This window comes from Phoxinus phoxinus, assembly GCF_949152265.1.
Source record: "Phoxinus phoxinus genome assembly, chromosome: 14".
Lineage (NCBI taxonomy): Eukaryota > Metazoa > Chordata > Actinopteri > Cypriniformes > Leuciscidae > Phoxinus > Phoxinus phoxinus.
In genome coordinates this window covers 4790648-5079005 of record NC_136889.1, presented here as the reverse complement: position 1 = coordinate 5079005, position 288358 = coordinate 4790648, and the positions used below count along the sequence as shown (strand labels likewise).

General features: G+C 37.3%; 11 protein-coding genes across 32 annotated transcripts in view; 1 reads left to right on the top strand and 10 right to left on the bottom strand.

The window, feature by feature from the left end:
* Positions 1-31869, bottom strand: part of mdga1 (MAM domain containing glycosylphosphatidylinositol anchor 1) — a 204476-nt gene extending 172607 nt beyond the window's left edge. Inside the window, exons 1-2 of the mRNA XM_079635194.1 lie at positions 31318-31869; positions 27629-27718 (exon numbers count right to left, since the gene is read on the bottom strand). Of these exons, the coding sequence (XP_079491320.1) occupies positions 27629-27695 (67 nt within the window). The 5' untranslated portion in view covers positions 27696-27718; positions 31318-31869. The remainder of the gene's footprint in view (positions 1-27628; positions 27719-31317) is intronic.
* A 29019-nt stretch (positions 31870-60888) lies between these two features.
* zfand3 (zinc finger, AN1-type domain 3) lies at positions 60889-78736 on the bottom strand. 3 transcript variants are annotated; one of them, XR_013800301.1, is made up of 7 exons: positions 78091-78433; positions 69235-69275; positions 68968-69147; positions 68486-68551; positions 65583-65750; positions 64666-64783; positions 60889-62309 (listed from the first exon to the last, which is right to left on the bottom strand). XR_013800301.1 is itself a non-coding variant. In XM_079635969.1 (6 exons), the coding sequence occupies exons 1-6, from the start codon at positions 78159-78161 to the stop codon at positions 62155-62157; spliced, it is 681 nt and encodes a 226-aa protein (XP_079492095.1). In that variant the 5' UTR covers positions 78162-78736; the 3' UTR covers positions 60889-62154. The 3 variants fall into 3 exon arrangements, 2 of the variants coding, with proteins under 2 accessions (XP_079492095.1, XP_079492096.1); XM_079635969.1 differs by lacking the exon at positions 64666-64783 and having other exon boundaries at positions 78091-78736; XM_079635970.1 differs by lacking the exon at positions 64666-64783 and having other exon boundaries at positions 78070-78456.
* A 13015-nt stretch (positions 78737-91751) lies between these two features.
* On the bottom strand, positions 91752-104449 carry btbd9 (BTB (POZ) domain containing 9). 3 transcript variants are annotated; one of them, XM_079634362.1, is made up of 12 exons: positions 104335-104422; positions 104202-104232; positions 102860-103071; positions 101382-101745; positions 101036-101303; positions 99462-99684; positions 96432-96551; positions 94583-94692; positions 94311-94500; positions 92967-93074; positions 92779-92857; positions 91752-92552 (listed from the first exon to the last, which is right to left on the bottom strand). In XM_079634362.1, exons 3-12 carry the CDS (start codon positions 103042-103044, stop codon positions 92394-92396), a joined length of 1806 nt encoding a protein of 601 aa, XP_079490488.1. In that variant the 5' UTR covers positions 103045-103071; positions 104202-104232; positions 104335-104422; the 3' UTR covers positions 91752-92393. The 3 variants fall into 3 exon arrangements, with proteins under 3 accessions (XP_079490488.1, XP_079490487.1, XP_079490486.1); XM_079634361.1 differs by having other exon boundaries at positions 104313-104407; XM_079634360.1 differs by having other exon boundaries at positions 91753-92552; positions 104202-104449.
* Positions 104450-105324: 875 nt separating this feature from the next.
* On the bottom strand, positions 105325-132502 carry LOC307010031 (lactoylglutathione lyase-like). Of its 7 annotated transcripts, none has more exons than XM_079634367.1 (7): positions 130560-130632; positions 110112-110349; positions 108739-108821; positions 108121-108261; positions 106812-106879; positions 106073-106162; positions 105325-105706 (listed from the first exon to the last, which is right to left on the bottom strand). In XM_079634367.1, exons 1-7 carry the CDS (start codon positions 130628-130630, stop codon positions 105615-105617), a joined length of 783 nt encoding a protein of 260 aa, XP_079490493.1. In that variant the 5' UTR covers positions 130631-130632; the 3' UTR covers positions 105325-105614. The 7 variants fall into 7 exon arrangements, with proteins under 7 accessions (XP_079490493.1, XP_079490490.1, XP_079490496.1 ...); XM_079634364.1 differs by lacking the exon at positions 130560-130632 and adding an exon at positions 111398-111529; XM_079634370.1 differs by lacking the exon at positions 130560-130632 and adding an exon at positions 110573-110741.
* LOC307010033 (uncharacterized protein) lies at positions 111511-130639 on the bottom strand. Of its 4 annotated transcripts, XR_013800143.1 has the most exons (4): positions 121133-121741; positions 119168-119951; positions 118365-118542; positions 111511-111824 (listed from the first exon to the last, which is right to left on the bottom strand). XR_013800143.1 is itself a non-coding variant. In XM_079634372.1 (3 exons), the coding sequence occupies exons 1-2, from the start codon at positions 120841-120843 to the stop codon at positions 119169-119171; spliced, it is 786 nt and encodes a 261-aa protein (XP_079490498.1). In that variant the 5' UTR covers positions 120844-120858; the 3' UTR covers positions 118406-118542; position 119168. The 4 variants fall into 4 exon arrangements, 3 of the variants coding, with proteins under 3 accessions (XP_079490498.1, XP_079490500.1, XP_079490499.1); XM_079634372.1 differs by lacking the exons at positions 111511-111824; positions 121133-121741 and adding an exon at positions 120841-120858 and having other exon boundaries at positions 118406-118542; XM_079634374.1 differs by lacking the exons at positions 111511-111824; positions 121133-121741 and adding an exon at positions 120502-120577 and having other exon boundaries at positions 118406-118542.
* Positions 123297-127089, bottom strand: LOC307010030 (uncharacterized protein). Its single transcript, XM_079634363.1, has 2 exons — positions 125206-127089; positions 123297-124529 (listed from the first exon to the last, which is right to left on the bottom strand). Exons 1-2 carry the CDS (start codon positions 125338-125340, stop codon positions 123750-123752), a joined length of 915 nt encoding a protein of 304 aa, XP_079490489.1. The 5' UTR covers positions 125341-127089; the 3' UTR covers positions 123297-123749.
* A 2526-nt stretch (positions 132503-135028) lies between the features above and the next one.
* Positions 135029-144689, top strand: zbtb8os (zinc finger and BTB domain containing 8 opposite strand). Its single transcript, XM_079634470.1, has 7 exons — positions 135029-135225; positions 137437-137461; positions 137723-137844; positions 140724-140806; positions 140897-140949; positions 142585-142621; positions 144551-144689. Exons 1-7 carry the CDS (start codon positions 135144-135146, stop codon positions 144635-144637), a joined length of 489 nt encoding a protein of 162 aa, XP_079490596.1. The 5' UTR covers positions 135029-135143; the 3' UTR covers positions 144638-144689.
* Positions 144690-144905: 216 nt separating this feature from the next.
* LOC307010086 (V-set domain-containing T-cell activation inhibitor 1) lies at positions 144906-178335 on the bottom strand. The gene is made up of 4 exons (XM_079634469.1): positions 178096-178335; positions 160391-160738; positions 158993-159268; positions 144906-147107 (listed from the first exon to the last, which is right to left on the bottom strand). The coding sequence occupies exons 1-4, from the start codon at positions 178139-178141 to the stop codon at positions 146992-146994; spliced, it is 786 nt and encodes a 261-aa protein (XP_079490595.1). The 5' UTR covers positions 178142-178335; the 3' UTR covers positions 144906-146991.
* A 4012-nt stretch (positions 178336-182347) lies between these two features.
* khdrbs1a (KH domain containing, RNA binding, signal transduction associated 1a) lies at positions 182348-194670 on the bottom strand. 8 transcript variants are annotated; one of them, XR_013800139.1, is made up of 11 exons: positions 193434-193697; positions 191369-191490; positions 191167-191283; positions 190939-191085; positions 187804-187937; positions 187458-187695; positions 187035-187108; positions 186754-186812; positions 186407-186576; positions 184211-184264; positions 182348-182487 (listed from the first exon to the last, which is right to left on the bottom strand). XR_013800139.1 is itself a non-coding variant. In XM_079634357.1 (9 exons), the coding sequence occupies exons 1-9, from the start codon at positions 193675-193677 to the stop codon at positions 186473-186475; spliced, it is 1209 nt and encodes a 402-aa protein (XP_079490483.1). In that variant the 5' UTR covers positions 193678-194670; the 3' UTR covers positions 185678-186472. The 8 variants fall into 8 exon arrangements, 4 of the variants coding, with proteins under 4 accessions (XP_079490483.1, XP_079490484.1, XP_079490482.1 ...); XR_013800140.1 differs by having other exon boundaries at positions 186407-186573; positions 193434-193680; XR_013800141.1 differs by having other exon boundaries at positions 186784-186812; positions 193434-193680.
* Positions 194671-196847: 2177 nt separating this feature from the next.
* Positions 196848-211667, bottom strand: chp1 (calcineurin-like EF-hand protein 1). The gene is made up of 7 exons (XM_079636321.1): positions 211322-211667; positions 208944-209016; positions 206000-206080; positions 204855-204982; positions 202016-202077; positions 200049-200171; positions 196848-199859 (listed from the first exon to the last, which is right to left on the bottom strand). Exons 1-7 carry the CDS (start codon positions 211386-211388, stop codon positions 199806-199808), a joined length of 588 nt encoding a protein of 195 aa, XP_079492447.1. The 5' UTR covers positions 211389-211667; the 3' UTR covers positions 196848-199805.
* A 16552-nt stretch (positions 211668-228219) lies between these two features.
* runx3 (RUNX family transcription factor 3) lies at positions 228220-284672 on the bottom strand. Of its 2 annotated transcripts, XM_079634251.1 has the most exons (8): positions 284475-284672; positions 284097-284211; positions 256915-257159; positions 255770-255926; positions 254283-254387; positions 242441-242599; positions 237199-237270; positions 228220-231566 (listed from the first exon to the last, which is right to left on the bottom strand). In XM_079634251.1, exons 2-8 carry the CDS (start codon positions 284152-284154, stop codon positions 231043-231045), a joined length of 1320 nt encoding a protein of 439 aa, XP_079490377.1. In that variant the 5' UTR covers positions 284155-284211; positions 284475-284672; the 3' UTR covers positions 228220-231042. The 2 variants fall into 2 exon arrangements, with proteins under 2 accessions (XP_079490377.1, XP_079490378.1); XM_079634252.1 differs by lacking the exon at positions 284475-284672 and having other exon boundaries at positions 284097-284340.
* Positions 284673-288358: the final 3686 nt, after the last annotated feature.

The window sequence follows — 288358 nt, the reverse complement described above, 5'->3', positions numbered from 1 at the left end:
ATCCTCAGCTCTATACCATGTCATCTCCTGTCTTATCTAGTAACACTCTGAGGAGAACAACTGGTCCTGTGTTTGAAGTGTTCTGTTATTTTTCCAAGGCTTTTCCATTTTTTTGCCCACTCTTCTTTCATTTCTTTTTGATCTGAAGCCCTTGGCTCGTTCAGAGAGGTTTTAGTAATTGAATGTTGAACACTTCATGAAAAAAGACTTGACTTCTCACCAAGTTCAGATACCGTGGACGAAGATGTCAGTCTCTATAATGCATCACTTCTTGTTAACAAACATTTAGAAAGAGAGAGTAAACATATCTAGATATTAACATTTTGTTATTATTGTGTTGTTATTATTAATAACAGCCGTTCTAAAGCTACGGTCATGATGCTGGAGTCAGATTGTTGCTGGTGGTTGCCAGGACGTTGCTATTTGGTTGCAAAGTAAATAACAATGAATGAATAATAAATAATAATGTTTTTAGATCACTGCTATGCAGTTGCTAGGCTTTAAAGATCAAAACATCACAATATACAAACACAATATAAACACCAACATTCAATCATATTGAAGAACTTCTCTCAAAATGTCAAACTGTAGTTTAAAATGCTTAAGCGATAAAAATTTGATTGAATATACAATCAACAATATTTTTTTAAATTTAAATATCTTAAAATATTTGAGTGTAAAATATAGCGCATAATTCATAATAAAATACAAAAACATTCAGTATATATTTTTTAAATACAGCATGACTCTTATGCTCACAGAGCCTGCATTTATTTGATAAAAAACATAGTTAAAAGTGTAATATTGTGAAATATTATAATACTCCATCACTTAATATAATCTTACATTTCTGTGATGCAAAACTGAATTTTCAGTATAAATTACTCCAGTCTTCAGTGTCACATGATCCTTCTGATTTGTTGCTCAAGAAATGTTTTATTATTCTCAATGTTGAAAACAGTTGTGCTGCTTATATATTTGTGGAAGCCGATTCTTTGATGAAAATTATAAACGTATATCTGCACACATTCTTCCTCAAGACCACCAAAGACCCAAACTACACACTCCATCAATGTCAGCATACAAAACTTTTTATACAACCCGCAGGTTGAAAGAAAGAAAGAAAGAAAGAAAGAAAGAAAGAAAGAAAGAAAGAAAGAAAGAAAGAAAGAAAGAAAGAAAGAAAGAAAGAAAGAAAGAAAGAAAGAAAGAAAGAAAGAAAGAGTCGGTCTGTCACACAACTCTACAATATTAATTACATCAGAGCAGCTTGTGAATAATTAAGAATGCCTATTTAACAGCTCTGAATAATTTATCTCCAGTCAGGGTATGTGTGTATAATGTGATCGATAAGCAAGAGTTTAACCAATGAATCAGCAAAGGTCTCTATAAGAACTCGGTGGGCTTGTGTATCTATCCACTGCTGAGGCAGTCAATCATAAAGTGTGTGTGGGTGATTTATATATTTGCTGCAACAATGTCAAAATTCTCATTTGAAAAACTGTCAATTTATTAAGAAAATTAGCTTTTGAAATGTTTCAGACAAACCATTTTTCACAAGAACATTGACAGAAAGTGTGCCAACAATAATTCTAGTCCTAACTAACTGAAGCCAGTTCCTTAATGACATCATCATCATCATCATCATCCAGGAAGTGACATCATTTCAAGAAATACAACAAATGGATTTGATGAATTCTGTGATGTGGTTTCCTTAAAACACTGAACTGTAATGATATTGCCAACATTTTGATCTCATCTAACCGTGTTTATTGTGCCATACATAAACATAATCATGTCATAATTAATATAGTTTAAGTGCCTGAACCCGACTACAGCTTATTTCAAGTCAAGTCACCTTTATTTATATGGCGCTTTAACAGTCATTATTCGGTTGAAATCAGTTTGATAGAAAAACCTTTGATAGAAATACTTCCTTAAATTACAACACAAGCACAAACAGAAAGACACACAGAACCCATCAGACAGATCTTGTCTTGTAAAAGCCTGTGAATCATACAGCAATTTCCAGTGTGGACACAAAAGCCATATTAGTATTCTATGGAAGTTGTTCTCCGTCACTGAAACATGTTATTGAAGCTACAGCAAAACCCCGCGGCACTTTGTGCTAATGTGCGCTCAGACTTGGTTTGCGTGTCCTCTGCAGAAACGGCGTGCTAACGCGCGCGACCGCTGACAGCTTCCTAAATGGTTTGTGGCTGTGGAATGAGGAGAAAGCTAGCTTTTTCATGATATCTATTACGGTTTATTTAGGAAAGTGTCAAGAGGGATATTGCCGTGTCAAAACAGAACACACACACAGGACGAATGCTTATAGACAGGCTACAAACCAGATTTACTGGAAAACTGTCACGAATGCAACCGTCTCCATTTTAGACGTCCCTCATCGGAGAGACTGACTGTGGGACAGATGTGTTTAAAGAAATCGCGGGGAATGTCAGTGGCGTGTTATATTGCGTTTGAAAATGAGTGATGCTGATAAAATATTAAGGTATGGTGCGTTAATTTATGTCCAACAGTAAGACGGATGTGTCCTGAAACGCTCTTAACGGGTGGTATTGAAATTTCATCTGATATAGCCTAGTGTTAGTCGAGCTCGCATCAGTGACTCTCAGCTGATCCACGTCTACCTACAGGAATATGACGCCTATCACTGTATACATATATAAGTTTCTTCAATATTATCAGCAGCTTTATCGCATTTCTCAGGAGTGAATTACCCTCCTCCCTCCCCAGCTCCTCCTCTCGCCAGTCAGGATTTGGCATTCCCCTTGTATCAGAATAAATTCTCGAATTATGTTGTACTTTAAAATCTTGAATTACAGTTTTTTCCAACTGCTTACACACAAAATCTTTTCATGTCACACGATTTTTGAAACCTCTCACTCAAAGTGCAAAACTACTGCTATTTGACTCCGTTTTCAGTTGCACTAAACACTTTTTTCAAAACACTACACACAATTCTCGACCTAAAACACACAAATCTAACAGGAAGTGACTTGCTTTCCTTTTCTAAACACAACCAATCAAAATGCTACACTTATTCACCAGGTCACACACACACACTCCTCACATGTGAAAACACTAATTGCTTTACTGATCATTAACTAATCACTGCTTTACTGTAGTATAGGCCTATAAACAGGTATAAACATATATTTTTTGTATTTACTACCCTGAAAATTTAATTAAAAATTAATTTCTACAAAACGTTTAAAGTGCATAAACACGTAAAGTCTTAATATGCTGATATAAGTTATGACAAAACTACAACTTGTTTACAGTTTTTTTTCAGTCGCTAACAAGCGTTTGTCCAGCCAGTTGTCACATTTTCAAAACTCTAAACACAATTAGCACAGCATCGGTCTTTTGTGGCCATACCATTCACACATTTCATGTCGTTTTCAAACAATATGCAGTCAGTGAACACATTTCCACAATGCTTACATTTTCTTAACAGACAAACTATGCTTCCCAACAAAACTACGGATTGTTTTTGTAGTATTTACGAATGTTAACACACAACATCCCACAATAGCAAAAACAATATTCCAAACCTTAGATACAGTATAAAAACCTCTGCATCTGCAATGATCAGTTCAAAAACAATATATCTCAGCTGGTAATAAACAAACAATTGAATAATTGACACAGAGCTGATTTATGTTGGGTAAATTGTGCCAACCACAGCTGATTCCAGTCTGGCTTAGACTGGCTTAGAGTGGCAGGGGTTGTTTTTTTCTATTACATTGACACTTATACAGTAAAAGGAGGAGAAGGGAGAAGAGCAGGCCAAGTGAGAGATGCACTGAGCCAGTGGACCCTATAATACCGAGCGCATCCTTGCCTTTCTCAATGATCTCCACCAGCGCCTGGTTCCAGAGCAGCGCCTGGTTCTCATGAAAACATGAGGACCTTTGTAATTACCTGGGACAATGTGGCTTTCCATCATTCGCAAGCAATAACAACATGGTTTGAAGTCCACCCAAGACTGGTAAGTCTCTTCCTTCCACCCTATTCACCTTTCCTCAACCCCATAGAGGAGTTAGTTTCTGCATGGAGGTGGAAGGTTTATGACCATCAGCCACATGACCAGATGTCCCTCCTTGAAGCCATGGATGCTGGTGCAGGGACATCACAGTTCATGATTGCATCGCCTTGGATAATATCAGATGTGATGTTGATGAAAACATGTGGCCTAACCCTGAAGATCGCAGAGATTAGATACAGTAATTTTGTGCTTTTTTAGTACAAAAAAAAAGTACAAAAAAAAGTTGTTGTTTTTTTTTGTTCAGAATGCTCTTGTGTGTTTCATGGATATTTTGTTCACTGTAAGCAATACTGTAAAACTTTTTCTGTTCTATCATACCGTGTATCTACTGTACCTCCTGTAGTAAACAGTAAAGGATTTGCTTTTACTGGAATGCTTTTGAATGTGAACATTACTACATGTGGACATACAGTTCCCAACCAAGAAACATAAAAGTCTATGCAGTTTTTGTAATGTCAAGAATAGCCAGTATTTTGAAACCTAGTGTACTTTGATTGACTGCATGTACCTTGTGAAGTGAAAACAAGTGTTATTCTTTGACAGAATAATTTCATTTTGAGTCAGATTTCCAGTGTTTTGGTAAAGTTAGTGAGTGCAGAGAAAGATGTGTTCTATTTTGAAATGAAGAGTTAGTATATATTTAACAAAATGTGTTTTTGAGAAGAAAATTATCCATTTGGCCAATTGTGTTTTGTAGGTGTGAGTCTGTGTTAAGAGTTTAGAAAAAGTATCTGAAGTATGGTTAAGCGCTTGTTAGCGATTGAAAAAAACTGTAATATATGTAACAAATATTTTTTGTCTAATTTCTGTCATATCAATCACATGAGAGTCTTAACCAGTGCAGCTCTCAGAAGAAGTGAGTAGGTTCATGTGTGTGTGTGTGTGTGTGTGTGTGTGTGTGTGTGTGTGTGTGTATGTTTGTGCATGCTTGTGTGCGTGTGTGCATGCGTGTGTGTGTGTGTGTGTGTGTGTGTGTGTGTGTGTGTGTGTGTGTGTGTGTGTGTGTGTGTGTGTGTTAGCAGGAAAAGGACAATATGATTAATCAGACTGGAGTGTGGCTCTAGTCCCAGAGAAACTGATGTATACACACGGTAAAGGACTTAATTCACGAATAAACAGGGTTATAATTCAGAGAGCGGACTAGAGTGAAAGCAAGCCATAAATATGTATTGCATTTGGAGCAATATCATACATGCCAGTGAAAGAATAAAGAAAAAGATAGAGAACGAGAGAGAGAAGAAGGGGGAGGAAACTTCAGAGGAACAGACACTGCATATATCATCATAGAATGATCAATCATAAAATGTGCCCTTTCAAACACACACACACACACACACATATTCCACGTCCGGTCCTGAAGCTAGAACAGGTAGTTGTGTGCTCACAGGAAAGAAAAATCACGAATTAAATCTCATTTGTTTCTCTTAGAGAGAAAAGAGATTAAATGGAGACACTTGTGGAAGATTGCTCAGATTTTTCTCCTGAGACAAAGCTTCAATAATCTCCATTGTGTGAGTTTCGATCAAAAGTCAGAGATCTCAATGTGAAGAGCAGCACGATTAATCGTTAAAAGATCACGATCTCGATTCAAACACTCACACGATCATATTCCTAAAGAAATATACCCAACGATTTTCCTGTGACTATTAAACCTATAACACAAAATCAAACCGGAACATTCAGATCTACGTTTGCTCTGCCACTGACCAAACTATAGGTTTAAAACAGCTTCACAAACAGTCTTTTCAACCACACAGCATCATTATTTCTGTGTTACAAATAAAGAAATGATCACAGAAGTACTGAGATAAAAGTAGTTCGGATCATGGACTGTAAAAAAAGATGGACGATACACCTACCACTCTCTTCCATTGAAGAAAAGTGAAGCTGCCGATGTCTAGTACAATAGTACAGTTTACTGCAGAACAACTCATTATGTCGGTGTGAAATAAACAGTTATGGAAATATAGAAATTATAGTTAAAGCTCCAATCTCCTCCCGAATATCCAGAAAAAGGACCGTTGGTGCCTCAGGGACTACTTCACTCAGAGAAGCTGTCAATCACACCTGTCAATCATGATGTCACACCCCCGTTTTTATAGCATCAAATAACTAACTAAAACCAAACTTATTTTAAATAAAACGAACACTTGAACTTATATAAGCGTGATAAAAAAAACGACCTAAAATGACAGAAACCATCTTTGGAAAAAAAAAAAATATTGATTGTTTAGGTTGGTTGTTATTAACTGTAATTTGATTGTTTAGTTTGTCTCTAGATCACATGGAGAGGGCGGAGTTTATGACCTAAACTGCATCCAGACACCTGGGCGATAACATTTTTTTTTGGTTTCAATTTTCAGGACTTGTGCCGCAAACTTGCTTTGGATATACAAACACTGATGTCTACGATAGCGAAATAAACCAAATCACCTTTTGAAAGTAGCTTCACATCAAATAACGATGGTATCAATTGCATCGTTATGCCAGTAGGTGGCGACAAGTGACTCACTCATTGACTCAAGCGACTCACTAATTGACTCAAACAACTCACTAATTGACTCAAGTGACTCACTAATTGACTCAAGCGACTCACTCATTGACTCAAGCGACTCATTCATTCAAGAGATTTGTTCAGAAACGCTGATTCATCTTTTTGAAGTTGTGTAAGGTAGACAGGTTTTTTGTGTTCATTTTTATTCCCTGTCACTGTGCCGGCTCTTTTATTGTATATGACAGTGTAAAAGGCTCAATAACCCTTTTATTTAAAGGCTTAATTTATGTCCCGTAGACCGGTCCGTTGCATTACACTTGCAAGCAGTATTAATTATGTCAAAAATGTGATGTGCAGTCAAATGATACGCTGTGCTTCGTGGAGTTTTGACGTGTTTTATAGACTCAATATTGTTTCTTATTCAAATGTGGTGAACCAAACACACACACACACACACACACCAACCAAAAACATCTTCCCATGCCCCAGGATTCTCAATTTATCCAGAATCGTGCAGCTCTAATGTGAACTCATTTTTTTTACCAAATTCTTACAAGGCCAAATGATCTGAGCTACTATTCACATTATATTTAGCTCTATATCAGCAGCTTTTTTCCTGAAGTATTTTAGGAGAAACATCTCAGATAAATTTGATACTGTATTTAAATAAATCATAACTGAGAACTCTGGACCAAAAGCCTCAGGCAACATCTGAGCAATATCACTTTCATCTGGGTACCATACTGCAAAAGGTAAGCGAGAGACTTTTCTTTTGGTTATATGAAGTTTAACAGCTGTCATGGATTTATTTATTGTTTTACTCTAAAGATCACGCCTTACAATCTTAAATATATAAAATCCAGCATTACATTTGAAAAATATCAAAGATAATCCTAAACCATCTCGATATTTCTTGTGTGAAAATTATTTATTAAAATTTTTACACAAATCAAATCTGTCATTTAAGGGTTTTAATTTAATTGTATATATATATATATATATATATATATAAAAAACGTGCTTTTTAATTCGCCACATCAAGACAAATAATTCTGCCATACTCCATTTTATTAAATGGCACTGCGATGGAAATAACTTTCAGAAAAATGACAAAATAAATGTATGTAGCCTATGTACACTACCATCTAACAGTTTTTGAATTAGGCAAACTTCAAAATGGACCTTTCCGTTCTTAAAACACATTCCTGGTTTTGTTATGAACGAAAAATAGGTTGCGAATGGCATTTCCTGTTCACTGACTGGATGAACAGAAAAGGGACTGTGGAGGAAGAGTTAGGTTTGCTATAGCGCCCCTTGTGGCAACGCTGAGAATGCAATACACACTATGAATTATGTTCTGACACATACTTATAGTAGGCTATGCTTCAGGCCTTCCTCCAGCTCTCACACACACGTACACTACAGTGAGATGTGGTAATACAGAAGACTATATGCTTTTCATAAGCAAATTCAATAACCTCCTCTCTTTACAGCTACAGAGAGTCTGATGAAAGCAATAACAGCTTTTAGCGGCTCATAAGACTAAATGCACAGAGAGATCATCTGGCTATTCATTATGTGTGTGTGTGTGTGTGTGTGTGTGTGTGTGTGTGTGTGTGTGTGTGTGTGTGTGTGTGTGTGTGTGTGTGTGTGTGTGTGTGTGTGTGTGTGTGTGTGTGTGTGTGTGTGTGTGTGTGTGTGTGTGTGTGTGTGTGTGTGTGTGTGTGTGTGTGTGTTGCAATCTCATTACAGACATCTAATCTAACTATTACATTCAGCTTCCTACTCTGAGAGATTTTAAATTACATTATACTCACGTACACAGAGAGATGCATCTCGCTGAACACTTGTAAATTCATAAAACACAAACACACACAGACACAGACACAGACATGTAGATGTGGTGGCTTGCTCTGAACGCACTACTGAGATCTGCTCTCTCTCTCCAGCTGTTTTCTTTTTGTTATACGAAGGTCACATTACTATGGAAGCTTGTTTCCGCCACAGAATAAAATATGAAAAAGGTAACTAGGACTTTTTATCTCAAAAAATTTTCTCACAACTGTGTGATATAAAGTCTTAATTGCGAGCAATAAAGTCGGAATTATGAGATATAAACTGGCAATTGTGTGTTGTAAGTCAGAATTGTGAGATATAAATTAGCAATTGCGAGAAATAAACTCACAATTCTGACTTTATAACAAGCAATTGTGTGAGAGATTTTTTTTATTATATTTTATTAATTATTAATAAAAAATATTACATTTTTTAATTATTTATATTCATTTTTAAACAAAAAAGATAATCAATTCAACCACAATATAATTTTGATTTAGATTATATAGATTTTTTTAATTCTATTATTATTTAATTTTGTACATTTAGGATATATACAAATCTAGCTTTCAAATTAAGACGAAAAGTCTTTCATTTTATTATTATTATTCTTTTTAAGTAATTTCCACCACAGAATGATATCAAATATATCAAACATAATGCATAACAAATTGAGATATGCTGGATAAAGCACTGTGATGGAAAAGACGAACACGCGTTGTGGAAACGCGTTGAGGTAGCCTAGTGCTTTTTGTCCCTCACTGCTATTAGAATTTTTCAAGATGGCGGAACGACATGCAAGCCTCCGTGGAGTTGCCTGTCCCATGTAAATAAAGATAAGAAATTCTTCGCGTACGAGGATAAGTCGGATCATTGGGAGCGGTAATTGTACACCATTGAGGACACATTTATGAATAAAGACATTGATTTTAGTTAATAAAATACTTTTAAAAAACTACACACTGTCCCTTTAAGCAGAGCAAAGAAAATCATTAATTATATCATAATATCATAATTGAAAGCTAAATCAAACATAGCCCAAACACTTCTTTACAACAAATGCATCTTTGTGAATGACCGGCTCTACAATTTTGAAGAAAACCTGTGAAGTTCTGCGAGCACAGATTCCGTTTGGTCGAGGTAATGAGACTCACTCCTGTTCATCTCAGCACACGCACACACACACACACACACACACACACACGTTCATATAGAGAAAGACAGACTCTCTGCCATTCAATTCCTCTGTCACTGAAGCACAAGACATTCAACCCTTTCACTGATTGAATCCATCTCTCTTCGGCTACTCTGCCTCTCATTTTAGGGATGTAACAGCTAAGAAACAATGAAACTCTTTTCCATCATCGCTCATTTCATTTGTACTGTCCCATCATACGCTCCTTCATTTCTCTATCCTTCAAGTCTATCTTACTCCATTTCTCAAGTAGTGTGCTCATGTTTCCACTCCAACCATCCGGCAGTGAAACCCACATTTTAGTTACAATACATTTTATATGGTTTTGCAGGAAGTTTTGAGTTCAGAAAGTTTCATAACTTTTTCATAGTACAATGATCATCTCTTATCTCCAAAGATCAAGGGAAATATGATCCATTCAATGGATGAGTTGTATTACATCTAGAGCGGCCTGTTCTTACAGTTTTTTTCAAGTGCTTACACACATTTACAAAATGTTGCCTCTTTTTTTTTAAACTTTACACACAAATCCAAGAATTGCAGACACAAAATGCAAAATGTCTCACATCTCTTGCTAAATGAAGCAGTGCATTCAAAATATCACAAACACATCAAAAGCAAACATTTGTCTTACGTTGCAAACACCTTTGCCATAATATTATATTCTTCTATTTATCATAAACAGTTTTTCAAAACCTAAAGCTCTTCTTTCATGAGCTCATATACATTTCTGTACAGGATTGGAAGTAATTATCAGAGAAATGTTGAAAAATTCATGATAAACACAAAAGCAAGATTAAAACCAAACTTTTTTTTTTTTTTTTGTAAGCATTTGTGATTGTGAATACAATATTACACAGTCCAAAAAAACAATAACCTGACCTTTGGTCTATTCTAAAGCCGTGATTGGTTGGTGTTAAGTAAAGAAATGAGTGTTGTTAGTGTGAGGCACTGATGAATTAGTGTGGCATTTTGATAGGTTGTGTTTGTAAAAGGAAATCAAGATACTTCCTGTTAGATTTTTGTGCATTACATAGATAATTGACCGTTCGCAAAGACCCGCCCCCCTTAGTTACTGTCGCTATGCCCGACAAGCTACGCCTCTCTCACACACACACCATGTTCTCACGCAGTGAAAAATACATCGTGGAGCAGAGAGGAGACTGACAACACGCCGCCAGACAGGACAGACCAGGTTACTTTTGATATTAAACATAATTAACAAAGTCTCACCTTTCAAATTTGGTCATTTTTTGAAAAATTTTAACAATAAATACCGTTTTGTGGCTCTTTAATGTGTCTGACAGATCGCTGTAGAGCCTCAGTTAAAGCTGCTCGTGAAACGATCATCTCTTCCTTCTAATTAATTTATAGCATCAAATAAACATGAATGAACATCAGAAGGAATGTTGTTTTAACCGCGGAAAGGCGTCAGTACACTCCGCTTCTCACGTTCAAATCCTCCCATGTTAATCTACTAACTCTCCTGACTGCTTTGACGGACAAAATGGCGGATGGCGAAGAATGATTGGTCAGATCACCTGTCAATCAAGCTCCCTGCGAAGGGTCAATTGTGTGTTGTGGTTTGCAAAAAGTGTTTTGTGAAATTGAAATTGAGTCGAAGGCCGGGAATTACTGTATGGTTTTGCAGATTTGGTGTGTGGTTCTGGTGTTTGAGTGTCAGTTTTCAGAAATTGTGTGACAAGTAAGTATTTTGTGTGTAAGCAGTTAAAAAAAAACAGTATAATCTGCATCTATTCACTGCCAATTCAAAAGAGGAAGAAAAAAACATGCACACATTTGTACACACCTGGAGAAACAGCGCTGTGTTTGCTCATTTTTGCAGTTAAAGGAACACTCCGACTTTTTGGGACTTTAGCCTATTCCCCTTATCCCCCAGAGTTAGATAAGTCCATACATACTTTTTTTCATCTCCGTGCGTGCTATAAGTCTGTTTGACGCACCCCCCGCTAGCCTAGCTTAGCACAAAGACTGGATGTGAATGGTTGCAGCTAGCATACTAATCCAAATAAGTGACAAAATAACGCAAACATTTTCCTATTTACATGTTGTGATTTGTATAGTCACAGAGTGTACAAAAAACAAAGTCACATGAGACACAGACATATTTTAACCGTATAAATACTGGGAACTATATTCTCTGAAGGCGAAGCACTGCTACTTGGGCGGAGTGATAACCGCAGCACCTGAGACGCGCCGAGGTGAGGAGCAGAGAGTTCGTTCAGAGTTTGGGTTACAGAGTCAGCAATTTATAAATAGTAAAAGCGTAGTTTACAATCATGGATTTTCGCTGTATTGTAAAGAGCTGTGACAATAAACAGGGAGACCAGGTAATACCATGATGTTTCATAGAATTCCAACTAAAAACGCTGACCGGATGAAGAAATGGCTACTTGCTCTGGATATTGATCAAAACACACCTAATGAGATTATCAAGGGACATTATGTTTGCTCGGTACATTTCACTGAGGACGACTATTTTCAAAAAAGGGAATTTGCCACAAGGAACGTGTGCTGAAGGATACGGCCATCCCATCGATATCACATACAGGACAAAGTGAGCGGCTGCGGTAAGTGTTCCGTTATATTTTTTAATGTTTAGCCTAACGTTACTGTAACAGTGCCATTAGCTAACTTAGATCTAATGTAACGTTAGTGACACTATTATATGAATAGGGTGGTAACTACTATTGCAGTTGTTTACGGGCTCCATGTATCCCCTGTAATGTTAGTATTGTTGCCTCGAACGCGCTCTGTCGTCTCAGTAACACTTGAGCGGAGCTAGAGCTCACGTATAGTCACGTTGGTTTTGTTGACAGAAGAAAAAACGGCGCGTCTCAGGTGCTGCGGTTATCACTCCGCCCAAGTAGCAGTGCTTCGCCTTCAGAGAATATAGTTCCCAGTATTTATACGGTTAAAATATGTCTGTGTCTCATGTGACTTTGTTTTTTGTACACTCTGTGACTATACAAATCACAACATGTAAATAGGAAAATATTTGCGTTATTTTGTCACTTATTTGGATTAGTATGCTAGCTGCAACCATTCACCTCCAGTCTTTGTGCTAAGCTAGGCTAGCGGGGGGTGCGTCAAACAGACTTATAGCACGCACGGAGATGAAAAAGGTATGTATGGACTTATCTAACTCTGGGGGATAAGTTGAATAGGATAAAGTCCCAAAAAGTCGGAGTGTTCCTTTAACACAGAATACAGATAGAGCCGTTGCTCTGATCTCACGTTCATTATTTTTACAGCATGCTGCACAAAGTCTTCTCTATCTTTACCAAAGAGAAAATGCATTAAGCAGAAAATCCAGTGTATGTCTTACAAACTTGCAGCTTTTCAGCTAATTCTCACTAAAGAGTGGATTTGAGCGCTGCTCTCGAGTGCAAACCTGCGTGCCGATGCCCTGCAGTCAGAATGCGCTTTAAAGCCTTTTTAGAGCAGCCTCACTTAAACTAAAGATTAGGCTTAAATGCAATTGGGTGTCTCATAAGGGTTTAGAGGAAGTGTTATGAGAAGTAATGCTGAGAGCACTCGCTGTGTGCGCGTGGATGGGCTTGTGTATATTGGAGGAAATGAGAGAGATAGATGAGAAGCATATTGTCTCGTTCAGGCGGCAGTTAGTGGGAATTTATTGTTGGCAGATTGTGTGCGTGTGTGGATATGAATGTAGTGTTGATGTTTGTGTTCACACATCCAGAGTGTGTACGCTATATTGGCCGATTAATCTGGCCATTTTGAGACGGTAACTGCGCCTGACTGACCAATTTCTAGAAGCGGTTATTCGTTTCCGAAACCTCTGACACACTTGTCAATGGATAATTGATAATATAAGTCATAAAGGATTGTGAATATATCATATTCTATACTTCTCTCAGCTCTACTTCGCCAGCACTCGATGCTTCTGTACTTTTGTTTGACTTTGTCTTTTTTGGCAAAGCAATCTAAATGACCTGATGAAAGTCAAACCACTCCAAATATACCTCTATTTTCCTCCCTCACTTCAAGGTAGAGCAAGACAGGAGAATAATTAAGAAGTCAAGTGGATAGAAAAGAGAGCAAGGGGAGAGTTATGGTGTCATTCTTTAGAAAGACAGGTTCAGAGTGCTAGTTTTTCTATTTCTGCAGATTACAGTATTTATACAATGCTGTGTGCGCAACCCAACCTTACAGTGTAACAAATGAATCACATGCTACTGCATTTTTAACATCTCTTTCTTGACTTATGTTCAGAATCGCATACCATAATACTCACAGTATGTATACATTATGTTTTGCATGCAATTTAAACCCAGATGACCAATATCCCACAATGCAATGCACTGTTTGATCTACCTTATCCAGTTTGGCATACTAAGCAAATGTGGAAATATGCTTGACAGAAATATTTGGGGTTCAGTACAAGTCAAGCTCAATCAACAGCATTTGTGGAATTTAGCGATTACCACAAAAAAAATACTTAAAAAAACGAACAAATCTGGGTTACGGTGAGGCACTTACAGTGAGACAATAATACTCACTGTTTCTATAGTTCAGCAAAAAGACAGTATGTGTGTTACTTTACAATAACAATTTTACAACGTTGTTGCCATGACGACAGAACAGTTTAAACTGATAAATTAATGCAAATGCTTTTATTAAATTCTTCACATTCCCGCTTTTCAATCCTGTACCAATTAATTGTCAATGCAAGTGCCTCACATTCTAACCTTAATTTGTTTGCCATTACTCTTTTTTTATATTACACATATGCTGTTGACTGTGTTAAACTTGCGGAATGTTCCTTTTAACTGTCATGAAAATATCACAATGCCAAAAAAACTGACAAAGTCCTCATTATTAAAGTTAGATGAAAGAATGAATAAATTTGACATTCTTTGTCTTCTGGAAAAACTGACCAAAATAGCAATGACTTGTTCATTACCACAACGATTTTTGTCCAATCAAATGCTCTCTATAATGAGAATAACCCTCCATAACATCCCAAAGACAAGCAACTAGGAAATAATGTTGGTCATAACTAACCTGCTAAACTTCCTATTCATCAAAACTTATCAGGGTTTCCACTAAACAATTAAGCAGCACGTTTTCAACATTGATGTTTTCAACATTTTCAACGTTTTCAACATTGACAGCACAACAGTTTTGCAACACTGATAATAATACGAAATGTTTCTTGAGCAGCAAATCAGCATATTAGAATGATTTCTGAAGGATCACATGACACTGAAGACTGGAGTAATGATGCTGAAAATGTAACATTGCTATCACAGGAACAAAACAAAAATATATATATATATTAAAATACAAAAATTCACATTAATTACTGTTTTTACTGCATTTATGATAAAAACAAATGCACCCTTGGTAAGCATAAAAGACTTTCAAAAACAGAATTCACACTTTTGAATACTAGTGTAAATGTAAATGTTAACTCTCGTTGATATCTTTTACTTGCCTAAAACAAATCTCAAAGATCTGAGGCCACTAACCTGACAAACTTTGGCAAATCAAGTGACTAAATCTTCCTCAAAGTACTCACTGCATCAACTCTGAACTTTGAAAACACGACTTTGCTCCTGGAAGTTGTGTAAAGCAGTCATTTTTAAATGCAGTCTGCATCAAACGGTCAGTGAAGGGACTCTGTGCGGTTTGAGGCTGAGACTATAGTATTAACTATTGGAAATATACGACAAACAGGGCGGGTGTAAAGAGGCAGAGCGAGACATCCACCGATTCATAATTCTCAGCCAAAATGATTAACGCAGATCCGACTTGTGTGCATCTCCTATCTCTGGTGTAAAGGCATGAGGTTTTTATCTTGTGCAGATCTCTCTGGTTCAGAACGGAGTTAACGCTCAGAGAGTTTACCGGGATTTACACTGCTGAGCGGCTGCTTCATCATGAAGAGTTTCTCAGAAGAGAAGATCTGTGTCGTGTTTCATCTCTTGAGCCCAAAGCAGGTGCAGAAGCGTGTCACACACAAACACACACACACACACACACACGGCCACAAGCTTGGCACGCATGCAGGCGGGCATTCATTTTCTCTCGTTCATCAAGCGCAAATCACAGCAAACAATGCGTAATCAATGAGCAGGCCTTATTGACAAACGTCTGCAAGAAGACACGAGTGAACAAAGAGCTTGAACAGAACAAACAGGACGAGGAAAGAGAGAAACAATCATTCAGCTTGAAAATCAGGCGCACCTGCGGTCTCCTCTGAGGACAAACACACACGTGTGCACGTTTGCAAGGCCGTCGCTAATGGGGTGAGATGGGAATGATTTTAAGGGTCCACTGGGGACCCCACAAATTTTCCAGTAGGATTCAGTGAAGTAATGCAATGTGTTTGTCACCAACAGACGCAGGAAACACGATGAAGATAAAGATTAGATATAGCGTCTTTAATAATCCCTTCAGAGGGTACAAAACAAGACAAACAAATAAAAACCCACCGCTATGCGTAAACGTGACCGGATAATGGGTGAAACAAACACAGCAACTCAAATAGCAAAGCAAACAAGGATAATTAATGACACACAACTGAACTGAAAACTAATCATATCTGTTACCATGACCACGTAAGAGGAAAACAAACTAAAAGTCCATGATAATGAAACTAAGAATGAACGTCTGTGACGGTATTTCTCACACCACAATAAAAAATAACTAATTCACATTCAGTCTACACTGTAAAAAATGATATGATCAATAAGTTATGACAACGTTTGTTTTTACAGTGCTCTACAAGTTCAACTTTTTTTCAGGGAATCCAACACCACTCTCCACCATGGTCCCCCTTCGACTCTGGGCTGGTGAGGGACGGGTCGGAGCCACCGTCTTGCCGTCATAGACGGAGAGGGGGTAGGAGACGCAAGTCTGCCAGTCCGGAGACTGATCTCACCCCAGAGGTCGTCCCCGTGCAGCCTGCAGTCATCCCAGAGGCTGTCCCCGTGCAGCCCGCTGTCGTCCCAGAGGCCGTCCCGGTGCAACACGCTGTCGTCCCGGAGGCCGTCCCCTCCGAGCAGCCCGCTGTCGTCCCGGAGGTCGTCCCCTCCGAGCAGCCCGCTGTCGTCCCGGAGGCCGTCCCCTCCGAGCAGCCCGCTGTCGTCCCTGAGATTGTCTCGGAGCCGCCCACCATCAGTCCTGCCACGGCCAAGAGAGCGGTCTTCCTCTTCTATGCGGTGGCGGTACTGCATGCGTGGAGGAGGCACAGCACGTCTGCCGTTCCAGAGACTGTCCACGTCACGTCGGCCGTTCCAGAGACTGTCCACGTCACGTCTGCCGTTCCAGAGACTGTCCACGTCACGTCTGCCGATGCAGAGACGGTTCCTGTGCCAGACGCTGTTCCCGTAAGTCCTGCCATGGCCAAGAGGGCTGTTTTACCTTTTTATGCATTGGCAGTACTGCATGCATGGAGGGGACACACGTCTGCCGAGCCTGGATTTCACGTCACGTCTGCCGAGCCTGAGCTTTACGTCAAGCCAGTTCCCGAGCCGGTGTCGTCTGTTGCAGTTCCTGAGCCGGTGGTGTCTGTTGCAGTTCCTGAGCCGGTGGTGTCTGTTCCAGTTCCTGAGCCGGTGGGGTCTGTGACTGTTCCTGAGCCAGGGTCTGTCTCTGTTCCGCCTTGGTCTTCACCGCCATGGCCGCCCGAGTGGTCGTCTTCACCCTGGTCGTCTCCGCCATGGCCGCCCGAGTGGTCGTCTTCACCCTGGTCGTCTCCGCCATGGCCGCCCGAGTGGTCGTCTTCACCCTGGTCGTCTCCACCATGGCCGCCCGAGTGGTCGTCTTCACCCTGGTCGTCTCCGCCGTGGCCGCCCGAGGGGTCTTCACCGCCGTGGCCATCCGAGGGGTCGTCTTCGTCCTGGTCGTCGCCCGAGGGGTCTTCACCGCCGTGGCCGCCCGAGGGGTCTTCACCGCCGTGGCCGCCCGAGGGGTCTTCACCGCCGTGGCCGCCCGAGGGGTCTTCACCGCCGTGGCCGCCCGAGGGGTCGTCTCCGCCCTGGCCACCCGATGGACTGTCTGTTTCGCCCTGGCCGCCCGATGGACTGTCTGTTTCGCCCTGGCTGCCGCTTCAGCCATTCCCCTTTGTTCCTGTTCCCCTCCATGGACCTGGCCCTCCATCCCACCCCCTGATCCTCCACCTTTCCACCTCCCGCCTGGACTCTTGTTTTGTTTGTTTCTTGTGGTCTTGGAGCGTCTGGTAGCCGCTCCGTAGAGGGGAGGTTATGTCACAGTGTCTGGTTTATGTTCCTTGGGTCACCACTAGATGTCCTCCTTCCCCACGGTGTCCATCACACTATTGAACTACATTTCCCATGATCCTTGTCTTCTCATTGCACTCGGCTGGTTCCTTATCACTGATCATTGCACTCAGCCATTTCCCCATTATCATTGTCTATTCCCTGTGTATATATACCCTGTCAGTTTCAGTGTTTGTCAAGGAGTCCTTGTTAATGTCCCCACACTTCCGTTCCTGTTGTTGCCTGTACCTTGTTCTTGTCTTGTGTCTTCGGATTGCCTTTATGGATTATGACCCTTGCCTGGACTGTTTTGTGAGTACGGATTACCCCTAATAAATACTGCGCTTGGATCTACCTTTTCCTGTGTGTGTTCGTGACATTATTGACATGAACTAACATGAACAAACTTTGAACAGTTTTATTTTTATTAACTAACGTTAACAAAGATTAATAAATACTGTAACAAATGTATTGCTCGTTGTTATTAGTTAATGCATTAACTAATGTTAACAAATTAAACCGTATTGTAAATTGTTACCAAAAAAAAAAAATGTCAGCAAGAAAAAAGGTGGAATAGGACTTCAATATGAGAAGTGGGCACTACATACAAGAGTTTATCAATTTCAAGAACTCTTCCACTCCTAAAACACTTCTGCCACCTGGAATTGAAGCGGCCTTGGTGACATCTGTCAAAAAGCAAACAAGCTGCGACAGATAATACACTGATGACATATTGCAAACTATGTTTGTGCAATAAATATTATTTTTGAATCAAGCACAATAAGATCAACCATGTGTGAGAAAGGGTCTTTAGGGTCAGTTTTAATTGGAAACTTTGCAGCATGACTCAACAGCTCGCTCTCATGTCCTTTTCTATCAAGAGTTAGCAGAACCTGACCGCCACAGAACCACACTGACTACATATCTCAGATATCTTGAAGAAAATAGACATATGCTGATTGAATTTTTCATTTTTGGTCCTGAGGATATGAGTGAGTCACAATATGGAGACCATCTAATCATACTTTTCTGACAGCGTGTGTGTGTGTGTGTGTGTGTGTGTGTGTGTGTGTGTGTGTGTGTGTGTGTGTGTGTGTGTGTGTGTGTGTGTGTGTGTGTGTGTGTGTGTGTGTGTGTGTGTGTGTGTGTGGGTGTGGGTGTGTTTTTGAAAATGAAAAACAACAACTCATTGTATAATTTACAGTGAAAAACTGTAAATTGAAATTTCCCACAATTCCCTGCGTGACACTTCACATTTGATGTAGGCTATTTTTGTTGAAATAACTATGTTTCTTCATAGTTTTCTTAGTTTTTTTCTATCTAATCAGTTATGTTAAATTAATGTTTGTTGCATTTGTTGCAATGTTTGACTGCTTGTTACCATGATGGTGTTTAATGTTTGTGTGAATGACACTGTGCAGCTTCTATATATTAGTATTAACTTTCTTGTGGAAGAACTGCTTGTGATGATTGTTGGTTGTCAGCGTATCACAATGGTATAAAACAGATATTAATACTTCAATAAATCAGTAAATTAACATTATTAGATAATGAAATACGGTTTATTACTGTAAATATTAAGTTAAGCCTGTAAAACCTAAAATGTTGCTACCGTATTTTATACAGTAAATTTCTGGCAACCACAGCTACCAGTATTTTACCGTAAATTTAACAGATTTTTTTTTTTACAGTATATGTTTTCATGCGATTCACCAATACATTAAACTTAAGTGAAACAGAAAACATGCATTTGAGTGATCTCACACCCCTACATCTGAAATCACGCATGCACGCCCCAGTTCTGCTGTGTAGTGATGCTGAAGCATTAATAATGCAGAGCTGTTTGGAGGAGGTGCTGTTTATTTTGCACAGAGAACGAGAGGCAAACCAAAAACAAGTGAGTGAACCGTACAGGAAAAGTTTAGGTAAAGAATCACTGATCGAGGTGAGGAACATGTGAGCTGAAGGCGAGAGACGTCTGAGGAAGAAGCACTGACAGACAACAGCAAGAACAAACACATTATAGAAGAACGATGCAGCTCTGAAAGACTGAGGGACACACAGACAGAAAGAGAAAAGGAGAAGCTGTGGGCCGACAACTCTTTCTTCCAGCGAGCGGAAAACACGCTCGAAACCAGGCAAATTCCAGAAGATTCCTCTGTCGTGTGAAGCGGTCCCTGCACATGTGTCAGTCATTATGTGGGCCGAGATGAGATTTTCTACTGACAGCCATTCAAAAATTGTTGTGCATTCTGAATAAATAAATAACATAGAAGCAATAAGTAAACTGCAAAAAAACTATTAAGGATTTATATTCACAAAACTGAACTAGCATGGAAAATAAAGCTAAGATGGCAGCAACATCAGGTCACAAACTTCTGTCTTTCTCTTCACCAGCTGAGCAAGTGGTTTGGAGATGAACAGCAATGCTAACAGATCGCTTTCTTCAGGAATATCAGAGCTACCTCAGTCCAGCTGGCCAAACCATTTTATATGTATATCAACAAAGATCTGCAAAGAGAGAAATGTGGATTGAATGCACCTTAAGATGTCAGAACCTGATATGAGCATCTAGGATTGACACTGTGGTAAACATGATAGGGGATTTATGTTACGCTAATGGAGTCGTACAGGTGAAGTTAATCAAGTCAAGCAAAAATTACAGATCAGACAGGCAAATTCGCCACTGCTACTTATTTTACTGGAAATTTTATTTCTCAGTATTTTATCTCGAGTCCCCATGAAGACTCTTAACATTTAATCTTATTATGCATTTATTCTATTAATTAATGTATTTAATCTTCCCTGGCAAAACAGCCATTTCAGAAATATTCTTCAAAATACAATTTAGATACACTGCCGTTCATAAGTTTGGGATCTGTAAGATATTTAAATGTTTTTAAAAGAGGTCTCTTTATACTCACAAACGCATTTATTTGATCAGAAATACAGTAAAAAAAATTATCTGATGATTTCAACATAAGTGAAAAACTAAAACTAAACTAAGCTAACAACAGTTACTGAAAAACTAACTGAAATATTATAATAATTAGCTAAAATAAATAATCGTTTTGGTAATTAATAAGCTTTCATCACTGCTGCGCTACTTAATTTTTCAATGCAAACACGCGCTACACGGACATGTATGACCGCTGTGCTGGCGTATTTTGCAGCGTCTGGCGCATTACACAATGTTTTAAAAACGTGGCAGTCAAGTTGAGTTCAAGTTGTGTGTGGGGGGGCAATGTTCTCTGCATGAAATCTGTCTCTGACATTTCTTCTTAAAGAAACCTTGGATGCCCTGTTGCTGTGTCTGACTCTGTCCTCTTTTCATTCTCAATTTTTCCCCCCTCTAAATTCTGCCTAAAAAAACACAAAAACTAAGTACCTAAATTACACAGAGTTGCATATAGCTATGGTGTTAGTTAACGTTCTCACATTTTAATGTTTGCCACGCCACAGCTTTTTTGGAAAAAGATTATTGTGCTTTTAGTCTTTAAAACAACAAATAAAGTAATATTTACCTATTTTATATTATGGTGTGCGCTGCTGCTGAATAACACTGACAAAACATCTCTATTCAGTAACGTTAGTCTGCCGCAGTTACGTTAGCTAATCTAACGTTACTGGCAATATACAATAGCTTGATCATGTGAAAGTGTGAAAGATCACAAGTGAAAGTAATCAGACTAACATCCGGTGTGATATTTTAAAACATATACTGTATGTGTATAGACCATAAACAGTGACGTGTCGAGGTGTCTCTCTCTCCTGTTTTAAAAAACACGGACCTGTGATTCCGCTTTGCGAATCGCAAATCAAGCAGTGATTGACAGCGCTCTGAACCAATGGCGTTGGGCATTGTCAGGTTGACAGTAAATCTAGCCCAATCATATTCCAGGGGGGGCGATGCCACCCCTCTAGACACGCCCCTGCTTCAAAATCAGAACAGCCATTCACTGCCATTATAAAACTTGGAAGAGCAATTATATTTTTTAATATATCACCGATTGTGTTATAAAAGAAGATATACACCTAGGTGGGTGTGTAAATCATGGGAAGATTTCCATTTTTGGGTGAACTATCCTTTTAAGAAAAGTTTTTTTGTGAATTCAAAATGTTGTTATCTTTTTTCGTAAGTTAGAATATAAGAAATTGGCAGTTAAGAAGAATTGTATTCTCAAGGATGTTTCGTCAACCCGGCCCCTGGAGATAATGGATGACAGACTGAATGGAAAGGCAAGGAATCCTATGAATGACAGACTCCAGTCTCTCTTTCTGGAGTTTTCTGATAAACGGGGATTACAGGACAGTTTCTGACAGACAGACAGCAGCCATATCATCTCAAACCTGTTCCCTGTCCTCACACCAACTACAGGGTAAAGCTATGAGGTGGAGATGCATTCCTGCTCTCTACTAGATTCCCTGAACCAAACTGCCATTTAACATATTTAATTAACTTTGACAGACGTAATGATGCCCATGGCCAGCCGGAGAATGCCATTACACCAGTCTTACAAAGAGCACTCTCCATCTATACTCCTGTCTCCTTTCATGACCTTTTCACCAAATCACTTCCTGAACAAATACCTGCCAGTTTCTCACTGCCTGAAACTGGGGTTTTTTTTTTTTTCTCAACCACAAAAAAGATTTCCACACCTCAAACACATGTACAAGATGAAGGAGAGGAGTTGTGTTGTATTATTGAACACAAGAGCTGGTCTGGGAGAATTCTGGCCTTGCTTTAGAGAATTCAGTTTTTATATTGAATTATGCACTCTCATAACGAAAGAAAGAAAGAAAGAAAGAAAGAAAGAAAGAAAGAAAGAAAGAAAGAAAGAAAGAAAGAAAGAAAGAAAGAAAGAAAGAAAGAAAGAAAAGGCTTTCTTTGTGTGTTATAATACTGTTCAATGCTGTTGTTCTGTGTATATTGATTTTGCTGTTCTTGTTATAGTTGTTTGTGATTTTATTTTATTATTATTATTTTATTTATGCTTGTTGTCATGCAGTAAAATATCTCTCTTGTGTACAAAACCAGATACTGTGTGCCTTATGGGCCATGTTCTGTACATGCTTTATAAGATGTAATAAAAAAATTAATTGAAAAAAAAGTGTAAATTAATGCCACAATGCAATGCAAAAAATAAATAAATGAATAAATAAAATCTTAATAATAGGCTTTATTTACTTAAAAATACGAAATATTACTCAAATAAAAAAATTTAATAAAATAAAAACCCAGGATATAACCCACACTGTCAGAAAAGAAAATATGCAAACAGTAGCTGCGTTTACAAGGTCCCAAATAACCGGACTGTAATCGACTAGTAGACCAGTCGGAATAACTAAGTCAAAAATAAATATAAGCTTCATGTGCTCGACGTCTCCATTAGAACCCGAAATGGATAAATATTAAGTCTGCTTTTTAAAACAAAGAAAAGGAGGATGGTTAGTATGCAACAACACCGGCAAACTCTGTATATCCGTGTAGTGTGCATGTCAAAAGATGAGCAATTAGAAGCTTGTGACATATAAACACACACATCAACCTGATCGTGTTGTGTAAACACTATGTTCAGACTCATTCAATGAAAATCAGGAAATCATTCCGATTGAAACAAACGGTGTCCATGTAACCGTAACTACTGTACTTTTAGCCTGACACTGGTAATAATATGCAAACTTGAAGCTCTAACATGAATACTTAAGGTACTAATTTGCACCCTTAGGAGGAGATAAGGCACAAAGTTGTACCTTTGAGGTACTGCTCCTGTCAAAAGCTGTTACACCCCTAGAGTTGCCATTTGTGCAATTTCTTCTGACAGTGCAGAATATATGAAATGCCCTTAGTCTTTTTGGATAGACTTTGATGGTATTTTTTCCCCTGCACAGATTCTCATGCATTAGTCAACGCGCGCCAACTGTTCACTTGCACAAACTCTTTGTCATGTCCGCCTGTGGACACGCACACATCACCTACTGTCCATTCACACTGCACACATTAACACACACTTATGTGTGTCCAAGTCAGCATTCTCTTTGCTGACCTATATCCAGACATAAAGCAGATGAAAATACGCTCGGAGTCGTTCAGTGTCATAAAGCGTGACTTCAGGGCGGATCTCCATCGATCCCCTTTCCCTGACACACACACGCCATCGGCTGCTAGAGCCGAAATAAAACCGGTCGCCATTGGGAAAACACACTAACCCACAGGTTAATAGAATTTTAACAGAGTGACAAACACATACACATCAAAAAATATATACAGTGAACAAGCAGAATCAGAGATGGTGAACTGTGGAGAAACAGTGCAGATGGAAGAGGAAGATGAAAAGAGTGACAAAGCAGAGAAAAGAGAGACGGTGCATGACAGGCCATGGGGAAAAACAGAGTGAGAGTCGGAGAGATAGTGTGATGAGATAGTAATGAAATCATTCAACTGTGTGGAGAAACAGACTTCATTCAATGAGAAGAATAACTATGAGGAGGGACATAAGCACATTTTACGCACGATAGAGAGAGATACGTGATAAAGGGTGATTCTTCTGAGACTTGTAAAGTAGAAATATTTCAACAGTGTTCAGGTCATTATTTTTCAGACCATTAAAGCCAATTTACAATCATAATCTGTTGTGAATAATCCAAGTCAAACAGAACATTCAATGGGGGATAAGGGTGGGACAGGACTTTATTTACGGCTGAAAAGTAAAGTTGATAAATAATTATTTTGTATATTATAATGTGCACGGGTTATTTGTGCACCATAAAACCCGAAACATTATTTTAGAAATGAAATTGTGTCATTATTCAAGCTATTATTCAAGCTTATTTTTTCAGTATTTTTTTGCTGACAATTAAAAAAAAAGTGCTTGTATTAGGCCTACTGTACATTTTTTTATGGTAATTAGAGTACAAAATTACACTTTTAGATTATTTTAATGCAATGAGAATCGAATCTAGCCTGGCTCTGCCCTCCTACGTACTTCCGCTCAATTTTAATTTTCCTTCAGTACTAGGTCTGGGATTGTGGTGTTTTCTTGGGTTTTCTCCGGTCAACTTTTTACCGGTCCAATCAGCGAACAGAGGGAGTGGCTGAGAACGATTGTGTTGAGGTCGTGCGCTAGTTTGAGTTGAAGTTTCGTCACGACCAAACGCTAGCGATTGGTTATGGCAGATCCAATAGTTTTAAACTTCAACAGAGTACCCGCCTACAAGGAACTTAAGGCTTTTCAATGGAGAGAGGCCAGACTCTCTGTACAAATGAAATGTACGTGAGTCTGGTAGGACCAGGCTAAATCGAATCATCAATTCGAGACATCAAAAATGTCCAAAAAAAATATTTGGACAGGTAATTATGTGCTAAAAACTGTCACAATGAACAAATGGCACAAATTATCTTAATAAAATAAAAAATATTCTTTTTTTTTCGGGGCGTTTTTTTTTGTGCCTTTTATTATGATAGGACAGATGGTTGACAGGAAGTGAAGTTGGAGAGAGAGAGGGGACCCAGAGCCGGTACACGAACTCGGGACGCCCAAAGCGCAACTGTGCTATATGTAAAAGATGACCTGGACATGTTTTGTAGGATTAATCCAGTAAATGTAAAACATCTTACCATGGATTAAAGTCCCGATCAGAGAGAGTTAACAGCCCCCATAGCATAAAGACATAAAGTGGGAAGGAGTGAGAGTGAAGTCTCTCTCACTCTGGGGCTTTGCCGCCCTTAATTAACTGAGCTGGCATTCTCTCTCACACCATAAAGGCGGATCTTACTCCGCTCACAGCTAGCAGGCCTTCACAACAAAATTAAACTACCGCACTCGTATGACTAAAAGTAATAAAGACTAAAAAGGTCAGTCAACATTGTCTTACAATGATTGGGGAAGAAATGTGTGGCATGACATTAATTTTAAAAGTCAGGTGAGACGGTGTGTGCGTGATGAGATAAGAAGATAAGAAGACAGTGTGAGAGAAAGACATCATCAGGACTTTTAGAGGACTTAAAGTATTATTAACTTAAAGTCCTATTCATTATTCTGGGTTAAATACAAGCAAATCATTTCAACTCATCCCAAAATTTACTTAAAAAAGGATTCTGACTTCTCATAGCAGAGAGCAATATGCAAGTAAAGCCAAATATCCCATTTGCATTCTTTATTGTTGAATTATATGCAACTAAAACACTGCCGCTTTTACGCAAAGAAATATCAGTGTAATACAATGAAGATTATGAATTCCAGCAAAACGCGATGTCTTCCTCCATTTTTGGTGTAGTAAAGACATGATGTCACAAATATGATTACTGATCCTATGAGTGAATCCTTACAACTCACCACAACACCAACTTGGTTTTCACATAACCAGATTTAAAGGAGAACTCCGGTCAATTTTAACATTGAGCTCATTTTTTTGTAAATTTGGAGTGCTGTCAATACAGAGAACAACGACAAAAATCGGTGTTGCCTACACTGTGTTATCCTCTTTTTAAAATTTGCACCCTATTGACTTCAATGGGGCACGTTTTAAACCTGCTTTTATTTCTCTTATCATCCTTGATGTGTCATTACAAGTGCCCAGCCATGTTGAGTGATTCCTACAGAGTGAACACGAGTGAATCTGACTGCAGTAGATGTGAAAGATTTTACATCCTGTTTTCGGTCGAAGTCCAAAGTAGTCGATTGTCGAGTTCACGCGCATAGGTTTAGTTACCTATGATCACGCGCGTGAACTCGACAATCGACTACTTTGGACTTCGACCGAAAACAGGATGTAAATACATTGCGCTGGCTGAAATAACATCATTTTTATTCATATCTTTCACATCTACTGCAGTCAGATTCACTCGTGTTCACTCTGAAGGAATCACTCAACATGGCTGGGCACTTGTATGACACATCAAAGATGTTAAGAGGCTAAAAGCAGGTTTAAAACGCGCCCCATTGAAGTCAATAGGGTGCAAATTTTAAAAAGAGGAAAACACGGTGTAGGCAACACCGATTTTTGTCGTTGTTCTCTGTATTGACAGCACTCCAAATTTACAAAAAAATGAGCTCAATGTTAAAATTGACCGGAGTTCTCCTTTAATTCCTCAAACAACAAATAACCTCTTTTTTGCATGGCCTAATGTTCTTGAGGCTCTAAAATGTTCCCTCGATATGACAAACTGAGACAAGTGTTTCTCTCTCGCTGCACACTTAATTGAGCTCGCGCAAAATGACAGTAAGTGCAGTAAATGCGGAGGGTACACCAATATAAAAAGATTCATTATGCAAAGAAGAAATCATTTTTGTCAAGCACCGGGGGTGAAAGAGTGCCATCCCAGAGAGAAATGACTGCAAACGCAACATTGCAGTAAAGTAGAGAAAATCCGTGAACCACGATCGTCTAAAATGATCAAAATCATGTGATGTAACAAGACACTTTGATGAATCTTTCTAAAGATTTCTGCATTCTTATTATAATCATGAGGTGTTTATCCGACTTGATAATGATCTAATTAGACCGTGTCGTTGAGTTTGTGTTCAAATTCCTGCTGGCGATGACCTGCTACCGCTACTTTAGTCCGTCATCTTTAAAATGACAACATCTCACCAGGCAGTGTTGGGTAGCTGGAAACATGGCTAGCGCAATCTTGTCCTGCAGGAAATACACATCAGGATGTCCCGCGACTGCTGGTAACATGTGTTGTGAAGCGAGACTAACCCCAACCGAACACAAATCCTAACCTTAACATTATAAAGTCTCAGTAAAGTCCTTACCGTAAACTCCTTGCGTTTGCACGTACCGGTGGAGAACTGAAAAGAATAAAATCCAGAAAAGCTCCATCTTCAGGTGCGATCCCTCATTACCTGCGGGGAAAACCAGGAAAAAGTGCACAATCACTGCACAGCACGAGCTCAGCATTCAAATGAATCATACCATCATCATCATCATCATCATCATTGGAGATTAAAGTAGCCTAACAAAACATTATTCACCAGTTGAAGTATTTTTATCCCTGCATTGTTCCAGTGCATGCATGCATGGGGGTTAAGAAGAGACAATTCATTTGCCAAACCTTGGATTATCTGCAGATTACAGAATCTGCGCTATTGTTTGATGGGATTGAATGCCGCAATCATGGGCTATTTCTGAAATTGGTGGGCGGTTAAGAACGATCAAATACATGACTTATTAAACCTGGCCGGAATTCAGTATCACGTTGGTCAGACGCAGGAAGACACGCACAAGTATACAAACGCATGCCATTCAACTTTCTCCAGGAAAGCCAGGCTGTGTTTTGGCATGGTCGCTGGTTTATAGTTCTTCAACCATCTTGTACCACTAATAAAACCAGGTACCAGCAGGTCATTGCACTTTCGGCTGATGGTCAAACTGACTTTTTGGAAAATGGTAGCCGGTCAGTCAGCTATTAGCCAGCTAATGGCCTTATTAAAATAGATTTGACAACAGGGGGCTGATAAATGTTGTTAGATGGTTGTTAAGCAAACTTCATGACTGGTTATGAAGGTATTTGTTTAATTTGAACATCGAATGAAGCATTTCATATCTAATAACATATCTACAGCATGCTACTCAGAACTTTCCGGATGGGATCACCGACTAAAATAAATACTTCCATTATTTAGTACTTTTTATAGACGTAGCTATAACACACATATTTCACAAATTACTGAATCTTAACAAAAAATCTTCACAGAGATCCTTTAAAACGGTCATTAATACACTAAAACAGTGCACTATTCACAAGTATGAGCAAGTAGGCTTGAGTACACACTGACATAAACGACATACACTACACAACTTAATCTGTAAAACATCTTAAAGATATCCACGATATCTCAGAAATTTTTTTTTTTTGAATTTAGTATTTTTTTGTTTTTGTTTTGTTTAGAGCGTAAGAAACTAATTAAAAAAACTTGTTTTAAGTTATTTTATTCATATGTTATGTTATGTCCATTGTAGTGGACATCAGTACACTCACCCATCAATTTTTAGGTTTCAGGATTTTTTTAACTAAACTTTGTGTGAAAGATATAATGAAATGAATTGATACAACATTACAATGCAATATGTGGGTAAAATGGCCATAAATGGGTAGTCCCATTCAATACAATGTATCTAATTTGCATAGTAATATGTTCTTGGGGCCACGTGTAATGGAAAATAGAAGTAATAATAGGAGTAATAATTGGCAACATTTTCATAACAATATCTAATAATTATTGATATTTTGATTAGAAACCCCATAACAATTTCCTGAGCTGTTGATATGACAAACACATTGAAAACAAAATCGTATCATATTTCCATAAGAGTGCTAGATTTGATTATTCAGTAATTTTTAAGACTATTGAGAAGTTGTTGTCATTGTGAAACCTCCAAACATTTGGTTTCTCTCTGATGTGCTCTTTACAGGACATCCAGACTTAAAACTGACATGTAGGGTGTCACTCCAGTATAATGGTTACTATAGTGGACAAAAGTCTATTCCTGATATTTGCCAGTTGATTAAAGGGCTACTGCTGTTTTGTCCATCTACAGTCCCATACTCATCCTAAAAGAAAGTCCTCCTCGAGGAGCGTACTGTTGCTATAGTAACCCCCCAACCTCCACCCCACCCCCCACCCGATGGTCGTCACAAGTGTCTATTAACTGCTAACTTGTAAGTCTTACATGTGTGGTTATTAAAGGGCTTCAAAATGATGTTCTTGTATGATTTTAAGACCCCCAAACATTTGTTTAGTTTTCAAGCCAAAGAGGAAAGGTCAAACACCAAGATGTCGCAGCTTTTCCGGTAGGACTAAACCTGAGACGGTGAAATCCCTATGGAATAAAGCGCCAGCTCAATGACAGATTAATACAATAATTAAAGTTGCAGCGCAAGAGTCTGGCGCGAGGCAACTGTGAGATTCATGGCAGAATTTCTCCACAGTCTGAAGTTTAAATTCATGAACACTCGGTCACGGCCCATTTGCAATACATCTGAACAGGTTGCGTTTCATTTATCAGCGTGCAGGATTAAAGGGATAATTCACACAAAAATGTTATCATTTACTCTCAACCTCATGAGTCTGGAACACAAAAGAAGATATTTTGAGGAATGTTGGTAACAGACAGTTGATGGACATTGACTTCCTGAAGGAAATAATACACCAGTTTTATCATCTCTGGTTCCCCATTCAGTTCTGTATCAATTACAAAGTATAGCTGACCTATAAGGCCCTAAATGGTTTACCTCTTGTGTATTTAACTGATCTTCTATCGCCCTATAACCCATCACGCTCTTCAAGATCACAAAACTCAGGGCTTCTATTAGTAGATAGGATATAAGTCCACTAAAGGAGGGAGAGCGTTTTCACATGGCTTCTAAACTCTGGAATAGCCGTCCTGATATTGTCCGGGGCTCAGACTCACTCTCCCAGTAAAAATCTAGATTAAAGATGCTTTTCTTTAGCCAAGCATTCACATAATGCATCTCATAACCTTGTACTCCAGTTATATCAGACCAAATGCACATTTTTATCTTATGAACAGCATGATACGCTAATCATTTTCCATTTGCTTTTCCGTTTTATCTCTGGGTTTTCTCAGTTCGTTTGGATCCACCGTCTTGCGAAGACTTCCGATGACCAACATCTGTGAATAGATGACTCCAACTCCTGTGAGGACTTCAGATGAAGCAAGCTCTGAATGCACATGCACCAATGCTACATTTTCTATATATCCTAAGCATTTGTATGCATTACTTCATTGAGCTCATTCATTCATTTTGCCTTAAATTAATACATTGTTAAAATGGATAAATTGTTAGCTAACTGCGTGTTTTGTATATATACATTTCTTAAAACAGATCACTCTAAATTGTAATGTAGACATGCATTTTCTATAAAGCTGTTTTGAAAGCACTATAGAAATAAATGTGAATTGAATTGAAATTTTAAAAAAATTATATGTAAATCACTGGATTTCATCAACTGGTTACTGACATTCTTCAAAATATCTTCTTTCGTGTTCAACAGAAGAAAGAAACTCATACAGGTTTGGAACAACATGAGGGCGAGCAAATGAACATTTTAATTTTCGGATGAACTATCCCTTTAAAATCACACACACAAACACATTAGTGAAAAAAAAAAAAAAAAAAAAAAAAAAAAGTTATCTCTTGTCTGTAGTACGTACTATAAAAGGTGAGAATGTGCAGCTACTTCCTAATTCCTAAACCGTTAAAATGACTTCATTGGTGTAACTTGTATAGTATGTTTGTTTTTTTATTTGAATAAACTGTTAATTTAGATGTTACCACAAGCGCATTTTAGAATACCTCTCAACACATTTCTACTGTAGCCTATGCATAATTGGGTGTGGACATTGAGCGTTCACGAGCACGCACATTTAGACAGTTTTCAAGCACTCTTTTAAGAATAAGATAGAAAGTATCGCTTACCTTTCTCTGTGCGTGTTCAGCCTGTAGATCAATTCCTTTCGAAATAATTCCGTTAGAAAAGAACGACTTTCTTTCAGCAGAGCACTGGAGTTCCAGGTGTTTAGTTTGTTGCGTGTTCAGCAGGAGCGCAACGATGTCTCTCCGTCCAGAAAATAAAGACAAAATTCCAACACATTCTTTCCAGGCAACTTAAACTGATGTGAAACTCGGGAAGCCAGCGCGCATCCGAGGGCGTCTTCGTGGAAAGCAGCAGTCCGATGCGATGCGATGCGATCTGACTGACTGAAACTCTTGTCCTGTGATGTTCTCCTATCAGATGTGTGCTCCTCGATGGCTCTCTCAAGAGTGAGGCGGATGGAGAGGTTGCGCGTCTTTGCGCGTCAGTGTGGATTGCGCGCACAGATCTCTGAGTGATGCGCGTCTGGTATCTGAACTGGCTTCTGGAGTGTCTCTGACTCTGGGTGAAGCTTGTCCAGCTCTGGTCTCGGTAATGAGTGGGTTTATCAGAAGGGACCGGGATCTAAACTGTATAAACTCTCGGCTTTTTCCAATAGTATTTTGGTGGAATCTCCAGCCAATTAAAGCTGCGCAGCTGCGAACGGAGGACTCGCCCCGGATCCCGGAGGACCAATTAAATAAGAAAGAGGGAGAAAAAAAAATCACAATGTCTCTGCCACCCCTCCTCTTTATTCCCCGCTCTCCTCCTCCCGCTTTCTACTCCATCTCCTCTTCCATCAGTTTCTCCGTGTCTGTCGTCACTGATGGTGTGGGCACTTTTTGAACTGAAGCGCGCTCCCGCCGGTGACCAATAGGTGGCGTGTTTGAGCTAATTATAATTCCTGAGAGCGCTCACCGTCACCCTTGCCCTTATTCATGAAGAAAAAACAAATCATGCGTTAGGTCGTGAATAGAAAGTCTAAGTAACACATCTATATTATTCCAAGACATCGTAATGTGGTCAGTGTTGTCTTTTGGTTTTGTTTAGGGGCTATTCTCACTAATGTCTAGGTCATATATTTGATGGGATATTAGAAGATATATAACTTAAGAAAATAATTATTGTTGACTGCGTCTTGTACGAGGCATTTTTTTTTTTTTAAATGTGTGTGTGTATGTATTTGTGTATGTACATGTATACACATGCAAATGGGTGTTGTTTGTGTACATGTAGGCCACACACACTATATATATATTTTGTGTGTGTGTGTGTGTGTGTGTGTGTGTGTGTGTGTGTGTGTGTGGTGTGTGTGTGTGTGTGTGTGTTTGTTTGTGTGTGTTTGTGTGTGTGTGTGTGTGTGTGTGTGTGTGTGTGTGTGTGTGTGTGTGTGTGTGTGTGCGTGTGTGTGTGTTGTCTGTATGTAATCTAAAAAGCAATAAAAATATATATTTTTAAAAGATGTCTTGGTCGCCTTTCATATAAATTATTACATGGCATTTTGTATTTTTTCTTACTTAACTCCAATTACCGGTATGTTTTATTTAAATCATCATAAATTAAAGACAGTAAAATAACATGGCCATAATTTATAAATGCTTTACAATTAAAATTATTTATTTATTTACTTATTTGCAGAATTTCAGGATCAAACATGCATAATTGTCATGAAAATAGTGTCACAGAGCGACATCATTTACTCTCCCTCATATTGTTACAAACCTGCATGAGTTTCTTTCTTCTGTTGAACACAAAAGAAGATATTTTGAAGAATGTTGGTAATCTCCCATAATTGTAGGGAAAAAAAGACCTGTGGCTAATGACTGGTTATCGAAATTCTTCAAAATACCTTCTTTTGTGTTCAACAGAAGAAAGAAACTCAAGGTTTTTAACAACATGAGGTGACAACATTTTCATTGAACTATGAATCCCTTTAATGCAATCATTTATTGAATTACAAAAAGCTTAAAGATATTGCGTGCATTTTTTAGTATGAATCGTGGGGTCTGGATATTTTAAAACAGAGACGTATAGTAAAAAGAGTGCTTATTTCTAATCAACTCACATTTCTGATCTCATGTAATATCAAATGGTGTGACTGTGAGCAAATAATCAGATCATTAGAATGGAGAGTGTGTACGCAGCATGAACACACATCATCATCAAACACTGACTGAGCAAACATGTTTTGACACGTAACCTAAAAAGGCTTCAGAAACATCTAAATTAACTTTTACTCCAGTCAAAATATATTACTTAATATGATGAAACAACCTGGCAACATAAAAATAACAGCAAAGAAAGAGATTATAGGTTAAAAAAAAAACCTTAAAAGTGCCTGTAACAAGTTCTCAGATATTAGGTGATCTGAGAAATCACACCCATCTCTGTGACAGTATAAAACAGCAAATGATCAATATTGATTGTGCTTTTATTTAGCTTAGAAACAATCTGCCGGTCAACCATTTTGTATGTTGGAGTTTGCTGAGCTGTCTTTAAGGACGGGGTTTAACAGAGAGGGCGTTTCACTGTAAAAAGTGAATCAGTTGACTTAACTTAAAAAAATGAAGGTAATCCGTTGCCTTAAAATTATTACGTAAATAAACTTCATGCTTAATCGAAAAAATCAAGAAATGTGGAATTGTCAAGTTCACATAACTTAATTTTTTCAATTAAGCATTATGTTTATTTATGTAACAATTTTAAGGCAGAGGGTTTACAAAAAAAAAAATGTAAGTAAGTGAACAGTGGGAAAATATACTGCATTTCCACTTTTTACAGTAAGGGATGCATCCGGAACCAATGAGATTCTCAAATCCACAGGGAAGATCTCCTGCCTGAGACAGAGAAAAATTAAACATCAGTTTGATGCACAGACTAATCTAGAGGCAGAAAATATGCTGAAATTAAAAAATCAGTTCCACGGTGCACTGTAGAAGAAAACGGCAGCCTGTCCAAACCCTCATCCCTGTCTCCGTCTCCAGTTTTGGGAAGACAGCCAGGAGCCTTGGCAAGGATTGTGAAGTGAACATCATAGTTTAGTTCATCACAGTAAATGTGTGTGAGAGGCTGGCAGAGTCGGCCTGGCGCGCCCCAGGTGTGTCCTCTCCTGCCCAGGGCTAGCGCATGGCACATGAAAGCAGGACGAGGGCTCTCTGGACCGAGTGGAAACACAGAAATACTCTGGCCAAATGAATGTGTGAGCCAGGGGAATGCTGTCAGCAAGCATGTGTCAATGTGTGGGAGTATGTCAGCTTTCCCAGATTCCCAGTACACTTCTCTTGAAATTGAAAATATCCCAAACAGACATTAATTAATGGGATGCTCTCCATACGCTTTGCTACACCACGAATCCCTCAGCGTTCTTGTTTTATACATATTTAACATTTAAAAAGAAAGTTCAGAGAGAAAAAAGGAAAATTCTGTCATCGTTTACTCACCCTGCGTGACTTTCTTTCTTCTGTGGGACAGAAAATGAGAAAGCTGCTGTTTTCATAATGAAAACGGATTATAATGGATTATACTGCACTGTCCTCCATCTATAAAAGTTGCTGAAATGTTCTTCTGAATAGCCAATACGGACCCACATTTTAAAATAGTTATTTACTTAAATTCTTGCTCTTAAATGCCATTCACACTTCCACTTATATGTGTGAGATTGAGAGGTGAAGCAATAATGAATAATGAATATTGGTAATGAATTCGCTTCAGAAGACTCTGGATAAATATTCTGCAAAAATTATGGATAAAGTTGAAGAAGATAATTGTTTTTGTAATTATTTTAATTTGGAATGATGAAAAAATCTTACAAACGTTTTTTATATTTATTTTTGACATCTGTTGGGGACATTAGACAAGAAGAAATATATCTAGAAATATATATTTTCATATATTGGGGAGACAGAACAGCATAACAGGATCATACAATATTCCAATGAAATATGAGAAATCCCTATAAAACTTAATTATTACATTATTCATTTTTATGTTAATTTAACATATTCATTTTATTTTGTATTATAAGTTGCTCCAAAAATATATAGTATATATCAAAGAAAGAAAGAAATACTTTTTTTATATTTTAATTTCAAATAAATGCTGTTCTTTTGAACTTTCTATTCATCAAAGAATCCTGAAACTTATCACGGTTTCCACAAAAATATTAATCAGCACAACTGTTTTCAACACTGATAATAATAATAAATGTTTTTGAGCAGCAAATCAGCATTAAATGATTTCTGAAGGATCATGTGACACTTTCAGCTTTACCATCACAGGAATACATTAAAATTTAAAATATATATATAAAACAGTTACAACAATAAAATTTCAGAATATGTTTTTCAGTTTTCAAATAAATGCAGCCTTGGTTAGCATAAGACACTTCAGTTCAGTTAGGAATAAAGTTAGGGAAACTGATCAGAGTAATGTTATAGCAGATGCTGCACGTAAGCGCTGGGAGCGTGTGCTGGCATTTCAAGCGATAGATGGGCTGATCAGTTGTGAAATTGAGCCTAAATCACAAACCCTACAGCAAGAGCCACTAATGCTGGACTGATCTAACAGCAGGAGTGTATACAGAGTCTGCCAGATGTTCACACTTACAGAAAAATCAACAGACTTCTGAAAGTCTAGTTAACTCTGCAGCTCACATGGCCTGACCGACATGTAAAACCGACCAGAACAAAAACATTAAAGCCAGAATAAACCCGAAAATATAAATCTGTAATGTCACATCAACAGAAAAGCATACATTTAAAAAAAGTTGCAGCATACTAAAATAAGGCTGCAATCATACTGGGTCTGAGCGTGAGTAAATTACTTTAAAGGTGACATATGCCCCTTTTCACAAGATGTAATATAAAGTGTCCCCAGAATGTGTCTGTGATATTTCAGCTCAAAATACCCCCCGGATCATTTATCATAGCTTGTCAAATTTGCCCCATTTTGGGTGTGAGCAAAAACGTTTTTGTGTGTGTGTGTCCCTTTAAATGCAAATGAGCTCCTGCTCCGCCCCCGTTTAGAAGAGGCCGATCCTTCACACGAACTTCGGAAACAACAACAAAACACACGAATCTCACTCATCCAGAATCTCAGAAATAACCAGTAGCGAGTGAAGCCTTATGGAGAGACTAGAGAGATTACAACTTGTAGACTACACCTGGACGTTTCTGAATGGTTAGCGGATAGATTTACATTGTTGTGGAGTTAAATTGATTCATCTCATCGACTTGCATATACCGTCATATACCGACGTGGGTAGAAACGTGTGCAGATAAATTGGCGGTAATATTATAATAAGATCCCCTTCCTACGTCAGAAGAGGAGCGAAATCTGATCGGCTTATTTTTTGACATGCTTGCAGAGAAAGGCTTACGAAAACAAAGTTACTGGGTTGTCACTTTTCACGTTTTCTGGGTTGGTAGATCCACTGGGGATCCAATTATAGCACTTAAACATGGAAAATTATAAAAAATTCCAATGATGTCTTCATGGTCAGATCTGATTGGGTCACTTTTCCGGTCAGAGTTCTGGTCATCCTCTCTGTATATATGTATCAGACTCCAGCTGAGGCGCGTCAGGCTCCTCCACAGGGGCCATTATTCAGAGGTGTAATTGGCAGAGCGGTGCACGGAGATGCCCTTGGGAGCCAACAATTCATAACCCCCTCAAAGCCAATATCCGATACCAGAAAATACGCTGAGACAAGAGACGGGTGTGTGAGAAGAGAGGGAGAGAGATGGACTGCTTCATCACAGAGAGAAGTAATGGCTGTGTATTGATTGCTCTCAGCCGAGACTCCAATTTCATGTTTAAAACAACACTGATCCTCATTAGGCCGGGGAGGGAGTGCGGAGAGACAAACACTTAGCTATCAGTTCCAAGGACACGCACAAGTGCACAGAGAAGGCGAAACAAGGAGAGGGGAAACACAAGTAGAGGAGCAAGTGAGGACAGGAACGGACAGGAGCTTTGCTTCTAGGACATGATCTGAAGAAACACATTTTCATCTTTTGACGTGAAGAGTTCAATGAAAACACACTAACATTTTCATAAACCCAAACGTCCTTCACATAGAATGAAAAGAGTGAAACTCATTTGAAATTACGCAAAAACTTTCTGACAGATGAATCCTCTGAACATGACCACTCGCATTTACACGGCAACAAAACCTATTGGGAATTCAGACACTTGTGGAAGTAATTTGGAAGAAAAATAGGATTGCTATCATTATTATTATTATTCATAAACAACTGTAATGAATAGATTCATGTTAACAATACAACTCAAACAAATGAATACAGCACCTCTCTGTAAAAAAATATATAATAAAAAAGTTGACAACATGTTTTTACATTGCTTTAACTCCTCAAAATAACTTAAGCAATTTTCCACTTTTTTCTTGTAAGTACAAGATTTTAACTAATTTTTCAAGTCAGTTTAATGTCATTTAAGTTGAAACGACTTAAACATACAAGTTGATCGTACTTAATTTTTTTTTGTTTTTACAGCATGGGGTCTATTTTTTAAATATATATACACACCCACACACATATATACTCTAAAATGTAGCTCTTTGGCTGAACATGATTCGATCAAGGACAGTGGTTCCACACGATTGAAACAAGTAAAACCCAATATAATCAACCATGTACAACTAACTAATCAATGGTGTTCATTTAACTTGAATTAATGGTTTTAGTTTAACTTAAATAAATGGTTTTCATTTAAATTCAATTATCCAAATAATTTAATGCTTCTTGTTTAGTCTTGATTTATTTAACAACAAACTAAACAGAACTTTTCTTTACACATGTGATGTATTGGCAGTCCAGAAGTGATACTTCACCACAATGGTAACCCCCAAAACACTAACAACAGACACTTTTAAATACCAACATAATAGAACATTAAACATTTACAAGTCTCTCCATTTTCTCATCTTGCTAAAAAATGCAAAGATTAACACTTTATTTCAACATTTACTATCCCAATTCGGCCCCATTCAAAGCATTATAGGAAGTGAAATTCCTGTTATATTGGAATACTTGATTGAAACATCAAATTAAGTCAAAGAGTAACCGTTTCAAGTCAATTTAACATGAAGCAATCACATTTGAACCAGAAACCTGATACAATGGTTTTAAACCAAAATTAATTGTTTAAATAAAGTGAACATAAAAAACACCGGACTAACATTATTAGTGGACCTCCTTTGGGGGGGATAAATAATAAACATTATATGCGACTCTCTTAAAAAGATTCAAACCAGCTCATCTAATCTTTTATCAGGCTGAACTAAAAATAGATTTCCATACAGACAGACATCAGGCAGATGAATCATCTGAACACAACCACATTCACAGCAACAACACCTATTTGAACATTCAGAAACTTATGGAATAATTATTATTAAAAATCAGAAAAACTAATGTATTGGCAAAAAATTTTTTATAAAAAAAAACAAAAAAAAAAACATATTACACATGACTCTTTAAAAAAAAAGTAAGCAAAAATCTTCACCTAATTCTTGATCACGCTGTCCTCAAAAAAAAGAAAGAAAAATAGTCACAGAGAGAGTCCGAGTCTGAAAGTCTTCCGCTTTGGAAATCCATAAGTACTGCAGCAGACACAGACTAATTCCTGTTCTTTCCCTCTCATTAAGAAGCATTCATTCGGTAGCGGCATGGGCTCATTGATCCACTAGGCCTTGAAAGAGTCTAAAAACAGAACTCAACAGTGTTCCTCAGATACTTCAATACACTATAAGAATAAACATGCACACACACACTTAAAGGTATACACTATAAGTGTTTCTAGAGGGTCTTAACTTCAACTTCGAAGCCCTGCTCTCCAAAGAAGTTAGCAAATCCAAGCTCAACATAAGCCTTATCACTTTTTGTTTTAACATTATTATGCTTAGTTGGATACTATTATGTACGTCTCGTGTTTTTAAGAGTGAAAACGTGTTGTGATCATTCCCTTTCACTCAGAAGTCAAACATTTGTATCAAAATGAACAGATAAGGTGCGTCCCAGTTTGCGTACTTATGCACTATTCTATGGCGTTTTGCAAATAGTGCGAGTAGTGTGTTAAATCACTTTCACCTCCACGCACACACACACACAATCTTTCTTTGTGCCTGCTCTTGTCTTCCTCTCATGCATTCTGTGTTCTTAAAGGACCATGTCTTTGTGTGTATCTCTGATAAGAGACGGCCACTCTTCACCATCACTGATTATAGATCCGCCTTCAGAGATACTGTCAACTATCCTGAGCCCACACGACAGCACAGCAGACGCCCTCCCACTAGCCTCTATCTCACTGATCTGAGAGCAGCTGGCGCTGAAGAAAAACTAACAAGATGATGGCTGAGGATGAGGTCTTGTGAAGATGCTCAGAGTGGATAGACACACTTGTTTAAAGAGTTGAGTTTTTGAACCTTCAGGCTTCAGATGTCTCGAAAACGGCAGCAAACTTGGATCAGAAATGGCTGTTTGGTGGGATAATCACATCTCACTGTGGCTTTACGATATGGTTCTTCTCACACTGCGGTTTTACCATATCAGAGCGTTTAACCTCACACATCTCAGAGTGAAGTCGGCCGCAAGCTTAACACATACTTTAAAAAAACATGATGCACCTGTAATTTTAGCAATATACACAAACGTTTGGGAGAGCAAACAGTCCTGAATCTCCTCATGGGACAAAATAACTTTTTTAATAAAGATCTTTGGCTAAAGTGTAAATACAGAGCACTCCAAAAGTTTTAATACACCCTAGTCAAAGTGGGGACAATAATTTTGGACAAAAATCCTTCTTTTATGTTGATTTTGCATTTATAAGGGATGGAACGAATTATGAAAAATTGTATTAAATAAAAAAGAAATTAATTTAGAATATCAATGCCATTGAAGAACTTTTACTTTTAAGAATGTACAATGGGCATAAATGTAATTTTTTTTCCTTAATGACGTCCCTAAAAGGAAAGCGGACAAATGTCAAAATCGCTTTTTTTAGCCAATATTTATTAAAGACTCCTCTGACCAATTAATAAGATGTAAATAAACATTTGTGAGAAGTTAAATGTATTTAAACAGAGATCGTATTATAAAAGTTCTCTGGTAAACATACGCAATACAGCACTGTGCATGTGTCCAAGATATTTCTGAATCCGACAGAGAAGAGTTTACATGCTTAGTTTTTTCCTATTGATCAGATTATTTCAGATCTACACCACTCCTTTCAATCCCATGTAAAAAAAAATCGGATCGAGCTCAATTGGATTGTTTTAGGCGTTTACATGAAGGCTTTTCAATCTGATTACTGACGGATTATTTAGGTGTACGTAAATAGCTAACTGCAAGTTACTTTAACGTATTTATGCCAAGAAATGATAAAGATTTATGCTGATATTGTCCAAAACCTCACTTTGTTTCCAAACTGTATTTTACGGTTAAGATTAGGGTTAAACAATCAGACTTACAATTATTACTTTGAGGATAATAAAATGGGTGGGGAAAAAGTACCTATTGAGTTTGTTCACACCTGGTTTTAAAATCCATCTCGCAATCCAATCACAAGTTGACAGAGTTAAATTCAGGTTTTAACGGGGTCGAGAATATCATAGACTTTAACAAAGGGCTCCCAGCTGGATCTAGGAACCAAAACGCCATGAAGACTTAAATCTGGGCTCTTTTGACTTATAAACCATCAACCAACACAACCAGCACAGCATTCAAGAGTGAAAAAAGCACTTGAGCTCATCAACAAAACCCATATCAGAAGCATTCGGGCCGACGTCAAAACCCACGAGGGTAAATTAGGGAGCACAACCTCTGGGAATTGCAATGGTATTGGTTTGGATATGGAGGGTGACACAGTGTGCTGATTAACAAGCCATCAAAGTGTGTAGACAAAGGGATTATTCACATGATCATACGGTCAAACATGGGCCAAACCGTGTTAAGAGCCTGTAAAGAGACTATTAGAGAGAGAGAGAGAGAGAGAGAGAGAGAGAGAGAGAGAAGGCCACTTGAGCTTAGCAGTGCATTGCACCCTTTAAATGTCAGACAATAACCTTTTTTCCTCAATAAACTAGAATTAGTGGTTAATTATTCCAGTTTTCAAACAAGAATAAGTGCATATCAGAGACGTGACCGCATCTCTCTGTGGCAAATAGGAAACAGTTGAGAAGTAAAGTGGAGAGTAAGTGCTGATTTGAGGTCAAGATAACATTAACTAAACATGACTACGACACGGCACACGTCTGCTTTAATACAGGAAAAACACATACGGGGTAGATGGTATGACCGGAAACTTTGGATAAATGGCAAATCAAATTCTGAGCAGATTTATACCACAACAACAGGATTTTTTTTTTTTAAAGGGGTGGTATAATTCCCTTTTCACAAGATGTAAAATAAGTCTTTGATGTCCCCAGAGTGTGTGTGTGAAGTTTTAGCTCAAAAACACCCCACAGATATTTTTATATAGCATGTTATAATTGTCACTTTTTGAGGGTGAGCAAAAACACACCGTTTTGTGTCTGTCCCTTTAAATGCAAATGAGCTGCTGCTCCCGACACAGGGGGCGGAGCTTCAAGGTGTCCTAGTTCCTACCAGCCGTTTGTTGTCCTTAAAAAAACTATTTCTTTAAAAATATCTCCCTTTGCTTTGAACTTTGAGCGTTGTAACTTTGCAGATGTTGTTTATGCTCAAACAGCAACATTACACACTAACTAAAGTTAGAAAAGTGAAATCATAATCAACCACCCCTTTAAAGAAATGAATACTATTATTCACAAAGGATGCATTAAAGCAAAAGCAACAGTAAACAAACACTTTTACAATTTTACAAATATTAGTGTTTTTACTGTATTTTTATCAGTTTTTATGCCTTGGTAAGCATATATGACTTTTGAATGTGAGAAGTGGTTATGCTTAATTTTTGGCAAAAAAAAAACGGAATAAAATACTTGCAGGGGTTATATGTAGAATAATAAACATGCAATAAAATAGTTTGATTATAAAGTATATTTGAGACTATAGATCTGACTATGTGGCACTATAGTTTGAATTAATCCCTTTTCTTTGTATGACACATTGACATTTCAGTACAGAATGGCTCTTTTAGCATCGTCCTGAACATTGTATAAGCATTACTTCACTCGTTCATATTAACCGAGAGCGCATGTAAACATCACATACTTTGATTTTCCTGAGTCCTTCACATAAAAATCAGCCTGTAGCTTTAATAGACAACCTAAGAAGTCGGGAAAATACAATTCTGATTGGATAAGCAGTAAAATAGTTGATCTGGACATAAAGTAGAACATTTGACTTGTTTGGGACACATTCTGCTCTGTATTTTCACATTATTGCTTGTTTCTTTTGTTGTGTACAGCCTGAAAGTTCTGCCCATGCAAATATATATTGGTATACAATAAATGGTGCAGCAAAATACAATGCATATTCTACCGTCCAGCCCTATAATCTGATTTATAGCAATGTTCTGAACTCCAGTTTCACATTTCCACATAATAGGGTGCAAGAAATAGTTCCATCATTCTCTCTGCACAGTGAAGCCAGCCAGATTGCTCGTTATATTTGAATGACGACTATATAATTGACGACTTTTTATTGATGAATTGGCTGTGCAAAGGTTGTGCAGTTAATGGCATTTAACCGCAGACAGTCAATTAGCCTGCAGATGGTCTTAAAGACCAATTAACAGAGCAGAGCACAATGAACAGCACTCAGATTAGATCCTCATGTATTCCTGCACAAAGAATACACTTCTGTGTGTTGTGTAAGGACAATCTCTCTCGAATCTATAAGACAGCATATAAAACCCTTCAGGACCTCATCACATTTGCCAGGTTACCAGGGCAGCGAGGGTTACACCTCAAATCCTGCATTAACCACAAGCTACAAGCATACTGTATGACAGGAATTAATAATTCATGCAAAAAAGGGCTTTATAAGGGCTGAAGGAGCTCGGTTGAGGATTGGACAGTTGTCCTCAAGTCCACTTCTGATGTGAGTCAAACACACACTCAGGCTTATAAGTGTTAACCACACAGTCTTCTATGTTAAAATGGAGTGCATGCAGACGTTAGATAACATCCGAGAACTGTAGGATGCTGCGTTCTGATGTTAGCCATGGATACGGCAGATTGGAGAGCAGATGCATATGCAATGATCCAGATGTTTGTCCACCACAACAAAAAGTCATAAAATAACAGTATACAGTAGTCAACATTTGAAGTGGATCAAAAAAGTTCATCAAAGTTGTCCTAAGAAAAGAACGGGTATTGTTCAAAATTCATGTATAACTTTGATGAAAGGTTTTGATCCACTTCAAATGTCGACTACTGTATATATAGTGCACAATATTTTGAAAATGCACTATAGGTTTATGCATTATAATCTTGCATCAGTGTATAACATGTTGGGTTGCCTCAGATCATGTTAATCCCATATTCCTGCAAATCAGTTCACCCAAATGTTACATAACATACTTAATATTACTATATAATATCTACCATTCAAAAGCTTTGGGATGGATGGATGGATGGATGGATGGATGGATGGATGGATGGATGGATGGATGGATGGATGGATGGAACCTATTCAGTTCTATCATCACTTGAGCACAGATGCCACTTGATTTGATATGTTTGGTCTAATGCATTAAAATGTAGGCATTTATAAGTGTCCTGAATTGTACTGAATTGTATGTATATAGCATTATCTACCTTTTGGTTTGGCTGAAAGTAATAGAAACCACAGTATACAGACTACAGATGTAAGAAAGATGACTCACGCAATTAAAACAAAAATCACTCACAAATAAACGGAAGCAGCATTTCCAGACACACATTGCAAGCTTCCAGCTTCCCGTTTGGCCGAGGCTTTTGACAGGTGTTGTCTGAGCATCAGTGTAACGGTGGGAGGCAGAACTCATATCTGAATCTGGAAACGATACATCACACAGCAGGAGTTTACACATGGTTAGTAGACCGACTCTCCCTGCCACACACTACACACATGCTCACGTCCTCTCTCTATGTGTGTGTCTCTCCATCTGACAGTGGTGTGAGCGGCACTAATGATAAGATCACTCATGTCCCAGTTAAAATAAAAACAGCCACACTCATGGATCTATCTCTCTCTCTCTCTCTCTGTCTCTCTCTCTGTCTGAGGTATTAGGAGCAAAACTTGGATTTATATCCTAAACAAAAGAACACTGTACAACTGCATAATCATCTCATTTGTTGTACATAAAGAGATGTGACAGACAGACAGAACGACAGAAATGAACGAACGAACGACAGACACGAACAACAGAAACGAAAGAACGAACGACAGACACGTTAGACAGACAGACAGACAGACAGACAGACAGACAGACAGATAGACAGATAGACAGATAGATAGATAGATAGATAGATAGATAGATAGATAGATAGATAGATAGATAGATAGATAGATAGATAGATAGATAGATAGATAGATAGATAGATAGATAGATACCGTAGATGGATGGATAGATGGATAGATAGATCTTACTCTCACCATAATGCTCAGATTTATGTCACATCTGATGTCACATCATTTTCAGCTCAGACTGAAAATGCAAGAAAGTTTTCAACACTTTTCTCCTAAAGAGAGGAAGTATCATCTGTTCATTATTCCCACCATTCCCCCCTCCATTACTTCAGACCTGAACTGGGGTCCTGGGTGGCGTTTATTGAGAAGATCTGTTGGCATTTCCCTCAGACTGGAAGAAGAGCTTTGGGAGACAACAACAAACAGTCCTAGAAAATACTGCACTTTCTCGCATTCAATCAAACATAACTTTTCCTCAGAGAGAGAGAGAGGGAGAGAGGGAGAGAGAGAGAGAGGGGGGGGGGGGGGGTTGGTTGATGGTTTTCTCACTGCCATACTCAATCACAACTCCACTTTGCATGCACATACACATACACACACTTACTTGTATTTGTATATATACAACAGGTGCATCGCTTCGTCCCCTAAATATTCCAATAAATCAATGGCCCTGAAGACCCCTGTCTTAAGAATGAAGTTACAAATCTTAGTTATTTCATGACTGTTCATTTACTAAGTTGCTTTCATTACTATAGTTATCTCAGTGTTCACATTTGTGCTAAAGAGAGCTAGCATTCTGCCTTTTTAAACAGGCCTAGTAGGGCTAGGTAAATAAATATTCTCATTTTAATTTTCCTCTGGACATCACTTTTGATCAATAAGGGTTGATTTTACATACAAAATGCAGGTTTTGGTTCCGTCACAGTGGGTAGTAAAATCTAATTATCTGACCCTTGCAGCAAAAGAGTGTTGGGCCCCCCGAGAGAACCTGACACTGATCAAACGTGCATATCTGGCTTTGAAATCTTCTCAGGTACTCGTCAGAGAAGAATTTCACATACAGCCTCGATGTGATCCTTCCACACATAATCTGAAAGCATTTCCTGTGATCTGCCATAATACAGAGCCACGAGTCACGCTCCGGCCGCCCCAGCTGTTCGCTTTCATATCTGCCCCTCACTGTCCCTTTCCCTCCCCGCATCTCTTCATCTGCTGCACGCCGCTGACAAGCCTGAAATGAGAACTAAAATCAATTCACATGAAGGTCCAAATGAAAGCTGGATGTGTTACAACCATATTATCTCAGTGCTGCACCCTAAACACTATAGACGACTTCCCAGACACAGATTGAGCCAGTAATCCAATTACTAACATAATGTCCTTCAATGAAGCCTATTTTATTTCACAATCATTCCTATTTAAGACGGAACAAAATGGTTGTTTACATAAAAACCCAATCAGCACTTGCGGGAAGCAAATCGCTGTCTCCCAGTTCATCTTGTAATTTTATTTTTGGCAGCTAGACAGGAAATGGTGGGGAGAAGAGGAGATATACTCAAACTGATATCACACACATAAGCACCACAGCTCAACGCATCAGTTCAACTCTGAAAGTCATAACCTCCTACATGGAAATGTGCAAAAGAATGGCGCAAATAGAGTTGGTGTCAATATCAACAACTAAAATGGCAACATCCAGGGAGATACACACAGAACTTAAGTTCAGTTGCTGCCTTACATTTTTAAGTATAATCAAATTTGGCTGTACAAGTTATTTCAACTTAAAAAATTGAACTTGATTTGACCTGTTAATTTGAACAAAAAATGTTTGAATCTTGTATAACTTGTTAACAAAAAGTTGAAATTAGTTAAAGGGATACCTCACCGCTGGAAAGATGAATGTGTATTTAAATTGGATCATTTATGTAGTAGAGATGTGAAATTATTTTTGAACTTGGTGCCTTCTAGACTGAGAAAAGCCTCATGTGGATGAAAGACAACAACTCCCAGAATGCACTTGCTTCGCTGCCCTACGAGGCCACGCCTACAGAGGCCAGTATCGAAAGAATTGATAAAAATAGGTTACTAGTTGACTCGAAACTGAAAAGACGCCGTAATTATGATAAATCTCCGTGACGAGTCTGCCCGGGCTCTTCCTCCTGACCGCCGGGCGGGTCTCGCTCCTCTGACCACGGCTGTTCATTATGTTTACATGAACGCTAAACAAGTGATCGGTTGATGTGCGTTTTAGCATTGTGAAGCAGAATGCATGACCTGCAAAGCTGGCACGTATGTAATAATAATGTAATAATGTAGGCGTAGTAAATGGCGACTGTGGAAAGTAGGAGCCAAGTCCCAGACATTTTGCGCCTTTCTTGACACTCAAGGTCACCATACATCATCTACAAGAAAATGACAATATTTAAGTAAAAACATTGAAATACAATACAATTAAAAAAGACAATGCAGCTGTGATCAGAGGGAGTAAGCTATTCTAAACAGATGGGTTTTGAGTTTGGATTTAAAATGAGAGAGGGAATCAATATTACCAAGATCTGGTGGAAGCGAGTTCCAGAGCTGAGGAGCTGAGCAACTGAAAGCTCTGCTCCCCATAGTAACAAGGCGGACACGGGGAACAGTGAAATGGATGGAAGAAGAGGATCTAAGAGTGCGAGCGGGTGTGGGTATATGAAGGAGGTCAAAAAGATAGGAAGGGGCGAGATTATGAATGACTTTAAAAGTGAGGAGAAGTATTTTATAAATGATGGGGAGCCAATGGAGCTGTTGTAAGATAAGAGTGATGTGATGAATAGAGGGCGTATAGTGATAATACGAGCAGCTGAGTTTTGGACCAGTTGAAGTTTATGGAGGGTTTTTTTGTGGAAAGCCAAACAAAAGGGAATTGCAATAATCTAAACGAGAAGTGAATATTATCTATAGTGACTATGCGAAACGGAAATTATCTGTTGATCACTGTAAAGCCGCATTGAAGCAATCTACATGGTTAAAAGCGCTATATAAATGAAGATGACTTAACTTGACTTCTACTGGCTGTAGTTTTTAACCTCTGGCCAGGAAATATTCCGATGACACAAAATGAAATTTTTTGCGTCATATGATGATTTTTTCTAGACAAAAAATACATAAATCTCTCGTCTCAGACATGAGGGGGGGAAGCATGGTAATTCGAAAATACTACAGGTTTTCTACTGATACAAAGCTTAATGCTAATCGGTGAAGTATTCCTTTAAATTATTTTGATAAGTTAAAGTACTGTAAAAACATGTTGCAATGACTTACTGATCCTATGATTTTTCATCACGCTCTTTTAAACAAATAAGATGCATCAATAAAGAACATTCCCAGAAGAAATTAAAGAAAAAGAGAAGGGAGAACAAATACTTTCTTTGACTTATTTTCTTGGTATGTATATAATTTGTAATAGCTATATATATATTTATTACATGGCTTGGTTGAATTCTAATGTAGAATGCGGTCTGTTATTTCTTGATAACACACCGCTGCTAAGTATAACAGACCGTTGCCATGAAAAACAGAGCGTTGTCATGAAAAACAGAGCGTTGCCATGGACGCAGGATTCTAACCGTAGAGACGGAACGGACTATTTTCTTTAGCGGAAGCCATATAAATCGTTTTTAAATCAATAAATTCCTTTTTAAATCAATATTTTGTGTCAAATGATTGATTTATTTGGTAGGTAGCCATGTAATAAGCGCGATAATGTATAGCAAGTTGGTTGTTATAGCGAATACAACTCCCTTCAGGCTGATTCAAGACCCCTCCACTTCACGTCGGGCTCATAATTAGCCTGTCGGGAGTTGTATTCGCTATAACAACCGCCTCGCTATACATTATCCCTTACATATATATTATATATATATATATATATAGCTGTAGGTGCCATTTAGATTAATTTAATTAGAAACATTAAATGATTGTGCAACACCCAATTTTATCAATCCAATCAATTCTCAATGGATACAATTAAGTCCCATCCTAAAAAAAAAATTCTCTGAATATTCTGCTTCACTCAGAAACCTGTCAGATCACAAAAGTAAAATGGATTTTGAATGTTTCAAGTTGACTTTAAATCAGAAATTGAATCATCAAACATCTTAACATGCTCGTATACTTACAAATGGAAAGAAAATTAAGTATTGCAAAAGAAGGTGAAAGTCAGAACTAATCTATAATCTTAGTTTTCAGCAATTATGAATTATGAAAGCTTGTGTGCATGAAAGAGAAGGGAACAATTTATGCATGTGTCAGTGATGCAATGCCACTATATGTTATTTAGCATTTTTATGTGTTTGTTGGTAATGGAATCCAGGGAATGGCAGAGAGATTATTCTGTCACCCCTGACACATGAGTAAAGCTTTACTGTCTCACACAGGTACATGTAGACACCGAGGGGTGAGGTGACTGGTGATGGGGCAATGGCAGGAGGGAAGGGGACGTGTCAGGGGTTTCATTTTGGAGATTTACAAAAGCACTAGGACAGTTGCTCAGAACTAGGACCGCTGCTTTTCACCCTGTACATGCTACCCTCGGGAGATATCATTATGCTGATGATACTCAGCTCTATATTTCTTCGCGCCCAGACAAAACTTTCCAATTCACAAAAATAACAGAATGCATAGCTGATAATAAAAATTGGATGACTATTCATTTCCTACTACTAAATTCTGAAAAAAAGAGTTTCTAATTATTGGACAAAAAACCTCCACACGTAGTAACCTAGAATACTGTCTAACACTTGATGGCTGCTCTGTGAAGTCTTCGTCGTCAATAAGGAACCTGGGTGTGCTCTTTGACACCAATCTTTCATTTAAAAGCCACGTTTCTAGCATCTGTAAAACCGCATTTCTCCATCTTAAAAATATATATAAATTACGACATATGCTTTAAATGACAAATGAGGAACAGTTAGTTCATGCGTCCATGACCTCAAGGCTAGATTATTATTATGCTCTACTGGGTGGTTGCCCTGCACGCTTAATAAACAAACTACAGCTGTTCCAAATTGCAGCTCGAGTTCTTACTATAACCAGGAAGTATGACCATATTAGCCCGGTCAGCACTGCATTGGCTGCCTATTAAACACCGTATACATTTTTAAATATGGCTGATTACTTGCGAAGCACTAAGTGGTTTAGCTTCCCAGTACTTGAGCGAGCTCTTTATAGTCCTTCACGTCTATTGCGATCTCAAAATTCTGGCTAGTTGATAATACCTAGAATATCAAAATGAACTGCTGGCGGTAGATCCTTCTCCTGTTTAGCACCTAAACTTTGGAATAGACTTACTAGCATTGTTCGAGAAGCAGACACACTCTGTCAGTTCAAATCTAGACTAAAAACACATCTCTTTAACCTGGCATACACATAGAACATCATACATTCCTATTATTCAAATCAGTTACATTATTATTAGGCTGCATAAATTAGGATAGCCGGAACCAGGAACACTTTTTTACAACAAAAATGAACCACTGGTGATCTGCTGTACAGGCTAAACAAACTTTGTTGTATTATTTTCCTGTTGTCACTGTAAAGCTGCTTTGAAACATCCTGTATTGTAAAAAGCGCTATATAAACAAATGTGACTTGACTTGATCTTCAGCACGCAGCTTTCCATGGTGCAGCGTCAGAGATCGCATGTGTGAATGTGAACAGACAACCCGATCTCACGGCAATTCGTACAAATTTTACGAGGTGGCTAATTCGTACCAATTCATACGACCTCACTCGTACGAATTTGTACGTTTTTTGCTAAATCGTACATATTTTACGATTTGCCAAAATCGTATGAATTCATACGAATGACCTACCCCTGACCCCGCCCCTAAACCCAACCGTCACGTGGGTTTAGACAAATCGTACAAATTCGTACGAGTGAGGTCGTACAAATTCGTACGAATTAGCCACCTTTTAATCACTCGTACAAATTCGTACGAATTGGTCGTGAGATAGCGTTGGAACAGACCAGATACACACACTTTCACATATAGATCAATAATGATTGGAGTTTTGCTGCAGGGTAATGGATGAGACAGATATGAATCAATTTCAGCCACATTTATGCTGACATTTACACTGTGACATAAAATATTTCATCAAGCCACTAACCTTAAGTATTAAACTTCCCCAAGTAACTCGTCCTGCATTGTTTATGCTATGGACATGTTCAGGAGAGGTGTGCTATTATTGTTATTCCATGCAATAAAACTTGCTATTTGTGGTTGGTGGATGATTAAAAAAATCTGTAAGGCTGAAACATGGGTTTTTTGACTTGGTAAACATCCAGAATGCCCTAGCAACCACAGAGCAACTCCGTAGCAACCATCCACAACACCCAAGCAACCAAAAAGCAACACTAAATATACTACTCCGAACACCATAGAATTTGCATAGCAATATCCTGGCAACCACCCATAAAGAAAAGGGCCAAGGCAATTCTCAGAGAGAGTCTCGAGAGTCCCCCTCGGTTGAAATTGTGTGATTTTTTCCAGGTGGGGCGGTCAGAGTATCGGCAACATGTGAGAAATTAGCATTACAGATTGCTACAGATTACAATATAGAAGTTCCAGTACTGTGTACCCATGCATACCGGCCCACTTCGAGCACAGAGTATGACAATGTTGATATTTGGACTTGGTGCAATAGATCTGCTACGCTGCTGCTGCCGTTCAGGACTTGCCACTGCCAATACATATAACAAGCCGCTGTGAACAAGCATGAATCACCCCATAGCAGATCTATACAGGTGGACCTGGGGAAGGTGGAGGGTTTCTGAAAGCGCGCTGCAACTGCTACAGCAAACAATAAAATTCAAAGAATTTGAATGTTGAGCAACAAGTTCATTGGCTATCAATACAGCTGGAACCAATCAGCTGTGCCCTATAGAGAATAATGTGATTGCAAGCAGATTGGGTTAAGGAGTTATGAGACTGCGCAGCTGCGCCATCTAGAGCTTTGTGACATAACTTTGTTTTTTGTTTATTTATTAAATAAATAGTTTTCATTTGTACTATCATTTTAAGGGTAATTTAAAATTTCAAATATAATCTAAATGTAATTATTAAATTAAATTAAGTTAATTATAATACTTTTACTTGAAATATGTGACCCTGGATCACAAAACCAGTACAAGTCGCACGGGTATATTTGTGGCAATAGCCAACAATACATTGTATAGGTCAAAATTATTGATTTTTCTTTAATGGCAAAAATCATTAGGATATTAAGTAAAGATCATGTTCCATGAAGATATTTTGTAAATTTCCGACCGTAAATATATAAAACATGTATTTTTGTGAGTGAATGCAGCACAATCGTGAACATAAATGGAAAACTTTAAAGGTTATTTTCTCAATGTTCAGATTTTTTGGCACCCTCAGATTCCAGATTTTCAAATAGTTGTATCTCAGCCAAATATTGTCCTATCCTAACAAACCATACATCAATGGAAAGCTTTCAGATGATGATCTCAAAATTGACCCTTGTGACTGGTTTTGTGGTCCAGGGTCACATATGTGAAAATATTACTTGAAAAATGTATAACAAAAAATAAATAAAAACTTTCTTCTTATTAATAATAATACTTTAAATATAATTTAAAACTAAATTTAAACATTTTAATAAATTACAAATGGAATCATAATGATAAAATGAATTAAATTAAGATAAGTAAAAAAAATACTTTTTTAAAAATGAAAATGTAAAATAAAGTGTTATTTCTTAATACTATATTAATCTTAATCATAGATTTAATTTGCACTATATTATTTAATTTAATTAATATTAAAATTAAAAAAATTACAAATGTAATATATATAGGCTGATTACTAAATTAATCCCATTAAAATTAAGATATTTTGCAGATTTTGTTTTCATTGTACAGCCAACCTGCAAACAAATATAAATGTCTAATTTGTCATCATGCCAATAAAACCCACTAAACTGAAAAGTGATATTGAATTGAGAGAGAGGGGGATTAAAGAGAGAAGATGTTAGAGAGTGTTGCTCACAGATATTTAAGCACTGCTGTGTGGTCGTAGGTGGACACCGAACCACCTTTATCTCTCCACCAATCAGACGCGAGCTGTTGCAGGAGTCCCTCAGGGCCGAAGAGCTCTCTCTCTCTCTCTCTCTCTCTCTCTCCATCAGATGACTCTGTTAGTTTTCCTGCTGGTTCACTCACAACGGCTGATTGATATTCCAAAGCCGTCCGCTCCAACGCAACCAAACACTAAAGCTCTCCATGACACCGGTGCCCTCTCAGCTCATGAACAACAGAAAGCAGATAGACACCGGAAAAGACCCCCTGTCAGAGAGAGAGAGAGAGAGAGAGAGAGAGAGAGAGAGAGAGAGAGAGAGAGAGAGAGAGAGAGAGAGAGAGAGAGAGAGAGAGAACCCTTCCAAAGAAAAACAATCTCCTCCACTTGGTTTGTTTTAAGAGTCCAGGGGACAGAAAAATCAATAACAGAAGCCACCGAGACACGGAGAGAGGGAGGAAGATGAGAAAAAAGGAGGAGGAGAGGGAGGGGAAGACAGAGGGGGCGAGACAGGAGAAATTAAAATGTTGAAATTCACTGCAAACCCTATTATCATGGACATCGTGAGAACAGCAGCAACAGAGCCGTCTGCACACCATTACTTTGTCCACGGACGCCCGCTCTCACACGCCACAGAGACACTCCTGCCATTAGTTTCCTCTGATCGCTGAAATAAAATAAGAAAAGTACAATTATCATTTAATACTGTCCAAGGTTTTAACGCAATCAATACTTTTATTTAGCAAGGATGCATTAAAGGGGTGATTTCACTTTTTTAACTTTACTTAGTGTGTAATGTTGCTGTTAAAGGATAAACAACATCTGCAAAGTTACAACGCTCAAAGTTCAAAGGGAGATATTGACTTTTAAAGAAATAGCTTTTTAAGGACTACAACAAACGGCTGGTAGGGACTACAAGAGCTTCCTCCCGGGTTAGTGACATCCCAAACCCTAAAAATGTACATAAACCCCCCTCAATTTATAGATTATCAAGACAGAAAATGCTAATCAATGACTAGAAGATAACTACACATAAGCAACATAAATTCATCAACTAACCATTCAGAAATGTCCTGTTGCTTCTACATGTTGTCACTTCTTCTTGAGACATCATTGTCGACTCTGGTTTGAACATAAAAGGCATCACACTTTTTACATTTCCAGTGCATGTGTGTGTGTGAGGTAAAATGACACGAGCTGTTGTGCCCTCTGTGCCGGGAGCAGAAGCTCATTTGCATTTAAAGGGACAAACACAAAAACATTGCGTTTTTTCTCACCCTCAAAAAGTGACAATTTTAACATGCTATATAAAAATATCTGTGGCATATTTTGAGCTAAAACTTCACACACACACTCTGGGGACATCAGAGACTTATTTTACATCTTGTGATAAGGACATTAAACCACCCCTTTAAATTGTTCAAAAGTGACAGTATAAAAAAAGATTTCCATTTCAAATAATGCTGTTCTTTTCAACTTTCTGTTCATCAAAGAATTATGATGTGTCATGATTTCCGCAAAAAAATATTAAGCAGCACAACAGTTTTGCAACACTAATAATAATGCGAAAAGTTTCTTGAGCAGCAAATCAGGATGATTTCTGAAGGATCATGTGACACTGAAGACTGGTGTAATGATGCTGAAAATTCAGCTTTGATCACAGGAATAAATTACATTTTACAATATGTTCAAATAGAAAACAGTTATTTTAAATTCTAATAATATTTCACAGTATTACTGTTTTTACTGTATTTTTAATCAAATCCATGTAGCCTTGGTGAGCATAAGAGACGTATGTAAAAACATATCAGAAAAATGTAAAGAAACCCCCATGGAGTGTGTGTTTGATTGATTCCTGAGAATATTGTTCAGTAAACTGAAATAAACCTCTGGCTGTAACTTCAAAACTATAGCTGTGAGCTACTACATTAATTTTTAACCGCATGCAAATGTTTGATATACATTGGATTTGCTAAATTCAAGGTTTTGAATCTTTAAAAGACTTTTGGTTGAAGCCACAGTAGAAACAATAAAACATTCTATCAGTCTGTGAAATAATCACTTATCACTTTCAGACAGACAGAAATTCTGATTGCAAATTCTTCACACATTTCCAGCACTTTCAGTTTTCTATGCAAACCTTTAAAAATTGCTGTGGCATATTTTGAAGGAGAGCTTTTCTCTAGCAGTCTGTTATTGTGATCTGATCTATTTCAGACTGACCCAGATGTGGTTGGCCGTTGTGCATTTCGGTCAAGCGTTCTCTTCGTTTCTGTTGAAAAGCTGAAAAGTGGATCAAACCAGACAAAAAGTTAACATTGAGACTATCCAAATATATAAACTGTTCTTCAAACCATTTTCTTGTCAAATATTGCAGTCAATTCAATGCAAAAAAAAATAATGTAAAATGGTTTACAAAAACATTTACAGAATAATTGGGCTCATTACATGAATTTTTTTTATTATTGGGTATTTTTGCCATTACTGATTAACACTGACAGGCAAGAGTAGACAGGAAATGTATGAATTTACATTATTTATGAGGAAAATATTGTATATTTTTAAAATATTTAAAATATGAAGGAAAAACATAACACTAAAATGCACAGAAAAACAAAAGGTTTACAGGAAAAATCATACATTGACTACAACATAATCAGTTATTCATATTTAGTTGGTTCTGTCTTGTTTTCGCGAGTGTTCATAATTTCTTTGCATGACCGCCTGGGTCAAAAATTATGTCCGCACAATTTGGCATGTTTCATTGCGTTATTATCACAAATAAAACACTGTGCAATATGCTGGCAAAATCTTTAACAAATGTTTAATGATATTTGAATAATGAAGATGTCTATTATCTAGACTGGATAATGGCTACTTTTGGCTACTACTGTATATCAGCATCATATTTATATTTTATAACACCCACTTTTTTACATGCAGTGTTCCCTTTTATTGTCCACGTGACATTCATCATCAGCAGGATAGCATGTGCATATGTTGACAAAAGGATCACAAAGTAACTATGATTGAATGAATACACCGATTTAAGGGTGTTGATGTTCCAGAAAAACAGCTAAACACATGTTGAACACATTGACCACGTGTAAGGCGGTTAGCAGAGCTGAAATATGGAGGATCACAGCATTTCACTGCATTCAATAAACAGAAATCTGTGTTAATGAAGAGAAAATGTCACTCTGAATCAACGCCTCTTCTTAACTGAGCAAAATTACCATCACACATAGAGCATATTAGCATTATGTATAGCATTTGACATTTTTTAACCAACATCATCTTTAAATGAACCACTTTAAAGGGATAGTTCACTTTTAAAGTGAAAATTCTGTCATCATATACTCACCCTTAAGTTGTTTCAAACCTGTATGAATTTCTTTCCTCTGCTGAACACAAAGGAAGATATTTAGAAGAATGTCAGTAACCAGACAGTTTTTGGTTCCCATTGACTTCCATAGTAGGAAAAAAATATACTATGGAAGTCAATGGGAACCAAAAACTGTTTGGTTACTGACATTCTTCTAAATATCTTCTTTTGTGTTCAGCAGAGGAAAGAAATTCATACAGGTTTGAAACAACTTAAGGGTGAGTATATGATGACAGAATTTTCATTTTAAAAGTGAACATCCTTTAATGAGCATTTTGTTACAAAATATGCAAATAAAGGACTGTGTTGGGAATTATAAACTGCTATAAACTGCATACTATTTTTTTTTTTGTGGGTAAGACTTTTTACAGTATCCTTGTTACACATGTTACATGTACTTACCATAGTAATAACAGTAAAGTATGCATAATTACATGCAACTAACCCTCAACAAAATCCTACCCTAACCGTAAGTATAGTTGCTTAATATCTCAGTACTTAAATATATAATTACTGTAACAATAACATCTTAAAATAAAGTGTAACCAAAAATTGTATATGAAGCATGCATTAAGCAACACTAAATGTTTAAACCGTTGTATACCATGTTTTCAAATTGCAGCTTATTGCAGTGGCGTCTAGTTATCGTAGTCATTTTGCGATTTATTAAACCAAGTTTAAAATGCCTTTGCAAATCAACCAAATTTCCAAAACTTCCCGAAATTACAGTGGGGTAAAATGGCTTTAAAAAGTTGGCAGCATCATTATTTTATTTTTCCACAGAGATTGGTCTATTAAAATCTGTTAACTTTATCAATTTTTGATACATTTAATGCCAACGGTGATTGTTCGAAAATGGGAATTTTGCCAGAAGTTTGCATGCCTGAAACTCAAGAAGTATTAAACATCTTTTAATATCCTTTTAAATTCTGGTTATTAACTTTTCTTTTGGTGTCTTAATGTTTAAGGCCCAGTATGGTTAGTTTCCAGAGATATGGAGATTTCAATGTGGCTCCATGTAAATTTTCAGTGCTGAAAAACCAAATGTGGTTCACTTTGCATACTTTTTTCTTTTAAAGAGGAATATCTGAAGAACAAATTGACACAGAATGACTATTTGTGGCATATACAATTATATAGCCCACTACTGCATAGGCTACTGCACTATACACTGAATACTATACATAGGCTACTGTTATTTCAAATAAAACAGTAGTTGACCACAAGATGTAAGCATAATGCATTTGCAATGCTAAGCATTTTAAGAGGTAGGGTCACCGTGACTTTGCCAAGACAGACACATTCCTGGAGCAACATGTCTGATCAACTCCAGGAAGATGTCTTAGTCTACATACACTACTGTTAAAATCATAGATCAAGTGTCAGGAATGGAAAGAAATGCATGCAAAGAGCAGAAGATTAAGAGAGATATGAGAGAGGTCACTGTCGACACTAAAAGCTCAAGATTGATTGGTCATTTAAGACTCGGACTGAACAAAGTGTGCATTAACAAGAGATGTAATTTCAACTGGATTCTCAGAGATAATGAACGCAAATCACATTAGACACCCCTGCAGTCTTTCTTCTGTCATCCTCCACCAGATATCTGACTAATATAACAGTAAATAAGAACATCCACTGCTGGCCATCTTAATTAGATTATAAAAAAATCCTCATACACACATGGACCCTTACAAACGCACACACACACTCACTCCATTAATCCAGTGGTAATTTGCTTTCACTTGCTATCAGCCAGAACAAATCGTCCTGTCTCAGAAAAACATTTGCAAGAAGTGCGAGAGAAACATGAGGCTAATTGGGAGAACAGCATTAGGACGCAGCAGGACGCCTGTTACCGGACGCTGTGGATAAATCTGTGGATTACACCCGCATGGCCCGTCAGAGGATCAGGGTTTGAGTGGATTACAACCGCGGCCCTCAAATCCGCCTCAGCACTACAATATCCCATCAAGATAAAGAGACAAGAGGGTCTGAGATGGAGATTTAGGGGCTGTGTGTGTGTGTGTGTGTGTGTGTGTGTGTGTGTGTGTGTGTGTGTGTGTGTGTGTGTGTGTGTGTGTGTGTGTGTGTGTGTGTGTGTGTGTGTGTGTGTGTTAAAAGGATGTATTTCTGGACAATGGCACTACAAACATGTCATAAAACTGCTCTGGTCAAGATCGAATGCTTGAACTTTATTCATTAAAAGTTATAACTTCATTATTTACTTAGAGGCAAGAAAATTAACTGGATGGAAAGCGCTAAAGTCATTGCTCAGTGAGGGATTGACAGCTGTTTTACATGAGGTTGTCCAACTTGAAATTCCTTTATTTTCTTGAAATGATGAATCAAACTGACTTTTGTCATTTTATCCAACAGGATTTGAGACAAACCAACTTATACCACAAAACACCACAGCGATCCGTCAAATCCCAACACTAATACTCACTAATGTTTGTGCTGTTGATTTCATGACGGCCCTCCAAAATGATGTCACTTCCTGGAGGATGATGTCATTAAGGAAGTGGCTGTTGTTAGTGCAAAAAAAAAAAAAAAACAGGATGGAAAGAAAATGTTTTGTTTTGAAAATTTTGATTACGGAAAGTAAAAATGAAGAGATACCTGGAGTTTTACATGTTAAAAGTTAACAATCAGTATGAAAATTATGTATTAAAAAAAAAGTTTTAAAATGTTAATAATCAGTACAAAAATAGCAATAACTGCTCATAGCAAAGAAGTTAAATTATTTAAAATTCACCCCATACAGGCCTACAATTTATTATGATTGAAAAAAAAAACACTAAGATTTCCATTTACACAATTTTTGATGTTCAATATTTATGTTATAATACTGTTTTGTAGAACAACCCAATTACACGGAGTACAAGCCCTTTAATTGTTTATTCGATACATGCTGAGCTGCACAGTATGTATTGTCTTTTTTTTTATGTTTCAGCACAATAAGCCACATATTTATCAAAGATCTGTGTTTATGAGGAATATGTATTGATTGATCTGGCCATCTGCCTTCAGAGCGGCTGCCAGTGCTGCAGTGTTGGATCAGTAACACACCGGCTGGCAGCACTGCATCTGAAGGTGTTATTTCATTAGAGATTCTCTCTTTGCTGACACAGATCTGCGAGACTGATGTCTGAGAAGATTGAACACTCATCATCCACTTACCTTACATTGAAACACACACAACTGACAACTGTTAGCTACTTTCCATGAATAGGGTACATAGGCCTACATACATGTGTGTGTGTATATATATATATATATATATATATATATATACAAAGAAATTGCAACATATTGACTTATTTTTTACAGTGTGTGTGTGTATATACACCCACAATACACAACCCTGATGTTATTTTTATATATAAATGAACATTTTTAATGAGAAAATGTATTTAAATAAACAATGTTGCTTTTAACATATTATATCAACAGTCACATTGCATGTAATTAATTATATTCAGTGCAAACAGACATTAAGCATTTAAAAATAGAAGTGTTTCATACTAGATAGGGGTTTTATTTTATTATTAGATAACCGTTCTTTGAATATCTATTGTCTCACAATAAAAAAACATCAGTGGACACTACTAAAATGCACCATATTCATGAAAAGTACACTTTTTTACATGCCATCATATTTAGCTAATGGCAATGAAATGTTGTCTGTCTGAAATAAATGCAAAAACACCAAGTAATTGTCTGACTTGGCAAAAGTCTTTGGTTTCAGACACGGCCATCATCGGTTGAGTTCACAGCTTGACATGAAGCGTCCAGACCACCGTGGTTATCCAGGTTCAGAGCTTCTCAACCCCAGGTTACACAGCACTGACCTCAAACACCAGCGCTTTATGAACGCCCGCCGTCAGACCCGTATTCGTGCGGCTCGTGATGCAGGTCGTGATGAAACTGGGTCACAGGTGTTCATTCCATCCAGGGGAATTCACGAAGCCATTCCTCTAGCCTGCTCATTTGTGTCGGTCCTGCTTACAGCTTTTACAGCTAACCTATTTGTCTAAGAAATACACATTTGGCTTATGCTGGTTGACAATTTTTCTTTTTAACCACATTTAAAAAATGAGACTTAACGTCGAGTTTGCTCCAATTTAAGCTGTTTACTCTCTGGACCTGCATGACCAAACTCTGTTATTTCATGTTCTAGTATCGCTTGCATATAAAATGTCTTCAGTACTGCACACATACAACTTAACTTATTTAATATGGCTAACATCTTTATTGAAGAAGAAAGTTGGTTTGCCCAGTTGCCATGTTCATAAGTGTGGGGTCAGTATAAGATCTGAAAGAAATTAATACACATTAGACTGCTCAAAAGTGACAGTAACAAAATGTACAATGTTACCACTAAAATATGAAGCAGTTTTCAACATTAATAATAAGAAATGTTTCTTAAGCAGCAAATCAGCATATTAGAACGATTTCTTAAGAATCATGTGACACGATGCTGATATAAATCACATTTTAAAATATATTACAATAGAAAAGGGTTATTTTAAACTAATATTAACATTTTTACTGTATCAAAGAAATGCAAATTTGATGAGAATAAAACACTTAATCTTTGTAAAATCATACAAATCTTTTTGATCCCAAACTTTTGAATGGTATATTACTACATTTATGAATTGTTCTTTGTATATTTCAGTGTTCAGCTGTTTATGTCAACGTGTTTTTTGCACAAACTCTGTATTTAAATGAAAATCACTCTTGACATAGTAAAAAAGAAAAGCATGCCACACATCCTCTAATCCAGTTTTATTCTTTTTCAGCAAAAGAGGAAAGGGAAAAAAAGGAAAACAAGAAAACAAAAGAAAGGCTACAGAATTTTTTCTTATCCATATCTTCGCTTTTTGTATGCTTTTTTAAATGTTAACCTAAAAAGGGCAAAGTAATGCAGCTCTATGCTTAGAGTGAGAGTTAACCAGAAACACAAAGGAGGTTAAATAAGGATTTTTCTTAAGATACACAATATTCATCTCTTATCTTCAGTTGTCCATGTCGACATCAACAGAAAACCAGTCAAAGTAATAATAATAAAAAAAATCAAATAAAACAAAAGCGCCGGTAAATTGAGACTCCGCCTTCCTCGTTCCCACCAGAGTTGAACACATCCCTCCATAATGCCATGTATGGGAGGGAAGGAAAGAAAGCAAAAGAGAGAGAGAATCAAGAGAATATAGAAAGAAAGGTTAGCATGAGCAGGCAGGAGAAAGAACAGGAAACTAGTGAGAATGATGGAGGAAAGAGAGAGAAAGCGAGAAACAAGGGCAAAAAAAAAAAAGCCACCGAGATCTTCAGCTGCTTTTAAAGAGGCAGAGTGTATGATGCAAGGGCTGATGGGAGTTGTACGAGGTTACAGAGTGTGTTTATTCAGACCTGAACGAACTACAGTTCTCAGATGAGCTGTGGGCGGCCCTTTCCCAACTGAACCCAAACCGAAGGGTACCGTTTTGATTGCACCGAACGGTGTAAGTGCATATGTGTGAGTGAGTGTACGCGAGTAAAACGGGCACGGCTCTGACGCGGATCGACCGAGAGAATCGACTCGAGTCGCGGCAGAGCCGGGCTTTTTTCCGGGACGGAGTGACTCGTGTGATCCAGGTCACCCCCCGTTCCCTCGGTCAGCGTCTGTCCGTGTGATGGAGAAGAAGTTCCCAGAGGTCTCGATCGATCGATGCGTTTCCCCTGGAGTCGATCGCAGCCTCTGAGACAAGAGCAGTTCTCCAAAGTACAGGCCGCTTGAAAGCCCAAATTGGTCTGACCTACTGACCTGCATATGCACTGGGTGTGGAAGGGGACTGAAAACAGAACGTTAAGGCTGTGCGGGTCGCCTGTGTGTGATGAGCACAAGGCTACTGAGGGGTCAGAGGTCAGAGGTCAAGCAGGGGTGAGGGGTCCTCTGAGATGTGTTGGAGGAAAAAAGGATGCCACTAACAGGTGAGTGATCGGTGGATGCGTGTGTGTGTGTGTGTGTGCGTGCGTGTGTGTGTGTGCGAGTGTGTGCGTTCAAGAGCACTCTTCTCCGATGCGCTGGCAGGTTCGGCCCACCTTGCGGTCCAGTTTAACCATCTTCAGCACAGCTTCCTCTCGGCCGCGGCCCAGATGGTCAAACATACAGTCGTGTTGCTCCGGCAACCGGTGCAACATGCAGAACACATAGCCTGAGAACGAGAGAGAGAGAGAGAGCACTCACAATGAGATGAAAATGTGTTGTATAACCTGCTCAAGGTTAGTATTAAAAAGCGTTCTAACAGCACGTAACACTAATTTGACGGATTTTAACAGCATGCTTGAGAGTACATCTTGCCACACACATCACAAATGACTCTAAAAAGTCACTATCTACGTCACTGTTAGCCTGCGGAAGTTTCTGCTTTTTAAAATGAATGCCACAGAGATTATACTAATCTCAGATCATTTCTAAGCAAAAGATTTTACTGGTGCTTGCCCATGCAATACATCACTGGCATGAGGAGTGTCGCTGGGGGTTGTTCGGTCCTAGAGAGCCGCTGTCCTGCAGAATTTAGTTCCAACCCTAATCAAACACACCTGAACAAGCTAATCAATGTCTTCAGGATTACTAAGGCTACAGCCAGGTGAGGTTTTTTTCAAACTCTGCAGGACAGCGGCTCTCTAGGACCGAACTTGCCTACCCCTGAACTAGAACAACAAGTAAAAAATAAAAATAAAAAGCCTACTAACAAGTCTCTACGAGATTCTAAAGCTTGATATTGCTGGTCTGTCCTTCAAAGCAATTCTATGGGACTTTTTGTTGTTGTTGGAGTTCTCAATTTACTGTTTAATTGGCATGACACAAATTGTGCATTGAGATTTGATTGAAGGTCAGCTGTGCTAAAAGGTAAATAATATAAAAAAAGCCAAAGTTCACGCTCAATTCAGATTTATTGCTCAGAACCGATTTCTTTTTTATGCTGTTGTTCACATTGTTAAATGTGGCCAATATTAGATTTGAGTATGAACTGGTTGCAGGCCTGAACTGACTGTATGCGCAAAATAACGATAAAAAGACGGCGCGCAACACACTGTCATACGGAAGTAAACACAAGGTTACTGTAGTCAACATTTAAGTGTTCTTTTATAAGGGGATGTGCCACGGAAGACAGCGAATTTGTGCGCGGGCAATGAGGAGGATAAGAAAGAGTGCAACGTTTTCCACGTATAGTTTTCTGCAGTGCCAACTTGCCCTATCCTAAAGCTTGCGCTCAGGTTTCTTATTCAATGCAACTTTATGGGATTGTATTATCAATTTCTCTCCAAATTCAATTGCAGTTTCAATCTGGTTTATTGACATAAATTGTGCATTCAGATTTGTTTGCAGCTAAGCGGTGTTAAAAGCTAAATAATATAGGGTGGGGAAGTAAAAAAAAAAAAAAAAAATGTAATAGTTGCAAACAAACACATAGTAAAATCAATAAAAAGAAAGTATAATAAAACAAAAGAAAATAAAGAAAATGTGTGTACCATGTGGTTACTACTGTTTTATCTAGCACAAAATGAAGTATCATTTATGATTACAGCATAAATGTGCAAAGTTAAAATGCCTAACCCCAAACTGAGAAAAAGCTACACTAGTAAACACTTCTGTTTAAACAAGACGTAGGGAGCGTAAAATTGTGATATCAGGTGATATCAAAGAAACTAGATTTTAGTGGTGCTTGCTTGTGCAAAATTCATCGCCATAATGCTGAGGTAAAAATTACATTTCAGCTTTTAAATCGCTTTTTTGGGGCATAACAAATGGGGTGCATTCATATTTGCTTGCAGCTTAGCCAAAGACTTCAGATATAGAATGACAGTGCACTCATATTACTAAGAATGGGAGAAAGTACAACACGGCGGAATACGTCCCGCCTCCTAAATAAAAGAGCCAATCATGGATTGGTAAAGTCATTGCGTCACTGCAGTCAGCGTTCTGAGATGCGCGTTTCACGACTGCACATGCCATTGGCTGGTCAAGCCTGAAAAATGCAGTTTTATGTCATGATTTGAGCATTTAAAAACAAGATTTTTGAGATCGTAGTTGTCAGATTTCAGTGGTGATTTCAAATATGAAATTAAATCGTAAGCGTGATGAACAGCTTGGTGAAAAATAATACATATAATAATAATAATAAGAAGAAGAAATCTAAAATGAATAGTGCAAAACAATAAGGTAAAATAAAATACTTTTGGTTAGCTAGGTGTTTGCTAAGGTGTTCTGCCGCATAATTTGAGGTATCATTCATGACCGTAGCACACATGCAGAGACCAAGACCAAGCTGAGCGATATCTACGCTAGCAAACACCACTAACTAGACCATGCATAGACCAAACGTAGTTTGACTTCTTAGAGAGTGTGATCTGAGATCATTTCCAAGTAAATAAAAACCAGCTCTGCACACAGAGGATCCATTCCATCTTCAGAGCCTCATTAAGAAGAGAGTCTCGTTAAGGAGTTTAATATATTCATTAATACACATGGTGTTTTTAATGAGTCAGAGATGATTAAAAGCTTACAATGTTTCAATTACGACAGCCACAGAAGAGCTGCACGGGACTACACACACCAGTGCATCATGTAGCGCTATTCAGGGGCGACGCCGCTGAATATTTATTCTAGATGAGTTGTCAGCTTCTGAATTGATTGACGAAAAAGAAAAACAGGGTTGTTCTCACTGACTGCATGCAACCATAAACCCACAGCATAATGTGCTGCCCGATTCATGAAAGATTTGCTCAAATGAAGCGGTTCATTTTAATGAATCATTCGAGTAGATTAGCAAATCAGTCTGAATCGAACACAGGACTTAAACACTTAAATCGACTGGGATTACTCGCTTATACGTTACTGTACATTTAAAAAAGCATCCAGGCAGGTTTCCTAACCCTAGGAAGAAAATGCAGCCGAGTTTTTCAACTGCGGGAGTCCTGCCTGAGACAAATATTATCCCGGCGGGATAATGACTCAGATGCGAGCTGTCACGGGAACAGTCAGATCCATAAGTGTATTAGCAGAGCTGTGGGAATTGTCATTAGACTGATGACTTACAATACCACCTTCAGTTTAACAAAAGACAAAAAAATAACTAGCACAGCCTGATGTTAGCTGTGCAATTATGTTTAAACGCTCACTTTATTTCCTTACCTACAGTTAGCATCTGAAATTTAAATGACCGAGGGGGGTTAAATATACTTTAGTTCTGTAGGGATCTAAAAGTTCTCGCTGAAATTGCAAACAGTCAGGTGAGGAATGAACAGGCCCACACAGAATTGGAAAAGCCATCAGATACGCAGTCAGAACAAGTGACGTGATGTGACAAAACTAGAAAACTTTCGTTATCATCAACAAAGCTGTCGAGACTTGACGCATGCGGGTCAGGAAACGTTCTAGTTTTATCACATCGCCTCGCAGATTACACGGCGGCCATACTAACCACAGCGACAGGACCCCAGCTCCTGTTGTACGAGCTCCAGTTTGGTTTGGCAGCGATGGCACCGCCGACGGTTCTTCTGCTTGGGAACTCGTGGAGAATCTTCAGAACATGAGGCTTCTCCCACACGAACACGCTTCTCCGGGGACGACTCGCTCTCTGAACCTGAGGCTGAACACACAAACAAGAACTCTTAAATTGTAACTGCATCACTATCTAGTGCGAGTTGAACAGCGCTATATAACACACTGGAGAGCACAAAGAGCTTCAGCAAGTGTTCGACTTAACATGCATCTCATTATTAAACGGGGGAAAAGGCAGTTGGCATGGTTTATGATGGATTGAAGGTTAAACCATTCAGAACATCATAGTAACAACCTGGTAAGGGGACATCCTTTAAACCTCAAATCTCTCTTTAAACTGCCCAAATATTTAAACTACATTCAGTGTGCATGTACTTTGTATATTTGGGCAGTCTGAAGAAAGATTTGAGGTTTAAGGAATGTAGGCCTTACTAGGTTGTTACTATAGTATTCTGAAGGCTAGACGGGTGTTGCCACACTATGACCTCTTAGAAGTACATAAGTACATGTATAGTTATTCTTCATAATTAGAATCAAGAATAAGAAACAACAGGACAAATTTTTAAGAAATATATACATACAGTAAGACACCAATGAAATAAACAGTGCATTATTAAACAGTTTTTGAGGTACAGTAAATGGTATGTTGAGTATGTTGTAAATGGTATGAGGTATGTTGAGTCTGACTGTGGGGGATATTGTAATAGAACAGGTTACAGAGGTAAAGCTACTCGGTGTGACTGTTGACAGCTTGTTAAATTGGAATAGTCATATAAATCAAATATTATTGAAAATGGGCAGGAGTCTGGCAGTTGTTAAGCATTGTAGAAAATTTATTCCAAATCGAGTGATGAAAATATTAGTAGAATCATTAGTTTTATCACATTTGGATTATTGTTCAATTATTTGGTCAAGTACAACTGAAATGAATTTAAGAAAATTGCAAGTTGCTCAAAATAAAGCAGCTCGGGTAGTTTTAAGTTGCCCTTTCAGGACTAGTGTTAGAGACTTGAATACTAGGTTAGTTTGGCTACGTGTAAAAAGTAGGATTAATTATTGTATTGTTAACTTTGTTAGAAAAATTATTGTTACAAAAATGCCAGAAATACTATACAGCAGACTGTCTTGTTTTAGTGCTGTGCATCAATATTCCACTCGTTAGTCAACAGAGAGTCGCTTTTTGTTACCTCCGTGTCGAACTAACCTTATACAAAGGACGGTGCTGTATAGAGCAATGGTGGCATGGAATTCTCTTCCGCAGTTTTTGATTTTGGGAATGAATGCAATGAATTTTCGTAAAAGATTAAGACTTTATTTATTTACATTTGAATAGTTGTTGTTATTTATATGTGTTGCTTTTTTGATATGAATGGTTGAAAAGAGGATAAACATTGTGAAAATTATTATTAGTAGTAGTATTGCTGTAACTGTGTATTGTGATAATGAATAATGTAGAGCTGTTGTTTTATTGTTTTTTTATTTATTATTATTATTTAGTACGTTGTTGTATTGTTATGTATGAATGTGTACACTCCATTTTTTTTCTACATAATGTATGGTTTTATGTTATAAGAATATTTTTTTTTGTGTTGAAGTCTATAGACCCCAGGAAGAATAGCTACTGCTTTTGCAGCAGCTAATGGGGATCTTAATAAACTAAACTAAACTAAACTAAATCTATTTAATAGTAGGATTCAAGTAAAAAAAATACAGATATTGAATAATTAGATAAGATAAAATAAAACACTGCACAGTCTGAATTTGTATGAATTTAATATATACTAATTTCTTATTAAAGCTACAGTCAAAGCTATTTAGTCAAGAGCACTGAGTGATTTTCTCTTTTTCTTTTGTTGTGTGATTAGCATTAATGACAGACAGCAGCAGGTTTATTAGGGTGCTGTCACTTTAAGAACTAACGTGTGGATCTAATATACTGACACGTCCGATTTCCAACTGTTTACATTCACTTTATACATAACCAACTGTGTTTATGAGAAGGCAGACATTTTGACAATTTGTTTTATGATCACATGCGGTTTAAAGAAGCAGATTTTTGTGTCAGTCTGTGTGAGTACAGAGTTCTTTGTTTAAGGCATATTGCACTCAATAAATCTTTTTAATATTATACATTTCCCGCACTTTGTTGTCTCATTCATGTATGTTTCTTTATTGCCCTAACGTGTCAATAACTTTAGACAGTCCACATATATTTACATACTGCAATATAAACTATATACCAAAATCTCTATCCACTGGCACTTTAATATTGTCGCTAAAATTTCACCATCCATACCGCCAGCCCTAAGCAGTTATATCATGGCGCCCCTGAGGAGGGACTTCAGAGTCGGCAGAAAGTTTGCAAGTACTCTAGACAGAAGTATGGCTTGACCAAAGCTTGAACTCCATTGATTTAGCTCTCTCTGACCTTGGTTAGTCAGTTTAAACCAGAGCTTCCTGTGCTTTCAGAGCTTTGAAACTCTTCTTTTTGTGGATAGAGAGGTGGAAATGAATGTGTAAGGTAGGTAACGGGTGGGAGAAAATATACATTAATGCACCACATTTCTGCATCGATTCACGAAAAATAATAATTGGATATTTAAATTAAGTTCACTAAAAAGATGTTGCAACAAAACATTAGAGATAAAGATACGTTTTGTGGAATATGTAACACCTGATTACCTTCAAGCAGCTGCTTTGAGACTTTCAAACCACATTTGAACGCTGCTTTACATTAACAGCTCAGTTCCAAAGTGGTGTGATGTGCTAGACTATTAAAAGCTGCCAGACACACACAAGCACAAGAGCAGTGGTGAGGTGTACCTGAGTCGCAGGGTCGTTTTGTAGGAGTGGATAGCGTGCCGCGAGCTGTGTCTGTACTGGAGACTTCTGGGAGAGAGAGAGAAAGAATGATATAAGATTTAGATTTATGCATTTGGCAGATACATTTATCCGAAGTGACTTGCATTGCATTTATCGGTTCATGCATTCCCTGGGGATCAAACACATGACCTTGACGTTGCTATTTAGGAGTGTTCTTCGCAGCAAACCCACCATTTGAGAACCACTAGTATAGATCTCTAACGATTCAGACTTTCTGGTTGTCTTCAACTCAGATTTCACATTACCAAAACAAACATTATAAATGTGTCCGTTAATCTTTTTCATCCCCAATATTCAGCGGTGTATCATTCTCCATGACTGCTGTGGAATATTAAAATGATTAAGGCCCATCCGAGACTAGATGCGATGAAATATCATCTAAGTTATTACAGGTAAAACAGAAAACATTCGTGTGTCCTCACCGTCCTGTGCAGGAAGAGGCGTGGCTTCTGTCGAGGGCTCCTCAGAGCTGGCTGGCTTGGAGGACAGGGTTTGGCTACTGCTGCTGCTCGTCTCATTGCAGAAGACTGCTGATTGGCTATTGCTGGAGCTGGGGGCGGGCTCTGGAGTGCAGTCCTCGTCTGGCTGTTTTTTCTGTATGTCTAATGGAGAGAACAGAGAGAATGTGAGTCTCTCAAACACAGATTAGACATAATGATTATATAGACCACGTACTAGAAGTAACTTACCAGCAAAACATTTGGAGCAAAGGTTCATGGTTTTGCTGGACCTGGAGAGAGAAAAGGACAAAGGAGATAATCTCTTAAATATCTTTATAGAGGAAGAGCACATCTCTATTGTGATGACCATCACAACACCAAGATATAAGTAGTTGAAACCAACACAAGCGAAATTTCACGATTCTTGATACAGATTTCAATACGACAGCAAAATCAAACGCTCTTTATTGAAAACCTAAAAATATCCATTAATAAATTAATTCAATAAAAAAAATTACATGTAAACCTAGTTTTAAAATATCTAATAATTTGTTTAATTAAATAGTTTTTTGCTAAATTATTCAAGTAAATAATAAATAAACAAATATAAATTAAAAAGGTTACCACCAAACTTTTATTCAATGCATTTCCTCCGTGACCTTTCCAGTTGTTTATGAATACTGGGTAAAAATGTTTAGGAATTAATTTAATTCAGAAATATTCGCTAATGAATCACTGAGACTTTGTGAACCAGTTAAATTGACTCAAATAGTATTTTAAATTAACTCAAATAGTATTTTATAATACTGCAGATGCCTACATGTGCAAGACACAAGCTATTATTAGAGCAATCGGCGGTTTACACTTGTACGTGGTCATCATGTGAAGTGTTTTCAGTTGTGTAGTGTGGACAGAGATCTTTTCTAATATGCAATGGACACGCCAGTATGGACGAGGATCGTTTTCATTTTAAAGCGCCGTGTTAAAACAAAAACGCACTAGTGTGGACATAGCCTCAGACACAGCCTCAGACACCTCTTCAGTGGAGAGCTCCTCAATGTTCTTTACCTGCAGGCTGAGGGCGGTGACATATCAAACACTATTTACACAAACACAACAAACATCCATTGCACTCCCTGCGTGCGACTCGAAACTCCCTCTCAGGATGTCAGAGGTTAGCAATAAAAACAACATCAACAGACCTTCTTCGGCACAATCAAGCGCAATCATAATCAGCAGCCAATCAAGGAGGCGGAAGGAAGCATGCGGAGAGAGCAGGGCATTGTAGGTAGGCATAATGCATATTAAGAAGATGAGCACATTTGAGTGTAGAAGAGCACATCACCACATGAACACCTCAATGGGGTGGCTGTGTGTGCATGAGCAATAAAAAGGTCGGAAAGGTGTTACTGACTGAATAACGTATGATATGACGGTTGTCGTTGAGATAAGCTGAAGAAACAGTTAAACCTGTTGATCCAGAGGACACAGTGCCTCCTGAGCACGATAGGCTGATCAATGCTATAGTGCCCGCTTATTATAATCGATCCGCAAATCGGCCTGAAATGGATCACACTGGTGGAAAAAAATAATCTAGTTGCAGACTAAAAAAAAATGTGCAGCACTAGGGATGAAACGAGTTACGAATGAATAACCAGTTTGATAAACCACGATTAAAAGTCCAAACAGTTAGTATTACAGAAGCTGCAGAATAGCAGATATATACCGCTACGAACAAATACCACAGTCATATCGAGATTTGTCATGCCTGAAATGCAATTGTATACAAATCAGTTGTTTTATTTTAACCTTTAATATTATAGTAATGTACCAGCTGACTGGATTCCCTGTTGAGTTTAGTAGTTGAGAGATTTTTTTCCCTGAGAATAATGAACATGTAGGCTACTCAACATGACATATATCCAAATGAATCGAATTGAATCTATATTGGAATCGCAAGCTTATGAGCAGAAATCTAATCGTGAAATTTATGTCAATGCCCAGCCCTAATAAAAACAGTACCAGTCATTGTAAAAGTTGGCCTAATGATAACTTCTGAGGATGACAGAAAACCTGAAGGAGATTGGTCTATTCAGAAGGCTCCATGTTAACTAACAAGACATTTTCAAAAGCGGTTTTCCTAGTTTTATTTATTAGTTAGAAAGGGTTTAACTCAATATTGTAACTTTTTGCAAAAGCTGAATAATCGATCAAATCTGACCGATTATTTGGGGAAATAATCAATTATTAGTCTATTAATCTGTGAAATAATCAAGTATTCGATTAATCGTTCAAATAATCATTAGATCAGGGGTCACCAAACTCGGTCCTGGAGGGCCGCTGTCCTGCAGAGTTTAGCTCCAACCCCAATTAAACACACCTGAACCAGCTAATCAGGGTCTCACTAGGCATACTAGAAACTTTCAGGCAGGTGTGTTGGAACTGGTTTGAGCTAAACTCTGCAAGACAGCGGCCCTCCAGGACCGAGTTTGGTGACCCCTGCGTTAGATGAATCATTTATCAAAATAATCATTTGTTGCAGCCCTAGTTGGAAAATATATATTCAGCATTTCACTGTGCAGCAGGATAAACTTTTACATATTTTCAGAGAGTGCAACGGTGAGTTTGTGTGTGTGCGAATATGAGTGCATGGTCTTTCTCGGTCACATGATTCCAAGCTAATCAAGCCGGCCTCTCTCTGGATTAATCTGACATCTCCTGTTAAATGTCATCTGCAATTACTGCTTATGAAAAGAGGCAACAGCCCAATCAAGACTCCAGCGCGCACACACCTCAGCCCACCTTCTGAAGAGACACTGTGTGTGCGACACATTCAACAACCTGAGGAACACAAATCGCATCACACCATTAATCAAACCATTTTACTAAATAACCACAATAACACTGAATCTAATTTGTAGATGTGATTGATGCAGCGCTTCCTACATAATGAACCCACCTGCCAATAACTGGATCTAACTTAATTAAAATAAAACTTGTTTCAAAAGCAGCAAATGTGTATACATCTTTAAAAGGTTATGTAATTTTCTGCAAACACTCAGCAAAATCTGAGTTTCTTTCAAAAGCAATTCAAACCAATAATTTTGGAGTCATTTTGACTGATTCACTAAAATCACTAGGTTTATTTTGTATTATTTCATCGTACCTAGTCTTTTCTCATCACATTCAACAAATAGTGTTTCGAAGACAAGCATGAATTGGATTGCTCATATTTGGGGTTAGAAACTTAAAACCCCAAATATTAATCTATTAAATTGACTAAACAGAGTGTTTCTGAAAGACCAATTGAAAACAAGAGAGTCTCTTATCTGTCTGACTAACAATTCCATTTGTATTTATGCAAAAAATCTGTTTCACTAAAACAGGACACGTCAGAAACAGAGCTTCTCATCACCAACATGAAGTCCTACCTAAAATAATAATAATTGAACACATACAGAAATAAACAAATCACTATGTGTGTAAAGTCAACATCTACAGCGGATTGGCAGACAACAGGAATGTTGCATGTTTTAAAAGGTAGGTGCTGTTCAAGGTTTCCTACACTACGGTCTGAAATTACTGAACCTACTTTAGAGGAAATAAAAGCAACATTGAAATGGTGAAGGTTTTCATTGGCAATAATGAGAGTATTCTGTGGGAATCACAGGTGATGGTGCATCCAAACACAACAGATGATCTCACCATCCACACTCATTCCGGACCCACACCAGGACCCAAAAGATAATGCATGCTTGAAAATTCGAAGGCTGACATGCTAACAGGTGTTCAAATGTAAGATGCCAGATGGAAGTATGGAAATCGAATGAAAAATGAAATGCTACAGCTGCCCTTCACACTTCAGCCCCTCTGAACTGCGTCACCCTCTATCTACACAAACAGAGAAGTGTCTTCTTTGGAAACAGAGCAAACATCATACAATTAGGACAATCATAAAAATTGTGCCAGCTAGTAGCAATTTTGCTATATCTTTTAAACCACTTATTTATTGTGAATAATCTGATCTTTTGGTTTGCATCCGTAAAGCTCAGAAATCAAGCAATATTCTAAGTTTTTAATTCACTAGATTATCCAAAAATAGGCATAGTTATTTAATATACACTGTTTTTTTAAACTGTTTTTTGTTATAAAAAATAACTATACTATGACAAAATTACATCTTGATAGACTAGAATTTACTAGAGGATACTAATGATACTAGAATTTCTGAAGCAAAAGATGAACTCCATATAAAAGTTAACCACATTTTCAGATAATAATCAACTGCACTACACACACACGCCAAGTTTACTCGCATGACTTTCCATCAGATAGGCTACTTCCTAGCCGTTGGTCTAATCTTGACATGTTAGTGAAGATGTAGGTGTGCACAATTTGTCTTGACTGGTTATCAAAACAGAGCAGCGTTTGCTTGTGTCATTCAACACCAGTTAGGCAGGTTGAGGGAAGAACCACTCACGGTTTGATAGGGCTTTTAAACATGAAACAGGTTAGCCGAAACCTTTTCCTCAAGTATCGGTTTGCTAGGATTTATGTTCTGCCCAATCAAAATATCTACCTTACAAGCATGCATAGTTTAACGCATGCTAGGTATAACAAATATGCTTAATTTCAGATTTTGATCTGTGAGACCTGTTTTTAGTGACATTACAACCCATCATCAGTAACTATAATTTGGTCCACATTAATCCATTCAAACTACAATCAGAGTCAGACAAAAAAAAGTTTCAGTTTAACACTAAATATCACAAGAATTCGGTTTACTTAGTCATTTATATTATGCACCAATACAACAATAAAGAGTCAAGAATATATCAGAATAGAGATGGGCTGTGGCATGTACAGCCTTCGAGAGTCTGTGACATTTTTGAATGAAGTTTATTGCTTATAAAGGCCAGATATGATGTGCTGTTAACACCCAGTTTCATGTCTAATGTGCATTTTCAATGATATCAACTGTGCCACTTGAATAAAGAGTCCAAAATTAACTATCTACAATCTATTTAGGAGTCTTTCAGCTGCACAAATATGACACATTAAAAGCAGAGAGGATTATGTGATTATGATGAAGATGAAAAGACCAATTTGTAGATGATTCACCACATTTATCCACCACAACACACACCTATGTACACTCACAAAGACTTTAAATTACACCCTGACTTCATTCCAGAACAGGGCTCAACAATAAAGACCGCCCGATCGTCCGGAGCCAGCGTAAAAGAAGCTCGGGACAGTTGACAGAACGCTCACTTGCCCGATGCATCGTCACAAAGGTTTATCATTTGCATGCGTTTTTAAGCCTTTGCCATTTAAATATTAAAACGCAAGAAGACGTGAATGAGAACTCAATTCTGTACTTGCTGTGTGAGTCTAAAAGTGGCTTTCTGAGAGCATGCTTCGGATGTGTGCTGCGTCCACAAGACTAAACAGCTATCGGTCACCAGGACAGTGGATTTGCGTTGGAGTCTATGGGCTCCTCCTGTAGGTAGTGTGAGCTGAGCTTATCATCTGCTCAAGCTCTCTTAGTTATGGACGCTAACGCAGATGTTGTCCGTGATTTCAGCAGGTCTCCAACTTTCTATTTCTTTGATTTGCTTGCCCTTCGTCTCCAACCACTGACGTATTGGCAGCGCTCCCTTCGTCCTCTACTCCCAGAATCAATCTCTTTGATGAGTCCGGATTTTGTATCCTTGTCATTGATATGATCCCCCTATATCTAGGATCTAAAAAACAGGTCTTTGCCTAAAGTGTTTATGAGGCAGCCGGTTCAGAGTCAGAGTCCAGTCCAAGCTCAGATAATGAACCGTTAGAATCATATAAGGAGTCATATTGACACATGACCACATATCAGTTGTGGCAGAGAAGTAGTCGACATTCATAAGCTCGCTTTTTTACATTTTTTTGTACATTTTCGGCATAGCAGTCGCTGAAAAATAGGTTTTGCCCGGCAACCCGGTACTGCTTGTCAATTTTTTTAAGCATTGTCTTGAATGCAAGTTTTTCCACCGTGTTGAATGGAACGATCTCAACTAGATACTGCGTAACAGCGGCTGTAAGGCATTTACCTTGTTAACTGTTACTTTCACGGCTGTATGACAGATTTAGCAAAGGCTTCAGCTACTCCTAACTGTCAGCTGGTACCGGCCTCAGCTGTCCTTTCTGAGTTTGCTCCGCGACTTGATGCTTGCGGGGGCAGCTTCGCTTCGATGGCTGGATGACAGTTAGCCTCAAATTCGATGTATTGCCATGTGTTGAAACCCGAAATGTTCCCAAACTGGCGACGTTACATTAGGTTTTGGGACGAGAGCGCATGCTATTGTTTTAGCCTTATTCAAAATCAACAAAACACCGAATAAACAGTTGGCGGGAAAATGACACTAGTAACACACCTGCATTCATTATTAATTTATTTAACATTCAATGCACAGTGATTAATCGTAAAACAAGCAGGCCATACCTTTGTGGGGGAAAAAAAAGTGAACACTGCGGTTGCAGCGGTTGGATTAATGTCAATAGTGCGGTATTACAATATTGCAGTTGTCACGACAGCCCTACTTGATGCAAACATCCACACAATGATTTGGCTGTGTATTAAACCTTTGAGTACGATCGCAGCAGAACATGCACAGTCTCAGACGTTGAGCCAAAGAAAGCCAGTGTCATAGATATGAAACAGCTGCACAAACTTTTTTCTCAACCTCACAGTATCATTATTTATGTTACAATAATTCAAAATACCACATAAGCACTGGGATGTCATAGTTCGATGATAAACAACGATATCTACAGTTGTGACCAAAATCGATTAAATCACCTTTCGAAAGTAACTTGACAATTTAAGTAAAGATTGTATCAATTACATCTTTATACAAGTAGGTGGCGACATAACCGACTGATAAAAAAATGTATGTGTGATTGAATCATTCATTCAAGAGATTTGTTCAAAAATGCAGATTTATCCAGTAATGAAACAAGTAAAGTCTTTATAAGTGAGTCATTGGATCATTTATTCAAATTTGTATTCAAATTGATTGAATTGACTGGATTCTATTTTAAAAACAAAATTGTGATTCTTAATTTATCCAGAATCAGGCATTTTATGAAGTATTAGGAGGCTGCCCACGGTTGAACGGTTTAAAAAAAACGCCAGTCTTGGCTAGTACACTCATTCGGTAATGTCATATCTGAAAGTAAACAGTTGAGAAAGAAAATGAATAATTTTCATCTAATCATTGCATTAGATCTTAAAGTGACAGCAGCCTAATTTACCTGCTGATATAGGCCTACATTTCAGTGTCGTAACTTTTTTATTACAATACACGGTTATATGGAAATAATAACTACTTTAATTTATCACTTTTTTGGGGGTGGGGCCAATGAAAACTTTGGCAAGGCAAGTACAAATTGAAACCACTTAGCATTAAGCCATGGATTTACAGTCTAATTTACACAAAACAGCAGATTGAGCCTATTTTATAACAGCTTAGTCAACGAGTAATGTGAGAGGGGCTCTGTGATTAAATCAACTGGTACACGAGCCATGAAACATGTAATTACTGGTGTATCATCAGCATTTGATCCAAACCATCACTTATTATTTTACTTATTATCCAACTATTTATCCAGCCTATATTTTATTTTAATTTTTGTTTGTTTGTTTGATGGCTAACAAATACAAGATAACAGAAAAATAACCCGTTAGAGGTCACTCTTGGTCTTGCCCAGATCTGGTGCATTTGTTTGGAGAACAGACAACATGGAGTGTCAAATGACTGCACCTGTGAGCCTGACACATGCTTGAAGAGGAGCCCTGATTGATGTGTCACTCAAGCAAAAGTCTATCTATCATTATCCTTTGATTCGGCTATATGAAGACACTAGCTGTGTCTCAATACCTAGGGAGGTGTCTACCTAGACAGAATTTCAAGACATCAGAGGTGTGTACCAAATGATCAACCAGCTGTCTAGGTAGGCTACTCACTAGGTTTTGACTTGGGCCTACCGCACACATTATGTCCCCAATGCTTCCAAAATCTGCTGTAAGCACCCACAATGCCAGCATCTACAAAACAAACTAGGTTTTGAGAAGAAGAAAAAAAGTTAAAAATGTTGTCTATGACAGGGGATTCGATAAAAATAAGATCTAACTAACTAAATGTTCAAATAAATTCATTAAAATACAAAAATCTATTGAAATAAACGGATTTAAATGTACGGTACTACATCCAACAGTACAGTATTGTTTTAGAGAGTTTAACCGTTTAAAATTGGGACCTTTTCCATGAAATATAGAGCTACCTTTTACATTTTAGACCCTCACAAGACGATGATCAAATTTAAGGGGCCATAGCATCTAAAAGATTGCAAACCCCATGTCTAGGAAAGCCAACACACAATGTTTTGAAATACAGCACAAACACAATGTCCCCTGTGGTGCCCTAAAAAGCTGTGTAAGTAGGCTGCTTAATGTGTTCTGAAATACAGTCCAAAAAATTGTGCCACTTATAATGGCCAAAATGTTTTCTAGGTAGGCAGAACATCAGCTTCTGAATACAGCCAAATGAGTAACGTTAATCATAATGTTGGCTATGTAACGTTACGTTTGGAAATAGAACAAAAAATGATGTCCCCCTTTGATGGCCCAAAAATTCTGCAAACGTATTTGTTCACCAGGTTTTTAAATACAACAGCAACATTATACAATATATAATGTCAAAATATGTTGTCCAGATAAGGTTTTCAAACACAGCCAATGATTGTGATAGAGGACAGTAAGATATAAGTGATCTGTCAGTCCAGCTCACACGGCTCGTTAAAAACCACTGGATCACCCAAGTCTGCTTTTTATTAGCCCTACTGTTTACATGTAATACGTGTTTGATGGAAGTGTGTGTTTTATGCGTGTATTTGAGGAGAAACAGCAGCTGTAGATGTGAAAAACAGGAGTGGTTGTTCCCCACCCCCATCCATCGGCCTACAACAATGAACAACAAACACTCCACATTTCATTCACATTTATCGCCTTAATCCACATCAAATTCGACGCACGGGTACACTCACGTGTAAAATGAATCATCTTACCCCCAAAATCCACAAGGGCAGCGGGGAGGAATACTAGGCGGCTTGCTGCGCTCGCTTCCTGTGTCCCCCATGGCGGCGATGTGAAGGCGGCAGGTTTCTGCAGGAAACACCGGGGATCCAATGGCGGCCTAGTGCTTGTGCGGGAATTCCTCGGCTCGACGTTTGATCAAAAACGCTTTACAACGAAATCCCCGAGCTGAAAATGCAGCGTAAGAACTGAAAGATACAGACACGAGCAGCCGCTACTATAAATTCGAAGTAATTTAGACAAAATTCAAGAAATTAACGGCCGCGTACAGTCCGACGGACCGCACCGGGATTCGAGGCCGATCAGCTGGCGAGTGGAAGATACCAACTCCTAAATAGGGTTTTGTTAATCATGAGTAAAACCATTTAAACACTCAGTTTCCGGTTGTACACAAATTTAAACAAAATATTGTTGTTAAAAAGTGAAATACATAATACGATGTTTAAAGGTTGTCGGTATATCACTAATATCATGTGTTAATAACGTTTTATCGAAACAATGTTCCCCAAAAAGGAAGTGGAACGGTCCAAGCTGTATTCCTTGTTTGTAAAGGGGATTTGAGCTTTAAAGCTGTTTAAGTACAAGACCTGCTGTAGACCCCTGTATAAGATGAGCTGCACATGATGGCCTTGACTACAACACATACATAGGCAGGACGCAAAAAAGTAATTAGAAATATGAAATAACACTACAAATACATGACATTGAATATCGCATTGACAACACACTGGCTCGAGGCCATAGAGTATCATTGGAAGGGGGATTCCAGTGATCGAATTTTATACACAAAGTAAATTATATTATATATTAGCCTTTCAGTAGGGTTAACAAAAATTGCTTTGTGTGTTGAAAATATTCAGGGTTCAAAGCTATTATTGTTTACATGATTTTTATCATGACCTAAAACTAGAAAAGGAAAGTGCATCAATATGTTGTTGCATGCCTGAATGTCTAAAGCTTTTGAGTTGTACGTGCTTACTATATAATAGGCCTACTTCAAGATCTAAAGATCCATCATAGATGAATGGATGGATAAATATGGATTCTGTTCACATAAGTAGGCTACTTAAAACCATTATATATGTATTGTTAAAGAAATTAAAGCCAAATACAAATATACATATGATATGAGCTTGCAAACAAGGAACATGACTAAGTATTATAACTAGAAAATGAAATTTCTTCAAGAAAAAACTTTAAATCTTGCCTGAAACTGAGTGTATGTTTGAATGGTCTGACAGTTGGTCATTCAGTCATTGAAAGTCTATGTAATCTCTGGCTGTACATGAAAATCAAAATCCAAACAATTAGAAAAATAAAGCAAATTGTGACAGAACATGCTGAAGGTCTGCTGATGTAATAGTTTGGTGGATTTAATAGAAAGTTGCAGAATGAGTCAGTCAAAATTTTGGTCTTGGGTTTTGGACTTTTTCCTATATTCATGTATATGAATCATAATTTCAGACTTCTGAAATAAAAATACTGAAAATGCACTGCAAAATAGAGATTTCATGTTTACATTTTTATTATTATAATATTCTAGCAAAGTCAGAGTACATTTTAAACGCACACAAATAGGCCTAATCTATAGGAGAAACTGGAGCTACTTCTTAATAAGCATATATTCTTGATGAGCACAATTTCTTAAGCATGTAAAAAATGACATCATTGCACATGTTGACATTTTATGACAAAATGGCAGTAAGAACACAATTCGTGAAATGGCAAAAATATAAAAAGTAGCATAGTTATATCAAAGAATGTGGCTACAAGAAATTGTAATCAATGATTACAATGAACATAGAAACATGTTTGTTTTTTTGTGACAACATGCCCAAAATGTAGTTAAGTCACCTTTACTTATAGTGCTTTAAATTAATTTCCTTTGTAAAGATCATCAATTCCTAAATTAGTTAATTTAATCTATATGAAGTAGTTCTGCAGAAAACACTGGTGTCATCGTTCAGCTCAGTTCGGTTCTCATCCAATAGTGTCAGTGCAGTCAGATCAATAATATTGTTGAATATTAAGTTTCCCCAACTAAGCAAGCCATGGGTGACGGTGGCAAGAAACCCAAACTCCATCAAGTGACAGAATAAAGAAGAAGAAAACCTTGGGAGAAACCAGGCTCAGTCGGGGGGCCAGTAAGAGTATAATTCATGAAACAACAAAAATAAAAAATAACATTAATATCATTGTGGCTAATAGAAATTGTAATTAATAATTACAATAAAAGGTCCCACTTTATATTAGGTGTCTTTAACTTCTATGTACCAACATTTAATTTGACTAATTTAATACAGTGCACTTATTATGTGATTGTGCATACCTTTTTACATTGTACTTATATTACAGGTGAAACTCGAAAAATTTGAACATCGATCAAAAGTTAATTTATTTCAGTAATTCCACTTAAAAGGTGAAACTAATTTATTATATAGACTCATTACATGCAAAGTGAGATATTTCAAGCCTTTATTTGTTATAATTTTGATGATTATGGCTTACAGCTTATGAAAATCCCAAATTCTAAATTAGAAAATTGTGAAAAGGTTTTCATAGCTATAAGCCATAATCATCAAAATTATAAAAAAAAAGCCTTGAAATATCTCACGCTGCATGTAATGACTAATGAGTCTATATAATATATTAGTTTCACCTTTTAAGTTGCACGATATTCAAATTTTTCACCTGACCCTAAACTTAAATGTCAGTACATTACTGTGTTGCAAATATACAGGGTCCGAAAACTCTGTCTACAGAATATGTAAAGCAAATTGTATCACTGTTTCATGACCTGCCAAACATTGGAGTAAGTGATCTTTTCTGTATCAGCATATGCTCTGTGCAACCATGTGCTGAACATGAGCGGAGGGTGGAATGATTCCCTTTCAAAGCAACATCTCCCTCATCACTGGCTAAGTCCAGCCTGAGGCCTCCAGGTCTCCTGAGACGCTCCACACAACTTCAAAGACAAATTTCCCCTCATTTCTACACACAGAACTTTAGGAATTAATGAGAAACTGTTTCAAAGATGACAGAACTATAATGTAGCTTGAGCGCTTCAAGAGTGACACAGATTTGCTTTATTCCACAACGTTTCGCTCACCCGAGTCGCACATAAACACCGAACAGTCACTCAGGAAAATAACCATCTGATTGATACACATATTCATGAGGGTTTACGAGAGTTCATGTCAACTTTTCAACTTTTTACAGAGTTAGAAATCCCCCTGTACCCTCTGTGTTGTTTCCTGCCTGAAGTAAAACTACAAAGACTACACTCTCAAAGGAGGTTTGATTATTTAATGGGGGAAATCAGGAGGTGCGGTGCAGCGGGACCTTGAAGATGCATTGATGTGCAAAAAAAGAGAAAGAAGCTCAAGGTGCCTGGAAGAGCGGGAAAAACAACTGCGATAATTTTTGCAGTGAATTGATGAACACTGGTGAACTTTCATGTTTTTCAATAACACTGCAACGAGGCCTTTGGGTAAAATATACTCTGATGTCACTTATATATCAAGGTAGGTGCATTCAAAAGCTTCCTTTGAGTGCTATTGAAAGATGATGGTTTCAGAGTGATACACAGTGTCCAATGCCATTCAGTGGACCTACTTCAATACACTTGAAGCAAGCAGACATGAAGTGTCTTATGCCTGCTGTGCGATTTCTGCAATCCTGTAAGATCATTATAAATCTCACACTACGACACGGCTCTAATAAACTTGGGTACGAGTCCGACAATCTATGTAGACTGTACGATGATGACACCTATTGAATCGTAGGCTACGACTCAAGTTAGTATAGAAGAATAAAACTTAATCAGCATGCACTAGTGGTAAAAAAAATAGAGCAAGATGAATCGCACTTTGGAAATTGTGTTTTTTTATGTGTGCTGCAAAAAGACGAGGAAGTGAAAGAGGAGAATATGGACGTGGTCATGGCTAGGGAAAAGAGGCCAACTTGGCATGCCAATTTTGTAAATGAAGCTTGAGGTAAATAGTAGTTTTAAAGTTTTAGCGTCATGTCGTGTTGATCAATACACCATTTCATGTTGCATTTTTATTGGTAGTCAGTAGATGTAGGTCGTAGCAGCAAACACTGCTAAATTTCTGACACTTTCAGAAAATTATCGCTGACTATCTTTGGTCGCAGGACCGTGACAACAGCCGTCGAACCTTCATCACTGTATGATGAAGGACCCGTGTAGGTGAATGACCACAGAAATCACCATGATTGATCATCTTTCGTCTGGGACCGCTCAAAGGTTTAGTTCCTGGTTCACAAACACACTCTTAAAAATAAAGGTTCCAAAAGGGGGTTTCACAGCGATGCCATAAAATAACCATATTTGGTTCCCCAAAGAACCTTTCAGTGAACCAGTTTTTCTTAGTGTGAAGAACATTTTAATAATCTAAAGAGCCTTCTTCCACTATAAAGAACCGTTTGTGGAATGGAGAGATTCTGTGGATTTTTAAGGTTCTTCATGGAAACATTAGCCACTTTTCCACCGTCGGGCCGAAAGGTTCCAGTTGTGTTTCCACTTGATCCTGGTACAGAACCGTGCTGGTAGAATCCGTGAAGTGACGTCGCCACTCAGGATTGGTCACTTGTCTGTTGCCTGGCTAGTTTCTCTGAAGCTGGTTAAGCTATTTGAGTGAAGTAAACAAAGCAATAATAAAATTAAAAGCAAAAGCTGATCATTCTCAGTCAAGCGGTCGCTATTTACATCTCATATCATCAGTAAACCGCCACGTTACCAAGACAACGACTGACTCGTTTGAATTGCATTCCAAATAGCGGCCGGCCGGCCGCTATCAGCACCACAGTGGAAAATGAAACTGTAACCGTAACAGCTGGCCCGCATCGGCACGGTTATGCAATGAAAACCATTCGGCCTGACGGTGGAAAAGCGGGTATTGATTCCAATAAAGAGCCTTTACTCGTTTCATGTTTTACTTAGTCGCTTATATACATTTCTTAGATCACAACTGAAATTCTCAAAACTACTTGTTCAACCCCCACATCCACATCATCTAGTCAAATATATTTTCTATACATTTCTATTAGACTTTTTTTTCTGTAAATATGTCCTGAATTGAGGAATTGCGCAGGTGAATCTTGAATTTCACTAATGAACGGAAATGTAAAGGGCTAGATAAACCAATGATCAACCAGTTCTCCTAAATAGCTCAAAGATGCATGTCATGAATCTTCGATTGGAAAGCATAGATAGACAGAGCACATCACAGAGTTACAATTTCTTAATGGAAGAACAACAACAAGGAAACAAACAGCCGGGAAGAAGAGGAGTAAGGATGTGTGGTGGAAGGGGAGGGAGGCAAAACAGAGGAAGAGGTAGAAAAGGCAGAGGAAGTAGACGTTTCCATAGGGGCCACTATTGTGGACCATGTTCTCAATCATGAGTCATGACTTTACAATGGCTGAGGCGGGTCGAAAGGTGCAGCCGCCGAATGTTGTGAGAACAACTGGTTCCTCAGTCATTCAAGCATTTCATAGACAGCACAGCTGTGTATTTCAACAATGTGCACTGTAATACTGCATAATTACTGTAATGCTTCATATTACAGTGGCATTTTACACTTGCATTTTACAGTATATAGTAAATTTACTTTATACAGATACATACTACACCACACAAACACACATACACATGTATAGATAAACACAGTGTTGATTTTTTTTTTTCTTTTATACATCGCAATGACATTGTAAAGTCATTTGTTAACAGACCAACACTAAATCCTGTCCTGTAGTCTCTTGCAAATTGCAATTACTATACCATAAACAGTAATGTGTCAATTTGTGCTGTTTAAATGTATATATGCCATACAGAAAAAGTGCAGTCTTGTAAATTTTCATTGGCATCAAAATCATAGCCATAGTTTACATCTGAAAATACTGAGAGTACACTGTTATATTGACAACGTGGCTAAACATTTAGACTATCTTGTTTGGGAACAATGACACAAGGACTCATCATTTTGGACTGATGTAAATAGTACTTGCTTTTGAGAGATGAACTAAGGATTTTGAGCAATTTACAGGTTTTTGCAGGTAGTCCATAGTGTAGTGCAGTTTGTACGAATTGTTTCGTGAAATGTACTTACTGGTTTGCAAATGCTAAAAACGATTCAAGAAAAGTAACTAGAAAACTATAAGAGTGAAACTTTTTATGTCTTTTTTATGAAACAAACATTAGTTTTAGAACGAGATAGTTTTAGTTTAGAGATAGATAGATAGATAGATAGATAGATAGATAGATAGATAGATAGATAGATAGATAGATAGATAGATAGATAGATCCCATTATAGCGACATGACGAAAATGAAAGAAAAAGTGCTGCTCTAGAAACTAGTTTATCAATACAGCTGCTTGATTCATGAGGGGCAATTTCAGAGGAGGGATGTTTAAGATACAAACAGCCATGGATTTCATGGGAAATCTTTATGTGTGCATGTCTTTCCATAAACGAGTGCTTCTCTTATCCTTTAATTCCTTCCCAAGAAAGAGCGAGGGCTTTATTGACAGTGTGCTAGCAGTGTTTCTGTGTTTATAGGGTTGTGGATAGGATAACAGAAAGCCTCCATCTAAGAACATTAATCTGGTTATAACTGGACTGGACTCTTGTTGCAGTAATATAATGTCTACAGTAATGGGTTATGAAGCTGCGGTGTGTGTGGTTTAGCAATTTGGCCCTTTAGTGTTTATAATAGCTTAACTAGAATAAGTGTGCAAATAAGTACTTTTTCAAATTGTTCACAGGTTTAATACATTAATGACTGAAAAAATAAACATTTAAGAGTGTGAGTCAACTGAAAATATGCTTAAAGCTGCAGTCCGTAATTTTTCCTCTTTGTCGCCATCTCTGTTTGAAATCTGCAATTGCAGTTATCAACTTTATGCAGCTGTCAATCACCGCGCCGGTGTGGATACTGTCATTCGGAATCACAGATTCTACTTTTTGGAGTATAACCAAACGAATTTTCAACGGAAAATGTCCTCTGAACAAGTAAGTAACATTCATTTTTTTTCTGACCAAAAAGGGGGAAAAAGCATTGCAGTAAATCACGCTGATTAAATCTAACGATCCCTTATCATATTGAGTCAAAACGTGCAAAATATACTTTGTTCTCAAATTGTAATGTTAACATCAGCATTGCGTAACTACATTTAATACCCAGATATTTATCCTTGATTTCACATGGGCCCGCTTGCAGTCTCTTTTTTCTGTAGCCACTCTGAAGTCCGAACAAAGTATTTTGCATTTTGCAACGGGTGGATCTCCAGTCGTCACTGGTGATTGTCGTTTGAACCTTTCTGGATCCGCCATCATATTGATAAGTTTAATTATATCAAGTGCGTGCTGTGAGAAAAGGCTATAAAATCTGTACATCCTCACAATATAGCCTACTAGCCGAGACTCCTTCTTTATGTGTGCAGATGTGACGTAATGAAGCAAAGACATGCTCGAATTTCCCGCGGAAATCCACCAGTACCACTGGAATTAAAAACATTATTACAAGCTTACCGTTTTGAATCGGGCTAAGGCAAGCAGATAGCTTTGAACACTGGCTGGTATGTACTTGCTAAAAAAATTATTTTGGATGATTTTTAACCCAAAAAAGTTACAGAATGCAGCTTTAAAGATGAATTAAAGATGCATTATATGTCTACTGTGCAAAAGTTAGGGCCCAATAAGATTTTTGGTTTTGAAAGTCTCTTTGTTTAAAAATCTTACAATTTAAAACAACTGTTTTATATTTTTTTATATATTTTTAAATGTGTCGCAAAGCTACATTTTCAGCATCATTACTCCAGTCTTCAGTGTCACATGATCCTTCAGAAATCATTCTAATATGCTGATTTTAGGGCTGCCCCTTAATAGTCAACGAGAAGAGGCTTAGTCGACTCAATTTTGATTAGTCGGGTAGTCGTAGAAAAAAAAACTTCACGCAGTAACACATTGTGCATGACTGGACCATGCAGGCAATATGTCGGGCAGAAAATCTTAAGTGTTGAAACACTTTGAGAGGGTAAAGAAAGGCCACAAAAAGGTGATCCACGACCTCAAGCATGACTTATCATTAAATGTATCGCTTATCAACAAATTTAATGTCAAAACATCTAAGCATTGGCTAATTTTCCATGTGGCATCCTTGCCATCAAATTCATTACATGAAAATGTGTTCAAACCTTCACTGCTTGTCCCCTAATGATGCCATATAATATATATAATGTTTTGCTGGCACACTGAGTTGCTCTGCTCCATCGGTGCAAATAAACAGGCTTCGGCATGGCACCGTGAACCAGCGGAGCGACCCAGCTACCGTCAGGGCGGCCCGCTTTACCATCCACTGATCAAAGCAGCTCGAAACTGCCAGAAACTACAGAAGGCAAACAAGACTGTTGCAGACCCACAGAGGCTGGTTTTCTCATTCTGCAAACACCAAGAAGAGGAAAAAGCAAATGGAGATGGACAGAACACGTCCACGTCTGGTCACGTGAATTTGACTGGGGCTGATGGGTCATCCAGTCTTAGGAGTCTTACTAGAGCTTCTAAAGGGCATGGGAAGAAAAAGAAGAAAGATCAAAGGGAATAGGGAGAAAAAACCTTTGGCAAATGCAATGGAAAGAAAGAGAGGTTTTAAAACAGGAGGAGTGCAGGGATAATAATGAGCTAGATAGCAGTGAGAGCGAGACAGAGGTTAGGAAGGTCAAGTCCACTATGTATTCAAGAATAACCATTATGTCTTAGAAAGATCAACACGGTGTACGAATCAGGCTGCTGATGAGTGCAGGACTATACAAAATTACTGATTCTATTGCGCCATCTTGTGGAGGATTAACAATCATTTTAAACCCCAAAAAGTCCTTTAAATTAGTCTACAGACCTGTGAAAATCAAAATGTTTTCTTCAAGACTGTAGTATGAATAGATGTGAGAAGACAGAACAATTCAGGGTTGTAAAATAAATTTTTTGTTTCAAAACAATGTTTCCGCCCGGTTTCGAACCGGGGACCTTTCGCGTGTGAGGCGAACGTGATAACCACTACACTACGGAAACTTACATGCTAAACCATCACGAATAGATGCTCAAACTGCTTTAACTTTACACTTTTCTCTTTGAATGAACACTTTAATTTCCTTTTTTTTTTTTTCTATTAGAAAAAAAAAACTAATGTTTGAGGCTATTCATCTGCAGCTAACAACTAATAGGAGTCCTTAGCACTTTTTTGTTCCCATCACTTCTCAAAAGGTTTTCTTCTGTTGAAAAAGATTAAAAACGGTCATGTTATTGTCTCCGATTTGTGAAAACAACATTCAGCAATACTTCTTTCATGAGTCTGAGGCAAGAAATAAAGAACCATTGTCTTTCCGTCTTTGATACATTGATACAAACACAGTATAATAGGCAATTTGATATAATAAAATAAATAAATAAAACATTTTGCATTGTAAAATTAGTAACCAACTTTGTGTAGGCTAAGTCTGTAAAAAAAATCTGATAAATGTAATAAAAACAATAATTGTTTCCGCCCGGTTTCGAACCGGGGACCTTTCGCGTGTTAGGCGAACGTGATAACCACTACACTACGGAAACTTGCATGTCCTCATTTTGCCAACATGATGTCATAATGATGTCATAATGGCTGTCTCATATATCAGTCATTTTGCATGTGGCATAAAACCACATGGTTTGCATGTGGCACAGTGTCTTACTGTTTATATATATACACTCACACGTATATACTATATATTTAAAATATTTGTAATGCTTGGCATGACCAGAAAGATAAAAAAAACAAATACTAAATATTTTGATTGTTTGTTGTTTTAGCTTATTTTAAAGTTAGTTTTGTCTTATTTTAAATCATTTTAAGTGAGTCGTGTCCCTTGGAATTTTTTTGAGCGCCCTCTAGTGGGCTCCGGCCCTCTGGTTGAGAACTACTGCTCCAGAGAGAGCACAAATAAATGCAGAAAAAAATGCTCCAACCAGAGACAGACTCTTTTAAAGTAACTATTTAAAATACCTTGTACATTAAAAAATGCAACGCCGACTGCCGAACTCCAATGTCCCTTTAAGATAAGTAATTTCACTCGCCCATCTTTGACACGCCTCTCTTTTAGGCTTAAAGTGTATGGGAAAACATCTAATTTTCCTAAACTGTGCCAAGCCATATGGCAGTGAAGCAATGTAACTGAGGCTGTAGGTCCCTATGATTGTGACATGTCGAATGTATTCGGATTACACTCATACTGCACACATTCATACTAAATAGTACATACTTGTTAAGCGGTCGTGGCGTAATTACTTATTCAAAATAAGTACGTTACTCAAGAGAGTATGCTATTTTAGGCACAGTCCTCGTATTCCAAAAATAAATAAAATGTTCATAAGAAAATATTTGAGAACTCTTAAGATTTTTTCTAAGAATTAGAAACATTCTTGCGAACTAACTGTTACTTGTAATTTATCTTCAGAAATGTAAACGGCCCCTGATTTTTAGATTTTCGGCCCCAGATTTAAGCATACATTTTAAACAATATGTCCGTGAAATCAAACACCAAATTGAACCAATACTTAAAATGATCAGATGAATGTGTCAAAAAAACGTAACGTCAGGTATTTCGAAACGCTTGAACTTGTCGACTACGGTTCAGATCACAAACAAACTCACAGCACAAACCAACTGAACTCGATCTCAAATTTAAGTTTCTGATTATGGAATGTGGTTTTAAATCTTTCATACGCGAACTTTGTATGATGAACATATCGCATTTAGCACTCAAACCAATGGCGATGCTGTGAACGTATAACGTTAGCCTCTTGGATTTTGACGGTTTAATGTAATTCGACGCACGATCGACAGTTTATTCGACACAAACCATTTTTATCATGCAATTCAATACGTATATTTAGTGTGGGTTACATTATCTTTTACCTTGTGTAATTTTGTGGGGGTGAGGTTAAATACGACACGTCCATCTTGGCATCCGTGTAACTAACGTTACGTCGTTCGTAAATGAGGGATGTGGTGAAGGATTCGTTCTAACTGCGCTGACGCAGATCTTTCGTTTACTTAAGCTATTTTTAAGTAACGGATTTGAAGAATAAAATTACAAATATATAATAATATTGTTATTAAAAAATAAAAATATTAAACATATTAAAATGCCATTCAAATTTCATTTATTTAAAACAGCTTATTTGTCTTTATTGAACCTTTAGACAAAATATTTTATTCATAAAAATATTAATAAAAGTTTGCTTATGTGTTTGTTTTGTCATCATTTGATACTACTACAGGCTCATTTTATGGCTCATGTAGCCTGTATGAGAATATGGAGTTCATACATACAAAAAAAAAACATTACAGGTCTTCTACTTGAGACAAAACCATGCAGAGGTGGACAGTAACAAAGTACATTTACTTAAGTACTGTACTTAAGTACACTTTTTGAGTATCTGTACTTTACTTGAGTAATATTTTTTCTGGAAACTTTTACTTTAACTTCACTACATTTGAAAGACAAATATCGTACTTTTTACTCCACTACATTTCTGTCAAGGTCCTTGAGTAGAAAGTAGTGACGTCAGGGATGATTTGGGTTGCATTTTGGTCGGAAATGAAAGTCTGGTTGTCGTCAGAACTCGACTGATGTTGGTTTCTGACGTCAACCGATTTTCAACCGAATACAACGTCTGTCCAACGTTGGAGATTAACGTCAATCTGACATTGGATTCTGACATCAACCTGATTTTAATTTTCAACGTTGGGTTTGGTCTTCTAAATGTGAATTTTGTCATTGTTTTGGAGCACACTAGCTTATAGATAACAAGGCTAACATATTCACACTAAAAGCCAAAAAACTGGGAACAGCCATTTGTGTGTCCGAAACCATTGTGGACATTATTGAGTGACTTATTCAATCCCACGACTGGAACTGTGTTAGAAATAAATGTGATATTGATATGAGGGTAGACAGGCAGAGATACAGATGTATAAGGTAGGCCTACTGTAAGTAGTCTATTACATGCAACAATAATGAAACAATGCTTTGACATTTACTTTTATACTTAAGTACTTTTAAAAATGAGTACTTCTGTACTTTTACTTAAGTAAAAATCGGTCTTTACAACTTTTACTTGTAACGGAGTAGTATTTGACCAGTAGTATCATACTTTTACTCAAGTAAGGAAGTTGTGTACTTTGTCCACCTCTGAAACCATGGCACTGACATTTTAAGATATGTCAGTGCAAGTTGTTTTCAGTTAAAACAGCTCAAACCTGCATTTTAGCCTGGGACTAGTTTAAGCCTCGTCTGTGAAACTGGGGGAATATATATCTTAGTCAATTATATTTAAATGCTTAGTTTAATCATCAAAGTTCTGTAGTTTTTATTGTGGGGGCAAAATATATAATCTTCTAATGGAATACAATGATGATTGAGAGATGTACAAATATACATTCCTCAAAAGCCTGTTGTATCATATATTTGATACACATTTTAAAATTAATGTATGTGTAATAAAGTAAACCTAAGTTGCTTCATTCCTGTAAATATGTATCTTGAAATATTACTAACAATATTAAAGTTATTCTTACGTTTACTTTATAAAATAATTAAAGATTTCATAGTAAAACAAACATGTACCACAAACTGAATGTGGATGTATTTAGAATTGTACAAAAAAGTAATTTTACTAAAAAGTATAAACTATCTATCAGATGACAGAAGGCATATATAAAATTGCGCGCAAACAACTTTTTTTAGCAAAGTGTTGTTGATAATTTAGATATTGTAGGTTTCATAGGGTTAACCTGGTCTTTTCAACAGGGTACTGGCATCCTAGTTTTCATTTCAACTGTCAGTCTCCATCATCCTCCAGCCCTAGGGAAAGTCTCTTGATTGCAGCGAGGAAGTTTGATAGCGTGCGTCTGTTCCTGGTGGCTTAATGAAGGTGGTATTATGGTGTCACTCACCCTTCCCATGTCTGATCTAAACACAGTATTTATTACTCAGAGAAGGAAGCATGTTAATATGTGATCTGACTGAAGAGTCACTTTCACAATTTGTTTCATTGTCTCGGTTTCTCATCATCACCTGACAATAAATAAGCCCCAATTCTAACCGAAGAGCTTGGGTTACAATAAAATTCAACAATTTTCACTTCTGAGCATCCTTAAAGTGGTTCTTATTTGGTCCAAATCCTAGTCTGTACTGATAGGAATCCCAGATCTTAGCCAGGAATAATAATAAAAAATGCAAATGCAAATAATAGAATGCAACTACATAATATATATATAATATGGTATATATTTTTCTCCCCTTCAAGTTAGGATACGTAAAATAAGACATAACCTAGGGACTTTGAAGGGGGAAGAAAAAATATTTTGTTGTTGACGTCAAAGGCTGTGTATCCAATCAAACTCTAGAAGTTAGTTAGATACAACATAAAAATCATGAACAACATAAAAACTGTTAAAAAAACCCAGACTACATTAAATACAGGATCACTTGCAATTAGAATAAAGCTTGTTTGTGTCAACCACAATGCGTTTAGAGTTAAAATGAGTCAGCATTATAATAAATAATTAAAAATTCAAGAGACTTTTAGGCCTATGCAGTTCATGGTGATTTTATTCTTTTAGCCATCACCATAAAATCAAAATTGACCAATCTTGTTTTTTATGGAATATTGCAGTATTTATTATAAATGTTTTATGCATGCCTTTTTTTTCATGTGCCCTCGTAATCTTTAATCAAAATAACTTCTCTTCTCTGATGATGTGTTTACTGGCGAGAGGGCGGTACATACAACATGTCACTCACATGAAATCGACCAATAGCAAACCACATTTATCCAACCATCCAATCAATTTCCAATGGACAAAATCAAGCGTCACAATAGCGAAGGAAAGACTATCACAACTTCCGTTTCATGGTGATTTTAATTTTTGATTTTAAACAGGATATTGGTTCACTTTTCTACGATAAACAATTTTAAGAGATCGAATAAATGAGACAGTATTGCAAAACCCATTAAGTCTGTAATACTTATTATTATGTTTTTTTGTGAACATAATAGAATAAGTGCATGTGACAGTAATTGTTATACTCACCATCATGTTATAATCAGCTCAAGTATTTTCTCAATATAAATATAAAGAATTCTTTGTTTAGCAGCACGTAACCTTGAGAACACAACCTGAGCATCTCAAGTGTGTCTTATCAGAAACATCCAGTCTATGTGTGTGGAGACGTGAAGGATTTTTGGGGCGTCAGGCCCTGTGAACGGGAGTTCTGGGAGCTGGATTCTGGTTTGAGCTGATCTGGTCCAGAACTTCCTTCTTTAACAACCGTATCCACCTGTGCAGGGCACTCAAAGTGAACGCAGTGAAAAACCTAGTGGAGACAGCATGTGAAAAGAGTGCATTAGGGCGGTAGAATATCATCAGAAATGGGATTATTTTGACAAATAATGCATGTATAATTTGTTTTGCAATATGATGCAGTATTATGAAAAACTGACATCATATTATATCAATGTAAACTTATGAATGCAGCATTAATGTGATGCTGGAAGGAGTCACAGAAACACATCCTGTGAAAGTGTGCAGAGATCGCTCACCTCATTAGCGGTGTTGTGAGTTCCCACAATACGAATAAAGGATGCAGGCTGTGTGTCAAACGTCAGATTCTGCCACGACCTGTAAGAATTACATGCAACTTATGTAAACTCTGAGGTGGTTATAGACAATAATTATAATGCAAGAAAATAATGAGGTAACAATAAAAAGAAAAACAGCATTCACTGACCTGCATGCCACTTTTGTGTGGTCTATGACTCTCACCCAATGTTGCTGGTTTGTGGACAGCTCAACGTAATAGCTATAGCTCCTCTCATCACAGTCCCACAGCAGCAACCTACAGACACACAGATTTCACAGCGTCAGCATGTCTAAACCAAAGACTGAGACAACGACTTCAGTGATTGAAAGGCATATTGAGTTAAATACAACTTTACCCTGTTGTTTTGGGTTCAGAAACACAAGATTATTTCAACTCATCATTTTTTTCATATAGCAAAATATAGTTATAGTAAGGCACTTGCAATGCAAGATCATTTTAAAGTGCTTACAATAATTCCTCTGTACAAAAATCATTACATCTAGAAACTGTGCAAAGTAAAATAAAATACAAGTCAGGCTACATTAAAAACAGGTTGACCCATTATGAGAATAAACCATGATTGTAAACCAAAATTATTGGCATCATTAATCCATGACAATTTAAGAAACATTTAGAAAACAAACATTTTAAAGACACTTCTCCTGACACGCATTTTCTGGCAATTCCTGTCAATTTCCTATTCAGCCTAGCAACCTATACATTTTCGTGACACAGTAAGCAACTATCACTCTAGTCGTGTTAGCATGTATAACATTTAAGTCTTGTGGCAACACATTCGAAACGGTGTGTATCATATAATTTATTACCTTGTCTTGTTTTCTTCTATTTACTTCCACTGTAAGTGCTTTATTGTATCCACTGTTATTAGATTTGAGATCTGTGGCGGAGGAGGTTTTCGGCAAATAACGGATTCATTTCATTTTGTTCCTCGCACAATGCTATTGTACGGCTTCAGAAAACTTGGAACACATTGCACGAGTCATATGGACTACTTTTATGATACTTTAATGTAATTTTTTGAGAGAAGAGAATCTTTGAGTTTAACTTATCATCATCTAAACATCTTTTGTCTATTTTCCACAGAAGAAACCCATCCTAAATCATGGCAGAATTATAACATTTAAAGAGGACCTATTATGCTTTCTTACAGTGTGTAAACTTTCTTTAGTGTGTAAAGTGCTGTTTGAGCATGAAAAAAGTTGCAAAGTCACAAACAAGTTCAAAGCAGTTGACCAATCAGGAAACCAATCAGAGCACATTGCGTTTTTTGCAAAGAGGGGCTTCATAGAAACATGAACTAAACAGAGCATTATAGTAAAATATGTGAAAAGTAAATGCTAATTTTCATTCAATGTTAATTAACATTCATTCAAGCATAAAAACTTATTCTAGTAGACTCCAAAAACAAAATCAAGAATTTGTAAAAGGGCATAATAGGGCCTCTTTAGCCTGTAAGATAAGATCTCGTACCGCATTGAGCCCAGCATGTATGGCTGAGCGAGCTGGATAACAATGGCTCCAGAGCCCAGCTGGTGACAGGTGTATCCCGAGTCCCAGTCGTAGTGGCTGGTGTCCCCGTTCAGCAGTGCGTTTCTGCTGCGACTCACACCCTCTACCACACTAGCACACGCCTGCACGGTCGCCACGTTCTCTGTGGGAACTGCAGGGAGACGTGGGATGAGTTTCAGTAACCGAGCTGATACGTGTGTAACTTCCTGAATAACCACTGAAAACTACATTACCTATTAGGCCTCTCTCCAGGGTGAAAGGTCGCTGTGTGTACATGCACTCTAGAGCCACCAGGTGAAACACTTTGTTGACTGTGTTATGTGTCCCCACAATGCGAATAAACCTGAGTTCACAAAAAAATAAATAAGGTGTCCACAAGAAAACACAGTCAGATAGCAATATAACATTCTACAACCTAACAATTAATTTCACTCCTCTGCAGAAGACATTTGCTTGTATTGGATTTCTTTTAGACCATACATGCCACCCAGGAGGACATCCTAAACTTTTCAGAGATAATAAGCATTGAAACGATCTCTATTTGCTTTTTTTGGTGTCACAATTGAACAAATCTAATGGAAATATCATTTGTATTTGATTGACTTACTAAAAGTTACCCCAAAAACATGTTCATATAATAACTTGTACACCATGTATAAGGTTTGTTTAGCATGTAAGCATTATATAATAAACAGTTAAAAATTCCTATTCTGTAATAATACTCCGTTCATAACATAAACCTTAACCTACTGTTCAAAAGTTTGGGATTAGTACGTTTTTTTTCTTTTGTTAAATACATTTAAGTGCCCCTATTATGCCTTTTGAATATTACCTTTCATGCAGTGTGTAATACAGCAGCTTTGAACTGCCGAAATGAGTCATCAGCGAGTTTTACTTCCTGTTACATACCCATGTTAAAATGTAACAAATTTATATAATGCCCACCAATGGTCTTTTCTGGGTGCCCGAGAACATCAACTTTGACCCGCCTGCAAACACTGTAGTGGTACCTGAGACTGGAAGAGTTTGGTTCATGATGTGAACGTAACTAAACTTTGTTTGTGAATGTAAAAGGTTTTAAAAATGAAAGTGCACAACAAAGTAATTTGTCTCCTAAAAGAAAGAATCGACTCTGAACTGCCGAAATGAGTCATCAGCGAGTTTTACTTCCTGTTACATACCCATGTTAAAATGTAACAAATTTATATAATGCCCACCAATGGTCTTTTCTGGGTGCCCGAGAACATCAACTTTGACCCGCCTGCAAACACTGTAGTGGTACCTGAGACTGGAAGAGTTTGGTTCATGATGTGAACGTGTCGAGAAGACACTCTTTTCTGCGCTGCGAATCCACTTTGCATGCACTTCAAAAGGATGAGTTTTTAAAAAAACAACCTTGATTTATACGGTAAAACCGCCGCCATCATTACTGTCCGTATCACTGTGTATCAAGTGCTGAGGAAAACTCATGCTGTAAGCGGTAGACCAATCACAACAGACTGGGCCATTTGACCAATCAAAGCAGAGTAGGCTCACGTAAAAGGAGAGGTTTAGAGACTGAATCTTCCAACAAACCGGTTTTAGGCTCTTTGAGAAATGAGGTGATGTGCAATGTAAATATTAGAAGAATATTTAAAAAAAATTTTTACCTTGGATGCATGTAAACCTATTGTAGGAAACCTCTAAAACAGCATAATAGGGGCACTTTAATACTTTTATTCAGCAAGAATGCAGTAAATTGTTACAGAAGGCTTCTATTTTAAAGAAGTTGTTCTTTTCAATTTCTATTCATCAAATAATCCTGAAAAAATTTGTTTCCACAAAAATATTAAGCATCACATCTCTGTTTTCTGATTATAGGAAATATATAGGTTTTTATAGGATTATAGGAAATGTTTCTTGAGCACCAACTCAGCACATTAGAATGATTTCTGAAGGATCGTGTGACACTGAATACTGGAGCAATGGCTGCTGAAAATTCAGCTTCGCCATCACATTAATGGATTTTTCTTTCTTTCTTTGTAACGTCACTTTTTTGTCTAAACTTAATTTTCATTTCAGTTGTTGTGTAATGAGTTCTACCTGCAAACTCGTGCTGGGAAATAGAGATGCTGCCAGGAGCGGCACAGGAACTTGGAGTGATCCACCACACGTACCCAGTCCAGCTCATCCATAGACACCTCGACATAGTACGAGTAAGACCTGCAGACATGAGCGAGCCATCAAAATGCTGCAAATGGGCATAATTTAGTAAGTTTAGTGAAGATATTGTACATTCAAAATAAGCCACATGAAAACACGGTGTGCCAAGCTTAACATCAATAATCAATGCCAGAGGTTCTTGTGTCTTGTATCCAAAGATATTGCATGTCATATGGAAATTTTTTGGAGCTAATCGGCATCCATTCTCATTCCTTTCATTATGGCCACGTTCACACAGCAGCAGAATACGGTTATCAGTTATTTATTTGAGTCCTTAAAACAGTTGCGTTCACACACACTTCAGTTATTTACGGGAGAGACAACTGCATTCTATAACTAAACTCACACCTGCATAGTTTCAGGACTCACAACCACATTCTCAAAACCTGCACTGTGTTAAAGGGCACCTATTATGCCCCTTTTTAAAAGATGTAAAATAAGTCTCTGATGTCCCCAGAGTGTGTATGTTAAGTTTTAGCTCAAAATACCAATAGATAATTTTCACAGCATATTTAAGTTGTCACTTTTTGGGGCTGAGTAAGACGTGCCGTTTTAGTGTGTATCCCTTTAAATGCAAATGAGCTGCTGCTGCCGGCACAGAGGGCGGAGCTTCACGAGCTCACGCTCACTGTCAGGACAATCTCATCTGACGGAATGATGATATCAAAACAGAAACTCTCAGTAGTGGTGTTCATTTCGACCCAGAGTCGGACAATAATCTTGCTTTTATCCACTATTAGTACAAGCCTGTTGTAGCGGACCGCGTCCGAATGATGGACAAAAATGTACTGATGAGTTTTATGAAGTTTATTGTACATCACACAAAAGATGAAGCGTCAGTTATACGCCAGAAAATCACTGTAAGAGCTGAATAGACCGTAGAAGTGCGCATTAAAGTATTATCCATAAACTCTCTCTCCCTTTCATTATCATCAACATACACAACGAATTAAACAGAAACACTCGTTACAACTGAACTAACAGTTAACAAATATATACACAGGTTTTCAGGGGGTGCTTAAATAAACTGGTAAACTTTATATCCATAAAACGACTCGGATAAACTGTAATAAAGTGCGCGCTCTCCCTTCTCAGGAGACTGTAAGCTGGATCACAAACAGTTGGTACAGATCCATCCTCGAGTAACAACGAGAGTACATGAAGACTGCAATGTTCATTCTTACATCTTATAACAAAACAGGCCGGGTCTAAGCTTAAGGAGCTTGTGCAAAAGTACGTCACGTTGCCCAGAATCTGAGAACGGGTTGTTTCTGAGACTTATGATGTTGCTTATGATTTTAAAAAAATCACTGGGTGGATTTTTATCATTATAGGGTGGTTGTGTACACACACTGCCAACACACATTTATGTTCAAACACCAAATACGGAATATTTAGAGAATCAAAACTGTAAGTAATGCGGTTGTCAATCCCAAAAAATGACTGTGTGAATGTAGCCTATATGATTAAGAGAACGGCAGACAATCTCCATTGGAGTTTGAAACGACATTATTGGACAAAAAAACAAAAGTAATAACCTAGAATACTGTCTAACAACTGATGGCTGCTCTATGAAGTCTTCGTCGTCGGTTAGGAACCTGGGTGTGCTCTTTGATACCAATCTTTCATTTGAAAGCCAAATTTCTAGCGTCTGTAAAACCGCATTTCTCCATCTTAAAAAAAAATATCTAAATGATGACATATGCTCTCAAATAACAAATGCAAAAAAGTTAGTTCATGCGTTCATGACCTCAAGGCTAGATTATTATAATGCTCTACTGGGTGGTTGCCCTGCATGCTTAATAAACAAACTCTAGCTGTTCCAAATTGCAGCTCGAGTTCTTATTAGAACCAGGAAATATGGCCATATTAGCCCGGTTCTGTCAACAATGCATTGGCTCCCTATTCAAATTTTCCTATTTAGCGCCCAAACTCTGGAACAGCCTTACTAGCCTTGTTCGAGTAGTTTGAGTCTATAATTTAAATCCATTAAAGGATTGTTAGGCTGCATAAATTAGGTCAACCGGAACCGGGAACACTTCCCATAACACCAGACGTACTTGTTACATGGTAAGAAAAATGGCATCTACACTAACATTAGTCTGTCTGTCTCATCCATCCTTATCCCGAGGTTACCGTAGTCAGCCGGATCCGGGTCATATCCGGATCAGATGGTGGACCTGCACATGGACACGACCTCAACGCAGCCCTGAATGTCAGCAGAGACCATGTCAACTAGAACAATCCCCTATGAAGACCTCGTCGACATGACAGCCATCGGCACAGATCCTCAGCAAAGCCCACAAGAACCAGACAAGTCCTCCCCACAGACCTATGACCAGCTTCGTCTCCATACCAGAGTGATGAATCCGATCTTCAAGCAGAAGGAACTGGATGAAATATTTTGAATGCTACCGATTCACAATCTGACTTCTGACGTGTGATGCAGCATGAATCATAATCGCACCGTGTTTGTTCATTGGCCAGAGGAGAATTGGCCCCCGGACTGAGCCTGGTTTCTCAAAAGTTTTTTTTTTTCTCCATTTCTGTCACTTGATGGAGTTCGGGTTCCTTTCCACTGTAGCCTCTGGCTTGCTTAGTTGGGGACACTTAATATTCAGCAGTGTTACTGATTTGACTGCAGTGACACTATTGGATGAAAACTCAACTAAGCTGGAAGATGACAGATCACAGTTTTCTACTTTTTTAGCTGAATTGATTTCATAATTGATGTACTTTACACAGTTACTGAACCTAAATGAATCAACACTGAACTGAATAATGATTGTTTACTATTGTTTTTTCAGAGCTGCTTTACAGCAGAATTGAATTCTGTTTGCATCATTATCTACCTGTTTATCACTGTAAAGCTTTTTTGAAACCATCTGTATTGTATTAATGTTGCATTACCTGCTGTCCTTGTCCCACAGCAGTAGACGTATGTGGTTGATGATGGAGGACTGACCCAATCGGACCTGGATGCCAGCAGCTCGTCCCTCTTCTTCTATGGGGTGTCTCGAGAAGCCATGGTCCAGATCATAGTTCTGCGTGTCTCCATCCAGGAGAGCCGACTTCAGCTCACCCTTCACCACCACAGCGCCATGCTTCATAGTGGCAATGTTCTCCTCTGGGACTACAACACACACAACGAAGCAGAGGACATGTAAAGGACACAATTTAGTCAAACTGAAGCATTATAAACATTTTCCGTACTCTACGAATCTTTACATGTCAGTGTTGTAAAAGGTGAACAAATAACTAAAATTTCCAGATATTTACATTTTTAATTATACTTTGCACTAAGAAAAACACACAAACTGTAAATCTTTACCATCAGAAACTATTAGCTACAGATTAATTAGATCATATCGTACATTTTATAATGTTAGTCAAGGTTTTTTGCACCAAACATGATAGTCATTTAGTTATACATGACCATTTTACACCATTCAAATTAGACAGGCCATGCAGACCATTTTTGTTTCTCTATCATATTTGTCTTAATATGCAATATTTGGGATTATGTTCTGTCACTTTCCATACTGTGTTAGTGTTAGTCTTTTGTGAAATCTCTTTAACTAATAAAAGCCAGCAGGTTCTTAATAACATCATCCTCAAGAAAGTGACAATGTTGGTGGTTATTAGCAATAAATTTGATTGATTCTGTGAGGTTTTGTGGTATTAGTTGTTTTTTTCTTATTTTAAAACTGGTCATGGTAAATAAATACAATTACAGGCAAAAAAAAAGTTAAATAAATATTACAAATTAACTTGTCAGCAAGTTGACATTCTAATGAGCTTCAATAAAACTTCTACAAGATGAAAATCATGTTTGATGCAGGCAGTTGGTCCCCAATAATAATAATAATAATGTATAAATTATAGATTGTTTTAAAATTAGACAGTAATATATATTTTTTTCAAGTCAAGAAAAAAGTAAACTGATTTGTCATGATGTGACCTCTGTTTCCTTTAATAATCTAAAGCAGCTTTTGCACAGTTGGGCCCAACGGTTATAAGAATGGTAAGGAATGGTTCCAGGTATATTTCCACTTGAGTTTGGTTCGGCACGATAACATACTGTTATCGACCCAGAATTCTCAGCACGGTTGGCTAACCAACTCGTCTGTTGCCTGACTACCAGTTTCTCTGTAGCTGGCCAAGCATGCTATTTGAGCAATATAAACACAAGTTAATAATAAAATTAAAAGAAATATCTGATCATCCTCCATAACACGGTCGCTATTTACATCACATACCGTCTGTAAACTCTTGCATTACCAAGACAATGACTGACACACTTATATTATAATCCAAAGAGCCCCGTTATCAGCTCCGTTAATAAAACCATATCTGTACAGGCTGGGCCAGATTGGCATAGAATTGAGCGGTTAAACAAGCGAGAACGGTTTGGCCCAACGCTGGAAAAGCAGCTTAAGTGTTCGTGTATGTAAAGACTGATAAGCAGAGAGAAGTAAACGGACTGAGCATGCCACGGTAGTTGAGGTCCATGTCTCTGCTTTCTGAGCGGGTCTGTATGGCATCTAGCAGGTCATCCGGGCTGAGGAGGCCCGAGGGACGAACCACATTCAGCATTTCAGAAAGGGTCATCAAGGGCAGACGGACTGATGACATGACTTCCTTTGCCTCAGGACCATCACCGTTGTGGTGACACCAGCGGCAGAGGGCCTGAAAGATCTCCCTTTCACTTGCAGCAAAGGAATCTCTCCTCACAACGGTCAACAGTGCAGACTGCAGAGAGCAAACATAAGAAATATTACATACTAAACTTAATTAAGCATTAAAATTGTCATATTTTCTATCACTCACCTTTGAAAGTGTGAGAAAACCGTCTGACTTCAACACTTCGGTGGCGTTGCGGTCCATATAGGCCATGCAGGCCTCAGCCAGCCCATTCAGACAGTACAGACTAGCCACATCAAACACCAGACAGACGTTTCGCGTGCTCAATAAAGTGCGGAGGAACTCACATATAGAGCCCTCTAGTGGTTGGAGGCCATAGCGGTGCGCCAGTCCCAGGAAATCTAACAGAGTCTCTTCCCTGGCTTCACTCAGGGTGGCTCTGCCCGTGTACAGATACCGCAATAACATGGAAAAAGCCTCGGCACGTGTTTCCTCCAGCCGAACCTCTGCCTGGGCCTGGGACTCTCTCAGCCCTCCATACAGCAAAGCCCTGAGGAGTTGTAAAGACAAAGAAATGAAAAAGGATGAAATGAAAGAAGAATTTCACCAAGGTTAGGTTATTTTGAGCCTACTTTGGAAACGAGAAATGCTTTTACAAAATGGGTACTTCTTTGCAACATTGAAACTGTTATTGTACTGAGCTGACTCAACACTGAATCTAAATTGAGCTGGATAATGATACTACGGTCTTCTATAGAGCTATTCAAGGCTGAAATTGTTTCATAATGGTTACATTATGAACTGTTGAACTGTTTGTAAAGTTAAATTAGACAGTGAAACATTACCTGTTACCTTTCTAAATTGATAATTATATCAATGTATAAATCAATACCTATCAATGTTAGTTTAGGTCCATTAAAGGGATAGTTCACCCAAAAATGAAAATTCTGTCACCATTCACTCCATCAACTTGTGTTGTTCCAAACCTGTAAGAATTTTGTTAAAAGCCTAAATAAAATCTGTTCAGCGTATAAAGCGACTGTCTCTTCAGAAAAATTTGGACTAAACCGCTCAATTCATATGGATTAGTTTTACAATCTCTTTATGAACTTTAAGAAGTGTCAAAGTGGTAGTTGCGTAGCTGTCAATGGAGGGACAGAAATATCTTAATTTATAATATATCAAAAATATATTAATTTGTGTTCCGAAGATGAACGAAAGTCTTTGGTGTGAAACGTCATGAGGGTGAAAAATGAATGACAGAATTTTAATTTTTGGGTGAATTAACCCTTTAAATAATATTATCAGATAACTTTTGATTTTAATAATGCACTGGTAAGTGCTGAAATGAGTCAAATGACTTAAGATTAATACATGCATTAGAAGTATTTTCATTTGTTAACTAATGCTAACAAATTAATCTTATTGTAAACCAAAATGTATTAGTTTAACTTGACATAATTCAATTTATTAACAAATTACTGCATCACTTTTGTCACATCATTTGTCTGAATGTTTAAAATCTTACAAAAACTTTCAAAATAAAAAAAGGCATGTGTTTCATAAAATGACACTGATTCACTATAGTACAAAATTGCCAAATCATAAATCATTTAAATCAAGAAATGCCCCCAACAGACAAGCAACATCTCATGAAAAGTAACCTGAAATACTGGCAGCGGGCCGCTAGAATGACTCTGTGCGCAGGAAAGTGCTTCTCCTCCACCACGAAGGTGACATCGCTGTACTCTTCCCCGGGAACTAAAGCGCCGAGCTGCTCTGACAGGAGATGGAGGTGGTCGATCTCAGACGCAGAGCTCACCGGCCGCAGAGGATGACTGTCACTCATGACCACTGCTGGGGAACACCTTCACATCTGAATCATAAACAACAAACATTTGAATTTGTCAACGAAAACAGTACATGGATGTGTGCATTCAATCCTGCTGTGCAGAATATTTTGTTTTTATGACATTAAATATGTCTTAAAGGGATAGTTCACCCAAAAATGAAAATTAGCCCATGATTTACTGCCATTATAAAGCCATTATACTGCCATTATTTTGCTATATAATATGCCATTATAAAGCTTGGAAGAGCCAGGACGTTTTTTAATATAACTCGATTATATTCCTCTGAAAGAAGAATGTCATATAGGCTACACCTAGGATGACTTGAGGCTAATTTTCATTTTTGGGTAAACTATCCCTTTAATACATTCGCTTTCTCCCTGTCCTCTGTCACTTTCCATACTGTTCATCTTTTGTAAATTAAATCTAACGCCCCGGTTTCACAGACAAGGCTAAAGCCTATAGTCCCAGACTAAAATGCATGTTTGACTTGTTTTAATTGAAAGCAACTTGCACTGGCATATCTTAAAATATGTCATTCCATTGTTTTGTCTCAAGATGCACATCAGTAAAAAAAAAAAATACTCTATAATTCTAAGGAACATTTATAAAAGCTACTTAAATGTCCTAACTGAACCGAGGCCTAATCTAAACCCTGTCTGTGAAACCAGGCCAAAATGTATTTAAATTCTCTACCATGATAAATACAATTACACATATAAATGTGAAATATCAAAATGTTAATATATAACTGTTAGCTAGTTAAATAAATAATTAAAAACAAGTTGACAATTTTCTGGGATTGAATAATAAAATGGCAAACGTCTGTGAGAGGAAAATTATGTTTACAAATACATCAATATTGCATAAACGGTTGACCATCATTATATAGTAAAGTTAGTTATGTAGTGAATATCCAATAAAAAAAATATTTTTGTCTCTCAACACCAACAAATTTGAATATGTCAGTAAATTGTGGTTTCTCAGCGGTTATAAACATAAACGAACATTCAGCGTCATTCGCATTAACAGTAAAAACACAAGCATTACTCAAAGACACAATGATACATGCTAGGTTTGTGGTAAAATCAATGAAATATAGCAAGGTTACATTAGAGCAAATGTGACGTTATCGTCCCTATAAGCTTCTACTCACCAACACCAATACAGATTCGATTAGTCTCCGCCTAAAGCAGACCAAGAAGGCAACAAAGGTCTCTTGACGCCAAATATGTTGAATTTATATATAAATTAATAAGTAAAATACAAATTTGTAACGAGCCACAAACCCATTCGTTCTACAGGAAAAACACCTAACCGGATGTTTTTAAGGCGCCCGTACGTTACCGTTTGTGTCACAGCGCCTCTAGTGGTCTGACTGTAAAAAACAAAATAGGGTCTGATGAGGCATTAGCTTCCTGGGGAGAGTGTAGTTAGCTATCCCTAACTTAAAGGGATAGTTCTCCCAAAAATGAAAATGTTGTCATTACTTACTAAACTCTTAAAGTTATTAAAACCCTGTATGAATTTCTTTCTTCTGTTGAACACAAAATAAGTTATTTTAAAGAATGTTGGTAACCAGACAGTTGACGTCACCCATTGACTTCCATAGAGGGAAAAAAAACACCAAGGGTGTATTATACTATATAGGGTGCCATTAACTGTCTGGTTACCAACATTCTTTCAAATATACTCATTTGTTTTCAAGAAGAAAGATACAGGTTTGGAACAATGGGAGGGTGACTAAATGATGACAATTTTAATTTGTAGGTGAACTATCCCTTTAAGCAAATTTTAAGAAGCTATTGTTCACCTCAACTTCCCATTGTCCTTCCGCATTTAATTGTAGAAGGCTTTAGGACTTAAAAACTGAACAGCTTTAGCGGATAGACACCAATCTAAACTAAACAAAACTTTATTATAACAGTTCCTCAAGAGGATGCATTCCGATTATACCAACTGCATTCTTTAACATAACGCAAATCTAGAAACTGGTTGGATCCTTCCCACACAAGATTCTTCACTTTGACCAAACCCATTTCACAACCACACAAGCTTTTGTTGAAAGCCAACTCAGCTTGAAGTCACATTTTAACGCTGATCAACTGTTTGAGCAATTGATCTTCTTAAACCCTGTTCATTCAAACCCTGTCCCGGCACGTTCAAACCTGCAAAGAGTGTTTGAGGCTGTATTACACATATACAAATCCGTATAAGGGTACATACCAATAACATTACTGTACTTTTTTTCAAAGTTAACAAAAGAGTGACAACAAAAATGCTTTCTTTGCTTTATTTTAACAAATAAAAGTAGTGTTTTAGGGCTAGGACTGCATCAATTAAAAAAATATTTGATTTTAATGAAGTAGAACTTAGGACTTCATACTTTCAAAAGGTTTCAAATTGCATTATATTGTTACATTCAGCCTAATTCAGTCTAACACACTGCCGCTGTCATACATAAAGATGGTCTGTCTTCACTGAGCCCATTTTTTTTTTTTTTATCCCAAACTGTCCTTGATTTTCATAACTAGTGTCTTCTGATCAGTTCACAGCATAACAACAGTCTTTAAGAAGTCATGGACACCATGTTGTTGGGGCTGAGAATCTCAATCCAGTAACCGTCAGGATCCTGAATAAAGGCCAGGCCCTTCATTTTACCTGCAAGACAGACAGAATGAAAATAAAATGAAAATTAACAAAGTATTTCTGTATGACAGTTGCGTATTCCAGTGACACCTGGAAATCAAAAAGGGATATTTTGCTTTTTTAATTAAATTTTTAATGCAAATAAAAAAAAGTTATTTGTGTATGCCATGCAAACAGAAAATTTGCATTGTATATATGATACTGCATAGAGTATGCTATTAAGAACACCGTTAACATACAAATATAAACATCCTAAATGTGTACATTCCACGAGACTAACATATTTAGAAATGAAAGTTTAGCTAGTTTGTTATTGGTGGAGAAACACTATGTACCGGTAACTACAATAATTGTATAGGATAAAATGAAAGAACTTACCATCATCTGGCTTTTTTACAAAGGTCACTCCATTCTCTTCAAACAGCTTGCAGGCAGCATAGACATCCGGGACAGCAATTCCAATATGGCCTAAGATAAATATATTTTACATTTTTTGGTAAATAATGTAATTTAAGTATATTACGTTCTTCTTTTTTATCCATGACTACATTTGCACACATTTGCCATAGGGCTGTCCAATCGATTAATCGCATCTAACATAAAAGTATGTTTATATCATTTGTGTGATATATACATATATACACACATATATGTATGCATATATATATTTCTGGCTATATAAAATATTGCAACATCATGAATGTCACACTGATAGCGAAATGCTTTGGGGACAAGTGTAACATTGATTTGAAACAAATCGCCAAAACGGAATTTGAATAGTTGGCATTATTAAAGTAATAAAATGTTTAGTTAAAATATATCTGGGTAAGTATTGCTGTTCAGTAATGTAAACTGTTATATTGGTGAAATGTTTCTTGTGTCCATATAGTGAAATATTTTAACTATATTTATTGTGTCTTTTAGTTCATACATGCAAGATGGCTGTCAAAATGACGGTTCCTATAAATTAATAAAGCACCAATTATATATATAACACAGTGTGTATATATATATATATATATATATATATATATATAAAATATATATAGTCCAGCCCGACTTCAATCACAGTCGATACTATGACAGGGAGAAATTGTGTTCTGCATGTTATATTCACCAAAGCCTATTGGGGTTGTGTTCCCGTTGTGGTAAGACTGGCTGTCATCTGTCTCTGAACCCCAGTTACTGATAAAAAGAGAAAAAAGAAATACAGAATGGCACATGAAAACAGCTTCACACCATGGACTTCTGATGACAGGCTCTACGACAGCGGTCGGCAACCTTATGGCACACAGAGGGATAATCACAGAAGTGCGCACCTCTGCCCTGTCAATGGTTTGTCGGATCTGTGTGCTAGCGCAGGTTAAAATCTCGCACTAGTATTCGTAGCACATTAACTTAATAAAACTGACTGTGACTATAAGGAATAAGTACATCCGTATGCAAGTTTCAGGGACTCCTCTTTAGCTAATGTCCCGTGCCAGTGATTATCCCTCCGCGTGCCAAAGGTTGCATACCCTGCTCTACAATGACATTTTTCAGGTCTTATGCCACATACTGTAAAGGCCAATTCACACTGCACAGACAGGCACAGACTGACGGCAACTGAAACCTGGTTTCGGATCAGTGTGTAAGCGTCCCTGTAAGCTCTCTTTTTCGCAGATTTAAACAATGTTGAATCGCCGTTTGCCGGTCTTGGAATGTCTGAGAAGTGACGTACTGTAATCTGGTGACTGTTGGTCTGTGTCTGTTGGTGCAGTGTGAATTTCCCTTAAAGGAACACGTCGACTTTTTGGGACTTTAGCTTATTCACCATATCCCCCAGAGTTAGATAAGTCCATACATACACTTTTCATCTCTGTGCGTGCCGTAACTCTGTCTGACGCACCCACCGCTAGCTAGCTTAGCACAATGACTGGAGGTATATGCTCGCAGCGCCTGAGAAGCCCCGTGGTGAGGAGACGAGAGTTCGCTCAGAGTGTTGCGCTAATCACTCCGCAGAAGTAGCAGTGCTTCGCCTTCTGAGAATATAGTTCCCAGTATGTATACGGTTAGAAGATGGCTGTGTCTCATGTGACCTTGTTATTTGTACACACTGTGACTACACAAATCACAACATGTAAATAGGAAAATGTGGGCGTTATTTTGTCACTTATTGGGAGCAGTATGCTAGCTGGAGCCATGTACCTCCAGTCTTTGTGCTAAGCTAGCTAGCGGTGGGTGCGTCAGACAGAGTTAAGGCACGCACGGAGATGAAAAGGGTATGTATGGACTTATCTAACTCTGGAAATCCCAAAAAGTCGGCGTGTTCCTTTACCATCCTTACCGTGATATCTGGCAGGTTCTGTTAAAGGGCTTTTCTACTCAATGCAGAAGGTTAACCTGTATGGACTTTTAAATGGCTGAAGGTTTTAATCTGAACTTACTGTGTGAGCTCTATAGTGCCTCGGCGGGAGAACGTCCAGGCTGTCCTCTCCTTCACATCTGCGGGGACCTCTTTCTTATCCTCATAGCCCAGAAAGTAGAGGGAGAATCGTGTGGGGGGAAAATCAAACTTCTGTAACAGCCTATAATAAAACATCTGCATTAAAACATACTTCATTGCAAAGGTCAGCAATTAAAGCCCATTCACATTATTGCAATGCATTTTAATATGCAATTTTGATTAGGAGCCAAAATTAAACTAAAATGTAAAACATTTCTACATGCATAACACATTTGGATATTAGAAAGTAATGGCCTGGTTTCACAGACCAGGTGTAGATTAAGCCAGGATTAACCCCGGACATTTAAACAGCTTTTATAAACGTGTCTTAGATAAAAGACCAAACATGTCTTGAGACAAAACAAAGGCACATATTTTAAGATATATCAGTACAAGTTGCTTTCAGTTAAAACACACATTTTAGTCTGGGACTTGCTTAAGCCTTGTCTGTGGAACCGGACAGATGAAAACTAAAGTAAATCAGGTCAAGACTGAACTTACATTCACAGAGAAAAAATTCAGTGCTGAGAGATGCAATCTTTTACACTAGTAAACTCACGTCATTCCCAGGATGCGTGTGTAGAAATCCAGGGATTTAACTGGATCCTTAACCCTCAGCATTGTCTGCTGCATCATGAAGTCCTACAGTGGCATGAAGAACTTTTGGTCAGAAGAACATCATTTAAATGATGGAAAATGTGATGAAAATGATCAACAACCAAAAGTCTTCACAGACTGTGATGAGGCGTTTTAACAGTCATCACTATCATAAATCCTGCAAAGTTTTTTATATATATATATTTTTCTAATGTATGTACATTTATAACACTATATTTTGTATTATATTTCTTTTGCATCAAATTACAAAAAAAAAACCTAGCTGTGTGAGGCTGTTTCTAATACAGCGGCTGTGGGAGTGACGGTAAATTTGACATCTTTCTCTCCTCCGACTGCCGTTATCAATCTCTCTCTGTATGTTCCCACTTTTTGAAAGTTTAGAAAGCACTCTTGTTGCGTTATTCTTTTGCTATTTGAGCAAACGGGAACACAAATAATATATTTAATGTAGTCTCTCATTCACCACTATAGAAGTTTACCCAACTTTGACGACTTCCGCTTCTGAGAAACCCGTAAATGTGAAAAGGGTCGATTCAAATTATTCAGCAGTGATTTTGGAGTTGATAATAATCAGCTGGTGCAGTTTCAGGCTGTGCATGATGCTTTTAGAAATCCATATCTGCTCATTCTGTAATATCTTGCAGCTCAGCTCCAAAAAAGAAGAGTAGTTTATCGTTTTGCAAATGCATCAAACATCAGTCTAGCAATCTCTGGTAAATGTTTGCACTGTGGATGTGCTGTTATGAATTATTATTAATCTCTCTGATACAGATGTTACTTTATAGCATCTATTTGGTTAAGATTGTTTACGGCATGACTTTTCAAAGAATGGACACAAAGTGTTACAATATAATTCCCTGATATTACCTAAAGTTTGTGTCCTGGCTTATGGTAAAAAATGTGTATGCTTGCACTACTCGTGTGACACTCTAGGAGCCACAGGTCAACACTTAATCTGTGTAAAATGTCAAAGGTCATCATAGTAACTTTAAATGAATTAAAATAGGGTTGAATCTGAATGTAATGCAGATTGATATGTTACTAACATATAAATCTGCATTCCATACAGAATGTTTTTTAATTGCATTTCCACATGACCGAACAATAAAGCAGTTACGCATACAAACTTAATCAAAGTAAGTTGAGTAACAAACAAAGAGGCGGATAAATAACTAATAAACAACGTAAGAGAGATGTAATGAATCGCACTATTTTCCTGCAGTGCTTTGAGTTATAAAGGAGAACAGGGAAATGACCGACGATCTTCGTGTTTGATTGAAAAATCTAGTTCTGGACTCAAAAGCAGCGTCTTACTTTAGTGATTGGGTTTCCGTCTTTACACGCAGCGGCGGCTGCTTCGTTCGTTAGCCCTTGGTCGGTCATTTTTAGGTGTGCTTCGGCTTGATGTTTGGTGACTTGGCTACAGCTGACAGTCCGACAGAAAGATCCCGCACAGGGGGCGTGGCCATTGCGTGCAGCCAACGTCGGCGGCGTGACGTAACTATGGGAGGAGCCATGAACTAACTGAGATGCTGTAGTTTCCCTTTCCTTCCTGCAGAGGGAGACACAATTCTAAGTAAAAGTCTGTTTACATAAATGCATTGAAATCATGGATGTATTGTCAAGATAAATTGAGTCTGTTCTTTTCCCGTCCACTTAATAAATTATAATAAGTGTAGGAATTAATGAACTAAGAGAAACATGGGAGGCTATGAATTAATTAACTGTGGCTCACACATTTACACACATCCTCTAAGTTAAAACAAGTATACCACATCCTGTGTTCTGAGTACACTTATAGGTACTGTGAGCTCTGTGTGTAAACTGAAAAGGTGTAGATTGAATGATATATTCCAGAAATCGGATAAAATGTATTGTCAACTCATTGATAAATATAAGGCTGTGTGTGTGTGTGTGTGTGTGTGTGTGTGTGTGTGTGTGTGTATTTTAGGATGAACATACAGCAACACACCTACTTAACTTTTTTAAGTGCTTAAGTGCTTTCAGCTTAAGTGCATCTGTTTTCCATTTACTCTTGATGAAATTAAACTTCCATTGCAATAAATGGCATTGAGTAGCTTATTGCTTTAATAACAAAGATGACGAGGTAGCAATTAAGTCAATACAAATGCAAATGGTAATTATATTAGAACATTTGGAAACGGATGAGTTTATGCTGCTATTGTATCACACACAGCATGACCGATCTTTTAGATTGTCTTAAACGGAGGCATTGTTGGTCATAACAAGGATTAATACTGTTTAATAACTGATAATAATAATAAAAACTCCAAAGTAGCTATATAATGAAAAGGAGATTGAGCTCAGGTAGATTAGGGGGTAGGGTAGCTTTTTATTTTTAATTTAACAGTTTAAACCTAAAATGTTATTGCTGACTATTTGTAGCCTTCATTTTGCTTTGCATTGCTTAATGCAAATTATTCTCAGCGTGCTAAAAAAAATCGAAGAATAACATTTTTTGATTGACCGCCACAAAATGTGACTACTTGTAGAGATGAACCTTGTCTTGTAGTGTATGATTATACATTTTGAGTGTTTTGTACATGCACGTTTACACAATCTTATGTGAAAACGCACACCTTTGTTTTTCTTGAAATGTGAGATTGAAAGGAGTTTGCAGACCATATCTAAAGAAAAGCAACTTTGTTATTGAGGAAAATAATGTGAGAAAACAGAACAAGATATATGTTTTGAACAGATTCATAGTGCATTATGTATAACTTTATTTTACAAAAATTATTAACGTGATTTACAGTAACTGTCTTTAGTATGCAAGCAATTAAGAAAAACTGTAATAAAAAAAACCATATAAAGCTCTTCATTGGCATCATGCAGGTACAAATCTTCAATTAGAAGGGCATAGCTCAAAACAAATAAGAATAAACAGTAGGCTAAATCATAAATTCATGGGTCTCTGATGAACTCTCCCGTTCAGTATTAGACTCGTCCTGTTTGATCACAGGCTTCATATCGATGCAGTCGGGACACCAAGAGAAACAGCGGCAACTGGAGAAACAGATTGAGAAATAAAACACTCATATTTATCGCTTAGTTTTATATAGGCTAACTCAAAGTTGCAAGAAAGAATATAAATATTGTACAGTGAGGGAATTTCTAAAAAAAAAAAACGTCAGTTAGTTAAAAGGCATTGCAGAGAGCTAGTTCTGAAAACAACTTAACACTTGCTTTGATTTTGCATCTAATCTAATAGCATTTCAAAGAGTAACTTTAAAACAAAAATAGTGTTAAAAAATGCTAACACTGACAGTGTCCTTGTTACACGTAATAACTATAAAGTATGCATAATTACATGCATCTAAACCAACCCTTATTCCTAAACATAGGTACATTCATTATTAGGTAGGTGATTAATTATTATTACTCAGTGCTTAAATGTATAAGTTCACTGTAACACAGACACCTTAAAATAAAGAGTAACCCAAAAACTTTAGGATTTGTGTATTTGCCAGGCCTATAAAATTGGCAATATTTGGCCTTTTAAAAATCCACCTGTACCACAAACCGCAATGACATATATCATGATGAATTAAGGTCAAATGAAGTTGGGTTGGGGGGAAATCAGTTCTGTTACAAATTTCGCAAACTATTTTTTAATGATCATAATGGAAAATCTACTTTTAAAATGGTGATAGAATTATTATAAAATTATTGATAGCTTACAATAAAAAAGTAACCATCACTCTACAACTGTACTGGTATATGTATGACTTAAGAGGTGTAATGTTACACACATGTAAACATACATTTGCATACACGAGACATATGCTCCAATAAGCGAACAAAAATCTAAATGTTTGTTATGCGTCTTGCGCATGACACGACACGGCGTTCTAAAAGAATGACGCCGCGTTTTAGAACGTTCACGCGTTCTCTGTGAAAGAATAAAGACGCAAAGAACCGAAATGAGAATAAAAGAAAATAAAAAAGCGTCAACATTTTTAGAACGCTGCAAAAGACACAAAAGCAATGAAAACCCCCTCAGTCTGTTTACAAAGGAAAAGCAAGGCTTTCTGTGTAACGGTTCGTTGAAGCTTTTATAACATTATATTACCAGGAATTTTCGTCCTTTAATAGGGGAGCGCGGGGCACAACCTAACGCGGGGCTAAATGTAACACGGACCTTTTACGTAGTTACTCAGGGTCACGCGGGTTGTGTTTACGCTCTTTTTCTCTCGCTGCCAGAAGACGGTCTCCCGTGGATTTGTGAAAAGTTTTGGTAATATTTTGTGAAGATACGGGACAAAGAGTGTTTTGACACCATCTAAGTATTTTTTTTCATCATACATATTTTTCTGTTTCTGAGTTGTGTGTGTACGTCACCAAATCTAACTTTATATTGCCTTAATCACTGTCTTGTTGGCTAAAACATGGCACCATTTTGAAACATGTCAGCAACTCCTAGCAACTGTTAGCTAGGTTTAAAATATTTTTTACACAGCGGGGTTAGTTGTAACACAGTGTTACAACTAAGCCGCCAAGTGTTCACAATATTGTAGGCTATGGGATTTGTTTACTATATTGATCACTTGTTTATTTATTAAAAATATTGCCTGTTTTCATGTAATAAACACTTTAAAATGTGATTTTAAGCTTGTTTTTATTATTATTACTGTTACTATTAATAAGAATAATAATTTTGCATGCAAAACTGTTCAGCCCTTTTACTATATCTCTATCCATGATATTGATCCATAATAGAAGGATGATTGGATGACTTAGGTAAAGTTGGTTTTATATTCGCACATTCACACTTTTTTGCTTAAAAAGTGTCTCAATAACATATGCAATAAAGCATATTTTTGCTAAATAAAAGCAGCTACATGATCTTTAGGACAAGGATGGTGAACTACAACATTTTCCACAATCGATCAAAATGGGCAAGTATTGTTTTAATGGCATACAAACTTGCGAATGTTCACTGAATGTCCAATGTAGTGCGGTGAACAAGATAGGGACCGTCTAAAAAGTTGTCTTTTTTTTTCATTGTGTGCAAACAGACAACTACATTTTTGCAAACTACAGATGTACCAGCAAATATCTCTCACATTATGTGTTCTAATGCTATTGATTGTACTTTAGCAACAATAAAAAGTGCATTATAATGATTGTATTTAGGAAACCTGCCTCACTGTACATAATTTACATAAGTACTTTTTAGAATAAAATTACATTAATTCACCAAAGGGATTTTTTACTATCCGAAGGTTGTAGCATGTTCCCAGTGACCAGTCTGACTTACTACAGGTGAGATTTTTTACAAAAACTCCCTTACTGTACGTACAATTGACAAATATGTTTTTTTTTAAATTACAGTAATTCACAGTAAGTTTTTTTTCGTGTTCAAAAGGCTGTAGTGCTTTCCAACGGACCAGACTGACTTACTACAGGTGAAATTTTGACAATACCTCCCTTACTGTACAATTATCAAATATGTTTACCGGTATGTAATAAACATATTATTACATATATTATTACACATTTTTATTGCATATGTTTGTGAAATAAACTGTAATTCACCTATAGTGATTTTATTTGAATATTCCAAAGGTTGTAGTACTTTTCTAGTGAAAGGACTGACTTACTACAGGTGAAATTGTGACAATACCTTGCTTACTGTACGTACAATTATCAAATATGTTTATGAAAGAATTACTGTAATTCACCGTAAGTATTTTTTCATGTTCCAAAGGTTGTAGTACTTTCCTAGTGACCCGACTGAGTTACTACAGGTGACATTGTGACAATACCACCCTTACTGTATGTACAATTGACAAATAAGTTTATGAAAAAATTACTGTAATTCACTGTAAGTATTTTTTAGTGTTTCAAAGGTTGTAGTACTTTCCTAGTGACCCGACTGACTTACTACAGGTGACATTTTGACAATACCTCCCTTACTGTACAATCATCAAATATGTTTATGTGATACACATTATTACATGTTTATTACATATGTTTATGTAATAAACTGTAATTCACCTATAATGTTTTTTTTATATTCCAAAGGTTGTAGTACTTTCCTAGTGATTAGACTGACTTACTACAGTTTAAATATTGCCAATATCGACCTTACTGTAAGTACAGTACATACATAGTATTATTTAAAAAATACTGTAATTTCAGCTTGTTCCATGTTCCAAAGGTTATAGTATGTTCCTACTGATCACTCTACTCAATTCATTTTGATAAATGTTTTAGATAAAAGTAGGCTAAGTATTAGAACTGCTGTTCCTTGTACAACACATTTCTTTCATTGATTAAAATAACGGTAAAGATTTTAGCTTAATCATATTTTCAACATTATAAATAAGCAACACCCTTATTGTAATGATTCAAGTTTAGTTTTTGTTATGAAGTCCCGAAGAAGTGGATTCTGGATTCTAATGAGTGATTTTAATATTTTTCCTTCTAAATATCAAATGAGTTGAATGACTTCTCTAGGCTTATGAGATTTTACTCTGTTATAGAAATTACCAGTGTGATTATCGAAAATGTTATTTAATGTATCCTTTAAATGTCTGTATTTGATATCTGAGGTGTGACTGAAGGGTCTGGCCCATGCCAGGAATGCAGTAACAGTGCTTGCTCATTTTGCCTCATTGGCTTCCAGAGATGAAATATGGACTTCTTTAACAGGTGTTACTACATCCATCTGCTTTTCTAGGGTACCCTGATAGCAATGGTCTCAGCAGGGGTCATTGAAGTCTATAGTTGAGAGACCATTTCTTAGTTAAAGTCTTTACTTTACAGTTGATTTAAAGTGTGAGAGAAAGAACATGTTATCTTGATGTTTTGAGAATACTCTCCTGTTTATTGTTAAAGCCTGGCCAAATCCAATCTTGAAGAAACTGTGTCTGTGTGTGTTAGTATTCTTGGTTACAGGTTAAGGAACAAGTGGAAATATAGCTGCAAGCAGCGATACGGGGCCAAGCCCCTGAAGCAGCAGCAAGAGCAGGAAGAGTAAAAACAGCAGAAATTGAACATACATGAAAAAACAGCTGGTTCAGAAGTACAGGTGAAAATTAACTCAAAATGAACAGAAGTTCAGATGAGAATAAACACATAATGAACAAGACAAACTTATTTCTAACCCAAGAGGAAGAAAGATTAGTACAATGTTAAATAATAAAGGAATCGATATGACACAACATTACACACAATTTTATAAAGTCGTTCCACACGGGCTTGAACCCACTATCTCTGGGTCAGATGCCTGACTCTCATCTCATTGCGCCACTGGGAAGTTGTGTTAATTGTGCATAAGGTCCATACTTCAAGTGCGAAGCAACTCAAAATTATTAATTTTTATATACATTTGCTGCATGTTGGTATTTATTGAGTTCCTTCACATATAGACACCATATCTGGAAAAGAAGCAACTTTTCCACCACTTAAGGCCACAGTACCTCTTGCGGTCTGGGCATGTGCCACACAGGATTCGAACCCACGACCGGAATGATTCGGGGCTCGTGATACGTGGTTTAGCAGCTTGTGCCACTCAGTTGACACTGTCTTACTAAACTGCCGAGGAGAGGCTTCAGTGTAAGAATGAGAACACAAAAGCATGTTAACCAGATTAGCAAGCTAAATTAGCTTAATGCTAATGTAGCTTATGGTTAGCCTGAATGTTTGTGTACTGTATGTACAGTAAGGGAGTTATTGGCAAAATTTCACCTGTAGTAAGTCAGTCAGGTCATTAGGAAAGCACTACGCCCTTAGGAACACGAAAAAATACTTTAGGTGAATTACAGTAATTTTTCATAAACATATTTGACAATTGTAGTACAGTAAGGGTGGTATTGTCAAAATGTCACCTGTAGTAAGTCAGTCTGGTCACTAGGAAAGTACTACAACCTTTGAAACGCGAAAAAATACTTACAGCGAATTACAGTAATTTTTTCATAAACATATTTGTCAATTGTACGTACAGTAAGGGTGGTATTGTCACAATTTGACCTGTAGTAAGTCAGTCTGGTCACTAGCAAAGTACTACAACCTTTGAAACACGAAAAAATACTTACAACGAATTACAGTAATTTTTTCATAAACTTATTTGTCAATTGTACGTACAGTAAGGGAGTTGTGGTCACAATTTGACCTGTAGTAAGTCAATCTGGTCACTAGGAAAGTACTACAACCTTTGGAACATGAAAAAATCCATTTGGTGAATTACTGTAAGTTTTACATAAAAATATTTGCGTACTGTATGTAGAATACACAAAAGTAAACTAAAGCAGTCTAGGTGAATACGCATCAAATATCAAACCTAAAACTATGTTTACCCTGTTTGGCAACTTTTTTTTTGAAAACTTGACTATGTTCGTGGCGCTGTCCACGTATGTGGTACTGAAGGTCATGATCCAGTCTGAACCTTGGGTAAATTTGGTTTTATATTCAGATATTCACCGAGATATTCAATATCTCGTGAGCTGAATATTGTTCCTACACAAATAACATTGTTTCAATATTTTAATCTTCATCAAAACGAGCTTTCCTTCAGGTTTGCACTTTGCAGATGGTCCCTTCTTAGAAGCCTGCGCATAGAGATCAATGTATTTTGTCCACTGCGAAGGAAAGATCGTTTTGAGGAAAAATAGGTTGTAGCTTCTGGTGTTATATGTGTAGTTATATGTGATAGGTGTTTTGTGTAGCAACAACGTTTAGTTCACGAGTTATTGAACGCGGAAGTCCACGAATGTGCGAATATGCGAATATAAAACCAACTTTACCTAAGTGATTGGATGAGGGATGGATGTATGGATATCTATTTATACAGATGTACAAACAATATCAAACTATACAGATAAAATAGTACTGAATTATGTGTGTTACACATAAGTGTTACAACTAACCCCTCTGTCTGTTACAACTAACCCCGCATATGGGGTAAGTTGTAACATTTGCACTTCTGTCACTTCCAGTAAAACTGTACGAAAATGGAAGGTCCTAGAAAAAAACTTTAAGTGTTCATTTGTAGCAGAGATGTGTATGTTTCTTGTGTAAAAGAAAAATTAATCTAACCTAATTATTTTTTAAATAATTGAGCCAAAACCAAAATGCGTTAGGTTGTGCCCCGCTCTCCCCTACATTTGTCAAACCACGTAACTACTCAAATGCGACGTTAAACACCCATCTATAAAGACGATTTAAATATTTCAATATAGCTTCTTTCAGGACAGACGGCTATTGCAATCTGCCACACGTCAAAACTGCATTTATTGCTTGAATTTCGTTATAAAAGTGACAAAATATGAAAGCTGACACTTTGTTTAATATCAAAAGAAGCAATTTCGATTATTGGATGGCAGGATTGCTTATAATGTTTGAAGAAATTTGCTCACGAATCAACGGGAAACATCATTGACAAAATCGATATTGTCCACCCAGCCCAATTTTCCATTGTACACGTATTCAGATTTTAAATTAAATGGCTATATATTTTAACAATTTTTCACTTTAAAGGTTACCAGTTCAATCTGAAAATCACTGGTCAATTATATTAAATCTTAATCATAAAGCACTTACTTGCAATGTTCTTGTTCAAAGGCACATCCTCGGAGTCTGAACCAGAAAGGAGCAACTCCAACTTTTGACACTTCATTCTTCAGTTGTCCAGTAGCAGAACCAAAGACAGTCAGTGCTGCCTCCGTCTGTCGTCAAAACATGCTGAATGTATTGCTCAGTAAATTGCTTTGCAAAAAATCTGGGGGGAGAATAAGACATTTTTAAGGAAAACATATTTTTTATAAATAAAGTGTTTTAACGGATATCAGGTTATGATGGAAATTGATCATATTCATAGAGGAGTGCTTATACAGTAGTAAAAAAGTATTAGGTATTATGCTAATACGTTAGTGTTTTCACCATAAAAAATGGTTTTGAAACCAGTTATTTAAACGTAACATTAATTCATCCAAACATTAATTTTGCCATTAATTGTAATAATCCAGTGAGATTTTTGTATGCACAAGGTGTCAAGACTCCCTGTGAATACAAAAATCTCACTGGATTATTAAAGATATACACTACAGCAAAATATATAAATAACTTAAAACCATTTTTTGGTGAAAATACAAACGTGCCTAAGGCTTTTGCACAGTAATGTATGCATAACTTGCCATGTAGAATATAGCGATGTAGAAAAACTAAAAAAGAAATCAAAACTAAAAAGGAAATCTTGTAAAGTCAAGCTCTTTATTAGCACTGAACAAGAATAATGAGATTCAATAAGAAAAGAAAACAAATCAATAAAAGGGATGTGGCTTAAAACAATAAAACAGATAAATAGAATGAATCATAAACGTATGTGATGCATGAATGTGCATTACGTCAACTTTTGGCTGAGTGACGTTTACGATGCATATTCATGGTATATTCATAACGGAAAGTCTTTCCACAGTCTGGACAGGAGAAAGGCCTCTCTCCCGTGTGAATCCGCGTGTGTTTCTCCAGCGAAAAAAGGCGTGAGAATCCACTTCCACACACAGGGCAACAAAATTGTTTGCTGTCAGAATGAGTATCGACCTGGTGGCGTTTAAGATTGGTTTGACTGAAGAACGTCTTGTCGCAGTGCGCGCAGGCGAACGGCCTCTCGCCTCTGTGTTTGTATAAATGACTTTGGAGTGCGGTGGAGCCACTAAACTTCTTCCCACATTGATCGCAACTGAAGCTCTTCACGCTCTTTCGTTTGTTACCCGTGTGGACGCTGCTGTGCAGTACAAGCCAGTCTTTACGTCGGAAGCCCCTCCCACAGAGTTCACAGGTGTACGGCGCTTCTCCTGTGTGTATTCGCATGTGACGCACCAGGCTTATGCTCTGGCGATACTCCATGCCACACAAATTACAGCTGAATTTTTTACCCCAAGTCTTTTTGCCATTTGAAAAGTGGGATATGGATGGTTCAGCTTCTGTTTTAGTATCTGAAGGTCTTTCATCGGGCACCTGAATACTTCTCACTGTATATTTCAGCCGTTGGCAAAAGAGCACAGCTGATCCCTCCATTTTGCTCAGCACCAAAGTTTCCATTCTCTCCTTAGTCGTCTCGGCCCTCGAAACTCCAAGAATATTCTCAGAAGGCTTCATTTCGATGCAGTCGGGACTCCAAGCCATCAACTAGGGAAACAGATTGAATAGAGATGTAAACATTCAGATTTATTCTTCAAATACATTACACATTGTTAGAAATATCTGTTTTATATTCTTAATATCCCTGCATGCTCTCAGACCTGCATATGCAGCAGCATTTCTTTATGTTGATGTAATGGTCACATCTGTTATACATTAAGAGGGTTCCTATTGCTCAAGTGGAGAGCTTGTTCGAGGGTCTCCTATTCTTTCCATTGGAGGGTCCCGTTCGGGTATACATGCATGTGCGGAGTTTTGACAGGAAACTGACCATATTTAGGATGTGTTATATAACTATGCTATATGATGTAATGTATGGTTTTATTGGTTGAAGGGGTAATACTCCCCTTATACTCCTTCTATATATTGTGCTAAACCATTGTCTGAGTTTAGAGAATCTTCTCTCCGCCAGCGCTGGACGAATTGTTTATTCATTTGCCTGAATAAAGACAGAGACTGGGGGGACACTTTTGTTGGAGTCAATTCATTTCTAACACACATTAAACCCAAATTCCCCATAAATAAATTATACAATAACCTCGTAAGTTTTTTGGACAATTACCCCACACTCAACCTCAAATATGAAGGTTGTTGCATTAGAAGAAACGTAGTCTTCAATGAGGATAAGAGGAATTGAGCATATGTGTGAGTATATAAGGAAGTTATTATGCACTAACAAGTTAATAACAGGAAATTAAAAGTCAACAGATGGAAGTCAGTGAACCAATGACAGAACTTCATTGATGCAAGAATATAAATGTTGTGTCTGTATGTTCAGCAAGGGAGTCTAATATATATATATTAGACTAGATATTATATATAGGGTCTACACACACACACACACACACACACACACACACAATGTTGGGTTACTTACCATATTATATGGGGACTGTCCATAGACAGAACATACCTACCCGTCACAGAAAACTTTCTGCATTTTAACATTTTCAAAAAAACATAATTTCGTATTATTTTAAAGCTTTTTTCCTCATGGGGACCAAAACATTTTAATGGTAAGACTTTCCTTGCGAGGACATTTGGACGTAGAGAGACCCTAAATGTTTGTCAGATTTGTTTGTCGTTATTTGTCATCTCACACAATTTAGACTCAGTCACTGAGAAACCTACCGTTAAACCATTTTAACTCTTAATAACAAAGCACTTACTTGCAACCCGGCAATATTTATTGTAGTTCCAATTAATAGAACATTTTTTGGTCCATTTACAACTTTCTCGTGAATGCTTTCTTCTTCTTTATTGCACGGTTGGACAGCATGACTAAAGTTACACAGTACTGCCCCCTTCTGCTTTGAGGAGGAATATCACATTAATTTGAGGGACCTTGGCTTGGAAGGTCCGTGTTTTTTGTTGCTCTTGCCATTGTAACTCTTTACAGCACCATTGATCACTATATGTTGAAATGAGACAATTAATTATTTGTAGAAGTTAATGTCAGCTCATGTTTGTTCTGTGTGGATGCATTGGTGATGTGCTGTGACTCGACCTTGAAGGGGAAGATATGGCCTATATGTTTTATCTAATGTTGTTTTTGCAGGAGTTGTTAGGAATGTGATAGTCATGTGACCATTCCAAATGAACGGTCTCAGCAGCCGCCCAGATAAGAAGTAATCCCGATAGCTGCTTAATGAGAACTTAATGTGTTGTCTCTAAATAACCACATTAGCAAAAACTTCACATGTTCGGACATTGCTGGAATGACCTGTAGCCATACTGTTAACCAAGCACAACCTTTAGAAAATTATATCAACTGATCTGTCATAAACCTATATTGTTTTTGTTTGTTTCTGAGAGTTTGAGGCTAGATTATCATTTTCTACGGCCTTTGGAAGTGTGAAGGACATGTCTTCAGTAAACTTTGTCAACTTGAATTTAAAATTTGACTCCTGGTCTCCATTGAACATGTTGGTCTCTCTTTATGGGGTCAAACGGTGTTCCCCAACACTAACAGTAGCCGACTCTGTATAAATCCTTTAGTGTTCTTGTTCTGCAATAAAATAAAATAAAAAAAGTGGGAGATTTTTAAGACCATCAGTATAAATTCATTCAAAGTAATTAATGTAGATTAAAGTGAATTAATATATTAAATAAAATGAGGTTGTGGTGGCTTTATAACGGTCACGTACTGTTATTATCACTTGTTAATGACATGTTCATTCGAGTACTTTCCCCACTCATCCTCCTGTATGTGGAGTGGTTGCATTCATTTCATTAAACACGGCCGGGGAATGCACTAACTCCCTTTTCCATCCCGCATCCCACCACGTTTCCTTTTTTCTCTCTGGGCAACTCCCGAACATTCCAATTTACGTTACCTTGAAAGTTACCTTGGCTTCAACCCGTGACTTCCCTGAGTAAATTTACTGCTTCCTCACATTCCCAGATGCCGAGAGTTTATCGTATTGCTCAATAAATTTGGTTTTATAAATGTATTGAAATTATGTAGCCTTTAAGGTCAAGAGAAATGAAGGGTTATCTTTTTGGGACTTTAGGCTATTCAACTTATCCCCCAGAGTTAGATAAGTCCATACATACCTTTTTCATCTCCGTGCGTGCTATAAGTCTGTTTGACGCACCCACCGCTAGCCTAGCTTAGCACAAAGACTGGATGTAAATGGTTGCAGCTAGCATACTAATCCAAATAAGTGACAAAATAACGCAAACATTTTCCTATTTACATGTTGTGATTTGTATAGTCACAGAGTGTACAAAAAACAAAGTCACATGAGACACAGACATATTTTAACCGTATAAATACTGGGAACTATATCCCCTGAATATAGGGCGGAGTGATAACCGCAGCGCACCTGAGACGCGCTCTGAACGAACTCTCTGCTCCTCACCACGGCGCGTCTCAGGTGCTGCGGTTATCACTCCGCCCAAGTAGCAGTGCTTCGCCTTCAGAGAATATAGTTCCCAGTATTTATACGGTTAAAATATGTCTGTGTCTCATATGACTTTGTTTTTTGTACACTGTGTGACTTTACAAATCACAACATGTAAGTAGGAAAATGTTTGCGTTATTTTGTCACTTATTTGGATTAGTATGCTAGCTGCAACCATTTACATCCAGTCTTTGTGCTAAGCTAGGCTAGCGGTGGGTGCGTCAAACAGACTTATAGCACGCACAGAGATGAAAAAGGTATGAATGGATTTATCTAACTCTGGGGGATAAGTTGAATAGGCTAAAGTCCCAAAATGTCAGAGTGTTCCTTTAAGGAAAATTAATAGAAGTGTAGGAGGAAAGTGTATTTAAATGTTACTGAAGGCTAAATTTCAGGATTTAAATAGCAGAAACAAATGCTTAAATTTAAAAAGAGCGTTTACTCTCCATTAACTTGATGAAACCAACCTTAGATGGCCATAAATGATTTGACTTATTGTAGAGATGAACCTTGTCTCGCACACTGATTATACTTCAAGTGGTTTATACATTCATGTTTACACAATCATGTGTGATACCACTTACCTTTATACATTGCTTTTCTTGAAATTTAATGAGATGAGACTGAAAGGAGTTTACAGACCTTATCTAAAAAAAATTTTGGGGGAAATAAGTCCTGGAAATATTTTTTTGATTCATAGTGCTCATGTATAACTTTGTTTTAGAAAAAAATGAGCATGATTTATTATATATAGCCTAAGCAACTGAGAAAAACTGTAATAAAATGTAAATCCTCTTTATTGGCATCATGCAGGAAAATAAATTAGAATAAACAGAGTAAATCATAAATTCATGTGATATGCATGAATGTGTACATCACATCAACTTTTGTCTGAATGCAGTTTGCGATGCATATCAAAGGAGTATTTATAAGGGAAAGTCTTTCCACAGTCTGGACAGGAGAAAGGCCTCTCTCCCGTGTGAATCCGCATGTGTTTCTGCAGCGTCGAGCGGCGTGAGAATTCACTTCCACACAGGGGGCAACAGAACGGTTTTTCAGAATGAGAATCGGAGTGGTGGCGATTAAGATCAGCCTGACTGAAGAACATCTTGTCGCAGTGCGCGCAGGCGAACGGCCTCTCGCCTCTGTGTTTGTATAAATGACTTTGGAGTGCGGTGGAGCCACTAAACTTCTTCCCACACTGATTGCAACTGAAGCTCTTCACGCGCTTCAGTTTGTTACCCGTGTGGACGGCGAGGTGTAATTTAAGCCAGTCTGAACGTCGGAAGCCCCTCCCACAGAGTTCACAGGTGTACGGCGCTTCTCCTGTGTGTATTCGCATGTGACGCACCAGGTTTAAGCTCCGCTGATACTCCATGCCACACAGCTCACAGCTGAATTTTTTACCACAAGTCTTTTTGCGATTCGAGGGGAGGAATTCGGATGGTTCAGCTTCTGTTTTAGTATCTGAAGGACTTTCATCGGGCACCTGAATACTTCTCACTGTATATTTCAGCCGTTGGCAAAAGAGCACCGCTGATCCCTCCATTTTGCTCAGCACCAAAGTTTCCATTCTCTCCTTAGTTGTCTCGGCCCTCGAAACTCCAATAATATTCTCAGAAGGCTTCATTTCGATGCAGTCGGGACTCCAAGCCATCAACTAGGGAAACAGATTGAATAGAGTTTCAATCTTCAATCAAAAACAGTCAGATTTATTGTTCAAATGTATTACTCATTAAACCATCCAAAATTCACATAACAATACAACAACCCTATAAGTTATTTAAATACTTAGGCCTCAGTTAAAGGTACTATGTTACTTTTTGTCCTCTAGAAGTAAAAAAGGAAAAATGCATGCAATTTGCGGAGGAACATTGTTTTGGTTGTGCTTCTGTTCTGCGTGATTGTGCGGATGAATATGATTATCCTACTGCTCATAAAACATTCACTATAGGCTTAAGAGATATAACCAGTTTAGATGGAAAGGATCTCAAGCTGACTAGGAGACGTTACTGTAGCTTTACTCATTAATAGACACGCTGCTACCTTCCAGCTGGGCGCTACAACAACCATAATGAAATTACTCTTCACAATAGATAATGCTTTACAATGAACTCTGTTAGAGAGCGACATATGGCAATTTATTCACAAAGAATTTTATCTTACCACTAGGAGTACTCCTAAATCGCACTAAAAGAATTTAGCTAGGAGTGTTCTCTTAAAAGTTATTCACAACACCTTTCAGACCTACTCTTAGTAAGGAAAAATGACAACTCCTAAACTAAGAGTGAGTCTTCGTTGCTATGGATGACGTCAATTTTGGATTATGAACTCACCAAAACGGAAAAGAAAGCCCAACTGGACGCAGGATCAGTTACTGCTGCTGGCCCAGTTGGTGCTGAAAAATAAATAAATAAATAAAAGGGAAATTCGGCACTGGGATACAACATCGAGAATTGTGAAGTTTGCATCGAACACAATCTGGGTATTGATGGAGTGGGTTTTCTTTCTATTCACAAACACGTCCTCATCCTGACGTGGTGCATTATTTTTATATGTGTCGATCCATCTATAGCACCGACCACTCCGGGCACACCGGCAATATCCATAAAGCTGGCTTTGTTTCTTTGGAGTTGGCGAATGTCCAAAGGAAAACTTATGAACTGTCGAATAATATGGGGTCTACAGAGTGCATTGATGGTTTGGTGGATGGATCTGCTTACCGATGGTTGGGATATCGCTAGATCGTTGGCATTAATTGCATTTTCCCCGTTGCCAGGTAGCAAAGTGTTATCAAACATTTCAATTCGCACTGATTGGGTTGTTGCGATTAGTTGGCGCTGTTATTGCATCCCTCACAAGATCCACAACAATCAGTATTCCCTCACGGTTAAGGTGGTATTTTTGTAATAACTCCGTGTCATTGAGTCTCCAAAACACTGTGTCGCGCGGCGATTTTAAGATCCTTTGTGAATAGGTCTTAGTGAGTTAGGAGTCCTCTCGACTTCTTTTAAGCTGTCCCAGACTTAGGTGCTACTTTTAGGGCTAAAATGCTTCGTAATTTAATCTTAGTGAAAAAAATTAGGAGTCCTAAAGTTAGGAGTGACACGCCCATTATTTTTAGGAGTTGCTCCTAAATTCGCCAGTTAGGAGCTACTTTTAGCCTTAAAATTCTTTGTGAATATGGCCCCTGTTGTATAATTAAAACACCATCTTGCGTCGCTTTTACAACATTTCAAATCCCTCAGTTCTCGCCATCTCAGAGAAGCCAAGCCTATGTTGATTCTTGTTTTATTACAAGCTCTGTCGCTTTCTCTTTTTTTGCCAGCAGACTCTCCTCTGTTCTGCTTTTTAAAGGTTGATTCTCCGGAGGTTTGCGATTTAGCTGCTCCATGTCAACCTTACTCACTCAATTTTTTGTTTGTAATTTCACCAGTTTAACATCATGAAATAACACTGAAGTTGGAAGTACCGCTGCTCCTCCACCAAACGTGCCGAATCTGCCATTCGTAAAACTGTGCTAAGGCGAAAGTATTTAACTTTTTAGAGTGCTGAGGAAAAAAAATAAGTTGCAGAGGAGGCCTAAATTACATGATCTTAGTTTAAACTGCTCCAGCTGATAATGTACCGACTACCTTAATTATGGAGAGCAGAGATATTGAATATTTGACCGCCAACATATTTACAAAGACATGGTGCCATGGTTGATTTTAAACAAAATCCTAATACTAAACAGCCCAAACAAAACTTACTGTAGGCTACAGATGAACATACAAATGAATGAGGGTAGAGTTATATAAGAATCAATGTTAAAAACAACACTGAATATTTCACAGTGAAATATGTGAACATTTTGAGCGACAGCACAAAAATCTCAGTCTTTCCTTAAGATACTCTAATGTAGTTTGGCCTCAGTCAGGAGTTAGGGCCGGTTCACACAGACAGCAAAAACGTTCAAAGCAAAACACAGGCAGTTGAATGGGGAAATAACACAAGGTCTTGAGACACATTTTTTAGAAGTTGAACTTATTTTAACTTAAGCACCGCATTTGTCATAACCAAAAAAAAGACACGAGTGCAATGGTTAAAAACGTCCGTTTAGCGTGTTTAAAAAACAATGGAAAAGTAGCACAGTGGAATGGAAAACCGTGTTCTGTGTGAACAGCTGCTATTGCAGATAAATGCTTTAATCAAGACCTTTACATTTAGTTTTTGAAACAGGAAGAAACAGAAACAGGACATATCTTTTTAAGATTATTTTGTTTATATCACATTCACAGCTCAGCCGTTGAGCTCGATAAAGCCGCAAGTTTACATTTACATTTATTCATTTAGCTGACGCTTTTATCCAAAGCGACTTACAATTGCTATATATGTCAGAGGTCGCACGCCTCTGGAGCAACTAGGGGTTAAGTGTCTTGCTCAGGGACACATTGGTGTCTCACAGTGGATTCGAACCCGGGTCTCTCACACCAAAGGCATGTGTCTTATCCATTGCGCCATCACCACCCCAAAGTTCCTCCTGATGAATGAATGAATGAATGAATGAGGCATTTATATAGCGCTGTACTGTACACGCAAAGCACTTTACAATCATATCAGGGGATCTCTCCTCAACCACCACCAGTGTGCAGCATCCATGTGATGAGATGAGACTGAAAGGAGTTTACAGACCTTATCTAAAGAATAGTTTTTTGGGGGGAAATAACATGACATCAAATGTTGTAAAGCTGCAAGTCCTGGAATTTTTTTTTTGATTCATAGTGCTCATGTATAACTTTGTTTTAGAAAAAAATGAACATGATTTATTATATACTGTATAAGCAACTGAGAAAAACTGTAATAAAATGTAAATGCTCATTATTGGCATCATGCATGAAAATAAATTAGAATAAACAGAGTAAATCATAAATTCATGTGATATGCATGAATGTGCATCACATCAACTTTTGTCTGAATGCAGTTTACGATGCATATCAAAGGAGTATTTATAAGGGAAAGTCTTTCCACAGTCTGGACAGGAGAAAGGCCTCTCTCCCGTGTGAATCCGCATGTGTTTCTGCAGCGTCGAGCGGCGTGAGAATTCACTTCCACACAGGGGGCAACAGAACGGTTTTTCAGAATGAGAATCGGAGTGGTGGCGATTAAGATCAGCCTGACTGAAGAACGTCTTGTCGCAGTGCGCGCAGGCGAACGGCCTCTCGCCTCTGTGTTTGTATAAATGACTTTGTAGTTTGGTGGAGTCACGAAATTTCTTCCCACACTGATTGCAACTGAAGCTCTTCACGCGCTTCAGTTTGTTACCCGTGTGGACGGCGAGGTGTAATTTAAGCCAGTCTGAACGTCGGAAGCCCCTCCCACAGAGTTCACAGGTGTACGGCGCTTCTCCTGTGTGTATTCGCATGTGACGCACCAGGTTTAAGCTCCGCTGATACTCCATGCCACACAGCTCACAGCTGAATTTTTTACCACAAGTCTTTTTGCGATTCGAGGGGAGGAATTCGGATGGTTCAGCTTCTGTTTTAGTATCTGAAGGTCTTTCATCGGGCACCTGAATACTTCTCACTGTATATTTCAGCCGTTGGCAAAAGAGCACCGCTGATCCCTCCATTTTGCTCAGCACCAAAGTTTCCATTCTCTCCTTAGTCGTCTCGGCCCTCGAAACTCCAATAATATTCTCAGAAGGCTTCATTTCGATGCAGTCGGGACTCCAAGCCATCAACTAGGGAAACAGATTGAATAGAGATGTAAACATTCAGATTTATTGTTCAAATGTATTACTCATTAAACCATCCAAAATTCACATACATTAACAATACAACAACCCCATAAGTTATTTAAATACTTAGGCCTCAGTTAAAGGTACTATGTTACTTTTTGTCCTCTAGAAGTAAAAAAGGAAAAATGCATGCAATTTGCGGAGGAACATTGTTTTGGTTGTGCTTCTGTTTTGCGTGATTGTGCGGATGAATATGATTATCCTACTGCTCATAAAACATTCACTATAGGCTTAAGAGATATAACCAGTTTAGATGGAAATGATCTCAAGCTGACTAGGAGACGTTACTGTAGCTTTACTCATTAATAGACACGCTGCTACCTTCCAGCTGGGCGCTACAACAACCATAATGAAATTACTCTTCACAATAGATCATGCTTTACAATGAACTCTGTTAGAGAGCGACATATGACAATTTATATGATCAATAAAATAAATGACTCACCTGTTGTATAATTAAAACGCCATCTTGCATCGCTTTTACAACATTTCAAATCCCTCAGTTCTCGCCATCTCAGAGAAGCCAAGCCTATGTTGATTCTTGTTTTATTACGAGCTCTGTCGCTTTCTCTTTTTTTGCCAGCAGACTCTCCTCTGTTCTGCTTTTTAAAGGTTGATTCTCCGGAGGTTTGCGATTTAGCTGCTCCATGTCAACCTTACTCACTCAATTTTTTGTTTGTAATTTCACCAGTTTAACATCATGAAATAATACTGAAGTTGGAAGTACCGCTGCTCCTCCACCAAACGTGCCGAATCTGCCATTCGTAAAACTGTGCTAAGGCGAAAAATGTGCATATGTGTGAGTGTAGGAAGTTATTATCCTCTAACAAGTTAACAACAGGAAAGAGTCAACAGATGGAAGTCAGTGAACCGATCACAGAACTTGTTTCAAGATGCAAGAATATACATTTTGTGTCTGTATGTTCAGCAAGAGAGTTTTTAGCTAAGAGAACTACAGACTCCTTTAAGTAAACTGAGGGAAAAAATAAGTTGCAGAGGAGGCCTAAATTACATGATCTTAGTTTAAACTGCTCCAGCTGATAATGTACCGACTACCTTAATTATGGAGAGCAGAGATATTGAATATTTGACCGCCCACATAGTTACAAAGACACCATTTGAGCAGCAGCTACAAATTAAAAATGCACGAGCGAGTGACGCATGTACGCAAATACTATCCCGAGGTCTAAAATAACACTTATAATAGGCTTATCATAGTGAATCAGTGAAAGACAAAAGAACATTTAGAGACTGACTAATTAAAAATTTGAACAAAAAAATTGCAGTGTACTTTTTTAAAGTATGAAGGTTGTTGCATTAGAAGAAATGTATACTGTAATGAGAAGTGGAATTGAGCATAGGATGTGTGAGTGTAGGAAGTTATTATTCTCTAACAAGTTAACAACAGGAACGAGTCAACAGATGGAAGTCAGTGAACCGATGACAGAACTTGTTTCAAGATGCAAGAATATACATTTTGTGTCTGTATGTTCAGCAAGAAAGTTTTTAGCTAAGAGAACTACAGACTCCTTTAAGTAAACTGAGGGAAGGAAAACTTTGTTGTGCATGAGCCTTCATTGAGACAAAAGATTCATAAGATGTTAACTTTTTCCATTCATCCACTAATAATCACCACTAATATATATAATAGATATATATATATATATAGAGAGAGAGAGAGAGAGAGAGAGAGAGAGAGAGAGAGAGAGAGAGAGAGAGAGAGAGAGAGAGAGAGAGAGAGAGAGAGAGAGAGAGAGAGAGAGAGAGAGAGAGAGAGAGAGAGAGAGAGAGAGAGAGAGAGAGTGTGTTGTCAGTTTTGTTTATCATTGTTTGTCAACTCACAAAAGTTAGACTCAATCAGAAACCTACTATTAAATCATTTTATCTCTTAACAACAGAGCATTTACTTACAAATCGCCAATATTTATCGTAGTTCCAATGAACAGGACATTCTTTGGTCTATTTACAACTTTCTCGTGCATGCTTTCTTCTTCTTTATTGCACGGTTGGACAGCATGACTGAAGTTACACAGTACTGCCCCCTTCTGCTTTTAGGAGGAATATCACTTTCATTTGCATGGGACCTTGGTTTGGAAGGTCCGTGTATTTTGTTGTTCTGGTGAGAATAACACCCTTTAGCTTTACAGTTAGTTTTGGTCATTTGCTCATCTGTTCCATTAGTACTATGACAGCTTTGGGACAATTTTGTATTGCTTAATTCCCAGTATGTGACCTGAATGGAGTGGAAATGTTTTATAAATGGATAAAAAAAGTCCAAGACTTATTGTCTAACATAAAGTCTAACTGGTCAGAACAATGTCATGTCTGCAAAAGTTTCCTGTTTTTAGCTGATGCTTGAATTCACACTTCTTGCATATCTCTTGCTCAATCAAAAGCTGTGCACATACTTTTCACACTTAAAATACACTTAGTACCCAAAAGGTCACTTGGAGTACACATAGTCCCTTCTATGTGCTTTCTATAACATTTTGTTCCTGCAAGCTTATCTTTACTTATGCATTTCTAATAGCTTGGGTTAAACTCTTTTTATTTCAATATTCAAGTAAAAAAACACTTCTATATAAGTAAAAAACACTTCTAAATAAAATTTCCATTACAGACTGAAATGGGAAAACAACCAGAATGTCTTTATAAACTTTGTGTTCTTACAAGAAGGCCATCTAACCTATAGTATCCAGCTGCAGACCCGCAGCACCACCAGTTTTTCAGAACCCCAGCGCCAGAACCGGAAGAAAGGGGCGGAGCTTACGTTCTAACACCAGCGCCAGAACCGGAAGTGAGGGGCGGAGCTTACGTTCTAAACCGAGTAACGCCACCTAACGTTTTAGAGCGTAATTTGCTTAGACACAAAATGGTATGCTTTTATTACACACGAAACGTCATACTTTATACGTATGTTATAATGATACATTAAGATACAGAAACATTGGACTTCATATTTTTAATATCGTGGTCCGTTGTATGCATTTATATTTACTAGGCTGGTTCTTTTTTTTATAATAAAGTTATAATTATTTAATAATAATTATAACTTTATAAAAAATAATTATTTTATAATAATTTTGACAATGTATTTACCTACATATTGTAAATACAGTTGTTATGATAACACATTTATTTCTATTTGTATATAGGACAGTTAAGCTGTCATTTGTAACTAACGTATACAAGAATATAGAAACTATTTCGCTATTTTAGTAAAATGTTCTTATTGAAGTGGTACTACAAGCAGGAGTATGTTGTTTGTGCACCACAAATTGACACTTACCAATCACGTATTTCAAATAATTGCATGAGAGAAAATGCCACAAACTATTGTAAAGTGACACCATTGTTAAATTAATTATGAAAACTGGCACCAATCATTCAGAAGTGTGCTGGACCTTGACACTGGCTTTTCACAATGCAGAGTATTGTACATCTGTAGATTCTATATCTATTATATAATGTGGATACAGCAAGTCAAATATTTGAACAAAACATTCGGGCATCTCCAGAAGGAATATTAAATTAATTTGTAGTTATTGTAGACTTGTATTGCTTGTCTCATTGTCAATAACTCCGCCCCTCACTTCCGGTTCTGGCGCTGGGGTTCTGAAACTGGTGGTCCTGCGGGTCTGCAGCTGGATATATCTAACATACACTGCAGTGAGAAGACAAAGACAGAAGTCACACTCGAACATTTATAGGCGTCACATACCCTTCAGTTGATGTGTGAAGGCTTCCTGTTATTAAGATGAAACCACTCCACATGACAGTCAGGCATCTGCAGCTGTGGCAACAAAAAGGGCTGCAGCAGAGAGATTGTTTGAGGCTAAGTAAGCACCAAATATGTTTAGCACAGATTACTAGGGAACTTATGGTTTCCCTACAAGCTGGAAAAATGTTGTTCATGTTTAAAATAGATGTTTAAAATAGATGTGTAGAGCATGCTAACACAGCCCTTCTTTCCTTTTAGAGAATACTTCAGTGAACATTTTCCATAGTCTGTCATTGGAGAACATATGCTACATTGCGTGGTATATTCCTAAATCTCCATGTGTCTGACATGTAATCTTCACACACGTTTTAATGCACACTCTGGCTCATGCACTTAAAACTTCACAAAATACATAATACAACTGATTATGAATACTAATAAAGAATAATAATATTTAAAAGTTCAGTTATGAAACATAGGCTAAGTTAAAAGACATTAATGGTCGTTATAACATAGTTCAAACGACTTGGCTTATATAATAAAGTGATTTTGTCTGATTTGTAACAAGGCACTAAAGCGATTACCCATAAAACAAGCTTTGAACCAATCGGATTGCTTGGGTACTAAGGTGAGACTCATATATCTGGTGGGACTCATTTCTTCAAACCTCCACTGATAGGTCATGTGACCTGGCACCATTCATAGCAGGTGTTCTCTCTTTTATTTTTACTTTTGTGACAAAGTAGAATACTCATTTGAGTACTTTTCCCCCAGTCATCCTCCTGTATGTGGAGAGCGTGGTTGCATCTATAAATTTAAAGGGGTCATGACATGAGAAACCAAATTTGCCTTGATCTTTTGGTATATAAGAGGTCTTTGTACCATTAAAACGTCCTGCAAGTTTCATAGCTTAAGACGTCCTCCCCATTATAAACGGATCATTTATTTAATCAAGCTCTAAATACAGCTCGTTCTGGATCCATGGTAAGAAGTGACGTCACGGTACGAAGTGACGTACCAGCGTTTGCATATGACCGCCTCCAGCACAAGACAACTACGCTTTAAGCGCAAGACAACTACGCTCATTTCGTATCGTTGTCACGACCGCGCGCCGCGTCTCACAAGCGTTCAGTCGACGGACAGCGAGTGGGTCTGTGTACAGGGAAATTACGACGCCGCAGATGTGCTGTTCCTGGCTGTGGACAAACAACATCTGTGAATACGCTGCGAAAGATCCAGTCGTCAGGGAAAAATGGATGCACTTTATATTTTGCGGACGACCCAGTCACGGCAGTGTTAATGTAAGTGTTTGTTCTATACATTATAAGGATGACTGTTTTGAGAAAAAATCCCAATATGATGCTGGCTTTGCTAGAAAACTGTTGCTCAAAGATAAGTCTGTGTCGACTATTCTGGGCTCAACAACGACGACGCAAACTTACTTTGTATCACTGGCTAATATAAACACATGTATAAGAGAATCTTGAAAATATGTCGCCTGTCTAGGCCTATGTACATGTGATAGAAAATTAAAAATGTTGCCTTTATCAATGCTGCATCTTCAAAGATGGCCTGTGCATGCATTTTTGTCCGTGGTACACCCTATCATGTCATTGAAATTAGTTAAATAATGTTAAACTGTTAGCAAATTAAGCTATAGGATAATTATGCAACAATAATCCGTTTTCAAGTGTCTCGGGTTACAACTTTTTTATTAATTCAAAATAGTTTCACTTTCCATGTGGACACTGGCTGATCCAGTCTTCGTTGTTGTGGTCATGATTCATTTTCCTCTGATTCCGGCTCAAACATAATAAGGTTTTATCATTGCAAGAGCCATCGCTTCGCATGCATCACCCGCTAATAAACAGTTGCTCCAAATCCTCAAATGTTCTGGCTGGGGGCGTTAATAATTGATGCATAGGCACTGACGTTACCCAATCATAACAGTGGGCGTTAACACTGAACTCTTAAAGGGGAAACACCCCCAAAACAGACTGTTTGAATCAGAGGATGAGAAACAGGGTGGGAAAAGGTCATAAATCACTACATTTTAAAAGTTTTTTGTAAAAAAAACTATAGTAATACTATAATTGCACCTAAGGGAACATAATAATAAAATAAAAAAAAACATGTCATGACCCCTTTAATTAAACCCGGGGAATAGATAAAGCTATAATTGTCAACCTCATGTGTGTTTTTCATCTCATTTCTCATACATTTATCTCTCTGGGCAACTCCCAGAGAAAGTGTCCAACTCAAATTCAACCCCTGTGACTTCACTGAGGAAATATACTGCTTCCTCACATTCCTGCCGTGATTTACACAGTAGATGCCGAGAGTTTACGTGTCTCTGCCAGTTGCTTGTTAGTATTTACTGAATGAGTTCGGAGTAATAAAAAATGATCTAGCTGTCTACTCCCCCATTACCATAAGGTTACTGTGGTTCCAGTAAGTGAATGGGAAAATTCTGGGCGACTCACTGCTGGATTTTCCTACAGCTCAAGTAAATCATTACCAACAATGATCATTACCACAACCTTGCACTGTTACATGAAACATTATACATTTAAAATGTGATGACATTTCTAAAACTGTTGCAAATATGTATTTTGTTGTTGTTGCTTGCTGCAGTAGCTACTAATGGGACTTTTATTTTGACTCTAGTGAGATACGATAACATACATAGTTCACTGTTTCTGTCTTCACACATGTCTAGCATGTTTTCACGGAAATAACCCCAACAGAGGAATAAAATAACTCAGATCAGGACAATGAATGACCGCGAACTTGATCTCACGGAAGCGCAAAAAGCAACAAAGTCAAAATACCCTCCAATCACCAGGAAATATGAATGTAAGTGAAATCAAATGCACTGTCTATTCCGCATGCGTCATGTAGATCCAGTGACAAACGCAAACAAAACGTAGTTTAATCGTGATTTAAACGTCCTTAAAAGTATGTCATTCATACATGATAGTCACATATGAGTAAATGTATGGACGTTACTTGAGTAAACTGCGTTAACAGGCGAATGTATTGTGAAAGTTCATGAAAATGAATTAGGTCACGTGACTTGAGTCGCCAAGAGGTTTACGTCACCACGCACAATTTACGTAACGATAGCAAAATATAATAATATATATTCACTACATACACCTAATTTTAAGATTAGTTATGGTAAAAATGAATGGTAAAATGAAAAAAAAAACTTTTTTTTCTTTTGTTTGTCAAAAAAAATACAAGTAAATCCATTATAAATCTGAAAATTTCTACACATAAACCAAGGTCTGGTCCTAGAGCATAAATAAAAAGTAGAACGAACTTTCTATCTCACACACACACACACACACACACACACACACAAACACAAACACACAACATGACTGCAACAGAGAGCATTTTTACAGAAATAAGCCAATATAATAAACAAACCTGGCATAAATCTAAAAAAAAAATACATTTAAATCAAGATCTGGTCCTAGAGCATAAACCCAAAGTGGAACGAACTTTCTATATCATACACACACACATAATAATAATAACACACACTGATAATTCTGCAAAAGCAGATAATTCAAAATATATCCTTGCCTCCTTTGGGGTAGCCTACGTCAGGGGGGGCTACTCTCGCCAGCTCTATTCAACTTTTACATGGATGAGCTATCCAACCAGTTATCAAAATGTAAAACAGGTTGTATGATTGGTAACACATTGGTTAATCATTTTATGTATGCTGATGATTTGGCAATTTTCTCTCCCAGCAGTGCTGGTTTTCAGCAGTTACTGAATATCTGCTCTGAATATGGGATGAAATATGATGTGTTGTATAATGCCAAAAAGAGTGCTGTATTGATTTGTAGGACAAAAGAGGACAAAGATCTTTGTTTTCCAGATTTTTATTTGTCAGGGCAAGTGATGAGTGTCTGTAATAAAATTAAATATCTGGGTCATTACATTACAGATCAGTTATCTGATGATGAGGATATATACAGGCAGCGTCGCATATTATATGCTCAAGCTAACATGTTGGTAAGAAAATTCCACATGTGTACGGATGACGTCAAAATTAGCCTGTTTAAAGCATATTGCACTTCTGTGTATACTGCTGCGTTATGGATTAAGTTTAAAAAGGCAAGTATGCAGAAGCTCATGGTTGCTTATAATGACTGTATGAGGATACTGCTCAACAAACCCAGGGGCTCCAGTGCTAGTGACTTGTTTTGTAAAGTAGGGGTCAGCACCTTTCAGGCATTATTGAGGAGACTCGTTTACAAATTCATTTGTCGCCTGAATGACTCCCGGAACAGCATGGTTATGTTACTAGTAAATCCTATAGGTTTAGTGCCATACGATACCAATCATCATTATGGAAACACTGGTATAAGTGTCTATATAGAAATGCTGTATTGTAGTTTCTTCTGTTTTTATTTTGTATTTTAAATGTATGTTGTATGTCATGTCTGAGCCATCTGAATGGACCATGAGTCTGGAATAAAAGTTGATGATGATATATCAGAAAACAACAACAAATTCTAACTCTGACAAAACTAAAGATTTTTTATGTATTTAAAAATGTTTAAATAAAATTTCACAAAATATATATAATAAAGTTGTGAGAAGTTTAAGCATCAAGAAAAATAAAGTGAAAATGAATGAGTCTCTATCGCCCTCTCTGGATACATGTGGTCATTCCACTAAATGTGGTAATTCCATAAATAGGTAAAAAAAAACTTAAAAATACCACAAAAACACAGCATAAATGTATAGTTGAGAAGTAAATTTAAAAAATGATATATAGTTTGCCATATAAAATTTGTATATTTCCTTATGCAATCGCTCTTTATCTCTTAATCAGTCTGACCACAAACATCTTAAGTGTTATCCTTTTTTAACAGTGGTTAAGGGTTAAGATTTTGTGGGGACTGTGGGAACCCAAAATGATGCTTGCATGGCGTCACTGTGAAAACCCCCTTTTGGAAGCTTTATTTTTAAGAGTAGGTTTTAGGTTTCGTTGTGAATCAAAATCATGTCATCATAAAATAAATATTTGATTTTCTGTTTCAGATCTTGATCATACTGCAGATGTCCAGTAAGTATTTGCCTTTTTTTTTTTTTTTTTTAGCTGGAAATCTCAAAGCTCCACGAATAAACATGGGAAGGAAACACACAGTGGTTTCACCGGAAAAGTATTCACTATTAATGTGATGGGTTGTTCACATTGGCTCAGTACGGGAATTTTGCAGGAAGAGCAAGAATGTTTGGTTAACCAGCTAAAGTTGAAGCGAAGATTAGGAAGAAATGTTTATAAAAAATTGTATAGTGACGCATTTGCTCTATTGTTTTACTGTAGGATTCACTCGTGGGGAGACTCCCTGGAAGAGGCGTTTGAGCAGTGTGCAATGGGGATGTTCGGCTACATGACGGATACAGAAACTGTGGAGCCCACTGACACTGTAGAAGTAGAATCAGAAGGTGCGAAACAATATTCAACCTTTTCTTTTCAGACCAGCTGGAATTACAGGATTTTACTGTATTAAACCCTAAATCAATAACACCAAAAATGGAAAACTAAACTTAGGCTTTTATCTCTAATCTCATTTGAGCTTCTGTAAATTACATTTATGCTAAATTCCATTGGTTTTTGTGTGTCATGTGACCGATTGTGACATGGTGAGTTTGAAACGTACAAAGGAGATTTGAGAGTTACAACAATGAGAATGTTATTAAAGAAGAAAGGCTCTGTTTATGGTGCTTTTCACTACCGGTCAAAAGTTTGGAATACTTGAAGGGGTGGTAAAATGCCATAAATCTCTGATATCCCCAGAGTGTGTGTGTGTGTGAAATTTTAGCACAAAATACCACACAGATATTTATATATAGCATGTTAAAGTTGTCACTTTGAGGGTTTGCAAAAACGCACCGTTTTGTGCCTGGCCCTTTAAATGCAAATGAGCGGCTGCAGAGGGCGGGGTTTCAAGAGCTCACGTGTGTTAGCAGCTGCGATTATCTCACGCACACACACTAAACTGACAGAAACTGTTTTGCTGCTTAATATTTTTGTGGAAATTGTGATGCTTTCTTTAGGATTCTTTGATGAATCTAAATGTCAAAAGAACAGCATTTATTTGAAACAGAAATCTTTTGTGACATTATAAATGTCTTCACTGACACTTAATAAATTGAATGTGCCTTTGCTGAATAAAAGAATTAGGCTAATTTATTTTCTCTAAAAAATAAAAAAATATAAACTTTCTTACTGCAAACTTTTGAATGATAGTGTATCACTCTTTATATAAAGCATATAAAAATGTTAAGCAGCACAACTGTTTATATACAGCATAACTGTAGGAATAAGTCTAGGAGTGAATTGGCATGGGCATGTGGGAAGGATGGAAGTCCTCTGGACTCATTTGGCTGAGGACATGAAAAAACAAAGTTGTGTGTGTGTGTGTGTGTGTGTGTGTGAATATGTATGCTCCCCATGAGGAAATCAGCATATAAATAATACTGTATGAAAGTTAGTGTGTGTGTGTGTGTGTGTGAATATGTATGCTCCCCATGAGGAAATCGGCATATAAATCATACTGTATGAAAGTTAGTGTGTGTGTGTGTGTGTGTGTGTGTGAGTTTGTTTGTTTGTGTGTGTGAGAACATGTAGTATGCTCCCCATGAGGAAATAAGCATATAAATCATCCAAGTGGGAGACTGACCAACTCTCGAAATGCATATTCCACCTGTGGCAGGAGATGACACGAAGGCTCTTGGTAAATATGATTGTAACTCTGAAATCAGAGCACAATTGAATGATTTAATCAAAATCGAAACTGAATATAGGACTATACTTAACTCCTGTCCAGCATCAGGTCATCTTTTAAACCGTCCAGAATGGACTCTGGTACTCGACTCGTCCTTGACAGCTGCCGGACCTGATTAGTTTTGACTGTGCAAACTTCTGCATTATGTTCTACAATATGTATAAATGACACATTTTTTGGCTGTCATGGTGTGCGCATGAACGTGTGGGAAATGCCTGCTAATGCGCTGCATTCCTATCACTTATATTGGGCACTTTTTTTGCACTTAAATTGGATTATTCTTACTGTTGGCATTAAATATGTTTTCTTTTTGAATATTTTAGTCATATTTGCTAATTCTCTTTGAAGTATTTGTCCTTTTTTGATCCGCTTTCGAATTTCCTTTTTTGATTAGCTTTCCAATTTCCTTTTTTGATACGGATTCCAATTTCCTTTTTTGATCCGGTTTCCTGGGGAATTGCATTATCCTGCTAAGGAGATAAAAACGCCCCTTTTCAACCTTGATTTGCATTGAGCGGGTTTTTCTTAGAATAGCTGGGTTTTGATAAGCTTTTGGCCTGGAGAACGTCCACACAGTCTGGCCACACGGAGCAAGTCTTTATCTTTTTCTTGTTTGGCAGTTTCAGTCGTGATTCACTCATGATTTACTGAATTTGTTATATTTACGATGATGTGTATCGTATCATGAGGTGCATGGTGACACCCAGCCCTACAGTGTGGTGAAGTGTGTACTGGAATCTAGTGAATAACCCAGCCAGAATCAGAGGAGAGTTTGTTCTGCAAGTAAATACTTGAAGCCAGACTAGACCACATTCCAGAAAAAACATAATTCCGGAAATTAAGTTGGATTCTGTCATCATAATTAAACCGTGGTATGTCTACTGCTGAGGAGTAGACTTACGAATTAATTCAATCTTAGTTAGTTGAGTCTAGTGGTTCTCAAAGTTTGCAGAGGCAGAAATGAGAGGCCGTTGCTTGACTTCAGATTACCAAAACATTTTATGAGACAAAGACCTCATTTATAGTGCTTAATTATTCCGTTTGACTTTTATGGAGCAAAACACTGAAAACAAGCTATTTTCGTGATTCAACAGAGAAAAAAAGTACAATATTAAACTGAGATCGTATTTTTGAGTTTATTTACTTCTGGTTCACATCAGCTTAGATGCTTGGAGTCAAAAAGGTTCAAAACAATTCCTTTACGCAAAAGCAATTGATTAATTGTCATTTTGTTTTTCATTGCTCATCAGCCAAAATTGATGTCCTGCCATGAAAATTGTATATTTTCAGCCTTTATTCAAATATTATTTAAAAAATGTTAAAGATTTTGTAAGCTTATTGCGTAGTTGTGCTTGGAGTCCGTTTTATTATTTGTGATTGCGCGAGGAAACATTGTGCAGACATAATTATGGACCAGGCTGTGTACAAAGAAAGTATGAAAACATGCAAAAACAAGAGAGAACCAACAAAATATTAATAACTGATTATGTTGTAGTCAGTGTTTTCTTATTTCTCTTATTTCTTATTTTGTTTCAGGAGACGATATGGAGTCACTCCTTTTCCATTTTTTGGACGACTGGCTCTTTAAATTCAGCGCTGATATGTTCTTCGTCCCAAGGGTAACACGTGCACACACACTGATGTTTGTTTTTCTATAACCTCAGTCTTCCCCGTTTTCCAACAGTCGGCCACCTTTTCCTGTTTTTCAGGAAGTCAAAGTGCTGCACATAGACCGAATGCAGTACAGAATCCGCTCTATAGGGTAAGTTCTGACTCCAGGAATGCTGAGAGCCTTCTTTCCAAAAGTCTTGTTCCTCACGGTCCACAGAGTTATTTTAGCCAAACATTGAGCAGAACACTTACCCTTTCTGTCTTGAACTGAATGGCCTCATTTCATTCGGGTTGGGTCTACATAGCCAGACGGTAAGCTTCAAATAGGGAAATTATGTAATCCTACATTCTTTATTGGTTAATTCGGATTTATTGTGAAAGTGAGATTTTTACTGGAAGTCTTTCATTTGGATGAAATTATTTAATCAAAGGATGAGTTCCTTGGAAAATGAGGAAACACCATCTGACTCAAATTTCCTGGAGGAAAAAAAAAAGAAGAAGAAGAAGAAGAAAAAAGACAGGCAATACACCTGCTATAATACAATTATATATTTGATATTTATATTCGGTTTACAAAATAAATTATTTCGCAAGAGTACACTGATCCTGTGTATTACAAATGAATAAGATGATTTTTGCCTCTTGATTGGTGTCATTATAGGAGCTTCCAAATCATTTGGTGTAGTCAAGTCAAGTTACATTTATTTATACAGCGCTTTTCACAATACACATTGTTTCAAGGCAGCTTTACAGAAAATCATAATGTTATTGTTTATAATATCTCTCATTAAGCAGATAGGATCAAACAGTTGAGATTTGATACAGTAGTGGCTAAAAGTGACGTCTGGCCTAAGAAAATTCACATTTTCATCTATTCAAATATTATTAAAAATTGTGTTAAAGATTTTGTAAACATATTGCTAAAGTCAGTTGTTTTATTTGTGATAATGCAATAAAATTGAGCGGAGATAATTTTATTTTGGGCCAGGCAGTCATACAAAGAAATGATGAACGCATGCAAAAACAAGAGAGAACCAAATAAACAGCAAACTATATTAATAACTGATTATGTTATAGTCCGTGTATGTTTTTCACATTTACACACTTTTCTGCATCGTAAAATAAAACCTGTTAAAAAAAGTAGTAGTTTACGTTTTTTTTTGTCAAATCATTTTGTCAGATGAATACCTTAACCAAGTGTTTTGTTCTTCACTCTTATTTAAAATATTTAAAAAATATATTAAATATTTTCCTCATATTTTGATGGTTTAATTGAACTTCACTGACGAGTTGAACGTCAACTCTAGACATCACCTTTAGCCACTACTGTATATATTGCTTTTTGTGAGTATACTGTATTTATTTGGGTAAAGTTGGACATACTTCTATATTCAACTTTATATAATGGAAAATTGTGTGATAAAATCCTATGCAACCAGTTGTTATTATGCTTTACAAATTCCAGAGAATGCAGAAAAAGAAATATTGGCTCTACCTGAGAAATGGCTAAAATGAAATTCAGCCTTCAGATCCAAGTTTAACTTTCAGTTCTGTGCTAAAAAGCCTGCATGGGCAGTCACGAGCCTTTCGTTGTGACTAGTCAAGCTATTTGACCAAGCATCAAATAAACTTTCACTGCTTGATTTCCCCTCGCCCTGAATATGGCCCCACATTCCTGACTCACTGCCAGTATTTGGAACTGGGGATTTCAGATTTCTGAGACCTACAGGTGCGAATGATGTTTACCTAAAATAACTTTTATTCTTTCTCCCTTTTTAATTTGTAGATGGGGTGAAGAATTCAGCATAAATAAGCACCCACAGGTACTGTCCCCGTCTGTCCGTGGCGTGTTTAAAGACCACCGCTGTGGTGGTCTATAAATAAAAACACATTTGTGTTACGCATTGTTTTATGTAAACCATTTAAACCAATCTAAACAGTAGCTCATGTGGTTGATATTGCTTTTCTTTGCTAATGAAGCCTATAAAGAAAACGCATTAATGGCCATTAACGGTTTGTTGATCATCCATTATGGAAATGCACTGGGATTATGACGCAACGCTTGTTCATTCCGACTTCATTAACAAATGGAGGCTGGAACTATAAATATACATTTCCTTTCAAGTCGTCGCAGTGTCATGTGAATTTCATAATTATCGTGCCTTCTGCAAGCAACAAAACACTATAGAAAAAGTAATTCGTCATAAATTCAAGATGGGCAAAGAAACATTAAAATGACCACAAAATCACTTAAAGGAACCGTATGTAAGATTGTGGCCAAAACTGGTACTGCAATCACTTTCAAATTACTGTAGAGCGCTGTATCCCCTCCCCCTGACTCGAGGTTGCCAGATAGGCTGCAGGATCCAGCAGGAACGTCGGCTGCTACAAGGAGCTTCCAATGGCAAGACTAGAGCAGAGCTGGCAACCCGGAGGCCGAAACACTACTGACTTCGTGATTGGTAGAAAGGTGGAGGGTGGCGCATCAGGCCCAAACACAACATGACAACATCAACATCAGTTGAGCGCTGCAACTTCACTTTTAAATGACAATATCCTGGCCGGACTATTGTTGTCAGTGATATAAGTATTTGAAATGAACATGATTTCTTAATGTCTACTGACATATCAGGGCCATTTTATGATTAATACATGAAATACATTTCTTACATACGGTTCCTTTAATTGATTGTAGGAAATGCATGCATAACATCTAACCAAACTCTTCTAGCTGACCTCAACCACTATGCATTAGGGATTTATCATCCCTATCACATTTATCTTAAATATATACATGCATGTGTGTGTATTTATATATAAAAAAATAATTATACACAGTACACATACATATATTATTTAAACACAAACTTTTATTTTTGGATGCGATTAATCGTTGCCCAGCACTAGATTGGACATTTTTTTGGTTGCTTGCATTTCTACAGCACTGAACCAGAGTACAGAAAATTCCCAAATATAATGGGAAGAGTCAGTCTAATCATATAAAAATAATGGGATAAATCGTAATGCTCAATATGGAATCCATACAGTATTCTTTTTGTAGTACATGTGCATTAGCTGGACCAGTCTGAAAAATACCTTCTTTTTTGTTGTTGTTGTTAGATGATTTAAGCTACATTTATGATGCGGTTATTATCAGATTTAAATCCTGATTTGAAATATACTATTGAAATGTAACTGTCACACAGATATTGGAGTAGATTGGAGCTATACAAACATGACTGTGTTGATACTGACTACTATGTTATAGGCTTAAACTTAAATACTGTTTATTACATTATGCTCATACTTACCAAACTTGTAATCTTGTAAAATCGTGTACGATGTGTCTTGACATTTTTACAGAGCTGTCTATATACCCAAGTCTGATTTATCTCTAAAATATGTTATGAATAGTGGAACATTAGTCAGTGTCAGTCCACTTGTTTCCAAACATAATAAAGTCTTTCTAACTACAGAACACTGTTGTTCCAGGTGTTCTACATTATTTAACTTGTGAAAGTGTTTGTGAACATGTACTACATATATTAATTCGAGCAGATCCTTTTATATTGACTAAACTGAGCCAGTCACTGAAGAATGTCCAAGCAAACCATTGGTTGAGCCGGACACTGTTGTGTCTGGCCCGGGTTACTCAAGCACATTAAAATTCCCTGTGGTGCATAAATTACACTCTCATTTAAACAGGCATCAGACTCCAAAGGTTTTAATGCTTTTATTTTCTTGTTTCGCAGGGTACAGAAGTGAAAGCAATCACATACTCTGCTATGCAGGTACATGATACAGAAAAGCCAGACATCTTCGTCATCATCGATATTTAAATTTACAGCTGATTCAAAACCTCTTTTTAACGGACATGATTTGAAATGTGAGAGGTGTCGTTTCTGTAAACTGGAGTGTTATGTGGATTACACGGCTGAAATACTATATAATTTTTGACTGATTTTCATGATTAATAATGTTATCAAAAATCCTTTCATTTTATGAAACTACAAACATGACCCATAATAAATACTGTCATTGAAAATGACTTAAACATCAAGGCTATGCATGCCTAATCATTTTTGTACTAAAGTATAAAAAAATAAAATACCTCTCATCAACCTCGTTTTATTCTGTTCATTTTAATATGTGTGTGTGTTTGTGTGTGTGTGTGTGTGACCCTTTGACATCAGCATTTACAATGACTTTCAGTGCTTTGCCATCTTTATACAGAAACAAATATTCGTACAGTCAATGTTTTTAAATATATCAGTCTTATAGCTAAGTTTCAGGCATTGCTAGATATTGTAATTGCATCACTTTAGGGACACCTTTTGACATTAACGGACATTTTAAAAGTAGCCGTCAATTCTGCGAAATATCATTTTTTAAAATTTCTTAGGACTATTCTTGATTCTTTTTATAAAGGCTTAAAAGCCTTTTTTTCAGGTTGTACACAGTCACTAGTGAAGGATTTGGGAGTGCAAGCTAAACTAATGGATTGCAATTGACCCTTCGCAGGGAGCTTGATTGACAGGTGATCTGACCAATCATACTTCGCCATCCACCATTTTGTCTGACAAAGCAAATGTTTATTAGATCCAATACCCACTAAACTACTGAAAGAAGTGTTACCTATAGTGGAAGAGCCTCTTCTCAATATTATTAACTCGTCTCTATCTTTAGGTCACGTTCCAAAAACGTTCAAGCTGGCAGTTATAAAACCTCTTATTAAGAAACCACAATTAGATCCAAATAACCTAGCAAATTACAGACCCATTTAAAATCTTCCATTTATGTCTAAAATACTAGAAAAAGTTGTGTCCGCTCAATTGTGTTCTTTCTAGCAAGAAAACGATATCTATGAAAAATTTCAGTCAGGATTCAGGCCACATCATAGCACAGAAACTGCGCTGGTTAAAATCACTAATGATTTACTTTTAGCTTCTGACCAAGGCTGTATCTCAATACTAGTTTTACTCGATCTTAGTGCTGCGTTTGACACTATAGATCATAAAATACTCTTAGATCGACTTCAAAATTACACTGGTGTTCAAGGACAGGCATTAAGCTGGTTTAGATCGTACCTATCAGACCGTTACCATTTTGTCCATTTAAATGGGGAAAAATCAAAGATAACATCAGTAAATTATGGAGTGCCGCAGGGATCTGTATTAGGCCCCCTGCTATTCTCAATTTATATGCTGCCACTTGGTAATATTCAACACTATCTCACGACCAATTCGTACGAATTTGTACGAGTGATTAAAAGGTGGCTAATTCGTACGAATTTGTACGACCTCACTCGTACGAATTTGTACGATTAGTCTAAACCCACGTGATGGTTGGGTTTAGGGGCGGGGTCAGGGGTAGGTCATTCGTATGAATTCATACGATTTTGGCAAATCGTAAAATATGTACGATTTAGCAAAAAACTTACAAATTCGTACGAGTGAGGTCGTATGAATTGGTACGAATTAGCCACCTCGTAAAATTCGTACGAATTGCCGTGAGATCGGAATGTAATATTATAAGAAAACATGGAATAAGTTTCCACTGTTATGCTGATGACACTCAGCTATATATTTCACCACGACCAGATGATAACACTAAATTATCTAAAATGACAGAGTGTGTTAAAGATATAAAATATTGGATGACGTGTAATTTTCTTCTATTAAATTCAGATAAAACGGAGGTATTACTGATTGGTCCAAAAAACCTCTTACAATACAACCTTAATCTAGAAGGACGTCCTGTTACTTTATACTCTACAGTAAAAGATCTGGGTGTTATACTAGACTGCAACTTGTCTTTTGAAAATCATATTTCAAATGTCACAAGAACAGCCTTTTTTCCACCTTGGAAACATTGCTAAGCTACGTAACATGCTCTCTGTTTCTGATGCAGAAAAGTTAGTTCATGACCTCGAGACTAGATTACTGTAATGCTTTATTAGCTGGTTGTCCTGCATCCTCCGTAAACAAGCTACAGTTAGTCCAAAATGCAGCTGCTAGAGTTCTTACTAAGTCAAGAAAATATGATCATATAACACCAATTTTATCATCTCTACACTGGTTACCTATTAAGTTCCGTATCAATTACAAAGTATTGCTACTGACCATTAAAGCCCTAAATGGTCTAGCTGAATTAAAGCTATTCATTGGAATGAGTCCGTAACATGAAGTCATCTCTACTTGTCACGGCGGCAGTATAACCATAACAGAAGGACTGTTGAACACAGCAGGATTACACACAATATAGACAGAACATATGTACTGGAGTTTGTTCTGGAGGTCATGTTCTCATCTGAAATAAAAGACAAACAAGAGGAACACGTCACTGACAAATGAAAAACACCTTACAGTCAACATAAAACAGCAATTTTACTTCTATAATGACGTTTCAAACAGAACATTCAATCATATTTCAGTCAAAGTTTTGCATAATAAAACCCTTTCAATGGAAGAAGTGAAATTATCTACAATACGTCAAAATATGGCAAATCCTCAAGCTTTGTGCTTTGTCTGACATTGCAAAAGTCTTTACAACAATCAGCTCCACTGCCTGATCTCCTGCTGCCCTTCTGCTCAAAACTGACAGACAGCCTTTTGTGTCTCAAATTCAGTCACTTGCAATGTTACCTAGACACTGTGGCTTTTATTCTTACAATGAATGCTGGTTTGGGAACTAGGTTATTTAAATATGGTGATACTTATTCACAATTGTCCCAGGGGGGGAAAGAATGTGCAATGGAGATAAACCTATTCAATCAGACAATGAAGGACCGATTCTCAATCTAACCCTAATCTACTCTTCAGAACTTGTGTTTGTCCCTAACTCTATCCATAAACCTACTAATCACAGAACATTTGAAGCATTTTTACATTTTCAAAACACATCACTTAGTATGATTTATAAGCTGTGTTCCTCACAGGGACCAAAAAATGCCCAAATGTTGACCCCATAATGAAGGGTTTACCAGGACCACACACACAACAAAGGGCGTATTTACACCTGGTGGTCACGTCATGCATTTTCTCTGACTGGATCAGATCATGATCTGACTGTGTAAATAGGTGTAAATGCCCTCTGAAATGCTTTTGGGGTTTAAATACACTCCCTCAAACCACTTCAGGACAGGAGGAGGTTTGAGGCACATTCCAGATGAAATTGGACATGAACACTCAGGAAAAAAAAGGTACAACGCTGTCCCAGGGCCAGCTGTTTCTTACACCCTAAATGGTACATAAAAGTACCTTAAAGGTACATATACTTTAAGTGTAGTACTTTGAGTGTACATACTAGTACTTTAAAAGTACATATTAGTACTTTAAAAGTACATATTAGTACATTAGGTCAAAGTACTTTAAGTGTACATATTAGTGAAGCTACATGTGTAAATTTTTCTCCTCCCAAAATGGTAAAAAAAGATAAACGTGTGAGAGCGTGTTATGCTGGCAGACACTGCTACTACAACACATCGCCACATGATGTGTCACGCCATGATGAACAGTTGAGCATTTTACCTCAGCAAGCAGACACACAAACTGTCAACAAATTCAACCTTTGGTGTCAGATTCTGAAAGCTCAAATTTCATTAAAAGTGGTGAGTGCTATATTCACTCCCCAGTGATGACACAGCTCTCTCTCCCATTGCGGCCTTGATTTTGAAATAAGCTGATGACAAATAAATTGCAGCGCATAGCGGTTGCTTTTGGTGATTAGAACTATAGCCTATAGTGTAAGAACTGAAGATTGGATTTATATTCATTTTGCAGAGACATTTATGTGGCCAGGAGTAAATTAAACAGTATAACACACCGCTATCTGATCAGTGAATAGGCCCAAGGACTGAGATTCAGTGCACTGGTTGTTTGAGGTTTCAAACCAAATATGTAAATGAGTACAGAAAGACTCAAAGGTTTTGTTCATGTCATCGTAATAAAAAAAAGAAAACTATACCAAAATCTATTTAAAAATATATATATATATTTCATATTAAGCTATTAACATTTTTAATGACATATCACTTAAGGATTACTGATATAAAATTATGATTAAACTATCAAATTATGATTATTCCTAAAAAGTGTTTTAATATCACTATTACTAAGGATATTATGATCACTGTATAATATCAGTCTTTAAAAGCAATATATTAAAAGTGTACCTAAAGTATACTTGCAATAGTTTAACTTTTGCCCAATCAAATATACTTAAGTATATATTTAGTTGAACATCAGCACTATTTCTGGATAATTAAAGTGGATTAAGCACAAAAATAGTTGTTCCAATTTAGCAGACTTTAAGGCCCAATCCCAATTCTACCCCTTACCCCTTCCCCTCTGTTTTGCTCGTGCACGTGAAGGAGTATACCAGTTTAGTATACTAAAAGTACAAGTTGCAGGGTATTTATATTAAGCACATCAAATCAAATACATTTTATTTATAAAGCACATTTCAAATCAACCTTGGTTGGCCAAAGTGCTGTAGGCCTACAGTAAAGTAAGAAAAACAAAACAGGGCAAGAAACATAAAAGTTACGGTACATTAAACGCACAGGAGTAAAAAGTTGTTTTTATTAGGTTGGTTGGTTGTTCCACAACTTAGGGCCGACCACTGCGAAAGCTCGACCACTTTAAGCGAGATCGTGGGACAGACAAGAGATGTTGATCTCTTGATCTAGTGATCTGGGTGGATTGTGAGTGACAATTAAGTCAGTAAGGTATTTGGGGGCTTGGTTGCTGAGAGATTTATAAACAAATAATACATTTTTAAAAATCAAATAAATATGTAAATGTATTTGTAGTATACTCAGCAAGATTTTTTTTTTTTTACTATCTCAAGTGTTTATATTTAATTATAAATGATAGTGCCTCCAGGGCAGAGGTGGGTAGTAACGAAGTACATTTACTTCGTTACATTTACTTGAGTATTTTTTGGGGAAAATTGTACTTTTAAGAGTAGATTTAAATGTGGGTACTTTTTACTTTTACTCGAGTACATTTCTAATAAAAAAACGGTACTTTTACTTCGTTACGTTGAGCGACGTTCCTCTCGTTACTTTATTTTAATGCAGTAAGTGTTGTTAAATGCGTAGTTTATTCCAAGCGCGCTGTATCTTTTTTCTGGGCATGAGCGATGCTCAATTCACAAATGAATCACTCTTTTGAGTCGATTCTGTTCAAAGACTTCATCAAACAAGTGGGCAGATCTGTCTAAATCGGTTCGCGAATCAGTTTGTATGATCTGTTCAGTTTCCTACACGCACTGAATCGTCTGAAGCGCTTTCAATTCACACTCGACTCGGAGTCGTAACAGGAAGATTTAAGAACATCAAGAAAGCTGGATGACGTGGCTGTGGACCTACAGTACAGTCAAGTGAAAGCAAATCTGCAAATGCATAATTTTTGCCAGCGATGAAGATCTCTATTATCTTCGTATGCTGAGGACGATATATCCTGTGGAACGAATATCGTTCCACAGGACGATATTCGATTTAATTTCATTCAGGTAATACATTTTACAACCAAACAGATTATTACAATATGATAGCACTACTTCAAAGTATGACATTACCCGTTTTTTTGGACATAGGCCCATTACTTTATACAATAAATAAGCATTGTCCACATATGAAATGAACACCCGCCATCCCGCGGTAATGTGTGTGTATTGCGCAGTGGCGTGCGAACTCAACTTGAAAACGAATGCCTTTGCCTGCCTTAGACACTGTTGACCAGTTTAAACATGCATGCAGAAATATACATTTGATTAGCTACATTTTGGAGAACAGACAGAAGAAGATCCGTCGATGTGCGTTTGATCGTCGTTTGTGTTCAGATGTTCAGTAGCGGTCAGCGCGAGCACATGTGAAGAGTTTTAACTCTTTCTTCTCGGTGTCAATGTTTCCCTTTACATGCCTTTAAATGCAAAACTCTGCAGATTCACTATATTTCGACATTGTCTAATAATCCAACTGTAGTTGTATAAGTTACTATTATACAAACCAAAGGACAGGCAATGATTTTCGGGCTACAGATGGCAGAAATAATGCTTGTCTCTTCTGTTTTTGTGGCAAAGATAGCCTATCTAATTATGATAATAATAGTCATTTAAATAAAAAATATCTAAATAATATCATGTTTTATATATATATATATATATATATATATATATATATATATATATATATATATATATATCATATATAGGCCTATGATCCGAAGTAACTAACTATAGCTACTTGAGTAGTTTTCTCATTGGATACTTTTCTCATTGGATACTAATTATGATAATAATAGTCATTTAAATAAAAAATATCTAAATCATATCATGTTTTATATATATATCATATATATCGGCCTATGATCCGAAGTAACTAGTAACTAACTACTTGAGTAGTTTTCTCATTGGATACTTTTTTACTCTTACTCAAGTAACTATTAAGATTGTTACTTTTACTTTTACTTTGAGTAAATATTTCTAGAAGTACTTGTACTTTTACTTGAGTACAGTTTTTGGATACTCTACCCACCTCTGCTCCAGGGTTTCCCACAGCACTTTGGAACTAAGGCGGCCGCCTAAGCAACACACGCCTGCCGCCTTAAATACGTCGTCAAAAAATGTATATGAGCGATATCCGCCGTGTTACTCTGTCCTGTTTAGAGCTTAGATGAGGCTCGTTTGAGATGAGCAAAATCTGCGCAGAACCGATCACCGGTGATCAGCGCGAGATGCATGCTGGTTAGAAAAGTGTCCGAGTGCGGTCCGCCTGGCTCTGATGTCATGCTGACGTATGTCAAAAAACTCTCGCGGCGGACGTGTCGGATTCTGCAGTTGCGCGCAGTTGCTCTCGACCGACTGCGCTGATCAAAAGCATGATGGGAAACGACTTGCTGACGACACATCTTAATGCTCATTGGTTTAAACAACCATGATGTTTTGTTCTCTTTTAAAATGTTTGATTTTAAAACTCTGATATCATGTTTTATGTGTATAAATTATGTGTGAATATTCCCAAACTCTCTGACAGTGCGATCTCTATATGGATTATGTGATTATGTCATTTTTATAAAAAAAAAAAATAGGCCTATATATAAACACATAAACACAACCGCAATATCCATCTTTGATCTCACAGGTGTCAGATCCACTGGGAGAAGAGAAAACTGTCCGGCTTGCCTGCACTTTTTTTCACTCCACCCATCACTGCAGCCGCCTACTCTCGCATACATTTCAGGTGAGGCAAGGCGCATCTCAAAAAAGTCTATAGTCTGCCCGAGCCCGATATTTCCCGCCGCTGTACTCGGGCCGGGCCCTTGATCTAGAGACGTGCGGCGCGGGACTAGATTTGATGGCCGAGTGCGAGCGCGGGCGGTAATGCACTCCCTCTGTGTGCGGGCTGAGGGAGAATAAAACGATTAAATATAAATGATCTATTTATAAAACATATAAAAACGAATGCATTGTTATTCATCTGTTGAAGAAAAGCAACAAGAACAACTAAAACAAAACGATTTACAGGCCACAGTTTCTATTTGTAACATGTTTGCAGCGTTGAGCGATGTAGCAAAATCACAGACATATGTGTTGATTTCATGAACGCAATGGCCAATCAGAAACATTTAAGAGAGAATCCCCTCACCGCTCAAAACGGACTTTTTGTTCAGTGCTGAATTCTGCATGCTGGCAAATCCTCTGATTACAAAAGATATTATGAAAGATTCACTATGCAGTCAGCTTCATTGATAATAACAGAGATGTATTAGATCGTGATGAACTGATGTCAGCTTTTTAGGAATTATTAAGGGAGCGCACTTTGCGCGCATTCAGTCATGGCAAACCATGCACGCAGTCTGCTTGCTTTTATGTTAAATTTACAGTGGTTTGTGATGTTAATGCTTTAATAAATCTTTTATCAGGAGCATTTATACTGATGTGTATGGTGGCGACATGTAGGCTAACTTGAAGGTATTTCATGGAGGTACAGAATTTTTTTTTTTTTCTGACAAACCCCACCACCTTAAAGGGATAGTTAACTGCAGTGTTGGTCAAGTTACTTAAAAAAAGTAATTAGTTATAGTTACTAGTTACTTCTCACAAAAAGTAACTCAGTTAGTAACTGAGTTATATCATTACAAAAGTAACTAATTACCAGGCAAAGTAACTATTGAAAAAAACCTTAAAGAAAGAAAAATTTAAATATGTGAAATATCTTGGATACCCCCCATATTAAATATGTTAAATGAATGAAATGGACACTAGAACAAATTATTATTATAAAACATTGATGGTTTAGAACTTTTAATATTTATTGCACAGACCACAACTGGCCAACAAATCCAAAAATAAATTACCGGTATGCTTCTTGAGAAATGTACCAAAAATAAGTAATAAAAAATATACATACACATACACTCTTTGTAGTGCAAATTAAAATGATAAAACTTACAACTGGTAGACATTCTAGCCTACTTGAAGTATTTTCTTCCTCACAAATGTAAAGTTTAACTAAAAGTGTTCTCAATATAATATTGAAAAATGTACCAACATAAATAATAATAATAATAATAATAATAATAATAAATCTAATAATTTGGGGGTTTATTTGTATAACCTACAGAGAACGTCATCATCAGAGGTTATTTAAGCCAAATTCTAGTCGTGTTTGCCGCACGTGTTCACAACCGGTCAAACAAAGATGTTTTCTTTGAACGTTCCCTGCAGGTTATTTTGGAGTTTTATTTTATAACCATGTAAACTAATTAAAACGTTGCAGATGATAAACTATATTATGCTCGGACATAGGCCTACTCGGTCTCTCTCGCGAACTGTCGAGCGCGCTCTCAGATGGACACACTCCGGTCTCTCTCGCGAACTGTCCAGCGCGCTCTCGGACGGATCACACTCGGTCTCTCTCGCGCGCTGACGACGTTCGCTTCGCTTTTGTCCAGTCCGGCGCCTCGAAACACACACACACACACCAGAGAAAAGAGTTTGCAGTTCCTATGGCGGAGAAAAGAGCCCGATCGGATGAAAACCGCTTCAGTGAACTCAATTATAGTAACGGCGCATTTTATTGTCAGTAACGGTAACTGCGTTATTACGGAGGAAACAGTAATTAGTTAGATTACTCGTTACTGAAAAAAATAACGCCGTTAGTAACGCCGTTTATTTATAACGCCGTTATTCCCATCACTGGTTAACTGTTTGGTTACTGACATTCTTCAAAATATCTTCCTTTGTGTTAAGCAGAAGAAAGAAATTCATACAGGTTTGAAACAACTTGAGGGTGAGTATGATGACATAATTTTCATTTTAAAGTGAACTATCCCTTTAACTAACACATTTTCTGCGGGAAACACTGAGTGCCTAAAAACACAGCCTGAGGCCAGCTAAATTCCTCCAGAGCTACAGGCCAAAACACTGACCTTTATTTTCCACATTCACACCAACTGTGATACTGTGATCGGTGTAGATAGAGAGAGAGAGATAGAGTTGGAGAGATTAGTTTTCTGCTCCTTATCTTTCCCTTGGGAAAAAGAAGTTTATTTAAGTGTGCTATTAGTATACTTATTTTAAACTAAAAATAAGTACAGTACTTAAAATTGCACTTAAGTATACTTGACTTATACTGACAGAAAGGTGTAAGTATATTTGGCCTATTCTTGTACTCAATCTTTTGATCGAGATATACTTAAAAGTATAAGGAAGTATTCTAAGTATACTAGACTTAGTTGTGTTTACTCTTTTGTAGTTGTGTTTTACTCTTATAAACTTACATTGTTTAAAAATATTGATTTATAAAGAAAACAGACGTGTTCCTAATTCTGAGTATGTGATTTTTTTGTGTAGGCTAGTGCACATAGGAATGTACTTCTAATCAACTGTACCCTTTAATCATCACTTTGAATCAGATCCAGATGTAGTAATTGACAAAAATGAGATTTTATCAGCTTTTTGTTTAAAATGTTGCTTTTGGAGACATGGATATCGGGAAAATTCAGACAAAGAGTAAAGTAGATTTGAAGTAAATTCCTATGTGCACTACCAGTGCAAAAAAATTACAAGATCGAATGTACAACTAACTATGAAAAAAAAGTAGGCTATTTTATAAGCTACTCGGTCAAAAGAGTAAACAACTACTAGCCAAGTATACTTAAAATACTTCATTATACTTGTAAGTATATCTCGATCAAAAGATTGAGTACAAGAATAGGCCAAATATAATTAGAGCTTTCTGTCAGTATATGTCAAGTACACTTAAGTGCAATTTTAAGTATATTTCTGAGACGTACATAAAAAAGGTGTGTATTTGAAGTATTAGCTCAAAATACCCCACAGATATTTGTATATAGCATGTTAAAATTGTCACTGGCTGCATCCCAATTCGCCTACTTATACTACACCCTAAAAGTATGTACTCTTTTTGTGAAGAAAAAATACATACTTTTGAGTGTGTAGCAAAAGAGTAGGCAATCTTTGGGACATACTCCTTATCTTTAACAGACAGAACTGTCGCGTAAATCATGTCAGTAAACTGCCCTGTCAATGATCTTGTCACAGTTAAAATCCTCCATTCAATCTTATTTAATGTTCTACCGTTTCGGAGAGAAATGTAGTAGCACGTTCATCTGCCAGTCGCGGGTCTTTCATGCGGAGACTCTCCTCATGTGTTTGCAATTTGAATGTAATGATGTAATTTGAAGTTAATGGCTAAACGTATATTTACCCTACCAGCCGTTTGTTGTAGGCTAGTCCTTAAAACCAATTAATTCCTTTGCTTTGAACTTTGAGTATTGTAACCTTGCAGCAGATGTTGTTTATCCTCAAACAGCAACATTACACGCTTAACTAAAGTTAGAAAAGTGAAATTATATAGCCGGGACCCGTTACATAATCAACCACCCCTTTAAAAGAAGTAGGCTATACTAATGGCACACTTGAATAAACGTTTGAATAAACAAATGCTGGTGGAAGAAAACGTTTTTTGACTTGCTCCTCCAAAATGGATGTGGAAAAGACTGAGAGAAAAACACGTTTTACATTGTCCGCATCCCCATCTCTGGGTTTGCACCCACCCATGCCTTTCACAAAGATTCCTCTTGTGTCAACAGTTACTCCTGTTAAATGTGGTTCGTCCTCCTACGTGGTGGTTTTCACAACATTGTCGTCTGTCCATGAAAAAAGCGTACTTGTTTACCAAAATAATGCCATTTCTGCCACTGCTTGTCCTTCCATGCTTCACATTTTTTGATAAAATCGAGAAGATCTCACTGTGCCATGAAAATCTCGTCTTATAAGAACCTCATAATTGAAGCAGATGTATGCCGAGCAAGCACTTCACTACATGTTTGTCAAACAAATCTTTCATATGGTTTCATAACACTTGTAATAATATGACACACCCAGACCACATTCAATTGTTTTGTCGGGAGTTTTCCTTTTTTGGGTGAACTATCCCTTTAAAGGATGTCAGTAACCAAACAGTTAACTGGTCCCAGTGTATTTTAATTTTATTTTTCCTACTAAGTCAATGGGACCAGTTAACTGAACTAGGCCTATTGCCATTTAACCAACTGCTTTTCTTAGCAAACCACAGCAATGATGTTTACTCCACTTTAAGTTTTGCTTAAATGTGTTGGATTCAAGTTGCAAAAAATGTTTACACACTATGAAGATAACAGCACCGCAGACCGATTGGCATCTGCCTTGAAGCAGTGCATGGTGATTAGGAAGTTTGTCCAGCTTGAAACTGACATCACATCACTGTGACATATGCCAACAAAATACAAAATAAAGGCCATCTTGAATAGAGCTATTCGAGAGCAGTCGGCTGGCTCATTTATTGGTATTTAAATATTATGTTATCTTGTTCATACAGGTGTTGTTTTAGGGAGTAAATAAAGTATTGAATGGAAAGTGTTTCTTTTGCTTCATGAAAATATCGGAAACGTCTGTATTTGACGAACATTGCATGTAGTCCATTTCATCTGTGATGAAGTGCAAGCATTTTGCGAGCATGACTACAGGAAGCAGACAAAGGCTGCGTTCCAGTCCACTTTTAGACATGCACTTGAGAACTTCACTAAGCACAACTCTCGGGGGAATCCCTGCTGAAATTCACTTTACTGAAGCTAACGTCGGTCGTTTTTTCTATAGTCTTACGTTATAATCGTAATGTTACGCCGGCATGCCTGAGTGATTTGTACCAGACTGCACACACACACGAGCAACGGTGACGTATAGTGCGAGACGAGAGATGTAGTTCATTGAGTGAACTAAATGTTCTGTTTTATGACAAACTGCGACTTTCTTGACTTTCATAATTATCTTTTAAACAGAGGTGGACAAAGTACACAACTTCCTTACTTGAGTAAAAGTATGATACTACTGGTCAAATATTACTCCGTTACAAGTAAAAGTTGTAAAGACCGATTTTTACTTAAGTAAAAGTACAGAAGTACTCATTTTTAAAAGTACTTAAGTATAAAAGTAAATGTCAATGCATTGTTTCATTATTGTTGCATGTAATAGCCTACTTACAGTAGGCCTACCTTATACATCTGAATCTCTGCCTGTCTACCCTCATATCAATATCACATTTATTTCTAACACAGTTCCAGTCGTGGGATTGAATAAGTCACTCAATAATGTCCACAATGGTTTTTGACACACAAATGGCTGTTCCCAGTTTTTTGGGCTTTTAGTATGAATATGTTAGCCTTGTTATCTATAAGCTAGTGTGCTCCAAAACAATGACAAAATTCACATTTAGAAGACCAAACCCAACGTTGAAAATTAAAATCAGGTTGATGTCAGAATCCAATGTCAGATTGACGTTAATCTCCAACGTTGGACAGACGTTGTATTCGGTTGAAAATCGGTTGACGTCAGAAACCAACATCAGTCGAGTTCTGACAACAACCAGACTTTCATTTCCGACCAAAATGCAACCCAAATCATCCCTGACGTCACTACTTTCTACTCAAGGACCTTGACAGAAATGTAGTGGAGTAAAAAGTACGATATTTGTCTTTCAAATGTAGTGAAGTTAAAGTAAAAGTTTCCAGAAAAAATATTACTCAAGTAAAGTACAGATACTCAAAAAGTGTACTTAAGTACAGTACTTAAGTAAATGTACTTTGTTACTGTCCACCTCTGCTTTTAAATTGACAAACATCATATGTGTAATTCAGGGCACAGTTCAGACGGAATAAAAAGATAAGTTGTCTCTCGACTACCATACATATTTTTTCCAAAATAAGGTCCCATGAGCCGGAAGCGGAGGGGAGGGACTTAGGCTCTCTATTCAGCCCATTGCACAGGTTCCGCCAGTAGTGGCCACTCATGCAACGTAAGCAATGACGTACATCCGAGTGAACGAGACGGAGGGAAGTTAGCGAGTGAAGGGCATGACAATTTTGGACTGGAGCGCAGCCAATGTAATTAAGATCAGACTGAGCACCAAACAAACCTGTAGCCAATCAGTAGTAGGCGGCGTGTCCACTCATGATGGGGGAGGAGAGAGAGAGAGCAAGCCAGACATTTGTAGAAAGACTGTAGAAAGAAAGAAGGCTGAGATATTACAAGAGGAAAAGGTCAGAGAAATATAATTGGAAAAAGAAGGGTTACAATCAGGCAAGAGCTATAGGAATTGTGTTAATATTGGAGAAGCTTTCCAGTGCTGGAGAGGGGTTAGAGAGCGGGAACCGGGAAGGCCTGAAAAGGTTGCGTTGTTTCTGCTCCATACCCGAGTAACATTGGCTTTGCTGTGTTTCACAGAACCAATATATGCGGTTGTTGAATCACAGCTAATACGTGTGAATCACCATACTTTGCACGAGCTGTCTGATTTAACATTGATAATAATTCGAGACGTTTCTTGAGCAAATGAGCATATTAGAATGATTTCTGAAGGATCATGTGACACGCTGTTTTCAGCTTTGCATCACAGGAAGAAATTACATTTTAAAATATATTCAAATAGAAAACAGTTGTTTTAAATTGTAATAACATTCCACAATTGTACCGACCCCAAACATTTGTAAAAATATGTCAAATCATCACATTTTTGTAACATCGTTTTGGAACCCAATAAAATGAATCAAATGATTGATCAAATGTAAACTAGTATCCCATAGAGCCATGCAATAAATAAATAAAAAATACCCCCTGAAAATGCTTACCATAGCTGAGGATAACATGCCTCTGTAGGTCCTGATGCGCAGCGGGGTTTTTTAGAGTAAACGTGACATTGACCGCTGAATTCTGGGTAACGTAGCTGCTTTTTAAGTAGTACAGCCCTCCATCTGATGCAGGCGAGACCTCCAAGTGGTCAGTGAGATTCTGACCCAGCGACCCCAGCCACAGGATCTCTGGCCTCGGGTAACCCTCCATCTCATACTGGACCGTCACATCGGAGGATTTTAGATGGATGCTTAACCTCGGCTCGGAACAGAAGGCTTGAAGACACAAAACACACATACAAGGATTTACCAAATCAAATGCATTCATTCAAATATCTCACATCTAACTATGAGAAGCCCAAATCTATTTGACTTGGTATATGCATTCGTACAGAATACAGAGTTTCAACGCAAATTGTAATATTACAAAGTTGGATAGTCATGCAATAGTTCACACTAAAAAATAAATTCCTGTCATTATTTCTCATCAGTTCCAATTCCTTATTTTGTGTAGCACCGAAAACATTGCAACGTACGGGTTTGGAACACCATGAGGATGAGTAAATAATTACAGAACTATTGCTTTAATTTGAATGGTGACTACTAGTGTTTGGCTGAGTTATTATAGAAGGTACACTATGTAACTTTTTTTTGTTCAAAATTAACAATAATTAAATAATGAGTCAATACATCATTCATCCTTCTTCCAAAATGTGTTTTTGTCTTACTCTGATTCACTATGGTAAGCTTATTATAAGTGTTTATCCCCCAGCTTAAGCCTATTCCCAGACTAAAATCCATGTCTGAGATGTTTTAACTGAAACCAACTTGCACTGGCATGAAAAATGTTTTTTCTACTTAAATGTCCTAACTGAACTAAGGCCTAATGCTGGCTTAATCTAAGCGTTAATTTTAGACATGTCGGGATGGTTTTTGTGGTAAATTGCGTACATATGTATGTCACTCGCCTGTGTGTGTTTTGTCATATCCGTAAGAGAGAAAAGTTGCTCCGGCTACTTTGACGCTTGTTTAGTGTGGGAGTGGCAGAGGTTAGTTGTCACAACGAGTGAGAAAGGTTGACATGGAGCAGCTAAATCTCAAACCTCCAGGAAATCACATTTATATATATAAAATAATGATAATAATAATAATTATTTAATTTAACTTGATGTACTAAAGTAATTGAAACTTAGATAGAATATTAAAAAAGCTAATACATTTTACAAAAATATACAACAAAATCACCACACTTATATATATATATATATATATATATATAGAGAGAGAGAGAGAGAGAGAGAGAGGGAGAGAGAGAGAGAGAGAGAGAAAAACAAATTGAAAATAGTAATAAAATCTATAACAGTATATTAAATATACTAAAATAATGCTGGCATTTACCTGCGTAGTCCAGCTGTAGCTCTCCTTTGCCAATTCCCTTGGTGTTGGTCACTGTGCACAGGTATTTCCCTGCATCGTTCAGTCCAAAATTTGCTATACTCAGAGATGCATTTCCTTTAGCAAGTTCATTGTGGTTTAACTTTGTTCGACCGAGATAATCTTTGCTTTGTCGATCGAGCTGGTCCACCTGGTAGTAGAAGCTGTGAACCACTCGTGCATCTTCTTGCCGTTGCCAGTTGATCACCAGATGGGAGATGTTTAAGTCTGGCTCGAATTCACAGGAAAGAAAAGCAGTTGCTCCACGGGCCACGACGACAGGACCGGGTGGTACTCTGACGGAAAAGGAGTCTAGGAATGAGAAAGATTATATTGAGAGATAATGTTTAGAGGAAGCACAACTTAGTATGTTTAATGCAAAGACATTCAATGTCTGTTTACTTACACTTATCATACAGCGCACAAGACACCTATTTCCATTTGACGTTAATATACTGCTAAGCTTTCCAGTAAGATCTAAAAATTCGAGATAAATTTACTTGAGATGCAACACTGCATAAGACTTAAGGACTTTTCATAGATTGCATTTTTAATATAATGGCCGATACTTAATACACTTATAGATAAAATCGATGAAAACATGTCAAAATCTTATGCAACGTTGCTTCTCAAGTAAATGATCTCATATTTAAAAAATGTGTATGCTGTAAGAAAGAAAAAAAACAGTAGGAAAAGTAGAAAAACTAATTTCTGCCTGAACATTATCTGCTAAGTTAACAGACATTTCTTTTAACTCTAAAACACAATGCAAAGCATCCATTAGAATACGGGTAAAACACCGTGAAAAATCGATATGGAAAATTCCTTCATGTTTACTGTAACACAGTTCGTTGTTGTGGGAAGGAGGCGGAACCGGCGAACATTCACAACTTTAATAATAAAATAAACAAATACAAGACGAAAGTACGAACGACTGCTGTCACATATAATACAACAAACAAAACACAACATAAGTCCAGGCCTGGTCCTCTCTCAATCTTCACTGTCGTCGCTCCTCCTTTTATGCTTGCGCTCCTCCGTGAGAGATACGAGACCGGTGCGTCAGCTGAAGTCAGTTCAGTGTGGATTCAGTTTCGTTCAATAACTCTGTGAAGATCATCAAATATGATGACTCATTTCATTTCAACTTCAAATATGAAATGAGTTCAAATCAGTTGAAACTGTCGTAATGCCTTTTGTGAAACCTTTTCCCATCAGGACCATACGTCATGGAATCTGGTTTTGTAACAGAGTCGATTATCAGGCTGACTCAAATATCGGCCTTGAGCCAGACACAAAATGATACTGGATGTCAACACAAAGATTACTGCGTTTTGTGTGAGTCTGAGTATCTGTTGAATCCATTACCATGTCTGGCCTATTGTTTTTGGACCTTATTACATTTGGCAAGACCAAATAAGGTCAACATTAATCCAGATGTTTCCACAAAGGCAAGGCAAGCGATTGATACAACTTCTACATGAATTTCCATGATTTTTGCAGTTGTTTGTGATGAATGCATAAGGATTTAATAAATAATTATTTATAAGCAAATATATTTTAAAGCTAAGAATAACTACTAAATAACTTATCTAAATCCTAGATTTAAAAAAAAAAAAAAATCACAATATAAATAAATTCCTAAGATGTTTTCCATGCCCATGGGAACGCTGGCTCTTTGATAAGAGTGAAGGACAGTTTCTTGAGAGGCGATTACCACTGTACAGACGCCTTACTGTTTTATTCACACAATAAAGCACACATTAAAAAAAGCAAATATATTGCTATAAAAAAAAGCATGCGGCAAACTCAGCCATCACTGAAGCATAAAATTTTTACAATAAACATGCAAAAAAAAAAAAAAAAATCCCTTTCCTGATACAGTATGGTACAAAGACAATGGTGTGCTTTTCTCTAGATAAATGAAATCTACTTCACTGAAAAGGACAGGGCTCTGGTTCATGTTACAGTGAGAAACGAGAGAAATGCCCAATGGCGACAGCACCAAAGTCTCCAAAACAACTATACTGTAAAACACCCTTTAATGGGAAAGTCCCTTTATGTAATACACATGACAAACACTGCAAAGAGTTCAACACAATTACAAAGGTAGAAATTATCTCAAAAAATGGTTTTATAGTACAGTTTTAGAAAAGATGTACTGTAAAGCAATACCAGGGACAGGCAGAAAAAGTACTACTGTTGAAGAAAAGAGGATTTATTATTATCATCAAGATTTTTATAATATTTCAAAAGACAAGTAACAATCAGGAGCTGGTGAAATGGAATTATGTAATATTTTTTTTTCTATGCAATGCTATTAAAATATTTCGATGGCTTAAATATAACCTGCTAAACCCAAACCATAATCCTCTTTTTAAATGTAACTTGACAAGATTTTCCTCAGGGACAAAGAGAATAAACAGACTTTCACAAGTAAAATCATGTTGCAGAAATGCACATCGTCATATTGCGTCATATGAGGATTTTTTGGCCAGAGGCTTAAAACTACAGCCAGTAGAAGGCGCTGTTCCGCATGTTTTCAACCCGCCCATAGAGGGTGGGATCTCACTCACAGAATGTACAAATAGTGTCAGCCATCTTTTATTTGGAAGCTAAGCTAACAGGCTCTTATTCTGTGGAGAAAGCTCAGTAGTAGGGGTTACCATCTTCTTTTTCCCGGACATGTCCAGCCGTCGAGATCGTCCAAAACGTCTGGGATTCGACTTTTGCTTTCTGCAGTCGCCATTCATTGTTTACATGCACACCTTTTGTTTCAATCTAACTGAATTCATTCTGATTGGTGAATCTGAATGTAGTGTTTACATGAACGCTAAACAAGTGATCGGTTGATGTGCGTTTCAGCATTGCTTAGAAAATTCCCGCTCCTCCGTGAGAGATACGCGTCGTTCTCCCGCGGCCGTCAGTCTCGTCCTGCTCGCCACAGGAAACATAATGAATGGCGACTGTAGAACGCAAAACGAATCCTGGACATTTTGGGCGACATCAAAATACCGGGCAGACTCACGAAGACTCACTAGTAGCATAGCCTTGTTGTTTAGCTGCGCTCTTACCGGTAGGCGTGGCCTTCTAGGGCAGCGAAGAAAGTGCATTCTGGGAGTTGTTGTCTTTCATCCCCATAATCCAAAAATAATTTTTCTGGCTTTTCTCAGTCTAGAAGGCTCCAAATTCAAAAATAATTTCACATTTCTTCTACATAAAAGACTCATTTTAAATACACATTCATCTATTCAAAAATGTTGTACTTAAGTATTGCAAGTAGTTTATTTTAATTACTGTACTGAAAGTACTGAAAGTAAAAGTACAAGTATTGTGTTAGTTATTAAAGAAAGCAGTCAAAAGTTTGAACATCATATTGTTTATATTATCTCAAATGTTTAGGACACTTACAATTCATTTGAGTAGAAGTTGAAGTGCTCTTTAAGCACCACACTTAAAGGGATACTTCAGGATTTAGCATTAAGCTTTGTATCAGAAAGGACAGGAATAGAGCACATTAAAACACTGAGCTTAACTCTTTGTAAACAAAAACAGATCAAGTATGTCCCTTCCCCCTTTAAAACATCCCTCCCTTCTCTTCCCTGCTAGTGCCCTTTTTCTCCACAGCTTCATGGGTATTTATCTCCATGTAACATCGATCTCTGGAAACTTTGTTTATGTCAGGGAGTTCCTGGAATGTCACATGCAGTGTTGCCAGATTGGAAATGTCCAAGTATCGTACCAGAAGCTCAAAATTATCGTATTTGGAAGAAAATTATCGTACACGAGGAAAACATGCGCAGACAACCCAACCAGCACATAGTAATTCCTGAATAATTCGATTGGTTGGGTCCTTACATGCGCTTCGTGAGGCACACACGCACACTAGCACACACACGCAAGGTCTCTCGCTCCCTTTCTCTGCTGTGCGCGCGCTACACATGCGCGCTCTTACTCGCTCGATCTAGATTCCGGGAGATTTTAACTAATTTGCGGACAATTCTGAAATTATCGTACATTATGGGATTTTTTTCATTATTGATCATACATCGTACAGAGGTCTAAATTATCGTACAAATACGATAAATATCGTACGTCTGGCAACACTGGTCACATGATATGTCTCTTCTTCATGTGTTCCATATATGGACTAAATGAGCACAGGACGCCCTCAGGCTGCCAGTATTGAACACATAGGCTACGTATCCAGCACTCATAATGATTACATATGCCCATTTTGGGTATAATTTCAATAAATATTATTCCTCTCTATAGAAATCTGACGTAAACCTATGAAATATATCAACATTTGTCAAAATCTGCACATTTTTGAGCTAAAAGCCCTGAGGGACGTTGTTTTGTCAAGCGTTCTCATGACGACATGTAGCACAGGAGTTTTTTTTCTGAATGGAGCGGCTGATGCTCATAATTCATATTAAAGGTATCGACAATTTTTTTTTATTACATAACTCCTGACACAAATTAATACATAAAACGATGTATAGTTTGTCAAAGCAATAACATTTCATATAATAGTGACTTTAAACAATTTAAACAAAGAACGATTCAGTGCGTCGGCGTCCTCATGAAGGCTAACAGTTACGCACTTCATTCTATATTGTCTTTCACTCCGACAAATGAAAACATGGACATTGGGCCAGGAGTGGTCTCCTTCCTCACCGCCACGATCACTCGAAGTTGAAGGTGGTGTTTCTGGTTCTTCCATCTCGAAACAAACGAACAAAGCTCAAGTGTTCTCAATGGAGGCAGCAGAACGAAAGGCAGAACGGGAGCACGCGTGGTCTTCTTGATCACTTGATCTTCATCAAGAGCTTCATCAAACCTGGTGACAGAGCCATCTACCGCTCTGGCAGTGATAATGTGGGTTTGGAATGATTCGTAACATTTTTATAATTGTAACGAGTAATGATGCAGCACATAAAAAATGTATCGGAGTAAAAGTATTAAACTCATCGAAAATATATACTGAAGTAAAAGTGGAAGTATGAGAAAAAAATAATACTCTAGTAGAGTACAGATTTTGCCTTTTAGTACTTAAGTACAGTAGTGAAGTAGTTCTACTTCGTTACTATACATCTATGAGTACTAAGCAGTCGATGCACTTAAACCAGTCTGGGAACTTAAACCAGTCGGTGCACTTAAACCAGTCGGTGCACTTAAACCAGTCGGTGCACTTAAACCAGTCGGTGCACTTAAACCAGTCGGTGCACTTAAAACTGTCGGTGCACTTAAAACTGTCGGTGCACTTAAAACAGTCAGTGCACTTAAAACAGTCGGTGCACTTAAAACAGTCGGTGCACTTAAAACTGTCGGTGCACTTAAAACAGTCGGTGCACTTAAAACTGTCGGTGCACTTAAACCAGTCGGTGCACTTAAACCAGTCGGTGCACTTAAAACTGTCGGTGCACTTAAAACAGTCGGTGCACTTAAAACTGTCGGTGCACTTAAACCAGTCGGTGCACTTAAAACAGTCGGTGCACTTAAAACAGTCGGTGCACTTAAAACAGTCGGTGCACTTAAAACTGTCGGTGCACTTAAACCAGTCGGTGCACTTAAACCAGTCGGTGCACTTAAACCAGTCGGTGCACTTAAAACTGTCGGTGCACTTAAAACTGTCGGTGCACTTAAAACAGTCGGTGCACTTAAAGGAACACTTCACCTCTGGAAAGATGAATGTGTATTTAAAATGGGTCATTTATGTAGAAGAAATGTGAAATTATTTTTGAATTTGGAGCCTTCTAGACTGAGAAAAGCCAGAAAATGTATTTTTGGCTTACGGGGATGAAAGACAACAACTCCCAGAATGCACTTGCTTCGCTGCCCTAGGAGGCCACGCCTACCGGTAAGAGATCGCAGTAAACAATAAGGCTATGCTACTAGTGAGTCTCCGTGAGTCTGCCACGTATTTTGATGTCGCCCAAAATGTCCAGGATTCGGCTTTTGCGTTCTTCAGTCGCCATTCCTCATGTTTACTGTGACGAGCAGGAACGAGACTGACGGCCGCGGAGAACGATGCGAGCCCGGTGGCGTGATTACGGATGAGTGGCGCCGGCGCCTGTGAGACGCACCGGTCTCGTATCTCTCACGGAGGAGCGGGAATTTTCCTAGCAATGTTAAAACGCACATCAAACGATCACGTGTTTAGCGTTCATGTAAACACTACATTCAGATTCACCAATCGGAATGAATTCAGTTAGATTGAAACAAAAGGTGTGCATGTAAACTATGAATGCGACTGCAGAAAGCAAAAGCCGAATCCTGGACATTTTGGACGATCTAGACGGCCGGACATGTCCGGGAAAAAGAGGATGGTCACCGCTACTACTCAGCTTTCTCCACAGAATAAGAAACTTTTAGCTTAGCTTCCAAATAAAGAATGGCTGACACTATATGTACATTCTGTGAGTGAGATCCCTCTATGGGCGGGTTGAAAACATGCGGAACATCGCCTTCTACTGGATAAATGATGAGCTAGTGTTTGTAGTCTTACCCTTATTCAAAGAAATTTGACTTCCTGCTTTTTATGACGCAAATTGACGATTTTTGCGTCATAAAAAGCAGGAAGTGGAACACTTAAATCCTTATTTCTCCCATCTCAGGGGAAAATAAGGGAATAAACCATGACCATTCGAAAATGTGACTGGGTTTCTAAAGATACAAAGTCTAATGCAAATGGGTGAAGTGTTCCTTTAAAACTGTCGGTGCACTTAAACCAGTCGGTGCACTTAAACCAGTCGGTGCACTTTAACCAGTCGGTGAACTTAAAACAGTCGGTGCATTTAAAAAAGTCGGTGCACTTAAAACAGACGGTGCACTTAAACCAGTCGGGGAACTTAAACCAGTCGGTGAACTTAAACCAGTCGGTGCACTTTAACCAGTCGGTGCACTTAAACCAGTCGGTGCACTTAAAACTGTCGGTGCACTTAAAACAGTCGGTGCACTTAAACCAGTCGGTGCACTTAAACCAGTCGGTGCACTTAAACCAGTCGGTGAACTTAAACCAGTCGATGCACTTTAACCAGTCGGTGAACTTAAAACAGTTGGTGCATTTAAAAAAGTCGGTGCACTTAAACCAGTCGGGGAACTTAAACCAGTCGGTGAACTTAAACCAGTCGGTGCACTTTAACCAGTCGGTGCACTTTAACCAGTCGGTGCACTTTAACCAGTCGGTGCACTTAAAACAGTCGGTGCACTTAAAACAGTCGGTGCACTTAAACCAGTCGGTGCACTTAAACCAGTCGGTGAACTTAAACCAGTCGATGCACTTTAACCAGTCGGTGAACTTAAAACAGTCGGGGAACTTAAACCAGTCGGTGAACTTAAACCAGTCGGTGCACTTTAACCAGTCGGTGCACTTTAACCAGTCGGTGCACTTAAAACAGTCGGTGCACTTAAAACAGTCGGTGCACTTAAACCAGTCGGTGCACTTAAACCAGTCGGTGAACTTAAACCAGTCGATGCACTTTAACCAGTCGGTGAACTTAAAACAGTCGGGGAACTTAAACCAGTCGGTGAACTTAAACCAGTCGGTGCACTTTAACCAGTCGGTGCACTTTAACCAGTCGGTGCACTTAAAACAGTCGGTGCACTTAAAACAGTCGGTGCACTTAAACCAGTCGTTGCACTTAAAACAGTCGGTGCACTTAAACCAGTCGTTGCACTTAAAACAGTCGGTGAACTTAAACCAGTCGGTGCACTTTAACCAGTCGGGGAACTTAAACCAGTCGGTGCACTTTAACCAGTCGGTGCACTTTAACCAGTCGGTGCATTTAAAACAGTCGGTGCACTTAAACCAGTCGGTGCACTTAAACCAGTCGGTGCACTTTAACCAGTCGGTGCATTTAAAACAGTCGGTGCACTTAAACCAGTCGGTGCACTTAAACCAGTCGATGCACTTTAACCAGTCGGTGCATTTAAAACAGTCTGTGCACTTAAACCAGTCGTGCACTTAAACCAGTCGGTGCACTTAAACCAGTCGATGCACTTAAACCAGTCGGTGCACCAGTCGGATTTTTAGTCTCAAATCTGGGAAATGTTTTTGTTTTTTACTGTGCAAAGTAAAACTGTTTATAACCATAACTATATTTACTGTCTGGAATGTATCCTCTTGTGTAAGAGGGTCTGTTTTCTCAATGACTTTTTATTGTTTTCCCTGCCCATGATTTCAACATCACAATCTAGTTTAAACACAGACAAAGACAGGTCTGACAAACTTCAGGAAGGATTTCCTACACAACAAAGAATTTATGCTGTTGTCCAGGTAGCATCAGGACATATTCAGCATTCACATTAGCATTTACAAACAGTGGCCATATTATCTTTTGACAGGCACATTCACAAGTTGTAAACCACCAGATGTAGGACCCTGTTTAAAGCGATTCCTGTAAATGCCTCTGAAAAAGTCACAGTCAATAAAACAGCACCTGTGCAAAACTCCCCGCAACGGTAAATGTTGGTCTGGCACAGAGTTTCTGTTAGTTTCCACATATACAGCACTTTTCTAAGGTTTTAACCACTTTTTAGTTTTTTTGCTGATATAATACATTTACTGGAAAAATTACAATTCTGTTCAAGTACAATTCAAGTACTAAGGTGTTTTGAATGGGTATGGAGTTTCTAATTGGGTGCTTCCCGTCTCAAAAGAATCTCACCTATAGGTTGTTTTACACTCTTAAAAATAAAGTATTTTTACAGCTGTGCTTTTGAAGAACCATTTTTCATTCCCCAAAGAATCTTTCAGTGAACAATTCTTAAATAAATACATTTTTCTTAGTGTGAAGAACATTTTAATAATCTAAAGAAATGCAATACAACTAAACAAAAAAATGTATCATGACAATCTATGCAAGTGATTTTAAAAAGATGGGTTTTAACAACTTCTTGAAACTATCTAATGTGGGAGCATCTCTAACAGTACGAGGAAATGCATTCCAGCGACAAAGAAAGCTCTCTCCCTGATAGGTTTTAATTTACAGGGAGGCTGCTGAAGAATAAGAGAATCAGCAGTCCGAAAGGAACGAGAAGGAGAGTACAGGGTGACTATAAGAAGGGGCTATTCCATGCATAGCTATGTATGTTAGTGTGAAAGTTTTAAAAACAATCCGCGACTGAACAGGAAGGCAATGCAAACTATAAAGCATGAATGTGATGGTGTGTAGAACACAAGCTGCTGAATTCTGGATATACTACAGCCGTTTTTATTGATTCAGCAGGTAAACAAACAAATAGTGCGTCACAACAATCAATCCTGGAAGTAACAACTTTGTGAATAAGCCTTTTAGCATCAGGCAGAGTGAGGTAAGGCCTAATTTTAGCAATGTTTCTGAGATGATTGAAGGCAGAGTTTGTGATACTCTTAATATGGGAGTCTAATGTCAGACGAGTTTTAAAAAAATCACACAAGGTTACAAGCTTTAGTAGATGAGAATACGACATTATTCACGACGGGCGGCAGTGGCTCAGTGGTTCATGTAGATTGTCTACAAACCGGAAGGTTGGTGGTTCAATCCCCGGTTCCACTTGACCAAGTGTCGAGGTGTCCATGAGCAAGACACCTAACCCCAGCTGCTCCCGACGAGCTGGATGGCGCCTTGCATGGCTAACACCGCCGTCGGTGTATGAATGGGTGAATGTGAGGCTAAATGTAAAGCGCTTTGGTGGCCATTGGGTCTGTGAAAGCGCTATATAAATGCATTATCATGCATAATAAAATTAAAATGGCTACCTTTGTGAATAGCCGTTGTGCGCCAATAAATAGAACCTCTATCTTGGAATATTTCAATTTAACAAAATGATGGTGCATTCAGGTTTTTATTTCCTGCACACACTCCGAGAGAATTGTAAAGGTGACAGTAAAATACGATTTAGAGCTGATTTAAATCCCAAAGGAAGCATATAAATGCTAAACAACATAGGACCCAAGGCAGATCCCTGAGGAACACCATGGCAGACCTGTCCAATTTCAGATTTGTTGTTTCCCAAAACAACAAATTGGGAACAACCAGTAAGGTGAGTTTTAAACCATTTAAGTACAGTAACAGTGATGATACCAAGCCAACTCTCTAGCCTATTTAGCCGGATGAAATGGCACGCTTGAAGTGAAGTGAAGTATAACCAAGTTTGATGTCCCATACTCAGAATTTGTGCTCTGCATTTTACCCAAACAAGTGCACACACACAGCAGTGAGTTCAGAACACACATCCGGAGCAGTGGGAAGTAATTTTTTGCTGCTGCGCCCAGGGTAGCAATTGGTGGAGTAGTGAGTTTGACATGTAATTAAACTTGAGGTTCTGTGGGGTGCGGACTGATGGGGCAGTTAACCGAAGGTTACCCGTGGGCCGTGAGTCAGTCCTAGATCCCCTCCTGTCTGATTTTACAGTTTTTCTCGATTGCTTAAACACTATAACCAGGCTTTTGAACTAAAATTTCAAAACCATAATGCCATTTATCAAAAAGCACACACATTTCACTAAACTATAAACACAAATCCCTTCATTTCTCATTGCCTACACAATGTGGTCATTTAGAAAGCACTAGTATTCAATATTGTTCACTCAAGTCAGCACAGCTTCAGCTCAGTTAGCACACAATTCCCCAGGTGGAAACACTAAGAGTCTAAATTTAGTACACATCTATCAGATCCTTCAATAGATAGATAAAAGGGTCCGAATCAGTTTATTAAATTTTGGAACAATGGATCCAGAAATTTATTTATTTTCTTGCAAGAAAAGGCCAACAGTCGTACAGTCACACTGACAGTGAGGGGAGGGCATCCTTTCTCCTTTATAGTCTTGACTCACAGTATGTTGTCTTTCTAGGCCAATGATGGTATTTCAACCATATGGAACATTCATAAACTTGTTCATCGCTTATCCTTGAGTGAAGGCTCTCCTGTCACGTACCAACACTCTTCACCATTCCAATACAATGTCATATTAGAATAAGGTTTGTGTGTGATCTTTTACTGTCATATGATGGTTGGTCACACACATCTTACTGTAAGTAAATATAAAAAAAATTACAAAACAAACAAACAAAAAAAAAGAGTAAAACAGGGGGAAAAAAGTGAGTGTGTTGTACTGTGTAGTACATGGATGAATAAAAATGTGCCAATGTATCCATTGGCTGTGTTTTTTTGTGTTCATCATGTGAAAACCACAAGCAACATATCTTACCAGTTTTAAAAATGTTGTTTTGAATTTATTGCACCAGTGTGTAAGAATATGTTGTAGTGTGTGTGTTGTGCGGAAGCGTATTGCATTCACTTGAGGAAAAAAAATCTACTCTGTTTTTCTGAATTAGCAAGTTAATTATCTCAGAATTACGAGATAATTTTTTATGAAAAATTTTTTTTGCTCTGTTTTTCTGAATTAACGAGTTAATTACCTCAGAATTACGAGATACATTTTCATGGGAAAAAAGTTTTTGCTCTTTTTCTGAATTAACGAGTTAATTATCTCTGAATTACGAGATAATTTCTCATGAATAAAAAGTTTTTGCTCTGTTTTTCTGAATTAATGACTTAATAATTTTTTTTATTTTTCTGAATTAATACATTTTATTTCAAGAAAAAAATTCTCATAATTTTGAGATAATTAAGTCATTAATTCAGAAAAACAGAGCAAAAACTTTTTATTCATGAAAAATTATCTTGTAATTCTGAGATAATTAACTCGTTAATTCAGAAAAACAGAGTAGATTTTTTTCCTCAAGTGAATGCAATACGCTTCCGTAGGCTTGTGTGTCCTGTCTGAGGCCAAAGTTTGCTTTTTCAGCAAGAGTGAATGGTTTTGAGTGTGGAGCTTCATTTTGACCTGAAAATAGGATGTTTGGGGAATTGGGTTAGATGTTATGGAGATGTGTGTCCTGTTTTGAGAATACGAGGCATAGTTTCAAGGAATGTGCAATAGAGAAAAACTGTAATCACCATGGGAAATGACTTTAATCAGTGTTATCACCATGGGGAAAATCACCATGGGGAGTATTATCTAATATGTATCATCTTTTTTAAGCTTTTAAATCATTTTATAACTGTATCATATATCTCTTTTAGAACTGTTAATTTTCCTTGCTTTTATTTTGTGATTATTTTAATTATTTTCTGTGTAAAGCACTTTGAATTGCCATAGTGTATGAAATGTGCTATATAAATAAACTTGCCTTGCCTTAAACGTTCCCTAGTTACCGCCTCGTTCTTCCCATAACAATGTACTGCGTAACCTTGGTGCCGAAACACGTGAGGAAGGAGGGTCAGAGCTTCCCAAAAAAACAACATTACACACACAGCCTACATTTCATGGACAGCTGTAATTTCTGAGAAGCCTTGTTTACCTGTCTGCTCTCTTCAAAGCCCTCCTCTGTGTTCTGTTGCCACACCAGCACAGCGAGGCGTTGTTCATTAGCCCTATAATTAGAGATCCAATAAACCCTCCTAAAGGTTATGCAGGATTACAACTTTATCCATCCATCCATCTTCTTCCGCTTATCCGGGGCCGGGTCGCGGGGGCAGCAGTCTAAGCAGAGATGCCCAGACTTCCCTCTCCCTATAGCCACTTCATCCAGCTCTTCCGGGGGGACACCGAGGCGTTCCCAGGCCAGCCGGGAGACATAGTCTCTCCAGCGTGTCCTAGGTCTTCCCCGGGGTCTCCTCCCGGTGGGACGCGCCCGGAACACCTTCCCGGGAAGGCGTCCAGGAGGCATCCGGAACAGATGCCCGAGCCACCTCAGCTGACCCCTCTCGATGTGGAGGAGCAGCGGCTCTACTCTGAGCTCCTCCCGAGTGACCGAGCTCCTCACCCGATCTCTAAGGGATCGCCCAGCCACTCTGCGGAGAAAGCTCATTTCGGCCGCCTGTATCCGGGATCTTGTCCTTTCGGTCATGACCCAAAGCTCATGACCATAGGTACAACTTTATTAAATGTTTAATTTAGTTTTTTCACTGCAATAGTATATAAACTGATCAAGTTTAGTAGACTGATTTCAGATGATTATTGAGTCTCCAGCAAGAGTCTCCTGTCCTGCCAGTCCTGTTTTCTCTATTGTATTTTACAGTTTTTTCCAACTGCTTACACTCAAAATCTTTTCATGTCACACGATTTTTGAAACCTCTCACTCAAAGTGCAAAACTACACATCAAATCTCCAAAACCATAAGCTATTTCTCAGCCTTTGACTCAGTTTTCAATTGCATAAAACACTTTTTTCAAAACACTACACACAATTCTCTAACTAAAACACAAAAATCTAACAGTAAGTGACTTGCTTTCCTTTTCCAAACACAACCAATCAAAATGCTACACTTATTCACCAGGCCACACACACACACTCCTCACATGTGCAAACACTAGTAATTGCTGATCACTAACCAATCTCTGCTTTACTGTAGTATAGGCCTATAAACAGGTAAAAGGTCAGACTATCTGATTTGAACAATAGATTCCTTCTAAATAATATTTTTTTGGTTTACATATGTTTATGGTTTTGTTGTATGCTACTGTAAACAACAGTAATGTTAAATATTTTCTGTTTCTACATTGTATTGGTGTTTCCAGTGTAGATACACAAGGTTTACAGTGTACTTGTTACCCCTATCAGTATGAAGGACTAAAAATGACAGAAGTAAAAATAAATAAATAAATAAATAAAAGTAGAAATAAATAAATATATAAATAAATGTATAAATACATAAATATATAAATAAATGTATAAATACATAAATAAATACATATAGAAATGCATAAATAAATGAAATAATACATGCAAAAATACAGAAATAGCCATTTATATTACCAAAATGTATTTATTTTCACTATTATTTATGCATTTATTTATTTATTTCTACTTTTTCTTTTTCTTTTTTTTTGTGTCATTTTTAGTCCTTCATATATCAGCAGATTACTTTCACTAACATTGAAATGTATATATAAGGCTATGAAAGACCAAAGAGCTTTAGAACAACAGTGTTTGCATGATATATCCAAAAATGTACTATTATGAAAGAAGTGTTTGTCATTTGATGCAAATGCTTCATTCTGACGTGTGTTTATGGCATTTTGAATGCAGTGTTACATTTTGAAGGAGATATGAGGCAATTTGCATTTTGTGTGTGCAGTTTTGGGAATTGTGTGTAGAGTTTTGAAAAAAGGAGACATAGTTTTGAAAACGTGTGTAAGCAGTTGGAAAAAACTGTAAATGAGTCACCTTTCAGCCTAGACGTTGAATCCTTAGGTTGATTAGATTAGCTGTAGGGGAGATTTTCACCTTTTGTCTTTAATGGCTCTGGGATGGCCTTTGGAACCGGAGTTTCCAGGCCAGTTCATGTGAATGTGAATACTTATGCTGATTCAATTGGACAGGTAGTGCTCTCAGAGTAGGGTGTGTTCCCACTTCATTTACATGCTTTATTCAGATATTCCGCCTCTATGTAAACTACAATGTAAACTGTTTAGATTTAGACTGATTTTGGACGAACTTGCAGCCGCGCTCAATAAAGAAGAGCTTCTGAACGCGATCCCAACTGTCTCACTGGTCTCTGCTTCGATCAAAGAAAACTTTACAACAGTTACCAGACGCAACTGAGTTTGCAATTTCATTAGTTTGCTGACGTTTGAGTATAAACGTTCTATAAAATACTGTTTTTAAAAGATCTTAAGAGAAATAATTAAAGGGATAGTTCACCCAAAATAAAAATCATACCATCATTTAATTACACTAATGTTTTTTCTGCAGAACACAAAATTAGAAACGGTATATTAAAGAATGATTTTTTGCGGCCCAAAAAACAACATTAGAATTAGCTAATTTCCATTGTATGGATGAAAACACTGAAACATTATCAAAATATTGTCCAACAAATTTAAATTCACTGATAGTTCCACATTTTCCATGACCATGGTAACCCTTTGATATACAACTGTTTAAGATTGGGGATTTTTAATGTTTTTGAAAGAAGTTTATTATAATCACCAAGGTTGCATTACATTTAATTGATCAAAAATACAGTAAAAACAGTCATATTATTACAATTACAAATATCTGATTTCTATCTGAATATATCTTAAAATGTAATTTCTTCATGAGATGGCAAAGCGGAATAAAAAAATAAAAAAACTCTAATATGCTGATTTGCTGTTCAAGATATATTTCTTCTTCTTCTTATTATTATTATTCATGTTGAAACCAGTGATAGTATATTCAGAATTATTTGATGAATAGAAAGCTCAAAAGAACAGCAATTCTTTTAAATCTTTTGTAACATTCTTAATGTTTTGATCAATTAAATCCGATTCTTGCTGAATAATACTTTCTTTCTTTAAAAGAAAAAAAAGAAGAGAAAACTTACTGACCCCAAACTGAACAGTAGATTCCACTAAGACAGAACAAAGACATTTTTGTTCAACAAAACGTTGGACTAATGACATTGTTTTCTCTCTCTCTCTTTGTGTGAAAAGGTGGTGCTACTTGAATTATTGCATCAAACGGCAAAAAGCCATCAAACCAGCTGCAAATGACTATCATTTGAAAGCATTTTGGACTCAAATTTAAAATAAAAAAAGCTGAACCAGTAGTGGGGTTTCTGGGTCATGTAAGAGGCATGACATCAGCATGAAAGGGCAAAGGCCAAAAACGACACTACATGCAGTCTCTAAAGAAACACAGATGCTGCCATCACGCATTACTCAAACATACAGCATGTGCATACATGCAATGTAGAGATATAAAAATAGTTTAGGTTAAAATATATATTATAATATAAATAAATGTCAAAAGTTTAGCCTTGGTGAGAAGTGCATGTGCAGAGCGACCCTGAGCACATTGTCTGTGGTCGCTTATCAGTCCATTCCACATGCGTTACAAGCCAATTCTTACAACATTTGAGTCCGCATTGAAAATGACAAAAAAAAAAAAAAAAAAAAGTCTCAAGTTTACAGTTGATGTCAAGTTTATGTTTACAACCAGGGTTAGGTGCTTCTACATCAGTGTTATTCACCGATCATTTCCCTCTGATTTAGTTACAGTATGAAACATACATTAAAATGAACAATTACTTTAACTTACAGGCTGTTTAAAAGACCTCACTCAAAAGTTGTGTAATTATTCAAACCCTCATGTCAAAATCCAGAAAGAACTTTCTTTCTTCCCCTAATGCATTTATCATTTCAGCGTCTGCATTCAAACGAAACATTAGCAGGGACAGACTGCTTCTGTGTTTTTGTTCTGCTATGACACATGTTTATTTGTCTAAAGCAGGGTCTGTGCAGCCCACAGCCCACAAAACATGGTTAATGCATTCTGAATGACAAAACTAAGTATTCTGGGTTTAATAACAAGCTGCAGAAACGTCCAATCCCTCTTGAGAACCTGTCTGCCAGCTGTTTTTAAAATAGCGACTTTCCAAAAATACCTACATTTAGTCTACACTTTGAGATATTTATGAACATTTTACTTATATTTAACGCACAGTCTTTCACAGCAAGCTGTAATCCATAATATATATATATATATATATATATATATATATATATATATATATATATATATAAAATTGTGTACATGACAAATAAAATCTTGAATATTAAAAAATGGTTCACAACATTTTCACTGAAAACCACCTGTCCTCATACTTCCAACATATTCAAATATATATTAAACCTAGGAAAATGATAAACATATGTATATGTATCATTAAAAGAAACTTTACTACTATGTCCTTAAAGAATAAAGGGCGACACTTAACAAAGAGGTTTAGTTAATTATATGTTACTCAACATCAACAACATACGTCTTATTAATCTTAGTTAATGTAATCTCAGCATTTACTAATACATTTGTAAAATCAAATGTTGTATCTGTTAATATTAGTTAATGAACTGTGAACTAACATTAACATTTTTATTAGCCATATAACATTAACAAAGGCTCTAATGTTGTAAAAAATATATATTGCTGAGTATTAGTAAATATATTGATTAGTATTAGTTAATGCAGTAACTAATGTTAACAAATGAGACATTATTGTAAAGTGCTAGTGAAAAAAGAATACTAAAAATGAACCTCTTTTCTACGTTTTTACAGTGTTTTTTATGCTTTTTCATCATAGTCTTAATGAAAACATTACAATCCTGAATAAGAACAAGTTTTGAAGGTTTTCTGTCCGTATTCCACCTGCCTATGCGCTCAACATCACACAGGCTGTTTATGAAAACTTCAGTTTGAGATAGGCTATCCCTTTCTTTGCAAGACCCCACCAGAGTTAAAACACGCAGCAGCGAGAGTTTACTCTGTTTTTTGTGTGTGTGTGTGTGCTTTTGCTGTTTTGTCCAAGTATAGCTACTCTACAAAACTTTTTTTAATCCACAGAGTTAACTTCATTAGATAGGTAGACATGCTCATTTGGAATGGATATTAAAAAAACGCATGCAAACATAACATTTCCACTAGGTTTAGTTTGACTCTCATGGAAATTCAAACAAAACTTCTTAGAATAAAAACAAAGTTTTTAACCCGTCTCTGATTGTTACGGCATATTATAAACTATAGCCTAGTTTAAAATATCTCCTAGTTTCAGCGTGCACGGTAAGTTCATGTATGTAAGGTCATGCCAGCAGAAACACGAAGTTACAAAACGCAGATCAAATCCTTGTACCAACCTGCACACCGCAGTAAGATCCACGACAGAAGAAAAGACGGCAGCATTCCTGATGATGAATACTTTAAACCAGTGAATCGTGAAAACAGGTCTGGTTTAATGGTGATGGGACAACTGCAAAAAGACGAGGCTGACTCCAGCTCCTTTTTCGCCAGCTCCTTATTCGTCGAACTATTCGTTCCACCTTTAAAATGTTGGATGGTTGTTAAGCCCTCCCCTCTGTGCTTTTCGTCGTATTTCTGAGTATGAGGAGGCTGCAGACCTGGAGCCGGTAGATATAGCCTACGACCCAAACAGTTTTACCCCCCTGGCAGTTTTATGCGTCCAGTAGGGGGAGGCTATGTTTTAATATTTTTTTTAATTAATGAATTAATTTTGTATTGCAAATGAAAGGATACAGACATTAACAGTGAGAAGAGGAAAACAAAAAACAAGGGGGGTATACGGACATCAAAAGAGATTGAATTACACAAATCAATACTACAATATTACATTTTGTCAATAAAAAATTAAAGGTTCTTTACAACAGACTCAAGGATATTATTTGTTTTAGAAACCTTTGAGTTTAAAGGTTTTGCCATTGGATGGTTCTGTCTTTATGCAGATGAAACTTGCCCAGAATTTACCAAAAAGTTCAGGACGATCTGGCTTAAATTTATCTTACCACGTGGCCTAAAGGACACTGTTTTGTTGCTGTATTAACAGCAATCAGCATATATTAAATCGAGGATCCATATGATTACACGGCACTATATGTCTAATGGTCTAAATTTAATGTCTATAAATGTAACTTTATATAACTTACTCACCACAACATATTTCACTTAGTCTCCATGGCTGCTGAGAGGGGAGGAGTGCAAAAAGCGCAGGCAAGCCGGACAGATCTCTCTTCTCGCAGTGGATCTGACACCTGTGAGATGTTTCAAAAATAATAATGTTCTGCTCGTCCGGCACTTTTTAACAACACAGCATTGTTTCGGCAGCGACTTTCAGCATTTTTCCTATAACAACGTCTGACGTTCACACTTTACGTGGCGTGAGAAAGTCACGCGAAATCCGATCAGAGCGTTAATTCTTTTCAGACTGAAGCTGATGTCCTGATATGTGATTTGAATAGGATTTCAAACCACACATGGCTGTAGCTTGAAACGGATTTCATGTGCTTTTTTGGACTGACAATCTGAACGTAGCGTATAGTAGTATATGTCGGGATAAGAAATAGAAGAAAGAATTGCAGTTTACAGTGTTGAGTGTAATTAATTACCAAGTAATCTAAATATTGTAATTTAATTAAAGGGATTACTCTTAATTCTTCTGTAATTTAAAATAAAATCTGATGTAATTACATTAAATAGGCTACTGCTTTATAACTATATAACTATATAGACTATATAACAATTCTGTATAAAACAATAGTGGATTTAACATACATTTTTTAAAGGTAATATTTTAATGTAACCCTCTCCCTCTACACACTTTGGTCAATTCAAGAATAATTCATGCAATTGTATATTGTTAATTTGAAAGTATTAAAAGTGCAGTTTCTTGTCTCTCCTTGTATTGTTCAAGTGGTTGAGGTTGATATGGGATTTAGTCATTAATAATAAGTAGACCAATACTTTCTAAAGATAGTAATTATTACATTAATCTAATTACACTGTTGAAGATGATTTTTGTATTAGTAATTAATAACTATTTTAAAATAACTGTTATAATATCAGGTGAAACCAGAAGAACATGTTATTCAACCTAATTTTAATTTTCATTGTGGCTAGGTGCAATCCTGCAGGCATTAAAAGAACGTGGCATCAGCTGAAAATGAAATATAAAAACATAATTTAATCAGGTAATGCTTGAGCATATCATAGGTGTAGGCTACCTGACTTTATAAACATTTGACATATTAAATAAGTAAATAGCAGTGCAGGATCATTTTTGGCTGAGGGAATTCCTGGAGGGACTTCATCAGAGCCAGTCACTCCCGAAGATCCAAGGGCCTTCATTAAATGTAAGAGGTCTATGTGTTATTTTTTATATAGGGTATTTTTGATATAAAGTGTAGCCTACTCAACCAAATGGTCATCTTCACAGGATGATGGGGATGAAGAAACAGTTTCTGCTGCCACAGACAGGCCTACAGAGGTAATGTTAATATGTGTCTACACATCAGACTATCTACAGATTCACATTTTTAATGTGAATGTGTAATAACATTCAAATGAATTGTGTCCTAAACATTTGAAATAAACAATGTTCAAACTTTTGACTGCTTTCTTTAATAGCTACATAACACAATATTACTTTCAGTACTTTAGTAGCCTACATTTTAACATAAACTACTTGCAATAGCCTACTTAAAGGTGCATTAAGCAACTTTTCATGTTAAAAATACCCGTTTTCTAACCCATACATGCTTAAACAATTGCCTGATGGGCTGAATGAGCCCTTCTCTCATCACTGAGATTGTCTCTATAATCCTGTAAAGTAAAATAAATAAGAGGGATTCGGGCCGGAATTTTAGACTGGGCGTGACGTCATGCGGGTTCACGGCACGCTCACATATGTCTGGCAGGTTTGTGTATTCGCCGGCATTCTCCGTACAAGATGGATTGTAAAAGACCTGCTTGTAGTTCATTTCAAACACCAACGCAAACTCCACGTAAGATAAAAAAAAGAAAACTTTTGTCTAGTGCAACCAAAAGGGCCAAATTGGACTCAGACAGGCGTCGGAATAAGACGAGAGTAAACATAGGGAAGCTTTCAACAAATGGAGAGATCTCCGGTCTTTTTTGACCGACTGTGTAGCTTTAAACAACTTATATTGTTCATGAACGTGTTTCTTCCATAATAATACAATCATAAGTGGATACAGTAAACACATAACACAGTTCAACATGGAGATAGATGGAAATAAAAAACGAACTTTTCTACTACCCCCGTTTTTCCCTCACATAAGTGTGTAATTTACTCAATTGCCTTTCCTTTCACATATTTAAAATGACTTGCAGATTTATAACTTTATTACCTCTGAAGACATTATGATTGTAAACAAAAGATTTGTGGCTGATGCTCCTTTGGTTATGAACAGCTCAAGCAAGTTTAAGCGTGCGTGTGCGTGTGGTCCATGGGCGTGCACATCTCTGGCTGCAGTTTCGCTTGCCGCCAGAGGTGGCATAGTTCTGCAAAAACTCAGAATCTTGCGCTATGCACCTTTAAGTACAAAAAATGTTGAACACTTCAGTACTTCTACTTAAGTGTGGTGCTTAAAGAGCACTTCAACTTCTACTTAAGTCACTTTTTTGATAGAGCACTTGTACTTTTACTCAAGTCTGGTTCTCTAGTACTTTATACACATACTTTTCCCACTAGTCAAGTGTCCACTTGCAAATATGCAGGCGATCTGTTTTTCCGGGAATCTCCCACTCAATTTTAGCAAAATGCAGGATTTTGCTGCATTAGGTAAGGCAGTTAGTTGTATTGGCCACCATGCAAAAACACGCAGTATGCTTGTTAAAATTAACAGTGATTTAAGATCTAATTACAAATAATTTGTCTGGAGCATTTATGCTGGGACGTGGAAGCTAGGCTGACGTGACAACTTGTCATGAAACTTCAGCAGTCAGGTGGTACAAGTCTGAGCTCTTCAAGTTGTTTGTTCATTATTCTGTGACATGCTTTAATTTAGACCTCAGCTTTAACACCCCTGCTGTGCGTGCTCATGCACTTTTTGGGGCGTGGCTTTGGAGACGCTCTTAAGGGAGGGTGGGATCTTATGCTTTCAAAGCTAGTCTTTCCAAAATTGTCTACCCTACATTTAATAGCCTACTGAATTCCTCAAAGGTATTTTTTTAAATGATTCACCCGAGTCAATTCGCACAGCCTAGAAACACCCTAGTAACGACCAATACTGTGGCAACTACACAGCAACATCTATTGTAATTTTGATGGTCAATACAGCAATAAGTGGTAAAATACTTTAAAATGACCAGGAAAAAGCAGTCAGTTCACCATAACACTGGGTAACCAATTTTCTAATGGCTTATATCCCCCTAAATGAAATCACCGTTAACATTTGTAACCAACTCCTTTTCAACTAATGTAAATTCAAATAGATTAAACTAACAGTTTTAGCTTTCATTTTTTTAACAAACCCCAAAATTTAAACTAGTGACAACTGGGAGACATTCAATTAACTTCAGCAAGACAAACATTGTTTCTCATTCTGAAAACAAGATAAATTACAACTTCAATAAAACCGTATAAAATCATTTATTGGGATCCAAAAATGCATGTATAAAAAGAGTAACAAGACAACTTAATACATTAAGACAAGATTGTATAAAAAAAAAAAAGTACAGTAATTTCCTCTTCTGTACAAAACGGCACCGAAAGCCTGCAACAAACAGAAACAGATTGTACACAAAGTGAGTCTCACTGAAACAAACTTTAAAAGGTCTTGCATACTTGGTCTTTCTCCACTTGAGACCAAGGATCTGTACTGGGATGCATGCCAATTTGCGGTCTAAAAGTGAACTTTGGCAGTACACGTACCATAACAAAAAGACATTCATAATACAATACATTAGTCCCAATACTTTTTGGTCCAACGAATTAACTTTTCCATGATCATTCCAGTAAAGAGAAAACATGAAAGAACTTGCTATGGAATAGGAAACTGGATGTAACATGTCATCAATCTTTAGAGACGCAGCTAAAGTTCAACACTTTACATAAGACAAAAAAAATATTTTAGACAGAAGTATAACTAGAAAGTAGCATACTATAGAAAAGTCCTTGTCAGACTCTTTATAAACTGAAACACTAAAATAGAAGGCCAGAACGTTTATCATGATTTAGATAATTCGCAAAACAAACTTAATCTCAGTACCAATATCAAAGGTGCCAAATCTCAAAGGAACTTATTTAGGGAAATTAAGGTTCAAAACCTCTGAGGAATCAAATTGATTATGCCAATGAATGTCCAATCTTCAAATCAGTCCCACTTTATATTAGGTTTCTTTACCATGTTCTTATGGCAAAATAAATAAATAAAATATGGTTAGGTACAATGTACTTAGTGTTCATGTTGTATTGCAAAACTTTTGCTGCTAGTGAGGTGGGACACGGGTATGGTTAGGGACTGGTTTGGTGGTATGGTTTAAGTGAATGGTAAACTTTAAAATTAAAATCATGGTATCATATATTCACCCTCAAGTTGTTTCAAACCTATATGAAATTCTTCTGCTGAACAAAGGAAGATATTTTGAAGAATGTCAGTTAACAGTTAACTGGTCCCATTGACTGCCATAGTATTTTTTTTTTTCCTACTATGGAAGTCAATGGGACCAGTTAACTGTTTGGTTGCCGACATTCTTTAAAATATCTTTGTGTTCAGCAGAAGAAAGAAATTCATACAGGTTCGAAACAACTTGAGGGTGAGTAAATTACAGAATTTACATTTCAAAGTGAACTATCCCTTTAACGAAAGGCAAGTTTACACAATGTACTAAAAACAGACAAGTTTGGCCTTTGCAGTTCCATGTGACGGGAGAGCAATAACCTTGTCTGTATGTAAACAATGTCTCAAGTAAACACCCCTAAAACTTATAAAAATTTGCTAATTGAAAAAAAAAAAAAAAGATGTATTTCAGTTTATTGCTGAAGTAACTTAATTTCAGTTTGTTTTTCAACTAATATACAAGTTGAAGCACTAAAATAAACTAAAAATAATACTTTAATTTTTAATATTGCCATTTAGTTTAAAATTAAGCACTATATTTAATATAAATGGCATATATATATAAAGTGACAGTACATAAATAACCAAACTTAAAAGAAAAAGAGGGGCAAATCAAAATAATAAAACACTGAATCACAGAAATTAGTTACAGATGTAATTAGATGCAGGCATGTTTAAAATATAGGTGTAAAAACAGGTACAAGTGCACTATGAAATGATTAATAGTACATTGTAGTCAAAGACCGAATATAAAGTGGTGCCACCAGATCCAATCAAAGTTGTTTTATAAATTATTTTTTTGTGCACAATTTAGAAAGGCTTTATCTTGTATTTGCATTTAAACTGCTTGCTGATAACTCATATTTACACACTTCACCTGTAGCAGCTGCCTAGTAGACCCAGTCTGGAGAGAAGCTCTCGCCATCAGTCACTGAGCAACACAAGAGCAGAGTTAGTACGCAAGACCTCACAAAACGACAATTTCACAAAAAGACAAGTCCAGCTCTACACAAAAATCTAATGCTTGTAAAATTTGAGGACTTTTTTTGTCTATTTTGTACAGCTACAAGAAAACTTTTAATAACAGTGTAATTTTGACAAAACTAGATTCTATTTGTTTTTAAAACAAGAGTTGCATATAAAATAACACTAAGCTTGTTTTGAGAAAGTTGAATGTTTTATGATGTGTTATCCAGGTTTAGGAATATGGACTTTTGAATTTGTAAACAACGCAATTTGAATTTGCAATGATTGTGTACAAATGAGTGAATGAACAGTTGTGCTAAGAGAGAAGTTTAGGGTTGATATTACCTTTTTGAAGCTTGCATTACACTTTACGCCATCTTTCCCAATTTTGTCGTTTAAGCCGCCGAGAGTCAGGTAAGAATGAACATTTGAATCATCTTCACGGTCAAAACTTTGACCCTGGGCTACGAAAGCCTTTGTGTTGAGTGATCTGGTTGGACAATACATCTCATGCCGTTTCTTTTGCTTTTTTTGTTGTTTTGCACGCAAAGTTACCATATGAGCACCAAACATCTAAATTGTTTTGTGCATGTATACTTTACCTTTTAAAAAGGGGAATCTATCTGTGCTTTTAGAGGTGACTCTGCAGGTCTTACCTCAAGATCCTTTTCAATAGAAGACAAACATGTAGAGTCTCTGTGACATCAGAGGGATTTAGTGACTGATGCGAGGTTGCAACAGGGTTATCGCTTTTAAAACAGGTATAAACACATTAAAAATTCCAGGATTTCCTTATTGTGTATAAATCATTGTTAATGTTGAATAGATTGACTATTATCTGTTAAAGAGGTCATATCAATCCACTTGTTTTTGCACCAAAAACAGGCAGACACTTCATCGTAGTTTGTCCCAGTCGCCGTACCGAATAGGCGTTGTGGCTCGAGTTTAATTCATTTACTTGAAAGTTTTGAGTTCTGAATGTTTCATAGTACAACGACCATCAAAAGCATAAACTGATTTAAAAGATATGACCCCTTTAAATTATTCAGAAATACAAAATAACTCAGATTAGGTTGGAGGACCAAGGTAACAGATTTTGGAAATATTTGTCTTTAATGTTATTCTGTCGTCAATTGTTCCTGTACAAGACATAAGGTGCAGCTTTTTAACGATCTACTTGATACAAATAACTCCACGCTAATTGCAGGCTATTTATCAACGGTTTATACACAATATATTTTGAACATCAAAACAAGTTCTCTATCTAAATATTGTGATGTTATAAAATGCATGCAGAATTTTGACAGTTTGCAACAGTTGACAGTTTTATATAGGATGAATATTACAACTTTAATAAGTCAAAAACAAACGTTTTGAAGGCTGTAAAAGAAAACTATGCTTTATTGACAAACTGATAGGGACACATTTTGGACATATTTAGTTCCCTAGTTAGGCAATGCACACAAGTTTGCTAATATTTCGGAAACTGCAAAACTAAAAACACCAACAAAAAAAAAACAAGTCTAATATTTGGATATTGTACGTACAAAGGTTTGAGAGAGCTGTACTTTTACCTGTCTAGAAGTAAACTTGAACCTTTGCGATATTTGTTTTGCTCATTTAACAAAAGGAAACAGCAGATGCGAATTTTGAATGTTTTCACGAGACTTTCAAACAATAAATAGCCTCAAACCAAATGGAATTTGTTCTTTGAAAACTAAGTAACATGTTGGTTTGTACAGGAACTAATGTTTTTTTGAGCATCCCTCAATTTTTTTGTTTTGCCTTACAAAAAGCGCGTTTGGAATAAATCTAAGTGATATTAACAGGCAATTTTCTCTTTTTTTTTAGCAAGTCACTTTACAAATGGACATCAGCTAATTATCTAGCATTCAGGTATCAATTTTTCAGAGAACAAACACTTAACCATTAAAAAAAAAGAAAAACAAGTAAAACAAATGCAAAGAGAATATAAGCACAGCATATAATCGCAAATCTAAAACGTGTCATGTTGAACTTATAAATGGTCATCGTCCTACGTAAAGAGTAGATTCATATTAAAAAGGGAGTGTTAACCAAAACAGGATACAAAAACAACTAGAATTACTTTAGGTGGTTACAAGAAGTTACGAGGGGAGGCGGTTGCCCAAACAACTGCAGTGACGGAAAGCTCTCAGTATCTGCCATACGGGTGTTCCCGAAATGACTTGCCCTGGCGGGCAGCAGGTGCTTTTCCACCAGCACCACCCCAAGCGGCGCCTTCCCAGTCATCTTCTGCTAAACACACAAATGCACATTAAACATGGATATTCACTCAAGGATAAGTGCATCAGACGTACTTTTCCTTGCATTAGGCACTTTGCTGTTGTGGTTCAAGCATGCTAAACATCTAACATAAAAGCTGTTGTACAATATAACCAGTCTATACATTGCACAATCGAGAACATGTCTTACTGTAAGACTCGTAAGTCTCCTGTGCCTCACCGTGACCGTAGTCATAATACTCTGTGTCTCTGTGGAAGAGGAAAAAAGAAACAGTTATTAAACAAAAGCCATTTTTAACAGTCTTCATCTTAAATCATGGCAGGACTTGGACTGGCCAGAAAGTTACAGCATTACTTGAGTCAATTCAACTCTGAAACATCTTAACTTGAAACTGAATTAAACTTTTTGGAAATGAATCAAAGGAAGAATTTAACTCTAAAGAAACAGATGGGGAGGAAAATGGCACTCACGGCTGTGGTGCAGGTTGACTGTAGTAGCTCTCGTATCCTTCATAAGCAGCCTCTGGATATGGTTCTTCATAGGCCTGAGAAAGCATTGGAGAAGTCAAACATTTATAAAGACTTGCAAAGCCTTTTAAGTAACAAATTACTGGCTAAATCCAACAGAATGGTTACTTTGAATAAGTAAGTGTCTTCAAGTGAAGGATATGCATTCAACTAGTATTAAAATAACCAAGTTTATTTGAATACGTTTCAAAATGTTATTGATTGTTGGTAAAGCTGAATATCTCAATTTAAAATTGTTTTACCCATAAGACTCGTTTTGTGGTCCAGGGTCACATAAATGATCCAATCACTACACACTGAGCCCAACCTTCTCAATGGCAGCAAATATAAAACAGGAGCAATTGCTGGTGTTGTGGATATACTCACATATTCCCCATAAGCTTCAGGTTTGGCCGAGTGCTGTTGATGGGAGAGAGCAGATGCTGGTGTCATCCTCTGAGCCTGTGCTGGTGGTCTTGATCGAGAGGCACCTCCTCCTCTGGTTGGTGTGGAGGGTGGAGGACCACCGCGTCCCACGGGGGCTCCTCGTGATGCAGCTCCACGCCCTGGACCTCCTCTTGGAGCTCCTCCACGTGGTGCTCCGCGAGGGGGCATACCGCGACCCCTACGAGAAAATGCATTACATATACACTCCAAACACTTATGATTGTTCAGATCTATAAATAATAGATATAGCCTCTGTTTGCTACATATATCTATTAGCGGTTCTCACCTAGGGGGTGGTGGGCCACCACGACCTCTGCCAGGAGGGCCGAGACCTCTGCCGTGGCCAGACATATCCTGGGAGCCATTCAAAAACCCTGGATCCATGAAAGCATCCGGATGCATCTCATCAAGACCATCCACCTGACAAGAGAAAAGGATAAATCAGAATGATCAGTTAACAATTAAATTGTGAGAAAAAAATAAATATCCCTCAAATGGATTTAAACAGCAATGCTTAAAGCCTAAACTTAACATCCAAATCAGCTAGATCAGTGATTTCCGTAAATGCAGTATACTGTTGCTAAACTGCAGGGCGTTCTTTAGTCAGGCATGAAAACAGGTCAGGGGTAAAAAAGGTGAGAAGGATGCGGCATATATCCCCCTACGTATTTCATCGGGTCTCAGAGAAAAAAAACTATTTACTACTACTATTTATCCCAAAAATGCCCCAAACCAGTCGTCTGTATGATAATCTGAAACAAGCACTGGTGAGCCGTTGTCCTGCTTCACTTCACAGATGCTGAGTGAAAGGAGAATTATAGAATGAAAGGATATTCATTTATATGACACTTTATTAATCAGGAGAACAGCTTGTTCAGCGCGTCATACGTCGTCCTTTCAGTTTCGGTTTTCAATCGATCAAGTTTTTTCACGTTCTCTCGATAAACCACCCCTTTCAATCCGATCGAAATAATTTGTAATAGAGCTGACACTTTGAGTTTTTAACGGGTTATGTTAAAGCCCTACTTGTTATGTTTTTATAAAATATCTATAGTGAATGCATTATCATATCACCGTATTATTTACCGCCATGCAACTGCGAGCCACAAATTAAAGCCGCGCAATGAATACTTGTTCCTGCTCGCTCAGCGCTCACGGCGCCCGCGCCCACTCGCGATATTATCTCGCCCACTTCTATGTCAAAATAAAAAATAATGACATTGGCAACATCGCTGTCTGTATCTGACAGGACAGTTAACATTGTAAGCTAACTTACCTCAGGCTTGCTTTCCGACGTGCGGTTCTTTGTTCGGCAGTGTGTCCAGTTCTCAGACTCGCGGTGTAAAAGACTTTGAAAACATTTCTGCCCTAACGTTACTCTGACTCGTATTGGCTGTCATGTTTCGGAATTCGGAATGATGATTGTTTTTTAAAGCTTATAGTTTTGTAAAGTTTATGGTAACTTTATAGGGGATAAATGCTGGCCTCGGCCTCGACCTCGAACACCCCCCCCCCCCCCCCAAAATATTTTCTCATCGGATCTGCACAAATCACGTAGGTGACCCTTTTAGGTTTTAAAACGGCGAATTTCGCCGAAAGGTGAGGAGTTTTCATGCCTGTTTAGTTAAAACCGCATTAAGCCACAAAAAAAGACATTACCAAAGTATACTTTGGGTTCAAAAACACACCAACATGTCAAAATGCCCAGCTTGGTGAGAATTTGCATAATCATTTATGTCTGAAGTGAAACAGTTGGGAAATAAGTTGCATGTGTAACAGAATATTGGATCCATGCAGTAGTTCTTAAGTGACCGCAGACCAATAAACCTTTTAGTGTTGTCAAAAATAGATATTTTGATAAATATCGATACTGAAATATCTGAACGGTACCAATACTAATTTCCCGAAGTATCGATACTAGCCGAGCAGTCACTTTCACTTCTCTCCAAAGGCGCGTTGACAAACACCACACGTGACGCACTCGTCTCATTCGCTCTGGTTAAATAGCAAAAGTGAAGTGAATGGAAAGATGGCGAGGGCGGCGCCCCCGCGACCGGCTTTGGTTGATTGATAAAGAACACCGCGAGCGGACATGTCGGAGAATAGCGCCCTATCCCTCACATCACTCATTTTTTTAAATTACTGTATAGGTGAAAACAGACTTAAGGAACAGGCTCCATATGGGTACCATTTAGCAAGCATAGGCTACGCTCAGCATCAGGGGTGTTTGTTGTTTGGACAGACCTTTCCCCACTGCTAAAAAAATTCTAAAGGAAACACTGTGTAACTCTTCTCATTTTAACTTTTCTAAAACATTAACCAAGATGGCCTAGTATTGTTGTTGATATGAGCCTGTGTTGTCTCGTTTTTTTACCGTAATACTTAAAGTTAACATAATCTGACTGAGGAATCTTAGACAAGTAAATATTTTAACTGTGGTCAAATGTAAATTAACTTGTGCCTATTTAACTTTATTCAGAAAATTATTATTTAATTCTTCAATTTGCCTTCATTAGCAATTATCATCAATTTGATTACACAGATATTAATTAAACTAAACAGCTAGACAATGACATCTCTGAATTCAATAATGAAATGCCTTTAACTGAAAATTGAATGTTTAATCTTATTATTATACATTACTGACACTCTATCCTCCAATTTGATACTGTTAAGTGCTTTTTTGTTACAGTAGGCTATATTTTAATCTTTGATAACAGTAGGTTATACAAATACAACGGGTCATGTTAGCCCTGGTCTAATTAAAAAATATTAACAGAACTCATGACATTTTTGTTCATGTAAAAAACCTCATTGTCATGTTCTAGACTTGTTATATTTAGCTTTAAATAAAAAAAATACCCCCTTAATATTGTGGCAGTTTTTTTCTCTGTGGTATCGAAAATGGTATCGAATATCAATATTTTTCAAGGTATCGTATCGAAGTTAGAAATTCTAGTATCGTGACAACACTAAAACCTTTTACCGTCCGTTTCAATGTTCAGAAATAAAAGACCAAATTACTCACTGCTCTTTAGTAGACTTACTGTATTTAATTTACAGTGAAGACTATGCAGTTGTTTTACTTTACTTTGTTGATACTTATTCCCCCCACAGGAATGCTATATTTAAGCTCCAAGCTGTTCCTAATCACCTTTAAGAGAGGGAATGGAACATGGCACGTACCTTGCCAATAAATTAGTTTTCAATTAATGCTCATCTCTTAATTCTTAAGATGCCTTGTTAGCTAAATAACCCCAGTAGGTCTATTTGAAGCCCTCCAAAAATCATGTATTATTATTATGGTGATTGGTATCGGTCAATACAGCTTCCAGTGACCGGCTCACACAGATTATAATAAATAAAACAAGGGGGAAAAAGTAAGATGTAAAAGCATCATTTGGCTTGCATTCACACTTACAGGCATTAGGAACTTCTTGACCTCATCCATGGCATGTGCCATACGCAGGTAACAATCGGGAATGGGAGCAAAAACCTCGATGTGTACGTGCAGCTCCATGGCCAAGTGTGCATACTTCGGATCTCCACCTTTCCTCAGCTCTTCTTCCTGAAGGTTTCACAATTTAAGCTTTAGTAACCGGGTCATTTAACAGTTAACTCATTAGCAGAGCTAAGACCAGTTCATTACCTTGTTCTTATCCCTCATGGATCCTTTGCCAAGCACTGAGATCTTCGCCCCGGTGTCTTCCTGCAGACGTTTGATGGTGCTTCCCTGCGGGCCCAGAATCTTCCCCACGAAATTAAACTGACAGGAGAAATGAGAAAGCATTAGTTAATTGCTCAACAACAAGTCCTTGCATTGTAGAGAACCCAGACAGCGCATGACTTACCCGAGGATACTGCTTGACGGGAATGAGCACTCGCTCTTTCACCCTCACATTCTTGGCAGTGAACAGATCCAGGTATGTCTCGGACTCTTTTTTAGGCTCACCCTTCTGAACCCTCTCAATCTCTGCAAAAGAAAACAGAATCAGATTTAATCAAATGGTCCAATTTTGCATTGCCACATCAATCCTAGAAGTTGTAAACATTCTAACAAACAACTTTAAATAGAAACAAATTGAGAACTGTTACTTTGATCTAAATGAGTGGTTACTAACTGGTTGCAGGTTTTGTAATAGAAAGTTTTTTAAAAAAACACAACGCGCAGAATTCCCCCCAACAGCAGGACTAATTAGAGCATGGTTTTTCAAAAGTACTAGAACTTTGCTTGTTAAAGAAACCAAATTAAGCAGAAACTCTTCAACTCTGGCCCTCAAGATCCACTTTCCTGCAGAGTTTTGCTCCAAGCCCAATTAAACACCTGAACAAGCTTTAATCATGGTCTTCAGGATTACTAGTAAGTTACAGGCATTGATGATCAGAGCTGAACTGTACAGGAAAGAGGATCTTGAGTTGAGAACCCCAGTTTTATACCATATCAGTCACTGCTGAAGCTGCAGTGTTGTCATGTGGTACAAATCCCAATGGTTTGTAATAATGAGGGAAAAAAAAAATCTCCTTTTAATTGAATATTAAAGAATGTTGATGTTTCCTTTGATCCTTGTGGTAAATAGACTTAAACATCAAATGCAGACCCTCAAATCTGGATTCTGCTTTCTTGAATGAAACCATAACCTGTTTTCTATGTAATGTGTGAGACAAACAAGCCTAAAATTGTATGTGGTAGGCTATCCAAAATGTTGCAAACAAAATTACTAACATTTTTATATGAAAATTCTAGTTTTTACTTTGCAAAATAAATTAAATAGAAAAACAATGAGGGGTTACATGAAAGTTGAATATAAAAAAGGGTCACCTAACATTCTCACAAAGCTTATACTAACTTATATATTACAACAAGAGTCTTGCATGCAATAAAATCTTTAGGAATCCTTAATCTTGAAAATATTTTTTATACACTTAATACTAAATTGAGCAAGTTTATATTTACTGGGGTAGCAATTATCTATAATTTATTAGACTTCAGAAACTGTATTTGATAAATTGCTTAAGCCAGAAATGTTCCCATTCTATATCACTAAACTTATTCCAAAAACTTGATTTATGCTATTGAAAATACTTTTGTTCAAGTTGTCAAAAATAGGAGTTCCAGCCATCTTTCCTAAATCCATAAATTCCCACGAGGGCGGGAAAACCTGTCGATCACAGCAATTACAAACGAGAACGATTAAATCAATTTCCCAATAACAAAAGTCCCGCCCTGCATTTCGAGAAGCAGTTTCACTCAGATATACACAACAATAGAGATGAAACTACGACTTTTAATAGACTAATGTATAAAATAAACAAACAATCCACATTTCTCTTTGTCTGCAATCTTGGGGTTCCTTAGCGGAATTATGGGATAGCCCTTCACAAAGGAAAGCACGTGATGCTGCCTTATATTTATACATTGAAAACTACCTTTTCAACTAAACCATTCTCTGCAATTGGGCTAAATGCACTTTTAACTTGAGTTGCGTTCACATTTAATATTTTTTTCCTGTGTAACCTTTGAAACAGCTCTTTGATTGAACCCCTGGTGGCCGAATCACGAATATATGGATTTAAACGTGGTTCAAATGAGACCTAATTCTCAATGTGAAACCGGATTAAACGAAAAGATTAATTGGTTGCCAGATAAAAACGCAACCATTTGAAACATTAAACGCAACATAACGCAATAAAAGAAACCATCACCACACGGCATTGCGTTGAAAACACGATGCGGCCTACCGGAGCAAATCCCCGCCTCGGGCCTAACGGTACAAACACGCATTTCACCGACGCACGTGAAACTTTCTCCAGTGAGCATATATTAACTAACCACCCTTTAAACATCTCGAGCTCAATATTTAACATTTTAGAGAAGTTCTGCGTGAATGGTTTAATGGTGAATAGAGACGCACTGACCTGCACCCAGGAGTTTCATCGCGTGCGTGAACGAGGAGTCCAGGCTGTCTTTCTCCGCCAGTAACTCCGGCAGATATTTACTGTCCCCACTGCTGCTCTTCCTCTTGTTATTAGCATCCATGTTGATCACGGTTTTCGCGGAGAAATCAGGCGAATTCAGAGCTGGTGGAGCAAGCGCGTGCTGAAGCTTATCTACTCTCTGAACAAAGGAAGCAGCGGCTAATGGCGCGGGTGGAAGTGACATCAGGTGGCGAAATCCGCTTCCGTTTTAGAGCCAGGGGGAGGGGCAACTACTGATAGCATTTACTGTGATTGGACAGTACCGATCAGCGCTGAGAAAAGTATCAGATATCACGGGTAGAAATTAGTTTAGGCCCATCGTGAGCCTAACTTTATTATAATTCAAACGTGATTATGCATTATAAGAGGTGTAAAACATCATATAATTCCCAGATTTTGACTATATTTAATTTGACTTCTTCACTTATGACACGTCTCTCCATAAGGAATATTATTTGATTAATTTGTTACTTCTGTTAACAGAATTTAGTATAAATAAGTACGGTGGTCATCATAAACCACGATTTCTAATTTTGAAATGAGTTCCAATACGTTACCTAAAGACGATGTATAATCTGAAAAACAAGAAAGCTGTTAAATGTATTAATGTATGTAACCCAGGGCCGGATTAACCATTAGGGCAACTGGGCAATTGCCCAGGGGCCCAGGACATCTAAGGGGCCCTGGGCATCGTCAAATATTATGTCAAATATGATGATTAAAATGTCTCCACGATCTGCTTTTGAAGAAATATCGTAGGATCGTGCATTCTATCAGTTTGCAGTTCTGGCGCCTCCGTCTCAACATACTGTACAGCGCGACGTATATTCACATGACATGTAGAGGAACGGGACACTGTAGTTCATAAAAATGAATTATTTGCATGTGCTTTAAAGCCTTGCCGGTTAAACATGTCATTCGCTGCTGATGTGCTGTTCTAACGGGCGCTTTTCTGAGCGCAATAACGTTACACCCGCCGACGCGCACATGCACTAAAGCCTGTCTAACAGCGTCTGTTACTGGACTAAGTTATCTTTCGAGTCTTATTGCTCTAATACTGTCAAATACACACAAGGTTTACATAAACAAAGTTGGTTATGTCTAAAGTGAAAGAACAGTAGAAAAAAATAAGAAAAAAATCTGATTGTCAAATGCGTGTATATTAGACTCGTTGCGCGCAGATCTTAAAGAGACAGTAGCCCTAATAGTAAACATGCAGCCGCTTGTCCTTAAAGGGATAGTTACCCAAAAATAAAAAAGATGTCATTATTTACTCACTCACTCTAATGTTGTTCCATACATGTATTAATTTCTTTCTTGTGCTGAACACAAAAGAAGATATTTTGAGGAGTGTGGCTAACCGGGCGGTTGCTGGTCCCCATTGACTTCCATAGTAGGAAAAAACTATTATGGTCATTTCTGGGGTACATCAACTATTTGGTTACCCACATTCTTCCAAATAACTTTTATTTTCAACAGAAGAGGGAGACTTATTTGGGTTTGAAACGGCTTGAGAGAGTAGGCTAAATGATGACAATTAAAAATGTCCCTGTTAATAAAACAACAAAATACAAAGAGCAAATCCCTCACTCTTGACTGAGAACTTTAATAGTCGCTTTAATAAGAATCAATGTACAATTTATTCAGTGAAGTCTATGTTGTGTTTTATTTTCATATTTCATATCATTTAATGACTTTCTTCAATGCTGTTAAATACACATACTGTAGCTGAAAAAATAAAGCACTGTTTATTTCATTTGTATATTAAGTTAAGGGGGGGTGGGGGGGTCCTACAAGTCATTGTGCCCAGGGGCCTCTGAACTCTTAATCCGGCCCTGATGTAACCATGTCAATGTTTTCACCTAAGTTTTTTATTTATTGATATGTTTGTTGTTAAATGATGAAAGCTCTAAAAGAAAAGGTGTAAAAAACAACAACAACTGGTTGTGAGTTTAACTATGATCAAGCACTTTCAAAGCTTGAATTTTTAAAAAGTTGTAATTACTTTATAGCCTACCTAGAGTTTGTGAAAAGGAAAACATAAAATACAATTATAAAACGTAAGAAAAGGTTAAATAGTTGTATCGTATGATCTCATATTTGTTTAATTTTGTAATTTTTGTAAAGTTGTAATTTTGTTACACTACTGTTTACTATTTTTTAGTAGTATATTTACTAGGGTTACTATTTAACTTTTCATGTGATTTTTGAGGAATTGTATTAAAACCAGTTACATGCAAACATCCTAATAATTACTAATTATAATGATTGTAGGTCATATGGAATGGGCACAAATAAAAACAAACACATTCAAAAACCTATTGTTTCTCTCTCTCTCTCTCTCTCTCTCTCTCTCTCTCTCTCTCTCTCTCTGTGTGTGTGTGTGTGTTGTTGTTGTTGTTGTTTTTTCATAAAATTGAGATTTCAATGATATTTTGACCACTAAATTGGGAAATGTCCCCATTCCCCATTTCAGTAATCTGGTCACCATAACATAACATAAAATAAAAATTAGATAATCTAATCTAATTATGTAAACTAAAAATGAAATGATCTAATTTAAAGATTGATGGTTTATTGAATAGTGGAGAAGGGGTATGTTTTAATAAGCTTATGCTTCATCCTACTCCTTTTCGGACATGTTTGTTTCATATTATTAACATAAATTGTTTTTGTTTGTTTTTTTCTTTGTTTTTTTCAATTTACTTTCTTTTGTTACTTGTTTTATGGTTATGTTCGAAATAAAGCATTAAATAAATAAATAAATAAAATAAATAAAGATGTGCAGAAAATAAAAAATGACTTGGGCTACAATTCAGATTAATAATTGAGTATTTAAGCGACCCATAAGTGACCCATAATAACCACATTAAGTCCTAAATATTTTATAATCAGTTTAATTCTATAAAGACAATTCATAAAAGACTGGGTGAAAAAAAAATGTTTTATACTCTTGGTGATGTTTATAGATTGACATTACAAGTGTGAAGATGAGTAGATGGAGGTTGATGTTGATGGGGCAGATTGTTTTTAACATGTAAATGTGAAGACTGGAGACAAAAGAATATTGATTAGGTCATATTGTTGTGTTTCACACAGGGTAAGAGTGTGAATGCGAGCAGGGTGAAGACAAAGAAACATAAATGGTGCCGTTTGCAGCATGTCTGGCATATAGGACAATGGATGAATGGGTGCTTGGGAATGGGAGGAGAGCAACAGGAGTCTGCTTTATCTCCTGAATATGGTGTTAGGAAATGAGAGAGATTCATACTAGAACATGGTTGGATTGAATCTCATTGTGCTTCAAAACCTATATGTCTTACTGACTTTGAAAAAAAAAAAGCTGCAATTACTGTAGTGTACACAGTATATTTACAGTTTATTAAAATGAAAATATTACATAGAATTAGAAAATGTACAAAAAAAATCTTTGTTAAATTTTTTCAAGACATTTTACATTTGCATCTCAAGTAAATGTGTCTTGATTTAAAAATGTTTAGATATCAGTATTGGAAAAAAACAGGACAAAAATACTGGAGAAGGATATAATTCTTTTTGCAATACATTTAATGTCCTGACTTTATGAATTTAAGACTTTCTGCCTGTTTTAATTGTTTTAAAAACCGATAGATCGATATAATCAAACCTCTGATCGATAGAATTTTGTTTTTAGAATGAAGCCAGTTTTTTAATAAATAGCTATAATTACCAATCTTATACATATCAATCATACAAATAAATTAATTTAATAAAAGCATGTCATATTGCAAGTATTGATCTTGATGGTACTTAGAACTAGATAATTATATTCACGTAATTTGAAAGATATCATCATTGAATGTATTGTGTGCCAAAGCAATGATAAATAATCCATAGTTTAGCCCACACATACTGATGTTGTGCTCACTGTGTTGAGTTTTGAAAAACTACCCAAGTATTGTGTCATAGCAGTTGTGTAAAACTGTACTATGAGCGCACCATCTTTGTAAGTCTGAAGCACTACAGACCGAACCACACCAGTTACATCACTAAACACCAGGGAATCATGGCACTTTTTTATTTATTTAGAGTCCACATCTTAAATGTACATCATAATTATTACACCACATTGATTGATTTCATTTTTTGTTCTCTTGAAAAAAAGCTCTGGAAAACCTTTCCAAGTCAAACTCAAGCTTATTTAAGAATCGTTACATAAAGGAAGAATCTGCAAGAAGCGCAGCAGAACTTCAAGTACCTGTGAGCGATACTATACATGGATTTAATCGTAGCATTGATAATTAAATAATCAGTGTTTGATTTTGTTCACACATTAAGCAAAGACTAGCATTAAAATGCAAAAGACTGTTGTTCCCACCCTGATCAACGCAAGCGCTCGGTCAGCGGATTAAATGATTGGTAGTTAACAGCACAGTGATGTAGTAAGGGAGTGACGCTTTGGCTCAGAGTACACTTTTTATAAATAATGATGCATGACAATTCTGAGAACATATACCATACCACACGCACACGCACACACACACACACGACTGGACCAAGCTTGAAGCTTAAAGGTGAGTCAATTCTGCACGACTAAACAGTATTGCAAAAAATCACTAGATTTGAACACTTTCAGAAGTTTGACTGTGCAAAACTTGATGCTAAGGCTTTGTTGGCGGGCGCCAAGGTGTTTCTATGGGGTTGATAAAGAGTTCTAAGTGTCTTTTTCCATGTTGCTAAGATGTTCTAGAGGTTTACTGGTCTAAATGTAAAGAGCACATGCACATCTCTATTATTGCATGGTCCCTCTATAATTCGAGTCCATTCTTCAAAAGCAAATCTAGCTGATTTTTTTTGTGGCCGTTTAAAATTGTAATTTGATCTCTCTAAATTGATCTAAAATCGAATTGATCACTAAGTAAAGTAAAAATACGTTCCTCAACAACACAAACTTTGGTGCGCATCACATGCTGTTTAACAGACCTTAGTCAGGGTAGCGCCATGTTACATTTTTTGACAGGAATGAAGACGATGCTGTGATGGATAGAAATACAGTGCGCTCAATGGATTGTCCTGTTGTTTAACACACCGATTGTTCAGCTGACGAAAAGTCAGACTAAGAAAAGTTATATTTAATTTAGCTTTAATGGTGAGAGTGTATGGTAAGATGTAAGTAGCTAATCATATAATATTTGACAATTGCTTCACGACAGAAATGTTAAATGACCCACAGTAATATCCAGTGATGCAAACTACTGAAGTTTATCAAGTTTTTCCGTTTCGAAATAAAACAAGGTATCATGTACATTATTCATGCATAACTGAAAGTGACGAGACCAGAAACATTTCACGTTTTCAACATCAGCGATACGAATAAGATTGCATGTGTGCATACTTTAAAACAAAAAATAATTTGCTAATAGGTTTAATTGATTAGTTCACGCCTACAAATATTTCTTTATTCCTTTAAATCTCTTTTAATAATTTATTTAAATAAAAAGATCACATAAAAAAAGGTCCCCGCAAACTACAAGGCATGGTTACGGCCTTGTTTAGGGTAAGCATTGGAAAATGCTATGATGTCAAATTTCGGTGTCTTACACAAAAACATCTCGTTTTCGTTTGGTACCGAAGTGAGACGGAAATTTTCCCTATTTAAAAATGAACTTCGACATCTAACTATGCAGGCATGCGATTTAATACGAACAGCACAGAATCACTCACTGATATAAATACTCAACTGACCTGATTATTTCCTCTGTTCATTAGGTATTTAAAGACAAAAAACACACTGAAAACCTATTTTCTGAGTTATTCAGCTATTTTAACTCCCCATTACGCACTGACTAGCGGTAATCATCCATCACGAGTAAGAAAACATTATCCTCATCCACCCTACTAGAAAAATAAATAAATTGTGAGGTATTTCTCACTGCAAGCGAAAACCATTTAATGGGCGTGAAGGAAAATTTATCACGTAAAACCTCATAAACTCATTTCTTTATTACATAAGTATCAGATTTGGCCTTTTACGATGATGAAAAACACCCATCAATATCAATATTCCCCATCTGGAAAGTCAATTCCACAGCTGGAATAAATTTCATTTGAATACACGAGAGAAAAGCCACAGTGACTTGAGAACGGTGAAGGCACCGGGACACGTCATCCGTCTAGTGCGACAGCAACCCAAGAGTGACAGACGATTGGAACTAAAGTAACGCAATTATGTTTATCAAGCACGAATCGTCCCACAGAAATAAGAATCGGGGGCATGTCTAACTATATTGACGCGTATCATCTCCACTCAAGAGTTCGGAACGCGTTTGGTCTTTAGTGAAGGAAGCGGATGCTCATCTTTTGCTCGACGTCCACTTTTTCCAACACCTGAGGAACAAAAATAGGCATTTTAAGAGAAATAGTTCAAAAATGTACATCATTTAAATCACCTTCATGTCATTCCAATCCTGTAATGCTTTCGATCTCTTGTGAAACACAAAATAAGACTCTAGTGTGAGCTATCCTTTTAGGTGGGGCACAAATACTTTGAATTCTAATCCCTTTTCCAGGAATTACCTTGGTGAACTCATTGAATGAGATACACATGTCTCCATTAGTGTCCGCCTCCTGGATGGTTCTGTCTGCAATGCTTCCAAGCTGCTCATCAGAAATATTCACTCCCACCATCATTCTCAGCACCTGGGGGAAAAAAAGTTTCAGTCTTATTTGTTTTTTACATTGTTATGCAGTGTCCTCTAGAGACTGAAAAGCAGACTGCAATTCTCTGTGCATTCACTTTTCTTTTCAAATGGCTTATTTCATGAGGAATATAATAATTTGATGTGATCTCCTGAGGTTTAAAAAAGACCATATACTGAAACTAAGCTGCAAAAAAGGTTTATAATGAAACCCTTGGATTTCTAAATGTCAGAAACCGCAATAATTAAAATACAATCATGACATTTCCATGCCTGTTCAGTGTTGGCCCACCAGTTACATAAAAATAATACAAGTAGGATGGATACTATTTATATTAAATCGGTCGCTAAGATTCCAGCGGGTTTTTTTTACAATAACTGACAATTTGTAGCTTTGTTACTGATCAGCGGACATAAACAGAAGCTCAACAGAACGTGTGAGAACTCACTGGTTCTTGCTGAAGCTCAAACGTGATGCGTAACACGAGAATGAACCTCATTGGTTCTTGCAGAAGCTCAAACGTGATGCGTAACACGAGAATGAACCTCATTGGTTCTTGCAGAAGCTCAAACGTGATGTGTAACACGAGAATGAACCTCATTGGTTCTTGCTGAAGCTCAAACGTGATGCGTAACACGAGAATGAACCTCATTGGTTCTCACACGTCAAGAGAACATGCTTGAGCTTCCGTTTACCACAACTGATGATGTGTGAGTTTATGAATGTTTAAATGTGAATAAAAGCCTAAATTCAATCTGTTCTTCTCATAAAGTGATCGTGTCTCTTCAGAAATTTTGGAATAAACCTCTCAATTCATATGGATAAGTTTTACGATCTCTTCATGAACGCTTTGAAAAGTCAAAGTTTCAGTTGCGTAGCTGTCAATGGAGGGACAGAAATATCTTAGATTTCATCAAAAACATCTTCATTTGTGTTCTGAAGATGAATGAAAGTCTTACAGGTTTGGAACGATATGGTAATTAATGACAGAATTTTCATTTTTGGGTGAACCATCTCTTAAATATGTAGTGACAGATCGCTTTAGCGGCACGTGAACCGATCACCTCTTCCTACTAGTTATAGCACAAAATACACACAATGAACATAAGAAGGTATGTCGTTTCAATTGCGGAAAAAAGTAAATGCACACCATTTTTCAAGTTCAAGTCCACCAACGTTAATCAACTAACTTTCCTGTCTGGTTTGTTTGTCGGACAAAATGGCGCATTCGGTGTTAAGGAGGTCTGTCAATCAATCAAACTCCCGGCGAAGGGTGAATTCTAATGGTCTGAGACTGTAAAAAGTTATGATAAACTATCCAACCAAATAAATTGACCAAAAATTACTAATAAAATATAGTGAAGGTTTAAAAATAAAATGATTTAAAAAAATGAATGAATAAATAAATATTCCCTGAAACAGAAAGCAATAGAATAGGATGCGCTTGTGGGAATATTACACATGCTAATGATAATTAAGAAGCATTTTGTAGCTAAATTATTATTACATTTTTGCGCAAAATATAACAGTAGATAAAATAACAAACATTTATATCGGTTTTCTTTTTCTCAAAATCTCTTTTTCATCTTTGATAGTCAAATAAATACGTCTTAGAAGTCCCCGGAGTTGCTCCTGAATGACCTTTTGAAATCCAGCTGGAATGACTAAGAGTTTTCCCTGTCTAGCAGAGTGTCTTCCACGAATACGAATAGCTGGTTTCAGGTGGCAAGGGCATGTGAGTCAGAGCTGCATTGTTCAGACGGTACAGAACGGTCTTTTGTGTCCCATGTCAGAGCCGAGTGCAGAGGCTTTCTGTTGTACATCATTAAGCACGATTCTCTCACCTGTAGCAGCTCCTCTCGAGAAATCTTGTCATCTCTGTCGAGGTCGTATAACCGGAAAGCGACTGTGGAGAAATAAGAGAAAATCGAATTATTATGAAAAGCTTTAAATCACAACACTGTATGGGCCATGAACACAGTGCAAGAGATGGTGGCTGAGAACGAGACAAAGAGTAGCTGTGAACTAAAGCAGGTTTTACAGAATCACTAAAAACTGTAATTAAGTTTAAGAGTACGATCAGTTCAAGCCCTTCGTTTTCTTTCGGGAAATGACATTTTGCCTGCTTATAAAAGCTTTGAAGAAACTGAAGAAATGATGAGACTGATTGTTCAGGTCTGAATTTAAAACTAATTTGAATGTGTCTTTTATTCAAGTTTTATATTAAGTATCTAAAGTGCATTTAATGACTTGTGCTAAAAATATTCCTTATGTTGTGACTTTTTAATCCTTACAGCAAAAATAGCATTGGAGATGTTAAGTGCCATTTATTCTTGTGAATCAGTAAAACTGGCCATTTATTCTGCTATTTGTGTACAGTATTTCACTCAAAGCATTAAAAAAAATGTTCATGAGGCCCTGCAAAATTATAAATATGGAGGCAAAATTATATATACACTACCGTTCTAAAGTTTGGAGTCTTTTAAAAATGTTTTTAAAAGAAGTCAGTCAAAATACAGTAAAATTGGTAAATACTGTGAAATATTATAGTTTTAAAGAACGGTTTTCTATTTTAGTATATTTTAAAATTTATTTTTATTTCTGTGATGCAAAGCTGAATTTTCAGCATCATTACTCCAGTCTTCAGTGTCACAAAAGATTTGCTGGTCAAGTAACTTTTCTGATTATTATACATTTTTCTAGTCATTATCACACAGTTGTGCTGCATAATATTTTTGTGGAAACCCTGACACTTTATTTTCAGGAATCATTGATGAATAGACAGGTCAATAGAACATAATTTATTTACAAAAAAAATATTATATATATATATATATATTTATTTTTTGTAATATAATCTTTAAAATTATTTAGAGACCTCCAATTGTGAATTATAGAAATGCTCCGACGATTAAAGACATTACTGTAGTCTTTTCAAGAAATGACTTCCTGCTATGAAACAGACAACTAAATTGGACGGAGAAATACAAGGAATGATTAAGTGTAGACGTTGCAATCACTGTGAGAATGTAATTCAAACCAAATCATTTGTAGATGTTTGCATGAATTTTTTTTTATCCAATTAGATCATTTATTAATTTAAAAGAACATATGTGATTTATAGGCTTCAATGTCCTTGTAATTGTTTCTATGTCCAGACTAAGTGTAGAATGTACTATATATATAGTACATACATATACATATACACATGTATATATATATATATTAACACTCAAAGTCCCCGGATGACCTACTTCTGCTGAGATTCTGAAGTTTACATTCGTGGACACTTTACTATCCCATGAGGCCACAGAAAAGATTTGTCAATGGAAGTGAAGTGACGCAACTGACGCTGGTATGTCACATGACAGTGACAACAGTGGATGTAGTGCGTCTGAATTTCATTCATCATACTACACTCATTCATACTATATAGAAAGTACTTTTTTAATGGTTGCGAAGTTAGTTTCAAACCAAATGTATTACCTACCACTATATACCGTATATACCCGAATATAAGACGAGGTTTTTGTTCTAAAAATAGGCTGAAAAATGGGGGGTCATCTTATATTCGCGATATAGACTAAATCACGGGGGGAAAGGGAGAAAGAACGAATTAATATGAAATAGTGACTGAAACGCGACCCATTAAGACAACCAGCTTTCCCTTCCAAGATGTTAATCTGCACAAAAATCCTGATAATCGAGCCGTCGTCTGATGAAATCAAATACACATAAGATAAAGACAATATATGTGCTGTGATTTCGGCTATACTTGCATGTAAAATTAGAGAAGCAACATAATATCGGTGTTTAACTAAATTAAAACGCTGCTCCTCTCTGCCACGCGAGACGCCGAGAGAGAGAAGTGCGCGCGAGAGACGCAGAGCGAGAGAGAGAGAGAGAGAGAGAGAGGTGCGCGCGAGAGACGCAGAGCGAGAGAGAGAGAGAGAGAGAGAGAGAGGTGCGCGCGAGAGACGCAGAGCGAGCGAGAGAGAGAGAGGTGCGCGAAAGAGGTGCGCGCGAGACGCAGAGCGAGAGAGAGAGAGAGAGGTGCGCGAAAGAGGTGCGCGCGAGACGCAGAGCGAGAGAGAGAGAGAGAAAGGTGTGCGCGCGTGCAGGAAGAGAGAGAATGAATTATCAGTGCAATTTTCAAATAAAATTATTTTCTGTTGAAAACCAGATTATATCCAAAAATAAGTCTGGAAATGGGGGGGGGTCATCTTATATTCAGGGTCGTCTTATATTCGGGTATATACGGTAGTATGCGATTTCAGATGCAGCAAGTAAATGGATTAGAAAGGATGATAGATTACAGAGACTTTTACAAAGGGGAAGCCATTTGGATTTTTCAGTTGAAGAATTATATTTAACTCCATTCTTTTTGTCTTTTCTTAATTGATGCATGTTATTATACTTTGCACTGGTTAACAATACGATAGGTCCCTCTGCAATGATTCTTTTGTTTTTTCACCCCAACTATTTTTAATGTTCTATTGTGATTAGCCATGATGTAAAATAAAGGCTATTTAACTTTTTTGTACCGGAAGAAGTGCCTTGGACTCGTTTCTAGAGTGTATGTTTGAAACCCAACCAAAGAGCAACTTCTGGGATTACTTTACAGGGTCCTTCCGGCAAGTAGCTTTCTCTGATCGATATGAGAGATGTGTGGGTTGAACTTACAGAGGAGTTTGTTGATCCTGCTGTTGAGCGGCTCTCCAGGTGTCAGGACTTTGTTCTTCTCATTGTCCTCCACAGGACGGAAGTGAGCCAGAGTCCTCATGAAGCCTCTAAAGTTCACCTGATCCTCACTGACACACATGAGAGAGAGAAATACACAACTTTAAAACTTATGTTTTGTTTACTAAGATCCACACTAGTTGGCAACTGATATCTGAATCTCTATAGGCCCAGACGTTGCTCCACACAAAATCCCTGATGCTATAAAAACCGTTGTCCTAATTTAGACTGGTGCTTTACAGTGTTTTTTACAGACATGCCCACAAGAAAGTTTATTCATGCTTCAAGAAATTTGAGTCCACAGTAAGAATCAAACACTCGAAACCAAATAAACCATGAAGAAACCAACAACCCATGTGACACAACCCACATGTTGTGTTTTGAGAGAGCAATGAGACGTTACTAAACATGTTGTATCATACAGTAACAAAATTCCAGCCAAAAACTCACACAGACACTGAAAAACTTATATGGAAACTATATCCTCTGAGAAACACAGACGAATGTGATGAAACTGGTCAAGAATTTCCCCCAAAGCCAAACGAGAAAAAAAAGAAGTATATATTAACTTTCATTTCTTTAAAGTATCCTTAAAAACGTTGGTTTCTACAAAAATATTAAGTAGAATACTGAAGACTGGAGTGATAATGCTGAAAATCTAAATATATTCAAATAGAAAACAGTTATTTCAAATTGTAATAATATTTCACAGTATTACAGTCTTTATTTTTGATCAAATAAATGCAGCCTTGCTGAACATAAGAGACTTCTTTTCCCAAATATTTGGACAGAAGTGTATATGTTTATAATTAAATTCAATGTCAAATTTATTGCACAAAAAAAAAACTTATTGGTGCTGAAATAAGATTATTAATTTTTACTTTTTTAAGTGAAATATGGACACCCTTTTCTCACTTTAATATTACCCATTTTATCTTTCTATTTCCAATAACATATGTTTTGTTGTTTTCTTTAACTTGTATACATTGTTGTTCTTTACAGAAAAAAGCAGAGAAAAAAAATACAGTACACTATACTAGTTTAATAACAGATATAATATTTCAAATGTCTTCTGAGATGTTACTCACCCCTCTGGGAAGAAGGCATTAATTATCCGATCACCAAGAGGATTTATGGCCAACTCGGGAATCCTCTGGAAGTCTTCCCGGCTGAGATTGGGAGAGAGGGAGAGAGAGAGAGAGAGAGAGAGGGAGAGAGAGAGAGATGGGGGGGAGAGAGAGAGAGAGAGGGGGGGGCGAGAGGGGGTTGAGAGGGGGGGGAGAGCGAGAGTGTGTTATTCAGTGTCAGAGGTGTAAAGAGAGAGTAAAAGTACAGATGCCTTACAAAACATACAAGTTACAGATTACCAATTTTAGTACAACTTGAGTAAAAGTCGTCTTTTTTTTAGTAAAAGTAACTTATTGCTAGATATGACATTAGAAGTGGAAAACGTTGGTTTAAAAAAAAAAAAAAAAAAAAAAAAAAAAAAGTACATTTACACAAAATCTGACCACCAACTGCAACATTCAGACGCCATCTTTATATTTGAGCTCAACTGTCACAGAATGGAACGCACAGGATTCTGGGATATCAAAAGCAGTGATGGATACATCTATGATGCCTTCAAAAATCAATTTAGATGAAGGCATCTCAGGAGACAGGAAGTGAAGCTATAATTGGATTTGGACGTGCCTTGATGCCAACTGATGCAATTTTTAGCTTTCGGATGTAGCATAGTAATCGCATTACTCAATGCAAATATATTGGAGTAAATGACATGTACTTAAAAAGATACTTAAATACATTAACCAATAACATTTATTCAAATACTTCACACCACTGTTGTGTGTAAATATGTTTCGGATGAGTTTCAGGTTTTACAGATGTGCCTCTATGGAAACGAGTCGGGTGTAACGTTACTGTATTAAGAAAAATTTTTCCAGTAATGAAATGACATGAGAAACCATACTTTTTTTTAATAATTAAAGACTGTTCTTGTAAAAAAACGTCCTTACCTTACATATTTTTTATAACAATAACTGTTTTTTCAAGCATTTTTTTCCTGGTGAAAAGTAAATCTGCTGAAACATTTGATACGGCTTGATCTTTTCAGGCTTGTTTCTTTCAGCCAATGAGAATTATTCGACATGCACACGTTTCTGTGCTCTTGAGTTGACATTGGACAAAGTAATGAGTATAAAGCTGTGCTTCACGGGACAGCCCAACCCTGATTCTGTGAAAATGGGACTTGTTAAAATGATACTTTGATGTCTATCCTTTTATTGCTGATCTAGTAAAGGCTGATACGAGTGATAATAACGCAAATACTGTGCAGACAGCGTAATTGGATCCATAATCCCATTACAATGATGAAAAAAAAAAGAGTTTAGTAACAGATTATTTCTGGGAGTAACCTTCTCAGGCATAAGGAAAGTGACCTCCACACACACACGCACACACACACCTTGCCGCCCGGAGTTCATGAGGCTATTTATTGTTCAAACACAAGAGTTCGGTCTCTAATCTCAGCCTGACGGATGTTTGGGGTGACAACAAATACAGCAGGTCCTCAACACTGTGACGTGCAGCATTCAGGATTTTTTTATACTAACCATATCGCTGAGGATCTTTGATGAAGTAACCACCATTTTAAACCACAGAGGATGTTGTCATTAAAAACAAACAATTATAACAAGAACACAACCTGTGACTTCAGCATATTTGGTCAACAGAACGAGTTTCGTTTTATAAGGCGTCACAAAAATCATTCAAATCTTTCACAAAAGTTTCAAAGTTGAATTTGGCTTATTATACAACACCGTTCAAAAAGGATGGGGCTTTTTGAAAGAAGTCTCTTATGCGCTGCAATACTGATATTTATTTGATCAAAAATACAGTAAAAACAGAAATACTGTGATGTATTATTACAATTTAGAATAACTGTGAAATATGCTGATTTGCTGCTCAAGAAATATTTATCATTATCAATGTTGAAAACAGTTGTGCAGCTTAAAATTTTGTAGAAAGGGGGATACAATTTTTCAGGATTCTTTGATGGATAAAAAACAAAAAAAATTTTTTTTAATATAAAATACATATTTTCCAAAACATGTTTTACTTAAAAACGGTGAGAAAATTAAAGCCATAAATCTAAACAAGTTCCAAATTTGAGGTTGATATCTCAAAAAATTTGCTTTTCAGTAAGATTTTGTTTGATGAAAGATGAAATTACTATAGAATACTAGATGAAATTCGTTTCCCATTCGTTTCCAATGTGGTCTTTTTTGACCGCAAACAGTAAGTGTGACCATTTATTTCAGGACTATTTAAATTATTTTAAATCAGATCCATGATTTTTTTGGTTTACATCCAAACCTTTACCAAGTTTTATACCATTCCGATGAAGTGAATAAAAACCAAAACATAAAATTTTCCAGTCAAAAATGACTCAACAGCACCAGAGGGTTAATTAGAAACAGTTCATTTTTAAGTAGTTTGTTTTTCAAATGCACAACAATAAAACATCCTGCAATACTTGTGGGCAATTTGGGATAGACATACACTATTACTGCTATATTTACCAGAAAACACAACCAGCACCACCGTGCACAGTGTATATTCTTCATACTTTCATTGATAATAATCATGGTGTGTACAGAGGTCACTCCAGTTCTAAGGACACACGTAGGACATTATGGAAACGACTACGGCAATGTCACACAAGGAAATGCGTGCTTCATTACCGTCCTTGAGCTCCCTCTTTAACAAGGAATATTTACAGTAAAAGTCATATTTTTAGCAATGTAATAGGAAAAACACTTTCCTCATAGTCAAAACTCAAACACTGAGCTAGACATTCCTTAACATATTAACTTACAGAGCCTGAGGCTGGAGTGAATGTTAAATGAAAAGCGGTGTGCAGATATAACAGCTGCTTGTGTAATATCTGCTTCCTCGTGGGTCAAAGGTGTTGCAACATCACAGGGTTAAAGTTCATTGTTACTCAACTCATGTAACTCATGTGTCTCGTACCTGAGCGCTCCGTTCTCTCCTTTATCGAGACTGTGAAAGCGGCTGTAGAGGCGAGTGATCTGACTGTGGGAGACTGTAACACACACACACACACACACACAACAAGTCTGGTTAAGGACAGGTCACAGATGTGATCATCAGATTGACAGATTAGAGGGTTTCTGTAGGTTTTATGAAGGTAAATTTAAGACTTAGGATGTTCTGCTCTGATTTAAGACCTTTTTAAGGCCTTTATTTGTATAAAAATAAATCATTTAAGACCCACAGAAACCCTGATATAGCCTACATTAAAATGACAAAATGTCCAATATCAAATTAAAGATTTTGTAATTTGATTATATTTAGTTTTTTGAAGTATATATACACTGAATTGAACTTTGCTTGTTCATTTGGTCAACTAATTTTTTTTTAAAGTCATCAAAACCATTAAATAAATACAAAAAAGGACCATAATTCATAAATCAAAACTGTTTTGATTCCAGCTCTACACACTGTTGTTCATTATATAAAACCAACTTCATGAGGTTTTATGGTTTATACTGGACTCTTATTGACAGTTTCCTTCACTTCAAAATAAATGTAGCAAAAAAATAAATAAAGCAGCTTTGGAACGGAAAATCCCTACACAAATAAACTGTTGTTTATCATTTTTTTAACACAGTAAAGCCAGTTTCCGACCACATCAGTGGAACATCTGCCACAACAATTCAGTCTTTGATCAACACAGCTTAGAGTAAATTAAGTAAATGAATACAGAACAATCCTACGTGATAAAGGAAACCACACAGGATACAGCAGCACATGTTAAACTCAAACTTATGAAGAGAACCAGTGTGAAATCCTGGAATTTTCCCTGTAGGCTTTGACACCAGAGGAAGAGAGCGGGAAAACCCGACAATTACAAAGTAGGAGAGCACTTCATGTGGCTTTACAGGAATGTGGTGAAATCTGGGCTTACAAACACATAAAATAGGCCACACCAATCTGGGCATTAGAAACTATAATATATTAACAGCCATTTAAAACATTTAAAAAGCCTGCAGCCCCTTTGAGTAAGGTTTGTGTGGTCTGCAAAATAAAGACTAACATATAACCCATATAGCTCCAGTAAGGTATAAACCGTATCCTCAGACTATTTCTAGATCTTGTGGGGGTGTACGTCTCTCCCTGTGGTTCATCCGTGCCGGAGACGGCAGAGGTCAGAAAACGCAGCTCTTCTTGGCCCTCACACACCAACAATCACATAACATTTTGTAAACCTCTAATTACAGCTGCACAGGTGTAAACAGTGTCATTAAAATATTAATATTTGCATCAGTGCAATGCAGATTACCAAACCCTGATCCAGATATAACTTCATCCAGATGTCGGAAAAATAGGGCTTGCTGGTTGATCTATTAAACGCCAGTCTGATGATCCGGGCTGTGTTTCCCCAAAGCATCGAAAGCATAAGTTGATTGTAGAACAATTGCCACCAGTAGTCTCAACGATCAACTTAGGCTTACGCTGCTTTCGGAAAACACAGCCCGGATCTGGTCATTCCAGACAGTACCAGTTGATGGATCTTCCATAGTATAAAAAATACTGTGGAAGTCAACACTCCTCAAAATATCTTATTTTGTGTTCAGCACAAGAAAGAAACTCATACAGGTTTGAAACAATTTGAGGATGAGTAGCCTAAATGATGACAAATTAAATTAAGTGAACTATCCCTCTAAGCATTTGCCTATTTAAATTCAAACAGCGACTTTTTTTTGCCAGATGTAATGCAGTATTTGATACAAACACACCAGCAGCTTCTGAAAATTAGAGATATTCATCTGTTGCCCCTCAACACACACACACCCCACTCATATCATGAGAAACACACACACACACACACACACACACACACACACACACACACACACACACACACACACACACACACACACACACACACGATAGTCTGCCCCATAGAGGAGCAGGGGTCACCCAGTCGGTTTATTTCACTGGTTCTCAAACCTGCTCGTGAAACCTGTATTAATAGGCTGAGTTGAATTAGGTTTGTTATACAGGTAGTTGAAGCATAACATGTTGTGAGTTTCTATTTTGTTAAAAAATTATAATATTAGGTACTCCTATAGACTTTCTGGTTGTGTCATAGTATAGTTAGTTAGTATAGCAGTTCTATCATATCATAGTTGTATCTCATTTAGCACACTGCATGTCTAAAAAGTATAGCTAAATGTCACACCACAGGACAAGCATACTTCCCAAAAGTATGTCAAGTCAACTACCCATTTAAGACAGATAGCATGTGTCATCATCACCAAAACTCTCAAACCAAGTCTATATGAACCAAACACACTATTAACCCACACAAAACTAATACTCACATCCAGTTTCTTTCTTGATTTCTTCAATGTCCTCTTCTCTGAGTAGAGATGAAGCTCTGGAGCCCATGACTGCTGTTTCTCCTGAAGATCAGCTCGAGCTAACACGTGAAATTCACTCGTTATCTCTAAACACAGGGTTCTAGAAGGCTGTCAGATGAGCAGTCAGCCTCCGCAACTGTCTATCCGGAGAAATGACCCGCTTGCCTCTGAATTACACCCGGACCAGGCGCGATACAAACCAAATCCAGATGAAAAAAGGAAGAGTTTAAAGAGGCTAAGCTAAAGGCAGGTCGGAGTGGATCTCCGTGACGTCAGCAAATGCCGATTCGGTGTTTGTGTGCGCTGTGGCCACGCCTGTAGGATAACGCGTTTTGATTGGTCTGTGCGGTTGTCTGTCAAGTGGGCGGGATTTAAAGGGCCAGGCGTGTGCAAAATAATTCCTAGAAATAGAATAATAAAGCGGGTAGAGTGACAATGCCATGTCAGAAAATACAACATGAGAACTGAAGAGTTATAAGCAAACCCATTCAAAAGATAAAACCATATACTTATAAAGACTAAAACATTCTAAACCGATTGTTTGCACATATTTTCCATATGAGGCTTAAAATAAATTTGCTTTTGTTGTTAAAAGACATAAAATAAAAGTTTTATTATTATTATTTAAAAAAAAACATCTAGACTATTAAATGGCATCAGAAATGCCCTAGTCAAGCTCAGACATGTAAACTATCAATTATAGCTTGAGAGAAGCTAGAGAATGAAAGAGCCAAGAGTTAAAGTTCATTGCTCTGGATGAACTAAAGCTTGGTAGTTGCCTGACAAGATGGTTTGTTCATTACTGTTTTTATGTTTTATTCTTACAAATATACACATTTTGTAACACTCTATTTTAATGTGTCCCTCTTGCAGTGTAATTATGTTTAAGTACTGAGTTATAGTAATTTATCTATGTACTTATTATAGTTATTATATTATAATTATTATAATTTATAGTTATTACTGTAGTAAATAAATGTAACATGTAACAAGGACACGTTAAAATAAAGTGTTACCACAAATTGTATACCTGCTGTCACATTCGAAATATAAGATCAGAGTTGTATAAAGCTCTCAAAAGAAAAGTCAGTCCATAATTGTTTGCAATTAATAAGAAAGGGCACATTTTGTTGAATAAACCGGAAACACTAAGCTGGAAAAAAATAGATATAAATCAGAAGCAACTTTTTTATTGTTATTATTATTCTTTTACAGTTATTTATTCATTCAGCTCAGTGCTGAACAAAGAGCTTTAACATAACACACTGCGATATCAAACATAAGACAAACTACATTAAAACAAATCACACCAAACCTACAAATAAAAAAAACAATGAAAACATTTAATTGAAAAATCAGTCTAATGATATACAAATACAAAAATCATTTAAACAGCTGTAGGGTACAGAACATTTTGAAGGATATTTACTTCACCTTCCCTTTGTTTGAACAATACTTGTCTTTAACATAGATATTTATTTCCCAGTCAGTGTGATGATCTGTCAGGGCTAATATGGTGTTGTTTTTCCCAACAAAAAATGATGTCACTTCCTCAAGGATGATGTCAGTATAGTTGAGCTTTGGGTGAGAGAGTAACAGAGAGTAACGACATACAGACCACAGGAACTACCAATGGATTGAACACCGATCAAAAGATGTTTTGTGTGAAACATTTCAAAAAGAAAAATCAGGAATATTTCATAATAGCAAGAATAACAAAATCCACTCAAGCTAAAGTTAAATTATACATTCACCCTCATAATCCTCATAAGTAAACTCACATGGACTGAGCATGCAGTCCTCAGCTGTTTTACAGGAGTGCAGTGGGGGAACTGCGTCCTGGTACGGCTGTTGCTCTGGAAAGGACAGTTAACACAGCTCAGAAAATAATCTTCCTGCAGTTGAGGACATCTACATTACACACTGCCTCAAGAAGAGAAAGAGCACCATGATCGATCGCAGGCACTTTTCTCTTTTCTGCCCTCTGGCAAACGGCTCAGGACTGTTCAAACTTGCACTACAAGATTCAGGAATAGTTTCTTTCTACCCCAAGACTGTTCAACACACACTAATGTTTGTGTTGGGTAAGAATAATGGACACTTCATAATGTCAAAAATGTCACTTTATTGTTTTATGTCCCATAGTGTCTTATTTATTTTGACATTTGATTATCTTATTGTTTACCACTTATTTTGTAATTCCTGTTTGTATAATTTTTGTTTGTATATATCAGAGAGGTGTATTGTATTATGTATAGCATTCAAGTAAGTTTTTCATAGTACATAAATTTGGCTTAGAAATAAGAAATTAATCGTAATGCTTTGTTTGTTTGCACTTGATAAATATCAGATAGCTATATAACTGTCTAATAGCCTAAAAAACAGAATATATCAACCAAAAATACTAAGCTGGAATAAATTAGATATATTCAGAAACCACTTTTATTATTCTTATTCTTAATATTTGAAGAATGTATTGATGTATTCATTCAGTGCTTTCCAACACATTATATCATAACACACTTTAAGATATATTATTATTATTATTTTTTTTATAAACTTAACTATTATTTTTATTTTGAAGGTTTGGTGTGATGTGTTTTAATAATTCAACTTAATTCACATTTATTTGTGTAGCGCTTTTCAAAGCAGCTTTACAGAAAATGCATGTCCACATTACAATTTAGAGTGATCTGTTATTAGAGGTGACTGTGTCCAAGAAATGTATTTATGTATTATATTATTATTATATTATATGTATATTTATTATGTATTTCAGAAATGTACTGCCAGCTCTATTAGGCTATATAATTCGAGGACAAAGGTTAAACAACCGAACTTGTAGCACGAGAGTTGTTATTATTATTACTATAACTAAATATTTGAGATTAAATGAGTTTAGAATGATAAATACTTTTATACAGCTGGATAAATATTGATGCTGGGAGAAAACCAGGTGAGACCGAGGTCACGTGGTACTTGTTACCTTACACAGCGATGGTAGGACGGACCAATCACAGCCATGTGTGATTACATTAGGCTACTGGAAAATTATTCTAGAATAAAGTCATTTATAGAGATTTCTGGTTGAAGAGATTTCAATTTTTAAGTAAATAACAATAACATTTAAACGATTATACTTTTTTTTAGAATACAAATCTCCTGGCAAAATAGCGCCTACTGGAGGAATAACAGCGTTGTGCGTTTGCGTGACAATACTGCCATCTACTGCATGAAGACAAGAGTTATGAAGAGTTGTGACATTCATTACTGCGTCCAGCAATACAAATAATGCAAAAATAGATCGATCTTTTCGTTGAGATATCAATATGAATAATATAAATGAAATAATAATACATTTAGCAACATTTAGTTTAATAATGCATAAATATACATTTAGGTAAATAGGCCTACATATAAAAACCTAAATATGACAAATGCTGAACCTCTGGACTCTCAAATGAATATTTGTACTTTTTAGAAATGTTTTAAAGATATTTTTTTGCCTGACATTTATGTATATGATGAAAACTTCTATAACTCCCATACACACCAAATTAGATATAAATCAGAAATAACTTTTATTCATTATTATTATTATTTTACATTTATTTATTCATTCAGCACTTTCAAACTACACATGTAGACCAAAGTGCTGAATAATCAGCTTTAAGATAACATACTGCAACAACATAAAACATTAGACAAATTAAAACACTACCAGAGCCCGTCTACTCTGACACTACAACACACCAAATATATGTTAAATAAACGTTTTTACTATTTTCATTTTTGAGGTTCGTGTGATGTGTATTAATAATCATGGTAGCTCTATTATTATTATTATTATTCTATAATTCGAAGACACAGGTTAAATAATCGAACATTTAGCTATTATTATTATTACTAAATAATTGAGACTAAATGGGCGAGATCATGAGTTCAGGAGTTTGCCAGACACTCATGTCTCATAAAGCTGTGTAAACACTGACGCTGGATACTGGCCCAGATTTAAGAGCTCCTGGTCACTTTTTCTCTGTGACGGATCAATTCTAATGCATGTTCAATATTTCCGTTCATATCAAAATCCTAATATGTAACAGTTTTGAGGACCATAACCATGTGCTGCACAATGTATCTTAAAACACCCTTAAAAATGGTTCTTTATTGGCTTCTAATGTTCCATGAAGAACCTTTAACACCCATGGAATCTTTGCTTTGCGTTGCACAAATGGTTCTTTATTGTGGAAAACTGTAGATTATTAAATTGTTCTTCACACTAAAAAAAGGTTATTTTCATATGCAAACCCTCTTTTGGAATTTTTATTTTTAAAAGTGTATATTTATCTTGGTTTGTGAAAAAACACTTTTCATTAAGTTACATTAGTTGACTACATCAGTTATGAACTAACGATAAACAATACTTCTACAGCATGTAGGCTATTAATCTTAGTTAATGTTAATTTATTGATGCTTTATTTAAATTAAATATTTAAAATAAAATAAAAATTATCTGTTAACATGTGAACTAACATGAACAATGAATACATTTTTATTTACAACGAACATTATGGGATAGTTCAATCAAAAATGAAAATTCTGTCATCATTTAGGCCTACTCACCCTCGAGTTGTTGCAAACACACAAAATAAGATTTTTTTTGAAGAATGTTGGTACCAATCAGTTGAACAGTATTTTTTTGTGTGTTCAGCAGAAATTCATTCAGGTTTGGAGGGATTGGCCTAAATGATGACAACATTTTCATTTTTGGGGAAACTATCCCTTTAACAAAGGCTAATGTAAAAAAATATATAGGCTGATGGCTCATATTAGTTCACGTTAACTAATGCATTAGCCTAAAATGACCTTATTGTAAAGTGTTACCGAGCGGGAATACAAAAAGCACAGGGAGGATTTAGTTTATGATTCCATAGGCCTAATTAACTCGTATTGGGACAGGTGGCTTTCCATTCCTTAAAATAAACAGATTTTAGGCTCAATAAAAGAGCAAATGTCTGCTCCTGCCAAGAAATATCCCGAGTTGAGTGGTTGCATGACTTGTAATACAAAGCTTACCGTATTCAACCCTCGGCTGGAGCCTGAGTTCCCCCGGCAGACACACACTCGCACGCAGCGCACGCGGGACAGGGGAACGCCCGCCAGGACACGCGGGTGTTGTTCTTGGACGTCTGGAGGGCAAGAGCGTTTCTCCAGCCCTGTAAATCCACAGATGCTCTAATGGGTTCCAGCAACTTTATCTGTGCGAGATCTTCCGCTCCGACCCAGAGCCCGAGGCCTGACGTGAAGCCTGCAGTGGGTTCGGGAAAGCGGATATCTGCTGTGTGTGTGAGTCAGTGTGTTATGGTGGCACTTTTACAGAACAGGAGTTGTGTGTGAACAGAGATATTTGCAAAATGATACTTTCTCCTCACAAACAGCCAGTCAATATGGATGGAAACACACTTCTAGGGTTCTGAAGAGCACTGTTGAAGCACAGGTGAAGCGAGAGAGACGCTGTCATTTCCAGTTAAGTCAAATATGCTTCAATATATTGACATTCAGTTCAGGATTTAAAGATATATTCTTTATTTCACGTCATTTCTAACCACACACTGGTATTTTGTTCAGTGAAATACAAGAGAAACATTTAATGTGGAGTGTGGATGGTTACCAGTAGGTTTCTAAAGGCCTCTAAAACACCATCAAATATAATAAAAGTCTTTATTACTCTAGCTCTACATTCCAAATAAAAGTTGATGTTCACATAATATTTCCCCTCTCATAGCTTTTGAATCTCATTTATTGACACATATGTTCAAAGACATTTCATATCAGTGATGGCAAATAAGGCATAAATAAGGTCTACATTTATAAACAAGCATGAATGACTTTTGATATTTTTTATTGTAGCTACTTTTTTGCTCTTTTTCGAGTTTGGCAGCACAACTTTGTACTTTATAGAAAAGGACAGCAAAGGATGTACATGTAGATACTGAAGTATTTTCACACACTTTTCATTTGAAAATGTTGTGTGTGTGTGTATGTGTGCATCACATTTAATTCAATTTAAGTCATAGGCTGTTGGATTTAAAATTGTGTTGAGCCTGTCTATTTACTTTTTAGCCGGGTACCTCTGTTATAATACGTAATAAAAATGCAACTGTTTTATTGCAGTGGCTCATGAAAATAAAACTATTTTTAAAAAAGAGAGACATATCCAAATGCTAAATAACACATTAATGACAATTAAGAGCCCAAACAGTCTTCAAAGATTAAATGTTCAATATTACAGCTTTCAAATCTTACGCCAAATCTTAATCAATAATTAATCAACAGTAAAACACTACTGTAACTCATTAGATTTAAATAAAATATATTTTTCTCTGGTCACTAGGGGGCGCCAATGTCACAGAGATCAATTGCATAAACGCTTTAGAGTTAAAGTCGTGTGTGTGTGGGCTAAAGTAAAGACAGCTGATACATGCACATTTATATATTCAAATATATATATAAAAATACCAGAATGTAACGGCAGCTGATGTCCTGTTAAAATAGAGATTTAATGTAATTTAAAGTGATCATTAATCATTGCAGAAAAGGTGTGTGTGCTCACCAGCAGGTTGTCTGATGGCATCGGCTGAAAGAAATAGTTCTTTCTATGAAGGAAAAGCTGTTTTCTATCCTTCTCTCTGTCTTTAGTTTATATCTTTTATGCCCTTCCAAACACAAAAACTCAATTTAATGAGAATCTCCACTGAGAACTGAGAATAAGAATGCTCAATGTGATTCATATAATAAAAGATATCAAAATGAACAAGGAAATGCAATGGATTTGTTCATCTGGGGTCTCTGAGATGCCAAACATTATTAACATAAAACGTGTGTAACCCTTTTAGCGCTCGAAAAAGAGGTGCTGAAATCAACAGTGGCTTGGAGCAAAAATGCCACCAAAATGATCAAAAATGTTTTCAAAAACAAAGAAATGGTGCAAAAATGTCTCTACATAAGTTCTTGTTTTTAATAAGGAATATACCACACGAGCAATGCTGTTTTCCCAAATATCAGCACGTTCACAAATGTGATATTGATTTTATACAACGGTTCAATAAACAATAAGTTAAGGTAAAACAAAATTGTGAATATGATCTAACCCTGATGCTTTAATGTGTAAGGGACCCTTTTCACTGGCTGGTGATAGTCTACGTTTTACAGCATTGTAAATCCTGAAAAGCTCTTTATATATTCATAAAAAAAAAAAACATTAATAGTCCATCCATATATAAGACTACACTATATTACCTTTGCATCAAATTACAAAAAAAGCCAACGCAGCTGTGAAGGTGTTTCTCAGCAGCTGTGGCAGTGATATGCAGATCTGAGTTCAAGAAACATCAGCCATAAGTAAAGCACACTAGACCCTTGATCTTCCCTCAGCATCTCTCTGTCTGCGCTTCTCTGCGGGGTTTAAGGGCTTTAGTCTAATAGCTCCATTAGCTCAAGCCAGTGGCATTAACAGCGCTGACTGCTTTAACCATCAATAACACACACACACACACACACACACACACACACACACACACACACGCTTTACTCACAGCTCTTTCTTTCTTTCTTTCTTTCTTGTCAGAAAACAGAAAATGGAAATGGAGGGTGAAAATTGGGATAAAAAGTCAGTAAAATTTAAAAGTAGACCACAGAGACATATATCGCCCTCAAAGCTAGATTGACCACTCACTGGTACACACACATGCTGTAAAACATCCATCTGTGGTGAACAACTACTTAACATGCCATTTAACAACCCTGTGTCTGTGACTATTGTGTCTGTCTGGAGCACTAGATATTCACTCAAATGTGATTTCAAGAGTCTGTGAATGCACCTTAAAGTCAGCATGAAATTCTGTTCACATCATTATTTATTTTAAATGTGTCCTCATAATCTTTAATCAAAATAACAGATCTTCTCTAATGACGTGTTTACTGGCGTGAGGGCGGGGCAACCTGTCACTCACATGAGATCCACCAATAGCAAACCACAACCATCCAATCAATCTCTGAAGGACAGAATCAAGTCCCATCCTCTTCATGTGTCACAACAGGGAAGAAAAGAGTATATCGCAACCTTTTGTCTCATACCGGCTATATAATCTGCCACCTAAAGGCACACGGCAAAAATTATGCCTCCAAATCCTTAACAGTGAAAACGATTTTCCTAAAAACAATCTGGTTTATAATGCACATCATCAAAATACACGTTAAACACATGCAAGCACTACAGAGAGCTTTCAAAATTGTGGCGCTTTAATCATGTTTTTATTCGTGACCAATGTCTGTTTTTAGAGTGTTTTATTCATGTCCAGAATTTCACTTAGTTTTCAAAAGCAGTTTGGCTAATGAGGCCTGATATGAAACAACAGACTACGCTATGGCCCATTACAGCACACACACTCACACACTCACGCACACTGCAAATGAGACGGGATGCCAGGAAGGCTGAAGCTAGTCTTGGGTTTTCCTGTAGGAGAGTCTCGGATGAAAGCAAAGTACTGTGGAGGATCTGCAGCAGAGACGATCAAAGAATAGACACACACACACACACACACACGCGGTCAGTTTGGTGAGGTAATCTGGAGCATTAACACATTTGAAACGTTCCCTGTGATCCACCTCCGCTCTGTCATCTCTGAGGAAAACCCCCTCATCAACATGACTCTTTCTTTCCAGGCCTAAAAAAAGAGTGTGAGCTTTGTTTCTCCTCTCATTTCTTGTGTTTTATCTCAGTAATTATGTCTAAATGTGAATTCCTCCTGACGGATGGAGCTATTGAGAAGAGATGGCTCTGTTTCAGCCTCAGGGGAGCAGATGTGAAGGTGTTCGATTTCTGAAAATGTGAACACACTGATGTTTGGTTGTTGGTAAATGTGAAGTCTGATAAAATCACAATCTTTAATATAGCAATTATTTCCCAATATGGTTATTAACTTCACATGCATCCCCTCTAGAGCTGTAGAAGATATCTCAGAAATGCCACGTCTACAATCAAATTAACACATTTCTCAACAAATTCTTGCAAAGAACAAATGAAGAGTTATGCAGCACACAATCATTTTACAGCTCAGTTGTCTCAACTGCATTTATTTTTTATTTCTCCAAATGAAATAGTCCAACCTATAAGTCAGCATCGTCATCCTGGTTCCCCTTGACAAAAACCCGAATATTGGCTTTTGGATTAATGCAGAAAATCAGCTCTGAGATCAAGTTAAAAGTCTTAACACAATCACCAGAAGTATAAAGCTAAACTACATCATCAAGGTCACATGACTTCAATGTCATCATCATTAAACTTCCCACAGCTCGTTCAGCCTTTATTTAGTGTGATTATAAACACCATGAGGCTGTAGAAGCAACTAGTGAGTAAATTAGTTTTCCTGTTTGGTGTGATGGAATTTAATGTCCCCGACAACCTTGGCAGTCCGATTTAGACATTTATTAATAGGTTTTCATCACAAGTAAAGTCTTTAAAGAATCACAAGGGGGTATATAGTGTAAGGAGGTTGGCTATACAACAGTATACGGATGTATTATGTTGTAGAATAAAACGTGCAAATATCTTGAGCTTGTCTTTGCCACAGACCTCAGTTCAAAAACCCATGAATAAACATGCTCTGGTTTTCCTTCCAGTCTCTGAATCACGAGTCCCAGAGCCGAAGTGTGATCGGACCCCCAGCGAGACCAGTGAGTTTGTCTTGATCATCACGAGACTCAGACTGTATGTCATTGCTGACCTATTTTACTGTTATAATTACCATAATTGCTCTCCCTCTCTGACACACTCACACACAGTCTGCTGTTGTGCTCACTGTAACTCTACACCATTTCAAAGACAGCCTGAGGAACATTATCTATCTATCTATCTATCTATCTATCTATCTATCTATCTATCTATCTATCTATCTATCTATCTATCTATCTATCTATCTATCTATCTATCTATCTATCTATCTATATCTATCTATCTATCTATCTATCTATCTATCTATCTATCCTTTTATCCATCTTTCCATCCATCCATCCATCCATCCATCCATCCATCCATCCATCCATCTTTCCATCCATCCATCCATCCATCCATCCATCCATCCATCCATCCATCCATCCATCCATCCATCCATCCATCCATCCATCCATCCATCCATCCATCCATCCATCCATCCATCCATCCATCCATCCATCCATCAACAGAGGTAAGCCTGTATATACCTCTTATTGTTAAAAACTGAATGCTTTCCACTCGTGTTAATTATGTTCATTATCTGAACGTGCTCCTCCCGAACTTCGTTAGATAGAAGATAGATGGAAACATGATTTGACGCTTCAAAAAGTAAAAAAAATTCTAAAGAGACATGATCGCTTTATATGATAAGCATATTGAATTTAAGCTTTTATTCACATTGATCAGCGAACATAAAAAGAAGCTCAACCGAATCTGCTTGAGACGTGAGAACAGACGTCATTGGTTCTTGCAGAAGCTCAAGCGTGATGCGTAACACGAGAATGAACCTCATTGGTTCTCACACGTCAAGAGATCATGCTTGAGCTTCAGTTTATCACAGTTGACGTGTGTGATGATGAATGTTTAAATGTGAATAAAGGCCTAAATTAAATCTGTTCTTCATATGTGACCCTGGATCACAAAACCAGTCACAAGTCGCACGGGTATATCTGTGGCAATAGCCAACCATACAATTATCGATTTTTCTTTTATGCCAAAAATCATTAGGATATTAAGTAAAGATCATGTTCCATGAAGATATTTAGTACATTTCCTACCGTAAATATACAAAACATGTATTTTTGTGAGTGAATGCAGCACAATCGTGAACATAAATGGAAAACTTTAAAGGAGATTTTCTCAATGTTTCGATTTTTTTGCTCCCTCAGATTCCAGATTTTCAAATAGTTGTATCTCGGCCAAATATTGCTCTATCCTAACAAACCATACATCAATGGAAAGCTTATTTATTCAGCTTGTATAAATTATGTATAAATCCTAATTTCAAATAATTGACCCATGTGAATAATTGTGGTCCAGCGTCACATATTAAGCGATCGGGTCTCTTCAGAAAATTTGGACTAAACCGCTCAATTCATGTGGATTAGTTTTACGATCTCTTTATGAACTTTTTAAAGTGTCAAAGTGATATTTGCGTAGCTGTCAATGGAGGGACAGAAAGCTCTCAGATTTCATCCAAAACATGAAAAACATGAGGGTGAGTAATTAATGACAGAATTTTTGGATGAACTACCCTTTAAAATAAAGGTTCAAGAGAAATACCAAAACACAGATTCTTGATTTTATTGCATTTGACAAAATGTCCCAACTTTTGGTAGAACCGGGGTTGTATCTATGCGTTTAATCTGGTTGCTTTTAGTAGGAAACCAATGAAAATGTCATAAGAAGCGGAGATCATTTCCCAGATCTTCAGGAGGAGTGCTGTTCCCGTGGTCTGTGTCTATAGGGAGATGAGGCGGTGTGAGAGGGTTTACCCCCCCCCCCCCCCCCAACCCCCCACATCTCTGTTTCTCCCAAAATCAGCTAATGAGCCAAGATCCCTTATAAGATACAGTCTCAAGCCCTTCGTGCACCTCCTCCTGATTTCCCGGGTTCTGCAGGAAACAATATCTATTCTTGTTGGAGTTTGATCGCATGTCATTTTTATGTGAGAAAACCAGCTTGTTGCAACAGTTCTCATGATGCATTATGGGAACTGGGCCTCTTCTTTGCTTTTAGCCTTGAAGGTGGACATAATGATTGTCATACAATCTGATGACTGTACATTTAAGGTTTGATTTTCCAGGTTGGTTTCTCTTGAGCAACGTTGTATTTCTCAAAGGTTGCTCTTTGATATCTCAGAAAACTTAATGGAGATTTTAGTTACATTTGATTTAAAATATTAGCATTGGCTCAGATTAAATAGGAGAAATAAAAATCTAATAATTACATGAAATGTGCATTAATTAATCACTAATGCAGTATTTTTAAATAGGTAAATCAATTGACAGATTTAATAAAAATAGACACAAATATGTCAATAGTTGATGTACAGTATAATTTAGAGTTGTAAAATGAATGTGGATATCAGCTCGGATAATTCAGTTTTGGAAGCATTTGAGGTTATTGAGATATTGTGAGTTTTGATAAAAGATGTTGGTATCTGGTCAAATCTGAGCATAGTTTGAGACATTAATAATGTGTGAGAGCAGAAGGAGACTAAAGCAACACTTTCTAGAAAGCAACACTTTTCATTGCTGTCTAGAAGCAACAGTTGAGCTTATAAAAACATAAATTTGTGAATTTTCTCTCATATGATGCCGTGCTGCTGTTCACATATTGAAGGCGAGAGTACTTGAATCGATCATTGTCATCATTATTCTCCATTAAATCTTTTAAGAAGAAGTCTTTTTGGTTCCTTGTGAGTGGGAATGTGAAAACGGTCATTATTTTTTGGTCCCTGCGGTCTCTGTTTCACGGTCTCTGTGTGGGAATCGTGATTTTGGACTCAGTTTCTCTTTCCCATCCCGGTCCAGTTAAAAAATAGTCCTGCGCTCACGGGCTCCCGAAGCAAACCGGTTCCAGCCCGCTCGTTCCCTCTTCTCACGGAGGCTGGGAAAAGAGAGGTCAGAACAGTTCTAATGGGTTTCGTATGGACACAGGTACCAAAGGGCTCCCCCATGACCCAGGAAGTGGTTTCCATGAGAAACCAAAGCCGCTTTTGACAGTCCCCTATTTTTCCAAAATATATCAGCTCTTGTTTGTCTTTGTCCCACTTTTCCACTTCTTCTTCTATTTGTTTTAAAACAAGCAAAGCCGCCTTCTCACACCCACAGTTCATAAAGTTGTTTTTCAGAAGATTTTGTTTTTGAAAGTCCCTTATACTCTCCAAGGCTGCATTTATTTGATAAAAATACAGTAAAAACAGCAATATTGCGACATATCATCACAATTTAAAATAACGGTTTTCTATTGTTATATAAATACAATTTATTCCTGTGATCAAAGCTGAATTTTCAGCATCATTACTCCAGTCTTCAGTGTCACATGATCCTTCAGAAATCATTCTAATATGATGATTTGATGCTCAAGAAACATTATTATCAATGTTAAAAACAGATTATTTGAAATAGAAATCTTTTGTAACATTAAAAATGTCTTTACTGATCATCATGCATCATTGCTTAATAAATGGAAGAAAATAAATCTCAATGACCCCAAACAAATGTGACACAGTTTAAACCACAGCAATACTTTCTTAAGCTTTTATTAAAATGTGATGATGAAGCCATGTTGTGTTTCCGTCTTATACTTCAGATATTTATCAGAGAAAGAGGCTTATCCTGTGTATTCTCTGCTGTGTACGCTCTGACCGCGGACCAGGCCTGCAGAAGATGACAGATTCTCAGATAACCACATGTGTTTATAAAGTTTGTGCAATAAAGAGAGAAACTTTCTAGCACATAAGGTTTTCTTATTTTCCCCTTGAGCTTTAGTTCATTAAAAGCTTGACGTTTGTCTCTGCTCTATGGGAGAGTGACTGTGAAATGGGGTTCAATAGGAAAAGAGAATTTGTGGTTCTAATTGTAGTGTTTATTTAAATCCAAAATATAAGACCCCAAAATAATAAACAAATGAAAATGCCAAAAACTCACTGATTTTACATTCACGATGGGCAAGAGCTGACAGAAGACAATGCAAAACATGAGGCCTTTAAAGAGTGATTGACAAACAAGAGCACCTGCGGGTGATGGATAGAGTGATAGATAGATAGATAGATAGATAGATAGATAGATAGATAGATAGATAGATAGATAGATAGATAGATAGATAGGTTGATAGATAGATAGATAGATAGATAGATAGATAGATAGATAGATAGATAGATAGATAGATAGATAGATAGATAGATAGATAGATAGATAGATAGATAGATAGATAGATAGATAGATAGATAGATAGATAGATAGATAGGTTGATAGATAGATAGATAGATAGATAGATAGATAGATAGATAGATAGATAGATAGATAGATAGATAGATAGATAGATAGATAGATAGATAGATAGATAGATAGATAGTTGATAGATAGATAGATAGATAGATAGATAGATAGATAGATAGATAGATAGATAGATAGATAGATAGATAGATAGATAGATTGATAGATAGATAGATAGATAGATAGATAGATAGATAGTTGATTGATTGATAGATAGATAGATAGATAGATAGATAGATAGATAGATAGTTGATTGATAGATAGATAGATAAATAGATAGATAGATAGATAGATAGATAGATAGATAGATAGATAGTTGATTGATAGATAGATAGATAAATAGATAGATAGATAGATAGATAGATAGATAGATAGATAGATAGATAGATAGATAAAAAAAGCCGATTACCACCGAACTCAAGTTTATACATTAACAAAAACCCCGACAGTAGTTTTCTTATGTTGAAATATGCACACACACACATCAACCCCATCATCGCACTGAACACGACTCAGTCTGTGAATTCACTGTCTATATTTACAGTCCTCTGAGTGTGATGCCAGTGACCTCATCTAGCTAAAGGGGTGGTTGAGTATGATTTCACTTTTCTAACTTTAGTTAGTGTGTAATGTTGCTGTTTGAGAATAAACAACATCTGCAAAGTTACAACGCTCAAAGTTCAAAGCAAAGGGAGATACAAACGGCTAAACTACAACAAACGGCTGGTAGGAACTACACGACATTCCTCCCGGTTTAGTGACATTACCAACCCTATAATTTACATAAACCCCGCCCCCGGGAACGCGATTTATAGATTATCCAGACAGAATATGCAAATCAATGACTAGAAGATAACTACACATAAGCAACATAAATTCATATCAGAAATGTCCTGTTGCTTCTACATGTTGTCACTTCTTCTTGAGTCTCTTCATCATTGTCTGAATCCGATTTGAACATAAAAGGCTAAACGTTTTTGAAATTTTCAGTGCATGTGTGTGAGTGCAAGCTGTTGAAGCTCCGCCCCCCTGTGCTCATTTGCATTTAAAAGGACATACACAAAACGGTGCGTTTTTGCTCACCCTCAAAAAGTGACAATTTTAACATGCTATATAAAAATATCTGTGGGGTATTATGAGCTAAAACTTCACATACACACTCTGGGGATATCAAAGACTTATTTTACATCATAAAATAATACCATTATTATTGGTATTATATGATTAATTATAGTGGCATTATACCACCTCTTTAAAGAATGACCTGACCTGGTCTGACAGAAACGCCTGAGGAAGAGCGGCCATGTTCACATTTCAACAGCAGAACTCTGTGCTTGTGTCCTGAGGGGTTTGAGCAGTTACATCTGATGTACAGGGGTTGAACCATCACAGACCATGGGAATCTTCACACTTCTTTCTCATTCTGTGAAGACATAGATCTGCTGCTGGTGGAAGGCGTGAAAAATGAGCTCAGTATGATTGTGTGAAGTGTGAAGTTTCTGACTGCAAGCACATCCTCACATAAACACACTCACATTCAATTAGAAAACGATGGTTTGGCAAGACAAACTTTGAATGTTGGCTTGAAAATAAAACAAGAGAAGCTTGACAGGTAAATATGAGTATTTCCTCAGCTATGTTTATAATAAATGTAGTCGTTTAGCAGATTTAGCAGGTTTCATACATTATGCATGACTTTTAAATCAGATTTTTCTAGGGCACTTACACTGGTCAAATTTTCTTTATTAAGTATCTGTTATTAACTTGACGCATTAGGACACATTAACTTGATCAAAAGTGACAGTAAAGACATTTATAATGTTATAAAATATTTATATGTCAAATAAATACATGCATAAATGACATTCAAATAGAAACAGGTATTTTAAGTTGTAATAATATTTCACAATATTACTGTTTTTACTGTATTTTTTACTAAATAAATGCAGCAATAATGAGGATATGTGACTTCTTGACTAGATAGCATTAAAAACTCTTACCCAACAGTTTTGAATGGTAGTATATAAGTCAAATTATATTTATTTATTTATTATTGGAGTATTATGAACCAGGTTATGTGAGGTTGCAACATTTTAAACAATTGTCAAAGTCAGAAGCAGTTTCTTTTCTTCAAGTTTAAAGCTGTTTTTAAGTGACTAAAATATGTTAAACCTGTGTACCGCTTTAAAGTGGTACCGCTGGCAAAATGGACTCTCAATAAAACTTGTCGGTTTATTCACTAGAAATGCGATTTTTTTATTTTTATTTAAACAATGCTACCCGATTAGAGAAAACAGAGGAAAAGGCTGCTGTCTTCCCTTTTGCCAAAAAATTAGGAAAACTTCCCATAATGCACTGTATGTACGCTTACTAGAGTTATATCGCCTTGCTTTAGTAGGGAATACTTTGTTTGCAAACTTTTAGTCATTATAAGTATTGACTTATAAAGGCTGCAAAGAATTATAAACTGGATTCAACCTGGATGATATCCAACACAGTGTTTAAGGCCAAACGGAGCGGAAAACTAAAAAAAATGTCCGTTTTCACAAAAGCTCTGGATCTGGCAAAAGTTTTGCTGACAAATAAACTTCTCGGTCCAGGCGAGTAGCCTAAACATTGTTCAGTGACGTTGTAACAATACAAAGCGGTTTGAAAATTGGCGAAGTTACACATGAAGTGATCTCAATAATGACACTATTGAAATGTGGAAATATTGAAGAAACTTTGTTTTTACTGCATTGTAAAATCAATGGCTGAATTACAAAAAACATGAATGACAAGTAAATGAAATCACAAGCAAATCCTGATCTTTTTTTTTTTATTAAAATGCATAAAAAACTACATCATTAGCACACAATGAACAAAAGAGCATATTTCAGAACCAAAATTACAAACGCACAACGAGTGAAAAAGACAATTTGTTCTACAGAAGTGTGTTGTGCTTTTCAGCTCTTTCAGCATGATTATAATCTGCGCACATTACAAACATCACAGACTCGTGGCCTTCAGTGATATTCACTTCACTGGCAACATTTGGGACTTGTTCCAAAACATATTGAGCTTGGCATAGACATCTGCTTTTAAATAACTGAATGATTTGAATGAATAAGCTGCGCACGTTTTGTTCCTCCGTGTAGAAAGCTCACTAGGTTTTGGAACAGAGCCTTGGCGTCAACAGATTGTTCAATGCAACACACAATAAAAAATCAGTATTGATAGTGGAAATAAATAGATAGATGCATTTTTGGTCTTATTTTGGGCCGGCAAATATTAATTTAGCCTGGTTTGGATTATCCAGCTCAATCATAATCAACAATCACAACAAACTCGCACACGATGAGACGACAGGATTTGATATCCACAGACATTAATAGATACAGACTGAGGCACTGAGAGAATTATTAAACGCAAATGATTCCCGTAGCACGGGTTTCTATTACCCAGAAGTCCTTGCAGGAGAGAATAGACTCCCGCCTGTAACTAGACCAGCTCACATTTTGAATCCATCTTTCCTGTAGACTGCAGCTTTAGGCGATAATCAAGAGGAGGCACAATGGGAAGGAAAATAACCACCGCCATAAAGGCATCAAAGCGGCCGTGAATCAAGCTGAACACGGGCACTTCTGCTTGGATAACAAGGCCTGGAGGATGACCAATGATTGCGAAAGGAGATATGGCTCTCTTCATCCATCTTTCTACTTGTTTCCTTTGCTCTTTTGGGGCTCTTCGCCCCCAGGTGAAGGCAGCAGGTGTGAGCATGGGAAAAACCTCTGGGTTATGGGCTGAAATATTCACTTACACCTGTTACGCGAATGTGTGTGTGTGTCATGGCCACTTTACCCTCCTTGTATGAGCATGTGCACGGTTTTGTTATTCAAATAATCGAGACTGATCTCCTTTCAAACGTGCCCAATTATTGTCTCCGATTTCAGTCATTCCAAGAACAAGGTAGGAAAAATAGACACATAATGTAAGTGCTTAGAGCAACATATTTTTCACACTTTAGAGACGCAGATGATTGTTGGACTCTTTGGCTTGTGAGGACTGAAGCCTTTCAGGCAGTATGACTAAATATCATGTGGAACTCAATCTGGTAAGAATGTCTCCATTATGTGGTTTACAAGGACATATAACATCTTAAATAAATGTTTTAGTGCATTAAAGCTGCATTGGAAAAACATAAACATTACATTAAAATTTGTTTTGTATAATTTAGAAAGAATATATTACAGTAGCACAACTTCCAATTTTATATTAAAACAAAGATGAAAAATTAAATTGAAAAAAAAAGAAAGAAATACGAAATGCTTGTGACACTTTGGCTCAAATAAATTAAATGTAAAAAAAAAGAAAGAAATACACAAACCATAAAACTGAGCGCAAACAGATCAGAATCGTTTTAAGAAACTGCAGAGTTATATAAAGCGATCAACACTGAGAAAGAAATAATTACTCTTAAAAATATTCCAAAAAAAAAAAAAGACAAGTCTCCACAAGTTCAAAGACAAATGAATTGTTTGTGATTTTGGTGAAAAGCAAGACACCCAAAAAAAAAAAAAAAAAAATATCAAACACCTGTCTGTCCCTGGATTATAGACACTGTTTTAAGTTTCTACAAACCAAGAACCCACAGCTAAAGGGTGAATCGCACAAAAACACATCCAGATCACATTTCAGCCCAAAATCAAAACAAAAATAATTTTTTGCATAAAGAAAATGATGTCTATGTTTTTGTAAATGTCAATGATTTTGCATACATCATTATGTTTTGCATTACAATAAGAATCTGAGGGTCAAATATGCTTTATTTTGATTAAAATAATGTCAGAATGCAAAAAATATGAAAGACAAATTTTCATTTTCAAATATGTTTTCTAATTTCTCAATAAATATGACCTGGATATGTTCCTGACAGATTTTGTGATTCACCCTAAAATCCGTTTTCTTTTTTAATAAAAAACCCATTGTCATAACATCTCACAAAGCTCACATTGACCCACATTTTTGTAATATATGATCACATCTCACCATTTCAAGACTATTTCAGCAATTTTGGAAAGTACCTGAAAGTCGCGGACGACATTTTTGGTATATTTACACATTAAAAGTCCCACGGTCCTGCAGCTCCGTGAAGCTCTTTCATACTGTCTACACGACAAACGCTTTCATCTCGGCAGCGTTTCGTGGTTGCAAAGCACTCTGGGAATTACAGCTTTCAGGCAGATTGGCTTGTAAGGCTGGATAGATTGTCTTTTTTCAGTTACAGGCCCATCAGAATATGTCCATGAAGAACCTGCTTTTCTTTGGTTTGTTCAGCTTTTTCAGTAACAAAAAAGTCGCTGATATATTACTATGGGATGCCTTTTCTTCGTTTTTTTTATGATAATTTCTACTCTATCTATATACACCTAAATTGCCTGTGAGACTTGTGTCCTCCTTCAGTTTTGGTCCGTTTCTGTGCCGTATGGAGCGTCCAGAGCAAAAGGTCACCAGTCTGTCAAACTAACTTCTGGTCATTTGATCCCGATCAGCGATTGACGTCATAGAAGGACAAAGAAACATAAAACGATCAAGCATGCAAGACTTTCACCTTTCCTCTTAATTTCGCGCTCTCCTCTCAGTGTTTCTCAGTACGGCCTCCAGACGGACTCGTCTATGCGTGTCGACGCACTCATCGCTGTGGGCGAGTTGCTGTGGCTTCCGTCGGCGTCCACACCGTCACTCTGGTTCCCGAGGTTGGCGTTCAGCAGGCTGTTGTTTCCTCCAGCGGTGACGCCGGCTCCACCCGCCGCGGTGCAGGACGTCAGCATGCGGGTGGGTGACCTGTCGCCTCCTGATCCGGTGCCGCCGGTCGGGACCATGGAGAACTGGTAGGAGCCGGACCCGGTGCCGTAGTACAGGTGGTACGGCGAGGAGTTGGTCTGGAAGTGTGAGTTCTGGTTCTGGTTGCCAGGATAGGGAGGAGGCAGGTAGGTGTGGTAGCGGCTGGAGGTGGGCATCCCGGCTACACTGAGACCACCGATCCCAGTGCTGGACGGGTTAGCGGAGTAGCTGAAAGGACCCGGATAATGCATGTGTGAATCAGAGAAACGAGGAGCCGTTAATGGAGACAGGGACGGGAAAGATGTCCTCTGCTGGAACAGATCCGAACCTGAAGATAAAGAAAGAGACAGTTTAACATCTAAATATATATACAGATTCAACCATTTTAAATTCAATTAAAAAATACAAAATGTTTGTGACACAGAAATGATCCAAAGTAAGAATGCATCTACTTTTTTTGCTCAAATAAAAGTCAAACCATAAAACTGAGCTCAAATAAACCACTCAAGTCTAAAGAAACTGCAACGTCATAAAAAGGATTGGAACATGTCACCCCGAAATCAAAACAAAAATATTATTTTGCAAAAAGATAATGATGCCTGTATTTTGTAAATTATTAATATATTTTTTGCATTACAGTAATAAGAATTTGAAACAACAATAAGAAAAACAGAATGCAAGTAATGTACACAATATTCCACAATGTTTGGGGAGAAGAATTTCCATGCTTTCCATGATTACAAAATAATGTTTACATTTTTTCTAATTTCACTAATAATAATAATTTTTTAAAAATCAGACACAGGCCATGGGAATCTTCACACATCTTTCTCATTCTGTGAAGTTATAGATCTGCTGCTGTTTACCATTTAAGTGATTATATTATACTATATTCATATTTGAAAATTATAATAAAATGATCTGTCGAATTCATCAGATGAACAATTGCCACAGAACCCTATTGAGAGGCTGATCTAGCGCTAACTAATGTAATTTGTGAACGCCTGATAAATTGTAACAACAGTGCAAGTGTAAGATTATGAGGCTGGGGAGGAGGAAGATGATGAAGACATTGACTTTTTTTTATGCAGTGTTCATGTTCTGTGTGAACAGGTGTAAGAGAAACATCTGTGCACCTGCACCTGCACACAAACTACTGCCCGTTTCTGCCAGTTTGTTCTGTTTTCTGCTTATTGCCCACATATGAGCAAGGGCTGCTGGGATACTGGAGCAGGCTTTGGCATGCAGGCGCCTGAGGGAGGAGAATGCCGTCTGTGCGTGCCACTGACTTGTTTAAAAGTCTCTCCCCCGTTTGTCTGGGGCACTGGGTCCATTTACAAACAGAAACAGAGAAAGAGAGAGAAAAGCATACAGTTCCATTTCAATATCCTCAACTTCGGTACCCCCCCACTCTCTCTCTCTTTCTCTCAGTGGGGTGTTGACTTTCTCTTTTACACTTTTGGGGGGCCAGGATCTGATTCGAACCGAGGAGAATTCAAGATTTCAGCTGCTGTTGATTCAACAGAAATGCACAAATTCCAGCCAGACACACACACACACACACACACACACACACACACACACACACACACACACACACACACACACACACACACACACACACACACACACACACACACACACACACACACACACACACACACACACACGTGCACGCACGCACACACACATTCAGTTTTCACATTTTATGCCAACTTTCCATTGACATAATGATTTTCATACTATTCAAAATGTATATTCTATCCCTTAAACCTACAATCACAGAAAACTTTCTGCATTTTCAAAAAACACCATTTAGTCTGATTTATAAGCTGTTTTCCTTATGGCGACCAAACAATGTCCCTGTATGTGATATTTTGTCCCCATAACATAGGGTTTACTAGGACCAAACACCATACAAGATTAATTACTAAAAGCGGAAATCAGACAAATGAGTTGAGAAACAGCTGCAAACCAGATATAACACCCAAACTGTAGACATTGTTAACCCTCACACACACACACACACACACACACACACACACACACACACACACACACACACACACACACACACGCACACACACACACACAGATTCAGACTCAGCGTCTCCCTCTAGTGCCACACAGGATATTAACAACATGAAAGTTTCCAGAATGTTGCTCTAGTAGAACATCCCCTTGGTGGATAAACATATTGTTATTGTTATTATAAAAATGGAGAGTTTAACTTTATGCCTGGCCAATGAAAACTTGCATATAGTGCCATATTCATGTTTTGACATACTTTATGATGTTTGTACCACAGAAATCATAAAAAAACACATTATTGACCCCCTTTCAAAGACCACTGCTTTAGAGAATTACTAGTGTTTCCATGATCTACATTAATATCAGTGGAAAAACTCTTTAAAAGAGCAAAGAGAAGGAAAGCATGTGGTATAACATATTATTATATGTCATTTTCCCCTTTAATAATATTAATATTAATTATAAAAATAACATTATAAAGATGAAAAAACAATTATGGGGAAAATAACAAACAGAAAAAAAATATTACTAATAATGAACATTAATACATTAATATTAATTTAAACGGTTAAGGAAAAACAGTTAAGGAAATATTTCAGAAACAATATTAATATTGAGTATTAATATAAATAAATCTATATATTCTATTATATTGGTTTGGGTTTTTCCCTTTTTTTGTCGACACGATTCAAACTAAAATTAATATGAATAAAACAGTTAACAGGATTTTTTAGCAGAAGAAATTATATAATATTTTATAATATAATGTAAAGAATATTAACATTAATAAAAACTAAGTCATATTTGTTGATGACTAGTCAGAATAGTAGACGGGGAATTGTTCTTCCATGGCAATTTAGAACTTGTTTAAAATTCAGCAGTCATTTTTACACAAGAAATGTAATGGACAAAACGGTCACAGTTTCCTGAGAATTGGCATTTGAGTTTCAGAATATGGTTCTTCTATCTAGACTGAACGCTGTTATGCTTCCCCCATCACAGTTCGCCGTGTTCCACTAGCCCACAGTCAAGCGTGTAACCCGGCTCACTACAGAGGTTTGCCTCATTTGACTGCCGATTTTGTTTGTTAACAGAAGAGCAAGCAGTAGCTAGTCAGCAGGAATTGTGCATGTTTGTGTGAGGATCGGGGTTCTGGTGAGGATGCAAATCTCGACCCTCACCTGTAAAATGGCAATGCAAAAACAGATGGATTACACCTGGACCAGGCAAATCATGCGGCCAGGAGAGAGAAAGACAGAGAGACATAAAGACTGAAATATATACTTGTTACTCTGTATATAATCTAATCAAATCCTCTATATTTGCGTCAGAATGTAGGATATCAAAAATACCACATATCTAACAATCATACAATAAACGTGGATCCCAGACTTGCTCACTTGTTCATGGTTTGAGTTTCTACTATGTGGTTTTATGCTCAACTGGTGAAACAAACCCACAGGAACCGACCAAACTATTGCTACAACTTGTCAAATATGCAGTGGCCCCAAACTATTACTTTTAACCAACACTATTTGACAACCATAAGATCTTCATTTATATATACAGTATGTAATATATTACAACTTATAAGTGTGTATATCTATTATAAGTGTGACTTTAGTGTCCAGATGCTTTTTGGGGTCACTGTGAATGCTGGTAGAGTAACTTTCAACCGAATACTATTATTATTATAGCCTATAGTTTTCCAAGTAGGTAAAAGACTGAAGTAGCTCAATGTTTGCACTGGATGTTGATTAATGATAACTGAAAGTAATGGCATATCACTCTGACAGGCAGAGAACCTGAGACGCAGGCAAACATGTAGATCTTGTGTGTTTATGTTAGAGCTGTAGTCCATAAGACAACACAGCACGTCGCATGCAAACTAGCTCATCTCCGACATGCGCCGCGCTGCTCATCTCATACATCAGGACGGGTCAGGTTACCATTCACAAACATCTGATACTGTCCTGGAGATTTACAAATCAGGTCATTGATTCAAGACCTGGATCACAATGAGACACATTTCCTTTTCTTTTTTCCTCCAGTGAGGAATTTTGAGCTTGTTGACTCTAAAAATCCATTTGTTGAAATGACTGTATTATTATTGATCCAAAAATCACAATTATTAAGCAGCTTTTGCTTTTCTAGGACATTGAAAGGAATCAATATTCAGCTCTTTCGGAAGCAATTATTATGAAACATAAGAACGGTTGGATCTCATTATTCCTGTAGGCGTTTTTGATCGCCGCAGTTCAGAGCGGTGAGTCAACATTACACTCACGCAAGTCTGCAGAAGGGAACACATGGTATCTGAACCAACAGGACAGAGAAAGCACAAATGAGATCTACTTCATATCTCAATTGGTTCTCATGGACAGCAATGAGATGGAGAGCAGATGGAAACTCCCCCAAAAGATGCCAGTAGTCTCTTCTCAATCTCAAACACGTCTCATGCTGAGCTCAGAAGAGCCTGTGATCAAAGTCACACATCTCAATATGAACTCCAACATTTCTCATCAAGTCCTTCCAAGACCAAATGATCTGAGCTATTTTACTGTATGTCAACAATTAATACATTTTTGCTTATTTGAAAGATTTAGAAGAGAAGAGAAACATCCGATACTTAAATGAGACATATTTACAAACCTCATTAAATCTTCTAAGCGATGTAAGAGCAAACTCTGAGCAATACAATTATTTTCTGGTAAACTTTGCAATAATATGATCCGATCGAATCGGATCGAATCATGATTCCATATTTGGGGGTTCTAGAACAAATATCTAAATTCTAAATAAGAATAAATTCTGCCTAAATAAAGTTTTAAAACTCTATTTGGCCACACACTGCAAAGAATGACAACCACAATTAAATGTAGGAGTGAATATCCTGAATTATCTTGTGATAGTTCACAAGCAAAGTTTTTGTGCTATTTTTGATACATTGAAAAAAATCCCTCCCATAAATAACTACAGACTGTACAGACTGAAATGAAACACTCAGTAGAAGAGTGACAATATATTTGTCTGCAGTGTGCATGTGGCCTTTAATAAACGTCAAATATTTCCTCGCTTTACAGAGCAGGAATTATGATGGAACTGACATCTGGTGTTTTGAAAAATGCCACCTGACAAACTGCAAGTCTATTAGGAATAATAAATCAGTCAAAGTGCAATTAAAGAAAGCTATAACGTAAATGTCACACGGGCCGGTGGGTGTTTGTGTGTGGTGGAGGTAAAAATGACTCAGCTGGTTTGGATGTTTGGGGTTTGTGGGAACAGGAAGGGCAGGAATTCTGCGTCGCCGCGGGGAAAGAAAACCATGCCAGCACCAGGTATGTGGCCGTGTGTCCATGGCAGCGAGCGTTTGTGTGAGAGTGTTTATATGTGTGTATGTGCCAAAGCAGGTGTGTGTGTGTGTGTGTGTGTGTGTGTGTGTGTGTGTGTATTTCACACACAAAGAAGGTTTATTGTTGTTTCTGGGTCCATGCGTGTGTGTGTGCGTGTGAAAGCGAAAGTAGATAATTTTTTATATTCTGTTTGTTTCAGCCCCTCCACAAAAATGCTGCATTTTGATTGGATCATTAATATTATGATTCACCCATTAGGACTGCAACACACCCACACACATCTGCATATCAAAGAAGTCATCTGAGGATAACAGTGTGTGTGTGTGTGTGTGTGTGTGTGTGTGGTTTTTGCTGATCTATATTTACCAGTGATTCTTTCTCTTATTCAACTAACAACATAAAAGAGCACCAGTGATCATTTATGCCAAATAAATCATATTCCTGAAACGGATGTGTGGCTATGGAATAGATCACCACAAAAAGGAAATAAAGAAAGTCAAAAGGGTTTGGAACGACATCTTTGTTTGAATTATTCCTTATAGACACTGTGTACCGTGTGTTTGTAAAGTCTCTTACCTGACCAGCGTAAGTCGTCTTCCACTTTACATGTCTTCAGTGCAGGAGGGTCCATCTGATCTGGCCATAATCCTGCACCGAAAACATATATATACATATTTAATCACCTGTCAACTGGTAATCTATGAGATACATACAACACACACACGCACGAACGCACGCACGCACGAACGCACGCACGCACGAACGCACGCACGCACACATAAATATATTTGCAATTTTTGTAAATGTATCAAACCAGACTATTAATACAAAACTAAATAAATAAAGTGATATGTGATATATACATCCCTTTGACATTATTTAAGATATCTATTAATTTGCTCTTAATTTGTATTTGATTCTAACAATTGCTGTAAATTAACACAAGTAATAATAAAATAAAATGTAATTCATATGCAGTGATATAATAACACATAATGATAAAATATATAAAACCAACATAAATATGAATGCAATAAATAATAAAGCGCTGTTAAAAGACAGTTAAAAGTATATGCAGTTAAAAGAAAATTATATATACTTTTTTGACAATATTTAATATATCTGTATATTGATATTTATTTAAATGTAGTTTTTTAATTGACAAATAATATTTTCGAATCAGTTTTTTTTTATCAATATTTTTGAATCAGTTCACTGATTATTGAAAGTCATCTGAACTTATATACTTATATATATATATATTTTTTTTTTTTCAAGGCTTGCACCTTGGAACATATTTTAAGTTTTGCGTTGAATGCGTTCCCGAGCCACTGTTGTGTGAATGAGCGGCCGGAGCGCGTTAAGGGTTTTCTGTTAGAACGGTGTCGTGTTAGCGGCCCCTAAGTTAATAACTAATGATCTTTGCAACAGAAGTGAATCAATCTAAACTAACTTTAGCTGGACAATAACTTTATTCTAGAGCTGCTGTAAAGCTAAAACAATCTCTGTTACTTTCATTTCCCATTATCACTGTAAAGCTGCTTTGAAACAGTCCATATTGTTATAAGCGCTATATAAATGAAGGTGACTTGACTTGACTTACCAACACTATTTTTGCTAATGAAGTTTAAACCGGAGATGCTGTTGCTTAATTTTAATTTTATTTTGGCAGCAAAATCATCATGAATAAACAGTGAATATTATAACCGCCTAGCCCAATCTGTGTGTGTTGCGACAGAGGGAATTTGTCCACACACGCTCAGTGTGAAAGAGCTGCTAGTGTTTTCATCAAAGGTGCTGAGAAAAACAAACATGAAATCTTATGCTGGTGTCACATTACACACACACACACACACACACACACACACACACACACACACACACACACACACACACACACACACACACACACACACACACACACACACACACACACACACACCACACACACACACACGCACGTTAGAGCTCCATCAAAATGCATGTGTATGAGTAGATAACTTCTTAAGATAAATCTTTCTGTTTTGCTGACAAGCCAAGAAAAGTATCAGCGTGTCACGAGGAATGATATTTTGGGTGTCTGTTAAAGGTGCGTGTGATTATCACATATCTTATCTTTAGCGTGTGATGCCTGTGTGTGTGTGTGTATGATGAGCTTTTAAATCACTCCATCAGCATTAACACGCAGCTGTCTCGCACACACAAACACAACAGTCGCTGCACGAGTCTAAAATAAGATACTTTGAGAAATATAGAGTATGTGTGTGTGACTGTGTGTGTGTGACTGTGTGTGTGTGTGTGTGTGTGTGTGTGTGTGTGTGTCAGCGCACTGAACTGCCAATTTGACATGCAAATTAATCCTGTTTGCTCTCAGTCCGAGATGAGATAGTTGTTACAAGCTAATCGTTGCAACACACACATACACGTATGAGATATGAGACGTATGCAACTACATTTTTACATTTTCGGAGAAAAATATGAGTGGTGCTTGTCCATGCAAAACCTGCCAGCATGATGCTAGTCGTGGTTTCTAGAGCGTTCTGGAGGGATGATTGTCTCTAGATGGCCCGAATCAATCCTTCACTACAAGTCTACTCAATTTGCCCATTTTATTTTTAAAGTCATAAATCAGATCATATCCAAAAATACAATAACTTGTGTCCTCAACGAGCATTATGGGACATGTTACACACCAGAGTTTAATACTTATAGGGTAAGGAGTTTGAATAAATCCCTATATCTGTAAGTATGTGCAATAGTAATAATTGCCTTAGCAAACACCACTAATGGCACACTGTTCCCAGTCTCTTTCTCTGGTTTTCTCTGCACAATGATAAATTCTTCAGTATAAATGCTCTTATTCAGGCCACAGCTGGTGCTTCTGCTGAAAATAAACATCTCACTCAAATATTTTGATTGGCCGTTGCACAACGGCAATAACAGACAGATCTCTACTGCTATTAAAGCAGTGTCACAGAAACTGTCTGTGAACAGTACAATATGTGCGTAACTGAGAGCTTTGTGCATCTCTGAGAGGACTAGTATGACAAATCATCTTTTTTTGGTTATAATATATGCCAACAAACAGCAGAGTAGATTGACTGAACTACTGAATCAGTTTGTTCTAGTGAATCAGTTCAGTCAGGCTTTTCATGTAATTGATTCATTCATTGATCAAATAAACAATTTACTGATTCATTTAAATACCCTGTTGTGAAGTTCTAATGAAATACGAGAGAGAGAGAGAGAGAGAGAGAGAGAGAGAGAGAGAGAGAGAGAGAGAGACAGATGTATAACACTGAGTGAAAATGCAGGCTTTCCTCAGTACCAGCAAAAACAAACACAGCCACCATGAAGTCTTTATCTGTCAGATCTTTCACCACACCTCCTTAAAACTCTCTAACGCTCTCTGAAGTCACACACACACGCGCGCGCGCACACACACACACACACACACACACACACACACACACACACACACACACACACACACACACACACACACACACACACACACACACACAGCTCTGCCCGCATCTCTTCTACTTTTATTCTCCTCAATGAACTCCCTCTCCGTCTTCGTTTGTTTATTCCTTGTTCGATTTATTTTCTGAAGCAAGTTGCTGCATGTTAACTAATGCCAACTTTAATTTGCCTCCCTGCTCCTCTGGCATGACAATAGGTGTGTGTACGTGTGTTTGTGGGACGGCGCTGTGTGCTTTGACAAATCTGTTTAACTATGAACCATGTCTGTGTTTGTGCTGTGAATTTTGTAACTTAATATCTGTTTACAGTCATCAACAATCTGCAAACCTCAAGACTCCGGGATGATGCAATCAACACCAGACACACACACACACAGTTTGCATCACTCAGGTGGAATGAGAGACCATCTAATTACTGTGTGATGAATGTGATAAATCTTATTAAACATGTCTATCTTACACATGTCTGTCTGCAATACCACAGAGCTGTCTGACAGAATGTGTGTGTGTTAAGATTTAGATATAAAGAAGATGTTGGGATGATACGAGAGACAGACAGAGAGACAGTGTTAATATCAGACATAACAGTAAGGTTTTGATGTATCACACACACAGGCCTACAGCAGTGACAGACACGCAGTCTCCCGACAGCTAAAGCTCTGTTAATGTGTTATGTCTGCTAGAAATGTGTGTGTCGGCAGTCTTGGCCTCTGACAGCTCCATGAAGACATAAGTCCTGTCCTAATCCACCTGCAGATATGGATACTAGACGTACTTTACCCGCTCAAGCACACTCCTGACGCGGTAAGTGTAAATCTCCCATTCTTCTCGCGCTGAGCTCTGGATGAGTCACAGCTTTGGTTTTGCAGGAATGCTTGTGTAAGAGAATTCAGGTCAATCTGATGGAGGAATTCACCAAACACCCCAAACAAAAACACCACTGAAACATCCAGCGCCTCTAATTCAACAGCTTATGATGGATAAACTACTCATAAATAATGAAGGTTACGAAAGAAACCACACTTTTATGGGTTCCGGTTGACCATTACATCATGTCCTAACCAAACACAAGTCATGCCTTGAAATAGAACAAAATTAGATATATATCAGATACAATTAGATACTTTTTATATACGGTAAATAAAAAAATAAATAAAAATATTATAGTTTTATATATATATATATATATATATATATATATATATATATATATATATATATATATAATTTATGCATAAATATTTAAATGTTTAACTATTCATATTTTATACTAATATAAAATATATTTTATCATTATATCAGTTATAATATTTTTTTTTCTTAATATAATTATTACATATTTTTATAATAATTCTCATTATTCTCATTATATATTATAAATTTGACTTCAAAAGAATAAAGGAAAGATGAAATAACTGCAGGCCGTGATATGCCCCCCGGGAGCATTTGGTCTTCCTCGCTTTTTGATGGATTGTAGAGAGATGTGAGTCACGACTGCTTAGATAATCGTAAACACACGCCAACTCTGTTTGAGTTTTTACGAAATATGAGCGATTCTGCCTACACTACAGATGCAGTGAGCAAACAAAAACAAATAAAAAAGGCGAAATTGTTTAACGAAATGACAAAATCAAAGCCAATCAAAACACATCTGATGTTTGATTTACAAGAGTTCGCCATATCCAGCTAACAAATCGAGAGTAGTAAGGGATAAATTCATCCGTTTACGACCCTAATGGTTGAAATAACTAAACAAAATGCTCATAAACGCTTGATCTTTCTTAGCTAATGATTGTGCTGAGCAGAGATGAGCGACTATGAGAGTTTGATTGAAAAGCGAGTCACGACTGCTCAGATGGCTGTAAAAACACACCAGTTTGAGTTCTTTAGAAATGTGAGTGATTCAGTCTGCACTGCAGAAACAGTGAGCAAACAAGAATGAATAAAAGAAGCACATTTCAGCAACACACACACATTGCCGCGTATGAGAACAGGTGGGTGAGTGAAGGGTGGGGTGCGAAAAGTGCCTGGGTGTGTATGTTTATCTGAGCGAGAGGGACAGAAAATAGAAAGATAGACTGTAAGCGAAGTGCATACGTGCCTTGGAGAGTGTGAGAGTTTTGCTGTTTTGCTAGCAGACATCATGCTCAAAGGTCTTTACATGCGTCTGAGAACGTATCCTCGCCCACTATCACACACGCTGACGTGGGAGCCGAGCTCGAGAGGGGTTGCTAGATTCCAGACGTCGAGGTGCGAGTTGTTGTGACGAGCTAACGTCTGACTCTAACAAACACATACACAGGATCTGTAGGGCATCCAGGGACAAAACACACCTGGTATCTGTGTGGTGCTGGAGGGACTGTAATGGGATTGGTGGGGGCGGGCGGTCCCGTTGCCAGGGTTCATCCTCAGACTGGCCCTCTGGAAACGCTCGATGTCACTCAGGCGATCGGAAAACTGCTTGTGCGGGTCGTCCGGCTTCACACGGTGTCCTGCAGGGAGAAATGTAATGGGTTATTAGAATGAGAAGGAACCGGAACATACATTTGACTCATCCCCCATAGTAAAGACACTTATTTGAAATAAATCAAGCCAGAAATGTGGAACTTGTTAAAGCACTTCATTGACTAATTTAGTTGTTTTGTTTATGCAAATAAACTATATGGTTATGCGTTACTGTAAACATTCCCTCTCTGGTATCAACACGTCCTTTCTCTTTATAAAAAGGAAATGTTTTCATATAGCAATTAAAAATACACAGCCTTTTAACTAACTTATGGAACCTGATTGGGAACACTTCACATAGGCAGCAATAAACACACTCACAAACGATTCCAATAAAGTTTGACATTAGCATTTCACAAAACTAACAACATCATGTTCTAATAAGCATAAAAATACACAAATATTGTGTAAAATGGTCTGGAAAAGAGCTTATGGCTTTCAGACAGAGCTGTGTACTCAGTCGTGACTCATGTAATGCTTGATGATCCACAGAGGAAATCACCAAGAAAATCCTTGCTTTGAGTGTGTGTGTGTGTGTGTGTGTGTTTATCACTGACAATAATTTGCCATCCCACTTCAATAAGCATTACACAGAAGCACACGCACACACGCACACGCACACACACACACACACACACACACACACACACACACACACACACACACACACACACACACACACACACACACACACACACACACACACACACACACACACACACACACACACAATCATCATCATCATATGTGTAGTCTGGTCAGCTCTAATGGATGAGTTTAATGTGACTATCAGTGGCTTGTGTGAAGAACATGTGAACATTTTGTGGTTTTTAATGTGGAGTAATGGCTGTATTTGAATGTTTTATTCAGATATAGAGAGATAACAGACGCTGTGATATGGATTTTGTGTGTTCTTGCCCTCTCTTTCACCCAAGGGCAATGCATCACTCCACGGTTTTCTTTACCCCTGGGGTAATATTTCTGTTAGTTTATCGCTCCCTCCATTTGTTGACATGCATTGTCTCCCTTTCTCATTCAATCTAAATGATAAATAGTAATTTTTTGTGCTTTTTGGTTTGTTTACAGAGTGCGAGATAAACAAACACATAATCCCAGAGGAAAGAAAAAAATATTTCTCAATTGTTTCTCCTAGACTGCAATGAGATTAAATAGAAAACAACTAAAGACTTTTTTTCTTCTACTTTTCAGATGTTTCACAAGAAAAAGAATAATTCTCACAAGTGTTTGAGAAAAAGATCTCAACAATGTCTCCAAAATCTGCAATCAACATCAATCAAACGTATCATCAAATGATATGAGCTGCTATCCACATTCATTTTCTAGTTCTACTCTTACTGTATGACTCATTTGTGTCTATTTTTATTTCTCTCAATACATTTCAGGAGAAAAATCTGAGACAAAGTTAACACTTAAATGCAAAACAACTGAGATCTCCTTTACAGCTCCTATGGCACAAAAGAGCAGTCAAATGCAACGCATAGTCATAAATATGACTTTTTGTTTTGCCTCAGGTTTTGCCTTAGGCACTAACTTTTAGTAAACATTTGTTTTCAAGCTGTACTCTTAAGTCACTTTATTGTGACATACAGTATATCTTCTTACAGTTTTTTCCAACTGCTTACACGCGTTTTCAAAATTGTCACCTTTTTTCAAAACTCTACACACAATTCCCAAAACGGCACACACAAAATGCAAAATGCCTCACATCTCCTTCAAAATGTAACACTGCATTCAAAATGCCATAAACACATGTCAGAACAAAGCAGTTGCATCAAATGGCAAACTCTTCTTTCATAATAGTAGATTTTTGGATATACCATGTAAACCATAAACATATGTAAACCAAAAGTATAGTCTTTATAATACAGTAAAGAACACAATTGTGTGTGTGGAGTCTCTGTCCATTGTTGGCATCCATTGTTCAAAACAGGTAATCTGACCTTTGACCTGTTTATAGGCCTATACTACAGTAAAGCAGTGATTGGTTAGTGATCAGTTAAGCAATTAGTGTTTGCACATGTGAGGAGTGTGTGTGTGTGTGGCCCGGTGAATAAGTGTAGCATTTTGATTGGTTGTGTTTAGAAAAGGAAAGCAAGTCACTTCCTGTTAGATTTTGTGTTTTAGGTCGAGAATTTTGTGTAGTGTTTTGAAAAAAGTGTTTTATGCAATTGAAAACGGAGTCAAAGGCTGAGAAATAGCTTATGGTTTTGGAGATTTGGTGTGTAGTTTTGCACTTTGAGTGAGAGAGGTTTAAAAAATCGTGTGACATGAAAAGATTGGAATAAACTGTAATGCAGTTGTAAAGTCCTCATACAGTTAAACCCTTTCTGTTCAGGCACTAGTGTGAGCAGTGTCTCTCCTGTATGGTGGTGGGGTCAAACCCTACATCTGCCCTGGCTACATTCACCCTGTCTGAATTATTACGGATGAATGAATATTTCATAGGTAAGGGGGCACTTAGACAGGAATGTTGACTTTTTGTGAGAATGATATCATAACCACAGGACACACACACAGACACACTAATTAGAGTGGATCCCTCTCATACACACATACACGCACATGTCATGGGGAAATGGACTGGGATGAACACAACTGCAACAGACACGGTATGATGGATATATAGATGTACACCACAACCTCTTAATAAAGATGTTCAAATCAAATTGTCACCGTTCACATGCATTTTAATGTTTTACTATGGTTAGATTCATTTGTACTGAAATTTTATTTCACAAAAGAAATTATCAGATTGTCAGGTTATATTATATATCAGATTATATAAACAATATATTTACAATGTAAACATACAATCATAATTGATTATCATATAATTCTCGATTATCAATGATTTAATGACTCAAAGACACTTGAATTGGGTATTGAATGAATCAATGTTTTCGAATGAATCGGTTGAGTAAACGATTAAATTAATTATTCATTAAAATATCACTTAATTTCTTTCTAAATGAAAAATTAGTTCTTGAGTCTTTCATTACCTTGTCATGTGACAGATGCAATGAACTAAATGTTCATAAATGACCCCTGTCTAATTTACACCAATAATGCGCAGATTAACATGCAAACACAGACAATAACTATGTTTCACCAGAAATTCAGTGTAACAAAAAACAACCACAAATGACCAAACTGGTTAATGTTATGCCTTCCTCATCTTGACTAACTGTTTTAGCATTTACTTAATGTTTAATCGTTGCTCTTAGAGTAAAACCATCCTGCCCACTAACAGTGCTGGGATATAAGAAGTATAGCCATCGTCATCATTCATTCGATTTCGTACTTTCTGCACATGGAGTGTGTGTACACAGAGGCCCTCTCTGCACACTTTCAGCTTTCATACTTGCACTGATCAACTGACTGATACGCCCAGCTTCCTTCCTTCTCTCTCTCTCTCTCTCTCTTCATTCTCTCTCTTTAACGATGAAAAGAAAGAAACATATGTTCCCCTTTTGGACAGACAGAACACAGGCTCTTTTAGCGCTGGCGGAGTGTGTGTGCATTTGGGCAGGACTGAAAATGTGGAGGGCCAGACATGTTACGGCGGGCACACTGTCAATATTTGTACGGGTGTCTATAAATGGGGCTGATAGGCACTTGATAACATTGTGAAATTGATCTGCACAGACTGAAGGTAACGCGTGCTTTAGCTCGACCGACTGAAGAAGGTTTGGAGCTGTATAAAAATAAGCAGGCTCAAATGGATTTTGCTGTATTTTCTGAAATGAGGGACGTTTACAAACGTGCTATGTGTTACTTCAAATTATTCATTTTTTAAAGGAATTCTGCAGAAATCGTAGACATACTTTTGACTTTTGGCATACAATTACCAACCAGTTATTATTATTTTATTTTTTTTACGTGCCATTTACAGACACACCAATATAAAAAAGACATGGAAAAATGAAACGTGGTAATTCAATGATTAGTAAAAATGCTCATTGCATATCAACTCGGTATCTTGTAAACAAAACTTTCAGGCAGACTGAAAAAAATCTTGGATCTCCCAAAATGCAAACATGCGATTCCTATTTTTATGCGCAGTATGCTTCGGATGGTGTGTGTCAGACTTTGGACTGCCCGTCTCTGAATTTGTTCAATATGGTTACCATCTCTGAAAATGCATTGTAAAGCAGTTCTGTATGACTTGAAATGTCTTGATATGTTCAATGAATCTAGAGCTCCACCTGTTTTATCCTCCACCGTTGTAGTTGACAGTTGGTGGGAGTAAGTTTGTGCGTACGTCAGGTGTGGTTACGAGGCCTCAGATGAAAGTGTGCTTCCGTAGTAACGAACGCTGGAGACGTTTCTACATCTGCTAAGATCACTGCACCTGTCTTCTTTTTCGAACCACATCACATCACACACTCACTCTCTGTCCATCTGAGAGCTGTCGTGATGTCAGAGCAGTGCGTGACCAATCCCATCAGCCCATGACAGGAAATGGGTTTGTGCCAGTGAAGTGTGTAGGGCAGTAAACTAAAATCCCAAACAGAGCCTCTATTCAACCTCAAACTGCACACGGCACTCTGTTTCTGAGGTTTTTCTGCTCCTCAAATTTGAATATTAATGATATCAAAAGTCCCCTGGGAGTAAGACAATACTTAAATAAAAAAAGTCATTTTATTGTACCTTTTTTTTTGGTTCTTTCGTACCGACACAGCTACATTACCTTCAAATATACACTCTAAAAAATGCTGGGTTGTTTCAACCCAATTTTGGGTCAAATATGGACAAACCTAAACGTTGGGTTAAAAATGTAATTAAAAAAATTAACCCAAATATATGGGTTTGTCCATATTTGACCCAAAATTAGGTTGAAACAACCCAGCATTTAGAGTGTATGCATGAAAATAAAGAAGAAATTATTGTAACTACATAAAAAATTGACGCTGCATTTATTTATATTCATGCGTAGTGGTTAGGCCATAAGCCATCATTATTGTGGCCTTGAGCATGTCCCTGTAATAAGTTGTACAGTGTTTTTCTCAAACACTTCTCGTCATGTGGAAATCCGAGGGAATAAAGAGTCTCTTTTATCATTATCTCTGGTCCTTAATTCATTCTCTAGGGCAAGTTGGAGCAGGTGAGATAAAGACCCTTCAATACTGCCCATATCCACTAGACAATACACGAGCCAGAGGCAGTCACCCTCCGCTTTGTGTTTTCAATGTCAGTGTTTGTTACGCCCTCTTTGCTTTTCCTGTTCAGGTCTTATGCAGAAAAGCATTAAAAACAAAAAGGGCGTAACAGCGCACATGTGTTTGTGAGTTTCTTTCTGTGTGACTTCACTGTGAAATTGTGATTTTTGGATGTGTGCTACAAATACTCCTTGACAAAAATAGTATATATTTTATAATATCATAATAATGAATAATACATATATAAATGTTTTCACAAATAATCTTTTATGAAAGAAAAAATGTTCACTTGTTTCACAATTGTTAGTCAAAAATAATTCACAACATAGTTCTCATACTCTGTTATTTCATAATTTTGATGGCCCTGCTCTTTTTCTTAAACGTGTAAAATAGTCATAATAAACAATGAGTAGTTGAGTCCAAAACTTTGACTGGCTGTGTGCATGTCAGTGCTATTGTGCTCATATGTGCATGCACCTGCATATGAGTGGTTTGGTGTTTGCTTGGCCTAGTTGTAACTCAAACCAAGAAACCCTTCTGACCCAGATGATACGACATGCATTTGACTCTTGCAAGCACACTGTGTTTTCAAGCAAACATGCATCTAACGGAGGTGTTCTGCTCTCTGCTGGCTGTGTGCAGCTGGAATGTTCTGAAATATAATGCCTGGGTTTTATAGGACAAAAGAACGAGCACACTTTGTGTTAAGAGCGTGATTTAGGAGCGCATTCCCTTGCCAAGCTAATGAAATTCAAACGCAACTGAGTTTTAGCGTGAGGAATTTCACTCGGCTCTTTAAACGTGCAGCTCTCAGAGGAGACTGACTGACTATCTGAAGACTTTATTAGAGATTATTCTGGAAGATGGAGTGGAAATTAGGGAGGAGATGACAGAGAAAGGAGGTGATCTGATGAGAACTGCTAGAGGTGTTAAAGAGCAGGAAGAGACCCTTGATTTCAAAACGCAAGCGCCCACGCGCGTGTGTGTGTGTGTGTGAGCCTCTGACAGGATTTGACGCAACTGCAGCTTGCAGCAGGAGTGTGAGAACTGATACAGAGATATATCTGTCACGCACAATAGGTTTCAGTCTTATTGTTCACACACATAATTGTTTACTTAGCTATCTAAATGAGGACATACCATAGAATATATATAATCTTATCTTCAGATCTTCTCATGTTTGTAAATAATATAATTTATTCTACTTACTCTTTGTTATCTTACCATCATTGGGTGGGCCAAGTTTCTAAAACTTCAAACATGCCTGATTAATGTATGGCGGTCATGGTCAAATGTATCTGTCTGATGTCCGAAAGTTGTGGAAGTGCAGAACGAGATGTGTTAGCAGAAAGTTTTGAGCTTGAAAAATGATAGTTTTCATGGCACAATGAAGTCTTTTATCTCAAAAGATCAAGGATAAATTGATTCCTCATGATATGAAACAAAATGTTGAAACACTACGCTTTTACAGAGAGAAATTCTCCTTTTCCCAACAAGCTCAGTGTGTGTGTGTGTGTGTTACTGGAAGTCTGGGCACATCTCGCTTCTTCAATTAGGCTATTTGCAGAATTTTCCTCACTGTTAAAAATGGCAGAAAAATAAACAGATGATTCACTATAATGTTCCCGTAACACTCCTCCCTCCCTCTCCTTTCTGTCTGTGTCTCTCTCTCCTCTACCCAACGCCTCTCAGACGTTTATCATGGACTGTGAGGTGCTTTATTATGCTACTTTATTAAATTAGTCTTTAAAGCGGCTAATGGTGTCTGCTGGGTCAAAGAATAAACACGGAAGTTCACAAACGCAGGTTGAGCTTGGAAGATGAGGGATGGAGATATTGAGTGTGTGTTTGTGACTTGTGTATAGATAATGCCTCTCTTGTCAGCCTTTGTCGAGTTGATCCCTCAAAGAAAAGAAAATATGAATGGGAGGTGAATATAACTAGGACAGAATCATCCTTTATATCCTCAAAGACACTTTTTTTGTCAAACGCTGAGCAGCTCTATGATCTGCAAGGATTCAATGCATGCATGCTAAAGCAGGCATACGCACATTCAGTGGCTAAATCTGCACTGCATGCTTGAGCATTTGTTTTCACTGTAATGAAACGTCTGTTCATTTTTCAAACGCATTCCATTCATTTGCCATCCGATATTGGCTCCATTCATATTTAGCGTCAGTGGTGACGAAAGCTGCCACTCGCCGTTAGCGATGTCCACCAGCGTTGCTTTGAAGAAACATTCTTCTGATGCATAGATAGCAGAACGATTGTTAATAGCATTAGTGTGATGATACCACCATTAGAAATTGCAGAACACTCGCACAAATGCAACAATTTTATCCTCCCAAAGGAAAGAAAAATCTCAAATGAAGAAAACGACAGCAGATATGATCCGTTTAAAGCATGCAATCAGACTTTCCCAAAGAGCCAGTAGGAGTTTTATCTATACTTTTATCTTTATTTTTGAATTATTATATTATCATCTGCAATATGCAAAACTAAGTGTTTATATATATGGGTGTGGCATGCATTATTTAATGGATGACACACCTGGCAGGTGTTTTACGCACACACATACATAGTAATGTATGTATGTACACTCCTTTATTTACAGAAACACAGAATGATATCTGTGGAAAAATAACACAGCAAATGATATTGTTAAAAGATTTACATGCCCTCTGAGAGATGTGTGCCAAAATGCAAATACAGATGAACTCGAAACCCCTGACTATAATCTTCTCGTCTCATCTCGTCTCGTCTCGTCTCGTCTCGTCTCTTCTCTTCTCTTCTCTTCTCTTCTCTTCTCTTCTCTTCTCTTCTCTTCTCTTCTCTTCTCTTCTCTTCTCTTCTCTTACGATATCAATCCACCTAGCATCTGTGCTCAAATGCTGCATAAGCTTTTCATATAACTAACTTTTCTGGAGTATTTTTGCAATGACTTATAACCAGCTGGCGATTTTTTGCTTAACAAGAGGGCATGCATCTTTCTTAAAAACTAATGCTGCTGGTTTGATAGGTTGTTAGGTAATAATAACATTTATACACACTGAACAAATTTGGTGTAGATTTGGTGAACAATTTTCACTCAGAAATGGCTAGTAAATTTCACTAATAATGACAAAGAAATGGCAAGTAACTTGTTGAATGAAATTTTTTTTTTACAGTACATAGTACGTGCGCATAAAGTGTCTAAATATTTCTGGGGCCAATTTATCTATGCTAAGTATGGAGAGCGTTCATCATTTCAAGATGCCTGTGCTTCTGTTGTTTGTGTGTGGGGGGTCCCGTCTATCAGGTTTATCAACTCCGCAGGTAAACATTAATGAGGTATTATTCTATTGGCAGCACTATCAAAGTACACACACAGCCTCAGTCAGCCCGCGCCTGGGGGAGGAGAGGGTGTGGTTTTTCTCATGAAAGATGCCATCAACACAACATATCTGACAAAAGTAGAATACACAAAATACACACACACACACACACACAAATAATTTTGCTCATATGTGACTGTTTTTCTCACGACAGTGTGAACAGCACAAACCACATGGAATCGGATCTTTTCAATTCTGATTTGGGCCACTTCAATAATTGGTCCTAAATCTGATACAGGTCAGAGGTTTTGCAATGCAACATCAGTCTGAACAGTCATATCGGGATCCATGCGACTTTTACGTCCCTCTAGAGCAACATTCGTCTCAATTCTGCGCTCATGGGAGTCACTTCAAACATTTAACATTCCTGAAGTTATCAAGACTATTGCGAAAGGTAGTCAGTGAAGGACAGTCTCAGAACTCATAAGTATGTGACAGCTCTATACACAAGCAAAACATGAGGGCTCGTTTCAAAAATGTTTAAAAACCTTTTTTGCATCCTTGTCTTAGTTTTTTATTCGTCTTAGCATAAATTCGCTGGCTTCCATGGCAGATCACACTATAAATAAATGTGTATTCTCTTACTTTAATGCGCCATGACAGCCCTATGCCGTATGACAGCATGCTTTCTATCATTCTTTTGCGCATGCGGGTCACAACAGGACCATGATATGTTCTCACTGGAATCTGATATTGGCCACATTTAAAACAACAATGTGAACATCTATGCAAAAAAATCTAATCTGAGCAACAAATCAGAATTGAAACATCAGGGTAGGGGATCAAAACATCAAAGATTATAATTATTTATCATTTATTGTTTATAAAAACAGTCCTCATGTCCTGTATCATATTCATTGCGGAGTCTGAAGTAATTTCGCATACTCCAAGTCTAATGTAACCGCACCATAACCACTCACACAATTTCCAAATGCATTGTGTCTGAAGCACCTGTTCATTAGTGATAGTTGAGTGAGAGCAGGCTACAGATCAGGCACGCTATGGCAATGTGACCCGCTCTACAGGAAACGGCTCTAAAGAATCATTACAAGCCAAATGTCAGTGAGCCAACATGATAAATATGACATGCATGAGGAAATCTAGCATTACACACGTAACAAAAAGATAAACAAAGCGCCAGATTGAACCTAAAGGGATTTTTGCATGCACTTTGCATTATTACATGCATTGCATTTTACAAAATATAAAACCAAGTGGCATTTGCTCACTGAGCTTTCCACAGACCTAACTGGGTACCACGATTTGTACCACATTTCGGGGAAAAAAAATGTCTAAAGAAAATGAAGCCAATTTTTAGGGAGCATAAGTATTGTTTGCATCGTTTGCATTATTTGAATGACTATAAAGCACATTTTCTCTCAAAATAAGTTCTCATTGCTGTAATACAGTAATAAAAAATTGTAATACAATTGTACAAATGTATTATATAAATAAATGTATAAATATTAAAAAATAAAATATTAATTTCATATTTTTATTAAGAAATTTATTTATTTTTGATACATTTTTTTTTTAATTGGCAATAATTTTTTTTTATATAAATGCAAACAATTAAATAAAAGAATCATCCTAACACTAGACTTTCTCTTTGAGCAAAATATTATTTTTTATTTAAGAAATAAATAAGTGGGGAGGAATAAGCCAGGGCATGTTCTTGATAGCCTTCATGAGATTCACCCAACATCACTCTTTTGGATGTATGAAGTCAGTTCTTCTCAAATTCACCCAGGTGTCCTAGCAGAGTAACCACAGGTGTAGTTCATCACATTAACTATGGACATGTTCCACTAGTATTTGCCCACCCCAAAGTTTTAAAAAGTTTACAAAAACTGTTTTGCTTAAAACTTGTGCTATAAATGCCACTTGGCTTGATATTTAGTGCAATTAAATAAATTCAGTAAAGTGTCCAAATTATTTTGGGGGGCAATGGTACGAACAAATACGACAAAATGTAAACAGCAGCACTGACTTTCCTTTATCTCTCGCTCTCTCTGGTTGTGGTCGCGGCTGCATTAGTGTTATGGATCTGTACCCCTAGCAGGCGTTCAGTGCTGTGTTAATTCAGCGGCTCTAATGCGGTCAGGCACTGCTGACCCCGTTGGTCAGAGAGAGTGGCCACTTTCATTGAACCCTCTTTGTTTGCGGCTCAGAGACGCACCCTCACTCTCTGTGCCCGAAAGGCTTAATAACACACCACAACTGACATCTGAGGTTGGCAACCATCTAGACCACGAAGGACTGTTCGCTGTTTAATATTAACACATGCTGCTGTGCAGGTATGTATAAACCCAAACACGAGAATACAGGGAGACATCGAAACCAACACTTACTCACAGAAATACACTGCACGGTACATTTTGGGAACACACACACACACATACAGTGGCTCTATTCCCTGGTATCATCTGCGGATGACTCATAGGTCACAAAATATAGTTAAAATACTCGTCGCCCCTTCTGAATACTCCTCCTAACATAGTATAATATCAACACTATTACGTATCTTCACCGATTTAGCTACAAAATGCAACGCAGTGTGCAATAATAAACCTGCCAGCTACAATACAGAAAGAAAGAAAAACTCCGGGCACAAACAGATTATCTAATCTGTTTTACTTGGCACATGTTCTAAAGACTGCTCAGCTTGGTTTTTACTTCTGTAAATAACACGGTATAAAGCAGACACAAAAGAAGAGACTATCTCATCTCATATCACCTCCCTAAATACTTTCCCTCGCTACGAAACTTCACCGCAAAAGAAATGCAATTTCAACAGAGTTGTGATTTGCAGTCTAGCATGAAATTATATGCAGACAATGCATCAATAAAGCAGACAACACATCTTTCTTTGCATACTGCACTGATTTCATGCACAAAGAAACACACAGCATGACCAGATCACATTGGTTCTTTTAACAAATCAGTTTGAATAATTCGAATACTTTACAAAACACGCCGTTCGACTTCAAGCAGAAAATTGTCATGCAAAGAGGTGGTTACCAAACCAAGATAATGTTGTCATTGTTAGCGCTTCTGGAAACAACACCCCTCGGTTAACACTCTTTTTGATAGTCGCTCAGGGGGATTGTACTCACGTCTTGGCTCTCGAGGTCCGTCCACGGTGACTTTAATAGCGCGGTGGTATGTGGCGACCTGGGGTGGGCCAGTGAACACTGTGATGGTCAATGTGAAGCTCTTTCCTGAGGATGACAGGAAGACACAGAGATACAATGTCACTTGATCCAAAAATATGAGACCTACAGAAATAAATTATTTTTAAAAGCTTGTAAACATGATCAAGGTTTGTTCATGTAGCTTGAGTGCTGTTGTCGGAGGGCAAAGCAAATTCGCCATCTTAAATTTTATTAAAAATTTTCAAATCAACTTTTCTTTGAAAATATTATGCATATAATAAAATGTGTTTAACAAAAAAGAGAAAACAGTGCAAATTAGAAGCAAGTGGTCTCAGCTTTTTCAACCCCACTGTTGGTATGTTGAGTCAGATTGAGTGTAGCAGCGAAAAACATGGAAAGTATTTGTGGTCTACAACAATAACAAATATTGCGCAGTCAGTATTTTAGCAATGTGCCGATGACAAAATAATCTTCAAATGACATTTGCATACTTTTTCTTAGTTTAATCTGGCGTACAGGTCTATCTATGTATGAGTTTTTTCGATTGTAAAAAATGACTATGTTATATAAAGTTGCCTATACCGGAAAAGCCCTAAGGTAAAGATAGAAACTCCCATAGGCTGCATGAAATAAAAGATTCATGCACAATCCCAGTGAGGTGGGTCACACACACAGCTGGGAGAAATGAATGAGTTTCCTCTGAAAAGAGACAGCACTACAGCTTTGATGCGCTTTCAAATGCGTTTATGATGTGGATTAGTCAGACAATGTGTTCCAGATTGTTCCCGGGACTCCACTGTGTCTGTGTGCATGTGTGTGTGTGTGTGTGTGTGTGTGTGTGTGTGTGTGTGTGTGCGTGTGTGATCTCTAAATGCAATGAAGCTGCGCTTTGAGGGGGAGAAAGCCGTGGCTTGTATGAGGGCTATGAGGGTGGGGTAATTGACTGCAGAAATGAAAGGTACTTTTAATTCGCACACTGCAGCGCTTTCCACTCATCCGTCTGCAACTATTTAAAGTGAAACATTTACAGGAAAAATGTGAGTGCGAGGAGCGGGGCCAAGAGGAAAAAGACGAGGAGAAGGAAAAGCTTGTGAAAGAATGTGAGCTATGTAAGAGGTAGGGTGTTTTTAGGTGTGTAAACAAGATGGTTTGTAAAGCTCAAATCGTTTAAGAAAATTCTGCAGTGGGGAAATTATTTCTCTGGGACAAGTAACTGAAGGATGCTGTTTTAGCCTTTGCTCCACAACTCCTTGACTAAATCTTCATTACAAGTTTAAATGCATGGCATTTCAGGAGTTCAAGTTGTGTCCTGTCTTTGTATGAATGAAGAAAAATGAACTGCTATGCTTTAAATTAATTTCTTTTTTGATCACAATGTTGTTGGATTTTAACAACACGCATGCATCAGATCACAGACAGACAGATAAACAGATTGGTAGATGTGGCACCTCTCCCGCTCCTTCCCACGAAGCGCAGGTCGTTGAACCGCGCCACCTGGTTCTTCATGACGGCAGACGCGTTTCTCAGCTCCGCGGAATAATTCTCATCATTCCCCGCCATCACCGTAACCAGAGTCCCGTCAGGAACATCACCAAGAGCCACCACCTGATATAAACACAGAGAAACCCAACAAACCTAATCAGCAACACAAACACACCCAATAAACCCCAAACCCCAAACCAAACAAATCCGGGTTGCAACCCTACAAAATAATTATTACAACAACATAATCTTGCGCATATATAGGCCTACACTGAAATGCATTCAATATTTAGATTTATGATTAGCTCTGCGAGAACATCGCTTCCTTCAGATATAATATAAGAAGCAATAAATTACTTTTGACAATTTTACGGTTGTGTTTGTATGGCAAATAAAATTATCACAGTTTAGATATGAATATCAATTGCATATAGCCTAATACAAATATATTATTTTCGCAAATAAAACATTATAACCTTAATGTCGTTGTTGCGATAGTTATAAAAACAATAGGCTATTGCAATATTTCCAATTAAATAAAAATAATAAAAATTCCATGCAGAGAAAAGAGAAAATGTGCCGAATTGTCTCTGACGTGATTTGTTCATATTATCAGACAAACCGAATTATGTCACCACGCTATCAAAATAAATAAATGAAAAAAAAAAAAAAAAGATATAGATCAAATAAATAGCTACAATCTGTTTTAATTATTCAGTGACCGTTAGGTAAATTGACTTTTTAAAGGATTTTTTATCAGTAAGTTAGCCTAACTGATAAACTTGGCTCGCGCAACATAATTGTATTTTGGCGCCCCTATAGTTAAAAATAAACGTCAACTATCTTACAGATATTAAAAAAACGCATTTTGTAACTAGATAATTATATATATATATATATATATGTAAAAATTTATTTAAAAAAAATAGTACATGATTTGTTGATGTTCCTATCTTATGTTACTGATTCTAACGGAAAACGCTCGCGCAGCTGTTGCTATGGTTATCTCTTCAGGAAAGCGCGAGCTCTGCTCTCGAGCAGCTATTTGGCGCGTGTTGACTGACTTTTTAATCCAGCCGTGAAATAAGTTATATTACAGAAAATAATTTACCTTAAAAGCCACAGGCAGAGTTTTGTTGCACCTCCAGTGTGACGGCAGGACCGAGCAGAGAAAGTTTGGGCTGTCCGTGCGCACCAGCTCTCCGGCGTGATCGGCCAGCACGTCCACCACGGAGCGGCTCTCCACGGGCCGCCCGGACCGCAGCGGACCCGGTGCGTTCATACTCGGGTTCTCGGTCACTTTAGGGCACGGGAACGAGGCGGAGGGCGGCGTGAACCGTCTGCTCGTGGTCGGGTCTACGGGAATATGCATCACAACAGATTACAAGTGAGACCCCGCGAAGAGCTCAGGCGCCCAAAGTGAAGTAAGTACAGAAAGTCCGTGGAAGTGAACACGGAAAACTCCTCCGTGACCGTTTACTTTGCGTTTCAGTGCCGCACAAAGGATGCAGAAGCGTTAAAGTGCGCTCGAGTTTCCCACTGACTTCAGCAAAAACCAAAAAACCGCAAGCACGCACACACATACGCGCGCGCACACTCTCGTGCTGCACGATAGACGAGATATTGAACTGTTTTAACTATGCCGCTCAAAGCATATGGAACTATTGTTTTAAATGCACGTATTAAATAGCATTTATTCCAGAGAGTGTGTGTACGGCAGGTCTGTGCCGCTCCTGGATGTCAGTTTTACTTTCAGAGCGACACTTTCCGCGTCCTATCAGTCCCAGAGTCTCCGAAAATAAAGTCCACACAAAATAATCCCAGTTTCAGAAGAGTTTCTGCAATAAAGTCCTCTTTAGTTGTCAAACGCTCTCTTCCCAAATGAATGTTCAAGCGTAAAAAGTGAGTAAAATCGAGAAAAACGTTTCTGGTAGTCAGACGTGCTTGTATGCAAAACGCGGCGCTCTGCGCTATGCAGACAAGAGTTATTTACTCATCTCATTATAGCCTGGAGTGCGCTGAGCGCTCCACCAATCAGCGATCAGGGCTGGGTCTAACCGACCAATCAGCGACCAAGGCTGGGTTTGATGCACTCATCAAACGCGCCGAAGCAAAACTGAAAGCTCCTCTATTAGTATCAGCGATGTACTTAATGAACAATCAATAAATATTTGAATCCTCCCCTCACATGTTATGGCACATAATGGATGAAGGTTTAGTCTACCAGGTGTAACCTTTAAAAACCACAGACAAATGTTTTTAATATTTTCTGTTGAAGCTATTTGTGTGTGCCAGTTTTATCTTTAATCTTTATTGTTTTTGTAAAGGAAAAAAAAATCCAAAAATAAAAATAGTTTGCTTCAACAAATATATATATATTTTTTTTTAAACGAGGTGGCTAAAACAGCAGCAATAACAATAATTAAACACATTCAGTGGCAACATATTTTTTTATAATATTCAAACTAATATTTTTGCCCATAAAAAAACTAATAATGTTGAGAAATGTCTATATCTTCCATGTATCTTGTGCTAAATTAATTTAATTAATTAATGGGTTTGCCACATTATAACAGAACAGCAATAATTATGATAATGTATGTGATAATAAGTCTCATATGGTATTTAATTATAATCTAATGAGTTCTCGTGTGGTTGACACACCCTGCGCTCACGCTGTCGCCACTAGTAGGCGCATTTGTCGTTTAAAAACCTTCAGTGGCTCCTCAAAAAGTGATATAAAGCAACATTAAACTGACACTGAATGGGAGGGGAAAAGACAGAGAGAGAGAGAGAGAGAGAGAGAGAGAGAGAGAGAGAGAGAGAAAGGCAGAATAGGCAAAGTAGACTGACAAAAATAAAGCGATCATCGCAGTTACTGTTGGTCATCTGACATTGCCTAATGCATGCTTTTTTGTAGACGTTTTTTTTGTGTGTCTTTCGAATGCTATTCATGATGATACAGACAATCTTCTCTAAAACTGACGCTAAAATCGCGACAATACAAACAAATGTATTCGCTGGCTGATTAACAGGTCATGAACGCATTGTTTCAGGTGAAAGTGCGGGACTAACCGATGTCTTCTCACTCCACAAATGACCCGACAGCTAGTACAATATATATAGGCTATTGTATACCAAATAATATATATATATATATATATAATATATATATATATATATAATATACCAAATTTTAAAAGAAATATGTTAATTCTGATTGCATTTGAACTCGGTAGCCTATACACACACACACACACACACACACACACACACACAATTATATATAAGGCTATTACCGAGTTCAAATGCAATCAGAATTAACATATTTCTTTTAAAATTTGGTTGTCAATAATTCGCAACACAAATTGAATTATTATTAGGCTATTAAATGTTTCCTATATATATATATATATATATATTTTTTTTTTTTCACAATTTTAAAATGATTATTGACTACACATAAAGCCAACATAAGTGTCTTTACAGTAGTCATTTATAATTTTAACAGTAGATGAATTCGTAATGGTCATTAATATTATTCTGATTATTTATTTGCTCGTTCTGAAACGGACATCGAGTGTGTTTTTTAGCGAGCTTTTATGTGCAGTGGGCTTGAGGTTTGACTCGTGCTGGTGCTGGCAGGATTCGAGCCATCATTCTGCGGGTTTACATGCTAAAGATGAGCTCAGTTTGAAACCAGCGTTTGGTTACACGAGAGAACATCCACTCACTTCAAACACAACGACAACAAACAAACAAAAACAAATACACGTGTGTGTGTTGTGTGTGTGTGTGTGTGTAATAATTAGAATTAAATGCAATAAAAAACAACAGCCGTTTAAATATAATATTAATAATAATAATAACATTATTATTATTATTATCTGACTGTTATTTTGTCTGTTATCATAGCATTAATGCTGTTAAACCACTGATGTTTATCTTGATCTCGACGTAAGGAAATAATGTGTGAATATAGAACAGAAGAGTCAAAGTCTCACCCACACTAATGGTCAAAGTGAGCAATATGTGAGCAACAAATATGCACATTATCCTACATCTCAAGATCATTAGCATGTTTCATCAACATCTGCTCGGAGGATACAGTACATCTTCCTCTTTTCACACATTCACATTTCCACCCGCTTGCATCGCGCTGCACTGAGTAATAGGCTAATGTCGAAATATGCACATGTTGACGGGTTGCACACAGATTAAACACTTTAAATAAAGCAGAATCATTTGATTAATCACAGCAATGACTGAGTCTCACTTTGCATCACAGTGTTTCTGTTAAATTACTAGAAAAATTATAATTTCTAATGAACAATAAGCAAATTGGCCTATACATGAAGGGAATTGCTGCATTATATTGTTGCGCGCTTGTTCTTCTTAATAATTAGTAGTAGTAATATTATAGCAATATAGCCTACAATAATATGTAGTAGCCTAACCTAACATATGCTATAGTTTAGAAATATATTCAGACAAATTTTAAACGTCTGCTAAATTATTAGGTACATGTATATAAATATTTTTTGGGAGCGCAATCTGACAATATGATTAGTCTCGCGCCGCGTAAATGAGCTATGATTTGGCGCCAGTTTTCTATACTTCAGTCATCTTAAAAAAAAAAAAAAAACTGTTGAAACCTATATACTTATATAGCTATAAAAAAAGAACAAGCTATACTTTCACAAGGACACTGCAACATAAATTGTTATTCTGAACACGATAGTGGCAAGAAAGCTCTCCAAACACAAGCTGGTCAGGGGTGGTTGTGGATGCATATATCGGTGATTTTTCAGCATCTGTTTATTATTAATATGTGACCGCACGCGCTCAGACTGACTCCGCGCGCCTGTCATATTCAGACTCCGCGCGCAGTTTCTACGGTTACAGTCGCGCAGCAACGTGCCCTCCCTAATGACGCGCGCCCCTCTGATATGCGATCTGAGTGAGGCGCGTGCAGCTTACAGCCCGCGTCAAATACACATCGAGTAATCAAGCGATGAGGAATGATGTGAGTTCATACAAAGAGGCACGAGCCCTCAAAAACAGCCTCAAGTTCAAACAGTGAAAAATATTCCAGTCACAGACTCAGAGAACACCCCCACATGCCATCATTCTTCACAAGGGTACAATGGGGTTAAATGCCTCCAGGAGGAAAAGATCCTTTTGATTTTATTTTCTCCCCAAAACACTAAACAACATCTAAATCCAACACAGCTCTTTCCTAAACTTGTTTGTCACTATGCATTGCACAAACATCCTGATTCGTGAAGTCACTGCATGTAATGTCATAAGGTTTTCTTTTTTTTTTTTTAAGAAAATAAATTTCCCCTCCCTTTCAGACTTGCAAAAAATGCAGACGATTATAAAATAAACTATTCATTTTAAAAAGTAAATGGTATGAAATATTAAATGATCTGATGATTAAAGTAAAAACCCATATACTTTATTTGAGACAAGTATGATTTAATAAACAAGGAAATTATTCTAAATAGTACATTTTCTAAAATATATTAAAGAAATTGTTTTTTTTTAAAGACTGGTTGGCACAGGATCAATGCAGTATACCTGAACATCAACAAACTGCTTTCCATAATTGGGAGGGAATCGATTTAATTGAAAAAGATGTGCAAATATGGCTCACACTGCATGTCTGCTCCAATCATAGGACATTAATTTGTAATATACGCTTATACTAACACTGCAGCTCCAAGACATACACCCTACTAAAAGAAAAACAATACTCGAATAAAATACTTTAGGCCAAAAGTGGTTAAATAAACAGAACATTGTTGCTAATGTGATTATTTTGGAGTATTTACTTAAATGTTATTCCAAAAATATCATGCATTTGTTGCAAATTTTACCGTATCTACTCAATATACAGCCAAACCAGCGGCCTTCTGCCATCATCAAAACTTACATTGAAACAAACAATTTTGACACAAATTATGTTCCTCAATCAATATAGTATACTGTATATCAATGGTCATATACTCTGAGACCACAAAACAAAACAAATTTTCCAAAGGCTCTTCACCCCATTGAACCCTGTAACAAAGACGTTCACATGCCAACCTATTTACTCTTTATCCAATAGCAAGCACGCACACACACACACACACACACACACACACACACACACACACACACACACACGCACCCACACACGCACGCACGCACACACGCACACACACACACACACACACACACACACACACACACGCACCCACGCACGCACGCACACACACACACACACACACACACACACACACACACACACACACACACACACACACACACACACACACACACACACACACACACACACACACACACACACACACACACACACACACACACACAACAAATGAACCCACTTAGATTTCTTGCTGAAGAATACTGAATCAGAAGAAACCACAGATATTTGCCCAAAAATGCTGTTTAAACATTACTTTATTAGTCATCACCCCCCAAACACACACACACACACACGCACGCACGCACACACACACACACACACACACACACACACACACACACACACACACACACACACACACACACACACACACACACACACACACACACACACACACAGGCATCCATTCCCGCAGATAAAAATCAAATCGGGGCATAAAATGCTGACCTAAGTCTGTGGATTTGCTATCTTCCCCCCTCTGTGGGCGGCAGCACATTTCTGTACATTTACAAATTACAGAGGGAGCAAGTCTGGAAGCCGCAGAGAGCATTCCTTCCGTACAGTGTCTCCTTGTGTTTCAACTGTGGGTTTGTCTGCCTGAGAAAGCAGCACGGATGACCTGCAGTCAACTCTAAATCTCCCGTTTACATGCTTGAATTTCAGCCCCACCTCATATCAGGTGTCCCTATGACATCATCACAGTGTCCTATCAGGAGTGCAATGCATCTTTGTGATGTCATCTTCTCATTTTCATTGCATGCAGCTATTCGTTGCATTTGCGTTGCTCATATTAATAGAATATATAAACGTTCTCGGTGCTGTTGACTGTAATGAAGCTTAGTTTACCGTCTTTTGTCAAATACAGTGAAGCTTGTGGTGAATGATTCACTCTAAGCCATGATTTGTTTTATATTTTAAGTAAAGCATGTCAGATCAAAGCATATCTTGCTGATGGATGAATCTGAATTGTTATTGCACAGAGATATTACAGATGACGGCATTCAAAGCGTATATATGGATCTTTTCAGCGAATGTAAAACAAACAATTATTTTGTATTTCTGTCCAGAAGCGCTCACTCCGTCACAGAGCACAGAATTAAAGCCATATTTCCTCTCAGGAACTGTCTAGGATGAATAAACTTTAAAAGTCTCCCAAAAAAACCTCCTTACTCAATGAAATATCCTGATGGGCTCAGATGACAGTGTCTGTATATGACACCAGCCTTCTCAGTGTCTCATTCATTATTAAAGTGATAAGATACAAATACTGATTTGTGCATTTTTTTTGCACAGGTGAATGCACTAGAAGTATTTATTTTACAATAAATGTTTATGACCTAAGAATGCTCAGAGAAGTGTTATGTGACATAACACTGAAGAAAATGAAGAAACAGTCTGTTTTTCATGGAGCATGCAGGAAGTGTTTTACAAAGAGAGATCCGAGTTAATGTTTGCGGTAGAAGAGCACTAAGATTTATTACGCTGTTAGGAATATTGAGACTCCGCTGCAAGAACTGTCTGAGAAAAATGCCTCCCTTGAGAAATAAATCAAATGTCATTTCCTCTTTCAGTTGGATTTGGACTAACTTCATGGTGGTATAGTCGCCCTCCTGGCCCCTAGAGGAGGCTACGGCCTGTGCATCAGCTGAAGCGAGGCTTCTGAAACATCACTGGCTGGAGACACAGGAAACATCAGAGTAAGTTCTGATTTTGCAAACATCACAGATGCTAGTGTATGCACGCTCTCCCTGGCTCTTTCTGCTTGTTTAAATGTGCATAACAAGTCCTCATAAACATCATCATCATCAATTTATAGTATTTTGATTCATCACTTATATTTGCTCATGATCTGTCAAGACACAAACACCTGCAAACCCATTTGCACTCACATGCCCACGCACACACACACACATTTGTGAGATGACTGTCTCTCACTATGTGTTTGATGCTGTGATACTGAATCTGTGATCTACAGTAATTACGTGTTTCAGAAAAGTGTTTGGCAGTTAAAATCTACAAAAGACAGAAAATTCTCAAAGAAAACCCCATGCAAAAAAAAATAATCTGCAGAAGTTCAGCACAGTGCTTTATCTCATTTAAAATGTGCAGAGGAAGTTTACATACTATAAGGGTCTAAAAGGCACAGCAGGGAAATAATACATTTAATTCTATGAGCCAGAGAAAGGGTGTACAATGTGCATATAAAACTAAATTATGCTTTTTTTTGGTTCAAATTATGCGTTATGGGTTCAAATCCTTTTAAAAATACCACATCAGTCTTAAGGTTCGATACGACTGCATAAAACGACTACTACACATTTCACTGTAACGAACAGCAGGCGGATTTTTCCCATCAAAATATATCTCATTTAAAACATTTGTTTCTCAAGCCAAAAAAGTCACTTTCTCAGACTCATCAAGTCTGCTCTTTCAAAATGTTCTTTCATATGTGGTCAGACAATGTACAGTGTTTCATTAATTATACCGTTGACCAAGCACTTTTTGCGTCTGTGACTGTGGTTGACCAGTGGCATTCATTTATGAGTTCACAAAACATGAGAATCACCATGAGTCTGTCGTACGTTTATTATGTCATTCACACAGAGTCATCACCATTAACTCACACACACACAACCCTGTGCGTGGGAATTTGTGTGTTGAGGGTTTCTTCAAAGACCACTTCTTATGGTTGATTCTAATGCCCATTTTGGGCGGTCCCAGACTAAAGATGATCAATCATGGTGATTTCTGTGGTCGGGGCTCCTACACGGGTCCTTCGTCATACAGTGATGAAGGTTCAAAGACGGTCGTCGTCACGGTCTTGAGACCAAAGATAGCCTGTAATAATTTTCTGCCAGTGTTAGAAATGTAGCATGATCATGCATCTCAGTGTGTTTGCTGCTACGAACTACGTTCTGACTACCAATAAAAATGCAACATGAAATGGCGTATTGATCAACGCAACATCGCGCTAAAACTTACTACCTTCAGCTTCATTTGCAAGATTGGCATGTCAAGTTTGCCTCTTTTCTCTAGTCCATAATCTCCTCTTTTGCTTCCACCTCTTTTTTTTTTCAGCGCGCCTAATAACCACAATTGCCAAAGCGCGATTCATCTTGCTCTATTTGTTTAGAGCGCATACTGATGACGTTTTAATCATCATAATTGAATACTAACTTGAGTCGTAGCTTACGAATCAATAGGTGTCATCATCGTACAGTCTGCGTATATGTTGTACCCACATTTTTTGATTGATCCATGTCGTACACTACAGTGTGATTTTTAATGATCTTATAGGATTGAAATCTGTAGCAGGTAGGGGTGTGCGATATTACGATTTTTGATCGTGGACGATTAAAATGTCTCCACGATCTGCTTTTGAAGAAATATCGTAGGATCGTCCATTTTATCAGTTTGCATTTCTGGCGCCTCCGTCTCAACATACTGTACAGCGCGACGTATATCCACATGAAATGCAGAGGAACGGGACACTGTAGTTCATAAAAATTAATTATTTGCATGTGCTTTAAAGCCTTGCCAGTTAAACATGTCATTCGCTGCTGATACGCTGTTCTAACGGGCGCTTTTCTGAGTGCAAACACCCGACGCGCGCATGCACTAAAAGCATGTCTAACAGCGCCCGTTACTGAACTAAGTTATCTTTCGAGTCTTATTGCGCTAATACTGTCAAATACACACAAGGTTTACATAAACAAAGTTGGTTATGTCTAAAGTGAAAGAACAATAGAAAAAATGAAGAAAAAATCTGCTTGTCAAATGCGTGTAGACTCGTTGCGCGCAGATCTTAAAGAGACAGTAGCCCTAATAGTAAACATGCTGCCGCTTGTCCTTAAAGGGACAGTTACCCAAAAATAAAAATTGTGTCATTATTTACTCACTCTCTAATGTTGTTCCAAACCTGTATTAATTTGTTTCTTGTGCTGAACACAAAAGAAGATATTTTGAGGAGTGTGGCTAACCGGGCGGTTGCTGGTCCCCATTGACTTCCGTAGTAGGAAAAAACTATTATGGAAGTCACTGGGTGGGGTACATCAACTGTTTGTTTACCCACATTCCTCCAAATAACTTTTATTTTCAACAGAAGAGGGAGACTTATTCGGGTTTAAAGCGGCTTGAGGGAATTTAAATTTTTGGGAGAACTATCCCTGTTAATAAAACAACAAAATACAAAGAGCATCTCACTCACTCTTGACTGAGAACTTTAATAGTCGCTTTAATAAGAATCCATTTAAAATGTATACAGTGAAGTCGATGTTGTGTTTTATTTTCATATTTGTTCATTTAATTACTTTCTTCAATGCTGTTAAATACACATGTAGCTGAAAAAAACACTGTTTATTTAATTAAGTTGTGTATGTGTATCTTTGTTCTTAATTTTTAATAACAAAGACAATAACAAATATGTTTTATCTTCGCCACTTTGGCCTAAATGTCTGCCAATCTTTTTTATTTTATATTTTATTACCTAAGGCTTTGTTTTTAAAATAGGGACATTAGTTTGGCTGTGATGCTCAGTCACTTGCAAAATAGTAAAACCAACATGAAAAGGAATCGTGATAAAATCGTGAATCGTGATTTTCCTGAAAAAAATCGTGATATGATATTTTTGCCATATCGCCCACCCCTAGTAGCAGGCATTAAATAAGAAGCTTTCCTTTTATTATAAGGTATTAGGCACTATTACAAAGTTGTATTTATTATAAGATGTATCCTTTATAGGTGAAGTGTGTAATTTCTGTGACTACAGCACCACCAAATAAAAACACAAAATAAGGATTGTTCTCAAACTGGTTTCTTGAGCACCAACTGCAGTTGGTCAGCACATAGATTGTCCTGCCCCCAAACACACATGATTGGTTCATTCAGTGTAGCTGGGTTTGGCTGGTTGTGATGCTTGAACACACAGAACAATGTTTTGAACAAAGCGCCTCAATGTTTGCAAATGGCTATTTATAGTTTCTCCACATTAACCATGGATAAAGAATAAAGTATTTAAACACAACCCACCTTTAAAACTACTTTTGTTCCCCTTAAAATCATCTTTGGGGACTAAAACAATTTCCTTAATTGAAAGATATCCCCTTTCTATATAATACATCTTTATAATCTATCTATATAATAATTCATTTGGCATACATTTCTATTATGCAGCTCTATTTTTACAGCAGAACCGCAGTAATCCACCACCACCGCTGGGAAATCTGACCCTCTAGGAAAACTTCAAAGCCCCTGGAAAAGACCCCCGAGCCACTGCACTGAGATGTATTTTTTGAGACTTGATGGAACCATTTTGATGGAGTAAGTGAGAGATGAGTTTCAGTGGGCACACGGTGGTCCCACCCTGACAATAGATGGATGTACGAGTGTCTTAATGAGGGAGAGAGAGAGAGAGAGAGAGAGAGAGATGGAGTGACCTTGCGGCGGGGCCTAAATTCACACTCCACCCCACTGGCTCCCAAAATAAGCCATGTCCCGCTTTCATAAATGCCCCTCGCCACAGCCGCCATAACTCAGGGCTTTCCCAAAACAAGAGCTCATGTGCCGGCAGCATTAGGAAGTGTGTCTGCCTGCCAGCAACCGCTAGGACTGTCCACCAGCGTCTGCTTACCACATTTTACCCAGAATACAATGTCCCTTTGTTTTTGCGTGCGGTGGGGCCTCTCTCAGCCGGAACACACAGACAGAGACAAGGGCAAAAAAGACAGACAGACAGACAGACAGACAGACAGACAGACAGATAGACAGACAGACAGACAGACAGACAGACAGACAGACAGACAGACAGACAGACAGACGGACGGATGGATGGATGGATGGATGGATGGATGGATGGATGGATGGATGGATGGACGGACGGACGGACGGACGGACGGACGGACGGACGGACGGACGGACGGACGGACGGACGGACGGACGGACGGACGGACGGACAGACAGACAGACAGACAGACAGATAGATACAGTAGATAGATAGATAGATAGATAGATAGATAGATAGATAGATAGATAGATAGATAGATAGATAGATAGATAGATGGATTGATGGATTGATGGATATGAAATGGGAAGTTTAAACCATGAGAGGTAAACAAATGCTGAGCAAAAAAGAAAATTGAAAGCATGATAAAGTTGTAGAAAAGAAAGAGGAGAAATGGTGTGAGATATGGGAGGCCTTTCATGTGGTTTCATGCGGAATGCTGTCGTTCATTTATGCCTGCAACAAAAGCCACATGTTTATCTTTTTTTTTTTGTTCAGACGAAGCGCTCCATCTCGCAAGCGTCTGAGAGGGAGGAGGTATGCTGTATATATGAAAGGAATGATGGAATTTCAAAAGTAGGTCGACATAAAACAGAGGAATTCATCAAAACAGCACGCTTGTCAGAGCATGTGCACATGAACGCACGCATTATTATGTTGATGCAGATTTTCTGACTGCAACGCACAAGGTGCAGATGCACGACAACATAACACGCCAAGATCAGGTTCGATTCACAGGGAATTAATCCATTGCTAAAATGTAGACTAAAATGTAGACCTTCAAATGCAATGTAAGTCGCTTGGGAAAAAAGCATTTGCTAAGTGCATGAAAACGTAATCATTTGAATCATCATAATATGCTGCAAACAAAATGTCTGTCTATACCGGTTTTGACCTATTCTGCCTCTAAACAACTTTCCTTTATGACTGATGTCAACAAGCCCTCTTCTGGTGTGTTTGTAAACTCAGTCACAGTGCTGGACGGTGTTGTTCTGTTACTGTTAATTGAGCTAATCAGTTTGAGAGCAAGTCTTTACCATTGAGTTTTACAGTAAAATGAGCTTGTTAACAGACTTTCTGCATGTTTAATCACTCATAATGGGCTTGCCAAGTTTGACTTCCTATCAGTGGCCGGTAAATTTTTTTATATTTTTTAGCTTGCAAACGTATTTTTCCTAAGAAGTAAATGTAAAAATAATGACGTTTTTAAAACATTACATTCTGAAGTACCAACCCATGAATAATAAAATAAATAAACAATCACTTGCCAGCTGGCCTGTGACTTCAGGAAATTAAATATAATACATTCGGTAAAGTACATATTAAAGGAACCGTATACTAAAGAAAACATCTGCTGTGACCTCTGTTGAGACAAATATAGAATATTCCATGCATTAAGCCACCAAACAATATGAAAAAGAGCTGAATAACTGCCATTAGGAAATAATTCACAAAAGTGTATTTATTAAATTAAATCATATTTATAATATTATTAGTAGTATTATATAATAATATAATTGTTTTATAAAATTATATATAATAATAACAATAAATATTTTATATTATACTGTATTATATATTATAATTTTACGAATTAATTTATAAAAACAAAAGTATTTATCATAAAATATTACTAATTTATATATATATATAATTAAAAATAAACATTGCAAAATTTTAAATAATTCAATTTGAATATCCATTAAGAAACATTTCCTGCTGGTAAATTTTCAGTTGCTCAGTTCATGTGGAAAAAAGCTTATAAAACCTGCATTAGGGAGACTGTTCCTGTAAAACGTTGACTCTAAATTCACTTCCTACATTTGGCTTATGCACTTTCAAAGAGACGACAGATAAATGAAGCATGGAATGTCCAACAGGAAGTGACAGTGTAAGAATTTGTCATGAAGTTTTCTAGATGGAACGAAATCACAAAGTCATCACTGTGACATAACGAGTCAGCAGCACGATGTCTGTCATCTGACCGCAAGAATGAAAGAAAGTGTGAGAGATTTTGCAACCTGTGTGAGAATGCCGTGAGAACGATTCAGACAGCCTGACCAAAGTCCAGACACGGAAGGGCAGATGAATTGTATGAGAAAGCGCGCTCACGTGTGTGTGTGTCTGTGTCTGTGAGAGAGAGAGAGAGAGAGAGAAAGGGGAATCCCTGTCTGTTTGTCTGGGGCTTTTCCTCAAAAAAGGAACTGCAGCAGCTCCATAAACACACAAACACACTTGTTGTGTTACCTCAGGTCAAGCACGTGCACAATTGAAGAATAAATTATGCCAGACATTAAATTAAATCTAAAGCTAGTTCACTCGTGAATTAAAATTACTAACTCATCAGATGGATAAAAAGGCCACCTTCTCAAGTTATAGTTTATGAAATGTTCAAAGATGCTAGATTACTGTAGTTTAAGGGCTGCCCTTCTAAAATGCACACTTCATAAAATTGGATGTTTGTGCTTTTGTCTATTTAGCTTGCGACTTCAAAGTCCAACATGAAATCAAAACAGAGGCTATATATTTCCACAATGTGCATTACTGGTCTTATTATGGATGATTCATCCATGCATGTTATTCCAAATCAAATAGATTGTAATTTATATATTTTATACATGTAATAATTTGCTCCACCAATTTCAAACAAATTTCCTTTGCCGTTGATGTCACCAAGCCCTCTTAATTTTCAACCTCTTCCTTCAAAAGACACTTTTTACAATCCAATCAATAACTTAGATAAAAGAAAGTCCCACACAACAATATTCTTGTTTGATATATACTTTCACTGTAAGAAAAGATCTTCTTATTTTTTTTAAGAAGAATAAAATAATCTTCTATATATGTCATTACCTGGAGTGAACCACAGATGCATTGAAATAATCATCTGAAATATTTATTCACTTAAAGAAAGAAGGAAACAGAAGCTGTATCCTTTCACAAAGATCAACCTGAAAATCTCCCCATCATCCAACACAAGTCAATAAACCGTTTGTAAACAACTTCAGCTTTTTCTGGGAAGGGCGCCTTGGATTTAGCAAGCAAAAAAAAAAGGAACAGAGAGAATCAAGAACTCATAACCTCAGGGCGACCATCATCTTATATCCTATCATTATCCTCATATTTTCAACGCCATAATTAACTTGTTTTATTGCACTCTGGCAAATAAGAGAGAGAGAAAGGCAGAGGTTTTGAAGACGATTAAGGATTTTTGCATGTGTGTGAGAGTTCTCATGGTAGAAGAGTCTCCGTCGCGTATCAGTCTTGCACGCTTTCAGACGGATAATTGAGACAATGATGACGCATCGGTCTGAGGTTTTAACGACAAATAAACCGATTGTGCGCAGACGCTCCTGGGCACGTTTTTAACGAGGCAATTCAATCATTGCGAATTCTAATTTTCCATGTATTCCATTTATTCTTGACCAAACTTAAGAGGGTATGGCATGCTGGGAGATTTAAATTGTAAACATTATATAATATTTCACAAAGTTATTTACTGTTTTATGCCATATTAACTTATAATTAGGGAAAGTAGACATGGCTGAATTGCTTTTAAGTAGCTTTGCGATTTTCTGACAGTGGATCTCTGAGGGTTAAAGTCCTAATGTGGAAATGTTCAAGTTACACTGTGAAAACACAGTGTGAACCGGAGCTAAAAATGCGGCACTAATGTTCTTAGTGGTTTTGCATCTTGGTGGGGCCGTAGCAATAACAGTTATAGGGTGTGTTTGGGAGGTTCTGTGTGTGTTTGCTTGAAATGGCGAATGTTTGTTAGTTTCTACACTTTCAATCAGGTGTTGGGTGAGGTCTGAAAGTGATACTAATGGAAAACAAGCTTATCAGCGTTTAAGAGCAGGTGTCGAGCTGTGTGGTGAAAATACATGATTAGTTTACAACAAAAAAACAACAGGGACTGACTAAAACACATATAAGTTACATATCCATTACATTCAGAATTACACCGGAAAAGCTGAAGACACACAAGTCAGACTGACCAGCTTTTCCTTGGTCCGTCTGATAAAATTCCTGTGGTCTGTGGCTCGCAACTTAGCTTCAGATTTGATATTGCTTGTTCTTATTACAGTCAAAATGACTATAATAGTCCAATCTGTAAACACATTAAAGCATGACTTGATATTCCTCAAATATTCTTGTTCTAAACCTCTAACACTAAAACAATAAACCTCAGTTCATTCAGACTCCATTTTGCAGTTGTATTTGTGCTATCTATTCTGAAAGTCTTTCAATTGGTCTTCTTTCTTACATCTTGAATTTCGATATTGTTAAGTCTTTCTTGTATATACTTTATTTAAAGCCAAAATGTGGTACGTGCCACTAGTGGCACAAAAATAAATAGCAAAGAAATCATAATAAATAACATTTAATTAACATAAAATGTACATTAAACAACTATCCCGAACACTTATCCTGTCTTATATTAAACTTCCCCAAATAATCTTCCCCAAACTCACTTTATTGGATACCAGTCAAAACATTGGACACACTTTTCTGAATTTATGTTTTTCATTATTTTAGAAACATTTTGATCTAAAGGCATCTGCTTACATGCCTAAAATTTGATTGGTAAAGAAATCTAAATGTATTTTCTACTTATGAATTTCTTTGCAACCCCAATATTATATTTTTAATGGATGAATAGTCATTGGACCGAATAGTGAAGAAAAAGCAGCCAACAAGCGTCCGGCTGGAATACAAATATTCTTATAGGATGTACTTCTTGAAGTTGTTTGAGAGAACATCTAGAGAAAGCAAAAAATAAGCTCAAATATAAGATTTTAGAAGTTTTGATCCATTTCCAAACTTAGGTTTATGTTATTTCATAGTTTATATGCCTTTACTTTTATTCTAAAATCTGAAAAAATAATAATAATAAAGAATGAGGTCTGTCCAAACTTTTGCCTGGAAGTGTAGATGCTCCATTACGGTTTATGGAGAGAAAAAAAGGCGGTCAAGTGTTGATGGTCTCACTGAAAGTAGGGTGTAAACTTTCAGTTCCTGTCACTCCAAAATGTTGCCACTTTAAACATAAACATCAGCATTTTATGTCACACCACTGCCTAACAAGATCACTCCCAACACACACCTTATCACTGTATATTTTTACATGTAGATCTGTTGCTGATTTCTCATGCTGATTGTCAACTGCACGTCAAATGCTATATATACTACATATAATACAAGTGCACGTCATATACATACTGTCCGAAAGTTTGGGGTCAGTAGATTTGTTTTAAAGAAATTAATACTCTTTTCAGCAAGGACACATAAAAGTGTCAGTAAAGACATTTATAATGTTACAAATGATTTATATTTCAAATAAATGCTGCTCTTTTGAACTTTCTTGAACTGTTTTCAACATTGATAATAATTAGAAATGCTTCTTGATCAGCAAATCAGCATATCAGAATGATTTCTGAAGGACACACTGAAGACCGAAGTAATGATGCTGGAAATTCAAGGGTATAATCACAATATAACTGTATTTCTGATCAAATCGTAAAATCGTTAAAAAAATCGTAAGACTTTTAAGCTGCAATACGTGCTTTTCTGCAAATAAAATTTAGAGTTACTGTATCTGTGCATTCATTTATTCATTTTGCATACATTCTCTCCAAAATGTAAAAATGAATGAAAAAACACAAATATATATGAATAATAAGGAGCAACAACGAGCAGTACTGCAATACGAATATTACTAGTGGTGGATAGCAAAGTTTCTTAAGCATGAAACAAACTGTTCTGTGGGACTGCAGTCTGTCCTAATGGTCCATTACTCACTGGAACATGTGAGCTATAAAGATGTTAGATGCATTTATTTTAACATGCTCAGAGAATCAAACAGAAACTATTTTATGAGCATTTCCACTGAGCTTTCCAGTGCTGTGGATATTCTGGAAGTGTACATCCTGACTTCATGACGTTTGTTCCACTGCAGTGAGGGTCTCTCAAAAATAGCTCGTCTAGACATTATAAATGACATTGACATCCCTCTACCTCCTCATATCATGACAGATCGTTATGCAAGGACCACCGAACACCTTGTTCCTCAAACTCACAGTGTGTTGTGGTAATGTGTTTAGCATACACCCAGGATTCGGCTTCACTCGCTGCTGTCACACACAATCACACACCCAAGCGCTGAAAACACAGACTAACTCTGGGTGAACCCAGTACACTGCTGCCACTGAATAGAGCACACATACATGAAAAACACTTTTGATCCACACTCAATGGCCTTTTCAAGGTCTAGTACTCTGGTTTACAAAAGACACACTGGCTTGGTTCCAAAACGTAGTGTAGGCAGCATTTTAAGCCTGAAACATACATTATGTGAGCGCAAAATCTTCTAACTACGGATTGTAATGGATCAAATGTGATTTTTTTGCTTTGTTTAATCATTGCATTTCAGTGTAATTTATGAATCAAGTTAAGAATGCAATCACAATGTTGCTGCAATGGCACTATAGTGAATTATCTACTACAGTCACGGCAGAAGAATAGTTGAACAGAGATAGTTCCCCGAAAAATTCTGTCGTAATAACTCACTCTAATGCACATCCCAAACTTTACTCTTTTCATTTTATGTACACAATCCCCCCCCCCCCCCCCAAATTATCTCCTTTATGTTCCTCAGAAGTAAGATTGTCATACAGGTTTAATATGACATGAGCCAATTAAAAATTTTGGGTGAACAAAATGTTCACCCAAGCATGTTCAAGAGCATAGACACACTACAAAGTTGAAAGGCTTTCAAAAGGCAATTATGCTGCTTTGTGAGATATTTTCTTTTTGACTACATTGAACGAGACAATCCAATAATGCATTTCCATATGCTCAGTGAAAAACGTTCCAACAAAGACGATAATAAATAATCTTCATTCATTCAATTATAACTCTTCAATTTTATACAAAAAGTTGGCCTATATTTGTGTCTAATTACAATGTTCTTGAAATATTTGCAACTTGCTTACACCAAGTCAAGTCTCTCCTACACTTTGCATGAGTAGCACCATTTATAATGTACGGATAGTACATCGTCTTCACTCTTGAATAATTAGGGTTTCAAAAGGAGTTTGTGAAAAACATTTCAATAATCTGAAGCTTTTCCCACCACAAAGAACCTTTAGTGCAATGCAAATGTTCCATGGATGTTAAAAGTTCCATAGATGCCAATAAAGAACCTTTATTTGTAAGAGTGTATATGGACATTAATGTAGAATTCAGAAACCCTTGTTGTTAGCGATGGTGATTGTTAAGTAAACTGCAGCCAGAAACTTATTGCTCGTGCACACGTAATGTACAAGAGACTGAACATCATTCAAGGTCCTGATATACTCACAGCAAAGTCACTTTTTGTTCTTCACTTTAAAGTAAAAAGAAGTTGTAAATAATACATTTGCAGTGATATAATGTTAACGAACATTCTGAACATTTTATTAGCATTAATTTCATTGGATGGAAGTGAGGCCTTCGGGAGCGTGTGTAAATGTCACATTTTTTTAATTTCCCCTAGTCCTGAACATAAAAATCAGTCTACAGCCTTGAAGTCGTGAAAGGTCTTGTTTTTTAAGTTTCGTTACAAGCTGTTCACACATCTGCAATTAAAAATCGATTAATACATGAACATTTTTACATATAGCCCCTTTAAGCAGCTGAGCACTGAGTTTTAGAACTTTATCCTTTATTTACATTTTTAAAAAGCATAAATGTAACTTCAAATTGTATATCTTCTGCCAAGTATATATGTTCATTAAAAGAAGGTACAGCAAAGAAACAATTTGAGGTCTGAATATAATTTGTCAAGAAACGGCAAAGCAAACAACTCAAGACATCCTCAAACACGTTCCCTCATATTTAAAGTCACTTTGGACAAAAACGTCTGCAAAAATAATAAATGCAAATGTACATAAAAGATAAAATATATACCCTCTCAGAAAATAGAATGAAACTGTAAAAACTGTAGATGCAAACTATAAATTATGATCCCTCAGGAAACATAGAGGGACTACAGGAGAACATTTCTCCTTCATCATGTGCATTAGATGCCCTGACACAAGCTCTGAACACTAGCTTCAGGACCAGTGAATAGAAATCTCTGCAAAACACTCCCCCTTACTCTGGACATTTCCCTAATCAACTCCAGTCCCACAACAGAGCCATGTGCTTTATAAATAGGAATTGTTCTGAGCTAAATTAGACACAGAAGCCAGACCCTCCGCTGAGACCCTCATGCAGTTTTCATTACGCTCTTCCCTGTCCAATATCCAGACCCTCAATATCTGGTTTCAGAATGCAGTTCTTGCCATGGATGCTGATATTTTCAGGGGCCGAGAGGGTAATGGGTAGGAGTTGAAAGCCTTTGAATGTGCTCCAGCGCAGTGAAGTATCAATTTATAGGAGCACGAACCATGTGTTTATGAAATTAATAAACTCTGTGCAGTCATCTGAAGTTTTGCATGTCCGACATGCTGCATTGGTAAATCTAAGCACTCAGTGTCCTTAAGTTCTGCCATGAACACTTCAGAGCATAATGTGATGAATGTTTTCTGTAGCTCCAACTGATGGAGTTTTACTTTGCTTACTTTGTTGTGCTAGTGTCATGTAAGGTCATGTCGAATTCAACCCCGAAAACTGTGGCAGGATTCAAATGTTGACTCCACAATGTGCACCTATGTATGTGCATGCATGCATGTATTCTTGTGTACACATGCTTGGACACTTGGGCTGGGTATTGACACAATTTTCATTTCGATTCACAAGCTTGCGATCCGATTTCGATTCATTCGATTATTTTATTGGACATATATCAGACAGTACATTTTCTCAAGGAAAAATCTATCCGGATTAATGTAGGCGTAGCCTGATTACATTACATTAAACATGATACGAATTTCGGTAAGTTGTTCTGTATCTTTTAACATACCTTCAGAGGCTCATTCATGTTTATTTGTTGCTGTAACTGGTACTAAAGCGGAGTAGATGATCCGTTCACGTGCGCTCCGAACTGAGGCGCTACTGCGATGACTTTGAAATCGGAGACTTTGTTTCATATTAAAAGTAACAAAGCACAAAGCTTATTGCGATTTATTGCATGGGAAGCGAGCTACAACGTCCCACTCATTCATCAACTGAAAACAGGATAGACTAATCGATTCTTGGGATTTAAGAACCGATATTGGTTCGTAAAAATGAGAATCGATTAAAATTCGAGAAATCAATATATTTTTTTACCCAGCCCTATTGCACACTGTACAAAACGAGGTGTTCGTGGAAACCTGAAGGTAACAGTTTGCATGGCTTTTGAGTTGAATTCAATCATTAAAAAGATAGTTAACCCACCCAAAAATGGAATATATGTATATAATATTCTGTCAATATTTATTCACCCTCATGTTGTTCCAAACCTGAATGCATTTCTGTCATCTATGGAACACAAAAGAAAATATTTTGAAGAACTTTGGGCTCCAATGCGGTTTGACTCTAACATTATTTTTATGGAACATTTATTTTCTATGTTCCAGTAGAAAGCCATGCAGGTTTGGGACAACATGAGGGTAAATAAATGATTTGAATTAATTATTTTTGGGTGAATTAGAAGTAAAGAAGTAAACTGAATTTTAAATGTTAAATTGCCATACTTGTCACCAATAAATTAATTAACTGTTCATATTAAGTAACTCCAAAAAGATTTAAGTTGTATCAATGGGTTCTATGCTAATTGTTTTTGACATTTAATATTGTTCAATAATATATCCATCTCATGTTTTCGATGAGCAACAATATTGTAAACTTCTGAACACTAAGCATATATGAACAATCATGAGACAATAAAACAACAACACACCAGACCTCAAAAAATGGTATATGAAATGCAACAAGGGTAAAAGTCAACTGACCAAAAACAGATTTTTTAAATGTATTTTTTACACAGAGGAACAAGCTTATCTTGGCACCACAAGACAACAAGTTACTAAATGTGACAACAAAATCAACAACAGTAACTGTGGAAACAGTTCAACGTATGCAACCATCTTAATAATTCATAGCCCAGTGCATGCTGGTAAGAAAGTAAATGGGACTGACCCTTAAAATAATTATCAGTAAAGGCTGAAGGCTATCTGAACTCAAATACTGCATGCGAGTCCAGCTCACCTGCTGTGCTTCTTGATTTGAACAATAAGAAAAATCTATGAGGGAAAAATGCATTGAGACGCATTAGTGGTGTTCCTAGAACTACGTAAATGAATCATTTTTACATTGCATGTTTAAGATATTTTTGTGAGAGACTCGTACTGAATGTGGTTGTGTTTGTGTATGCGTCTATAAATGCAAGTATGCGGGATTGTATAGATACGTTTATATATATTTATATATTTAGTGTGTGTGTGTTTAGACTGCTGTTTCAGTGCAACAGGTGTGACCTCATTGTGGTTGCTGGTGAGCAGCAGAAGCAAACAGAGTCTGCATCAGATTAACACGCAACACACACACACACACACACACACACACACACACACACACACACACGCACACACACACACACGCACAAACCCTCTCGACTTGTTCCCTCAATTTTCTTTCTCACACTCACTCTTTTGCTTGCATGTGAACCGTTTTACGAGACTCTTTCTGTATCATACATCAACGTACATTTTCACTGCGAAAAATCTTTTTCCTAAGTATTTTTGTCTTGTTGTTTTCCAGTGAAATATCTAAGCATCATTAAAGCAATACATTTTTCATTTTAATTTTTTCCAATTAAAAAAATTGGCAAATTGTTGAAAAATTGGCAAATGTTCTTGTTTTATTCCTAAACCTCAGCAAAGTTTGTTAGATTTACGCATAAATCAAGATCAAACTTTTCTATTGGGTAAGAAAAATAGGCTTTATTATCTGAATAATTGTCTTAATATTTAAATTTAAATATTTTTGTACTGGATAGCAAGACAATATTTTTTTTATTTTTTTTATTTTTTTTATTTTTTTATTGCTGTGTGTGACATAGGCCTTCATCTCATGTCTGTCTTTTTCCAATGAAGTTGAGCTTCAGTTTGGAATTTAGAAAAACTTCTGAATTTAATGAAGTACTGTAAATGTTGGAAAAACATTAGAGTTGATTTAGTATATATAAATTTTGTATATATATACATATTCAGGGTAAACATACTGTATACAGTAAATGTAAATACCACACATAGTTTTCATTTATTCAGATCGCCTTATCGTTATATTTATTAGACTTACTGTAAACCCTTATAAAAACATATAGTACACAGCAAATGCTCTAAAATAAAGTGATTTCATGTAAAAAATGTGAATGGCTCCAAAAGCATACCAGCTTGTGATTTTTTTTACACATACACAATCTAGGATATCTGAAAAACGTATATAACTTGGATAACATAGGCCTGGTTTCACAAAAAGGCCTTAGATTAAGCCAGGAGTATGCCTTAGTTCAATTAGGACATTTAAGTAGCTTTTGCTAACGTGCCTTCGAGAAAAAACAAAAACATTACTGATGTGCATCTTGAGACAAAACAATGGCACTGACATATAAGATATACACGTAAGAAATAAGACATTTTTTTAAGTTGCTTTCAGTTAAAAAATCTCAAACATGCATTTTAGTCTGGGAATAGGCTTAAGCTTTGTCTATGAAACCGGGGTTAATGGTTTAGGCTCTTTAACTGATTCACTTTGGTTTCCTTTTTTTATGGTCGAACAAACTGAAAAAGGATATTGCATTATCACAAATGAATTCAAATAGTAAATACTGTCGTGTATTTATATCTGAGCAATTCTATTCTATTCAATTCTGACTCTAAAAACAGAAAAAGCAGAAAGGAAAGGAAAAAAGATCTATAACTGTTAAACAGTTCTACATCAAATCAAAACTGAACCTCAATATCCATTATTAAACTTAATTGTTATCGACTCATCAATGCTCATCTTATTGCTATTTTAAAAAAAGTTGTGTACCAACTACCAAATGACAAACACTATGCACTTATTCACTATGCACTTAAACACTGTACTCAACTGTGTAGTGTATAAGTCTTATAAGGTTATTTTGTCATTCAACATCGAAATCTGATCGCTCCTCCCCCTCTGCTACACAATTAAAGCTGGAACAGTTGAGTGCATAACGTGTCCAACATTCTTTTTGGAATTTTCAGTGTGAACACACTCCTCGCATAGTTTATACTACAAAACGACATGGAAAAGTGCACAAGTACGTGAATTGACCGTTCGCAAAGACCCGCCCCCTTTAGTTACTGTTGGTATGTCCGACAAGCCACGCCGCTCTCACGACACACATCATGTTCTCACGCAGTGAAAAATACATTGCGGAGCAGAGAGGACACTGACAACACGCCGACAGACAGGACAGACCAGGTTACTTTTGATATGAAACAAAGACTCAACTTTCAAATTTGGTCATTTTTTAAAGAAATTTAAACAATAAATACCGTTTTGTGGCTCTTTAATGTGTCTGACAGATCGCTGTAGCATCAGTTAAAGCTGTTGTGAACCGATCATCTCTTCCTTCTAGTTAATTTATAGCATCAAATAAACATGAATGAACATCAGAAGGAATGTTGTTTTAACCGCGGAAAGACGGCAGTACACACCGTTCAAATCCTCCAACGTTAATCTACTAACTCTCCTGACTGCTTTGTCGGACAAAAATGGTGGATTCGGCGGATGGCGGATTATGATTGGTCAGATCGCCTGTCAATCAAACTCCCTGCGAAGGGTTAATTGGGACACTCTACATCCGTCATTAAAAAACTCGGTTTCACTTTATTTGAATGGTCCCTTTAACACATTCTGTTGTCTATAAGTAACATTGCCCCTTCATGTCTACTAACTATCATTAGAGTGTTAGTAGAGCATTATGGCGCTTTTCCACTGCATTGTACGGCTCGGTTCGGCTCGGTACGGTTCGACTCGGCGCGGAACGGTTCGGCTCGCTTTGCTTTTCCACTGCGCGGTACGACTCGACTCGGTACGGCACGGTTCGGTTCGCTTTAGCTCGGTTGCTTTTCCACTGCAGTTAGTACCGCTTCAAAGTGGGTGGGACTGATCGTTATTGTAGGTCCGGTGGTAGCCGTGTGCGGCTAAGAGCTGTGCTACTTCCGCTCCTCGGCAACCAACGAGAGGAACGTCTGCACCTTGTCCACTGACCACGATTCAGCCATTTCTTGTTTGATTTTTTTTTTACTTTTTTTGTCAAGTAAATACTCTAAAAACAGGTGCTACCGCGTTGGCTGTTGTCTGGCTATTTAAATCTAGCGGGTTTAGTGTCTCGTGTCGCAAATACAATGACGCTGAAGTGACGATTCTTTCTGACCAATCAGTGATCTGCAGTGTTTTCACGTCACATTATAGTATCGGTACGGTACGCTTGGAACCTCAACAGAGGTGGTACCATTTAAAGTGAGCCGAAGCGAGCCGTACCGTACCGTACCATGCAGTGGAAATGCGCCATAAGTGAGTCGTACCGAACCGAGCCGTACCATGCAGTGGAAAAGCACCATTAGTAGACTGTTCAATCACCTCCATTATGCAACGCTCACTTTGGATCAATTCTGGAAATACACTCAAGCCGCTACATTTTTTCATTGAAAATAAATGAATTACAGAAATAAATTTTCATTGCAAATTATATTATATCGGTTCAGAAAACAACGGGTTAAAAATATCCTGCAAACAGTTTGGAGCTGGTACCTCTCTCATTCCAGACTCTTATTTTGGCAACTGTTACTAAAGCAAACACACTTTTTAACACTTTTGTTTTCCGTCTCTGTGTTTCTTTTTCTTTATTGTTTTTGGCTGTGTGCACTTATTTAAGACAAACTAAAACTCTCTGCTCATCCTGTAGGGACGCAACCACCACAGCCATTGGGATACATCTTCCCCAAATGTTCTGATTAGGGACCAATCAAGATAGTGTAATGAATGACGGCACTGAACAGGTAGAATGTGAGTGAACACTACAATGAGAGTGGACCAGCATGCTGTGAGTTTATAGGAACATAGCAAACAAAACCCCCTGCTAGCATTTAGCTACTGTTTACTTCATAGAGTGGATGACATCAGTGTTCACTCTGTCCAATTTTGAGCTACTTTATTTAACACACACAGATCCATCCCAGACTCGACAGTAATGTTAACCAGCTCAGAGCTCTGCTGATGCATGTAAACACAGACTCAACCATACATGTGAGGATCAATTACTTAACCGTCTACACTTTCATGTGAGCAGATGAGTGGGATATTGGTGGATCTTTGTCATCTATGTGAAATGGACTAAAAAACAACACAGGCAGGCGGTATATATTTTGTCTCTGCAGGCCTGGGTGTCGTCACTTAACCAGACTAAAAGCATCACTTGTAATTTTGGCGAGGGGTGATTTGCTCTTTGATCTTAAAGTTACACAACTTGTTTTCCAAAACAGTTTTGATTCTTAATTCTGATTGAATGAGATGCTCTTCAAGCGATTGCATTAATGCGCAACATACATTGCTTGGCAACAGTAAACAGCCTACTCTAATGAATATTACTTGCTAGAATAATTATTATGATTAATATAAAGCATTTCCAGGGAATGCATGAACTAATGTATACCATGAATGCGATGTAAGTCACTATTGATAAAAATGTCTGTCACATGCAAAAATGTACATTTTATTAAACTGCACGTTTTATTAGACATTGGCATCTTATATCAAGTAATTACAGGCATTATATAAAAGCAACAAGCCTCTCAAAACAGTGGGGAAAAATAAATAGGCAAAACATAGCGAGGAGTGGATTATGGCTCTAAGTTTTGTATATAAAATTATGAGTATTATATATATGAAATTTGTGTAATCAGACAAAATGATTAACAAATTACACAACATGAAATGCAGTTTCGAACTAATTTTACTTCCTTAATATTACATATTTGTAAAACTTTGAAAAATGTAGGACGGGACTTGAATTTGAATTTATCCATTAGGAACGGACTGAATTGTGAAAACTGGGCATTACAAATACTGGGAGAATGACAGGTGGTTTTTGAAGTCAGCTGACTAAGAAAATCATTATGAAGACAGCCATTTTTAATTTGGAGTAATGTGCAGTGATGCATCTTGCACAATTAGACCAGGTACATCCACATGTTGAGGCCTATGATCAATACGTTTCAGAAATAAAATACAAAACATGTCCTAATTGAAAGAAAACAAGTTGACAAAAAGATTGAATCCAATATTTGGTGATAATATAGCATTATAAGTGATTTACAAACTATTTTTGGCCGGCAAGGCCGGTTATTTTTGCCCGGGAACACAAAAGGTGTTACAGGGTTTTCAACACAGCACGAGGATCAGCTGTGACTTCACGTAAACTTTAAACTTCACCATCCCACCCTAAATGAGTATTACATGAGGATAATGATTCGCCATTGTTTTTAAAACAAAACCTCAATTCTAGGACAGGAAGCACCTCATCACATGTTGATGTTACCATAGTGACAAATGGCCTCTTCTGAGGCGCTCAGGAGATGCAGATGCCAGTAAATCACTAATGTTGACTTGGGCTCGTACCCACACATATACACAGCGACCACAGAAAGGCCGAGAGTGCCCTGGCTCCAGAAGTTGACTGGTTTGTGAGTTCCAGTAAAGGTTGGTCTAGCTGGTTCCTCCCTTGCGCCCTGCGCTGAGAGTGCGTTTATAGTGCTAATGCTTGCGGTGAGCAGGCCATTATGATCCAAACCCATCAGAACTGCGGCATTATAAAACAAACATCTTAAGAAGGATAAATGCGCAGGTAACGTGTGCCCCAAGTTTGTAGATGCAGTTTACATCTGAAGACAGATTTGTGCATTGAACACCCTGATCTAGGTTTCAGTTGTACCTTAACACGGTATCTCAGAAGGCCATACAGGCTCGACACACAACATCAATATGATGCTTTATTACATCAACAGAGACATTTAAATCAGTCAGTTTGTTACAAAACAAAACAAGCATAAACTGTCAGGTTGCACTTTAAAAGGTGTTATTATAGGAAGTTTGTAGTCCATATACAACACGTCAAACCCACATGCATGCAAGCATGTACTGTCAAACGTTCATAACTGCTAAACTGCCACAGACACACATGCAAGCTAGACACACCAGACAGATCTCGTATGAACGTCACAACTACCAAAACTAGCTTTCTGGACACCACACTGGCGGAGAAGGAGGGAGGGGAATGCTACGACGGGTGACTTACCTCGCAGTAAACTGGGCGAGTAGCTGGAGAATGTGTCGAAGATGCTGTTTGAAGCCATGTGTCCCGCTCAGGAGGGAAAAGAACTGGCCTCTCCGCCGCCTTACCGACTTTCAGCCTGAGAGAATGACAGTCGGAGAAAAAGAAATAGAGAAACTACATAGACTGCCTGCAACCAAGAATTTGGGGTTTGAGAGTGCCACAGGAATCTTTCGCCACAAGCCGACTAACAGAACAGCATATGTGCCGTGTGGTGAAAGCAAGAGAGAGAGAGAGAGAGAGAGAGAGAGAGAGAGAGAGAGAGAGAGAGAGAGAGAGAGAGAGAGAGAGAGAGAGAGAGACTAAGTGAGGATAGCAACTCTAAGTGAGAGATGGACTCACCTTTCACAATGGACACTTTTGTACGTCTGTCTCTCTCTAGAAGTGGTGGTTGTAGTGTCTACGTGGTTCTAGTCAGATAGTAGAAAGTTCAGGTGTCTGACGCTCTTGGTGATCTCCGTGGTAACGGCCTGTCAGTCGCATGTCTGAGGTATCCGAGGTCACGGCTCCCGCGGTAATGCTGCTGCACGGCAATCCCATGATCTGATTGGTGGAACTCAGATCACATGACTCCCTCTCTCTCACTTGCATGCTGTGAAGTTCTCTTTTCTTTCCAATGTGTGTTTCTCACCCATGATTGGCTGATAGTTGTTTTTTGAATGGTTTCTCAGAGGATGGGGTGGCCTTCTATAAGAGGGACCACAAAAATACACAGCTCATACCCAACACAAACTCTCCAGTAAAAGAAATTGCAGAAAATGCGGGACAGAAGAGAATTATTTGGGGAAAGAGAGTGTTGAAGTGTGTTTTGGTGGTTTTCGGGCCTGTTAAACCATCCTTCCACCCTCATTCACCACTTGATAGTTTATCAATGTTAGCCTCATTAAAAACAGCCATGCCAGCCATTTCATTCGTCCTCCATCTCTCTTTTTACCCTCATTTGTACTCAATACTCTCTGCTTTCACAGTTTAATATGGCTGTGGGCGGCCTACTTTTTATTTCCGAAATATTTGCGGTGTTTAACACACCTTTCGTGTATGGCCTGATTTCAGTGGCCCTGTTAAAAGCATGAGTATCTGTTTATCTACACCATCTAACTGCATGTAGGTATGCATGTGTATGCGTGAGATAGATAAGGTTGTGTGTGTGTGTGTGTGATGTGTGTGTGTGTGTGTGTGTGTGTGTGTGTGTGTGTGTGTGTGTTTGTGTGTGTGTGTGTGATTGAGCTGATGTTGTAACCACAGTGCCATGGAAATGAGCACTTGTGTGCTGGTCAGCCGGCAACACAGGGAAAATGACACAGTGGAAGTGTGTGTGTGTGTGTGTGTGTGTGTGTGTGTGTGTGTGTGTGTGTGTGTGTGTGTGTGTGTGTGTGTGTGGCAAATAACACACTTCCAGGGAGTGTGGCCTATGGTGAAGCCACAGAATGACTTCAGGGCTTTTTATCAACCTTATCCCAACCTCACACATACACATGCAAATCAATCTCAAAGTTTCCGCTATGCGAATGACCCAGCTCGGAGAGTGTGTGTTTGTGCGTGCACCTGTGTGGGATCTGCTGGTTAGATGTCATTTTCACATGATTGAAACAGAATATAGGAAGAACACTGTGACTGTACCAGGACTTTTTTTTAGCATCATTGCATTTTAGGATGCAATGATGGGCATTCAGGACCAGAGTGGTATGGAAGTTTTAGGGTGTATTCACACCTGCCTTGTTTGGTTCGATTGAATCGAACTCTAGTTCGTTTCCCCCCTTGGTGCGGACCTTTTGGGCAGGTGTGAATACAGCAATCGAACTCTGGTGCGGACCAAACAATCGAACCGAGACCCAGCTGAAGAGGTGGTCTCGGTACGGTTCCAAACGAACTCTGGTACGGTTCGTTTACGATGTGAACATGAACCGACCCAATATCGGCCCAATATCATCGACCCAATATTGTTCATTCAAGTGCGAAAGAGAATTCCATTCCGGCGCGCTGTCTGGCCACACGATACTGTTGCGCGTCATTCTGCGCGTCGTGTGTGCATCATTGGCAGTGTTGTGCATGAACGTGTTCACTGAACGCGTTCTCCCCGAACGCTGAACGAATCACTTTTAATACAATGAACGTGAACGAGAGATTTTTCGAGAGAACTCATCTGATTTTTTGTACATAGCATAGCCTATTTGTTAGGATTTTAGTATCATAATGATTAGGCTAATAAATGCACGCACAATTATCCGTGAACTTGATTTGAACAAATGCCTTTCAACTTGTGTGTGCAAAATTCAGAATTAAATTAATGTGCAGAAATTTGTACAAATAGAGAGTAGGTTAACTATACTGTTGTAGCCATTTAAAAAAGCGCGTTTCATATTTGTTAAAATATTATGTTATTTTTTTTTTCCATTTATGTTGATTTATGAAAAGTGAACAGCACGACCGAGATAGGATGCGCAATATGAGACATGGAGCGGGTCAGACATGATTTTGACCGTTGAAGTTGAAGTTGTTATAGAAAGCCTTTCTTTAAAGTGAATTTCGTTTTGTATAAATTGTATCTTAATTTTAATACATTTTTCATCAACCAATTGCCTGTATTTAATGAATAGGCCGACGAAACAAATATAACGGAGGCGCCCGCGCGCTCACTTACATTGCACGTGAACTAGAGCACATCCTAACTTAACGAAACTCAGTGTATGCCTCACACAGACATGACAAATACATCAAATACACAAAGCTTGAAATGTCTTTAAACGAAATAATTCAAAACGAAAAAAGAAAAAGGCTACTCTCTGATTATGTAATCCATTATTAGGCTTATTTATGTGCATTTCTCTCTAAGCGCGTTCTCACGGAGATGGCGATCGTCAACTTCATCTTTGCAGCCGAGTCGACACTTTTAGAGAAAACACTTGTTTATTAATAAAAATCAATACACGCGTCACCGGATTTACAGATGCACGCACACATATTATTTCGAAATAACGAGACCGTAAAAGAACAAATATTGCAGTAGCCTACGAAATATCTCCAAATTTTATTTTTAATTTATTTTTATATTTTTTATATCTCCGAGCCTTTTTTTTGTTGCACTTCCTGATTTCCATACTTGAGAATCCTTGTCCAATGAATGGACGACCTTAGCACACGTGTGGTTTTGTTTACACATTTTGGTTCACTTGCAAAAAGAGCAGTGTGAAAGCGAACCGTACCAAACAAAAAAAAAAAAAAAAATATTTGGTCCGGACCAAACTAAGTGAACTATCGGACTTTCCGTGAATACACCCTTAGTTTTTTTGAGGAAGTGCAAGACTGTAGGTCAAATTTACCCTCAAGAGCATCTTAATGCATACAATATATCGTTATTTGCTACTCTTGCTGTAATGTTAAACTAACTAGTAAGTTCATTAGAAAATTAGAAAGACTATTTAGAAAGATTATGGTTACCTAAAATTACTAAATAACTTTTCAACATTTATTTTATTTTAAATTTGGAATAATGTGCACAGATGAAACGTATTAAGACAATTTGGATGTCAAGTCCAACATACACATTCAAATTTTTATGTACATGACTGTGTATAAATTTAGGAAGTACACCACAAGTGCGTGTATTCCCGAAGAGTGTGTATCGGACGTTGAGGATGGGGCCATCCAGCTTCTTTCCTCAGACACAAACACCATCTGCTCTGTGTTTTGGGAAAAGGGTTTCTTAGCAGCGTCGCTCACTAACCACAAGCAAAAATGGTCGAAGCAGTGCGGCAGCAATCGGACAGAGATGTTTTTTTTTTCTTCCTCTCTCTCTTGTTTATCAAGCCCCTGTATTTAAGTTTAATATAACTGTAGTGTTTTGCTGAGAGACCTGCGGTGGGCCATACGCTGCCAATGTCCCTCCACCCCACGGGTGGGGCAGAGCGGGGCGGTGGCTAGAGCGTGCGGTCGCGAGCGCAGATGTGCAGGGGCTTATTTTGTGGTGAATAAATTGCAGGCTGCCCCATGTGCAACTCATAAAGGGGGAACACAGCAAAGGACAGAAGGAAAAATACAGTGATGAGGTGGCCATCTTCACTTCAAACGCATTTTCGGACCAAAAGCAAACGCCCAGAGTCTAAATCTGTCTCTGCCGCTGAAGGGGGATCTGGGCTCTTGGATGGAAGGATGAGAAACGAATATGAGAAACGAACTACAGTCAGCCATTTCGATTTCATTAATCTCAGAGTCACATGTTTTATGAT

Coding starts and splice junctions, on each gene's coding strand:
- khdrbs1a (XM_079634355.1), bottom strand. CDS start 193,677: ATGTCACTTCCACCCGCGCCATTAGCCGCTGCTTCCTTTGTTCAGAGA. Junction 187,938..190,938: donor TCAAGAAGTTCCTAATGCCT/GTAAGTGTGAAT, acceptor TTCTCTTGTCAG/GTGGATGGTCTTGATGAGAT. Junction 186,577..186,753: donor GGAGACTTACGAGTCTTACA/GTAAGACATGTT, acceptor TTGTGTGTTTAG/CAGAAGATGACTGGGAAGGC.
- zfand3 (XM_079635969.1), bottom strand. CDS start 78,161: ATGGGGGACACAGGAAGCGAGCGCAGCAAGCCGCCTAGTATTCCTCCC. Junction 69,148..69,234: donor TTGCTCCAAATGTTTTGCTG/GTAAGTTACTTC, acceptor TCTCTCCATTAG/ACATACAGAAAAAACAGCCA. Junction 65,751..68,485: donor AAAACGACCCTGCGACTCAG/GTACACCTCACC, acceptor TTGTGTGTTCAG/CCTCAGGTTCAGAGAGCGAG.
- LOC307010031 (XM_079634364.1), bottom strand. CDS start 111,522: ATGAATCTGTTCAAAACATATATCTTGTTCTGTTTTCTCACATTATTT. Junction 110,350..111,397: donor ACATTTCAAGAAAAACAAAG/GTGTGCGTTTTC, acceptor CTCCCTCTGCAG/GAAGGAAAGGGAAACTACAG. Junction 105,707..106,072: donor TGTAAAAAAGCCAGATGATG/GTAAGTTCTTTC, acceptor TCTGTCTTGCAG/GTAAAATGAAGGGCCTGGCC.
- chp1 (XM_079636321.1), bottom strand. CDS start 211,388: ATGGGCTCCAGAGCTTCATCTCTACTCAGAGAAGAGGACATTGAAGAA. Junction 209,017..211,321: donor AATCAAGAAAGAAACTGGAT/GTGAGTATTAGT, acceptor TGTGTGTTACAG/TCTCCCACAGTCAGATCACT. Junction 199,860..200,048: donor CATTCAATGAGTTCACCAAG/GTAATTCCTGGA, acceptor TTTGTTCCTCAG/GTGTTGGAAAAAGTGGACGT.
- runx3 (XM_079634251.1), bottom strand. CDS start 284,154: ATGGCTTCAAACAGCATCTTCGACACATTCTCCAGCTACTCGCCCAGT. Junction 257,160..284,096: donor CTCGCCCAGTTTACTGCGAG/GTAAGTCACCCG, acceptor ATATTCCCGTAG/ACCCGACCACGAGCAGACGG. Junction 254,388..255,769: donor CGTGGGAAGGAGCGGGAGAG/GTGCCACATCTA, acceptor TGTCATCCTCAG/GAAAGAGCTTCACATTGACC.
- LOC307010086 (XM_079634469.1), bottom strand. CDS start 178,141: ATGCTGCCGTCTTTTCTTCTGTCGTGGATCTTACTGCGGTGTGCAG. Junction 160,739..178,095: donor GATCTTACTGCGGTGTGCAG/GTTGGTACAAGG, acceptor TCTCATTCCTAG/ACTCCTTTTCCGTCAGAGTA. Junction 147,108..158,992: donor GCATGTTATCCTCAGCTATG/GTAAGCATTTTC, acceptor CTTTTATTTCAG/ATGAGAACATGACCTCCAGA.
- zbtb8os (XM_079634470.1), top strand. CDS start 135,144: ATGAATGACCGCGAACTTGATCTCACGGAAGCGCAAAAAGCAACAAAG. Junction 137,845..140,723: donor TGTAGAAGTAGAATCAGAAG/GTGCGAAACAAT, acceptor ATTTTGTTTCAG/GAGACGATATGGAGTCACTC. Junction 140,807..140,896: donor ATATGTTCTTCGTCCCAAGG/GTAACACGTGCA, acceptor CCTGTTTTTCAG/GAAGTCAAAGTGCTGCACAT.
- LOC307010030 (XM_079634363.1), bottom strand. CDS start 125,340: ATGCAAACTTCACAATTCTCGATGTTGTATCCCAGTGCCGAATTTCCC. Junction 124,530..125,205: donor GGGCTTTCTTTTCCGTTTTG/GTGAGTTCATAA, acceptor CTGTTTCCCTAG/TTGATGGCTTGGAGTCCCGA.
- btbd9 (XM_079634360.1), bottom strand. CDS start 103,044: ATGAGTGACAGTCATCCTCTGCGGCCGGTGAGCTCTGCGTCTGAGATC. Junction 94,693..96,431: donor TTCCCAGCACGAGTTTGCAG/GTAGAACTCATT, acceptor TTGTGAACTCAG/GTTTATTCGCATTGTGGGGA. Junction 92,553..92,778: donor CTCACAACACCGCTAATGAG/GTGAGCGATCTC, acceptor TGTCTCCACTAG/GTTTTTCACTGCGTTCACTT.